Source organism: Mytilus edulis, chromosome 1 (assembly GCF_963676685.1).
Source record: "Mytilus edulis chromosome 1, xbMytEdul2.2, whole genome shotgun sequence".
Taxonomy (NCBI): Eukaryota; Metazoa; Mollusca; class Bivalvia; order Mytilida; family Mytilidae; genus Mytilus; species Mytilus edulis.
In genome coordinates, this window is record NC_092344.1 from 32,668,957 (window position 1) to 32,954,907 (window position 285,951).

Genomic DNA, 285,951 nt, shown 5'->3' on the forward strand with positions numbered 1-285,951 from the left:
TTTTGGTTAATATCTTGAATATTATTATAGATAGGGATAAACTGTAAACTGCAATACTATTCAGTAAAGTAAGATCTACAAATAAGTCAATATGACCAAAGTGGTCAGTTGACCCCTTAGGGAGTTATTGTCCTTTATAGTAATTTTTTACCAATTTTTCGTAAATTTTTGTAATCTTTTACAAAAATCTATTTCTCTGAAACTAAAGGGCCAAATTTAACCAAACTTGGCATCAATATTCAATAGAGTATCTTTTTTTAAAAATGTGTCGGGTGACCCAGCCAAACAACCAACATGGTCGCCATGGCTACAAATTGAACATAGGGGTAAAATGTAGATTTTAGCTTCTAACTCTGAAACCAAAGCATTTTGAGCAAATCTGACTGAGTTGAATTGTTCATCCAGTCAAGATCTATCTGTCCATAAATTTTCAGATGAATCAGACAACCGGTTGTTGGATTGCTGCCCCTTAATTGGTAATTTTTAAGGAAATTTTACCGTTTTTGGTTATTATCTTGAATATTTTTATGGCCCCGCAGCGAAGTTGTCGGGCCATATAGTTTTACCCTTGTCCGAAATTCCGAAATCCGTAATTCCGATATTCCGTAATTTCGTCATTCTGTAAGGAGTTATTGCCCTTTATAGTCATTTTTTACCAATTTTTCGTAAATTTTTGTAATCTTTTACAAAAATTTTCTCCTCTGAAAGTACTGGACCAAATTTAACCATACTTGGCCACAATCATCATTGAGGTATCTAGTTCAAAAAATGTGTGCGTTGACCCAGCAAACTAACTAAGATTGCCACCATGGCGAAAAGTAGAACATAGGGTTAAAATGAAGATTTTGGCTTATAACTCTGAAACCAAAGCATTTAGAGCAATCGGACATGGATTAAATTGTTAATCAAGTCAAGATCTATGATCTGAAATTTTAAGACGAATCGGACAACAGGTTGTTGGGTTGCTGCCCCTGAATTGGTAATGATTAAGGAAATTTTGCCGTTTTTGGTTATTATCTTGAATGTTGTTGTAGATAGAGATAACCTGTAAACAGTAATACTGTTCAGCAAAGTAAGATCTACTAATAAGTCAACATGACCAAAATGGTCAGTTGACCCTTAAGGAGTTGTTGACCTTTACAGTCATTTTTTAACAATTTTCGTAAATTTTGTAAATTTTTGTAAATTTTTAACAAAATATTTTCCTCTGTAACTAATGGGCCAAGTTCATTATAAATGAAGATAATTGTAAGTAGCAAGATTGTTCAGTAAAGTAAGATCTACAAACACATCACCATCACCAAAACACAATTTTGTCATTAATCCATCTGTGTCTTTTGTTAAATATGCACATAAACCAAGGTGAGCGACACAGGCTCTTAAGAGCCTCTAGTTTTGTTTGTTCCCAAAATTCCCATCCATAAATAAATATGTTAAGAGTATAAAGCCGAATGGTTGCTTATACTTTTTCGGTATGTTCTTTTAATCTGTTATTTTAGTAACAATCATATTGTTTGGATTTAGACTAATAAAATTCTTATTTTTATTCTTATTCTTTAATCCATTCAATACGTCCCCTGATTCAAGCAAAACGTTCTCCAAAACTGACACTGTCAAGATGCTTGAATTCTTGATTGTCATCATCTTTGTTTCGTATACGTTTTAAACTAATAACCTTGTTCTCATCTTCTTGACGGCTTGTTCATTTACTCATATATAGTAGACTTCTTTCCACAGCTTCTAAGGAGAATAAGAAAATGCTAGCATTATTCTTAGCTATTCCAAGTTATGTGAATGAATGACTATGTTGAACATCTATATATACCATCGAACTTGAAATAAAGGATACAACATATATAGTTAAGATCTTTACCTCGTATCTTGACATACATATAGAAATTGACTTATAAATGTCGGTTGAACCAACATTTGATACAAAAGAGATGATTTCAGCTTCCCAATTGTTTCTTCGACTTACGAGTTTGAATACTAGTAGTCCTTTGGTTTCTTCCGCATCTATTTAAGCGAATAACAAATCGGCTATAATGTTGACTATTTGGACATTTGCAAAAATGATAATAATATTGAATAAAAATATATGTTGCATATTTCAAATGCTAATGCCCATCAAAATACGTTAGCCTATAAAAGTACTGTAACCATTCCGCGTTTTGTCAAGTCAGGCAATTTGGAACAAGTGATGTTCGTTGTTGTTTGTCTTTGTACGTTTGCTTTTGTTGGTTTGTCTTCGTCTGTCGTTTGTCTTCGACTGTTGTTTGTTTTCGTCTGTTTTTTGTCTTTTTCTGTTGGTTTGTCTTTGTGGCTTGTCTTTGTTGGTTTGTCTTTGTGACTTGTCTATTGGTTTGTCTTTGTTGGTTTGTCTTTGTGGCTTGTCTTTATCTATCGTTTGTCTTTGTTGGTTTGTCTTTGTGACTTGTCTATTGGTTTGTCTTTGTTGGTTTGTCTTTGTGGCTTGTCTTTATCTATCGTTTGTCTTTGTGGCTTGTCTTTATCTATCGTTTGTCTTTGTGGCTTGTCTTTGTCTATTGGTTTGTCTTTGTTGGTTTGTCTTTGTGGCTTGTCTTTATTTATCGTTTGTCTTTGTGGCTTGTCTTTATCTATCGTTTGTCTTTGTGACTTGTCTATTGGTTTGTCTTTGTTGGTTTGACTTTGTGGCTTGTCTTTATCTATCGTTTGTCTTTGTGGCTTGTCTTTATCTATCGTTTGTCTTTGTGGCTTGTCTTTATCTATCGTTTGTCTTTGTGACTTGTCTATTGGTTTGTCTTTGTTGGTTTGTCTTTGTGGCTTGTCTTTATCTATCGTTTGTCTTTGTGGCTTGTCTTTATCTATCGTTTGTCTTTGTGGCTTGTCTTTATCTATCGTTTGTCTTTGTGGCTTGTCTTTGTCTATTGGTTTGTCTTTGTTGGTTTGTCTTTGTGGCTTGTCTTTATCTATCGTTTGTCTTTGTGGCTTGTCTTTGTCTATTGGTTTGTCTTTGTTGGTTTGTCTTTGTGGCTTGTCTTTATCTATCGTTTGTCTTTGTTGGTTTGTCTTTGTGACTTGTCTATTGGTTTGTCTTTGTTGGTTTGTCTTTGTGGCTTGTCTTTATCTATCGTTTGTCTTTGTGGCTTGTCTTTATCTATCGTTTGTCTTTGTGGCTTGTCTTTGTCTATTGGTTTGTCTTTGTTGGTTTGTCTTTGTGGCTTGTCTTTATCTATCGTTTGTCTTTGTTGGTTTGTCTTTGTGACTTGTCTATTGGTTTGTCTTTGTTGGTTTGTCTTTGTGGCTTGTCTTTATCTATCGTTTGTCTTTGTGGCTTGTCTTTATCTATCGTTTGTCTTTGTGGCTTGTCTTTGTCTATTGGTTTGTCTTTGTTGGTTTGTCTTTGTGGCTTGTCTTTATCTATCGTTTGTCTTTGTGGCTTGTCTTTATCTATCGTTTGTCTTTGTGGCTTGTCTTTGTCTATTGGTTTGTCTTTGTTGGTTTGTCTTTGTGGCTTGTCTTTATCTATCGTTTGTCTTTGTGGCTTGTCTTTGTCTATTGGTTTGTCTTTGTTGGTTTGTCTTTGTGGCTTGTCTTTATTTATCGTTTGTCTTTGTGGCTTGTCTTTATCTATCGTTTGTCTTTGTGACTTGTCTATTGGTTTGTCTTTGTTGGTTTGACTTTGTGGCTTGTCTTTATCTATCGTTTGTCTTTGTGGCTTGTCTTTATCTATCGTTTGTCTTTGTGGCTTGTCTTTATCTATCGTTTGTCTTTGTGACTTGTCTATTGGTTTGTCTTTGTTGGTTTGTCTTTGTGGCTTGTCTTTATCTATCGGTTGTCTTTGTGGCTTGTCTTTATCTATCGTTTGTCTTTGTGGCTTGTCTTTGTCTATTGGTTTGTCTTTGTTGGTTTGTCTTTGTGGCTTGTCTTTATCTATCGTTTGTCTTTGTGGCTTGTCTTTGTCTATTGGTTTGTCTTTGTTGGTTTGTCTTTGTGGCTTGTCTTTATCTATCGTTTGTCTTTGTGACTTGTCTATTGGTTTGTCTTTGTTGGCTTGTCTTTGTCTGTTTGTTTGTCTTTGTGGCTTGTCTTTGTTGATTTGTCTTTGTGGCCTGTTTTGTCTATCGTTTGTCTTTATGGCTTGTCTTTGTCTGTTTGTTTGTCCTTGTGGCTTGTCTTTGTCTGTTGGTTTGTCTTTGTGGCTTGTCTTTGTCTGTTGGTTTGTCTTTGTGGCTTGTCTTTGTCTATCGTTTATCATTGTGGCCTGTTTTGTCTATCGTTTGTCTTTATGGCTTATCTTTGTCTGTTTGTTTGTCTTTGTGGCTTGTCTTTGACTGTTGGTTTGTTTTTGTGGCTTGTCTTTGTTGGTTTGTCTTTGTGGCTTGTCCTTGTATATCGTTTGTCTTTGTGGCCTGTTTTGTCTATCGTTTGTCTTTGTGGCTTGTCTTTGTCTGTTTGTTTGTCTTTGTGGCTTGTCTTTGACTGTTGGTTTGTTTTTGTGGCTTGTCTTTGTTGGTTTGTCTTTGTGGCTTGTCCTTGTCTATCGTTTGTCTTTGTGGCCTGTTTTGTCTATCGTTTGTCTTTGTGGCCTGTCTTTGTCTGTTTGTTTGTCTTTGTGGCTTGTCTTTGTCTGTTGGTTTGTCTATGTGGCTTGTCTTTGTTGATTTGTCTTTGTGGTTTGTCTTTGTGGCTTGTCTTTGTCTGTTGGTTTGTCTTTGTCTATCGTTTGTCTTTATTGGTTTGTCTTCCTCTGTTGTTTGTCTTTTTCTGTCCTTTGCCGGTCTTTGTTGACTTGTCTTTGTCTGTTATTTGCCTTTCTCTGTAGTTCGAACGTCTATATATTTGGAGTAGTAGGGTGTTGGTGTTTGATTTTGTCTGTTGACTGACGTACTGCCCACAATATTTGGTTATTTTTATGCCCCACCTACGATAGTAGAGGGGCATTATGTTTTCTGGTCTGTGCGTCCGTTCGTCCGTTCGTTCGTTCGTCCGTCTGTTCGTTCGTTCGTCCGTCTGTCCCGCTTCAGGTTAAAGTTTTTGGTCAAGGTAGTTTTTGATGAAGTTGAAGTCCAATCAACTTCAAACTTAGTATACATGTTCCCTATGATATGATCTTTTAAATTTTAATGCCAAATTAGAGGGTTTACCCCAATTTCACGGTCCACTGAACATAGAAAATGATAGTGCGAGTGCGGCATTCGTGTACTGGGGACACATTCTTGTTATTGTCTTTTTTAAACAATTAGTTTTCAACCAAATAAAACGTCTAATTCCTTTGCCTTCCATGATTGATCTTCAAAGTAACTGATGTGTCATAAGGCAAGACATATAAAAAAAAAGAAGATGTGCATACATCTAGCATACATGCTCCATGGATTCTCCATGCGGTAAACGGGGAAAAGTCTGGTATACAGGTCACACTAATGACTATGATAATCATATTTCTATGACATAATTAAATTTATCAAACCTTTTAAATTTAAAACATTTGAATGAATCCTAAAGAAAATCTTTAAACAAACAAAAAGAAAGAAACAGTAAAAGTTAGCCATTGCTTCTATAATATCGTGATTTTGTTTCCCAGTTACTTTTTTTATGACATTCTTCCAATGATACATACCGCAATCATATATATCACTTATAATAACCAAAATGAAAGTGAAAGTGAAAGTGAAAGTTGTTCCATAAAAAGACCAGAAAATGCACATATATTTTTTATTTAATTCGATATGCTACCGCCAGGGATGTAAGAGTAATTGCAGAAGAACACTAGATGGACAAAGAAGACTGATCAAGAATATAGTTGTCATGAAGAGGAATAGCAAATTCCGACATGGCATTCTCAAACCATGTGAACGAAAAGTAAGTATTGAGGACTATGCTACATTCAACAATTAGCTAAATATTGTCCCCCTTTTTCTTTTCTTTTCTTCAGAGTTGAAGCTTTTCTTTAATATTTCATTCCAACATATTGCACATGTGTTAACTGTTGCTCTTTTTCCGAGGCTGTTAACATACTTGTAAATCTTCACAATAACTATAGTGCTAGTATTGGTAGCCTACCCATTTATCATGTTGATCGAATTTTATTTTTTAAAAATTGCTAGATTGGCTAGGACTATAGACATGATAGATGCAGCATAGGCGGATCCAGGGGGGACCCTAGGGCCTGGGCCCCCTTTTTGTGGGAAAATTTTTGTAGATTATATAGGGAATCACTGAAGCTTGACTGGAGCGCCCTTCCCCCCTTAGGTCAGTCAGCAGGCCCGCCCCTTATGAAAAGTTCTGGATCCGCCACTGTGCAGCAGTTACAAAACACATACAAAAACAGTAAAAATAATTAATAGAAAATGGATGTTCATGTCTATATACAAGATCATTTTAAAAGGAATTGATAAAGGCAAATAAAGCTTTTTATACGCCCGTCAAAATTTTAACGGGACGTATTATGGTATACAAATGTCTGGCGTAAACATGTCGCACTGTAACTTGAGAACGACTCATCCAAATTTCATGAAACTTAATACAGTTGTTCCTTATAATGGTCAAACAATCTGTATACTTTTTGGTGAAAATAAGATTAAAACTTTATGAGTTACGGGACTTTGTAAATAAAAAAAGGGTGTGTAATTTTTCACATGTTGCACTGTATCTCAAAAACAATTTATGATATTGCTTAAAACTTCACACACTTCTTAGTTATATTCATCTTAAGATCTGTATACTTTTTGGTGATGATTCAAAATTATATTTAAAAAATATTAAGTTTTTTGTTAAAAAAAGGTGGGTTTTCACATGTCACGCTGTATCTTTGAAACTATTTATGATTCTTGCACACAAGATGACGGGCGTATCATGGGCTCATGGTGCAGCTGTTTATTCTTTATGTTTGTTGTTTCAAGACATTCCAGTGCATGTAAAATATAAGTCAAAAGGAGAAACAATGAAGTGAATTAACTATATCATGCATATAAAACCTTGCTTAGAGGTACACTGTACTGTGGCTAGAACATTTTCTATCCTAGAAATTCTCACACTGCATGGAAAATGTAAGCTTACAAAGATCTACAAACATTCTTAAAAATAAAAAACAAAATTACTTTCTTAGCCAAAAAAACCCACATTGTAAGTGGTTCAACAAATACACATTTCTAGTACTGTGAAAGTACTTTTATTCGTGGGGTACCAATTTTCGTGGTTTTCGTGGATGACTTTATCCACGAATTTAAGTGTCCAACGAAATAAAATAACCATTGTCTAAATCAAGACCTGGAAAGATCCCAATCGGTAGGTTTGACTACTGATATGACATGTATGATCTAGTCTAAGAGAAGATATTGAATAGCACCAACTATGAGAATACTTTAATAGCAGGCACAGAACTACAACCGCATGCAGGATTATACCCATTTAATCTTTAATAACCTAAAATGTACAACTTTTGTTTTTGATCAATGAAAGTCAGATCTCCGGTATTGATATGCTAGTATGATAAAGTGTTCATTTTATATCCTCATAGTTCTCGTACATATAAGAAATAAAAAAATTATGCTGGTCTTTATTTTGATAAGAATTATTTGACAATTCATAGCATTTGTTTATGTTACTGTTTTCTTTAGGTGACATGTTAATGGCCTAATTAAACTTTTGATGGTCTTTAATCTGTTGATCACTTTATCATGGGTTAATTGGTGTTATCACTACAATTTACACGGGTCAATTTTTTTCTGTAGGTCAATTGCACTTTCCTTCAATCTAGACTATTTGTAACCCTCGTTTCTAAAGGCTTCAATTTTTCAATTTTATTTTTTTTAGGAAACTAAAATCCACGAATTAAAAAACCCACGAACATGTAAATATTGCTCAAACCACGAAAATTAATACCCACGAATTAAAGTACTTTCACAGTATACAGTTTTACTCTGTTTTCAGTCAATATTTAGAACTGTAAAAGATTTGATAACTCCAAAATGGTTATCCAGACTTTTCACCACTGAAGAACAGCATGAGCCTAAAGAACCACAGGAGGAAGACACAAGAACAAGGGTATTTATTAGTTATGTTAGACATTAAGAGATATGAAAGAGGTTGATTACAAAATTGATCTTTCAGCATTCTCAAATCGATAAAAACTTTTTTATAAATTATACATTACAAGTCAATGCTCGATCCATAGATGTATAAAGCTGTACACAGAAGGTTGATCTAAACAGATTCATTACAAAAGGTCTGTTTAGAAGGGATTGAAAGTTTTCTATCAATTTAGTTCAGTCAATCCAAAATTGTTCACACATTATGATCCTTTTAATAAAGAGATTTTCCAGTTTATAGTACAAATCAATTTTTAAGAATATTTATACATTTGTTATTTCCAAACTCTTTCTAATACTTGCATATCTGACTTTTCATTTTATTTCTTTTTTCAGTCCATATTTGGATCGTTGAAAGATTTGTTAACACCATCATGGTTGACCAGATACATCACTTTGAAACCAGGAAATATAAACACACAGGATTTTAGTAAAGACTGTAAGGTATAAAATACTAAAGCATCAAAATGTTCCACCTCTCAAAAATTAACACATTACATGGCCTTTTACTATGGTAGATGCTGAAGTTCCCCTTTGTATAATCATATATAAAATCTTTTCATATTCTTGTATATATAATGTTGTAACAACTATCCACAATAATCAATTATCTAATTGGGTCAATGAAGGAGGTTGTGGATTTGATCCCCTGTCAGATTTAACCAAAGACTTGAAAATCTACATTTGCCTTCTCTTTTAAGCAAACTTTAGCTTTTAGGAATGCAAACAAAGTAGATTTCTCAACTGAGTTTTGTTTACATGAAGTAGCAAACATCCAATAAGAAACAATAAACATTATACACAATCATTGCATAATGTTCTTCAGTGAACAGTTCTTCAAGTAAGCTAGTACACTAGGGCATTTTTGGGGCCTTTTATAACTTGCTGTTCGGTGTGAGCCAAGGCTCTGTATTGAGGACTGTACTTTGACCTGTAATGGTTTACTGTTACAAATTGTGACTTTGATGGAGAGTAGTCTCATTGGCACTCATATCGCATCTTCTTATATGTTTAATTATTCAAATGATTAGATATAAGAAGATGTGGTGTGAGTGCCAATGAGACAACTCTCCATCCAAATAACAATTTATAAAAGTAAACCATTAAAGGTCAATGTACGGCCTTCAACACGAAGCCTTGTCTCACACCGAACAACAAGCTATAAAGGGCCCCAAAATTACTAGTGTAAAACCATTCAAACGGGAAAACCAACAGTCTAATCATTATAAAAAACGAGAAACCAGAAACACGTATAAATTACATAAACAAAGGACAACTACTGTACATCAGAAGTCGATTTCACAAAAAAACTGATGACTAAGATTAATCGTAAGTATACTGTTTGGTTTATGACTTAAGACTAATCTTAGTCGTAAGTTTTTTTTGTGAAACCGACCCCAGATTCCTGACAGGTGCAAACATTTGCAGCGGAATTTAACATTTTAATGGTACCAAACCTTCTTTCTTTTTCTGAAACAATAGTATAACATCACAACATAGAAAAACACACGATAAAATCAATTACTTTTAAAATGTTTTACAAAGTTGCACTGATCAAATGGTTAAATTTTTAACTTATTGTTGGTGAAAGGTTGTTTGTATTGAGCAATAAATTGTGGCTCTGGGGCTGCTTATAATTTTATTATATTTACCATAACAAATATATAAGGGAGATAATCATAATGATAGACACAATTAATATTATCTCCCCTTATTATCATGTTTTAAATTTACTACAAAATTTTGTTTTTAAACTAATGAATTTCTGTTTTCCTTTATAGAACACATATTAATAGTTTTATAACAATTTAAACAATATTTATAACCAATTACTGTCATTAGGACAGAAGTTCTCATATTTTTTTTCATAGAATAATACCTCCAGTTATCTCCCTTACAGTAATTCTTAAGTTTCTCAGACGTAAACCAAAGATTTTCTCAAATTGGGAAGAGGGCTGTGAGGCTGATGAATGTTAATATTTATGAAAAAGGATTCAACCCCAAAATATCATTGGTCACTTCTATATTTTCACTTCCTTTCATCCATAACTATATTAATTTTCCCTCTTTTCCCCAATACAACTTGAAAAGTATCATCTTTTTACAGGTGTATCAAAATGACTATGGTCATAGGCATCCATATTACTCAATTCAAAATATTGCTTTTATATGTTCAATTGCTGAGGGATATTCAAGGAAAAAATTGAGGAGAAGGGTCAGTCTCAGACAACACCAATACTTCTTTTACAACCAACCAACCATATTTTTTTTTCTCATGTTAACAGAATTGTTTTTATACGACCGCAAAATTTGAAAAATTTTTCGTCGTATATTGCTATCACGTTGGCGTCGGCGTCGGCGTCGTCGTCGTCGTCGTCGTCGTCGTCGTCATCGTCGTCGTCCTGCGTCCGAATACTTTTAGTTTTCGCACTCTAACTTTAGTAAAAGTGAATGGAAATCTATGAAATTTTAACACAAGGTTTATGACCACAAAAGGAAGGTTGGTATTGATTTTGGGAGTTTTGGTCCCAACATTTTAGGAATTAGGGGCCAAAAAGGGCCCAAATAAGCATTTTCTTGGTTTTCGCACTATAACTTTAGTTTAAGTTAATAGAAATCTATGAAATTTTGACACAAGGTTTATGACCACAAAAGAACGGTTGGGATTGATTTTGGGAGTTTTGGTTTCAACAGTTTAGGAATTAGGGGCCAAAAAAGGGCCAAAATAAGCATTATTCTTGGTTTTCGCACAATAACTTTAGTTTAAGTAAATAGAAATCAATGAAATTTAAACACAATGTTAATGACTACAAAAGGAAGGTTGGTATTGATTTTGGGAGTTTAGGTCCCAACAGTTTAGGAATTAGGGGCCAAAAAAGGGCCCAAATAAGCATTATTCTTGGTTTTCGCACCATAACGTTAGTATAAGTAAATAGAAATCTATGAAATTTAAACACAAGGTTTATGACCATAAAAGGAAGGTTGGTATTGATTTTGGGAGTTTTGGTCCCAACAGAATAAGGGGCCCAAAGGGTCCAAAATTAAACTTTGTTTGATTTCATCAAAATTGAATAATTGGGGTTCTTTGATATGCCGAATCTAACTGTCATGACTGTGTATGTAGATTCTTAACCTTTGGTCCCGTTTTCAAATTGGTCTACATTAAGGTCCAAAGGGTCCAAAATTAAACTTAGTTTGATTTTGACAAAAAATGAATCAGTTAGGTTCTTTGATATGCTGAATCTAAAAATGTACTTAGATTCTTGATTATTGGCATAGTTTTCAAGTTGGTCCAAATCGAAGTCCAAAATTAAACTTTGTTTGATTTCATCAAAAATTGAATAAATGGGGTTCTTTGATATACCAAATCTAACTGTGTATGTAGATTCTTCATTTTTGGTCCTGTTTTCAAATTGGTCTACACTAAAGTCCAAAGGGTCCAAAATTCAACTTAGTCTGATTTTAACAAAAATTGAAATCTTGGGGTTCTTTGATATGCTGAATCCAAAAATGTACTTAGATTTTTTATTATGGGCCCAGTTTTCAAGTTGGTCCAAATCCGGATCCAAAATTATTATATTAAGTATTGTGCAATAGCAAGTCTTTTCAATTGCACAGTATTGCGCAATGGCAAGAAATATCTAATTGCACAATATTGTGAAATAGCAAATTTTTTTTTAATTAGAGTTATCTTTCTTTGTCCAGAATAGTAAGCAAGAAATATCTAATTGCAAAATATTGTGCAATAGCAAGATTTTTTTTAATTGGAGTTATCTTTCTTTGTCCAGAATCAACTTAAATCTTTGTTATATACAATATACAATGTATATTCACTTTTTACTACCAACTGATAAATTAAAATAATCTTTACCATTCAGTGATAACAAGCAGTTTTTTTACATCTTAATATTTTATGATGTATTTAAATGAGTAGTTATTGTTGCAAACTCCATTAGAAATTTTAATTCAGATTAGTTTTGAAATAAGGGAAAGGGGAATGTGATTAAAAAAATTGGGTTCAATTTTTCTCATTTGAAATTTCATAAATAAAAAAGAAAATTTCTTCAAACATTTTTTTGAGAGGATTAATATTCAACAGCATAGTGAATTGCTCTAAGAGAAAACAAAAATTTTAAGTTCATTAGAACACATTCATTCTGTGTCAGAAACCTATGCTGTGTCAACTATTTAATCACAATCCAAATTTAGAGCTGAATCCAGCTTGAATGTTGTGTCCATACTTGCCCCAACTGTTCAGGGTTCAACCTCTGCGGTCGTATAAAGCTACGCCCTGCGGAGCATCTGGTTATTGTTTTTGCTTTTGCCCTTATTACCTAGTAGTTTTCAGAGATAATAATTTTCAGTGAAATTAGACATGTAATAATTTTTTCTATACAACCATTTTACAATATATATATTTTGCCCTTATTTTATCCTCCAAAATTTGATGGAATAGACTTCTATAAATAATCAAAAGTATATAAACTCTATTGTGACAATAATGTTGTTTTTAATTTCATAGAAACAAACATTAAATAGAGACAAACAACATCAGAATGTTGAAAGATCACCAGTAAATACATGCAACCAGAAAAATAACTCCAGATGCAGTGATACCTGTTTTCCCCAGTCAACATCTATTCCTCACACAGGGCCGAGAGAAGATATTCATCATCATCAAGATCAAATTCCTGTTCAGAATACTGGTATATTCTCATCATCTCAGCTTCCATTACAAACAGTAAACATTGATGGCCATTACATAGATAATGGTAATAACATTATTATATTGGTTATGATGGATTGTGGATTAATGTCCAGTGGCAAATATTACAGGTGTATCAGGATGAGAAAATGTCAATGTAACATGATTATGCACCTTGCTTTGTTCTAGAATGACATAATATGTAGCCTTTTTTTTAATCTGATATCTCACAATAGTCCACAGGAAGGCATGTCACCATACTAGGACACATTATATTGACTCAGTCCTGCCATTACTTCTAAATGCTGGGTGCTGTCTTTGGCTTACTTCAGTGGGTATTTAATTTATAAGCTGATTTAAAAGCATAAAATCAAGGAACTATTAGTATTTGTGATATTCTTGTAACATTACTAGATTTAAAGTAGAAGGTCCCTACGTAATGAAAGGTATATTGAGATCACATTTCAAATATTTTATAAAAAAAATAAAGTAGACCAACATATATGATTAAACTTATAGTCAAGACTCTTTATAGGAAGAAATAGAGAAAAAAACCAGTTTCATAGTTAAAAATATGTCTGAAATCCTTAATGATCAAAAATTTTGCGTGATGTCGAAAAACATTAAATGTCATGATTATCTAAATGAAATTCTTTAGAACAGAAAATTTAACAGGTTTATAAAGGGAATCAATTGGTTTATATATAGAAGTACACCTGAACTTCAATTTTGTGATGTAGAAAAAGCTCATACAAGAAAGTTATTTGTATTGAAATTGACGACACCAGCCATTCTTTATCTTACATTGAGGTTTTCCCTTATTTGTTGTCAAATATGTATTGAAAACTATTATGTACGGCAAATGTCCATGCACATCAATCAAGTTGACTTTCAGTATCATATCTGTAGTAAATCTAAACCCTATCATTTTGTTTGATGATGAATATACACACAAAAATCTTACCTTAATTCAGTGGTTGTTGTTTGTTTTTGTGTTACATATTTGTTTTTCGTTAATTTTTTATACAAATAAGGCCGTTAGTTTTCTCGTTTGAAATGTTTTACATTATCATGTCGGGGCCTTTTATAGCTGACTATGCGGTATGGGCTTTGCTCATTGTTGAAGGCTGTACGGTGACCTATAGTTGTTAATGTCTGTGTCATTTTGGTCTCTTGTGGACAGTTGTCTCATTGGCAATCATACCACATCTTCTTTTTTATATTGTCAAATTTCTTACCTTTAATACTACTGAAAATTTAGAAATTTTTGCTATGTTTTTATTATTGTGAAAAATGTGGTAGTGTTATAATTGCACTAATTTAAACTTGCATCTTGAATTTTTTTAGATGTATTATACAGGATTTTTCGCAATATAGCAAAAATTAAAATTGCATTTTAGCATTTTAGCCTAAAATAACAAATTTGCAATAATAAATGCATGCAATAATTTTTGAATTTACAGTATATAAGACGATATAAAGAAAGCCCAGTCAGGCCTATTGCTTATGAGGATTTATTTTTATTTTAGATGACAACTTTTCTAACATTAGTGATTATTCTGGGTGTTCAAGTGGATATTCCTCAATGAAACCACATCAGCCAACCAGCATTGAAGAGAAAAAATTACTTACAGAACTGAATAACAATGGTTGGCATAACTCAGGTAGCAAAAATACTTCACAAATACTACCATGTACATGATATGCATGTGCTAATTTTATCTAATGATATTTTTTTAGAAAGTATATACCGGTACATGTTTATGGTCAGTGGTAGGGTGTGTTTATCAAATATGGACTGACCATTTTAAGTTTGTCCTTTGCTCTGGTTGCTTTAGATCAACTTCATTGCAGGATTAACTTCTTAGACCTTCCATAAAATTTGTGATTGCAGATCTAGTATGTGCACATTTAACAATTAATCTGGATGAGGTTGAGGCCTTTGTATAGTTGTTATGATATTCACATATACTATTGCCAATTTCTTAGTGACCAATATCTTCATTTCAGTTTTTTGTTTCAGAGCTATCTGACACATCATGAAAGATACTATATATCAAAACATGTATTTAAAACATATATTTTACTTTTAAATGTATCCATTTTTTGTTAGAGTAAAACTTTGTTTACTTCTAGATTCTCCAAAAATTATGAATTGGTCAGCACAGTACAATACTAAAATGCCAAAGAAGTCATCATTGACAGAAAAGTCCAGCTCAGGACTGAACTTATTTCCAAGTAGAGCAGATGTAAGTCCATTTTATTTTTGTTGAACCTGCAATATTTTGTTTAGGAAGTGATCATGGAGATTAATATGACATTTAGTTTCAGTATGTGGTTAAAGTTTTTTTTTAACATCAATAACTTATTTAAGTCATTATGGAATTTTATGAAACAGAAGCTTTTTATGATCAATAGAGAAAAATCCAGAGCGTAATTTAAGTTTTTTTCTTTATTCTTCCATATTTTTCTGATAAATGGACTTACAACTTTTTTGGCAGATAACATTTAAATACAGAATGAGATAAATTTTTATTAGACATAAATGAATATTTTGTATTCTATTATTTGAAGTAATGAGCATTATTTTCAGGAGAGTGCAACAATACTGTCTAATAGATTAATTGAAAGAAATTTTCATCCTGGTACAACATTTGGAAGAGGTTCACCACAGAAAAGAAAATGGAATGAAAATTGTAGTCCCAGTTCTCCACATAAGGTAGAGTAGATTTCTCTTGCTATTGTAGTTAGTTTTTGTTTTTAAGTAACAAAAAACTTGTAATTAAGAAAACGCTTTCGTGATTTATCATTCTCTATATTAAGCAACAAAAAAACGGCATTGATGTGCTAGCCAAATATATCATTATTAAAAATAGAAGGAAAAGTTATAGATAAACAAGAAATTAAAGTGAAATGTGGGTTTGCATCAATTACAATTAAAATATTTTCCATTCTTCATAGATTCCAACAAGACAGAAAATGCAAGCCAGACATGTAACCAGCTCAATAAACAGTAATTTACTCATTAGCTTGGGAGCCAAAAATATGGAGGGAACATTGGAAAAACTGAAAACAGAAATCGAAGTAAGTGTATTTTTGTTTAATTAATTCTATAGCAATTTAACCCTTTCTGAATCAAATGTATAAAAAAAATCATCAACGTGTTGTAGCCGATGATCTCTGAACATGATTGGATGAGTTTTCAGGTCATAACCGTTATAAGCTCACTGAATAAATCAAAATGATCAATTAGATGTTAATGAAATTGACAACCTTGTGGAATGTGGAAGGCACTCAATGGGATATTTGTTTATTTATTCATTAGAGAAACAGATTCTTACATAGTTACTAGTGGATTATTAGATTTATCCAATCTCAATAATTTTATCAATTTTATTAAATTTCTCCCAAGACTGGGAATTTTTCGATAATTTAACTATTTTGATTGGATAAATCTTATAATCCACTGGTACCAATGTAAGAAAGTTTCAGAATCTATATTTACATTGTACCATACATTATTTCAAAGAGCCTTCAATGAAATAAATGTAACAGGATGAAAATTCATTTAAAAAGGACAAAACAAAACCCCAGTTTAGTATATAATTGAAAGATGATTTGGTGTACATCACAATTAGACAGCAACCCATGAATACAAAAAGAACAACAAACATTTATTCCTGACTTATAAAATCATTTATTTTACTTTTAAGGAGTTCCACCTAACATCTACAGACAATGATATATCATTATATGATATGTCTAAAAAAGATAAATGTCACAGTGTAGGGAAAGAGAGTCATTACAGTAATATTGACAAGTTATCATTTGTGTCATCAAGTACTGATAAAGAATTAGAAGAACAAGGTAACTAATATATTCATTATGATTAAAAATAAAAGGAGATTATTATACTTTAGTAAATACATGTACTACTGTTAAGTCTTATGAATTATAAACTATAAGCAATTCAAACTAGATACTGTGGATTCATTTATATTTGTTGGAAACCAATTTTCATGGGTACAGGGGAACCACAAATTTAAATGTTCATGGAATTACAAATTTTCCAATGGAATGTATGCAGACTTTGCCAAAACTATGAAATTAAATATCCACAAACATGCAAATTTTCCTCACATTATGAAAATAAATGAATCCACGGTAGATTTAAAATATTGTAGCTTGACAACATTACCAATTGCTACTGTTTCTTCTCCACCATGCTAAAACTTTAAGATCCGCCTTTTAGATCACATGACCCTAAAAGTATGTTTTTAGTTATTACAGTTAATATTTTATCATATGCATGACCTCAAAGACTAATTTTGACAATTTTTTGTGTTTTGCAAAAACTATAAATATAGATAGAGATAAATTGTAAACAGCATTATTTCTCTCAAAATAATATCTAATTTTAACTTAACTAAAATTGTCAATTGCCTTTGAAAGATGTGTTTCTCTCAATTTTGTCCAGAAAGATAATTTTTCTTTTGTGCAGTCTTTCACAAACTAAAATAGATGATTACCAGATAAAAACCCAAAAGATCGCAGTGAGCTTTTCTCTTTACTCATCGTCTTGTCAGCAGCAATCACAGGTGAGAGACAGGGTTCCATGGATATTTTAACTTTTGCATTAAGTCCTGACATGTTATGTTTTATTCTGTTTGTTATATTTTGTTATGTTTTGGTTGGGTTTTTTTAATGTTTTTTTTTTGTGTTTTGTTACGTATTGTAATACATCAATGATATGTCATTATTCTTCTGCTTTATTTCTAGATGATTGCCAGATAGGATCGGCTGGTTTAAGTTCTAAATCTGATATGACATCACATCTAAATGGTTATTCAAAATCAAGCAGTGAATTCTATTTGACAGGCAATAGCAATAGTTCAGCCAAGTTTGGAGGAAAGTCAGTCTTATACAATAATGGATTTATAGTGAAAAAAAGATTAACAGAACTATCTGAAAGAATAGATCAACCCCAGTCTTGTAAATATACTTATAGCAAAGATTTGCCAAAACAAAATGGTTCATCATTTAGCAAATACTATGAATTGCAACCTTTAGAGACAGAAATAACATCTGAAATCAATGAAAGTACAATTTCCAAGGAATATGTTGTCAAGGACAAATCAGAAGTCATGGTCAAAAGTTCAGACAACAAATCTAGGGAAAGCTCATCTGGAGATACCATAACATGTGATACACTTAGTTCTTCTTCAAGATTGTCAAGGACACCATTATTGGGAACATCCGAGACAGCAGCACTTGCATCTCAAATATCAGAAACATCAACACAAAACAGGTTAATATCTCCAATGGCAGCAGCAATACCTAGAACATCAACACCTTCATTAAGCACATCTTGGATATCAACATCTGCATCTCAGACCATATTTGGCAAATCACTTGCTTCAACATCTTTCTGTACAAAATCAGAGACATCAGAAGTTTTAATTGGAAATTCGAATAAATCAACACCATCAGTTGGACTTCCTCAGTCAACATTGCCAATAAATTCCACATCTTGGGTTTCAACACCAACATTTAGAGCTCCTCAACCACCAATACCAACATTAGGAACACCTCTGACATCAGCATCAACAGTTGCCACATCTCTGGTATCAAAAGTTACATTTGGAAATCCTCAGACATCAACATTTGCCAATTCAATGGTATCAAAACCAGCAATTAAAACAGATAAGACCTCAGCAACACCAACTAGCATATCAATGCTTTCTATACCAGCATTTGGAACACATCTGACATCAGCACAAAGAAGTAGCACATCACTGATATCACCACCAGTATTTGGACCATATCCAATATCAGCACCAACAACTAGCACATCACTGCTATCAACACCAGCATTTGGAACACATCTGACATCAGCACAAAGAAGTATCACATCACTGCCATCAACACCAGCATTTGGAACACAGGTGACATCAGCACCAACTACTAGCACATCACTGCTATCAACTACAGCATTTGGAACACATCGAATGTCAGCAACAAAAACAAGCACTTCTGTGGCTTTAACATTTGGAACAATAGAAGCGTCAGGATCAATTGGGACATCATCCAACACTCATGGAACACATCAGACATCAGAGACAGACAGAATGACATTAGGAAATGTTCAGACATCATCATCAGTAATATGTAAAACATCTTCAACACCCATACAAACATTTGGAACATTCCAAAAATCATTAGCTCCATTTAGGCAGCCTCAGGTTACAACAATGAAGCCTGAAATGTCTAATGCACCACCAATGTTTACAATGATGCAAAAACAAACATCAAACGTTGGGGCCTCCAATAATGGTGATATAGCAACTGCTGAAATCTCAAAACTAAGAACAACTGAGGCAATTAATTTGAATTCTAGGGAATGTCCTATAACCTCTTCAGCTTTTGGAATATCTCACTCATCTCCGATAATGCCACCAGAGAAAGAAAGATCATTACAAGCTATCGACACTTGTACAGCACAGAAATCAAGGTCAAAATCTGGAACATCAGAGGCTTCAATAAAAGCATATGCTACATCTCAGTCATCACCATATGAAACAATGCACAACTCAGTTTCAGCATCTGGAACACCTTTGATACCAACCACAGTATTTGAAAGATCTTGGGAATCATCATCATTTGAATCTTCTTCAAAATCAGAACCAACAGAAACATCCAAGTCATCAGCAAAGTTACAAACTATTAAATCATTACCAACAACATTTGACATTTCCCAGACACCAAGATCAAAAATCCAAAAATCAACACAGAAACTAGGAAAACCTGAAAGACGTTTATCACATGTCTTGGGTATGTACTTCTGATACATTTTTATTCATAAGTTACAATTTTTTGTGGACTTCGTTGGTTTAGACGAAGTAGAAATTTAAATTTAAATTTTTATGAAAGAAAAGACATTTTTTTTTCAACTCAACATTATACATATTATGTTATTTTTATATAGAAAATAAGCATTATGTTTGCTTCTGAAATATTAGTGCATAGGAACAAAAAATAAGATATTATACAGAGAGATCCTTAAGAGAAATTGTTAAAAAAAACCATTTAATTAACCTTCTTTGTTTTTTGTTTTTTGTTTTTTGTTCTTTGTTAGTCTGTTTCTTAATTTTTTCATTTCGATTGTTTCACATTATGTCATGCTAGGGACATTTACAGCGTACTCCATAGTACGGGATTTGCTCATTGTTAAAAACTATATGTGACCAATATTTGTTCATATCCTTGTCCTATGGTTTTTAATTTATGGCATACATTACACAACTTTTATATTCACTTGAATGTGTATTTAAGCCTCAAATGTTTATTTCATGAAGATGTCTATATACCTTTTTTACATTTTTTTTCCCACTGATTTAATTTTATTTTATAAAAAAAAGCTTTTATAAAAGATTGAAATTAAAATTCTATAATACTGCTTGATTTTATAGAACAGTGTCTTTAATAAAGTCTTCCAAACAATCTGCTCTTTGGTCGGGTTGTTGTTTCTTTGACATAATCCCCATTTCCATTCTCTTTAAAGTTTGGAGACTTTCATGGTTATCCTAAGGGCTTACCTATCTATTTTGAAATGAAAATATCGATTTAGTATTCCAAAAAGCTAGAACACATTGTTGCATGTGTTATTGTTATGGGTATACATGTACTATAATTATAGATTATAGTTGATCGTCTCAACAAGATTGATTTTCTCGCTTGAGCCGGGACGGTGAACGTGAGAAAGGCAATCGAGTTGAGATGACCAATGATAATCTGTTTATCGCTATTTTACCTATGGCCACCTTGTTAATTTCATGTCAATTTCGCTAGCAACGCCACGTGCCTGCTTAGTTTCTAGCGATAATTTTCCATCTCAAGTGAGTAGCATATGAAAAATTATCACAAAAAAAAGATCTAAGGAAAAATGCACAAAATAGCAATAATTTATAAATATTTTTAATTTGATTTTCAGGAGATGACAATTGTGATGCTGGTATTAAAAGAGAAGGTTCATATCATGTGCCTTCTACCATAAACGTTGAGACTTTTATTCCTGAATATAGAAAATCACTTGTTTCTAGACCAATAGATTTGAATGCTGATGACTGTAATGTTTCTGTAGTAACATTTGATTTAGAAACTACAGGTTTTGGTAAGCTTAATTAATCATAGGTGGACCCAGCAGTGCCCCTCCCCCTTTTGTGGAAAAAAAATCGGATGATTATTTCAGGATTATCTAAAGCATGACTACTGGAGCCCCAACCCCCCCTTTATGAAAAGTTCTGTATCCACCAATGGTAATTATTAGATTCTGCAGACTTTTTGGTCATTGATGGACTAGGAAGGTGATCTACATTTACCTGAGAGGATATCAATTAATATTTATTTACAGCAGAGTGTTAAATTAGTATCAGGGAACAACCATTTGATGTTATAGTGGGTGCAAGAGGATTTTTCATGGATAGAATGCTCATTTCCATTTCATTTTGGTTTTATATGCAATTATTTCCTGCATTTTTTTCAGGCCAGAATATGTATTTCAAAAAACCCTTCTGCACACCCTCTCAGTCAATAGGTTGTCCCCAAAAACAGATCTACATTAGATGTTACAGATGGTATAGATAAATTTAAACTTAAAGACCATCAAAATTCCACCAACACCTTGATAGTTGTCATGGTGATTTATTTTGCTAAAATACCACCAAACTCTAATATACATGTATAGTGGATGTGATTTACTTCACCAAAATACCACCAACACTTTGATATATAGTGGATGTGATTTACTTCGCCATTATACCACCAACACTTTGATATTATAGTGGATGTGATTTACTTTGCCAAAAAATACAATGTTTATAATATGTGTTCATTCTTTTTGTGAAGAATAATGAACTTACCAGTACATATAAATTGATAAGTTAGCTACGGTACTAAAAATGGTGTTTATCTCTTCATTAATATTTTGATAGGATGCAACAAACACAACCTGTATCAAAAAAAAATAATATGGAAGGGTTTGAAAGTTATATTTTAGTTAATTTGATTGGTTACAATGGATTAAACATTTTTATTAAAAGATATGTCATTTCTTTATAAAATTTAGCTATCTTTGAAATATTTCTTTTTTTAGGTAATAATGCAGATATTGTTCAAATATGTGCTGAAGTTGTTGAGATAACATCACAAATTGTAGACAAGGAGTTCCAAATATTCAAGGAATATATATTACCAACCAAACCAATGGATCCAAAAGCTTCTGAAGTTACAGGCTTATATAGTGATGGCCGCTTTCTATATTATAAAGGACAGAAACTTAACACTTTGTCAAAATTTGTGGGTCTAGAAAAATTCATAAAATGGCTTCCACATAAAGCAGTCCTAGTTGCTCATAACTGTAAAATTTTTGACTCTAAAATTATTGTTGCACAACTGAGCTCAGTGAATCTCGTGAATGAATTTCATCGCAAAGTTTCTGGTTTTTCAGATTCACTTCACATATTTAAACAAAAATATCCTGGTAGGAAGTCTTATAAACAAGAAAATCTTGTAAAAGATATTTTAAAAAGAAGTTATAATGCTCACAATGCAGTGGATGATGTACAACTCTTGAACATATTGATGAAAAACTCGCAAGTCAGTCTTCAAGATATCATAAATCACAGTTTTACTGTAGAGTATGTTCAGAGTTATCTTACAGAATTTAGATGTAAAGAAACACGACTTAAAACATTCAAACCTGTTTATATGTCTGATGAACCAGTAATGTCAAAGTCTTTATGCGAGAGAGCAGCAAAGAGTGGACTGAAATTAAGACACTTGCATTTAGCTATATCTCGTGATGATTTTGATGGTCTTCGTAAACTTTTTAGTGAAATAGATGATGATGGGAATGTGAGAGTAACTAAAATGAATAGAATCATCAAAAATGTGTACAATTTTTTAACTGAAATGAAATAAATAGATATATTTATATCGTTAGCTTCACTTTTCAATGGAAAAGAGACATGGTGTGTAAATTCATGACAAAAACAACTACACACACACACACTTTACAAAACAAACGAAAAGAAAACAGTGTTTTTTTTGCTGTTCTTCATCTCGAGATCACAGAGAGGCCTTCTTCATACAACAAACCATCATCCTCATTGAAATTGAAAACTGATCCAAGCACTAGTTGGAAGAAATTTCTTTGCCAGATGTAGATTGCACTAGTTTGTGTGCATTGATCTCATTTTGCTTTTTCTTTGTCCATAATCATAAAACATCGAGTTACATAAATCCTTACATTTGTCTGAACTGTAAACACCTTTAACCTATCAAGTCAAGTGTGGTAAAATTGGTTGAGTGGTTACAGATAGATAGTTTTGTCCCCCACGTAATGAGTTGCATGGGACATAAAAATACCAGGCATTCCAGTCTTGTATTATTTTTTTAAGTTAACGGCAATAAAGATGAACACCATGTGAAGGCAATAGCCCACATGGCCTATAGAAATATGTAAACTGACAATCTTACAAAATCCTTCATCAAACCATCTGAATTCTTTTATGGGTTATAACCCCAGAACTGTAAATTGATTTGATACCACTGGAAATTTAACTTGACCTGCATTTTATGGCTGATTGCAATGCTACAATGTAGAATATTCTAGCTCTTAGCAAACGTATGTAATACTGAAACAATTCTACCATTTTGAGATAAACAGTGCATGCAAACCTCTAGAATGGTAAATTGTTTCAATAGTGAAGATCAAATTTCTCCTGCATTCCATAAAAAATATGTATTGGAGGGTATTGTACGATTTTAATTAAAAATAAACTTTCAAATAATTGTCAGACAACAATTTAAAATCAGATGAAAACAGCCAAAGTGGCAATCTATAATTCCCTAGACATTGCTCTCAATCCTTGTACTGAATTCCACTGAAATTTTGCTCACCTTCATATTCTTATCGTCAGACTATACGGACAGTATACCAAAATGCAATTGTTTACCAAGTCATTAAGTGTGTTATACGAACATGGACACAGATGCTACTAGTACTATAACAGTGGTCTTCACAATTAACTTATTTGTTAGGTCTGGTGATCTCTGGTCATAAATAAAACATATATTTTACAGTATTTTATTGTTTTCCCACAGATAAAATGTGAACAATGGAATTAAAAACACTATAGAATAACATCCAACATCACATTTTTATAAACAATGAAAATGTTTAATACATTTGTGTGAAGCACTGAGCAATACTAGTCTTGTTAGTAGCATATACTTACAGATTAACTACTTTTAACCTGAAAGTAAATTTCATGACTTAAATATGCAGGTACACTACAAATTCTGCAACTAAATAAAAACTAAGGTTAACAAAAATTTTGTTTAACTACATAGCTAACTAATTGTGCAATTCTCAAGAATCTCTACTGGTTGCTGAAAAAATATGAATGGAGAACATATATTTTGAGGCATATCTGGCCTTGCCAATCAACAAAAATTCTGTGCTGGGTTATTTACTTTGATGCCATTTGTCTGATTTTTACCACAAATAGGAAGATTTTAGGAACATAGGTGCAGATATGTGTTACCGTAAATATTTTATCAAATATACACAAATTAAAATTAACTTTTGTCAATGAAATTTTCAACTACGGTAAATGTTCTTTAAACTTTTTAGAAAATTTAATCTCAAAACGTTATTTCTTCTCATTACATGTTTTTACACAACACATAGAGCTTTATCTTCGACATATGTATATGTTCAATATAAACAGAAATAAAATTTAAATGGACCTAAAAATACATCATAAAGTTGTGTTAAATTAGTTGAATTCAACTTGATACTGGTAACAAAAATCTAGAAAAATTTCCTGTATGTATTTCGAATAAGTTATACACATGTATTCATCAAACAGAAAGTAACATATCATTAATACACTTGTATTTCATCAAACAGAAGGTTATACATAAATAATACAATTTTATTCATCAAAGCAAAGGTTACATATAAATAATACACTTAAATTCATTAAACAGAAAGTAACATATAAATAATGCACTTGTATACATCAAACAGAAAGTTAAACATAAATATTAAACACTTGTTTCCATTAAACACATGGCTACACATCAATAATCTCATGCCATATTTCACACATTCCAAATTTATGATAACACACTTGACCTTGGATAAGTTGAATACTTTTAACAGGTCACTTTCACTTTGACATATATGTTTTGAATGTATATACTACACTTGTATTCATCAAACAGAAGGTAACATATGAATAACACATTTGTATTAAAAAAACAATGTTTAACAGACTCAGATATTGAGTACCTGGTAAACTGCAAGTAGGATATAAACAAGTCCTTATTTGTAGTTCCCAAAAATACAACAGAAAAGAGTTCTGTAGTTAAAACATGATCACATCAATCAGATTTCTTTCCTTGGAATGTCTAGAGTAAGACACTATTACATATACATACAGAAGTTACTTTCTTTCATGCAGAAATTCTATGGATTTCTTACGATCAATTCTAAGTGGTTTATACCTATGGCATATAAAGCTGTAAGTACAGTCACATGATTATTTGTTGATCATTTTACATTACCCCCTAAACAAAGATATACATAAGATAAATTAAGTTATCCATTATTTGATGAAGATCGTTTTACTGGTGGTGCACTTTTTGCATTTGGGGTGCTTATACTACTCTTTTGAGGAGTAGTTATTTTTTTCAGTGCTTCTTTTCCATTGCCAGCATCTTTTAAATTATTTCCATCATTTTTCTTCTTTTCTTGTACATTTTGTGGCTCTTTAGTTGTAGGAAAATTAATTTCCTTTATAAGTTGTTTCAGTGGTAAAGGTGTTGGGTGGATCTTGAGATTTAGTGGTGTTGTTGTATTAGTTCCTAATTCTCCATTGTTTGACTGAGGAATGTGGAAAAAGTACAACTGAAATAAATATTTAAATATACATGTAATTAAATTCTTTACATAGCAATATAACAAATACTGCAAATTGATAAATTTTCTCAAGAATTTATTTACAACTTTAACAAATAACACAAACTTATATTGCCATCATTATTTCAAACTTGGATCTTCTCTTATAATGGTATATTACCAAAAGTTATATATCATTTAAATAAATCACCTGAAATCTGCAAGAAAATGCTAAATATGACAGAAGATATTTATTCCAAAGATAATGTCAGTGGAAATGTGTATACTGTAAATTCAGAAATTATTGCAATGTTTTTATTATTGCAAAAAATGAGATTGGGTTATAATCACAATAATCAAAACTAAAAAAAAATATTTTTCTATATGTATTAAACAGGATTTTTCTCAATTTCACAAAATTAAATTCGCATTTTAGTCTAAAATGACAAATTTTAAATACTTATTTTATTCGTAATAATAAATGCACACAATAATTTCTGAATTTACAGTATATGGCGACTGCTAAAACACTATAAAGTGCATTCATCAGTTATCAGGTAAAGCAAAATGTAATCATTTTTTTATGTCAAGAGTGCTCTCATGAAGTTTATAATGTAAGTTTGTTGGAGTTTGTACAAAAAAACGTCTTCATTAATTTCGTTTAACATAATAAAGAAAATAAGGGAGGGTACGTTTCTCTGAGTTGATTATGCAGAAGAATCTACAAAAGTTAATTTAAATTCCAAAAAAGAATAATGAAGCTTTAAAAATTTAGCCCTGTCTGTAAGTTAAAGTGTAACTGTAAAATAAAAGTCAATCAATCTATCTCACTGCAGGTAAATTATCATGTGATTGGTTTAACGCTGTCACATGGTGACCCCTATTAACCTGTAGGGGATTAGTAAATTTCATATATTTGATGTTTACTTTTAATGGTAACCTCATCTAGTAATGTTCATAAGTTTCATTGTTTATTTTTCCTAAAAAAATCACTTATGCAATAGGGGGTCAGTAGCGAACAATATAACTTATATTATCGCACTGTGGGTAAATAATAAAAGTTGTAATTTGTTTAACACCGTCACTTCGAGACCCCCTATGGATCCGTAGAAGGTTAGTAAATTTCATATGGGGCCATTTGCGAACCATATAACTTATAATATACTGTATCATATTACAAGTAATAAGTTTACCTTAAATCCTACTGCTAATGAAGCATGAAGTAAAAATATGATCACAATCAAAGCCCAGGTATACTTCTTTGTAGATTCTCTTACAGCAGGTAAAAATATAAATACTAATACTCCTCCTGATAAAACAGTCCCTAGTATAACTAACAACCATTGGAACCAGTTAAACTGTACCACCCATAATATCTACAAAATAAAACAGTAGACTGTAATAACAATAAAATCTACAATAGAATCTAATTAATATATACCACCCATGATATCTACAAGAATATACTCATTAAACTGAAGTTCCCATGACATCAACAAAATGAATAGATATAATATTTCACATTGTAGGAAATTATAAAATTAAGGAAGAAAAGTGACATGCATGAAGTTTGAGGTTGCAGTTTAGTTTATATCTGTTTTATTGTTGTTGTTTTTTCGTAAATTGTTTTATCTTAAATTAGGCCCAATCACTAAATGTTTCGTATGTCCTTATTCAGTCAAGTGTACGTCAATCTGAAGGAAAAGTAATCTTGATTCATTACAAAAATGTACTACCTTTAGATATGGCATACATAAAAAATTGAATTTTTATAAAGGGTCTCCTTATGATCATTCATATCAAGTTTGAAAAGACTGGTGATGTATGGTAGTTCAGGAAAAATATTATAACTGACAAAATATGATATACTATAACACAATGATTTGAAAGTACATTCCATACATTATTCCTACTTAATTTGTTAAAGGAGTAGGTAAGGACCGATTTTGGCCTCAAATTTCAGGATCATCTGACGAAAAATTTTGACCTCTTTTTTAACACTTAAGTATCTATTTCATTTGATTAAATTAGATTATGTGAACAATTTTAACTAATTTAGTCATTAAAAATGATCCGATTCAAGCTCAAATATGAAAAATCTACCAAATATGCCATAAAATGTCACTTTTCAGATGGTTTTTGTCAAAAATGAAAGTGGCCGCAACCGTGTTCATCCTCAACCTTTATATATATTATGTAATATCATAAAATACAAAGTACATTTCAATATTAAGGATGAACACGAATGCGGCCACTTTCGTTTTACACGGAAACCGTCTAAAATTTAACTAAAATGCTAGAATTGTGAAGATTTCAGTAATTTAGCATGACTTAATGGTGCTAGTACCCGATATATGTGCATTCCATTGTCAAAAACAGCCCATTTTTGTGTAGCAGAAGCATTTTACTATCCAATAAATAATAAAATTTTTACATTTTAACAATTTTGTAAAACTGCTATATTTTTGGGCCAAAAAGGGGTCTTACTGGACCTACTCCTTTGTGGAGATGATAAAATCTTTGAAGTCAACAGATAATTGGATGAAAGACACATAGTATTGGCAATCACTCATTGAGACAAATGAACTAAAATACTCAATTTCATGGCATTAAAAAAACTGTGATGATTTGATGAAGGACAAAAAATGAACAGCTACAAGTTCATTAATTTTCAAGAAGTCATATTTCTGTTTCATCTAAATATATGTCACAAAAAATGATGGGTTTGTGTTTTAACGTCAAGTGGCAATTATAATATGTATATCAGAGAACAAGAAAATGTTGACTTACTGATATAGGAATAAAAATAGCAAGTGAGTAACCATAAACACATAAGATTTCTAGGAATGTATATCCAATCTGATTCCCTGACCACCAAAGAAATCCAAAAATAACTCCAGGGAGAATCCACCAATAGCTAAATATAGCTGTAGCAGCAAATGATACTGAAAAAATAAAATAATTCTGTAAACAACTAATTTTAGTAGATCCTTTTTGCATTTAGTTCTAGCTGACTAAGCAGAGATTTATTTTAAGGATTTACCCACTTCCTAGACAAATATATAAATACAAGTGAAGATCGATTTAAAAATAATAAAATTTCTAGTTTCTTGATTTTATATAGATTAGACTATTGGTTTTCCTGTTTGAATTGTTTACACTAGTCATTTTGGGGCCCTATATAGCTTGCTGTTGAGTGTGAGCTAAGGCTCTATGTTGAAGGCTGTACTTTGACCTATAATAATAATGGTTTTCTTTTTACATATATATATTGTGACTCAGATGGATATAGTTGTCTCATTGCCACTCCTATGACATCTTTTTATCTACATTGTTACGATTATATATTAACTACTTTTTCCTACTACATATAGACAAAACGAACATGTTAAAAGTTCAGAGTAAATGTCATGTACATTAAACAAAATGAAAAATACAACCAGAAAACTGATTCAACATTGATTTTTCCAATGTCAGTTTGAAAGAGACAAAATGCTATGCAAAAAAAAGAAATAATCAGTATACATAACAATACAACTCTGATGTTTACCTTTGTGAAAATCATATTTCCAGTTATAATCTGCAGAACTACCCATAGATAGATAATTGGCTAGGTTGCCAGCTATAGCTGTGGTAAACACTAATGTTGTACAGATCCAGAATGGTCCTAAAATGAAAATATCAGGTTGATTTTATGTTTATTCAGTGCAAAATTTCAGAGGTAACAATATTGGTATTTCTAATTTCCTTTTATTAATTCCATTTACTTACAAATTCTTAAAGCTATGAAATCTCAAGTTTCTAACAAAAGTAATGTTTTCTCATGAAAAAAAATTCTTTTACTGTCATTTTTGTTTTCATCCCTTTCCAAATTTAAAGTTGTCTGCCTAGATTTACCACATATTGATTGTACTTTAAAGCAGGATCTGAAATATGCTGGATATCGGGTCAGAGTAGCTCATAAAACCCAGTGTGGAGGCACTAGTTAAAAATTTGAAGGTTACAAGTTTTCATATTGTGTAAATTAGTCTAAAGGTTAAACTTAAACAAACAAAAATTGGCAGAAATTTTCAAAAGATATAAAAGCACCAATATGAAGATGTTGATTTCAAAGTAGAAACTTCTATTTTACCATATAAATCAGGATTTGGTCTGATTTTTGTTTTCAGATAATTCCTGTTTGGATGTGGAAACATAGATCCTAATACTCTCTGTAGCACATCTTTACTTTCTACATCAAAAAATTGTTGATAATACTCAAATGTCCAGAATGACACTTTTGATTCTGTTTTTTCTTCTTTGAGAAGCTGAAGATGAAAGAAGAGTTACTAAGTTCTTATAAAAACTTAAGCTGCACAGCTTTTAGTAAGTCACATAATCTTGGGTCACATAATAATTTAATTATATATATATGGAACTAATCAACAGAATTATCTTTTCTTATAACATCTTATATGAGTTCAAATTTTCAAACTGATAATTTACTTGAAAAGTCCTCACTCTGAACACATTTGCAATTTTTGTTTTTTAATGTAATTTCAACAATAATTCTAAACAACATGATCAACTTCACACCTTATTGCTTTGAAAAGTATACTTTGTTCCAAATTTTGTTGTTCTTTCATAAAAAAAATTTTTGTTGCAAAATACTGGTTCTTTCTTTGCTGAAATATTCTATTATTTTTACCATTTACCATTTAGAGTTGAGTAAAATAAAAGTTCAAATGCTTCTGTTTTGTCTTTTTAAATCAGATTTATAGAATACATGTTTTTATTTGCTACATGTATCTTCTTAGAAATGTAGAAGATTTTTCTATGTTGAACGGTATCTAGTGGAGAGTACCGGTAATCTCAATAACATGCTTAGCAAGCAACAATCAATCAATCATGACAATTTCAATTTTGAAATCAGACTGACATTCTTCGTGTACCTCAGATTTATCATACATAGTAATTAGTTCCAATAAGAATTTAGACTGATATTGATCACGAATTCAGACTGACATTGGTCACTAATTCAGACTGACATTTATCACTAATTCAGACATGTATTGACCACTTATTCAGACTGACATTTGTCACTAATTCAGACATGTATTGACCACTAATTCAGACTGACATTTGTCACTAATTCAGACATGTATTGATCACGAATTCAGACTGACATTTGTCACTAATTCAGACATGTATTGACCACTAATTCAGACTGACATTAGTCACTAATTCAGACATGTATTGATCACGAATTCAGACTGACATTTGTCACTAATTAAGACATGTATTGACCACTAATTCAGACTAACATTGGTCACTAATTCAGACATGTATTGATCACAAATTCAGACTGACATTTGTCACTAATTAAGACATGTATTGACCACTAATTCAGACTAACATTGGTCACTAATTCAGACATGTATTGATCACAAATTCAGACTGACATTTGTCACAAATTCAGACATGTATTGACCACTAATTCAGACTGACATTTGTCACTTATTCAAACATGTATTGACCACTAATTCAGACTGACATTGGTCACTAATTCAGACATGTATTGGTCACTAATTCAGACTGATATTGGTCACTAATTCAGGCATGTATTGACCACTTATTCAGACTAACATTTATCACTAATTCAGACATGTATTGACCACTAATTCAGACTAACATTGGTCACTAATTCAGACATGTATTGACCACTTAGTCAGACTGACATTGGTCACTAATTCAGACATGTATTGACCACCAATTCAGACTGACATTGGTCACTAATTCAGACGTGTATTGACCACTAATTCAGACTGACATTGGTCACTAATTCAGACATGTTTTGACCACTTATTCAGACATGTATTGACATCTAATTCAGACTGACATTGGTCACTAATTCAGACATGTATTGACCACAACTTCAGACTGACATTTGTCACTAATTCAGACATGTATTGACCACTTATTCAGACTAACATTTATCACTAATTCAGACATGTATTGACCACTAATTCAGACTAACATTGGTCACTAATTCAGACATGTATTGACCACTAATTCAGACTGACATTTGTCACTAATTCAGACATGTATTGACCACTAATTCAGACTAACATTGGTCACTAATTCAAACATGTATTTACCACTAATTCAGACTGACATTTGTCACTAATTCAGACATGTATTGACCACTAATTCAGACTAACATTGGTCACTTAATCAGACTAACATGTACCTCTGATTTATCATACACATCATCCTCATCAGATTCTGCTGTGTGAGGAAAGTCTGTAAATGTATGAGTCTGTACTTTTCCTTTATCTTGAGGAAAATCTAAAATAAATAGCCAGAAAATTATATAAACTTGATATGGGATTATAAGAGGATATACTATTTATAAGTATTATGAAATAAACTGGATTCGTTGGTCAACAATCAGATTGAGAGTGGAATCGCCTAAACTTAGGTTATATGTGACATGTATGTTAAAACTATCAGTCTCTGCTGTTGTCTGAAAATATAAATTTCCACTTATATAATTGATAATAATGATCATGATACAAAATTTAAGATTTTATCTAGTCCAGTCTGAAAATAAGCAATTGTAACAAGTCATTTGAATAAAATGATTTGATACTTTGGCCTATATTATACACAATCATTTAACATTTTTTTCTTTAAGTTTACATGTACAGCTGTTATACTTATTTATATCTTAAAATCTGAAATTTTAGTATACATTTATCTTTGCTATTGATAACAATGTATAAAAATGTTAAACTAATTAAAGCAATTTCAAACATTGATGCTTACAATTATGCTATCAGCAAGTTTTACATTTTTGCAAAACCTATCCCAATGCAATTTTCACTTTAATAAGCACATTGCATAAATTTCTGTCATTATTTTATTTACATTTACATTTTATGTCACGTTTGTCTTTGGGTAACAATATGATTTTTAAAAATCCTAAACTGTATGTACTTAACAGTTAGACCATTGTATGAATTTGGAATCATTTCATAGTGTCTGTCCATTTTCTTTGATTGGTGAACTTTGAGAATAACATACATTTCTGTTTATTCCGGTTATTCATAAATATTATTGGTTATTTTTTACATTGATAATAAAATTGAGAATGGAAATGGGGAATGTGTCAAAGAGACAACAACCCGACCAAAATAAAAAAACACAACAGCAGAAGGTCACCAACAGGTCTTCAATGTAGCGAGAAATTCCCGCACCCGGAGGCGTCCTTCAGCTGGCCCCTAAACAAATATATACTAGTTCAGTGATAATGAACGCCATACTAATTTCCAAATTGTACACAAGAAACTAAAATTTAAATAATACAAGACTAACAAAGGCCAGAGGCTCCTGACTTGGGACAGGCGCAAAAAATGCGGCGGGGTTAAACATGTTTGTGAGATCTCAACCCTCCCCCTATACCTCTAACCAGTGTAGAAAAGTAAAAGCATAACAATACGCACATTAAAATTCAGTTCAAGAGAAGTCCGAGTCTGATGTCAGAAGATGTAACCAAAGAAAATAAACAAAATGACAATAATACATAAATAACAACAGACTACTAGCAGTTAACTGACATGCCAGCTCCAGACTTCAATTAAACTGACTGAAAGATTATGATTTCATCATATGAACATCAGGCACAATCCTTCCCGTAAGGGGTTAAGTATCATACCATCATAACATATATGAGAAGAACATAACCCGTGTCATGCCAACAACTGTTTTTAGAATAAATGTGTTTAGTTCCGACGCAAAGACCTTATCAGTGACTCAATATTAACGCCAAAATATGCAATCTTTAATGACTTGACAACAGTATCGTAATTATATCCCTTCTTAATAAGTCTATTCAAAGGTTTTGTAAGTTTATGAGGTGAATACTGACACCTTTGTGCTTTATAAAGAATATTTCCATAAAAAATTGGATGTGAAATACCTGAACGTATAAAAAGTCTGCATGTTGAGCTATATTTACGAATGATGTCTTTATACCGATGATAAAATTTAGTAAATGTTTTGACTAGTTTGTGATATCGAAAACCCTGGTGTAATAATTTTTCAGTAATACATAAATTTCTCTCGTTAAAATCTAAAACATTGTTACATACACGCAGTGATATTGTTTGCCTCAAATAACAGCCGAAATTCGGCCTTTTCCCCTAGAGAAAATTCCCAATTACTAAAAAAAATGGCTTAAAATTCCTCCCAAAAAGGTCTACATTTTCCCCAAACAGTGATGGCATTGGTAGTAATGTTTGTAAATATCGTATTCATGTTATTATTTTGATATTATAAAGCACTTTTGAGATCCAGTTTTCTGATCAGAATCATCATGGTGTTTGTAACACATGTGGTTTTCAATGCATTAAGTACCATCATTGCTTCAGTTTCTTTCCCCTCTCCGAAAAGTACCTTCCAGGTTGAAAATGTCTGACAACCAAAATATACATGAAAAAACAGTGCAAAAAAGACAGCAAAGGTCAGCAAAAAATCGGAGATGTGTTTAGAATAATATTTCCCAATTTCAATAAAAAATATGCATTTTTCCCAATAAAAAACGGTAGAGGTAGTTTTGAAAAAAGACAACAATATCACTGACACGAGCGAATCGTACAAGTTGAGATATATAAACACCGTAAGATGGTGACAATGGAACGTCACCATCTAAAAACGGATAATTAACGATAGGAAATGTAAAATCATCCCTTTTATCATAAATTTTAGTATTCAGCTTTCCGTTAGTGATATAGATATCAAGATCGAGGAAAGGGCAGTGGTCATTGTTAGTATTAGCTTTATTTAAAGTAAGTTCACCAGGATAAATTTCATTAATATACATACTGAAGTCGTCATTATTGAGAGCCAAAATATCATCCAATAAGAATGGAATAGAAACTTCTTTATTCATGTATGATGATACTAATAATTATAACAGGTAGTATTTTAAAAAAAATACATAAATTAGATCAATTAAAGAATAATTTGGTGATATTTGCAGAATATTTAAGTTCTTCTTTGTTTTCATTTTAAATTCAAAATTTTGGAATGAGACATTGGAAACTTCTAGATGCCAAAATATGTGTCTGTCAAATCTTTAGACCAACAAACAGAACATATTATATCTTGCTTTTTGTCTTAAACTTTTGTGTTTACCTTGAAACTCTAATTTACTTGTATCCTGAAACAGAAAAAAAATCAAATTTGGTACATGCATCAACATAATCCTGTCAAACGCCACAATTCATTTTAACCAGAAGTCAAAATTACCATAACCTGTGGGCATTATATAAAATTAACAAATGCATGTATATAATATGCCAATCAATATGTTGCTTTTAATCCTATCTTAATTGCAATGTTTTGTACTTGTTTTTAATAAAAGTTTATTATAACTACAATGTATATTAGGAAATGTTGCTGTGCATTGTTGTTAGGATCATTTTAATGTGTTCTAGTATAATGTATTGGTTGCACATGCACAAAAGAGTAACACTTGGGCAAGTACAGCTTAATCTGGCTGTATAAGGGCTATCAGGATATAAAAAATATCTTCCTAGACTACTTTTGAATCTTTTTTTTATTATTTTGAAGTATAATCTAAAAACTTTTCAGGTACATGTATTATAAAGAAACATACATCGTATATTTGTAGCTTGCTGTTTGTTGTGAGCCAAGGCAACATGTTGAACCCGATTTTTGACCTACTAATGGTTTACTTTCCTAATTGTGACTAGGAGGAGAGTCGTCACATTGGCACTCATACCACATCTTTTTATATCTATTATTGACTTTGTAGTTGATTTATTTCTGTGTAAAAAAAAATAAAATGAAATGATTTAACATTGGTTTTTGGCAACTAAATCAGTAAATATGGCTACTACATTTTTACTAAAGAAAGCTCCATTAGGAGCTAATGTGTTAAGAGACCTCTTATGTCAATACACCATTACCTATATCAGTAAATGTCCTACTTATAATTTTCTCTGTGTACCAAGACAGAATGCCATGCACTCTGAATGTTCAGAAACATTGTAACAACTCTGTGGAATGTTGTAAGGCTAAATTTCTGTACCCATATAATATACCCTAATGTTCCTGTGGCAGTCTTAATTTCAAACACCTCATCTAGGTCAATCCTTGTTCAAAGAAACTCTTGTATTTATTGTTAATTTATTCATTATAGTCCTGAGCATACATTTGTACATGCATGTAAATATACATGTATATATGCCACTGGACATTTATAATCAATAAATCTTCATATATATATACACCTGAAAGAAGCCTAACATTTGAGACAACAATGAAAAAATCACATATGGTCAGATCATATGTTTTCGTACGTCATATGTTTTCATACTATGCACGCTTTATCAATGGAAATTGTGACGTCAGAATGCATTTTCAATTAAACGAAAACCCATGAGACAATGATATCTGTAGCCTCAGCTATAAAATTAATAGGCCCTGACAAGTCAAAATTCTCAATGTTAAACAATTTGAACGATTAGTTGATCAAAAGGTTTTTTAAAATAGACTTTCAAGACGTCATAAGTAGTACTTACTACTCAGGTGAAACTAGAAACAGTATATCTAATAAATAATTGACATATATCATCGTCTCATTGGTTTTCGTTTTATTACTAATGCATTATGACGTCACGATTTCCGTTGAAAAAGCATGCATAGTACCAAAACATATGACGTACGAAAACATACATGTATGATCTGACCATATATCTATGTTCCTGGTAGTCCAAATAATTATGCCGTTTTACTACGGCTTTTGGTAAAAAAAATTGAACGACTACCTTCAAGTCGTAAGCGTAACAGCAAAATCAATAATAGCCTTTCTAGATGGCATAATTATTTGGACTATGTTCCTGAATCCTGGATGAAAGAACATGTAGGAGCAGATCAATGATTTGGTAAAATTCTTGGATTTCTTCAAAATAGATGTATTTAAAACTTTTTGGACAGATGGATTACTGCATAACTAATTTCTCAAGCAATACCAAAACATTATCTTAACAATATATAAAACTTTGTTTACAATTTCGTCTTCCACGTCAACTTTCGTGTCCATTTTTCAAAGATCACTCTAGAGAAACCCGAAAATGAATTAGAGAAATGTATAAAATAATTATAGCCCCTCCTGTTCTGTATTGGTCATCCATAACTTACAGTTTTATGTATATTTCTAAATGGTCATGTAAAAACATATGCAATTATTCTATAAAAGGGTATAAACGATTCGACAACAGAATTTAAAATACATTACATATATTATAATTCCTGATTTTAAATATAATTTCCGGATGGGGTCGGGGTGCGACAACTTTTATGTGTTATCCTTGTTTGGAACATTTTTGACTTTATCTATCTCTTTGAAGGACAAAGATGACTTCAGTTTCAAGACTCAAATCATCATCCAGGCTTATTGGAAAAATTAAACCAACTGTCCCAACAAAACTTAAAGGAGGAAAGCTAGAAAGAATAGGTACATTACAGCAAAAGCATCCGAAGCTGTTTTTACATGGGTACAAGTCAAATCGGCACCCATAGAAAAAGTCAAATCGGCACCTGGTTAAATCGGCATCTATAAAATCGGCACGAATGTAGGACAGAAAGTCACAGGACAAAAAGTCACAGACAAAAAGTCACGGACAAAAAGTCACAGGACAAAAAGTCACAATTCATTTTTTCTGATTATTTTCTTTGAATAAAAAACGCTTATTTCTACACAAATATTTTTGTATTTTTCTTAAACTATTGTATATAAACCAACTTTTTAAACAAAATAAATCAAAAAAATATCAAAGATTATTACATTGGTTGCAATGAATTACATTGATTTCCCAGTTAGATAAAAACTGATAATTTCACATGTGAAATAACCGTGGTTATTTCACTCTCTGACGTCATACAACAATAGGCGTTGTCAAGACGTCGATAACGTCGGATCAAAACAAATTGTCAATGCGTAGGAAAAAGATATAGTTCCTTACATTTTCTACATGAATTTCATAAAAAAAAAGCCATTTGCCAATGTAATAAAAAGAATAACTAATCGCCGTATTTGAATATCAAAAATAAGACAACTTGTGACCGAACGCCGCTATGGATTAAACTCGTGCTGCGCACTCGTTTAATCCATGCGTCGTTCGGTCACGCGTTGTCTTATTTTTGATATTCAAATACGGCGATTAGTTATACTATAATTATCAAATAATTGTTAAAAAAACAAAATGTCAAAGTGACTTGGCACTTAAATGGCTTCATGGTGCCAAGAAAAACATCTTTTGCATGATTAAAATTAAATAAATCTTCATTTTTCAAGTATAATGACACATTTCCTAAACTTCAATATGAATATATGTATTTAAAAGTAAATAATTCAAGATATATTCTTATATATTAAAACAATTGTCAATAAATTATTTGTGACTTTTTGTCCTGTGACTTTTTGTCCTACCAAATTTGTGACTTTATGTCCTGTGACTTTTTGTCCTGTGACTTTCTGTCCGTTTACCATCGGCACCTATTTAAAGTCAATTCGGCATCCAATAATATTTGATATAATATATGGGACTGGGACTATTATGCTAAGTTAGTAATTTAAGTATACTAGCATAATAGTCCCAAATATATATAGATATTTCTAAAAATGTATAAATTCGATCATGATTTATTTTATAATATGTAGAGACAATTATTTCCATGAGGTTTTAAGACAACCGCAGCATACTTCGGTATCCATCTTGGTTACTCTACCAGCTTTTCCGTTAGAAGGTGTTGGTTCACTGGTCACAAATGATTTATTTTGTTAAAAAGCATCAAGCTGTAAAAATACAAAAGTTGATCATTTAAAGTTTTCTCAACATTATGTGACTGATGTTTTCATGGTTTTGATAAATTTTCTTTTCAATTAATAAATAACTTTAATCAAGTACATAGTGAAAACACAATGTAACACCAGCTTTTGTTTCGCATATTTCTGTCATATTTTCACAACTATATGATATAATCTAATAGGGAGAATTAATACACAAACATGATTAGACCACAAAAAGACTTTTTATGGATATATGTGGTATCAGGAGAAATTAAAATTCGAATGTAAACTATTCAGGTATCCTCATTTCCATTGTGAGGACAAGGATAATAGCACGAAATGTTAGGTTAAAGTACATTAATTTGAATTTAAAGATTGAACTAGAACATTTTTAAAGATAAACTTGTATCACCTGGTGTAAGAAAATGTGTGTCAAAAAACTTATAACTTGTACAAAAACCCTGTACAAATTATAAATTGTACTAAGTTATATTTTGTACACATCATATATTAATAAACAAATTTAACATGGGTGCCAAATTGACTACATCAAGTGCCGATTTAACCAGGTGCCAATTTGACTAGGTGCCGATTTGACTATACTGGGTGCCGATTAGACCAAGTGCCGATTTGACTAGAATTCCTATTTTGCCCCTCCCCCTTTTCTTGAGGCACATGCATTACATGTATTGTTTACAGACCCTTAGGCCTTACCAATGGCCAGGATGTATCTGATGGGGTTGATTGGGATCATGACACTCAGACTTTAACACATTATCATGAGTATGATGTGTCAAATACCACAGCATTTATTTTACCCTAATAGTGGGTCTCATTGGGGTCTAAGCGTGACGCGGGATTGCCGATTTTTTGTAAGCGGGACACATGAAAGTCAAATTATTTAGTCGTGAAAACGGGAAATGCGGTCTAGCAGGACCCGGGAAATGACAAAAAAATGAGAATTGCTTACGTACATAGTGTAAGCGGGATACGGGAATCTGACAAAACAGTAAGCGGGATCCGGGATCGGAACCCCCCCAATGAGACCCCCCTAATACACTTACTATCACCACAGTCGCTTGAATTTTAGAGATATACATTGTATGTATGAAAAAAAAAATTAAAATTAAGTCGTAATAATTATGATGTCTTGAAATGCTATTTCAGAGGGAGATAGGACCCTTATCCGGACTCTGGGATCCTGAGTTTTTGAGCTGAGGATTTCGGGATTGACCCTTTCGTGATCCAGGAATTCTTTTTACAAATTTCGGGATATCAGGTTGGGACCTCTGGATTTCATGTTTTTAAGCCCAGGATTTTGGGATCATGACCCCTCATTACAAATACATATTTTTCAGCTTTGACACCTTACGCTTCTTGATAATTTTTGTCTGTAATAAGTGAGACCCTCCAATATACATGTACCTCTAAAAGCAGTTTCAACATAATTTGGTTGAATAACAATACACCTTATCACTATTTGTCTGCCATTACTGGATATCACACAGGTTCCCGTAAAATTTTGACGTCATAAAACAAAATATCTTACGCCACAATGGAGGAAAAGTGATTGTTGTATGTTGTCAAAAGTTCAAGCGGCCAGTCAGCCGGGAATACACTGAATAGCGATAAACGGTATCATGACAATGTTAAAATAGGAATTAAATTTTTTTTAACAACAATAATAATTTATTTTGAAATACAAAAATCATTTGGATAAAAAAGTTTTGTCAATATGAACATGATGAATATAAAAATTTAGACTCAAGATAAAAGTTAAAAGTACCAACTTTCATTGGAAAATCCTTAGATATGAGAAAAAGGTCTTGCAGTGACAAACAGAAATAACATATAGTATGACAGGGGACATTATTATCAAGGATAAAGGTCAAGGTATACATGACACAGTGGCCTTATTTCCAACATCAAAATTTCAAGTTATCATAAGCCTATGTCATATGAGAAAAAAAATGTTTCTGGACTCATAAATGTAATTACCAGAACAAACCAAGCATTTTTACTGAAGTCAATGGTCATTGTCACATAAAGGTCATGATGATATGCCACATACCATCTTAAGGTTGGCACTTATACAAATTCTTGTCAAATATCATAAGCCAGTGTCAAAACATAAAAAGTAATTGCCAACACAGAATTTTAGGAGAAGCAAAACCTGAAGAAGAAAAACTACTGATCATGATATCATTCATCATAATGTTTGTGATAAGATTATTGTTGAAGCTCCTTTATTTCAAATAAAGGCTTGGCAAACATACCATAAAAATCCAATTAAAATGATATGCATGTACTTAACCATATCCATACAATAAAATGCTGACTTATGTCCAACTTTATTTTTTGTTAAGATTGAAAAATTATATTTGAACATTGTATCAATTCTTTACTTATTTATTTACAGGAAATTATTTGTTCAACATATTCAAAGACTACAGAGCAGTATTTGATGAGACAATACAAGATATAAAAAATCGTCCAGTGAAGGCTTCATTTTATGGATCTTTGTTAGCTACAAGCATTGTCATGCTGAAAACTAATCCGTCAGAACAAAATTTTCAATCAGAAATTTTAGAGTGTTCAAATTCCTTATCCACTGTTGGTGAGTTAATACGTAACCCACAATCAGACAATCATGTGACCACATTGATGACTGCTATGAAAGATAATACGATGAAAGTTCGAAATTTGAAATTTTTTACTGTAGTATCCATGAGAGAATATCCAATTCATTCTGGTTTGTTTGAAGCCAATTGTACCTATGCCAAACCACACTGGACAGAATGGCACAAGTCAATAGTTGATATTGGTATATTTGGTAGATGGGTATATCTGAATAAAGCTATGAAAGACTATGATGTAAACCCAGACGAATGGCTACCTGATGGACAACCCAAAATTAAAACTAAGATGCTTCCTTATGATTGATTTTAATAAAAAAAAAAAAAAAAAAAAAAAAAAATTCATATATTGTTTTAATATGAATTAACATGTAAACACTCATACTTATATATTGATGTGATTGTCAGAGACACAAGTAGAAAACTTCATTATGCAGTTAAGGTTTTAGGTTTAAGTTTATTCCTTAAAAAAAACCTTGATCACACATCAAGTACATGAAATTTTAGTTTGTTGAAAATATGTTCATCTGATTGACAAATTTTCTCTTAAAGTTTAAAGTTTTATTGCATCAAAATAGTGGCTACACTCTCATTTTGTATTGAAGTGAAATAAAAATATATTTTGGTATTACATGTATTGGCAATGAAACTACTTTCAACGTACTTTACCTTTGTATGTCTGTAGGTCGGAACATCTTAATGTTGGTTTCCATTCTCTAACTTTAGTTTGCATTAACCAAGTGTTATGAAACTTATACAAAATTGCTTACAACCCCATAAACAGATTAGGTTTGATAAACGGTTGCATTTCTTCAACCGTTCTAGAGTTATGCCCCTTTACAATAGAAAAATTGCTGATTTTTTTGTTTCCGTTCTATAAATTTAGTTAACCTATTACCACAAAAAAACAGATCAAGTTAAAATTTTGGAGTTGTCACTGTAACTGTTGTAGAGTTATGTTCCTTCACAAATGGAAAAATTGCTGAATTTTTCGTTTCCGTCCTCTAACTTAAGTTTAAACATGTACCTACCTTGTGTTACAACAAAACTCTGCTCAAGTACAAATTTAGGTAGCACCACTTTTACTGTTTTTCAGTTATGTACCCTCAAAACTTAATTTGATATGCAAATGGGGGCATCATCCCCATTTATTTTCAAATTGATATTTGTTGCCTTAGTTTTGAAAGGACTTTAAAGTTTGATTACATATTATAAGAATATTGGCTTATTATTTATACACATACAATTCTTTTATATTAAATTCACACATTGAAACAAAATGAATAGCATGATTAGAGTGAGACGATAAATGGAAAACAGATGGTTTTAAAATGATGTACACAAACATGATAAAACATAAGTGGCAGAAGATACTTAGTGGACATTCAAAACTTATATGTTGAAAGGAAACTGACTCATGATGCAATGGCAAAAAAACAACAAAAGATTTCAAAAAGACCAACATACACACAAACACACTAGAAAACTTAAGAGTTTTGAGCAGCATTAAACTGGGGGAGATCTCATGTGCAGCGGAATGGTAAGGTGATGCTGATCCTATAATGGATAATTTCTTGGTGCTCATTGTAAGTACAAATTTGGTGGTTGGTCTCATTTAGTGATGTCACAATTGAGGATAATCATCACAAAAGGTTTAATGTCTAATTACATTGTTTTTTTCCAGAAATCCTATATGTCTGAATTAGTCTGTTCAATCTAACAAAGGTTTGATGATAGTCTTTCGTGAATGCAAGGGAATGTTGCTATGAAGCATTCTAGCATTGAACCGTAGAACCCCATAATAGTTATGTGCATTATTCCTCAAAGAAAATGTGCGGTGTGGTCTACAGAATAGAGAATAATGGACAAAAGTAGATAATAATGTGGTGCTTAAATATAAAGAATAACTGCAAAAAGTAAACAACTGGGTAAAAATATACTGATTAGAGAGAAGAAAAATGTTCAGAATACAATTTTCAAGTAATTAAATAAGAGCCTTTATTTTAAAGATAAAAAATAATGATCGAAAAAGTTAAAAGACTACAGAATTGAGGTACCCCATCCATATACCCTCATAGCAAAGGGTTGATCTGTTGAGATTAATCAATAGAGAATATTGGACGAAAAAGGGAATGTATTAGTCTTGTATTATTTTTAGTTTTAGTTTCTTTTGTACAATTTGGAGTTAAGTATGGCGTTCACTATCACTTAAGTATTTATATATATATTTGTTTAGGGGCCAGCTGAAGGACAACTCTGGGTGCAGGAGTTTCTCGCTGCTTTTATTAAGACCTGTTTGTGACCTTCTGCTGTTGTCTGTTCTGTGGTCGGGTTGTTGTCTTTTTGACACATTCCCAATTTCCATTCTCAATTTTAATGGATAAAAATAGGATGTTAATACATGATGAATCAAAAATAATTGGTTTTTAAGATAAAGAAAATACTTTAACCTATAATGATTTACTTTTTACACATTATGACTTTGATGCAGCCAAGGATTTGTATAGTAAGGATACTATACAAATCCTTGATTCAGCGTTGTTCCGTTGTCACTCGTTCCACATCTTATTTCTGTATAAAAATAAAGAATATAGAAACTAAGGCACGTCCTCCAAGCCCTCGTAGAAACCCAGACCCTCATAGAAACAGGGAATTACAATGACGGAGATCAATGAATAATGTATCTATCTTAGAAATGTGGTAATAAAGGTTATTTTAAAGAAGTTTATTGGTGTGTATTCTCAACTGACTTACTAACAAACTTTAGTGTAAACTAAATGAACTACATTTGTACATCGTCCTAAACATGCATGAAATATTTGCCACTGCCGGGATGTTTAAACAACCAAAAATCAATCTATTGTAAACTCCGAAGGACGCTTTGTTAATTAGTGATTTAAAGACCAAATTTACTAATTAATGTAAACTCTATAAGTTGACTTTTCTAAGTTCAATAAAATGCTTCAAAAATTATTTACAGATAAAGATCAATCAGCATCACTTAATTATAATTAACATCATTTGAATATCACACCAATAATCTCTAATTATCTGTTCCTTGTCTCCATTTGTATCCATCTACAACAAATAAACATTTTAAAAATCCTGTATGTTAAACAACATGTACTGGCTTACAATCGTCTTGAATTTGACATGCATGAACTATTTGTCACTGTACGTAAAGCAAAGACTACCCAATCAATCTTTGTAATATATTATACAAAAGGTTGAGTTTGCTGAACATTACTATTCTTTAGATTAAGAAAAGTAAAAATAATACTCAGTGTTTAACTAAAAATAACGTCCAAGTTGAATGCTGAATAAGTTAATTTCAGATAAAGTTTACATACTTTATGTATGTTGAAATTATATTCGGATAATAAAAGAAAATCTAGTTTTGTAGAAAAAGTGAAAGAAATATCTTTCCCTTTGATGCAATAAATGTTTCCCTTCTTTTCCCAATCTATTCTTGTCTTCGTCTAATATTTAAAACGGATCCTTTACTTTGTTCGATTTCAGTGGCAATTTCAGTTTTTATTGCAGGTATATATTTTTATATATTGAGATGTTCCTGAGACTACTATAACAGTTATAGTAGTCTCGGGATGTTCCAATCATAATTTGAAACCTATCATTTTAAAGGAAATCTCGGAATTGGTCAAGATCATGAGTTGTCGCATAGTTAAAAATATTTCTTATCATATGTATGTCTTTTTATTTATTAGCACAGCGGTACAGCTGTCCAAGTTCAACCAGCTATACCCGAGTTACTAATTAAACCAAAAGTTTTGTAACCCATGGTTATTAAACATATTTTTAAACGACATTCTTTTTTATTAGATACAGCTCATGGATGATGCACTCTATAAATATGCGGATGATAGAAAAGTAAGGACTTGCAATGGTGGAAATGATATTTCAATATATAATTCGGCAATGTTAGAAAATGACAGTTTAAATTCATTAATTAACCCGGCAACCACTGGGTCGATGCCACTGCTGGTGGAGATTTATTTCCCCGAGTGTATCACTAGCCCAGTAGTCAGCACTTTTTGTGCTGACATGAATTGTCATTGATATGGTTATATTTATAAATTTACTGTTTACAAAATATTGAATTTTTTGAAAAACTAAGGCTTTTCTACCTCAGGCATAGATTACCTTAGCTGTATTTGGCAAAACTTTTAGGAATTTTGGTCCTCAATGCTCTTCAACTTCGTACTTTATTTGGCCTTTTTAACTTTTTTGGATTCGAGCATCACTGATGAGTCTTTTGTAAACGAAACGAGCGTCTGGCGTATATTAAATTTAGTCCTGGTATCTATGATGAGTTTACTTATATCAAATGAAAGCAAATCCCGACATCTTTCAGACAATTGCAATGAAAGTAAAACTGGGGCAAAAACGAAATCTTTCAATTTAATAGAAATTTCAAAATATTATTCAATATAATGAGCGAATATAAATATCTGAGTATAAACGGTAAGATAACGGCCGGAGTTAAAACTAATAAACATATCGCTATTAATTGCACAAAAAGATTCCAGACAATTTTTGATAAAAAAAAAAAAAAACTTATGAAGATGTGCGTTTATGTTTGCCAACGAGACAACTCTCCACAAGAGATCAATTGGTATAGAAGTTAACGACTATATACTGATCACCGTACGCTTGCCTTTAACAATGAGAAAAAAACATGTCGCATAGTCAGCGAGCATGAAAGGTTCCTAAATAACTTATGTAAAATAATAAAAAGAGAAATCACTAGCTTGTTTTGTTTTTACAAAACAATGAACAAAAACAAATACGATGCATAATACAGCAACACAGCAACAAATTACCACAGAATTACAGGCTCTTAGAATGTTCCTTTAGATATCAATATTGGAGCACAACTTCCAGATTCAATAGTTTATTAAAGTCTCACCACATACATACAAGTATAAACACAATATAATATCAAGTACACAATAAAAAAAAATTAGAATGCATGTGCCATTCTTAAAAGAACTATAAGAGACTGTTATTTACAATTACAAAACAACAGAATTAAAACATAGTTTTGTTCCATAGGTAAGGCGGATGCAATAGTCATTTTGCATTCTTTTGAATACTATGCAGATATATATGGTATTATTTACCTCACCATATGATAATCAAAAATCTTATATATAAACTCGCGGAACGACAAAATGTTTCACTGCAATGATATGCAATGGATGAACATAACAGCTATACTACTCAATTTTTATTTGTATGTGTGGCTTTGTTAGAAATTATGCTCAGCTGCAACTGAGTGACTATATATGTATACTTATTTAACATATGTAGGCTTGCGTCGTTTTATATATATATATATATATATGTTGAATATCAATCCTTTAGCTCGCTGTTTGTGCTCTATACATGTATATTCAATGTCTCATTATATATGTCTTCTAGTATTCAAAATTACAAAAAGAAGATGTGGTATGATTGGTAACGAGACGAATCTCAACAAGAGACCAAATGACACAGACATAAAAACTATAGACCACTGTACGGCCCTCAACAGTGAGCAAACGGCCCATATCGCATAGTCAGCTATAAGTCAGGTTGTCTCAGTGTCTTATGTATTATGTGTGTCAATGTCGGTTAAACATTAATTTTTTTTAAATTGAAGATGGAAACGATCAATGCGCAGAAACAGATCAAGGCCACCAATTGGTCTTCACTGACACAGCAAGAAAATATGGCATCCAGAGACGGGCTTCAGCTGAACCCTTAACAAAAATGTATAATTGTTCAGAGTAAATGGACGCCACACTAAAAACCGAAACACATAAATGAACCAAAATTTAAAAAAAATATTTAAGAAAAGCAAAGGCCAGAAGTTTCTGATTGGGATAGGCTCAAAAATGCGGCGGAGTCATATATGTTTATTCGAGGTAAAAGACATGAATTTGATGGACACATTGAATAAAATGGCATACAAGGCACTAGACATGAATAGCTTTAGACAACGTAAAAAGTTATTTCAACTTATTTCCAGTGAGGTCCTTTGAAACTTATTTCCACTAGGGTTAAAAATGTTCAAGTTGTGAGATCTCAATCCTCCCCTCTATACTTTAACCAATGTAAAATAAACAAACACACTGCGGCACATTTTCTTAGTACTTAAGATCAGCAAAATAACAAATTCCCTATATTTCCGGCACCAGGGAAATTTCCATTGCTTTAGAAATAAGCTATTATTGCCTGCTTTAACTAAGATATTTTTTATCAGAGCCGGCAAAATATAGCATATTTTCTATACTGCCTTTTTGTATTCTTTTTTATATTTTTTTTTCAAGGCCATGTGTATAATAATAAGTCTCTCTAGTAATGGAGCTCTGATATAATACATTATAATCATTGGACCTTTCAGTTTAATTTCAAACAAAATCTTCAAAAAAGCTGGGAACAGTATATATGTATTATTTGAAGTCCACGACTACTGGGACTATTATACTAGTACATGTATAATAGTCCCAGATTACTAAACGTCTAGTAATGGACTTCTGGTATTAGAATTAGATTTTCTAGCAATGTGCACTCTACTATCCATATCCGTATACTGAAAAAAAACCTAGTGCACATTGCTAGAAAACAAAGAAATATCGATGGCATCGTCAAATACGTTAATATAGTAATACAAATAGACAGGAAATACTTAAAATATAAAATAAACATTGATTAACAAAATTTTAATCTGCTAACCGAGTCCCTGTGAATAGTTCCAGCCTTTGATCACAATTTAATTTTTGACGCGAACGTCTACGAGAGCACCCCACCAACTACGGCGCTCTTCGATAGTTTTGCGAATCGTTGACTGTAGATTACTGAGGGAGCAGTACTTTTATTTATATCACTAAGATGTATTTAAGGGACATACGATAATTAAATACGAGTTTGAAAACAAAATTAAGTGATTGATTTATAATAATTGCCTGATCTAATAAAAGGACGAGTCTTTTATAAAGTTGTGATAAATACAAAAAGGGAAGTAAACGAATTCTCCCTTCAAAATGGCTGCTAAAGGAAAACAAGAAAACGTGGGGAGCGATGAAGAAGAAGAAACTGTCCAAACTATTCCCCAACGAAATATATCAGGCATTAGAAACAAAATACTCAGAAATGAAGCATATAAAAAACTCAAAAAAGAAAAAGCAAAGGTACGAAACAGGATAACACGGGTCAAAACAGTTTTCTATACTGACATACTGATTACTGTTGGAAATTTATTATATAGGTGGATTTAGGTAGTGTCCTGGACCCCCATTTTATGGGGAAAAATTGTTGACTATAGAGAATCACTGAGACATGACTGGAGCAGGCCCTCTTAAGCAGTCTGTGGGCCCCCTTATGAAAATTTGCTCAGTATTTGCATGTGTCTCCGCACCATAAGAAGATACAATGTATTCTCAAATTTAAATCTGTCCAAAGCAGTGCTACCTACATTTTTTGTACATTGTACATGTAACTTGTAAAGGATATGAATCATGTAAGCTATTAGGATAGATTACTTACATTTTACGACACATATACTTCATATATTTTTAATTAGAGTAGTGGATCACTATTAACTTTTCAGACTTAACATGGTAAGGAGTGTAATTAGATATAAAGGTGTTAAATGATGAAAATTGAAACCTGCACAAAATTTATAAGTTCTTGTTAATTGTTAAGCTGCACACCTATATCAGTTAAGCAAGTATAATATGTAAATATTATCATGCGATGAGAAATTTCATTAGGACATTCCAAGATGAGGGGTCAGTAGAAGCCATGGCTTATGAAAGGACCCCCAGATAAAGCCATGGCTTATGTAAGAACCCCCAGATAAAGTTTTAAAGTAGACACAATTGGTAGATTTGGTAATTTATGACATTTCTGTATATCTTCATATCTTCAAAGCTTAAGATTCTTTGAATTACTTTTGGTTTCAAAGGCTTGAAATAAACAGACAATACCATGGCTAAAAGAGAAAAAAGGCAAACAGAAAAACAATAGTTCACAAGACACAACAAAGAAAACTAAAGACTAAGCAACACCAACCCCCCCTCCCCCCCAAAAAAAACAACTGGTTAGATCTCAGGTGTTCCTGAGGGATAAGCAGATCCTGCTCCACATGTGGAACCTGTTGTGTTGCTCATGTTATTATAAACCTGATAAATAGTCTAATTTTGTAGGTCATATTTGTGAAAAGGGAACGTGATTGTAGTTACGACATTAGGAACATATCTGATATCATCTGTGAAACAGATATTCCATAATGGTCAAATCAAGACAAAAGCCCCATTTCAAAACTGATTGTTTATTGTTGTAGTCTAAATCAGGCCTTTTGTTTCTCTTTTAATTGATTCACAATTTTTCATCCTTTTAATTTTATAGCTTACAATACAGTGTAAATTGTTCATTGTTGAAGGCCATTAAGTTACCTGTCAGTCTTCAAATTTGTTCATTTGTCTTTGATGTATAGTTGTCTCATTTTGGCATTGCAAAATGCTACATCACAGTTTTATAATACTTATATGTTATATCAAGTTTTCTTGTTAGCCATGTTAGCTGCCAACTGTGAAATTTCCAAAGTTTACTTTTTCCTCTCACTGGTTATAGAAAAAGGCTGTAAAACACAACATTTTACCTTGTAAATATTTATATTTTAGACGAAAATAGAAGAAAAGAAGAAAAGAAAAAGAGAAGAAGAAGCTTCGGGTGAAAAGGTATGTAAATGTGAAACAGAATGGAAATTGAAACTTTACATGTATTAGTTGTTTTTGGGAAATTTTTCCTTTGTATAATTGTCTTATACATGTAGGGTTTTTGGTAGCTTCCAACTGTTTCTGTTCAACAACCTATTACCCATTCAATCTATTACATACATGTATGTATTATGAAATTCTATTATGATGCTACTGATGACAAAATGGAGGTGCAGTTCCATATTTTTCACTTTACCTGTCAGGAGTTAAAGTCCTTGATATTGTAAAACAGCACTTAATGCCCTTTTCTTGCAATATCATTTGATTTGTATTATATTTATGACAAAATGGAGGTCATGTGAGATATTGACGAATTCCACTTATAACTTTCAGGAGTTGTAAAATGTATGTCAGGTTTATATATTTACAAATTTTCTTGAAATAAATGAAATTTTTCATAAGGTGATAAAAATGTTTTAAGGGTTTGTGTATACAATGTACAAATAGCTTTTCAATGCTGTTAACCAATAGATTCAGTTAGATTTTGTTTTGTAGGAGCCAAAGAAAGTCCCCAAAACCATAGAAAGTATGAGGGTGTATGATGAGACCATGGTTAATCCAGACGACGAAGAGGTAAGTATCTAAATAAAAAAAATAGTGTATTTCTGGCTTGAACACTTATTTGAGTAAAGTATAATATTTATTGAAAATATTTCAGGATTAATGGTAAGGTCTTCATGACCAGTCTGTGAAACATTATATCATGAATCAATTAAAACAAGAGGAATGAAAATAATTTCTGTTTTTGCATATTTTTCATTTTCTGTACAGTTATGTGCCCTAATAATTTAAAAATTTAAACTTTCTGTCTGTATTTATTGTTTAATATCAAAATAGGGATTAATTTTATTGTTTTGAATCTGATTCAGGCAAATCAGTCTATTAACGGTTGCACTCTTGAACTAAACTATTGATATGTATATAGTCATAGATATTTCTAGGGTTCAAATTTATATTGATTTGTAGCTGACTAAAAATGTTATTGATGAGAAACAGAGTTTCTGGGTTAATTTGATTATTTTATCCGTAAGGTGGTACCAAACACTTCAGGGAGATAACTGTAAAATCAGCTAAACGTTTTAATCATGTTCTATTGTTTATGAAATAGTAAGCTTCTCGATGATCAAAATAAGTGTTTATTTAACTGAAATACATCCAATGAAATTTTTCCGTGAAAGTGATTAGTTCAAGGTTTTTTTGAAATTTTTATATTTTTTTGATGGGTCAGATTAGATATTCTGTCCAATTTTATGAAAATTAATTTGAGTCAAAGTGTTGGGTACCACCTTAATTGCTGTAACTTTTATTTTGATGAGTTAACTGTAATATAATTTTAGCAGAAACAATGTGAACAAATGTCAGACGGAAAAAATAACCAAAACTGTTTGAGTGGGTTCATAGTTCAATCCATATTACATGTATTATGATTGAACTTGTTCTACTTTAAAATTGAATAAAGCTTCTTTACTGAGTCCATAGATATGATGATACAGATTGGTAAATGTGTGAGTTTTTTTTTTATTACAGGTTATGTTAGATGAGGCTACAGATGAATTAGCTTCATATTTTAACAGAGAAACTCTACCTAAACTTCTTATTACTACCTGTGATAGACCTGGTGCGGTAAGTTACACAGAAATTTGTTATAGGATGTTTTTTTTTCACCAGAATTGAATTATTTATTCAGTATTTAATTAAACAAATAAGAGTTCATTAGCAAGATTTTTTTTAATTTCTGGAGTAATATTCTTTGAACAAAATACTGATTGTTTGCATTGGATTTTTTTTATTTCTTGAGTGAAGAGCCTTGAACAAAATACTGATTGTTTTGATTTTTTTTTAAAAACAAGAATTTTGTACCACAGTAATATAATTAAGGGACTATGATTTAGATTCTGTGTGTAATTATTTGCACTATGACTTCTTTCTAGTTTTCAGAAATTTTAGCAAAATGTTCATTAACTGTAATTGCTTTGAAGGATTATCAACAAGCTCTTTAAGAAAAAAACTAAAAATGTTTGGATGAAGCATTTATTAATTTATAAAAATGCACCTGTTAATAAATTTGATATGATATTTTTTTCAGAGAACAAATAAATTTTGTAAAGAGTTGAAGAAAATGTTGCCTAATGCAGAAATAAAATACAGAAGAGGTTTGGATTTAAAGAAAATTATACCACAGGCTATGGAAAGAGATTTTACAGATATTTTAGTGATAAATGAGGACAGAAAAGAGCCTAGTATCCTTTTTTATGCTTTTTGTACAATTTCAACATTGCTTTCTATCCATTCATACAATAATAATAATAATAATAATAATAATAATAATTCTTTATTTAAAGAGGGTTACACAGTTAGCTATAAAGCTAATCTTCCCTGAGGCCCCCATGAAATACAATGAAATATAACAAACAATTACAAAATATCAAACAGACACACATACATGAATAATGAAATAAAAAATTGTTATGAAATATACAATTTTCAAAACAGGTAAAAGTTACAAATTCATATATGACATGTATAGTATTGGCATCAACAATATCATAAGTTTGAGTAAGTGTGTGAAAATTATTATGCAAATAAAAAACGCACAGCTTCTTAATGTTCCATCAAGTAATTTTTTAAATCTTTTTTGAATGAGCTTGTACTTGAGGTTGATTTTTTCAGGGATATTGGTAAGTTATTGAACAGATATATCATGTTAAGGAGGGGTATTTGCGAAAAATACCAGTCGAGAGAATGTTAAATTTCACGAGCCGTAAGGCGAGGGAAATTCATTCTCAAGACTGGTATTTTCGCAAATACCCCTCAATAACATGATATATCTGTTTAATTACACCGATTATTAATGTACTAAAACGCATTGATGATCATGACGTTTCAAGCGTCCAGTTGGATAGAGTATTTTTTGACAAATACCGCGGCAGAGAGGGTAAAAAAAGGCATATCCTTTTAGCAAATACCCCGGCGGCGTTAAAAATGAACGATATTCATTTGATAATAGTAAATTGGTGAAAAATACACTGGCTATTAACCAATCAAAACCCCGGATTCTTATATATTAAAGGTGTAATTATCCATAAAAAAGATCCTGAATATATAAAAGATTTCTTATAAAGCTCTGTTTTGGCTTTTGGAACTTGTAAATTTTTGCAAGAGGCATTTCTCAAACGGTTTGGTTTATTTCTGGCATTTCTTTAAATTTTTCAGTGAGATATACAGGGGCTTCATTCTTAAGGCATTTATGCATCAAAACTGATTTGTGGTATGAGATTCTGTTCTCTACTGTCATCCATCCAAGCTGTTAAAACAGTGGAGCTGATGATGAAAGTGGATCAGCATCTAAAATAAGTCTTGCAGCCCTTTTCTGCAATTTTATTATTCTAACTAGCTCATTTTTAGCACAACCACTCCAAATAATACAACAATAATCTATCAGTGGGAGAATATAACCATTATAAAATAATTTTCTTAGATCAACAGTTAGAAATTTCTTGATTTTAGAGAGTAAAAAAAGTCTAGATGAAATTGATGAACATAAGTAATTAATATGGCCTGTCCAGGACAGATTAGAGTCAATTCTAACACCTAAAAGTTTTTCAACTGATGATTTTTGAAGAATATTATTCTCTATAGTTAGAACTGGTTCTGCTTGATTTAAACACAGCCTTTGTCTTGTACCTATAACCATACATTTTGTCTTATTCGAATTTATGAACTTGCTATTGTCATGACACCATTTTTCGACACATTGGAGATCATCTTGTACTTTTAATTGCATATCACAAATAGTCTTTCATGATGTACCGTATGCATAGTTTTGTCATCAGCATACAAGTCTGTATGGCAGTTTTTGATGTGTAATGGAAGGTCATTTATGAACAAAACAAACAAAATGGGACCAAGTATTGAGCCCTGTGGAACACCAAAATTTATAAATTTGTTATCAGAAAACTGATTATTTATATGGACTTGCTGTGTTCTTTCACTCAAAGATGATTTTAAAAAATCAACAGTATCTTCATGGAAGCCATAAATTAGAAGTTTTTTACATAGAATTTCATGATCAACAACATCGAAAGCTTTCTTAAAATCCAAGAGGACGGCCAAATTGATATTTCCATTATTCATTTCATGTAGCCATTTATCAATAATATTAATGAGGGCAGTTTGACATGAATGGTTGGGTCTAAAACCAAACTGGGAAAGGTGTAAAATATCAAACTTTGTCAAATATTTATACAGATGTTTAGATACATGTCTCTCAATTAATTTTTATACAATTAATTGTGATACAGTGTCACAGCATCCGATGCCTCGTGTAAGGAGAGTGCCACGTTCTTTGCACCTTAAGAACCCTTGCAACAACTCTTTGAGGGGTCCGTGGGTGGCCTGTTGCAAGGCAAAATTTCTGTCCCTATCCAATATACCCTCATTTTCCAGTGGCAGTCCAAATTTCCCCGACCTTCATCCCAGATGGCCTCTATTGTATCAACCTACCTATTGTATTTATTGTGAACTTGTTCTCGTCCTGAATATGCATGAAATATTTGCCACTGGACGTTAAGCAACCAACAATCAATCAACCAAGCAGTGTCACAGCGATGGGTTAAGAATTTAAAAAGAAACAACAGATATTAGTTAAGTTACCGACATTTCTCTATTTGTATAAATAACCATTTTACAATTTTTACAACAGAAGCACCTCTCAAAAAAAATGTGTGTAAAGTCGATACTTTAACAACCATATAACTACAAACAGAAGCATTCAATCTTATAATCACAAATTGATGATTAAACCCAGAAATTAAAAGTTGAATAAATCATTTCCTTGGCTAGGATTTTTCAAAAAATTGTTCCTAACTAAAAAGTTACAAAATGTGTAAATTTTTTGTTGAGAGCAAGAACAGTCATTATACGCTCCACCTTTAAGTCCTTGTTTGTCCAACAAATATTTCATCATACTTTTCTCCGAAAATTCTGAGCAGAATAAGCGCATTTCATATCTGTCATATTCCTTCTTTCTGTTTTCCAATACATTGAATTTTTCAATTTGTTGAATGAACATTTTCCTCGCCCATTTCTCCTATACTGTACTACTAAAAAGTATAACTCCATTTTTCATCAGCAGCTTAAAGGGAAAATTCGCGATTTTTTACTTATGGTTTAAATATGTTCATTATGACAAAATATATATATTCACAAAGTTTTATCGCTATATGTCCAGTAATAAAGGAGAAATTCAACAATTAATGAAATTTTTTTAACTACTTCCTGTAGGTCGTGACGTTTTCTCCTGGTTTTTGCATGCCGGGATTTAAAATACAATCAGTAAAAGTCTTGGTTTTTAATGATATTTAAACGTAATCGTAAGCGCGCCGATGACTTATGGTTTATCTAATAAACATCCGATAATAAGAAGATAAGACGCACAGACGTGCAATTGTACACATTCATGAGATAAATTTTCTATGTTAAACGTATATATTCGAATTATTTTAGTAGACAACCAAAAAAGTTATAAATTTATTAATTAATGCATTTTCGGACTGATATATGAGGTGAACAAATTAAAGTACAATAATCTGTAAAGACAATATGTTGGTGTACTCTTATTGACCTTTTACTATCTCTGCTTTGACTAGATTTATACGATGTGTGTATTCACGGTTCTGTGGCAAATTGAATACTCTTAGATGGCTTGTTGAAAGGTAAATTGTTATTTGCACTTCGGTATTTAACCACGCCTCTAGGGCACACCTTGCCAGGTGTGACTATCTATTCGGATCAGTGGATTATAAAACAAGGGAGCATTCAATATACACATCTATAATACTAATTCAAGTTTCAAGTTTGTTACAAATAAAAATAGATCGCCGTGGAATTATTTAATTATATTTGTTGTATCATTTATTTCAATTCAAATAAATTAATTTACTAAGTAATAAAATTTAAACAATTTTCGGTTAAGACGGGAAACTTAATTCATGTGTCAGAATGAAATGATATACACCTCTTGTCCTTGATGTATGTCTCATTAAAAAGGGGGAATTAGAAATAGCTTTACCAAAGCATTTTGATTTTCTTTATTAGGCAAAAAATGTACGAGAACACTTACATTTAGACTTTTGAAAGCCATGTATTAATATATATCTGAAACTATCTGAAGATAAGTAGATAAATCTACCGAAGCGGAGTATAATATGTACGAACAAAGAAAAATACTTTTGTTTTTAAATCTTTGCACATTCATGATTAATTATTGTTATCTATTACTCATTCAATTACTTAATTGGTACCTAAAATATGTCTACCGCTTGGCATTAAAACTCGGTGTAGTAGGAAGGGTTTTATTACATATACTAGATTATATTATTTGGATGAGGATTTGAGCTATCCTATAAAACACTTTTATTAGTTAACTACATTCGAGCCCAAAGGATATTAACTTAAATGATTCAATTAACTTTACTCACATATTACTTATATTTCTATCTTATGATTTTTGCGTGCTTGTTTTTATAGAACAGTTTATATATGGTCCAAAAATTTATCATAAAATCATAAATAAAAATATCTTGTTCGGAGAATGATAGTACTATAACAGTGGTTCCAGTCAGTCAAAAGAGTCAGATTTTGACGAGTATGGTCATATTGGGTACGCACTAGAGCCAGGGTATACCGAAGAAGAGCTCCATAAAATGGAAGCTGCAGAAAGTTCCCGAAATCAAGATATCCTTAGCAACCATCGCTAGTTTTTAAAACACAGATTGGTGTTCGTGTACTAACTGCATACTTATGCCGTTATTAACGGAATGTCTATGTTGCCACTAATTTACTCTCTTTGATCGTAATATTGAATTGGGTGAATGCATAAGTAACAGCATCGATTTCATAACAGTTTGTCTGAACCCGGTTGTTCTTGAAACTAACTATATAAGTTTTTTTTAAGTACAATCGTATTCATATTATACATGTTAAATGAATGAACAAATATTAAACCTATCTGTTTATTGTTTTCCGTCCATGTCTGCTCATCGCCAGAAATAAAGTTTGTCGCACGAAAAAATGGTGTTAATTCCAGAGTCAAAATTTAAAGAGCTTATTTTCCAGGTTTTCTGGTATTGTTCGAAAGAGAATTGACCTAACAGAAGAATTACTATCTTAGGCTGTCAGTAACACATGTAGAGTAGTGGGTCGTTGTTGGACATGCAAATCTTATAAAGTGTATCATCTGTTAAATTTGCAGGTCACTGAAAGGGGAAGTTCCATACGGAAGTAGGTTTTGAGATTGATTTTTTTTTTATATCCAGTGACACATTTTACATGCGTATTCTTGAACGTTTGATACATCATTTACTCTCAAATTGCAAAACGAAAACTTCCACTTGTATTTATAGTATTTGTTGAAATAGTCCTCGTCTCACAACGTATAATACTCTATCTATTTGACCAACGATGTTCAAAAACAAAAGACAGCGAATTTTATGTCATCTTTCCCTATTTTTGAATGTAACTTATAAGGCTGTTCAACTGGCAAGAATACCGCCAGAGACATATATACATGTCTCTGATACCGCTAAAGCGAACAAGCAGTTTATTCTTTAAATTGCTATCATATCACGGCAAGAAAGAAAATAAATCCCGAAATTGATTTGAAACTTTAATACTCAATAGTTTTCCTAGAAAATACTCACACCCCTTTGGGATTATTAGTGTACGTCCAGTTGCATATATTTTACATGAATGTCGGAACAATTGTGATGATGACGAATTTCTTCCTTTATTCGAGAACAATCTAATGATACATAAAACTGGGATTTTACTATGTTCATAACTTCGATGAACCAAAGCAAGATATACATCGACCTGTATTTAAATCAAACTGGTTCTCTTCTTCTTCTTCTTCTTCTTTTGGTATACAATATAGTCTGATACATGTATATATTTTAAATTGCACTATAGTTCCGTAACTTTCTATCCAGGCGTATACGCCAACATCGACAAGTGCGTACATTTTTTAAATCAATATTTTTGGTATGTACCAGTCTGTCCTTTACTATAATTGACAAATTACATTTTCCCAAATTAACCCTCGGAAAAAATATGTATATAGATTTTTATTTCTTCAAATCTTTTTTTTTTTTGTGGTATTTTTTATATTTTCATAAATAATATTCTTTACACCAGAAATGTTATTTATAAACAAGCGTACGAGTTAAATTATTGGCATCATATCACTTTCGGACACACAAGACAGAGATGTGTATTATACACCTGATAGTTCAAAATGGAAAGTTATAAGTCTGCCGTGTACACTGATCAATACCTACAGAAGTGAAACGATGCATGAACTTGCAAGCCCGGCAGGAAATCGCTTGAATACCCGGACGTGTCACCTGAGTCCTCACACCCCTCACAATACCTTTGGGAGTTATACCTTTAGCCATGCTGGTGATCAGATGAGGAAAGATCCGAATTTATTTGAATAAAGTTTATTACTTTAAAGAATTATGAACGAATTAGATTTTTGAAAACAATTTTCACGGAACACTTATTTATTATTTGAACTGTGACTCTTTAACTAATTCCAATATTAACAGTTTAAAAATAACAGATATATAATAATGGTCATTTAAAAAAAAATAAGAACATTTTCCGTATCAAGTTTATAGTTAGTCAGATAAAACAATCGTACGATTGACAAGATATCGACACGCAATTACGACTACATCGGTTACTGTAGTTTTGGTCCTTTGTGTTTTATAGACATATCGTGATTATAATCGTAGAAGATGACAAGATGGCGGAGCGTAGAAAATTGATACTCAAATTTTAAAATCGATGTTGATCTCTTATCTAGCGGAATAAAACTTTAATATCTATAAATTTGAGCCTTTTTATACAGAATGGACATAATATCAATTTTTGATTTTTTTGCGAAGTTTCCCTTTAAAAGTCATGAGTATTAACTCTAATGTGCTTTTGCATATCTGACAGACATCTAATTCTTGTTTTCAAATACTTTTGATTATGAGCAAGGGTATGCTATATAAATGCATGACAGACACTGTGGGTGTTCTAACTGAACTGGTTTTGTACTAGGACATCAACCATCTTTTTAAAAATCTTAAAACACCATATGATTGATGTTGCTCAGTCAAAATGATGAAATCCTCATGAAGCATCTATGTACTGTAATAATTTTTTTGGAATGATGAAATGGATTCCTTAATGATAATAAGATGGTCTAGTCATAACACATTTACCAGAGGGACCAACAGCTCACTTTAAACTTAGTAATCTCAGATTGTCAACAGAATTAAAGGTTAGTATCAAGCAATGAAATTATTGTTGTTCTATAAAAGTATGGTAGAAAAAAGATACTCTTACAGATACATTTGTGTTAAAATTGAAAGAATGGAGGTAAACAAATTATATAGCAGCTTTAAGTGACTTATATGATGAATTTTTATAAACTAAAGTATATGTTTGTGAAATAAAAGAATATTTTGTTACCAATATCAAACCTTTCTTTCTTTGCAGAGGCCTGGAGGAATGAGTGCACACAGACCAGAAGTGATATTAAACAATTTTAACACAAGATTGGGACACAGTGTTGGACGATTATTAGCTTCATTGTTCCCCCATGATCCACAGTTTGATGGGAGAAGAGTTGTTACATTTCATAATCAAAGAGATTTTGTATTTGTACGGCATCATAGGTAAACATGATTTGATGTATATATTTCAGTATATAAATTTTCAATGATGATACTCACTCATGGTAAAATTGTTTCAGAAGATGTACATGTCTGGTAGATAGGAGTCACATAACTTTGACCTTGATATATGGACCAGTGATCAGGTTGTCATCTCAGATTCTATGTACAATAGATCAACTGTATTTGTTGTATGGAATGTTTGTAAGGTGCACATATCCATCTAGCTGGTTTCTGCTCTATGGTCGGGTTGTTATCTCTTTGACACATTCCCCATTTTCATTCTCAATTTTATTCATCTAATCTTGTCCTCATAGTTAATTTGTCAAGTCTCTTACTTTCATACTACTGTGGATTCATTTATTTTCGTCGGTACCAATTTTCTTGAATTAAGAAAACTTACATGTTGGTGGATATATAATTTCGTGGTTTTGCTGAGATCTACATACAAACCTATAGAAAATTTATTATCATTTGAACAAATAATTTCGTTGTAACCAATACTCCAAGAAATCCATGAAAATTGGTATCCAACAAATAATAATAAATCCACAGTATAAGCATATTCTATATCGTAAGCCTCAGGCATTTCTCAGGTTAAGTATGAATATTTCTTTCGTTAGGCTGTATATGACCTTTTTTACAGTTGAGTGATTTTATCACATAGGAAAAATCAGTCACCTGTGTACTATAAATACCAGTGTAACCTTCTTCGGAGCCTCGTTTTAAAGCAACAAGGCAAACCCATGGTAAAATCAAAAGTTCAGAAACTCAATTTATTGGTCCAATTACGGGAGGGTTATCCAAAACTCAATATCAAACTTCTACCAAGTTAAATATATATATACTAAAATAGTCATCTGCACAACATATCTTGGGAGGGAATTTAACCCTCGAAGCCTCCTGGCTTCCTCATAGAATGCCCCTCATCCTTCACATACATGCTTGGATGATGGGCTATTATAAATTATATTTAGTTTGGAATGATTGTAAGATGTACAAGTCTGGAAGGCAGGGTTCATCTTACATTGGCCTCATTTACATAGATATTCATCGATAATTTAAGTTTAAGTTAAACCTTTACCTTAATCACTTTCAACATAAATTCATTCATGGTCTGCTCTCTGGCTCTCAAGTGAGAAAAAAAATGAAATAGGTATCAAATAAAATTCAGACATCTGATAATATTTTCTGCAGGCAGATATAACCTTTTGCATAGGCATTCCATTAAATATTTGGGAAAAGAATAAATAACTTCTAACTTCTAGAGATCTTTCTCTTTCAGAATTGTATGGCACCTATATGATTGTTACTGTAAAATATATTGAAAGATTTTTCGCTATGATCATTTAATATGTTGTTGTCATTATTCTTTTTGCTAATCAGATATGCTAATTTGCACTGGAAATTTTGGCCTGACAACATAGCAGCATCCACCATGAGGAACAGGATAATGCACACACACAACTGTTAGAAAATAAAGTTAACAATTTTGTGTTCATTAGTTTAATATTTTTTATAATTTTTAATTTTCTTGATGTTATCCAGGACTTTGTCCTCATATCATATGATGTGGAATAAATTGCATACTGTTGTGATTCTTTTTACAGGTATGTGTTTAGAAATAACAAAAAAGTGGGTTTACAGCAGTTAGGACCAAAATTTACATTGAAGCTGAGATCTTTACAGAAAGGAACATTTGATTCAAAATATGGAGAATATGAGTGGATACACAAGGTAATCTTTTACACTCCATGTTTATATTGATACACAAGGTAATCTTTTACACTCCATGTTTATATTGATACACAAGGTAATCTTTTACACTCCATGTTTATATTGATACACAAGGTAATCTTTTACACTCCATGTGATACACAAGGTAATCTTTTACACTCCATGTTTATATTGCTTATTGAATGCTTAAAACCATTCATTTCAAGATATGTAAGTAGTAAGAACTAATGTGTTTTGATGTTTTTCACTTAAAATATAATAAAACCGAGGTATAAAGTGATCCTGGTGTTGTTCCTCCATCTATTTGTCTGTACAGACCAACTTTTTAAACTAAATATGACTTTCAACAAAACTAGCACATACTCATTGTTGATTTATGTTTTTGTGCATCAACAATTGTATTTTTTTATCAGAACAGTTTATGTTGTTTCATGCAAAAACATGTACTCTTCAATATTATATTTTAGGGGTGTACATTTAGATTGCTTTATTTACATGCAGTAAAATTTAATTGCATAAAAAACACCATTACTCAATATTTGCCTTTCATAATTTGAACCAAAAAAAATTTAAGATTTTTTATTGTTTAGTTTTATAAATTATATTATACATTTTAAAACAAGTTCTTATGAATACATTTTCTTTTTACAGCGCCATGAGATGGATTCAAGCAGAAGGAAATTTCATTTGTAACAAACTATCATACTTAATCATCATTAGGCTTTGAAGGAAATGAAAAGGAAATTAGTCTTGGAGATATTGATAATAAGTGAAGATCCAAGTTTATATGAATGGTTTTTGTCAGTATTACCTAGCTGATGAATTTGCAAGGAAAAAATTATTTCACATTGAGAAAAGGAAAGGACCAGAAAGAATGGAAAATGGATATTGTTAATGTTTGTAAATTAAATAAATTATGTAAAGTTGTTTTAGAATTGATTTTATGTTACAAAGATTACAGTCAATTTTAATTTTGAAAATAACTGTCATTACGAAATATACAATACTGTACATGTTACATTTTAAGGACAATTTACATTTGTATTGTCACATTTTGGACACATACAAATCCATATGTTTAGGAAAGGAAAGAAAGTGTGGAACCTTTGTCAATTGTATCTTGTTAATATTCATTCTAGGTGTCTATATTTCATTCACGGCATCTCTTCATTCATTGAAAAAAAAAATCCTTTACAGTTCTTCTTTTAAAGCATGCAAAACAAACAATTGATTAACTTGCTTGCTATATTTGTTTGGATGTTTGTAAACAACAGGTAGGTAGTCTATTTCAGTGTGTTTACTATTTACTGATTTCAGAAAAATCAGACAACCACATTTAGAGTTTTTTCCCTTGAAATCTTAATTTTTAGTAAACAAAAGTAAATCTGAAAAGTTAAAGCAGGTCAATGTCTCTCCTAATTAATTTCCAGAAAAATCAAGACGACCCATTTGGAGTTATTGCCCCATAAATACAAATTTCTCCTGGCCGAGAGGGATAAGTGAGCTTTTCTCATCACTTGGTGTTGTCTTTTGTCATTGTCAAGTGTGATATTGAGGATTTTCACTTTACCAATCAGGAGTTATGGTCCTTGTAAGATTGGGAAAAGGCACTTTCTGTGGTTTCCATGCAATAATTCATTACCTGTGAACTAAAACTTCAGATTTTTAAATATTTTGTCTACTTATAAAACATTTGAGGTCAACTTTAATATGTATGATTTGCTCATTTGCTGTTCAGGAGTACTGGTTATCTAGAAATTGGAAAATAGCATGTTGTAGCATGTTTATCTATTGTAAGAAAAATTCATAATATCTAATAAAATTTGTAGATTTACCTAACAAAGTCCTTATATTTGTATAAAGTAACATCCATTTATAGTGGAAAATTGTTTTAAATAAACTACAATTAAAATTGCTTGCTAGTCCCTCTCTGTGATTAATAATAGATTACTCTGGTTAATTTCCCTATCAATCTACCATGAAGGGGAGATAAATAATTTGTCTTTCATTTATAGTCTTTTTCAAAAATGATGAACGGTTCTTTATATTGGTATGTAATTATTTTGAACGTTTCAAATTTATGAAATTATATTCGTACATCAATGTCTTTGTCTTCGAATCGGCACATAATACAAAGGAATGTCACTCTTGCATACAAATGGCTCATCAATATAATTAATTAACTGTGCATTCGTGCTCCACCTTCAATGAAGATTCTAAATTATAAATATAACCAAAAGTTGTTAATCTATAGGACAGTGAAGACTACTGAAAGCTAAACCACTGTAAAAAATATTTCTTTGAAATTTTTTAAAAATTACTCAGAAAAATACTTGAGCCACTTAACTTTCATACCTCATAATTAACGTTTTTACACAATATTTTAATAAAGTAGTTAAAGATTATTTGCTTCTAAAAGTGTAAGACGCAATACAAATCGTATGCTTGCATCAACTTACCCAAATACAGTTTTGATAAGGTCCTGAAAATTTCGACATTGTTTTGTTTATTTTTATCAATACCGGTTTGAAACAAATCACAAGTAAATGTTTAGATCCGACTAAATACCTATATCCCGATATCGTCAGGTAAATATGCTACATGTTGTGTCATATTTGATCATGACTAATAAACTGATCAGCCAATGCTTTTTAAATTTTGATATATTAATATTCGTAATGATGACAAAATGGAGGTTAAGTCTGGTATTGACAATTTTCTCTCTTATCGTTCAAGACTAAGAGTCCTTGATAGATTGCAAAAGAGGAACAGAAAATAGCAGGTCAACAATCAAGAAAATACCATACAATAAGAATATATCAATTTTATTTGTACTACCTCTTAAGTTTAACATTAGTCATTTTAGTTTAACATTGGTCCATTTCAAAATATACAGAAAATCTGCTATGCTGTCAATTTGATGGATTATTTCTTGTTCTGTAAAAGTGATTTTTTTTTCAAACCAGACTAGAAAATATTTGTTAGGATTTTGTAATTATTTATTAAACAATTCAATGCTTTGGGGCATTCTGATTGAAAATATTTCTTGTTGGCGTTTGTTTTTGTACCTGTCTAGTGTTTTGTTGTTCCGTCCCTTTTCTCTCATAGTTGATGTTATATTTGAAAAAAACATGGAAAAACTTCATTTTGGCAAAGTATAAACAAATTTTATCCGAAGAAATATTTACAGATTTTTTAATTTCAAAGGTAAAGGGCATTCTTATGGACAGTATTTTATGTGAGTATTTGTTTTCGTAGAGGTTCAGTTTTTCTGTTGTTCTGTTTTGCCCTCATAGTCCTCATAGTTGGTGTGGTCATTTTTGTCTCGCTTGATGGAGTTAAAAAGCGAGACATAAGTATGGTGTTTTTGGCGACGGTGGCAAAATCAACAATGTATTACTTTGTGATTAGGTCTAGATTATGGTGAACTATTAAAGATATTTAATAAGCAGTTGTATAAGTTTTGGCACATCTCATTACTATGAAGATTATTTGGAACCGCCCCCTCAGTCATGGTGCATTGACTGAAACTTTTGCTTAGTTTTCATGTATTAGTTTGTGGTTAAGTCAGTTTATGGGAAACCTGTAGTGGTATGTTAATGATAATTGATATGCAGTTGTATAAGCTTTTGCAAAGCTCATTTCCATAGAGATTATTTGGCCCAACCCACCAGTCATGGTCTTCAGTTAGGGTTTATTGACTTTGAATATTTGCAAAACTTACATGTCAAAGTGTTGATTTTTTAATTTAAATATTTGCATTAACGAAATTACAAAAAAGCATGACATATCTCTGTGATAACAGTTTATTATAAATTTACTGTTGCAAAAGTATAAATTATTCGAAAAACTAAGGATTTTCTTATCCCAGGCATAGATTACATAAGCAGTATTTGGGACAACTTTTGGAATTGATGCTATTCAACTTTGTACTTGTTTGGCTTTCTAAGACAACTTTTGGAATTGATGCTATTCAAATTTGTACTCGTTTGGCTTTCTAACTATTTTTATCTGAGCTTCACTGATGAGTTATGTAGACGAAATGCGCGTCTGGCGTATTCAATTACAAGCCTAGCACCTTTGATCACTATTTACACCACTGGGTCGATGCCACTGCTGGTGGACGTTTATTCCCGAGAGTATGACGAGCAAAGTAGTCAGCACTTCGGTGTTGAGATAAATATCAAGTATATGGTAATTTTTTTGGAAAGATTTGAACTTGTTCTAAATCTCTCCATAGGCACTGGCCTCAAATATAGTTCCCTATAGTTTTCATATATGTGCACATAATATACATATAAACTGTAAAAAAAAATGGGTATTTATTTTTGGGACAGTTCATTCAAGAATGTATGTTGATGAAAAGGCTTGTTTAAAAACATTTTGAACAGGTAATTGAGTATTGATACATTACTAGATGATTGACAACTGTCATTATCATCAACCATTCAGGAACAATTACAATGCCCCACCTCCTAAACTGTCAATCAAATTGACCACATTACTTATCAACATCAGTCTTACATAATTATACAGACCAGAGTTTCAATATACATCCCAATATACAAATATCAATGAGTATTTGACCCCATTAGAGAAATACACAAATGCATGAAATGTATATACATGTTTGATATATAAAATGATAGATTTATTGCTTTTGATCTAAATTACATGAAGTGATCCTGTATATTATATCTGAAAGATTAACGATTCATTAAGGATTAACAAGATATTTACAAAAATGAAATATAAATATGAATATATAAAAGGTATTCAAGTAAGGTCTCTAATTTACTTGATAAATTTCCAATCATCATCTGCAATTAATCAACAATTAAGGTCAGTTCACTTTTTTTTTAATCAGTAATTGGCTTGAAACAGTTTTAAAATTATAAAACTTTCAATTGATTATAAACCATTTTTTATTAGTTTATTCCCCATCAATCATTATGTCTATTTTAGTCATTTGAATTTTTATAAGAAGTAAATATATATTTTTGCAATCAAGAAAAAATCCACATTTCAATAAAATAAGTTTTTTTAATTTGTTTACATTGAAAAAGCACATTTTCAATGCCCTTTGCTGAAAAAATACTTTTTAAATTGATCAAAAGGCACTCTACAACTTTTAATTTTCAATGTCATATAACCTATGTTTTAAACTATACAATGCCCCAAAACAACATTTTAGATTATTTTTATATATAGCTGTTGGTCTAGATCTTATGTCTTACAAGGGTAGTTGGTAACATTTAGTAGAAGAAATTTCAGCAATAGTGCTTAATACCATACCTTAATATGAAATTATTCAAACTACCCTTCCAATTTCCATGAGTGATTTCCATCACTTTGATTAAATTTACTGTTGTAAAGTATAAATTATTCGAAAAACTAAGGATTTTCTTATCCCAGAAATAGATTACCTTAGCAGTATTTGGCTCAACTTTTTGGAATTTTGGGTCCTCAATGCTCTTCAACTTTGTAATGTTTTGGTTCTTACTATTTTAATCTGAACGTCACCGATGAGTCTTATGTAGACGTAACGCGCGTCTGGCGTATTAGATTATAATCCTGGTACCTTTGATGACTATTTTCCTTGGTTTTTGTTTCTGAACCAGATTTGTCCTCGCTTTATCGGTTTATGACTATTGAACAGGATATACTATTGATGCATTTATTAAACACGAGAAAATTCTTACCTTTCAAGTAGCCCTTGTTAGTAAACATTCCAACTGTGCCAAGAACTTTCTCTCTTTTTGGAAATTCAATTAATCTAGACATTTGTTTAGCCATAGAGTAAAATAATTATATAATCTCAAACATTATAAGTAAATAATGCATTTCAAGAACTTATATTTTTTTTTACACAGAATCGCATTAAATCAAAGTTTCGATACAATTTTCTAGGAATCGACAATTACATCTTTTCGAGAAAAGCGTTATGATAAACTGTTTGATGAATATTGATCTTCATTGTTATTCTAAATCATGTTTACCAAATTCATATTTTTGGGTGAATGAGTTAATTGAGCAAATAGCTCACATATCTGCTTATTTTGCTTTGCATTGCAGCACACATATATAACAAGTAATAATGTATATATATTTCAATACAATAATTTAGATTAAAATAGAATAAAAACATGTACATTAACATAGATAACAGTTTTCAAAAATGAATCTTGTATTCAATTTATGAGAAACGAGACAAATTTTGATAAAAGGAAACAACACTCCTAATTCAGAGAAAAATTATATATACTTTGGCAAAATTAATAATCTCTAGCCTATAGACGCAACTGAAAGGGACCTTAATAGAATAGGCAAAACCATCGTAGGTTTACTTTGACTTAGTTGTTTGGAACTTCAGCTCGTTATCATTTCAAAATGAATCGACGGAAATTTTAATATATATTTGTTAAAAAAATCTAGCCCGAAGCGAATCTGATGATACCTCGTGAGTTTCAGTTCACCAGTAATGTTATCTTCCAAAGGTTAGGAAAGAAAAAATAACACCTCATGAAATTGTGATTATCCAAATGCTTTTCTTGATTTACGTTCACTATGAAAGTTAAAACGAAAAATGTATATATGAACACTTGAGCTTAATGAACACTTAAATAGCTTTATGAACAGAGGGATTTAAAATAGTTGAGTAAGATAGAAGAGCCGTATAATAGATGGTGTTTTGAATTACAAACTTCTTTGACAAAGGAATAATCAGAGAACATAAGAAACGTATTTGGCAAATGGATTTCTCTGAGGGCTCTTTCTTGTTCCAAAATCTGGTCGTCTATGAAGCGACGATTTTATTAGTTTTTCCTCTATTGGTCGGATTGTTCAGTAAAGGAACTACTAGTGAATTGAATCATTCATCATGAGGAAGTGATCTTTATTTAGCAATACCTGATAGCAGTTTGTACTGGGTAATGCACTGACAACATTTATTTACATTTATATGTTTACACTTGTTATCATAGATTTGATATTGATATATAACAACATTACATTTAACATATAACATATTATGTCAAAGTTCAGATTGTTTGTATGATGGCTATGAAGCAGAATGTCCAAATACAGAAAGGTATTTAAATAATATATAGTTTATTTGGTTGAAATTTACAAGTACATGTATGAAGTTATTTACTTATGTATATCAGTTAATTGAAATTTACAACATGACATTTAAGAAAATATATACTGAACGAATACACGTTTATACTCCTCACTATGATTCAGATTTTCCTTGTCCTGTTTTGTTGAATATTTAGTCGTTTCGTCTTTAAACTTGCAGACATGGTTTGGTCTTTACTTCTTTGAGTTATGATTGCCCATTTCATTTCTTGTATTTTTAATCGAGATTACATAATCATTATTTTGTTGTTACTTAATTTATTAAAGAAACCGATGAGTTAGTCCAATTTTTTATGTAAGTTTTGTCATTTTCTCATTCTTCAACATTTTTCGATTATAATTGTTTTTCTTTCTGAACTTGATTTCGACCCTCTTTTCTAAGTGACATTGCATTATCCTGTTTCTTGACGTTGTGCATATCAAACATTTGTTATCGTTCACGAGTAACACTATCATCAATAGTCTCATGATTTCAAGTCGTGAAATGACAAGTTCCAACAAAATATTTGAGAAACAGTATTTCGTGTTGTGATTTTTTTTCATTTCGCGATTCAAGTACTGATTATATGACTTAATATATTTTTTTAACGAAAAGGAATGCATTAAACTTATTTTTGAGATATTTCTGGGTGTAATTACATAATGGTTACTGAGAAACAGATCTAAGATTAGAACTAACGGCATGATTAATAAGACTTTAAAAAAAATCAAAATTACAATGGCAAAAGAAATCATATCAAAACGTTTGTGATATGAGTATTTGAAACTTTTTACCACATTTTTTAAAACTGCAATTGGCATTAATTACAATTTTACACAAAATATCAAAACAGATTATATTTCGATGATATTCTTTTTTCTTTCCAAAATTATCAATATTCACAAAATGAATCATCTAAACTTGAAAATAGATATATAAAAAAAAAACAGTACCAGACAATTGTATATTTACATGCAGAGCAAAGATGGGGACGATGGATTGGTTGTCCTGATACAAGATGACAATGTTATTGAATACCAACTTCCTGTGTGGAGGAAAATATGCTTCGCCATAGGCGGAGTACCATACCAAATGACTAACGCTGTTGTCAGCTTCTTTTTCAGTATATTTCTCCTGGAGGTAGCAGAGGTATGTCGTGTAGTGATATTCATTAAGACACACCCTTCTATCACTATGGAAGATTAAAAAAGATCTGTGCTTTCAATTGCCAAAAAAAAAACCACCATTTTTTGTCTTCTGGATTGATTGCAAGTACAACACAATTGAATTTGAAATCATGTACAGCAGATTTTAATCTGCGTTTCCTTTGTGGAAAGGTTTGATTGAAAACATGAAGTAAAATAGTGCACTAACTATACATTAAACAATCAGATGTCTGTTCTGTTAAGTTAAAGCAGTACTTGAATATCAATTTCCATCACATAACTCATACAATAGACTTATTGAATTACGTTTATTGGAAGTGGTTCTACGCAATAAAACATAAACAATTTCCAAAAAATGCGAACAAAATTTCATCAATTAGTCAATTTACAATAAAATGACAGCACTTATTGACAAAATTATTAAACTAATAGGCATAGCAAATTCACAGATATATATTTCAATTACTAGTATATTACAAATTGAACAGATTTTCCAAACCTTTTTAAAAGGATTTAAAGTAACTAATATAAAATTATAATTATATGTATGATACAAGATTCAAATGGATATACGTGTTATTTTTTTTGAAGATAAGGCCAACTTATGCTTCTATCATCGTCTTTGGAGGACGAGTCTGGGATGCTTTTACCGATCCAATGTGTGGCTTTCTTGTTAGCAGAACAAACACTCGCTTTGGAAAATTTAGACCTTGGTGAGTTTGAAGTGACTTTTTTAAATTCTAGTAGTTCAATATTTTTATTCAAATTTTAATGGAGCCCCCCCCCCCCCCCCCTAAAAAATAAAAATCGGAACAAAAAAAAAGAGTTTTCTTAGATGCTGTTTGACAAATATGAATGAAAGAATTATTATCCAGTTTGAAAAAAAAGACATGTCACTGCAACCTAGAAGAAAGGGAAACTTTTCCATAAAATAAAAGTTTTTTTTTCTCAATCGATTTATGAATTTCAAACAGCGGTATACTACTGCTGCCTTTATTTGAACAAATTGCTGTGGAATTGAAGATTTCAATTACGTAGATTTTCATTTAAAACTTATTATGTAAAACGCGATATATGCAGTTTTCATTCATTTTGGTCTAAAACGATACAACGACTGTAAAACCAGTAAAAAAGAGAATGCGAAATAGTACAGCTCTAAGAATAGAGAAAGTTTAAAGATATGAACACGGTCTAAGGACTAGAATAAAGATTTAGGTGTACACAAAAGAGTGGCGCAAGTTACTCCAAAGGACAATCAAATTCATAAGTCGAAAACGAACTGACAGTGCCATGGCTGAAATTCTAAGAACGACCAAAAACAACATTGAACAATATAGACTAAGCAACGCAAACCCCAGCAAAACAGAGTGTTATACAATGGTGATGTACAAGTTTAATACTTGACAAATATTACAATGATAGATAAAATGATTAATATTTACCAGATAAGAAAATGTTCAAATAAAGACAACAGTAGTATACCGCTGTTTGAAATTTATAAATCGATTGAGAAAAAAACAAATGCGGGTTACAAACTAAAACTAAGGGAAATACAACAAATTCAAGAGGAGAAATACGACACAACAGAAACACAACACTAAAATGTAACACGCACAGAAACGAACAATAATATAACAATGGCCATTTTCCGGACGTGGTACAGGACATTTTAACAGAAAAAAATGGTGGGTTGAACCTGGTTAAGTGGCTAAATTATTAATTTGACCACTGTTGTGAAAAGGATGAAAATACCAATCAAAAATCATCCATCCAAAACCTCAAAAAAATTCTCAATCCAAGTATGGTTATGGACTTCAAACCAGGAATAGTCTGACATAACTTGTATTTTAACTCTACTATATTCTTCATTGTTTACAGGATATTGTTTTCTGCACCATTTGCTTGCATAACATACTTCTTACTGTGGTACGTACCAGACTTTTCAGAGGAGGGCAAACTTGGATGGTACTTTGTTTTCTATTGTTTATTCCAGTGTTTAATGTCCGTAAGTACTTTTACCTTCCCTTTCATGAATGTGACCTACCGAATTAGACTATTTACCGGATTTGTTATAACATGAGCAACACGACGGGTGCCACATGTGGAACAGGATCTGCTTACCCTTCAGGAGAACCTGAGATCACCCCTAGGTTTTGGTGGGGTTCGGGTTGCTTATTCCTTAGTTTTTTATGCTGTGTTATGTGTACTATTGTTTGTCTGTTTGTCGTTTTCATTTTTAGCCATGGCGTTGTCAGTTTATTTTCGATTTATAAGTTTGACTGTCCCTCTGGTATCTTTCGTCCCTCTTTTACCACGATTGAACATTGATTCTTTTGTGTTGATGTAAAATATATCTATGATAATAAGATTTTATCAAGTATATGTAAATAACTATTAGCCATACTAGTATTGTAATAGTGAAATTTAGTCTCTGATGATCAAAATTATTCTGGTGTAGCAGGTTTGCCATTTTTATCATTCTTTATTCTAGGACTCATACATTTTACAATTGGTCGACTGTTTAACCGTTTGCTAATGCACAGAAAACAAGAATGTAATTACAAATGAAATATATCATATGATCTTATGTTACCCATATATACTGATATCAGCTACTAGTAATAATTGTCTGTTTGCAGGGTCTTCATGTACCATACACATCACTTACCATGGTGATTAGTAATAATCAAAAGGACAGAGACTCTGCTACAGCTTACAGCAAGTACATTTCATTTGTAGCTTAAACGTACTATTTTCTTTTGTCAATGCATTAGAAACGGAGAAACATTACTGCACTTGCACAGTTGCCTACCGTAAAACTGTACTTGTGACCCACAAATCGCAACTTCACGGCCAGAACTCTTCAACTACAGTACTGTTATTCATTCCTTTATCGCGTTTATTCTTAAAACGTCGCGGTCAACTAGTTTATGTATAAGAACTAAAAATTTGATTGTGACACCGGTGGTAAAAATCCTCTGGTATTATTTTGGACATTCGATCGTAAAGCCGGGATACTGTTAGTTGTTATCCCCCATGTTATAAATTATTCCACTGGATACGTTGCAAACGTATATATTACATGAACCAGAGAAAACAAAAAGAAATTCAATCGATATAGTAAAAAAAATGCACAATTTTAAAAGGGTCAAATAACTACATTTGAGTTAAAATTCGCTGAGTTCTTCGTAACGGAATTACATGAAAAAAAGTCCAGGTATTGCTCATGATCTAGTAAACATTTCTTAAATCAAATTAAATGTGTCATGTTGAGAGAATTGATTACATAAAAACAAAATTCTTCCTCAAATCGAGACACTCGATGATACATTTTCCCTTCAGTAATTTTGAGGTAGAAATTATCTTTCATACATTTTACGCTGTTAGAACTATTTTCAGTTTCTTTCATGTGCAAAAAGAATGTTTTGTTCATAATGAAATTTTATTAAGAAAAAGAAATAGCGTAAAAAAATCTACGTCGATTTTAATCATTTTTCTTCTGTCCATTTAGAGGTATAGATAACCTCTCGCACTTGCTTTGTGGGAGCGTTCATTTTTTCATAATTATATAATGCATATTTTTACACAAATATTTTAAATTTTGAAGGAATGGGAGCTGAAGCCATAGGTGTATTGGCTGCCTCTGTCATACAAGGTACATTTGTGAACAAGTATCGCATAGCTGGTGAATGTGATGAGGACAGCAAAATAACTGCCGAAGAACTTAAAAATCAAGTAAGACATAAATACATCAGCTGATTTTGTATCATTTCACAACTTATATAATAACACACTAGTAGCAATGTATTGCAGAGTTATACCTTATCATTACAAATAATATTAATGAAAAAAGTTCAGCTTCGCTGATTATATCGACTAGGTCGTTCAGTTTTAAATTGTTAAACGTACCCATTATTGCCCAGAGTACAACTATGATTATGGCATTCTTGTATATCATAACTAATCAATCATATTGTAGAAATGCTCTTACAACATTGGCGCAGTACTTATAATAACTAATCAGGACTTACACTACTCGCGCAGTGTATCGTATAATTAATCATCACTTTTGGTCGTCCAACAAGGCACTGTGTATAGAATAATTTATAAATTCTATTGTACATGTAGAAATGATCTTGCACTATTGGCTCAGTGTATATAATACCTAATCAGGTTTTACCTTATTGGCTCATTAAATAAAGTAATTCATCAGGCCTTGAACTATTGGCGCATTGATAGAACAACTTGCCAATCTTATTGCAGAAATAGTCTGACCACATTGACCCAGTGTATAACTAACCAATCCTAATTTAGAAATGGTCTGATAACAATGTCGCAGTGTAATTATATCAAATCAATCCGTTTTTAGAAATTGTCTCACAACATTGCAGTGTATATTATAACAATCATATTTAAAAAAAAAATGGGTTTACATCCCTAGTGCAGTGTATTGTATAACTAATCAATCATATTGTAGAAATGTTCTTACAACATGGGTGCAGATGTTATGTCATAATGATTAGTGTGTATATAATTAGTCCATTCTATTATAGAAATGGTCTTACAACATGGGTGCAGATGTTATGTCATAATGATTAGTGTTTATATAATTAGTCCATTCTATTATAGAAATGGTCTTACAACATGGGTGCAGATGTTATGTCATAATGATTAGTGTGTATATAATTAGTCCATTCTATTATAGAAATGGTCTTACAACATGGGTGCAGATGTTATGTCATAATGATTAGTGTTTATATAATTAGTCCATTCTATTATAGAAATGGTCTTACAACATGGGTGCAGATGTTATGTCATAATGATTAGTGTGTATATAATTAGTCCATTCTATTATAGAAATGGTCTTACAACATGGGTGCAGATGTTATGTCATAATGATTAGTGTGTATATAATTAGTCCATTCTATTATAGAAATGGTCTTACAACATGGGTGCAGATGTTATGTCATAATGATTAGTGTTTATATAATTAGTCCATTCTATTATAGAAATGGTCTTACAACATGTGTGCAGTTGTTATTATTAGTGTTTATATAATTAGTCCATTCTATTGTAGAAATGGTCTTACAACATGGGTGCAGTTGTGATGATTAGTGTTTATATGTTATCATCTATCATAGTGTTCTTTGGTACCAAGGAGAGAATAGGTAAACATTAAAATATTTTGACAAATAATCAGTATGCAATAATACTATATTCAATAAAAGGCATCCAGTACTTTGTGGAGGTCAGTTTTTAGTTTAAACTATTGCTTAAGTAACACGGATTTGAACGTTGGATGCAAGCTAAATTTGGAAAATCTTTATCGAATCCAACAGGGATGTATACATTTACTTGCTTCTCCCCTTGATTAACCAGTTCAGTAGAATTTTGGTTATAGTTGATATTTGGTTTTGTTTTCAGGTGTAATTAGTGAAGGCCATGGAGGATTTTGGAAAGGTTTAAAACTGACACTTTCTTTTAGACCATATAAACTTTTATCGTTTTCTTTCTTGTTCTTATCATTAGGAATATCAGTAAGTTGAATACAATAAGTAAAACACTGATACTAGTACATAGATGAATAAAAGGTAACATAGGTTAAAGACCAATGATACAGCAAAAAAGAACACAAAAAATAAAAATATGTATATATAATCTGAAGTAGCAGCGTCAACAATACACAAGTGGTTTACCATCTGCCAGAGTGAAATAGTCTAGAATATTAAAAAACAGCACACTTCAAAGTCGGCTTTTCACACCCAATTCACTAAAATACTAAAAACTGATTGAAATTCTTTCTTGAAATGTCATTTCAATATACATTTTTTCACTATGTAATCTTTTGAAAAGATTTTGAATATATATACATATATATATATATATATTTAATAAGTATAGCAAGCAAAGAAGTATTGTTTCAATGTTATTCAATAGTGCTGTTGTTGTGGTTCATCCTGAGAAACGGTTTGAGCACAGTACACTGGTATTTGATATAGTGTCCTTCAAATATGGTTAATTTTAGTTTCTTGTGTATAATTCGGAGTTTAGTATGACGTCTATTATCACTGAACTAGTATACATATTTTTAAGGGGCCAGCTGAAGGACGCCTCCGGGTGCGGGAGTTTCTCGCTACATTGAAGACCCATTGGTGACCTTAGGCTGTTGTCTGCTCTATGGTCGGATTGTTGTCACTTTGACTTATACCCCATTTCCTTTCTCAATTTTGTTCCATTCACTATTTTTACAGATAGTGCAAGGTAATCTCGCTCTGTTCTGCACACATAGTTTAGATTTAGGAGAACACTTCTCAACATTCATCACCATATTGTTGGTAAGTAAAATTCTTTATCATGATACTCATAAGATTTCTTTGTATGAATGTTTCCACGAAAAGAGTCTTAACCATCTCGTACCAGATTCGCTATCAACCCGTATATTAAACTGTCAGTATTTAGTGCGATTTCTACTGAGCATTTGATTGTCAATGCTATGTTAAATAAAAGTACTCAAAAGTACTAGCGGTATAATTTCATACGTCCGGCACGCGTTTCGTCTACATTAGACTAAAAATAGTAATAAATCAGTGGTCCTATTTGTTACTACTAATCAGTTAAAAAAAGTTCTTAGTAGAGATATTTCTCATTGTTGAAAAAAGTCAATTGTTCGGTTTGTAACTGGTCAATTAAACAAATCAATTATACGATGTGTCATTGGTCAAACTAACAAGTCAGAAGTACTGTTTGTAACTGATCGGTTCAACAACTCTATAGTACAGTTGGCTACTGATCAGTTAAACAAGTAAAGAGTACAGGTTGTTACTTTTCTGTTAAATATGACTCAATCGTTCATATTTTTTTTTTTACTGAAGCCTACTTACGATTTGTCACTAATAGGCCCAACAAGTCAATGCATCCTCAATATATGAATTTTTAAGAAAAATATATGCATAAGTAATTGGAGACGGTTCTTTTTAGAAAAAATCAGAATATTTTTACCGATTTAATGTGCTTAGCATCCATTTTGAAAGATTTGATTCAGCTAAACTTAACAATAAAACAGATAAATTCATTATGTTTTCGATTTTCAGATTTTGGGTTGTTGAATTATACTTCAACAAGCCAACATTGATGCGCCTGTGACATAATTCATTTACTTTATCTTTATCTAAAAGACTGAAATGTATATTTTTAATGCAAAATTCTATGAGTTGTAATTTGTACATTTCAGGTATCTGCAATATTATTCATTCCCATTTGGCAAGTTGCATTAGTGAGAATTGGCAAAAAGAGATCGTTTGCAATAGGAATGGTTGTAAGTGTATTTCAATTTAATTATAATAAAATGCACTTCCGCTCAAACCGGTGCAAGTCGCCTTCTTATAATTGCAGTAAGGTGGCAGTTTTCTCCCTTCGATTTGAAGGTCACCCTTTGACTTTGAGATTTAAAAAAAAAAAACAGCAATAAAAGTGCTGGTTTTTATTTGCTCGTGTTGTTTGCTATTTATTTACTAATTTTGTGTATTAGGTGGATACCACATATCCCTTCTTTTCTATTGTTATAAACTCCATGTATTCTTAATGGTTCTTTTTATTCACCTTCATCAGGAACGCTAATAAAGCCGAATATTTGAAGGCAAAGGATGTATACAAACCGAAACTGTTGCAGATCTATATAATCAAATATGACCCAAAACAAAGGCCAAATCCGTCTTAAGGAAACTTTGCATGGAGAGTTGAAACCTAAGTTCCTTAATAATTGCCAAATTGATACACGGACAATGTTAGAAAAAAGTAAAATCACAAAAATACTGAACTTAGAGGAAAATCTAATCGGAAAGTCCATAGTCACATGGCAAAATCAAATAACAAAACACATAAAAAAAACCGAATGGACAAGAACTCTCATAATCCTGACTTGGTAAAGGCATTTTCAAATGAAGAAAATGGTGAATTAAACCTGGTTTTATAGCGCTAACCCTCTCACTTTGATGACAGTCTCATCAAATTCCGTTATATTTACAATGATGTGTGAACTAAACAGACATAATAAATAAAATAGTCAAAATATGGGTACAGAAGTCATCATCGTGTAACAATTTTAAAAGGAACAATTTGACAGAACACAAAAACATCTACCTACAAACGCATTCATTGATTCGCTTGTCTGAAGTCAGAAAATTTTAAACGTCACACATATTTGTCGTTCATTGTATATACAAACAATTTAAAAAAATTCACATAGGCAATGTTAGCATACAGGGTTAGAAAATCAAAAGTATGTAAGAATTTATTTCAGATATAGACCGAGATTTAAAATAGTCCAAAAGTTATATAGAATTTATAAGAATTCACAAATTGTTCATTCCACTACGCGATTGAATAATTTTGACGTTTGTGGTTCAACGTATTTCGTAATTCATAATAGAAATATATAATGACATGAAATAGAACAATATCATACTGACGGGATCTTTTAAAGTACAGAGTCACGTTATAAGAACCAAAGACATACAAAAAGTCGCATATACAAAACACACCAGCAAAAAATGAAAGACAATACAAACACATTGACGGGATGTTTTAGTACCGAGCCACGTTAAATGGATATCACATAAAACAATCCAACAGTAAAAGTAATATTAATAATATAACAACGACAAATCAAAGAACAATAAAACACGTTGTTAAGATGATAAACAACATCAGTACGCAGAATCTATACATCAAAACCACCATGTATTATTTGTGAAGTTAATGCGGAATATTTATCAACAAGGTCTTGGTACCTTCCGATGAACTTTTTTTTTAGAAAAAGGACGAGATGTTTTTTGGCATACCCCTGGTTCATCAACTTTCTACTCAGACACTGATGACGTTTTACAAAGTCTGAGTAGGATCTGCAAGCTCTTGAATATCGAATAAGTTGGGAAATATATGTAGGACTCTAAAGTGCGATAGTACTCTAAAGTGCGATGGTCACGCTAAAGTGTGATGGTCTACGCTAAAGTACGATGGTTTCTCACGCTAAAGTGCGATGGTTGTTTGTTCGCTAAAGTACGATGGTATATCACGCTAAAGTGCGATGGACAAATAGGGCTATTAGGGTAAGGTTCGGGGGCTTTTAAAAACGTTTAAGAACATTCAATGTAAAAATAGTCCTTTTGCAAAATCTAGTATTTTAAGGTATACCATATATGATAGTCATTATAATTTAACTGACTCTGTAGTCTTAAGTGATTCTAAAAGACCGACCACGTAATAATTGATAAAAAGGTAATTTAGGTGTCGCAAAATACTATATATTTTTGTAAATAAACTATTAACAATTCGGGCGTATAAAATATTGTGATAATAGGTGTAGCTTGCCGTTCACACGTTGGTAGTCTATAACTTTTGGGACCCCTCCCCCCTTTTTTTACAATCGTCCTTGTAAATTACAAATACAAAATTCGATTGTTGTCGGAATATATAGCATTTATTTGTTTACGCTTTCAATTAAATGATAGAGAAAGGCGACATTCTCCGGGCTTAGTTTTCTCCATTTTTGTAGTGACTACACATCCATGTTATATTTTCCTGCAATGTACAAAGTGATGTTTAGCCGACAATTTATAATTTACGCATGAAAAAAATGTACCTTTACTTTGCCGACTTTACTTTTCAATTAAAGCGACAACATTTTAACGGGGACCGCAAAATAAACTGCAACATAAACAATGATTTAAATTTATCCGTTCGCTTCCAATAAAAGCAGGTGCGAATACTACTTGTTTCTAATGGGCCTATAGTAAAACGGTCGACTGCAGCAGGATACAATTTCTTCCTCCAGCTACCGAAATAAAACACATTTTCTCTAGCCGACAAAACACGGTTAGATTTAAATTAATTCAGTTATTCACATTTGGTTGAAAAATTCTTAATCAGATATTTGTAATTTGTCTTCCGGCGTGTTCATTTTTGGTTTGTATATAAACGACTGTTAACGTCATAATCCAATTACATTTCTCACGTCTATACTTTCGCGGACCATCGCACTTTAGCGTATGGAAGCATCGCACTTTAGCGTATACCATCGCACTTTAGCGTATACCATCGCACTTTAGCGTGACCATCGCACTTTAGCGTCCCCATCGCACTTTAGAGTCCTACATGTATATCCCATATGCAGGCGAAGTTGGTATATTGCTACTAAGGTGGGGTAAATTTATAATTTCAAAATTGAAATCGTCTCGTTTGTCATAGATTCTGGTACTGAGATGACTGTGTAAGTCAAATTCGAGATACAAGTCTAGAAATGAGGCGGAGGAAGCCGTTTCTGTTGTTTCTTTAATTTCTAGTTCTGGTAGATATATGAATGGAACCCAATCAGAAAAGTTCGGATTGTTAATGGAAAGAAAATCATCAATATATCTGAAAGTGAAATTTAATAATCTGGCTTCTTTGATACTCTTGTTTTTGACAAGTGTCTGAAGGAACTCCGATTCATATGAAAATAAGAAGAGGTCGGCAAGAAGAGGCGTGTGTTCCCATAGGAATGCCGACAATTTGTTGGAAAAGTCTACCTCCAAACTCAACAAATATGATGTCGATAAGAAACTCCAGTATACTGACCACTTGTTCTTCTGTGTAGCATGTTTTACTTTTTTTTTGTCACTATTGACGAAATATGCCTTATGAAATCCCAAAGTAATAAATTTATAGCGTATGCTACCATTTTTATGTTGAAAGGCATTGTGGATTATTTCTTTTAGGCGATTTTTCAATTTCATATGGGGAATGGTGGCATACAGGGTTGAAAAATCAAAAGTTTTGATAGAACTAATTTCTGAAAAAAGTAAAATCACAAAAATACTGAACTTAGAGGAAGATCAATTGGGAAAGTCCATAATCACATGGCAAAATCAAATAAAAAAACGAATCAAAAACGAATGGACAAGAACTGTCATATTCCTGACTTGGTACAGGCATTTTCAAATGTAGAAAATGGTGGATTAAACCTGGTTCTATAGCGCTAACCCTCTCACTTTAATGACAGTCTCATCAATTTCCGATATTTTTACATTGATGCGTTAAATAAACAGACACAATAAATAAAATAGTCAAAATATGGGTACATCAGTCATCATCGTTTAACAATTTTAAAAGGAACAATTTAACAGAACACAAAAACATCTACTATCTACGAACACATTTATTGATTTGAGTGTCTGACGTCAGAAAATTTTATACGTCACATAAATTTGTCGTTCAATGTGCGTACAAACAATTTTAAAATTTTCATGGGAATGTTAGCATACAGAGTTAAAAAATCAAAAGTATGTAAGAATAAATTTAAGAAATAGACCGAGATTTAAACTAGTCCAAAAGTTATATATAGAATTTATAAGAATCCGAAAATAATTCCACTACGCGATTGAATGATTTTGACGTTTGTGGTTCAACGTATATTGTAATTCATAATAGAAATATATCATAATGACATATAATAGAACAATATCATATTGACGGGATCTTTTAAAGTACAGAGTCACGTTATAAGAACAAAAGAAATACAAAAAGTCGCAAATACAAAACAAACCACAAAAAAATGAAAGTCAATACAGACACATTGACGAGATGTATAAGTACCGAGCCACGTGAAACGGATATCACATGAAACCATTCAACAGTAAAAGTAATAATAATAATAGAACAAAGACAAATGAAAGAACTATAAAACACGTTGTTAAGATGATAAACAATATCAGTACGCAGAATCTATACATCAAGACCATCGTGTATTATTTGAGAAGTTGATACGGAATATTTATCAACAAGGTCTTGGTACCTTCCGATGAACTTTTTTTTTTAGAAAAAGAACGAGACGTTCTTTGACATACCCCTGTTTCATCAACTTTCTACTCAGACACTGATGACGTTTTACAAAGTCTGAGTAGGAGCTGCAAGCTCTTGAATATCGGAAAAGACCGAAATTTAAAATTGGCTAGAAGTTCTTTAGAATTTTTAAGAATCCACATATGGTTAATACCACTACGCGAGTAAACAGTTTCACAGTTTTTCTGAAGACCCTCTTTCACTGCGAACATAATTTTTGTCAATCTAATGGACAATAAGAAAAGTTTTTAATAAATCATATAAGTTCATTGAGCTAATAATACCCTTGGAGAGGGATATCCATCAACAGAAGAATCGACCCAGTACAGTAAAAAAATGAAAACAATGTATTATAAATTCCATGAGTCCTAATTAAGCGTTTTTCTGGACTTACATTCAATAATGCTCAGACAAGTATCAGTAACGTTCAAAGACAAGGATACATAGGAAACGAAGCAGTTGAACGTTTATTCAGACATACCACTGTCGTGATATGTCTGTTAGATGCGTTATAATTTACGTAGTTGTGATAACATATGCGATTTCATTTCATTCATTTTATTGTCTTCAAATGATTATAGGAGTTCTATGTACAATTTTTTTTTAAATTTCTATGCATAATTTACAGAAACACACGTTGTGCGCAACACATTCAATATTGTGATGTGTTTATATATAATTCTGTACAGTACTATGTTTTCATTTACACAAGAACTTAAATGTTGCTAAATGAAAAAATGTTACTAGCTTATATAACAAGTCAGTATTGCATTTACAAATGATGCGTCCAAACAAAAATTCTTACTGTGAATAATTCTCAAAATTCTCAATCTTTTGATATAAATAAACTCTTCAAAGATACCAGGATTGAAAGTTTGTATATACGCCAGACGCGCTTTTCGTCTGTTAAAGACTCATCACTGACGCTCGAATAACAAAAAAGTTAAAAAGACCAAATAAATTACGTTTTGCCAAATACAGCAAAGGTAATCTTTATATATAAAAGTTCATAAAGTTTCCAAATCTAACATACATTATTGTGTTTCAATATTTGCTACTCTGGTTTGTAGAACTTTTTTTCTCTTACTAGTTAAATGTATATAAGGTTTGAAAATGTAAGTCATTTGTCACTTTTAGCTGTGATTTATTTTGACAGATATTCATTCCAGTTCTGATATCACAACTGTATATACCAGGGAATGTTTATGCGTACTATCCTGTACTAGTATTGGCTGGGATAAGTGTTGCTGTTGCTTTATTACTTCCATGGTAAGATTGGTTGTGTTTCACTGATATCAAAAAGTAAAATCACTAAACTACTGAACTCCGAGGAAATTTAATAACGGAAAGACCCTAATCAAATGGAAAAATCTAAAGCTCAAACGCATCAAACGAATGGATAATAACTGTCATATTCCTGACTTGTTGAACTGTGCAATATATAGATAATCTGTAGAAGGTTGTTCGAAATTTAATTTTTAAGTCCTGTTACAATAATTAAGGAATAGAGAACGACGTGATATAGGGTTTGATTTATACGAAACAACAATCTCAAGAAATACTAAATTAGAAGTATATATCGGAGTTTCAGCAGTATCTGCAGTTCTCTATTTGTTCTTCTTTAACTTGCCAGTTGTTTGAAAATCTTTTATTACGAACACACACAAAACACACACATTATCACTAACATGAAAATTAAGACGGACTTCTCCGTATAAGGAAAAACGGACTTTCAGGATAAACGTCAATATACACTTACCAAATGATATAAAAGCCGGAAGACATCTTTTCAATATGTTTATTACTGTTTGGTATTCATCGATAACAGCTATTTTGCCTTAGACGTTTAAATAGGCTGCATGCTAACAGATTAAAACATCCAAATAGATAAATTGAAAAAGTTTATTTTCGAATTATGCAATTAAGGTTGATCAGTTATTTCATCTTTCCTAGGTCTATGCTGCCAGACGTATTGGATGAATTCATGCTTCAGACAGGAACAAGGCAGGACGCCATATTTTATTCTTTTTATGTATTCTTTAGTAAATTAGCCGTAGGTGTAGGACTCGGATTATCTCAGCTTGCATTAGGGTTAGTAAAATATAACATTATATTGTGTGTTTGTGATTCGTTAAAAACCTCCTTTCATAAATTTCTTAAAATACTTTACGATTTACAACTTTGAAATAAGTCTAAATTAGTGACAAGCATTACACACAGCAATGTTTATTTTTAATGAAAACTTTTCTATTTAAAAAAAAACCTCAATGATTGTATTCGCTCCTGAACAGAGAACATTGTTATCAGTCAATAATATCGTATTCTGATTCTTCAATATTTGCATTTTGAAATAATGTAGTACGACCTTGTTCTTCTTTAGTGTTGGTGGCTATAAAACAGGGGAGTGTGATCAACCAGCATCGGTAGGACTAGCTTTACGTTACTTGGTAGTACCAGGTCCTGTTGTATTCACGCTTATAGCTCTGCTGATTTTATGGCGATATCCTATCGATGAAAACAGAAGAAAACAAATTAAAAAAGAGCTTGAACAATTAAAGTAAGAGAGAGAAACACTTTTTGTTTTATTTTCTCGCACTCATAATTATCATCATTTACTTATTGCATTCGTTTGTACATACATACAGACTAAATATGATAATGTCAGAACTGCAATTTAATAAATTTTTTTATAAATTCAGAAAAAGTAAAATCACAAAAAATACTTAACTCCGAGGAAAATTCAATCGGAAAGTCTCTTATCAAATGGCAAAATCAAATGATAAAACACATCAAACGAATGGACAACAAGTGTCATATCCTGACTTTGTACATGCATTTTCAAATGTAGAAAATGGTGGATTGAACCTGGTTTTATAGCGCTGAACCTCTCACTCCTATAACAGTCGCATCAAATTCCTTTATATTTACAATGATCTGTGAACAAAACAGACATAATAAATAAAATAGTCAAAATATGGGTACAGCAGTCATCGCCGTGTTACAATATCTACAAACAAACAATCAATTACAAAAAAACACAAAAGCATCTATCAAATTAAAAAAAAAACATTCATTACTTCGCGTGTCTGACGTCAGAAAATGAAAACCTCACATAAAAAGAAATTTTGTCGTTCTATGTTTATTCAAAACAATTATAATTTCACATGGGGAAATGTGATGTACAAGGTTTAAAAAAAAGTTATGTTAGAATTAGAAATAGACCGAGATTTTAAAGTGTCCAAAAGTTCTTTAGAATTTTGAAGAACTCTCATATGGTTAATACCACTACACGAGTAAAATAGTTTTGTCGTTTGTTGTTTAGAGTATTTTCAAATGTATTATAGAACAATGACATAAGGACGGGATATTTTAAAGGACAGAGTCACGTTATATTATTATAGAAATTATTGCTATGTTTTTATTATTGCGACGGGATAAGTTTCGCAAAAATAAAAACTCGCAATTTAGTTTTAGAAGCGTTATTTTTATGCATTATTTCATGAAATCACAATAGTTAGTCTCGCATGTTTTTCAACCGTTTAGTTTAGTTTAGTTATAAAAAAAAAGAACACTAATTTATCGATGCCACTGCTGGTGGAGTTTTAATTCCCCGAGTTATCACCAGCCCAGTAGTCAGCACTTCTGTGTTGACGTGAGTTATCTTTGATAATTATGTTCATCATTATACTGTTTACAAAACTTTGATTTTTTGAAATACTATGGCTTGTCTACCTCAGGAATAGATTACCTTAGCTTTATTTGGCAAAACTTTTAATAATTTTTGGTCCTCAATGCTCTTCAACTTCGTATTTTATTTGGCCTTTTTAACATTTTTGATTCGAGCGTCACTGATGAGTCTTTTTTGACGAAACGCGCGTCTGGCGCAAATATAAAATTTCAATCCTGGTATCTATGATGAGTTTATTTATATCTGAATTTACATTAATTCGCCGAGAAAGAGGGATAGTATTGCAAAAGAACAATGTGCAATAACATGGTACTTTATGTAATATTTCAAGTCTGCAAATCAGGAATATGACAGTTGTTATCCATTTGTTTGATGTGTTTTAACTTTTGATAGAGCCATCTGAGATCACCTGATTAAGGACTATCCTTTTTAAGTTTTCCTCGGAGTTCAGTATTTTGTGATTTTACATTTGAATCTTAAACTTCAATAGTAGTTTATCGTAAATTATTTCGTGGAAAATAATTTTTCTGATTTCAGCATATAAATTCAGAACCAGAAAGGGAAAACGCATTATGTCAATACTCTTGCATATAAACAAGATTTTTTACATGACTTCATAAACCATAGCGTTAATATAAATTATCAACTCCACAATTGCATGAAACAATTAAATGACATTTAGATGTACTACATAATTTTATTGAACATTTCCATCCTATTAAATGCATTTAATTGTAAGAAAAATCCTTATGACGCTATTATCGTACATCGTTATGTTTAACTTATAGTTTATATTGCTGCCATCTTATTTTCTAAATCGAAGTCAACATTGTTAAATGATAAAACCTACTTGTAAGAGACCATACTGGTTTGTCTTGATTGATTCATATATTCTTTTTTCCAGAACAGATCGAAAACCTAAGGAAGTGGATCAAGTAGAAGATCACCCCCCTCCAGATGAGATGTACCAATCATCGCGTAGTTATCACACTATTGGAGAAAATCTCACCACTGATAGTTGATCTTCATAACATTAGCATCTAGAACTTATTACTTGAAGACCTAAGACTTTTAACATGAAGGTGTACTCTGAAAACAAATTGTTTAAAATTCTTGTGTCTGTTTGTTTTGTTCACACATCGTTGTCAATATAATAGAATTTTATGTGACTGTCATACTAGTGAGTGGTTTAGCTAGCAATAACACAAAGTTTAATCCAATATTTTTTACATAAGAAAATGCCTGAACACAGTCAGTTACTCTTTTGATGTGTTTAAGCTTTTGATTTTGTGATTTGATTACGGACTTTCTGTTTAAAATTTTCCTCGGAGTTCGATATCATTGTTAATTTACATTTTGCTAACTTTTTATTGTCAAAATAGTTTTCCTTCATGAATTATAGTGAAGCAAAGTGAACCTTATATTAACATTGCATGATTAGATTTATTTTTATTATTTCAAAATGAAAAAAACTTCAACGTTTTTGATAAAACAAAGGCTATATTGTTTAAACAGAGGCATACACCAGTCAAGTTTTAAAACTTATGACATGCTAACCTCAAACATATATAAATATATATTTTGTAAGACTAAATCACATATATCATAAATTCATTGTTTGCTTTTGTTTTATGTTTATACACACACATTGTATAATAATTATATACACTTATGTTTGTGTTATTTATGGTATTCTTCAGATTAACTTTATATGAACCTTCTTTTAAGAAAGAAAAAAACTTACGGGTTTGATGTGTTACAAAAGTTTCATTAATATTTACATTTATTGTAAATGATTAAATGTAATAAATTACATAAATGAAGTACTATACCAAAATTGTTGAGTCATTTTATTTCATTTTTTGAGACGTTACAAAAATGAGATATAGTCTTATTGTTTATTTAATTTCAGATGATCAAAGGCACGAATATTTCTATAAATCTTATATACCAATGTTGCTTTGAAGAATGATATAACTCGATACAAAACACTTTGTCTGAGTGATTCTGTTATGTACTAAAATAATCAGCAAACAATCTGAATTCATATTTGTGCATCGACAACTGCTTATAATTACAAATCGTTGTACCTGCTGAAATATCGTAAAGACACTCATCCCTAGTCACTAACATAAAACATATGAGAAATGTTTGTGATCTAAATACTCAAAATGTTTAAAAGTATCAAATCAAAAGGACATGTGTTACTATTAGTTTAATCTTCTAATAATTACAATATAAGGTTTTACAATTATCATACAGAATTAAAATCGTGTCAGTATTGGAGAACTGTCTCAACAAAACAGGTTGTACTCTTGGCGGATGACAAAAGAGTAAAGTAACAAAAATACCAAATAGTTATCAAAGGTACAAGGCGTATAAACTTGTGCACCAAATGCGTGTTTCGTCTACATAAGACTCATCAGAGACGCTGAAATCAAAAAAATTATAACACCAAACAAGTACTACAAGGTTGAGGAGCATTGAGGACCCAAAAATTCCAAAACGTTGTGCCAAATACAGATAAGGTAATCAATGCCCAGGGGTTAAGAAAATCCTTAGTATTTTGAAAAATATATACTTTTATAAACTTTAAATTTATATAAATGACCAAATCATTTATACCATGGAAGTAATATTGAAAGGAATATTATCGTCGTCACTTCAAAGGTTTTATCTGCGTTACCGCCCATCTTTCGATGACTCGTTAATTGGATCAATATGTGGCATGGAAGTTGATTCTCCGCATGTGATCGATCAAATCACTGACTTTTATCGGTCATTTTCGTGTTCACGGAGAATTACGAACAGAAAAGTTTTTGTCGTATATACGTGCGAAGTAACCCGAATAGTCCATTCGTTACATTCCGTTGATGTACGCTGCCGAATAGAATCATTCGTTCAATTTTTATTTTAGTCCAATTTTTTCCTATTTTTGGTTAGTTTGATCTTAATAGTTTAAACCGACAGCTATCACATACGAAATTGGAGAACAAGGCTGGGTCATTTTCAATTTTAATATTTACAGACAGCTAAAAAACCATTTACGTAAGTTAACAAGATGATTGTACAAAAAATACGTTTGTACCCCCTTTATTAAATACGAGAAAAATAAGTCTTTCGTGTATAAGTCAATTAAAATATTCAGAATTCTAAACGGTTCTATCCTTCAATTTAATTTGTTATTAAGTTCTTGATACATAAACTAATTTGTGTAAAAATGAATTTGCCATAAGACAGATAGATTCAAGCCCATTTTGCGGTTTGTAATAATTTTTGCTGTAGCTTGTTATATTTAATACAAGCATTCCAAAATAAACACTTCTTAAAAAATATATATATTTACGAAAATATTATCCCCATTTTAGTTGTCCAGTTTCAATAATGTAATCAATGACATTTATGACATATACGGCATAAATTTAGAATACTTGAAAGTAAATATCCTTTTTTTCAATCTCGATAAACTTTGCACATTTCAACAGTAAAAAAATCTAGGTCTAGACTTGCCTACATTATTTCGTTAAACATCATGTGAAACCTAATCGATTCATCAGTATTTAACTGTTTAACTCGGGATCCGCTTTTAACCGGAAAACACTTTTAGAACAGTTTAAAACAAACGGTAAAAAGGAAAAATATGCTAAATTAAATACAATTTTCCATGCTAAACTGCGGTAGTTTGGACAATTCTCGTCCGTTTTTTAAGTTTTTTTTTACATCATACGACTTCATCTGAAGGTAGAGGTTTTATATGATACCGAGCGCCACCTTCTTATTAATAAACCTCGGATTTCACACAGGTACTTTATAATTACCGGACTCGATAAAATCACGTGACTGATAAGAAATTCCAGATGCCATTTTACAACCGCGGTATCACAGATAGTAACCAAAGGGGTCTTACCGCTGAGACTATAATTGGATAAAATCATATGACTTTAGAACAGAGCTATGCAGGCCGTTAATACATGCTAATTAGTCGATGTTATTCCTTTTAAATATTACTTCCATGATGATACCATCGGGGACGACACGTTCACAATCATTGGCATCGAGTGGTGTAAATAGTTATCAATGGTACCAGGCGTATCATTTAATACGCCAGACGCGCGTTTCGTCTTAATAAGATACACCAGTAACCCTCAGATCAAAATATTTATATAAGCCAAACAAGTACAAAGTTGAAGAGCATTGAGGACTTAAAAAAGCTAGCAACAAATGATAAAAAAATATCGGGTAAACTGTATTAGTTATTTTGGTACATGCATGAGCATGAAGGTTATAATTTCAAGTGATTTAACTAGGTAAAATCTGTGTTTAATGACTGTGGCTTTTGGGAACTATTTAATATTCCGGAGCAAGTCGATTTTTATTATATTTAAATTTATGTAACATGTGTAAGGCAGCGTATCCAGGACCAGTTTATTAAAAATTGGTTCTCTGATATGAACTACTCTTCAAGGGGGCATTTTATTTACACTTTAAAGAAGAGTTTTGCTTAGAACCATATCTGTTAAAAATAAGGCGGGGTCATAGAGTATATATATGTAAATTACTGGTATATAACACAAAGTTTCCCATCGCAACAGGAAGATGGAGAAATGTACCACGAAAGGAGAGAATTTGTCCTCTTTGTAAAGCTGGTCTTGGGGATGTATACCACTATATATGTAATTGTACCAATTGTGAAGTAAAGGATTTAAGTGGGAAGTTCATACCTCCATATTATTTAAAATATCCAAATGAAAAAAATGTACTTGGCATGCTTGAATATTGTTATAGTAATGTGCTGTCTTAGCTGTCAATTCTTATACTAAAGGTAGAAAAGATGATTGTGTAATTTAAAACTGTAATAATCACAGACTTATTTCTGAAGATGTATAATTTAAAAATGTATACTGTTTGTATTATGAACTATGTTGTAATTAATATTGTGTATTATATGCTCCTGTTACGCAGTCTTCTGCGGCTGAGTTTTTTTTTAATTTACTATGAAACTATGAAATTTTCAAAAAGTTGTGCGAAATCCGAGGAATCTTCTGAACGAAAAGTCCGTAATCAAAAGGCAAAATAAACAGATCAAACACATCAAATGGATAACAACTGTTATTCCTGACATTTTCTTGTGCAATCCACCTGTAGCAACATCAAGGATTGACTGGGATTTGAACCGATAAAAGGAAAAAAAATTGAGGATGTAAATGGGGAATATGTCATAAAGACAACAACCCGACTAAAGAGCAGATAACAGCCGATGGCCACCAATGGTTACATTTAAGTTTTGTGTTTCTGTTGTGTCGTAGTTATCCTCTTATATTTGATGTGTTTCCCTCAGTTTTAGTTTGTAACCCTGATTTTTTTATTTTTTTTCTTAATCGATTTATAAATTTCGAACAGCGGTATACTACTGTTGCCTTTAGTATTCTTCAACGCAGGGAGAATATCCTCAATATGTATTTCTTGAACTAAAATAATTAACATGGATATTTTATATATTTATTTCTATTGAAAAATGAACACCATTTACAATTATACAACATGGACAATACACTCTTAAACTAATATCTACGCCTAGTTCTACACTATCGAGTTATACAACTACTACTAGTATGCAAAATTGAATACATGAAATTACTATGTACTTAACTTGTTCGCTCTCATATGGTCATATCTTCACAAGTGCCCTAGTCAGTTCAGGAAATGAACAACAAGTAGCTCTTCGTTTAAAAAATATTTTAAAATGTTAACCTCTGAGGATCCAAATTTTTTAGAATCAAACTTTTTTCTTAACCCGATTTTGGGGTTTTTATGACTGTTAAAAAATAATTGGTGAAGAAAAAATCATATGTTGGTGCACTTTTTTTTTGCTACGGCCTTTTGAAAATATCAAATTTTGATGATTTTTCCATTATTCATCAATTTTTACCTATTTTTGGGCTATTAATTTGTCGTGAAAAGAATCAAAGTTCCACATTTAACTTTTTCCATACTTTCAATAAAGATGAAGTGGAACAATCTGAATAAATTGAACTTTAAAATAAGATAGGAAGGTGTTAATATGAGAAAGTTTTATCATATTTTGATGCTTTTTGGGGTCAAATACCATGCCGTCAATTTTGTAAATTTGTGATTTTTCTCCAATTTAAGAACAAAATCCATATTATTTCATTTTTTTTTGGTTATAAATGATTGAAAAAATACATATCTAAGACATTTGAAAAGACAAAAAATATATGGGATGTACATGATTCTTGTAAAACCTTTTTTTGTACCTCTCACCCATTTTCTCAAAATTTTGGCTAAAAAGACTGACTTGATTGGTCGTAAAATTTGAAAACTGGATTACTCAAAAACTATTCATTGTAAATATACAATTTTTCCACAGAGTTATGTTTAATTATAATGTTTTTTAAATTCATTGATATTTTCTACTTGTTTCACATATTTTGGGATTAATTCCAGAACGAGATTTCAACGAGACTGAAACGTCAGAAGAATACATCCTTACAGGGTAATTTAAAATTACGAGAACGAAGAAAGATATTATGGCAAATAACTAGACGAAGGTTCAATATAGTATCCCAAAACTTAGCAGGTATAGTAGTTTATCAATGGACAAAGGTGTGAACAACTACCAATCAATATACGCATTCAACAATCAGATGCACTCATTCCGTTGAGTAAGCAATAAAATGGACCGATATGATCAAATGCAGAACCATTCAGAAGTTAAAACTAAACGGCCTGCTTTAAACTCAACAAGAAAAATGGCAGATAACAATAAACTGCAACTGCTATATTTTGGCCACGAGCATCACTGACGAGACATGTATTGTCGAAATGCGCATCTGGTGCAGGAAAATTGTTACCGTTAACTTTATTACAGGTTCCTGGTTAGTACAGGCACAAAAAGAATATGGAACAGTTAAACATGTTTGTTAGCGCTCAACCCTCTCCTTAACCTGCGACAATAGTGTAATAACACTTCATTGGAACAAAATGTAATACTCAGTTGTAAAAATGTTGTCTTGTGTACTATTGTTTGCATGTCTCTTTTTTACATATTACTGTAAGATGTGTAAGCTAGTTCAAAGCACTATCATGTGCAATTCCCAAAAAAGTAATGACTGCATGTAAGATCAACTGTTGAAAACTAGATTACAATACATGTGTTAGTCGTTTTCAGTTATTAAAAACAAGTCTTTATGAGAATCAATATAGACAATTTTTAAAAATCATATTATAGAAATTCAATAATGCAAAACTTATTGCATGTAAGATTGATTTAACTCAAATGAACAATAAGTATGACAGGGTTCATACTCTATGAAAATCAAAAATTAAGCACATTGAAATTGTACTTTTGCCAAATACCTTTTCATATGCGTATTAATGAATACGCTATGTCTTCTCTGTGAATCTTTATATTAGAGTCTATTATTCTTACCTTTATTTTTTTTTAACATCACTATGAATCCCTTATATATACCTGCATGTTTGTTAAAGCAAAATACTCACAAAATCTTCGAGTAGTCCATGCCTATTAACTTTAAATCAAATTCCACTGCCACATCCCCCTTTTCGAACAATAAAAAAAAATATACAGGGATGATAAAATATTCAAGTAGGTTAAATTTCAGTTATGGATAATTTGATAGTTGTTTCATTCACAATCACATCTCTATACCTATATATGCAAGCAAAGCAAACATTTTAAATAACTGTACTAAATTTAGGACAAATATTAAAGTTTAAGTTTTAGGACGACACATTTTTTTTATTTTCAATGTTTACAACATTCGATGATCGTCATTGGATATAACACTCCTACGGTTTATATACGTAATCATGGGGAAAACTTATCACCTACAAGTACAACTTCCAAATTTTTTAGAGGCGATTCAGTGTCTTCAGTACATACTGAAAATGTAAGTTAACATAGACTATTCTTAAATCCAATATGACTTCACACACAAATAATCATACAGCTATATATGTATTCATTTGTTAAATGAAGTCAGTCGATTGTTTTTATTCCTTTAGATCGGATACCGTGTTGACGTCATTATCTAGATGACATGTTATAGTTCTAATATATATAACGAGATATATAATAGACACTTTTTTGAACGAATACATTAAGACAATACTGTGATAACATTGAAATATACAACTGAGGATGATTCAAGGGGTACTACCCACTTTGACTGAGAAATATATATTATTAAAAATCGTGAAAACAAAATTTCGCATCATTACACTCAATAGTTATTCTTCGTTTTAAGGAATTTTGCCTGTTTACAAAATAAACTATATGTTACTACTAAGCATTTTTTGTTATCAAAACAAAGTGATATCAAATACAAATATACTAGTAGAACAATAAATTTTGAGACTGTCATCAAAGTGAGAGGGTTAGCGCTATAAAACCAGGTTTAATCCACCATTTTCTACATTTGAAAATGCCTGTACCAAGTCAGGAATATGACAGTTCTTGTCCATTCGTTTTTGATGCGTTTTGTTATTTGATTTTGCCATGTGATTATGGATTTTCCGAATTGATTTTCCTCTAAGTTCAGTATTTTTGTGATTTTACTTTTTATATTAAGGAACACTATTTTGTATCTAAACTAAAGGATGTAGTATCTTATTATTTCAGAAATTATCAGTGAATATGGCAAACAGACAAAAGTTTCAAGATGGAGCAATTGTTATGACATCTTTAGAGCTGGATGGGTTTCTTTTGTTTATTTCAAGGCTCACTACAAATAATGATCTAATGAAGTTTTCAGAAGCTTTATCTTCTGATCCTTTACATCTTGATGTAATATTACCAAAGATAAAAAATGCAATGGATGCTGAAACAATGCTTGTTGATACTATTTTGTCTAAACTAACCCTTTCGGAGATTGTTGCTACACTGTACAATAGCAAATATAGCTATTTGGCAGAAATATTGTTCTGTTGTTATCAACAATGTCAGCAGAAAGCATCTATAATCCGTATGAACAAGACACAAACAGAAAACCGAAGAAAAATAAGTTTATATTTCAGAGATATCAAGAAACTTGTACATGATATAGCATTTAAAAATCCACATGCAGATGTTAACAGACTCAGTAATATAATGAAACTAAATATTGAAAGAGAAACAAATCCTGTTCGAAAGATGTATCTCTGTGACAAATATACTGCTCTAAAAGCAGCTGAAATGGACGCTTTAATCAATATCACTGGACGTGTATCCCCTGATCATGAAGGCTATGTTGAAATGGAATCTTTTATAAATAGAACATCTGCTCCATCTATTTCCCAAGTTATACTTTATGGTCGTAAAGGAGACGTTCTCTCAACAGATGGTCGTTTTAAAGAAGGCGAGGATTTACTAAGAGCCGCTTACGTGGCAGCCGATAACAGTCTTCCGTGTGTCGAAATAACAGACATGATATACAAAAATGTTGTTTTTAAGTTGTCTCAATTTGAACAATCTCCAACTGAAGAACTGCAAAAATCTTTATTTCTGGAAGCCAGTCGGGGAATTTGGTCTTTAAATGATGAATCAGAAGACATGAGAATATTTTGGAAACGTTTGTTTATTCTGAGAATGTCATTTTGTTTGTTAGGGATAGGCAAACTTTGTGATATGATTGATAGCTATGTGCCATCTACAAAATCCATTGCAGAGGCAGAACGACTTTTAGAATGTGACGATTTAAAAGATATGGAGCATAGACGAATGATGTTTTATCATATTGCCAAATCTCGACTTCATCAATGGAAAAGCAATGTAAATGAGTCTAAAACATGTCTCCAAATGGCACGAATACTTGCAAAAGAAGGAAATTACGCCGAAGACAAAGCTCTAGAAAAATATCAAGAGACAATAGGATCTTTACAAGAAAGATCGTATACACCTGAATGCAGTTCTTTTGATTCTGTTACTGAGACATCACAAATTGTTGATGATGTGCCATCAGTAACAATAAGCTTTAATTCTTTAGAATTTATTAGTGATTAACGGAACTGGAACATGATTATACTAGTATTCTATGAGTTTTGTAAATTTTTAAGAGTTTTAAATTGTTGACATTTTATAGAGTAAGTATTTAAATCATGACATAAAACATGCGACTGCATACATGTTTAAGGAATGTGATACGGACATGATCTAAAAATATCGAATGATACTCATTCTTTAAGCGTAAAAAAATACAGCCGGTAAATACGGATTAACAAAAAATAAAGTCACAGAAATTCGGAACTTCGAGGAAAATTCAAAACGGACAGTCCCTAATCAAATGGCAAAATCAAAAGTTCCAATTCATCAAACAAATGGAAAACAACTGTCATATTCTGGCTTTTTACAGGCATTTCCTTATGTAAAAAATGATGAATTAAATCTGGTTTAATAGCTAGCTAAACCTCTCACTTGTATGACAGTCGCATCAAATTCCTTTACATTGACAACGATGTGTGAACAAAAAAAACAGACGTAATATATAAAAATGTCAAAAATAGGGCTACAGCAGTCGACATTGTGTTATAATCCTAATCATTATAAGAACAAACAAATATGTAACGAAGAAGCACAAAAAGGCACATAGACAATACACAATTGTTGAAACAGTTAGATACGCTACGTTAATAAAAAAAAAAAACAAAAAAAAACCCAGAATTTAAAAACCTTTACAAAATGGCAAAATCAAAAGCCCAAACACATCAAATGAATAGAAAACAACTGCCATATTTCCGACTTGATACAGGCATTTCCATAGGAAGAAAATGGTGGATTACACCTACTGTTGTAGCTAGCTAAATAAAGGCAACAGTAGTATACCGCTATTCAACAGTGATAAATCAATTAAGAGAGAAAAATCCGGGTTACAAACTAAAACAGAGGGAAAACAAAGGAAGAACTGGAAAACTGATGTGCAACAAAAAGAAACGCCGACATATATAGAAACGAACTTTTTGACGACTAATATCCAAACAGTACATTCTCAAAGCCAAAAAGTAGTAGAATATTTTAATATTCATTAATTTCACTTTAAAAAAAAATGATGATTATTATATCGGTCACCATTTTGAATGGGTTGACAGATACGATGTTCTGGTGTCTCAACTCACAAGCAACTTTTTTTCGAAGTCATAAATATTTAGATAAACTCTTGACGGATACAAAAATTTAAGTTGTGCGGTTTTTGTCTACAAAAGACTCACCATTGAAGTTCAAAATAAAGAAGCTGAACAGTCGTCTGATCTTTAAATTAACTAATTATATCATATTTCCGATTGTGCCCTTTTTTTTTTACTGAATTAGGATTTGTAAATGCAGTATATAGTTCTCTACACTGTTTGAAAAGACTTTGACATATATAAATTTATTATAGTGTGGACTAATGATAATTTGATATCGGTAAACTATTGATACGTTTACGCATATAGTTTATAATTTTTATATATCGGCCGTTAATATGCGTTCTGCAGTTCATTAATATTCTAATTTCAAAAACAAATTATCAATCTTAAAAGCAAACTATGATGAAAAAATATGAATGTGTTATTGTTACATGTGATTATTCATCATTGTGTTTTCAAAGTTTCCAATTTTGAAATTATTCGAGCAATCTTTCAGATGATGAAAAGTGCAAATGTTCCAACGAAGAATCATCGTGAGATTCTGGGGATGCTTCGGTTTGGCTGGATACCACATTTGAAGATTGAACAGAAATATCAAATATAGCATGTCGAGCATCCGTATTACCCAATCCCGGTTCAGTTGCATTTTCTTGTAAAGAGAGTAGATTTAGATGTTCCATGCTGTCGCTTGTAGATGTTTCCGGGGAAAGTGAGCTAAGGTCACTACCTAAAGGAGACTGTGGATCGAGATGCTCTAAGCTTATGTTTGATTGGGTATCACTTACCGTCCTTAATATTTCAAAATGCACACTTCTGCTTGATTGACATTTGCTGTCGTTGTTTGATGAAAAACACGTTTTTTGATCTGTTGAATCCTCTAGTGACGAGGGCAAAATTGAAGACCTTAAACTCAAAACAAGACTATTTTGTTCTTCTGTTCTATGTACGTGTCGGTGACGCTCATAAATATGTGTTTTCCATGGATTCTTTTTAAGGAGAATTTCATAATCTGCAAGTGCTCTGTCCTCTGCATACTTTCCCTCTTTTGCTAGTTCCCTGGCTATTTGTAAATATTTCATTGCAGCTTCCATGTTACCTTTCCATTCTTCAAGTCTAGCTTTTGCAACTGCAATAAACATTTGTCTCCGATGTTCTAGATCTTTCAGGGGATCGAGTTTTAGTAAACGTTCAGCTTCTACAATAGATTGCATGCTTGGTACATAATTCTGTATAATATCACAAAACTTTCCGATACCAAGATGAGCAAATGCCATTCGTAAAAGAAAAAGTTTCGTCCAAAATAATCGCAAGTCTTCTGATTGGTCTCGTAGTGTCCAAAGTCCTTGATCGGCTTCAAACAAAATTGATTTTCGTAGTTTTTCGTCATGGGGATTTTTCTCAAATTTCGATAGCTTTACAACCACATTTTTATATAACATATCTGTCACTTCTACACATGAACAACTGGTGTACGCACTTACTAATGCTTGTCGCATAAAATCTTCCGCTTCTTCAAAGTCGCCGATTGTCGAAAGAACATCTGATTGTCTTCCATACAGAATTACTTCTGAAAGTGCGGGGTTTGATGTACTTGAAACATATCGTTTCATTTCCAAATACCCTGGATGATCTTTGCTGACTATTCCTGCAATGTTTGTGAGTGAGTCCATTTCTGCAGCTTTCAATGCAACATACTTATCACATGCATACATCTTTTGCACGGGATCGTTGATATCAAGAATTAATTTCTTAATTTTCTCTCCTAAATTATGAACAGTAGAAAGCGAGTTTTTAAATACCATTGCATGAACTTGTTGTTTGATATTCTTAAAGTATTCTCCAATCTTACGTCTATTACTAGTGTCTGCTCGATTTGTTTCGACTTTCTTCGTGACAAAGGAATAATTCTTTGGCAAGATTCCTTAAACCATTATCATATAACACTTGTATAAGATGTTTAAGGTTGCAGTTCTTTGTTGTCTCGTTAACTAGCGCTTCGCACATAAATCTACGGGGAGAATGATTTCTTTGCATCAGAAGAATTTCTTGGTAAAAGGGTTCGTCTATTATGCAGTTTTTTCTAAGAACCTCTGCCATTGGGATAGGATAAATGTCGTCTACAAACTTCGCACCAAATTTCTTTACAGCATTTATTTCTAGCATATCCATCTCTATGCGCCCTACACCAATGCGTCGTTGAGACTGCATGGCGGTTGTCTGAAATAAACAGATAATGAAACTCTTCGTTATATTTTTTCAATTTACTACCAATTACAAGCATTTTTTGTTGACTTCTTTGTTTACCCAATTTAGTCCATATAAAGAAATTATATATATATATATCTATGTTTCAGGTATTAGGTTCAGCAAGCTTGTTTCATAACCAGGTTAAGCCGACCATTTTCTTCAGAAATGCTTGTGACAATTCAAGTATATGACAGTATTTTTCGCTTCGTTTGGTGATACAGACTAATTTTATACTGTTGTCTTAAAATGATTTTCAACAACAGACATTCTCATTATATGTATTATAAACACAAACAAATACTATGAAGATTGCAATCTAATTTTGAAAAAAAATCAGGCAAGTTGACTTCAATTGAATGCATGTTCTATCTGCCTAAGTGTTTGGCGGAGTTCTTCATAGCTAAGTCTTTAGTTTTCTACATAGGATTGTATGAACTTATTATCCTATGAAAAGATTTTGTACAAATACACCGATTTGTTCTCATATGAAGCAGAATTCATACAAAATCTTTTCAAAGACACAAACAAAGAAAAAAGACGGTAATTTTTTTTTAATCATGCCTTTCATTTATACACCCCGTTATTGTTTTATTGTCCTTTAATCATTTTTTTGTATTCTTGTCTTTCATTTTTGCTAATATGCTATATCTATATGCCTTTTTGTGTTTCATTGTTACAGATGCCGTGGCTCGGTACTGTTACATCCCGTCATTGTGTGTTGGTAAATTTTTGTAATCTGTCTTTCATTTTTGCTAAGTGCTTTATCTATATGCCTTTTTAGTGTTTCTTGTTTTAATAGTAATTAAGATTATAACACAATGTTGACTGCTGTACCCCAATTTTTGACATTTTTACCTATTGTGTCTATTTGTTTTGTTCACACATCGTTGTCAATGCAATAAAATTTTATGCAACTGTCATACAAGTGAGTGGTTAAGCTAGCTGTAAAACCAGGTTAAGTCCACCTTTTTGTAGATAAGAAAATAAAATTGAGAATGGAAATTGGGAATGTGTCAAAGAGACAACAACCCGACCATGGAACAGACAACAGTAGGAGGTAACCAAAAGGTCTTCAATGCAGCGAGAAACTCGAGCACCCGGAGGCGTCATCTAGCTGGCCCCTAAACAAATATATATACTAGTTCAGTGATAATGGACGTCATACTGAACTCCAAATAATACACAAGAAACAAACATTAAAAATCATAAAAGACTAACAAAGGCCAAGGGCTCCTGACTTGTTACAGGCCTCAATTAAACTATGTCTATTAATATCAGGCACAATCCCTCCCGTTAGAGGTTTAGTATTATACCATCATTAAATATAATAGAAGAACATAACCCGTGTCATGCCAACTCAAAATGCCTTTACCAAGTCAGCAATATGACAGTTGTTATCAATTCGTTTGATGTGTTTGTGCTTTTGATTTTTCCATTTGATTAGAGACTTTCGGTTTTGAATTTTCCTCGGAGTTCGGGTTTTTTTTTTATCTTACTTTTTAAGGAGTTTCAAAAATAATTCCACTAGATCACAAAGAAGAAAAAAGGCAAAAATCAAAAATAGGAAAGGGCCGACATATAAGATTATTGGATCTCTTTCAAATCAAAAGTGAACAAATTATGGTCAATAATCCTGTTTGTCTCACACAGATGGGTGCAGGGTAGACATATCTCCCGATTGACATATAGTAAGGTATCACTTAGAGAGTGATTTATAGAAATATATGAAAGTAAAAAATGCGTAGTATATGTCGATGAAAACTCATCGGATAACAGGCTGTTATTTGGTACGCCGCCAAGCACTTGTCGCCCCTTGAGTGGAAAATTTATAACGCGCATTTAATAGAGACTTTAACAGACCGGTCACCCAAACCAAATTCCCTAAATAAAAAATACACTGTAACTAAATTTAGACAACCATTTTACAAAGCAATCTTTACTTTTATATTATTTTTGTGCAGGATACTGTGGGTGCATATTATCATGATACTTACCAAGTCGTTTTTTTATACTTCTATATATTTGTCAATATGTGATTTATACATCCTTGTGTAATATATGTTCCAGTCAATCCATTCAGTCACAATGAAGAATATTGAACTGTACATGGTATGTTAAAGGAAGTATATTATACTTCCAATCGATTTATTTTTGTTTTTGCTTAAATGGCCTTGATTTGACCTGATTATATTTTAAAATAAAACCAGCGCACTCGGTCAAAACATTCACATGTAATAGATTGAAGTAGCATGCATATGCGTTAACATGCATTTCCTTTACCAGGAAAAATAAACAGAGTTGAAAAACGACAAACACAAAAACATTATCTCCATATATGGAAATACTCTTTAAATCAAAGACAATAAAATTATCTCTGAACAATTGTATACGTTAATATCACTATCAAAAGCAAAAACAATATAATGTAATAATTTTCTATACACTTAAATTTAATTTTTTAAATGATAAAATATGTATGTTGCTTGTTATTATTGAGTTCGGAAACAATATTAATGTCTAGATACGTTTTTGAAGTTTATACAGATGGACAATTCAAAACAAAGACCTATGACAAGCTCATATATTTCTATATTTGTCTTCGTGTTATAAGGTAGTTAAATACTGTCTTTTTCCATAATTAGAAAAATCATATAACAATTCAAATCAGTTCATTAGATTAAGTTAAAAAAAAAGAAAACAACACGTTATATAGATTGCATGCGTCCGAGGCGCATTTCTAGATTTCTCTGCATCAGGAACGCACAAAGCCAAATATGTGAAAGGTGTGAGCCAAAGATACATAAGAACCGAAACAATAGATGAGCTTGATGACCAAAAATAATCTACACCCTTCCAAAAATATCAAATTAAGGCCGAGAAGATCAATCTAACAAATATATAAACACATTAGTAGTCGTCATTTTCAATTAACAAACGTTTGTAGATTATTTATTAAGATACGAAGACAAAATAGAATTTACGAGTCTACTCAACCAATACTGAGTAGCAGAAAATCAATTTTACTCATGAAAAGTATTTACTTAATAGATGTTATTTTTTCTGAGCAAACGTATATATATAATATATATATAAGTACGTCTGAGCCAGTGACAACTCTACAACAGATTTATCCATCGGATCACCAACAGTGATGGTGATACATGGCTGTGTACATTATGTATATACAACTCGTCTAAACATCAACCCAACAATATTAGATCTGTAAATTTGCTTTCGCAAATTTTTTGTTCTTCCCTCGCCGGGATTCGAACCCATACTACTGAGATATCGTAACACCAAATCGCCTGCACTGTAGCCGTCACGCTAGACCACACGACCACCTGGGCTTCATAAAAATGAAGCTTTCGGTGGCCGGGTGTTACCTTTCCACGTCAGTTTTAATCTAGCGTCGTACTACAGTACATGATATGTAAGGCATGGAGATGTACTATATGCGCCCATTTACCTTGTATGCTATCGTAAAGAAGCTGTATCAACTTGTATGTTCAAAATAAGACCGTAGATGTAAATCAAAACTAATAGGTTGAAGAGAACTTGACGACGCTATGGAAAAGATAAGAAACAAATTCGCAAAACTCTAAATAAAAAACCCAGGCTTATCCCCACTGACCCAGCCCAATTTAGGGAGAGGTCCAATGTCACCCGGCAAGGTAAAATGATCCAGCTCCGCATACAACCCAACTCTCTCACACAGTTCAATCAGTCCACAAAATACGATGTAGAAGACTAATGACTGCTAAAAAAAATAAAACACAAATTGGGGATGATCTCCAAAATTGTTAAGACATTTCATGGTCATGGTCTGTTACACAGTGGATGCTCTGCATTTTTTACTTCCTAGATATTATGAGCATTTTACACTTGTTTCTGTTTTTTTATACATCGATACAACGGATTTTAAATTTCGAGAATTATTTTATTCCTTCAGGAAAACTGAAACCACTAAAGGTATATTAAAGCTCTGAGCATGTCTCCAAATCATTCAAGTTTTAGATTGATTTTTTTTTTAATTATCTTTATTCAACTATTCAACATTTATATACAATAGATATAATACATATATCACACCAAAATATCACAAGATAATGTGTTAGAGTATAATGCCATATATCATCAAAACAATAATAAAAAGTTAAATGCTATTCATTCTCTTGCACCAGAATATTGTTCTTTAAAAAGTGTTTCTCAAAAACATTTCTCATATATCTTGCAGGTATGTTATATAATGTTTTATAGTGAATTCTAAATAAGATCAACATTACTGTTTAAATTTTAAAGTAAATTCCTATACAATGTCTCGTTTGAGATAACATGAAATTGACAAAACTTACATTTACGCCTTCGAAAGATCCAATAACACCAAACATAAATACCTCTTCATACACTAAACGATTGATCGTCATGTTGTTTCCGCAGAAATTAGCATCGTCTAAGTTCAAGAGCTTGTGATATTTTTCAAAGGAACAGAAATAAAGTCAGTATTTTAAAATCTGTTGAAAAGAATGTTGTAAAGTCCTAATTTGCAACTGAAATTCCTTTTTTCTTACCTCAAACTTTGATGCAGAGGAGTAAAAAAACCTGTAATTGCATCCTGTATGTACTCTTCTGGTTAATATTAATATTAAGGGTATTCGATAAAAATACAGGGGATGTTATAACGTTGTTAACGTTATACTTTTGGCGACTTAAAATATGACATATTCGGAATAGATGTATGTTCCCACTGATTTAAATCATCATTTTGAAAACGTATATTGATACATGAACGAACCCCTACTATTTTAAAATTGCATTTGACTGAATTATGTAAGATTATTTGTACTCAATTTCACGAGAGAGAAAATCTGATGAATATTTTTTTTTAAATTAGATATTTATTTGCAGCAAAAATCGTTTTTACCCCTTAAATCATAAAAACTAGATAGATATGAAACACACAAATTCAGAGTATACAAATGTATACAAAATATTCCATATAATTTTCTTTTTATTTTTTTTTATATATGATTACACGTTCATATCTATTTCAATGATGTTCTGTTACTCAATTAACCACATGCCAACGAACATTTGCACTTCATATATCCCGATGAACTTAGAACTCGAATACAACGAAAGTAAAATTTTGCTCTGAATTATGATCTTTTCTTGAAATTGAAACAGAGGCGCAATTTTAAACTAAGACAAATGACAAACGAAGCGATTTACAATTACCCATTTTCAACTAAGAATAACTCACAAGTATCATACTCTCTTTCCCCTCGTGTGTTGTTGAATTCTCAAGTGATACGTTGGGTGCGTGAATTTTCACATTATGCAGTCTCCGTTTCAACCAAACAATAAAATTCAAAACAAAAGGTATAAAAACGTATACGGGAAATCGCCACTTTACAATGTTTACAGGTTGAACTTTATAAACACAGCTGTTTCTCAAACCACGCCTCTTTTGGGGAGATTTAGAATATTCATAGAAAATTAATTTTGTTTACATACTGGTTCCCAGTTATGCTCTCTGTGTTCCATCTCATAGAGACATAACTTGGGAAAGTTACTAGTAAATATACATGTGCATATTGTTTACATTGAAATCTGTGGTAACCCTTCATTCGAGGTAGGGGTAGTTAAGAAAATTAGTGTTAGTTTAAACTCTGAAAAGTTCAGGGCATATAAACGTTGAAAATATGCCACACAGCCCTATATTTGACCTTTGAAAAAAATTGTAGTGCATATGAACTTTCAATTCTAGGATTAGATTTTTTTCAAAACTTCATAGTAAAAGTGGTACAGTCTTAGCCGTAAAAGGAGTTCCTATGGGACATTGCATTGTCAATATTTACAGAAAGGCAACCTACAGTCATCACACGAATTAGTCTACCGTTACTAAGTGTTTGTAAGAATTCGCGAACGGTACGTATCTTTTTATTGGTGTCAAATTTTAACAAACCAGAAAAGTGTTTCTGTTTGAGTATAGATTCGCATTGCGGTTGGTACATGCTTAGCAGAATGTTCTTATCTCGTCGAAACATCTGGTTTCGTTTGGAATATATGTGAATCTTCCATCATTTTTCTCTTAGCTTGTTCATTCAAAATGGGGTTACGGGTGTTTAACATCGACAAACCGCTGGTGTCTCCTAAAAACCAGTATGCTTCAATCTTCTCTTTTCACCTTGATTTATCTTCGTAATAGATGATAGATATGATCATCGTTAAACTACTGTTGCTTTAATTTACATAAGCCACACTACTTGAAAAACCAAGTACAAGACATGTTGCAAGATGACTTCTTAAAGAGAGGAGAAAGATACCAACGGGAAATTCCAATCATTTCCAAGTCAAAAACAAGCACACCACATAAAACGAAAATCGACGAAAAGAAAAACAACAATTCACAAAACACAATACAGACAAAATAAAGACTGAACAAAACGAACCCCACCAAAAACTAAGGGTGTTCTCATGTGCTCTGTAGGGTAAGCATATCCTGCTCCACATGAGCACCCGTTGTGAATTTAATCAATTTCAAGCTGATTTTCACAATTTATTCTAACTTACGTTTTGCTATTACATCACTGTCACAGGTTAGATTTCAGCACTCAAAAACATGTTGACCTCAGATGTTCATCAAGTCGAATTTTATCACAGTATTTGAATATTTAAATGTTTGATATTGAATAAGGTAAATAAAGGAGGAAGTTTATCACATTCTCAGCGCACAAGTATTTTGATTGTGCTGTCTTTAGAGGGCGATAGTTTGTCATTGGATAATTATTTTTTTTTTTTTATTAAATGTTGATTTAAAATTATGCGTGTTGTACGTGTACAACGCTTTAAAAACAAACTATGAAACATCATTATAAATGAAGATCAACATGTGCATATTTGAATCTATTCATTGGCTTTATTTTTGGGACATATTCAAGGCAGTATTGCTATTTGCTTATGTAAAACACAAATGAGATTGAAGGGACAATAGTGTTTGTTAAGTTGACGAAAGCTTTTGATTCATGTTAATCATTTTGGATTAAACGAGTCGTTTATAAACTCGGTAAAACTGATACGTTTAGTTTCAAGCTTGTGTTAAATATTAGATGGATTAAAGAATTTTTGCCAGAACCGCAGACAAATACGTCAAGAATCTCACGCCTCCCTTTGTCTTATTGTTTTGTCTTTGGATGTAAGACTATGAAACTACAGATATATTAAGGATTGATAGTTTAACTAGATTGAAAACATTAAATTCTATCAATAAACTGACAAGGCAGCATTTTAAAGAAATAAAGAAAAGCATCTATGAAAGAAGTTTCATTCATTTGTAACATCTACTGACTCTGTAGACTTAAAAAAAAACCTAAATATAACAGACGGTACATGGAAAAGCAAACTGAAAAATAGTGATAATGAAACAGTCAAACGCATTAGGGATATTATAATTTGGTCATAAATTAAGGCGGTAGTAGTTTATCGATGATGATTCAGAGAATAACCATTTAACGTCAAGGGGGTTTAAAAAATATATTCTGAACCAAAAATTGATGTGAAAAAACTATTGGGGTCATCCCGATTTTCCCTTCACCTTACATTGTAAAAACAAAGAAAAAAAACAATTTGATTGATAGCGTCGAAAACTAAAAAAAAATGTTCTGACTCAGACGAAAACAATACCACCCACCCAAACCACCTTGCATTTAAAAGGTTGTTCCCTTAGGGCAAGACAAATAAAGGGAATTTCATGATCTCCAAAAAGAATCGAGAGCGGCGCGTCAACAGGATTAGTACCGAGCCACACCAAAAAGGATATTACCAAATATTTTACAATACAGTAAAGGTTAATAATATACAAGAGAACACTATTTAACACGTAATTGAGATGATAGATAACGCCAGTACCTAGAATCGACACGTCAAGACCATCTTGTATTATTTGTAGGTTGATACGGAAAATTTATCAACAAGGTCTTGGTATCTTCCGCTGAACTTTTTTTTAAAGAGCGAGAAGTTTGTTTACATAACCCTGGTTCTTCAACTTTCTATTGGTGACGTATTGTAAAGTCTTAGTAGCAGCTCAAAGCTCTTGAATACCGAATGAGTTGGGAAATGTTTATCCCGTATGCAGATGAAGTTCGTATATTGCTTCTTCGCTGGAGAAATTGATAATTTCAACATTAAGATTGTCTCGATTATCATTGATTCTGGTACTGAGATGACCGGTAATGTCAAATTAGAGGTAAAAGTCTAAAAATGAGTTGGAGGAAGCCGTGTCTGTTGTTTCTTTAATTTCTGAATGTGTAAGCGTAATTTTTTATTTTCTTACACAATAATTTAGCTTGCATATGACTTCAGTGATCAGATTTTTTTAGAAGAAGGAAACTGTATCCTGTAATGCAATTGGTTGTCATTTTATCAGATGTTATACATGACCAGAAAAAATAGAAGGATAGTACATGTACAATTCGAGATATACCCGGTTTTCATGAAGTTACTCATAAGGTAAAATATCAAGTAAGCTGTGAAAATTGCAAATTTTGCTTGAATAGATAGGGAATTTGAATTGACGGTCAGACTCCATATAACTCACAGAACAATGATATACAATGGCAGTAGTATACAGCTGTTCAATACATATACAACAAAATATATATACTGGTCAAATCTTGATCCGCGTAGGCTTCTCACATTGACAGAGGTCCCATTTAAACACAGTATATTCACCACTAGAATGCATATAACTTGTAATGCACCAATATGCAGCCAGTCCTAAAGTAAACACATAAATCTAAAGCTATTATCGGCAATCATGGTTCGGCACCTTCCTTAATGACAACTATAGATAATGATGACCAACAGAACCAGATTAAACTGAATATGTTTTGGTACCAATCACTAAGCAATTATCAGCTATGGTATGGTTCAGGACCAACTGGACACCGTGTCCACTACGAACACATGCCTTTTTTGTCACTTTTCTCCATTCATATTTTATCTGCATCAAAACATTGTACGTTAGATATAAAGTAATTCCCATAATAACCTCCTGTAAAAAATGACAAACAAAAAGGCATATAGACAAAGCACATTGGAAAAAAGCGAAAGACAAGAGTACAAATGGCAATAGTACAATAACATAATGTCTGAATGTACAAGTACCGAGTCACGTCAAATGGATACTGTAAAAACCATTAATATAGACTAAGGTATAGGTTTAAAAGTCATTTGTAAAATTATGTGCCGAATTGTGCAGTAAATCCTAATTAGTTATCAAAGGAACCAGGATTTTAAATTAATACATCAGACGCGCGTTTCGTCTACATAAGACTCATCAGTGACGCACAGATCAAAAAAGTTATAAAGCCAAACAAGTACAAAGTTGAAGAGCATTGAGGACCCAAAATTCCAAAAAGTTGTGCCAAAAACGGCTAAGGTAATCTACTCCGGGGATAAAAAAAGTCCTTAGTTTTTCGAAAAATTCAAAGTTTTGTAACAGGAAATTTATGAAAATGACCATGTAATTGATATTCATGTCAACACCGAAGTGCTGACTACTGGGCTGGTGATACCCTCGGGGACGAAACGTCCACCAGCAGTGTCATCGACATAGTGGTGTAAATAATGGTCTAAAAGTGTTTCAACGTTTATATATATTCATTACCAAATTTGATTTTATAAGCAGTTGTTATTGTTTCTGTTGATAATTTATCGCATTTTTTTTTTATCAAGTACTGAGTTCTATAAGATTTAATTGGTTTCTAGCATTTTTTTCCTTTTTACATTCTATAACAGAATAATTCCTGCAAGTCATCCGATGACATTTACTGGAGATGATAAAAAAAAAGAACTTAGCAAGGATTGTTATCACATTGACGTCAATTGGAATCATTTAAAAAGTACAGTAAAATGCTATATCGATTACGGCTTTAGCCAGGCTTCGAGTTATCCTGAAACTACCTACTCTAGAGGCGGAGTTATATGGATCCGACAAAATTAGAAAAAATGATGAGAGTACATACAATATGGGTCTCTTTTCTCTTGCAATAGTATAAAAACGTTTGGATTTTTTTTTTATCTTTACACAAGCATTCCTGGTTCCAATCTAAGGACAAATTGATACAGTTTTATTTAATAAAAGTGGCCAATATCTTCTTGAAGGGAGAGATAAACTGTGCTTTGTAAAACAAAAAGAAAAAGAAAAAATGCAAACTCTGATCGGAACTACAAATTGTCCGAAACTGACAATATGAAGATGTTTAATTTCTTGACTGAAAACATAATTATGTGTTACCTTTTGCATTTCCTATTAATGATTTTCTTGATAAAGGATTACTGCTTACAAAACAAAAATCATCATAGATACCAGGATAAATTTTGTATCTTCGCCAGACGCGCGCCTCGTCCACAAAAGACTCATCAGTGACGCTCGAATCTAAAAAAGTAATCTATTAAACCAAAAGTTCCTAGTGGTAAAGTTGAAGTCATCCCGTTATATTCTGAGCAACAAGCATGTCCTCTATTCGTTGAAAGTGACATACAGAATAAAAAAATATTCCTCGGCTTAGTACTAACATTAGCAATACGAAAGGTGTCACATTTAGAGCATGCTCATTGTTTAGTTTTCAATGTTGTAATTGTAGACTGTTGTTTTTCTTTTTTGAGTATTCCGTTTGGTATATTTCGCCCTTTTTCAAAAATATGGCCGTTGTTATCAAATAGTCTGTTTCTATGTATGTTGGCGTTTGTTGTTTTGTTGTAGTTCATTGTTTCTTCTGTTCCGTTATTTTTCACTTATACTGGGCGGTAGTTGATGTGTTTCCCTCTGTTTAAGTTTGCAACCCGGATTTGTTATCACTTAATAGATTTTAGACTATTGTGCAGCGGTATACTACTGTTGTCTTTATTTAAAATCAATAAATAAATCAAAATTTACAGGCGAAAATGAATGGTCAATATCCGTCATATTAAGGTTAGGATATGTATGCAGTTACCTTTGGCACATATTGTTAATGTGTACCTTAAAATTAGACTTGGTGTGAGGTTTGTTTGAACAAAGAAAGATTTTAGCACAGGTTATGTCCTGTAAAATTGTTTCTCTTCATATGGGATATAATGTTACATGCATGCTTACAATTTTCTTTCATAAAATCATATCGAAGTCTGAATTATTGTGTCCTCATCTTATGAAAGAGGTTAAAACACCGATTACAATTATTCCCCCATGTCTGTTTCGGTTCCTTCTGTGTATTTATGAAGAGTGAACTCAAATTGCTTTTCTTTGTCGTGTATCGAATACTAGCTATATTCCAATTTAAACAAAATTAGATGAACTTCTATTAGTTTAATGGAATTATAATTGTGTGTTTGAAATGTCATATGAGTTAACCATATAATTTTAATCAAGCAATTCTTATGTAAAAATAAATGCCACTAATGTAATTACTAGTAGATGCTGGTACGTATAGGATATTTTCTTGATTTCTTCTATATACATAGATATTTAGAGTATTTCTTCTATTAGTGTTTTGAAATGATTCCTGTCAAATAGCAGCAACAAATTTAAGCCAAATATTTAGTGTATACTTTCTATTTATACGGTGTTTGTTTTCTGTACCACTATACTGTGTTATAAACTTTTAAAACCATCTTTGAATTGCCATGTCTAATACGGACGAAGGATTGAATCAGCACTTCATCATATCTACCATGTTCACTGCCAGTTTATTACCCTTCTTAAAACTCTTCCAATGGATCTGTATGTGGACAATTAATAAGTAAAATAACGAGAACTCCAAGGGACATTCAAGACGGAATGCTCTTTATAAAATGACAAAAGCAAACGCTCAAACACATCTAAAGAAGGGAGTACAACTGTCAAATTCCTGACTTGGTACAGGCATTTCCTTATTTGAAAAATGGGAATGATTGAACCTGGTTTTATAGATGACTAAACCTCTCATCTGTATGACAGTCGAAAAGAATTCCATTATATTGACACCAAGAAATAACCCACAATGTTTTTCAATACAAATGGCAGCATACGTTATAAACATATTGCTCTGGGATACTATACGGCGGAGGGGCATTAAGATTTTGTCCATCTGTACGTCTCAAAGGTTTCCGTTCTCTAACTTTAGTTTGCGTCAACCAAATCTTATGAAACGTATACACACAGCTTATTACCACAACATACAGATAAAGATTGAATTTTAGTGGTGTCACTTTTACTGGTCTAGAGTTATGCCTCTTTACGAATGGAGAAATTGCTGAATATTTCAGTGTTACCTATAACTTAAGTTTTGTTTATACACAATACTAATAACCACATTACTCAGATCAAGTAAAATTTTCGGTAGCATCACTTGTGATGTCCCTTTATAACTTTAAATGATATGCAAGCAGGGGGCTGTATCAGTGTCCCATGGACACAGTTCGCCGTTTATTTTCATAGTGAACAAAAGGAAATCATGCTACACAGAAGAACAAGTGATATATATGCTGGAGTTTCTCAATGACCATTTATTTGTTGATTTTTATTATCCAATCTTTTCGGACTGGGTTCCATTAATATATCCTCCAAAACTAGAATTTAGAGAAACAACAGAAATGACTTCATCAGCCTTATTTGAAGAATTTTACCTCGAATTTGATATAAGTGGTCATTTCAATACTAGAATATATGACAAGCACGACGATTTTTATATTAAAATTATCAATTTTCCCCATATAACAACTTCACCTGCATATGGGATATATATATCCTAGCTCATTCGATATTCGAGAGCTGCTACTCAGGAATTATAAAACGTCACCATTGTCCGAGCAGACAGTTGACGAGCCTAAGTTATGTCAAAGAACGTCTCGTTCTGTTTCTCAAAAAGTTCATTGGAAGATACCAAGACCTTGTTGATAAATATTCCATATCAACTTCACGAATAATACATGATGGTATTGAAGTAGAAATGCTAGGTACTTGCGTTGCTTATGATCCTAATTACCTGTCAAAGTTCCTCTTTTTTATTCTCATATAATTTTGACCGTTATTGTTTATTAATTTTTGTTATATAATTATGACGTGGATCATAACATATTCATCCTGGCATTGTGCCATGGTCAATTTTGAGTTCTTGTCGTTCAGTTTTGCTTATGTACTTTGTCTGCATATCATTTGTGTTTCTTTTATATACAGGTATTTGTTTATATAGTGATTAATATTATATTAGAATGTTGACTGCTTTACCCCAGTTTTGACGTTTTCACCTATTATTTCTGTTTTGCTCACACATTGAATCAGACGATTTTTTAATTACATATGAGGAATGGTGGTATACAGGATTGAAAATCAAAAGTTTTGATAGAATAAATTTCACAGACAGAAAGACCGAGATATAAAATTATCAAGAAGTTCTTTAGAGTCAATCTAATAAACAATTCCTTTCTGAAAATGCAGATAAGCAGGCAATGTACTGTTGTTTGTAAGGAATTTGGTGAGGCTAAGGTATCCAATGAATTTCTGCCATTATCCCGAACACCTGTTCTCACCGGCAATAAAAAGTTTCCAATCAATGGTTGGAACCAATTGATCTGTTATTGTAAGATGCCTAAATTGTGACTGACTATTACTTGTCAGTGTATTTTAACAGGAGTAACACAGCAGATGTAGCAAGTTCATCCTGGTTTTCGTTGGGTGTTTGTTCATCCATTTTTTTATTTTCTATGTAGTATTTTGTGGACTGTTGTAGATCTGTTTGTCCCTTTTTCTTGGTGTCATTCTTTTGTCTGTTTTGCCTTTAAATTGTCGTTATTTATTACCACTTTGTATCCTCTACCCTGTACGTTGTTGAAAACCATAATGACTATTATAGTCCTGATTAGATATTTTAACTTTCTACTGAAAGAAGTATATTTTTCTTTTGTTATATATTAGAGAGATATTTTTCTGAATTCAGTTGTTTCATATTTTTCAAGTCAGGGCATATATATAGTGGACTATAAGGTATTGTTTTATTTCTCTTTTTCCCTATGGGTGCCTAAATTTGCTTACATACACATCATTTTGATAGCTGTCTCATTGGCAATCATACCACATTACCTTGTTTTTATATGTACTAAAAACATGATTTTAAAGTGCAAAGAATCCATAGAGAGCTATGATATAACAGAAACAAATATAAAGATTCAACAATACTTTATTTTTTATGAATTAAATGAACACTTGACTTTTCTTTGATGAAGAGTGCAAGTGTCTTTCATGTCATGAATTGCAAATTTCTTAATTTGGCAAAACAAAAAATAACAGCATTAAATGCTAAAATACTGATACAGAGGTTAAATAACAATTATTTGAGTTGTTCTAACCATAACTTAGAGACACAAAATTTATATTCTCTTAACGCTGAATATATTTCAATGAATTTTAAGTAAAGTCTCAACCAAAAAGATATTTGTAATGGTTTTAATAGGAGTTTTGGAGTAAACACTATATTGTGTTATTACATGTAAGTGCTTAAACTTAAAAAAAAATGGGATAAAGAAAGGGAATAAATTGAGGGAATTCCATCTGATATAGATCTATTTTTAGATAAAAAGTCTGACATTTCTCAATTTACAAATATTTCTCTTTTTCAAGAATTGAAGTAATTGTTTTTTTAACATCAAATTTTTAATTAATAATCAACACTGAATGTCACTTATCATTTAGAGATCACATTGAAATTTGAAAACTTCTGAAATAAAATATGTGTTCTTACTTGAATCAAGATATACAAAAAGAGAAATTATACAATGCTTATAAAGTTTGAAACAAGTCTGAGACTCGTGACTAAAAATTAAAATGTCCACATAGTATTTGTTTTTTGGACAGGATCTTTAAAAAACAGCTTGTTATTGAAGTATACTGCAAATCATTATGGGAGTAACAAAACAAAGTATAAAAATAAGAAAGAATAATAAATAAACAGAAACATAACACAAATTACTGTAACTATAGCACCTTTGGTTAGGAGAAAACTTTTAGTTTTCCCTTTGATTATAGTCTTTTACAACAATATAACAAAACATTTACACATCCATGATTGTAACGACACATATATGATTTGATTATTTACAATATTTTGAAAGCCCTTTTCAATCATTTTATCTATGGTTCACAACATCACTAAACAAATGCAAAATTAAGCTACAATGAGCACATATATCAGTTTCAGAAATAGTCTTACTTTCCAAAAAACAGTTACTTCCCTTTCTATAAGAGAAATCTTGAAATTTATAAAATTTATAGAAACAGATAAAGCTCTTCGGTTTAACATCTTTGGCTTACAACAAACTAAAAAAACGAAAATTGCAAAAGATGTAAAATAAAGCTACCTGATGTTTGGCAAATAAACAAAAATACATAATACTACTGTGTTTGTCTCACTTTTGTCAGAAAAGTATTTTTGTTTTTATCAAACTATGTTTACCTGTATATAATTTAGTTTTTTATGAAAATTACTCTTTTCGTAATTTTCTTCATTCAAGTTGGAATAATTCAGAAAGGATTAAAATAAAATAAGATGATACAATTGGTAACCACTATTGTTGGTACTGGAATTCTAATCAAAACAATTTCTAGTGAGACAAACAGTAGTAAAAGAAAATAATTTGGGATTCAAATAGGTGAAAGAAAAAGAAAAAGAAATCAGGTCATTCAAAATATATGTTCTGTTTTCCAGCCATTCTTCTTAAAAAATTAAAATCTTATCTTATTTATCTGTTACTTCCATTTTGAAGTATCAAAATCTAAAACAGATAACAATTTTCTCTTTCTTACTGTTATTTTGTCTCTAATGCATCAAATCTATAATCCAAATAAAACAAGTTATAAAAGACAGAAAGGTGTCTTTTTTGTTAATTCTTTTTTTAAATTAAATTCTTAAATTGAAAGTGGCACACAGAAAATTAATGAAGCAGGTTCTGTAAAATTAGCTTCTTAAATTTTGACAGCCACTTGAAATGGCATGTTGCAAATGGTCTGACAGAAATTTTGTCTACTACAGACCCTAGAAGTAATAGCAAGGGTAATCTTTACATACAGGGAGTTACGAACTCCCACAGATAAGAAATTGAAAACAGTACATTTATTTGAATGATCTTCAGTGCTATTGGAATAAAACTTTCACAACAACCAAGGAAATTTTCTTTTTTAAATTCAACACTTGTCAACTAATTTTTTACAAAAAAAAAGAAATGTGAAAACCACTGTTTCTAAAAAGCTTCAAAGGAATGCAAGTCCGGAATTTATAAAAAGTTAATAATTGGATAATGGTATGTACTACACATTTGTATGCATTGTTCTTAGTTAACTTCTGAAAAATGCATATGCGTACCTTGGTTGTAATTGTTGTTCACAATAATACAGCTTACATATGACTTAAGTGATCAGATTTTTTAGAAGATGAAAACTGAATCCCATAATCATGATAATGCAATTGGTTGTCATTTCATCACATGTTATGCATGAAAAGAAAGATACTATTTGTTTTAAAGTCTCACACTTTCTGTATTAATCAATGGTATTTTCTACAGATCTCCTGACAGTAATAACACATGGAACAATGATATACAACAAAATCTATATACTGGTCAAATCTTGAGCTTCATAGGCTTATCACAGATAGACAGAGGTCAAATGTCACATGGTAAATCCACCTCTGGAATACACATAATTTAATATGCACCAATTTTCAGTCAGTCCACAAGTATACACATAAATCTAAAGCTATGCTCGGTAATTATGGTTACGGCACCTTGCTTAATGGCAACTATAAATAATGTTGACAAATAGAACGGGATTATTATGACTGGTTTTGGTACCAACCATTTAGCCATTATCAGCTACGGTATGGTTCAGCACCAACTGTTACACCGTGTCCACTACGACCACATGTCATATTGGTCACTTCTGTCCATTCATTTTTATCGGGATCAAAACATTCTACGGTAGATAAAAAGTCATTACCATCATAACCTCCTGCAAAAAAAATAATGAGACACATTAAAAATTGATGAAAAATCTACATATGGTTAATATGGATTTAAGAATATACTTCACAGTTTATCATTTTATTTGTATAATTTTGTGTGTAAGTGTGTGGTATATTTTCCAAGAGTTGCAATGTCTATATAAATACAAAACACTTATAAAAAGTTGTATAATTTTTTGTTTACATTTTTTTTCAATTCTAATAATAGATATTTAATAATATCGACTCATTCTGTAAATTCTTTTGGTTGAGACTTTATCTTTTTTTTTTAAGATGCTTCATCATTTTCAAATTAGTTTCTAGCCATTTTTATCTATTTACACTCTATTACAGAATAATTCCTGCAAGTCATCCGATGACATTTATCGAGGAATAGATAATTAGAACTTAGCCAGGATTATTATCACATTGACGTCAATTGGAATTTATTAATTAGTGGTTAGTGAAAAATAGCAAAAAACACTTAACAAAAAAAAAAACCTTTGCCTTGCAGCTATTTTTTCTCTTAGTTTTTTTTCTTCAATTTTTTTGGTTTATAAATTAAACTGGGTTAACTTAGAAGTTTTAATTTGTACTTGTACTGCAAAATTGTAGAAAATAAATCCTGTGTATTTCTTTTCAATTTTTGTACTGACAGAAAAATATAAAATATAGACTGAAAGCATTAATCAAATATGTTGTTCTGATTGAAGAGTAAAACATCAAAATAAATATCTCCTTTTCATTTATATATAATTATTTCTTAACCCAGACAAGTACTTTAATCTCAGCACAAAGGCCTATTTTATCATTAGCTTATGTGTTTCACAAACTATTTTGTATTGAACCTGAAGAAAATTTAACTAATGTTTCCACATTTTTCTTGTTAATTCCATTGCCTTTCAGTTATAGTGTTAATATATTGATACGAAAGAAAAAATGTGAAAGCATAGATATCTGGTCCCTCATTTATAAATTTTATATATTTTTCTGACCAACTTTTTGTTAGACAAAATTTTTAGAGCTTTATACGTTGTTTGTCAGTATATAAAGAAACTGATATAATAAACAGGTACATGCCAGGGTTGTATATTATGCAATGAAAACAAACAAGATAAAAACCATATCTTACCTAAAACATAAAGCTTCCCACTTAATACACATACACTTAAAGCACTTCTGGGGCTCCTCATAGGGGCTACAAATTCCCAAGTTTTTGTACAAGTATTATATCGTTCTACTGATTTTAGTTGACAGCTACTGTCATAACCACCAACGGCATAAATATAATTGTCCATACCAACAACACCTGAAAAATAATATATATAATTGATATCATTTTCTATCCATAATCATATTTCTTTGCATCAAATACATGTATTTTCTCTCATAAATGTTTTATTATCAATTCTGCGTTTTTTTAAAAACATGCAACTTTACCGTTGTTTACATGATTGAAATTTTTTTATTTTTTTTGCATCAGTGAAATAACAATTCAATTAACTGTACACATCTGATATGTAAATGTATTTTGATCACAAACACATACTGGTACATGTATGTAGATAATGTTATCTAAGCATGCTAAGAAAGCACATCGTTGTCAACTTTAGTCAAGCTTACATCCACTTTTTGAACTTCATTTAAACTTTGGTTGATAGTTGTCTAATTGGCAATCATACCACATCAAAAATTAAGCAGTGTCAAAATCGTAAATGAATTTTGTAATTGAATGTAACATGTTGCCACTATATATAGTTTATCAAAAGATCTAATGAATATATCAAGAGCAGCAAAAAAAAATGGACAGTTCCAAATCTAAATAACAAGATATAATGTAATGCATAGTGTCCACTGTTGTAGTTTTTTTTTTGTTTTTATGTAAATTACCTGCTCCACTTCTTGTTGTATTCATAGGAGGTATAGGAGACCATTCGTTAACTTCAGGATCGTAACATTCAGCACTCCGTAATCTATTTGAACCATCATAACCACCAACAGCATATAATAAACGGTTTAAAGATGCAACACCAACACCAATTCTTTTAGTTTTCATAGGATCAACATTAGTCCAAATATCACAGTCAGGGTCATACCTGAAAATAAATTAAAAAATTATACAAACTTGCAAAATGTATGAAGTTTTAAAATAAACTAAAATATTTGTAGGACATATCTTTTTTCTTATTCTTAGTTTGAAGACTTTTTTTCTGGTATGTTTTCAGATAAATTGGGAAACTGTTCTTTTTAAGGCTTTTCCTGGCATGATTTAAACTGTTCTTTTTTAAGGTTTTTCCTGGCATGATTTAAACTGTTCTTTTTAAAGGTTTTTCCTGGCATGAATTAAACTGTTCTTTTTAAAAGTTTTTCCTGGCATGATTTAAACTGTTCTTTTTAAAGGTTTTTCCTGGCATGATTTAAACTGTTCTTTTTAAAGGTTTTTCCTGGCATGATTTAAACTGTTCTTTTTTAAGGCTTTTCCTGGCATGATTTAAACTGTTCTTTTTTAAAGGTTTTTCCTGGTATAATGTTGGAAAAATTGGATAAGTGTTCTTTTTTATGTTTTTTTTCTGGTATGATTTGAATAAAGTTTTTTTAAAGGTTTTAAAAAAAAAAATTCATGCAAAAAATGCCTTGACCAACTCATTTTTTAAAACATACTAAAATATCAAACAAATATGAAAAAAAACTTTCATTCATCATTTTCACATTGGTTTCTTTTTAAACATTTATTAATATTATATAAATATTTGATTTTCTTACAATCCTATATGAAGTACTAGGTACTACTATGTGGAAGTGGTTACTTTACTGATTAGTATCTAAAAGTGACCTTTAAAATGACCACCTTTATTGTCAACAAAAGATTACCACAAACAATGACATGCTTAAATATTTGTGACAATTTTCCAGTACCAAAAAACCAAAAGAATACTCAGTTAATGAATTATTTATTTATTGAACTTATTAAATCATCACGATCAAAGATAAATCTGTCAAGTTTACACAAGAAACTGTTGATAGACTAATTTTAACCCAGATCCCCTGGTGGGGGAAGAGACAATATCTAGATCTACAAATGTATACATTGCATTTAATAAGATCATGGTGACCATGATAATGCTCTTTTTGTAATGCAAAAAGTGGGCTATGATTTGTCCTATTTTTAGATGAAGTTTTATTGTTAATTTAATTTACCAACCATTTTAGCATTGTTCCGATATTATCATTGAACAATTTAATTAATCTCAAATTAAACTGTCAAGACACTGAAACTACATTGTATTAATTATGTAGAAAATATCTCTTTGTACAGAATTTAAAAATACTTCAAATCAGAGAGGAAAAAAATGATAGCTCTAGGTAAAGTTAAAGGTCAGGCAGAACAAACGTAATTTTGTACATTAAATATTCATGTAAAGTTTCACCTAGATGATGATGTTGCAAAATACCCACAATTAAAATCCACCCAGGATTTCATTGAAATGGATAGACCCGTATATTTCTGAGTCATTTAGACTAAATGTCAAATGTATTCGTTTTCAAAAGCCATTGTGATATGTAATATACTTCTGGCTTGCCTATATACACTGCAATACATAATACAACAGAAAAGAACCAAACAGTATTAATTCCATATCACGGCAAGGTCTTAATATGTATTGTTGATGAATTCAAAATTGGTACTTGTTTACATGACCTACATGTATTGTACATATAATTTATTCAAATGAATTTCCTTCCTGAATTACTGGTAAAATCCCAACCACAAATTTTGAATTCTTACTACACGTATAAAGTGCCTCATTATTTAAAGTACCAAAAATGTATATGAAAGGCAAAACACCTTTACAATGAAATAAAATCATGCCAATAAGATAAATGTTTTATAAGTAACATCCTTTCGAAGCGAAAGATTTGAAGGCCAAACATTTATCAGGAACTATGAAATGACTATAACAAAGCTCACCAGTGACAGTTGAATATATTTCCTATGCAAAATTGCCCATTCACAAACAAGATTCCATATGAATGGAATGCTGCACTCCCAATAAAATGGTAACAAATGTAGCATAAAAACAAAATAGGAACTTAAGAAACAGCTTAAACTGCACTGGCCATGTTTACATAAGTACTAGAAAGAGTGCATATGTGATTTGAATATTGTTAGTGATCTTACCGTTATTTTAATTCATTATAAACTGATCAAAATATTTTTGATAGAATTCTGAACCTCAGAGATAAGCATGCATTACAAAAAGTTTGATAGTGAGAAAATTAACAATCATGACAACTTGTTGTTCTGAATGTAAAGCAATAAAAAATAATGAAAAAACTGACCAAGAAAGGTCTTATTTACAAGATAAATCGATGTTAATAATGTTACTATACCGAATTATGTACAACCAGTAACTTATAGCTTTTGATTGGTTACAATTAAACCAATTATGTAAACAATACAATAAATATGCTCTAATTCCCACAACTTACTAACAACACAACACACAGCTATAAAACACTTCACGAATCAATCACAAACAATATGTTGCCAATATATTCTAGGTATTATAACTTGTGTCGAAGTAACCTTTAGGATATTGAAGCTGTGCATTGCACCAGCTTTTGTACTTTTATTAATCTTCATAACTTGTGCAAGAGAGATTTTCAAAACCAACTCACCTTTCTACAGTACAATGATGTTGCTGGCCTTGTGAGCCACCAACAGCATAAATCATATTGTCTATAACTCCTACTCCAACTCGATTCCTGGGCACAGACATAGGACACTTTGTCACCCATTGTTTCCTTAAAGTATCATACATTTCTAAAGAATTACAATCCATATTGCCATCTGGAGAATTGTTTCTACCTCCAACCACATAAAAAGCACCTTTTACAATACATGCACTTAATCCACTTCTGGGTTTCGGTAAATCTGGCAAGCGATTCCATTGTTTTGTACATGTGTTATAATATTCAAAATTACTAAGGGACTGTCTTAGATAACCACCAGCAGTGTATATAACTAGAGGTGAACACGGTTTTCTTGGTTTTTCGGGTATTGACTGATGTAATTTTAGTCCTTGAAAAATTTTAGTCAAGTATTCCTGACATTGAGGCATTTTCTTTAAAACTTTACAATTGTTTAATTGTTTTTCTAAGAAATGAGGGGCTAAGAAATGACAACGAACAGCATAAAGTAATCCCTCTAATTTACATGCACGCTTCTCTAAGTCATGTTGCACCCATCGTATCACAGCATCAAAAACTTCAGATTCACACCGAATATTTAATTCATCATGTTTTATGAAACTTATTAATTGGCAAGGATTTAACGTCAAGAATTCATCACAACGTACAACTTCTGAGAAATTTTTGAAAATAAATTCCCGAGCTTTTGTTTCTAGTTCATGGCACCCATGTTCACTAGCAAAATCTGCTATTCCAATACAGTTACTAGGATCTAACTGATGTTCTAAAAAAACACTACATGCTTCCACAACATGGTTCATTTGAAACATTGTAGCAGCCGGTAATAAGTAGCACACATTCCTTTCATTTACACGAACTTCAGCAGTGTATGCAAACTCTATTAACACTGCAAGTGTACATGCTGTTATTCCATGAAGAGGAATCGTGGTCATGCCTTCCTCCTTCATACCACCGGTAAACATTGCACGGAAATAGGGACTAGCTGCAGCCAACACAATTTTATGAGCTAAATATTTGTCTTCACCGACAACTAAGGTCACATCACATAATTTAGTTAAAAGTCTTAAAGTACTCATAACATCCAATGCTTCTTTTGGATGTTTCATTATGGTAAAGTTCATGCTACCATCAGCAGGTTTTTCTGTTGTCAATGGTTGTATCCTATAACAGGAAGAACTGTCTGTTTTCATCTTCGACTCATAAACTTCCTCGGCAGACATTTTGGATGATTTTGTTATCGTCAATTCTAAACTGGATCCAACATACTAATATCAGAATATTTATACTTAGAAAATGTCTTGTATTGGAAATGGCAGAACCTGAAAATAGACAAAATAAGTATTAGTTTAATTTTCTACATTTAAATGTCTTTCAGCTACATCCTGATCACTTGAAAAGAATTCTCTTACCATGATAGCTATTTAATGTCCAGTGGCAAATATTACATATATATATCAAGCTGAAAACACAGCATTGTGATATGAACATAAACCCTTCTTAGTACAAGACTGACATGCTGAGCGTCATTGCATGCTTGCCAATAGCATTATTAATTTTTTAGAGGCTGTTATGGAAATAAAAATACAACTGACCAGCTGCAAGAAAATATGAATGAGGTTGGGAGTGTTTCATCTCAAAAAATAATTCAACATAACAAATCGTAATTCATCAAAAAACCCTGTAATAAATCATCATATGTTATACATTTTATATCAAGAGACAATATGACTTTGACGTTTTAGAAATGAATGAAAAGTACACTAACAAGATCAACCCAAAAAGGGATTATTATAAGTGTGCTTAAAATACTTATTTACCTCATTGAATAGAAAATAATTTTCTATTAGGACTGATTGAAAGGCATGAAAACAATTTCACCTTCTGACTTCACAATGACAATGCAGAAAAATATAATCCATTTTATTTATAATAAATTCCTTAAATAAAACATGAAAATTCAGTGTAGTTAACATGTTTCAGCTGAGATATCAACAACACTCCTACATATATCTATCTTCCGTAATTTAAAAACTCATCTTAAAAATTTCATACATATCAATCCGTATGATATCATTTCAAGAAGGTTTCCTGACAATGATCCTAATTGACAACGTTTACAAAGAATATTCCACCTACATTATACCATAAAAAACCTAATGCTGATGATGCTGTCGATCTGTACTCTTACTGAAATCCTTAGTCATTCTAATTATTATCATTATTGATTCCTTCATGTATGTATCTGTTATGTAAATATTTATCTATATCATTATGCTTTCCCATATATTCACCTGTTATGATTGCTTCATGACGTTAATCATTATCAGCAGTTCTTATAACTGCAAGTCATCAGCAACATACGTAATTATGGACACATGCCAATAATGCTTTCAACTTCAATCAATCAATTGCATAAACAAAATCAAAGCTGATGCACATGTATACATAGAAATATTGAAGTATTAAAAAAAGCAAAGGAACCTGATGTGTATTCTTAGCTATGAAATGATAGTAAAGGTGGTGCTTTTTAAAGTTAAGATGACTGAAAGTTGAAACAGCAATTCTATAACAAAAGCTCCCAAAAAAAATCCAACGCTACAAAACAGAAGGGTAAACTCAAAATGGTTTACCAACATCATTTCGTCTAATGAGTCAGTGAAAGTTCTTTCAACAGGGACTAGCTATAAGCCTTTTAAAATCTCACAAAATATTGTTATTCTAACATACATTTTTGATCTACATGTATTTAAAGCTGAACTGTTATGAGCCTTTTAAAATCACATACAAACTATTATTATTCTATGATATATTTTTGATCTACATGTATTTAAAATTTGAATGTATGGTAAACAACATTCCAGCACTGACCAAATTCACATTGTTTTACAAGAACTATTATTTAATAGTAACTTGAAGTCTCATGAACTTTTTGGCCTATCATGTGCCATATAACTTATTAGATATACTATCATTGGGTAGCTGTCTCGTTGACATATACCCTACCTCGTCTATTCCTTATAAATTTCATTAGGAGTATCCTATCACATTTAAATCTATAGACAAATACAAACTTATATTACCCTGTAGAAATTCTCATACTGACAACATCTAAGACCTTTAATTGGCATTGTCTTTTGTCCAAATTATTACAATTGTATATCATGTGGTTATTTTTATCTCTTAAACTATTTGAATATTAAAGTTTATATTAAGTTGGAAATGAAATAATGTAAGCTTTGAAAAAATAGCTGAATCACAGTGCAATGTTTTAATGTGATCACCAAATTCAAATGTCACTATGCAATGTATCATATTTAACATTCAAACAATTTTCGGTATTTTTAATGAGGACAAAAATTTATGCAAGAAGTCTTTATAATTAAATGGCAAATTTACAGTAAATGGCAGAGATATTAAACTCTATGTAAAACATATTTTATCAGTATCACAATAATTAAGTTAAAACTAATAGCATAATTAAACACCAATCAATCAATCAATCAATCGTTAAAACTAATAACCTAGAACTCAGCTACAAACAAAGTTTAACCTTATAGTTATTCGTAGCAAGAATACCAAACTTTTCAAAGGTATATTCTCCAGATGGTTTTTATTTAAACATTGCATCAAATTAATTTTTAACCGGAACACATTTTTAGAGACAATCAATAAATATAGATAAAAACTTCGTCAAGAGTAAGTAAGTTATGCATGTATACATTATAACAGATAAAACACTGTTGATTCAGAGTACTTTGGTGCAAAAACAATTTGCAGAAATATAATATATGATAATTCAAATTATTACTTTTTTTCCTCAAAAGAGGTTGCACAAAGTTTTTAAAGCTGCAATGGATAAATTAAACTGATTCTGAATTCTTTACCTCTTGAAATGAATGCAGTAGTTCCCATATCCCAGGGCCACTTTTACTTAGTAACTAGAAATTGCTTAAGTCATTTTATCTAGTAGCGACAAAAACACAGCCCAAGATAAACTTTATTTTTTAAAAATTTCACTGTTCTTTAGTAAAAATAAAGTCTTCTTTTTACAGTGATTATAATTTTAAAGGAGTGGAGGTTTCTCTAACATCACACTTACATTCATTATTATCTAATGTACATGGAAATACATACCGGTATAATTCAATAAAAATGTAAAATTTAAAAAAAACTTTAATAAAAATCTTATTCAAATGTTATATAACCGATAAAACATCCTGAAAGTATAAATTAAGAAAAAATTAATAACTGAAATAGTTCAGCTCATATCGAGTCATAATAAAAATAATTCCCTTAAGCTTCCAATTCAGTAAATGTGTCATAACAAAATTAGTTTTATACTTAATTACCTTTTAAGTGAATAAAATCCATTTCTGTTTTCCAGAGAAATATAAAATTTCTCTTTGCACCTGAATATCCATGTTATCACAAATATAACAACTATTATTATAGATTAAAACCATTTTTAGTTAATTCGGAAAAAGTCTTGACACTCACTAGTAGTATAATCTTGCTTGAAATCGCTACCCGTAAAGTTGATATCACATGATCATTTAAATGTCCTACGTATTGTATTGAATGAAATAGCGTTTTTTTTTCCAAGAGTGGTAATTGTAACAGGTAGTGCTTGGTAGAGTTGCAAGAGATTCAGACTGCCTTGTTTTATTATGGGGGATTATCTCGGAAAACCTCATTAAAATTAAGCTTATTGGATTAGTAACACTGCTGAGTTTTTACTGATGGCCTTTTATGAATATCCTTACTGTTCATATTTTTGCTACCTGGTCAGTATATGACCTCCAATATAATTCGGTCAAACCTGGCTAAAGGACAATTGACCAAAAACAAAATAGGAAGAGAGACTGAAAGAGGACAATAATGGGTCAAAGTATGAGATAAACTAATCCTGGGTACTTTCAAAACATTAAACACACTATACATGATACTGAAAGAAGTATAAGATCCTTACAGAATATATCCAACTTTCAAAGTATACACACAGGTCCAGTTCTACAATTCTTAAAAGCAAAAATTCTCTTTTGCAAAAAATATTTTATCAAATAATTTAGGTTGATATGAGAATACTATACTACAACTGTACAGTAGTCTCAGGGTTGAATTAAACATTTCATCTATTGGTCATTTATATATAATCAATGTTTAAAAATAAAATTAAACACCAAATTTAAAAAATTAAATTGATCTTACTGTATGTATTCTGCATGATGGCATTAGATGTCACTTAATAGCATGCTCACATCCAAAATAAAACAAAACATGCTAAATGTGTCCTCCTACTAAAAAGTGCATGTCATTTTCTATGCATGATTGAACAGTTCAATATAAATGGTCAAATTTTAAATGGTTTTGCTGAGTCACAAAGGTAAACTGGACAGAGGTGATACAATAGTATATAATCTCTAGTCAACATTATAAAGCAATTTTACCTGGGAAAATTACAAATGTTAATCAGGTAATCAAACAGATGGTCTATCCAAAGTCAAACAATGACTCAGCAAAAAATCGTAACTGTCCACTAATGTTTTATTCATATTATTCTTCAAATTAAAATGTTCATTAAAATTCATGTTCATATCTCTATATATTAAATGTATTATAACATTCAACTGAAAATCAGGAGTAACTATTTGTCAGCATTACATTTGTTTCTTTTCTGGAGTTGAGGTACAAAGAAATTAGCATATAATTGAATTTGTATATCAACTTAATTTACTAGTCTTTACATGCCTTGTCATCTTACGTTAGAATTTGGTAGGAAATTGGACAAACAGAGAATGCTTGTGTAGAATCTTTCAATCAAAGGAAAGGGTGCACCAGTTATAAATCTACAGATAAGGACTACAAAAGTAACTTTTTGCATTTATTCACTTGTTCAAATTTTATTCATGAACATATTAACTGTAAAATAAACAAGAATGTGTCCCCAGTACACGAATACCCCACTCGCACTATCATTTTCAATGTTCAGTGGACCGTGAAATTGGGGTAAACCCTCTAATTTGGCATTAAAATTAAAAAGATCATATCATAGGGAACATGTATACTAAGTTTGATGTCGATTGGACTTCAACTTCATCAAAAACTACCTTGACCAAAAACTTTAACCTGAAGCGGGACAGACGGACGAACCAACGAACGAACGAACGGACGAACGGACGCACAGACCAGAAAACATAATGCCCCTCTACTATCGTAGGTGGGGCATAAAAATAACGCTTTCTAAATTTGGTCTGAAGCACTTTATCTAGATGGACCATCACAGGAACTCTCAAACCAATAAATTTTGAACCCAAGGATGTATAAGTGCTTGCATATGTGAAAATCTTAAACATGACCAGTAAAAGAATAGCCAAATCATCGAAGATCAACTTAGTTTGAAGGAGTTATATGTGAAAAATATGCAAGAATGAAACCTCTCCTCTGACAATAAAATACTATAGTATGAAAATTGAACAGGACATTGAACGTAAGACGAACAAACAAGGAACAAACTATTTAGTGAGATTTGCACACTGATGATGGATGACGAGGCAATAAAAACATTGCCTGACATCAATATTAAACAAATGGTATCGATTTAATCAAATTTGCATCATCATCAAACACATTTACCTGTTCACAGGTATATAGCAAATCGTAAGAAATCATCAAGCTAAAATCCATTAAAACTCCTGTCATTTTGTTTTTAAAAAGATCAATTTCATAAACAATAAAGAAATGACAAGATTAAGTCTATAGAAAATTGTGATGATCTCTTTAAGATAGTAATCAAAGAACAATGGTAGTAGATTAGATTTCCAGAGAAAATGGCAGATAATGACTCAGCCGTTCTTTACTGTAGCATTTCTTCCTTCTATGGTGTTTTTTTTCACATGGCTATCTTAACTGTGTATTCTTTACGTTAGATTTATGACAAAAATTTGATACAAATCTTAGTGATGGTTCACACTGATAGATAGTATTATATCAAATGTTAAATAGCCATATATAATTAATTGTTCTACCTCCAATCTTGATTTAAAAATGTACATCCAGACATATTACAACGAGACCTTCAGGGCAAAGTATTATTTTTCAAAAACAACTTGTAAATAAACTGTTAAAACACAGATTTGTACCAGATATCTTTGTCATTGGTAGCGGATGTGATATGTTTTTTAGTATTACATAGCCGATGTAAAGCACATTAATCTTATAAGTCAACTTTTAAAAGTTTACCGTCTATAGCAATAATAAATAGAGACATGGGATACATATCTTTAATATCCAATATAATAATAATGTTTGTAGTTATAAAAAAAAATTACTTTGGGGATAAAATTTCTATTTTTGTGTAATTTCATTTTTCTATATAAAATGCAACAACTGCTAAAACCAAAACATACTATAATCTAAATAAAGGATGCAAATTAAATCCTTTTTTTAATCTATTAAAACTTTCAAAATCAATTTTAAAAGATTTTTTTAATCTGTATGTAATGCAACTATCGATCTTTTTCGGTAAAAGTTTGTTTATTTGACTTCCTATTGACGATTACCTATGTGAACGTGACTACAGAAGTTTAAAGAATGTTGTACAATTACAGGTATGAGGTCAGCAAACCACAAAAATAAAAGTATTATAAGTGGGTCATAATAGATATACATTTTCATTTTGCTGAGTAACACGCATGCCCAGTTGAAGGTAAACGTGAGAGAGAATTTCTACCTGAGTAACCACCATTCACTACAATCCAGACTTTTATAGTATATCATAGGTGAAATTAATCAATGAAATGTACTACAATTAAAGTGAACTCAATGACAATTTCTCTACATAAATATAACAATAATCAATCCTAGTTCTTTTCGTTAAAACTTTTAATATTAAAGGTTATCTTACAAATAATCACAATATCAGCATTATATTAAATAACAGCTGACAAATATCGGAAAAAATCATATTTGTTTTCAATCAGCTTTGTAAATTATTAAGAGTTCATATCTTTTCAAAGTCAAATGAATTTTTGTTGAAATAAACAAATAAAAATGCTGGACTAAATGTTTACAAGAATAAAAAGACCTTTTATAGGACATGTATGAAGATAAAGCCCTGAGACATAAAACAACCAAATAAAATTTATATTCTAAAATTATACTTTTTTCAGGTAAAAGGACACATTTTTATCTCTGTGTCCTTGACAGGTACAAACTTATAAAACTGCAACATAATCCTTATTATTTATTAGGACTGTCATAACCACACTACTATGACATAGCTTAATATATTTTAACTGCGCACTGCACTGCATAATAATATTGAAGTGCACTTTCAAATATTATAGATATAAAAAAATTGAGAATGGAAATGGGGAATGTGTCAAAAGATATCAAACAGACCAAAGAATAGAAACAGCTGAAGGCCACCAATGGATCTTCAATACAGCGAGAAAACCCCCGCATCCAGAGGCGTTCTTCTGCTGGCCCCTGTACTAGTTAAGTACTAAACTCCAAAATATATAAAAGAAACTAAAATTAAAAATCATACAAGACTAACAAATTCCAGAGGCTCTTGACTTGGGACAGGCGCAAAAATGCAGCAGGGTTAAACATGTTTTTTGAGATCTCAACCCTCCCCCTTTACCTCTAGCCAATTAATTATTATTTCTTAGTACCTGACATAACCACAATGCCATAACATAGCTTAATATATTTCATCTGCGCACTGCAATGCATTATTTCATAACTTGATATTGTTTCATTCAAATTTACAACTGAACTTTCTGTACTTTCAAAGATTATAGATACAATGTATATTTTCAAGCTTATTTATATGAGTCATGATCACTTGTCTTATTATTATTTGTGAAGAAAAAACTTTTTGAAAATGTACAATGTAATACATGTATATGTAACTCAAATGGTCATTAGTGACGTAATTTCTATTAAATGCACTTAAAATGGCAAAAAAATTGATATGAGGACCAAAGTTCATGCAAATGTTAGAATATAATGTATGACTGCTATTTTTGATTGATGAAAAATACAAATGTTTTGCTTTCATATATATACAAAGTAAAAATTCTAGAGTAAATATGCTTTTCACAAAAATACTACCATGGTAGGTGGTATGTCTGCTACTTCATTTACAGTAATGGAAGTAAACAACTGAATTTCCTTTAAAACCAGCCTTTAAGACTCCGTGGACGTGGAATAACTTAATACTTAAGCACAATTTACATTTATAAATTTCAATTGTATTAATCCTATGGAGAACCATGCATGTTGAAAAAATACATACCAATGTCAATTGAAGTTGAAAAATAATTTCGGCTAAGGAAAATTCATATAATCTTTCTTATATTGGCAGAGGGCCTAAGAATTTAACCTGACAATCTCATCAATAAAAAACTTAACCAGAGCAGCACATTACTACCATTAAATCAAATCATAAAAAAAAGTTTGATCAAATGTTATGAAAACATACTTGTGATGCAAAAAAGGGCATAAAACACCTTTACATAATTACTAATTAATATATATCCCTATTAAAGTCATTGAAGAGTAACTTGTTGTGGTTGACTTGAATATTTAAATGTAAGTCTTACATTCCAAAGACTCTGTCACTCACGTTCACCTTTTCATGACTCGACATTTCATCGTCTTTCTGCGTTTTTATGTATATCATAAGGTGTTCTCATTGATGATATTACATTTCTTACTTCCTTTAAAGAAATCATAATAATCAAGTCATATATCTTATTAATATCTAGTTAGGTTTTTTATGTTTATGGGCATTAACGTTTTACAAATCTATAAATAAATTCAATGCTTAACTTGATAAAGATAAGTTTTCTTATATATATAAGGGGAGATTTAGGGTGTTATTATTATTATTATGTTTATATTCAAAGAAGACAGCATCCTAACACAAATTACCATATGATATCTTCTGTTTATATGAATCAAAATCTTAAAAATCCTCACTTCGATATTTTTGAATAAAAAAAAAAAGATAAATTAGATTTCATTCCATTGCCTTTGGGAAGTTCCCTTTTGTGTTTAGATAAATCACAAAGCAGTATCACCATCAATGTACATCATAAAAGGATTCTACATTTCAAAGTTTCCCTCCTTTTGTTGAAGCCATCTGCATGATACCTGATAGCCTTTATTTCAAAACAGAAACACAGGTTTTAATGTAGCCTATAGCTGCATGTATAATATCATACAACACCTGATGTCTGCACATGAACTACATTTAAAATATAAAGCTGTTTCAAAAATAATTTACACATATACAGTATTTTCAAACTAAACAAAGGTAACAACAATTGCAGCTGATACAAAACAACCAAGCAAAAGCTTCTTGGGGGTTCATTTTTTTACAAGCTATTAATAGAAAATCTATTTTTAACATGATTTTTTTACAGAGCTTGCAAAGTATCTATTCAAATTGGATAAAAAATACAAGTGATATGTTTTACTGTCTTTTATGCAATATTTATGTTGTCCTTTAAATGACTTTACCCAAGTATTTACATACTTGTGTTGTTGGGTTGTCGTAGTGCAATATGCTGATCAATTGTTTAGTATGCAACATGCTCTCAGCCTACTACATGCAAAATAGAAGTTAAAATGGTGAAAAAATTGTAACGGGTATAAACAGACAAATAAACATGTGTATGTTACTAGCCAAATTTAGCTGAACATGATGACATTTAAAAGCATATACTTAGATAAATGAAGCATAATTAGTATACATTTGTACATACATTGTAGTTCAAGGTCAACTAAATAAACTTTTAAGATTGCAAAATGCAAGCCTTGCAAGTATAAAATTAAGTTCCCTACCTCTCATTCTTATTGAAGACAATTATCTGCATGCAAGTCACTCAAAAAACTGCATATAAAGCGATGATCAAACATCAAATGATTAAATCGTCTTGTTAACGTTAGACTTCCAAACAGTTTATATTTATTCAACATTTTACGATTACGATTAGCAATGACTTATATTTGTGAACGTGATAGAGAAAATAAGAGTGCTACATCATTTAGTGTTAGAGATTTTTACACAGAACTGCAAACATGACAAATACAAATTCAATGCTTCATCATATTTAAATTTCACTGTGATTAAATCAATCAGCTGTGAATATGATGAGCATTATAAAAATGGTTTATAATTAGTTTGTTTTGTTACAATGAGGCTTATCTTATGTGAACGTGATCAGGGTTTTCTGAGTGCTTAATCATTGTTTCCCTAAGCATATATATTTGTGGACGTGACCCAATGATTTCTCCTGCTTTATCATTCTGTTTTTAAAGGTTTTTCTGTAGTACCATAGAGAGAGAGGAACTCGCTAATCATTAAACATTCTTTAACGTTTGTCGCTCACGTTCACACCGATGATGGGACAATTTTATCGGAGCTACTCAACGCAATATTATAATCTTTATACCTTTATATCCTTATTGATTATTTTCTACAAGATTTACCTATAAAATACAGGTAACAAAAAATAAAACAGAATTTGGAATTATTTAAAGAACACTTCATTTTTATAAAATTAGCCGAGTCATGTATCTGTTTGTTTACAATAGTTTAGAATGAATTATAACTATGAATTTATTATATGCATAAATCATACTCCTTATTTTCCATAATAATGTTTATGTTAATGGGTATTTTACAGTGGTCATAATAAAATAATTATTTTTTTAAAGTCTGATAACTTAGTGATAAATGAATATCTTTAATATAATAGTAATTTCTAAACATCTCTGGCTGATGAAGTGACTGTCACTTGATTTTAAATTCTTCAGGAAGCTTAATCGTTTATTTAAACTAAAAAAAAATCATGAATAACAATGTAAATTTAAAAAGATGAAATTTAACAAAGAAACTAAAAAAAAATAAGTTGCTGGTTTCGAAGATATACCAAAAAAAGTCAGGAACCTGTAAATCAGTGGTTGTTGTTTGTTGATGTATGACATAAATAAATTAGGCCATAGTTTTCTAGTTTGAATTGTTTTACATTATGTCATGTTCGAGGCTTTTTATAGCTTGCTATGCAGTATGGGTTTTGCTTGTTGTTGAAGGTTTTACAGTTACCAAAAGTTATTAACTATTGTCATTTGGTCTCTTGTGTAAAGTTGTCTTTTGTTTCTTCCAAAGATGTTATACATAAAAATAAATGGGAAATGTGTTCATGGGACACAGATGATGCTCCCCCTGGCATATAACATTATAAAGGGAAATAACTCAAGGACAGTAAAAGTGACACTACCCAAATTCGTATTTGATCTGCCTTTTGTGGTAATTAGCATAGTATATCAGATTCATAACATATGGTTGAGGCAAACTTAAGTTAGATAATTTAAATAATACTTTTAACTGCAGATGCCATACCATTGAGGGTGAAAATCAGATTAAATATGACACAAAATATACCATGAAGAGACAACATAACACAAAACAGACTCTTATATCATTCACTAGCCTACAAATGGATTTAGTAAAACAAAGAACGTGGATTTTAATAAACCACAGATTTTTCTGTTACATTTGAGTTAACCTATGGACACTATGGCTTTTTTTTGAGACATTTGTGTTCATTTGATGGTTAAACTTTGACAGTCTACTTATGCAAAACTTTATACTGTAATACATTTATCTCAATATTAATGTGATACTCACATACAAAAAATAGCATATGACCTTGATGGTGTCTAAAATCAAATAAGTTGAAATTCCAAAAAAAGTTTTGACTAGCTACTTTGCCACAATAACATGACATCATATCAACACATCTCAATAGACTAAAGCTTTGGCTTTGGATAAAATCTTCGCCTATTACGTAGGCGTCTTATCTGTTTTTATGTACTTTTTAATACTTATCATGTATTTGAGTTCATAAATGCAATTTTTCTTTAAAGAAGATCCTTAGTTTTGATAAATTGATTTAGAATTTACACTGAATGTCAACCAATCAAATCCAGCTATTTGGCAGAAAAGCTTAAAAATATTTGGATTTACCTATAATTGTTCTTTCTTTTAAAGCTTTATTTTTATAATGATAGATCAAAACAAAAATGCAGATTTACAGCACATTTCAGTTATTCTGTTGTTTTTTTTGTTGTTCACATGTCAGGGAGAAAGTAGGACCTCCAATTCAAACAAGTGATTTTTTTGCTAAAATATTCATGCAATTATATTAAAACAATTTAAAAGAGGAACATCTTATTTACCTTAAATAAATATGTGATCAGATGATTCCACTTAATATCAACAACAGTACATGTACAATGTATGTCTTCATTTCTGGCAAGTTTGCCAAAAACATACATGTGCACTTTTAAGAAACTAAGAATAGCATTGCATAACACAGTTACATTTTCAGTTCATATATTTATTTGTTGTGTCAAAACACTTATCACTATTTATTCATCTCATCTTCCTTTATAATTTGTAAACATATGTCATGATATGAGCAAGCTCATGTTTTGCGGAAGGAACGCAGTTCTCACAAAATAGTAGAATTTATGAGAGGTACATATTACCATTAGTTCTGAAGGTTTAATAAAAGTTTTATTGATACCTATTCAGGGGCAGATCCACCAATTTTTAAAAGGGAGGGAGGGTTCCCAATCCAGAATAAACTATATGTCCTAATTTATATGCATTGATTGTTAAAAAAAACTGGGTTTCAACCCTTGGAAATCTCCTGGATCCGCCACTGCTATTCTCTGTTTAAAATAATCACTCTAAACCTCAGCTTTGCAACTAAGGGAGTATTATTATGACTTACATTCAAAACTATTGAAAAACTTTCCATGCCACTAATAAATTTGGGAAAAACATAAATACTACAAATTCAATCATGTCTTGAAATATTACACTGGTTCTAGCTTGGTTTTTTTTATAATCTATTGTTTCAGAGGAAAAGATCTTCAGTTAAAATAATGTTAGACGTGATGAGCAAGCTTAAATGTAAGTTTTGGGACTGAGTTTTGTGATAGCTAAAAATTTAAATCAAAAGCAGCCATTATGATGCACTACTCCAAGTCTACCTTTTTTACATATATTTTAATAAATTCTTAATAGATTATACGATATTGGTTGTAGTCAAGATAGCTTAGAACATAATTCTTATAAAGCTTAAAAGAAACTGTCACAAACAGGATGTGTTAAGTCATCATGAATTCCTAACATTAAACACGAGCTAAGTAAGTCTGGGTATTTTTTCAAATAAAAAAGGCCAACAGAACTTTTTTATTAGATTGTCATCTACCTCATGAGTCAGTATAAATCTGGTAAACTAAAGAATTATTCTTTAGTCGTAATTCTTATTGTAATTTATTTTGACCAATACACATTGACTATCAGCCATACATAGAATAAGGAAGATGTGGTATGAGTGCCAATGAGACAACTCTCCATCAAAATAACTATTTATAAAAGTAAACCATTAAAGGTCAAGGTATGGCCTTCAACACGGAGCCTTGGCTTACATGTCTACTCTTTTCATCAGTTACATTATGAAAGGTCTTACATATTGACTGCACAAAATTTGGGCTTCTTTTGAACCAATTGCCAATTTATTGGAATTCCTTTGATTTTTTTTTATTGGAATTGACTAAAATAAAGGTTACTTTTGTAAAGGGCATCTTCAATTCAGTTCAAATTTGGTAGATTCGTTGAAATCAAAAAGGTAGTAAATTTTTAGACAGGGAATTATTTTTGCTATTTTGTCGATTTGTCATTTCCTGTCATTAAATGACCTAAAAAAGTTGCAAATCATTGACATAAAAAATTCATGATAAAACTATGTCCACAAAATATGTTAAAAATATGGTAGACCTGCATATCGTAAATACTACAATAACTACATGTATATATGACATGTTAATTTTCAGACCAAAAGAAATGAGAACATGCATGCATGTTTCTTTTTCAAGTTTCTATTAGTAATACATTTAAAACCCAGTAAAAACCAAAATATACAATATAAAGTTTAATAATGTCTATATACATGCACTTTTACATGTACTTTTAAATATTTAATGACAAAAGCTAGCACTCAAAACTGAGTTAACCAATATAAATCAATATAAAGCATACCATAGTCATTTTTAATTTTCTTACTCAAGTTTTGCAATTTAGAGGAAGGAATGAATTCATTTTTGAATAAATATAAAAATGTATTAAAGTGCACAAAAATATTTTGTCAGAGCATAAATTTCATATACTAGCTGATTTAATATTTTTTTATTTTTAGAAAACATTAAAAGTCTGTAAATTATAAATAAACTTACTATTGCGTTATCAAATCTCATACAAAAAAAAAGTGAAAAAAATTAAAGATTTAAAAATCTAACGTAAAAAAAAAGTTACCTGTACAATCCATTAAAGATCAATTACCAGCTAAAATGTTGTTCGAACATCAATTAGATCTGTTGAAAATAATCAGGTAATTGACGTCGTTAATAATTCCAGGTGAGCGGTCTCTTACGTTCAAACAGATGTAAACATAGGTAAAAACTTGCATACCACACCTTACTGGCAAAAATACATGTGTAGATAAATGACAATGACTTTGCAAAAATATGTATGGCATTGTTTCAAAACTCAAGAGTCTAATTTGTAAGGACCATTAATATTCTTTATCAAATGTTCATTTAAATATATATCTCGTAACATAATTACAATACAAATATCATGCTAGATTTACAAACATATCATTAACAATGTCTATAATCCTACCTAAACACTTTATTTGATTATCATTTCATATAAAAAAATTAAACACAATAAAATACTAAGTCATACCTCAGAATTCATTACTGAAAACAATACATTCCGTAATCATGATAATGTGATACATTTGTTAATTGAAAAGATTTGTGTCTTGAGAGGACAATACTTCCAAAGGATTGCCCAATATCATCACAATGAAATATACAATGTATATATATTTTAACACCAACAAACATGTAGTAGCTGAAAATACTGAAATATTTCAGCCTTAAGGTAGTCTTTCCAAACAAACATATAATCTTTCTAAAAGAACCAATTAAATTAAAAACATTATTAAGAATGTTTGCTATCTTACAATATACTTCTGTGTAAACTGTGACAAAAAATGCAATAAACTTAAATGTATCTAAAGGTGTAAAAATTCTAAAATGTAATATATATGTGCAAAGACAATCCTGAAAACATGTACAGATTCAGATGAAATTTGGTACAAAATGAACATATTCTTCTGCTGAGATATTCATGTATTGTGACGGTACATATACAATGTATGTTCTTGTATAAAAATGTTTAACTACTTGTGCCATAAAAATGACAGTGTGTTTAAATATTAATTAATTAATTTTGTAAAAAGAAAGAAAAAAACCCATTATAAAACAATTCCTGTATGTTGTCCTTCAAAAGAATTTTCAAAACTTTTTTTGGTCTAAATCCCAAACCTCAAATCTTCTGTGACTTCATGATGAATGGAGAATACAGTTAATTTACTATGTTTTATCCAGTATGTTGAAAATAAATAATTAAGCAAAACAGAAAAGCAACTTACAGTTTGGATAATAATTTTCCAAGACGGGTTTAATTCAATGCTTGATATATTTGATACCGGATGTATCAAAATGATAAGAAAATTCAATACTGTTATATTAGACACATAATAGGAAGATATATATAAAGTTTCTACACTTTGATAAAGGATGTAACTTACATCATGTAAGTATCAGATAGTAACATACTTTGCAAAAATATTCAAATAGTAAGATGATACATGTAGGTTTTATTGTACAGAATGAGCAGAGCCAGGAAAATATGTCATAAGTATAGTCATGATAGTGGGGACAGCTGGTGGTTGAAACAAATTAAACAGAGGTTTGACACAAAAATGTATAAAACCACAGCTTCCTCCTAACCCAATTACAAAAGAACAGGAATAAAAAGTATATGTCAAATTTAAACAAGCACTTTGAGTATATTTCCTAATGCTTGTAAAGTAAAACTTTGTATATTTGAATTTAATTGGATGTTATCCTAATTATTATGGTACAAAATATAATGCAAGAAAGCTAACCAAAGTCTTGCTCTACATGTATCAATAGGAAATTAGCTCTAATACATGAAACTGATTAAGCAGATATCGATCTGTAAAGTTTCCATACATTTCAAACAACTAGCTATAGGTAAATTTAAAACATTATCAGACTTCACCTTATATGGAAAACTTGTATATATTTCTTGCTTTGGGAAAAAAATAATCTAATTCAGAATTAAACAGGATATGCACTACAACATGTATTAGCATGTCAAAGTGAAGTAATTCTATTAAGCTAGAGGCTGTCATGGCAAAGCTAAGAGTGCAGAAAGATGTGTAAAATACCCAGAAACATTAAATCTATGAAATATGGTTCCAAATTGAAGAATTTGTGTTGAAGTTGAACAACACAGAAATGGCCATGTTTTACTATGGGATATGCTGATAACAAAATGCTCACCCTATCAAACTGAGGTGCAAAACTATACATGATCATGATGATATTATAAAGAAATTGGGTTCAGTTTCATCCCAAATATTTTTTTCTGTTTTTCTTATCAATATATAACGTTTGATAAAAGGAACAAATCAAAAACATTTAGAATGAAATTCAAAACAGTGTGGCTGTGGCCATTGATTGACACATTAAATTCATCCATTGACTGGGACAATTTACGTGAACGTTTGTCTGTAACGACCACTGTTCACGACGTACCTACGATAGACATTTAAACTGTGGGGTCACCAAAGGTTTCTTAACGCCTTTAATTATAAAATAATTTGAAAAATCAATCAGGAATAACCTTTATGTTTTGATTTATATAATTGATATAAATCAAAACATCGTGTTATTTCTGATTAATTTTTCGAATTACTTTATTAAGGTGTTGAGAACCTTTGGTGACCCCATAGTTTAAGTGTCTTTAAAAAGTACATAGTGAGCAGTGGTCTTTATACATACAAACGTTTACCTAAATTGTCCCAGTCAATGAATAAATTTAATGTGTCAATCAATGGCCACAGCTACACTGTTTTGAATTTCATTCTAATTGTTGACTAATGTACTTAATATCAAATTATATTTTCAAGAGGATTGACCTGAAGAGACACACTTTCCAATGCTTCCAAACATTGGTTGCAGGAAAGAAAGAAAAATAAATTGAGAATGTTTCCATTGGACACAGATGATGCTCCAACTGCATATCACGTTATAAAGGGACATAAATGCAGAACAAGAAAAGAGATCCAACCCAAATTTGAACTTGATCTGTGTTTTATGTTAATAAGCTAAGCATTGTGAAAAAGTTTATTAAATAATATTTGGTTGATAACCAACTAAATTTTGATATTTTTGGGACGTACATATGGACAGAAAAGGGTATCACTTAATGCCCCTCTGCTGCAGTGGGGGCATAAAAACACAAATAGTTTGTACCAACCTCATACAATTGTTTAAAAAAATAAATAAAAATTTTACAAAATACCTCAAAGCAAAAAATATAAAACAAAGTGGTGAATCAGGGCCTTATTCTAAGAAGGTAAAAGTGATAAAGAATTCTATGTTTTCATATCCACATACATTTTGACATATGTATCATAATCATCATTATCATGCATGAAACTTATTCCTGAAATATCCTTGTATCTTCTTGCATTTTTTCTTGACAAATGCAAAGGAATATAATTGTTGCTTACACATCTTTGATTCAAACCATTTTAAATGTACAGTGTAGTACAAAATGTATATAAAAGTTTCAAATTTTTCACTTTTTCTTTGTAATTTTTATCAAAATTCTAAAGAAACAGAAATTGCTTGGTTCTATATATATAATACATGATAATTAATATAAAAAAAAAAAGATGTGGTATGATTGCCAAGGAGAAAAATCTCCACAAGAGACCAAAATGACGAAGAAATGATTAACTATAGGTCACTGTACGGCCTTCAACAATGAGCAAAGCCCATACTGCATACTGCATAGTTAGCTATAAAAGGCCCCGAAATGACAATGTAAAACAATTCAAACGAGAAAACTAACGTCCTTATTTATATAAGAGGCAAGCAAGTCTTTGCTATCTCAATTACTAATATACAAGGTACATACATGTACATGATATATGACATTATAAATATTTAAGTTTCAAAAATAAACTGATAATTCAGTGATATGTTTTGCCTGCCAGAAAGATAATTCTTATTTAGAAAAAGAATGATGGACCTCAACATTGCAAATTAATTGGACCATGACACAGAGGGCAAAACTTAAAAATAAACATTAAACTGAGATGTACTGATCCTCGGAATCAAAGTTATCCTTTAGGATTTTTTTATAACGCTGTGCCCTGTTTTCTCTATTGCTGACATCAGATGACACTAAAATAGTTTTTGACATTCTTCAAGTCACATTACTTTAGTGCAATAAGCAACAAATGGTATAAACTATTTATTGTTAATGTTATTTTATTAAAGCACAATTTAAATGATATGGGGTATTTAGCATCACGAAGCAAATATCTCCACATCACAATTTCCCATATTTCCACAAATGACCTTGGGTACAAGGCTTTCCAGATGTGACTGCCATACTTCCATATCATCCATAAGATGTGCCACATATTCCATAAGAGTTGGGACATATTGTTCATACATTACAAGTAAGGTTGTTTCGTTCATACTTTAAGACCCGTTGGTAGCCTTCGGCTGTTATATTCTCTTTGGTCGGGTTATTGTCTCTTTGACATATTTCCCATTTCCATTCTCAATTTTATCAAAGAATTTATTCCATTGTGGGGATAACTTAAAATATAACAAAGCAACAGGTATTAAAAATGTATTTCATTGTTACATCTTTTCAAGGTATGGCCCATACAATGTACATTTGTACATTCTTTGGACGTAGTGGCAGTATGAATGTTGCATCCAGCATTTTGTTCAACGGGGGAGTTCATTCATAATAATGAAATTGGAATCTCCTGTATCTCAAGATATCAATAAAAAGTTGGTGTTTCTTTATAAAAATAATTCTGTGTGCAGTGTAAATGACGTCATTGTACTGAAAAATGCACAATTTCAAAAGTTATCTGTAAATTGCATTTGTGTATAAAAAATTCTAAATTGCACAATATATCCATCCCTAAATAAAGCACACTGACCTTGTACATGTTGTTATAAGCTGAAGGAAACTGGGATCCAGTAATGCAAATTTGATCAAAACTTGAGAAATGATGTGAAAAATAAGTCTACAAATGTATGGTCATGAAAGAAAATATTTTGCCCTGTTTAAGGTAAAGTTCTAAAGTTAGAACAAGACAAATGTTTAAAAAACATGAAAAAGCATGTCCTAGAAACACTGCCAAGAAATTTTGACAATTATCAGACAACAAATATTATGGAAAACAATTAAAAACAATGTGTTGAAATACCAACATGTAAAACACAACAATGTTAAAAAAGTGATCTAGTGGAACCAGCTTGAAGCACAGGTGCTTGGTACCAAGGTGCTTGTTTTAAAATAGTGGGTCAGACCAGGTTTTACTGTCAACTGCACACTTTTTACTGTCAACTGCATTCGTTATCTTTAAAATATAAATTGTTTTAAGTAAGATAGCAACAGCCATTGACAGTAAACTTGCCAGAATATTCATCACTTTGAATGTGGGCAGTATTTGGAAGAAGAAGAAGAAGAAGAAACCTTGTCTACCCCACTAAACAAGCCCCTGTATTTGAAAACACTGTAGTGCCCGCATCAAACCTTGAGAGCTTCAAACTGACCTCACGCGCCATCAATAAATCGACTTCGCTCTCTCTAACTTAGTTTTAAAGACAGTATTGGTATCAACAACCTACTCGTACAGATGCAGATATGAATCAAGCGTTTAGTCTTTAGACTTTTTAATTGCATGAAAATTCTACAGAAATTTATAGTGAGGTTTACCAGTTTACCATCCCTTTTACTGTTTTAGTTTTACTGAATGAGTTTTAGTGGTTAGGTCTAAGGATGCAGAACAAAATTTACAAGGATGAATATGAGATTCAATATCTTACCACATATTTATCTTAATTGTCAGTCCATTTTCTCTCTAACTGTTGTCTAGATTAGTATAATCAAGAATCTTCGATATGTTGCTGATCTAAAATTCCTAACCGGAAGTCGATTACTGTGTCAACATTCTAGGTCCCAAGTACGCTTCTAATAACGTGTTTACTAATAAAGCGCCTTTGTGACTGTTTTAAGTTTAAAATAATCAGAAAAAGTGAAAATGTTTACAAAAACTGTCAAATGATTCACCCTAACAGCTGCTGTGCCTTAAAAATGGAATCTGTTGATATTTATGGTATTGCTTTTGATTTCAAATTTGAAGTTGACAACACTAAACTGCAAAAACAAGCAGATGGATGTTCTCAAACTTGTAGTTTGTTATGTATCACTGTGTTTGTGTTTCAGTATGATAATCATTGTCAAATTAATTTTAAGTGTATGCCCCTTGTCCTTGAGGGTCCATGATTGAATACCAGTCTCCACTCTCAAATACAGACCTAGCACCCTAAGGCTTGTAAATTTCCTTTTGCCCAGTCTGCATGGTAAGCCACTAGTAAAATTTTATTCAGACTAGTGAGTTTTTGTAAAACTTTGTTTGGACAAATAAGAAAAATGTCAGAATATTGGTCTTCGGACTAGTAGCTGAAAAAGTTTTTGGTGCAGACTGTTTGCCATACCCCCACACTCTACAGGCCAACATAAATTTGTGATCTAACTAAATTACAGTGGAGAACAAGGTGTCTGAGCAGCTGGTGATATCGCACATTAGCTGACTTCGTCATATAGGGAATGTAAAACAAATATTTTGTAATTGCCAGATCTATGGAGTCCATACAAAAATCACATTTCCTTTGTTGTGACAAACATTTTTTTATTGTTCCATCAAATTTTTACAGGATCCTGTGATATGTCCAGTTATGGCAAACAAATAACAATAAGGTGTAAAGAAACCATTAACTTGATTTTTGGAAGATTATTTCCTTATTTTAATTTTTTTATTACTAGAAAAAAATTGTGGAACTTAGGTGGCCGAGTGGTTTGAGCAATCGTACTTCTGTTCAACATAACTACTTTACCCTCTTGCTGCCAGTTGTTTATCAAGGTTGCATTTTGTGTGTTAGATAAAAGAATGTACAGCAGCTCAATGTTTATGACATTAGATGTACAACAATCATGACAATGACATAATTTGATACATGACCGTTACATTTAGTACACATTGATTAAAAATATAACATGGTTTAATCTTTGGTCTTTGAAAAAGATACAGCTATGAGGAGAAGTTTGTGAAAATTAAAACAAGGACATATGTGTCCCTCCGGCACAGTCTGTGTGTACACATGTGTCCTTCTGGCAGCAAGAGGGTTGAACTAGCCTGAGAGGTGGTGAGGTTCATGTAGAATCCTGCACATAGCAGGTGCATGCACTTTACTCCTCTCTTCATTAACAAGAATTGTGAGTTTTCCTTTCAAAGGGTAAATGTTTTCTCAAGTACTCTGGCTTCCTCAACTATCAAAAACTAACCTTCACGAAAATGTAAAATAGTGCTGAAGACTAGTACATTAAACAGCAATCAATCAATCTAACTTGGAAGTGTCAAATCTTAGCAACAAAGGCTTACTCTTAATAGAAGTGAATACAACATTATGTCAAATATAAAAAAGAAGATGTGGTATGATTGCCAATGAGACAACTACCCACAAAAGACCAAAATGACACAGACATTAACAACTATAGGTCACTGTACGGCCTTCAACAATGAGCAAAGTCCATACCGCATAGTCAGCTATAAAAGGCCCTGATAAGACAATGTAAAACAATTCAAAAGAGAAAACTAACAAAGTTCATAATAAGAATTTGAAAAGACAAAAACACATCTGGTGATGCATGTACCTGATGAGCTCCCAGAGGTTGTTTTGTTTGTTTTACTTATTATACCTAAAAGTAATCAGATATATACAAATTTTTTTTAACAAGTTATGACTGTTGATTAGCTCACGGTAGTAAAGTTTTAATAAGCATGTATGTAGCTTTTTCAATTTTCAAAAAATATCCTTGATTATTCATGAGGATTTTGCATGGCTGTCTACCAAATTAAATATATCTTATCTTTTTTATTAATGATATTTAAAAAAAAAAAACATCAAATTTATCTACATTTTCTTTAATCATCATGCATTTGTACTTATTTTAAAAAAAAAAATGGCAGTATATTTCCAGCATGTTCAGTTTATTTTGTTTTTTGTTTACAGAAAGAATTGTGGATGGTTGGGAGAGAACAGAGACAAAAACCGGTGTTCCATACTATATCTGGTAATATGATAGACTTGTTATTTAAGCTCCGAAAGTATCATCAAATAATTTTAGCATGCCAATGATAGTCGGTCAAGTATTCATTTTTCACATGTTAACTTTTGTATAAAGTTACAGGTCAGAAAATAATAATCTATTGTAAGGTACAAATCTAATCTGAGAGCAATGTTACATGCATGTGTTTGCATAAAATATTGTCACAATCTTTTTTCTTCAGAATTGCATAGTAAACAGTCTTCATATATGAATCATAAATATGATGAGTGCATTTCTATTCAAGGGAACTGCAAAAACTTCAATCTTCAAAGAGTTTGTATTTGACATTTATTCATTGCCTTTCAACTTAAGTTTCAAGTTTAATTTATAGTTATTATATGGGATGGTACTAACTTCTGTTTTACCACAATAACCAGATTTTTTATTACCAATTATAAATTAATTCTCTAGTGATTTATACTATGAAGGAGATGACAGGATTTTGAAATGAGGGTAAAAAAGTGGAGATATAAGTTAAAGGTGGTAGAAAAGTGGGATCTGGGATGAGAAAGGTTTAACTAAAAAGTGGGAAGTAGCCAATGGTGCCCCCTTGTCAAACCCCCTAAACTTTGTTTTAGCATATATTTTAGTGTCTAAGCATGTGATGTAGATATATAACTGTTTTAAAACTATAAATCATTTATTTACAGTCACAAATTACAAAGAACAACATGGGACCATCCATACTTGTTGAAGACAATGGAAGAATTGGGTAAAATTTTATAGATAGAACATATAATGATCAATGAACTAACACCATTTTTTCTGCACATTGCATAACAGAATCAATACACAGCGATGTGGTTATCATTATACTTTTATTAAACTGCAAACATCTTTCTTTACCACTTTATTCAATCTGACGATGTAACATGATAATTGTTAGTAAAAGTTTAATGAAGCTTGAAGAGAAGCTTTATCATATTTATTATAACCAAATGACAGAATTCACAGCAAAGTTTTGAAATTACATTTTGCATCTGTAAATTCAGAAATTAATGCATGCATTTATTATTGCTTTTTTTTACTTTTTTCAATTTTTAGAAAAATCTAGTTTAATTCATATCAAATATTTCAAAATGCATGTTTAAATAATTGCGTTTACAACTCTGTTGCATTTTCCCAATAATAAAAACTTTTCTGAGTTTACAGTATTCAATATTACAAACATTCACATGTATATACATTCTTTGATAATAGTTCTTCTTGGAAAGTTTTAAATCTTAGAAATAATCTTCAAGATCAAGTAGTAGCACCTACAGAACAAATATCAAACTTAAAAAAAATGTTCCTTTATTTTACTGATGAGTAAAGTTGGATTTTGATAAACAACTTTACAATTTTACACTGACAGTACGTAGTAATTGCAGACATAACATATTAGTTTTAAAAATTAGATTTATTGATGGAAATTTGATATGTTTATTAAGAGCATACCCAAATGTTTTACAGGAGATTACAGTCGTATAAAGTATGCTGCTTACAGAACAGCTTTCAAAATCAGACATCTACAAAAAAAATTCAAACGTAAGTATGAAATATTATTATAAACACAGGCCATAATCATGCTGGGGAAATGATGATTTAAGTCGCTTAAGAAGTCTTAACAACTGACTTACTTCATAGCGAAGTCAAATTGCTATCAATCTTCATAAGGGAGACAACTTGTAATGTACAAGTCGCACAGTCAAACAAATATGGTGACTAACAACACATGACTTAAACTGTCGACATCTAATGTAATAAATATAACAGTCACTATGAACATCTTCTTATTTAACAACTTTGCAAAGTTGATTAAAAATTGTGGTCTTAAAAGTCTTCCTCATAGAAAAAAGTAAAAATTCTGTGAACAAGGAACAAATTCTCTGTTTTATTCTGAGATTGTTTTCCAATTATAGGTTTGTATAATTTAAAACTAGAACTTTCCTTTATTTTCAATATACACACGGATTTGTCTTGAAAGTGATATAGTTTAAATTTTAATCTGTAGATATCTTTATCTTTTTAGAGATAATGATTTAATGATAGATGACTTGCTGTTTATATCCTATTACAGGTTTATATAATTACTTTATGGGTGAACAGTCAAGTTTTATAATTGAGAAGTCAGATGAATCATAACTATATGTCTGCTGTCTTAAAATAGAAATGAAAACTTTTTCACCTGAATTATATTCGGTAGATATGTCTTTCCATGCTTTGTGTGGCCTTTAAAGTCTGTCAACTGTTTTATTCCAAATTTAGATAGCATTGTTTTATGTGTTGAAATCATTTAGAAAACTGTATTAAAAAAGAAAGTCAAAAGCCAGTAGTCAGTTGGACTTTTACTTAAAAATAAAAGTTATGTTTGACTCTGAACCTGATGATGTGTGCAAGATTAAACTCTAAACCATGTAAGAAAATTTGGCCCCTTTTTAATGGGACATTTTGAAATACAATTTTTGATTTTTGGACCTATTAGGATGAATTGCAATGAGATGATTAATGCTAGTTCTTAATCTTTATAGATTTGCTAACTGTCAAACACAGTATGACTGTTATATAAACAATGTCTGTTAAAATGATACATTGATTTTATCATTGACCTTGTTGACTTGCCCTTAAAGTGCTTTGAACTACATTTGGACAAGTTTATTTCTCATGTATTGCATTGACCTTGTTTAGTGTCTTAACAGTTTATATTAATATGAATCAATAAAGTTGAGTTTAAGGTATATATTTATATAAAAATAATAACGGATATTGGAGTTTACATAAGAAGCCTAATTTTGGAATTGCTTCATTTTAATTTTAAATCTCTTTTCATCATTTTAAGTTGTAATACCTTGTTGCACATCAACAGATAACCTAAAATAAAGGATGAAGAATTGCATGTACAAGCTTAACAGGGGGTCATCATTTATCACGAAAAATTAACAAGTTTTTGGAAATCAAGGGCTGTAACTCTTCAAAACTAACAAGGATGTTGACCGAAATTAAATTTAAATAGAATATCAGTGTTTATGACATGTATAATATTCCATGAAAATGTTTAGTCAGTCTTGCTGATGATTTTGTATTTATCCCCAAGTCTTACGGATTAAATGGACATGCACTTTAAAGCCTTGACTTTATCTGAAATTAAAATTAAATCAATACGCACCTTCAGATTGTAAGCATGATTTCTTTCAAATGATGAAATATAAAAGAGCTTGTGTAACAAGAAAGTGCATTTGATAGATTAAGTACATTTGTTTTAAGTACAGAGTTGATATCATAATGGTATAAAAGATGCAATTTAATTCTTTTTTCATATGATATGTGTAGATGAAAATAGGCTACGGCATGAAATGGTAACCTAAAACCCCTTGTCATATTAGCCTAAAAAAAAGTTGTGTAATAACAAAAACTCTATTACCTAGTTCCAAGGTTAAAAAAACAAGTGAAACTGCGAGCTACTGCTCACTGATGATACCCCCGCCGCAAGTGGATAATATTAATAGTGTAAAAATATGCAAGTGTTCGGAAAACAGGAAGTTGTCAAGTGATGAATCTGAAAACGCATCACACGGTATAGCTGACTTATATAAATCCTGAAACCAAATTTCAGAAATCCTTGTATTGTAGTTCCTGAGAAAAATGTGACGAAAATTTTCAACTTGGCTATCATGTGTAAAATCATACAAGTGTTCGGTAAACAGGAAGTTGTCGAGTGATGAATCTGAAAACGCATCACACGGTATAGCTGACTTATATAAATCCTGAAACCAAATTTCAGAAATCCTTGTATTGTAGTTGCTGAGAAAAATGTGACGAAAATTTTCAACTTGGCTATCATGTGTAAAATCATACAAGTGTTCGGTAAACAGGAAGTTGTCAAGTGATGAATCTGAAAACGCATCACACGGTATGGCTAACATATATAAATGTTGATACCAAATTACAGAAAGGGTGGATGTGTAGTTCCTGAGAAAAATGTGACGAAAATTTTCAACTTGGCTATTATGTGTAAAATCATACAAGTGTTCGGTAAACAGGAAGTTGTCAAGTGATGAATCTGAAAACGCATCACACGGTATGGCTAACATATATAAATGTTGATACCAAATTACAGAAAGGGTGGATGTGTAGTTCCTGAGAAAAATGTGACGAAAGTTTCATGGGACGGACTGACTGACGGACGGACTGACGGACTGACGGACGGACTGACGGACGGACTGACGGACAGACAGAGGTAAAACAGTATACCCCCCCTTTTTTAAAGCGGGGGTATAAAACAGTATACCCCCCCTTTTTTAAAGCGGGGGTATAATAAATGTATAAAATTACAAATTTCTCTTTGTGATTTTTCAGTGGACCAGATATGTATAGCAACAGTAAAGGATACATTTGATCGTCATGGTTATCCAGATGGATATGATGAAATGATCACTTGCACAGAACTGTATGCAGTGTTGAATTACCTTTACCTTCATTTAGATAAGGGTATTTCCCTTACAAGAGAAGAAGCAGAAATACTTGGAGAATTGTTACAGAACTTTATGATGAACCTGTTTGATGTGTAATGTATTATTTTCAAGTAGAAATCTTCAAAAATAAAACTTCCCACTCTTAAGTTTTCACCAATTTTAACATTCACGCCAGGTTCCTGACTGATGCACTTGTTAGTGTCTTTTTCTTAAAATGGTCATGCCTAACAATTGGAGTTAAACACATGTGGATAACAATACATCTGGATAACATCCACTTGAAAAGAGACATTTTTTTTATATACCATATTGAAACAGTGAGGAAAAATGTAATGTTCATCTTTATATACATGTATCACAACAGAGTGAACATTTCATTATATTGATACAAGAAAATGTCTTTTTTATGTAGATCACTCTGCAGTTACAGAGGATTAGATGGATGCATGGCAAATTAGACAAACACCGACTACACCCCTCCCCAACAGATGCATAAAATCATAGTATTAATTAAACTACTTCATATAGAATGCATTTCTATATTTACTTACAGGACAAATATTTTGTGTAAAATAACTTATAATAATCTGTTTATATTTATTTTACTTGTGCAGAAACAGAACAGGTTGTATAAAGGTCATGTCTGTCAAGGTCATGTTGATAACTATGTGTGCTGCCAGACTGGCAGAGAAATACAAAGGTTTGTCTAATGTAATATTTATGTGAAATGAAAAAAACTGCATGGCAAAAACAAATGTTTAATGTTGTCAATTCTTTATGTTTGCATGATTTATTGTTTCACTTGGGTTAAAAGATCTGAAGGCAAGATAAAGATATCTTCTCTGTACTGTAACAAGTTCACATTGATGCAGTGGTAGAATTTATATTTATATTAGTGATTTTTTAAAACACATGCATTCAGTAAATAGAAATTCATACAAATAAGTTATTTTGCAATATTAATTTTCATGTTAAGTATAGCATTTAGATATAGAGTAAAGTAAATTTATGATTTTTTCAGGTTGACCAGTGATTGTTAGGTACTGATTATTATAAATATATCCTTGTATTCTCCTGTTACTAAATCACATCATTATTTCACTTACATACAGTACATTATGCATCCCATATGATGGTATGTAGTATGTATTTAGTATATGTATTTACAGAAAGCAAAGAACTTACGAAACATTTGAAAAAACCTTTTACAGAAGATGATAAAAACTTTTCTTCACATGCTTTGAACATAAAGATGTCTTATTCTTCAGCACTATATAATTAGATTTACTATATTTTTCAGCCTCTATTTCTATATGCTGTATTTATTCACTGATCTGCCAGTGTGCTGTTCACTTTATTTACTATCGTCTTTGTCAATTGAAATTTCTTCTTCATAACATATTTTAAACAATTTTCCATTGCAAGTTGTAAGCTTTAGAACTTTTTATGCAAAATCATCTATAACTTGATGTTTGACAATCTATACTCAATAACCAGTTTAGTAATCATTTGGATAGAGTGGAAATATTTATATATTCAGATTTATATAGCTAAAATAAAATATGTTTGGTTCTGGTTGCCTGACTGATATTATTTTTTCATCTACCATACAGCTTAAATTGAATTTTCTATATTTTCTAGCAAGAAAAAAGTAGTTTTAGTGTCTAAGTAAAATAGAATATTTTACTTGTTCTCCTACCTACCTGCCCTTTTTTTTGTACAGCCTGTGACTCTAATCGCAAAAAGTGAGACATAGTGATGCCTACATTCCCGCTGCGATATTCCACAAATATTCACTTTGTGGTTAAAGTTTTGAAATTAAAGTCGAAGAGTACTTTAGGTTTGCACTCCGCCCATTCGTCTGTCTGTCCAGCAAATCAGTTTTCCACACATTTTTCTTCATGCATGAAGATATTGGTTTGATATTTGGTGTACCGGTGTATTGTTTTATCATGACAAGTTACAGATCAGGCTCAAATTTTGTTCATATCTAATGATTTTGTGCAGAGATAATTATGGTCCTTTGACTTGGAAAATTCATTCAAATAATCAGTTTTCCGGAGTTTTTTTACCCGTCATACTTGAATATGTTGATTTGAAAGGTTTGAATTTTGCTCTGGTTTGATGATTTGGTGCAGAGTAATGGTCCTTGGACTAAAAAACTCACTTTAATAATCAGTTTTCAACTTTTTTTGTTCGTCATGCTTCAAGATATTGACTTGATATTTGTTATATAGTTTACACCATGATTAGTTATAGATTAAGTTAGAATTTTGTTCTAATACAATGAATTTTAAACTAGTAGGGGACAACCACAGTCTGTAAAACAAAACATAAAAATCTTAGGAATGAGCATTACAAACCTTTCCAAAAACCAGGGGGTTATCTCAGGTGCTTCTGACCAATAAGCAAATCCTGCCCATGAGAAACAGTCACTGTTTTGATGGTGTATAATTTTGTGATTTCATCATAGTTCTTGTGAAAATATTTTTTTTTATGACTTCATAACTTGACAACATAAATGACTATGACACCCCAATTGGTCAATATAATGAATTATATATGTGAAATATTTGCAAAAGTAATGATCATACATGTAGTTCAAACCCATGGCTTCAAATTGGTTATAGGATGACAAGTGCTAGGTTTAATGATTTTTGAAGCATTTTAGACTGGCAATGTTTCAAGAAACAAATTAATTGCATTTGTTCTAATCATTTAATTTGCCTTATTAACTTTGTGTTTAAATGACAAAGACATACTACATTTTACTGTAGATATCTGTTATAAGATTATAAGCTTTGTTTCTTAATTTATTTTCAGCCTACTACAATGAAATCCATGATCCTAGTACATTTATTAGCAGTACCAACTTTGCCTTGTTCTTAGAAGACTTAATACAGGTATGACTAAACTAAGAACTGCAAGTTAAAAATAAAAGATGGAACATATTTATAAATATACTGCTGTGGTCTTGGTCATGTATCCCAAATTATGTAAAATGATATACATATCACAACTCTACAAGAAATTGCACCAATTTTGTGTTTACAGTTTCAATCAGTTATATATTTTTTTGTTTCAGTTACCAGATGTTTTACATGAATCTGGAGCTTTTGGAAAAGATGTATCTCCTGCAGTAACCAACTGTATACAGATGGTAGGTTTTATAGGTTACACTTTGATTAGCAAACCATGCCTCTTTTGTGGAGGTACTGAATATTCATTGATATTTAATTTTTTGCCTACTGGATCGCAAATATGAGCTTTTTGTTATAGAAATAAGGACATGTCGTATGATTGCCGTTGGGAAACTATTAACCAAAGTTCAAATGAAGTGGACTTAACTTAAATTTAAAGAAATAGAATAAATGTAATACTGTGTATTCATTATTTTTCCTCCGATACCAGTTTTCTAGGATTTCATTGGTTCAGGTGACCCACAAATTTAAAGGTTCAATTAATTGCAATTGTTCCATACACTTGTATGTTAACTTTGGCAAAACCACAAAATTGAACATCCATGGAGTTGTAAGTTTTCCTCAATCCACAGACATTGGTACTTACCCAAGTCAATGAATCCACTGTTATAAAACGGAAGACAGCTCTCTTACAAGCAAAAACATATAACTGTAAAGTATAAGGGCATACACTACAAGCACAGGGTCTCATTGTACAGCATCCCCGCAGCACGAAACCCAGCAATCAATATGAAAATAAGGAGATGTAGTATGATACCAATGAGATAACTATCGTTCATAGTTCATTGTCTAGTTTACCTCAAGTGCAACCTATAATGCTACTTGCATGCCAACAGTGATGTTATTGCTGTTGTTTCTTTACGGCCACAAATTTTTTTTTTGGATTGTATAATGGTATGATGTTGTCATCATCCAGAGACACATTTGGTGAATGGATCTCTTTGAAATTTAGTAAGTAGGTTCAATACCACAAAAGGATGATGGTCCCATCTGTAAGTGTATGGATCTCTCTGACATTGTACCACAAAGTTCCATATCACAAAAGGAAGGCTGGGATTGAGTATGGGGGTTATTGGCAAAATATTGCCCTATTCATGCTGGAATTAGGGGCCAAAAAAGGGCCAAAAATAAGCATTTTTCTAGTTTGTGTTTAAGTGTATGGATTTCTTTGAAATTTTACTACAAGGTTCCATACTACAAAGGAAAGGCTGGGATCAAGTGGGGGGGGGGGGGGGGGGGGGGGTCCAATTTTTCAAATTTCAAATTTTTCAAAAGTTTCAAGAAGAAATCTTTTAATTGCACAGTATTGCACAATACATTTGTAAGATTTTGACAATTGTTTTGTGTCAGAAACCCATATTTTGTCAAAAATTAAATCACAATTCAAATTTAAACAGTATCAAGCTTGAATATTGTGTCCAAATTTGCCCAAACTGTTCAACCTCTGTGGTCGTATCAGGCTACCATCAGCGAAGCATTTTATTACACATTTGCTTGATTTCTTTTCATTTATTGACCAAGCACTTTGGTGCCAATACAAAAGTAACACATAAAATGTCTTCTCTTTAGTCAAAGGCCATCTTTTGTAACTTCAGAATTTTATGATAAGCATATTGCTAAATCTTTAGAATGCCAAAATTGTCACTGCACATATGTTTATTTTTTTCTTAAACGAATTGAGTGAATTTTAAAAGGACACTGTTTAAGACAGTTTTACTGTCTAACCTATGCTTTTTGAATTTTGAAAGGATAATAAATTTTCCCCAAAAAAGTCCTAAAAATATGTAAAAACATTTTAATTTCAATATTTTTAAAGGATGATGCTGATATTTTTAGGAAGTTTGAACATTATAATTTAACTTAAGTTTCTAAAAGGGTACAAAAGCCAGCTTTACAATGAATCCTGTTTTATTTTAGAACAGCAGTGGTGTGGGAATATCAGAAGATGTTTTCTTTCAATGGCTGTTAAAGGAACCCCAAACACTTGTATGGCTACCAACATTTCATAGAGTAGCTGCTTCAGAATCAAGTATGTACAATACATACCATAAAAAATGAAAGGTTTTACAAATGCTTCTTCAAAATATAACATGTTGCTACTGAAGTTTGATATAGATACTTTTCACTTTTGCTGTGTAAGAGTTATGAGTTCTTTTAAAAAAGGTTAAAAAAAGTACTTCATGCATGTCATTTCATGTCATTTAAATGCAATAAAATATGATCCTTGTTAGAGGGAAATTAGGTACAGAAGGTCAAACAAGCCTGATAGTGCCATAAATTATAGTATAATCAATTTTAAATTGTACTATCTTACTTGTTAAAAATTACACTAGATGCATATCGTATTATAAGCTGTACAAATGTACTACCAAAAATTATGATTAACAATGGGAGATAACTCATTTCAAAATATTGCCTATACAATTATGTGTCTTTAGATAATACAATGCAATGTCTTGTTTTAAGTTCACAATGCAATAAAATTTACAGAACAAAGTTATGGTTTACACACATGTTGGGTTCTTATAAACATACTATATATTTAAATTGAAGCATATTGTTTGAAGTTGAGTTTCTAAGATCACTGAAGAAAAAGTGGGTCAGTCTCTTTTTAATTCACATATGTTTTTCAAACTGTCCCATCATCAAACTTTTTATAGACAATTTAATGTATTTTATAACACAATTTCTGGTGAATCATTACATTCATCACATTCTTTTCTTTTGTAGCTTTTTTGTGCTAATTATTAATGTACTTTTAAAATTGAAATTGTCTTAAAGCATGCTTCAAGGTTATACCTTTTAAAGTTCACTGTTACATGAGCAGATTATGTTTCCAGTTACAAAAAAAAAATGTAACGTATACCATATATTTTTCATTGCAGTTAAACATGAGGCCAAATGTAACATTTGTAAAAGTTGTCCTATTGTTGGATTCAGGTGAGATCAGTGCTATTATTACAAGTTTATGTTCAAAATTTTTATTTAAAGTGCATAAAGTTAGACAGAAGAACCATGTGACTTGAATTTGAAGAGAGAACTTGAGTCATTTTAAAATTTATTTGCCTGTATTGAGGAAATGTTTTCTAAGAAATTAATTTTATATTGTTACAAAAATCAAGAGTTTCAATATGAAAAAGTCAACAATACAAAATTTTAATAAAGCAATTTGATGAACTGGTGTTGATTTGATTACTTTAAAACTGCTTTACCCAAAAAAGATATTTACTCAACTTCTGTATATAAAAAATCATCTTGTAACAGGACATTTTTAAGGGGAAAGCTGTTGCGAATATATATTGAATTGACAGAATTCTTATTTTTTAATGAAAGCAGTTTGAAGGTCTAAAGCAAGTATTAAAACCTTCAAAATATTGATATTTGTCAGACTAATATCTTTTGAACCTTCACATAATATTTGTTTTATAGATATAGGAAGATGTGGTGTGAGTGCCAATGAGACAACTCTCCATCCAAATAACAATTTAAAAAAAGTAAACCATTATAGGTCAATGTTATAGTTATATTCAAAATTAAATGGACAAAAAATTGGCAAAAGTATATCTTCTCCTTTACTTACTATTAATAATCAAATAATAAGTACATGTATATCTCTCAGCTTTACTTACTATTAATAATCAAATAATAAGTACATTTATATCTCTCAGTTTTACTTACTATTAATAATTAAATAATAAGTACATGTATATCTCTCAGCTTTACTTACTATTAATAATCAAATAATAAGTACATTTATATCTCTCAGTTTTACTTACTATTAATAATCAAATAATAAGTACATGTATATCTCTCAGCTTTACTTACTATTAATAATCAAATAATAAGTACATTTATATCTCTCAGCTTTACTTGCTATTAATAATCAAATAATAAGTACATTTATATCTCTCAGCTTTACTTACTATTAATAATCAAATAATAAGTACATTTATATCTCTCAGCTTTACTTACTATTAATAATTAAATAATAAGTACATGTATATCTCTCAGTTTTAAATTTCCCTTTACTTACTATTAGTAATCAAATAATAAGTACATTTATATCTCTCAGCTTTACTTACTATTAATAATTAAATAATAAGCACATTTATATCTCTCAGCTTTACTTACTATTAATAATTAAATAATAAGTACAGTTATATCTCTCAGCTTTACTTACTATTAATAATTAAATAATAAGCACATTTATATCTCTCAGTTTTAAATTTCCCTTTACTTACTATTAATAATCAAATAATAAGTACATTTATATCTCTCAGCTTTACTTACTATTAATAATCAAATAATAAGTACATTTATATCTCTCAGTTTTAAATTTCCCTTTACTTACTATTAATAATCAAATAATAAGTACATTTATATCTCTCAGCTTTACTTACTATTAATAATCAAATAATAAGTACATTTATATCTCTCAGCTTTACTTACTATCAATAATCAAATAATAAGTACATTTATATCTCTCAGCTTTACTTACTATTAATAATCAAATAATAAGTACATGTATATCTCTCAGCTTTACTTACTATTAATAATCAAATAATAAGTACATTTATATCTCTCAGCTTTACTTACTATTAATAATCAAATAATAAGTACATTTATATCTCTCAGCTTTACTTACTATTAATAATCAAATAATAAGTACATGTATATCTCTCAGCTTTACTTACTATTAATAATCAAATAATAAGTACATGTATATCACTCAGCTTTACTTACTATTAATAATCAAATAATAAGTACATGTATATCACTCAGCTTTACTTACTATTAATTATCAAATAATAAGTACATTTACATCTCTCAGCTTTACTTACTATTAATAATCAAATAATAAGTACATGTATATCTCTCAGCTTTACTTACTATTAATAATCAAATAGTAAGTACATTTATATCACTCAGCTTTACTTACTATTAATAATCAAATAGTAAGTACATTTATATCACTCAGCTTTACTTACTATTAATAATCAAATAATAAGTACATGTATATCTCTCAGCTTTACTTACTATTAATAATCAAATAGTAAGTACATTTATATCTCTCAGCTTTACTCACTATTAATAATCAAATGATAAGTACATTTATATCTCTCAGCTTTACTTTCTATTAATAATCAAATAATAAGTACATTTAATAATCAAATAATAAGTACATGTATATCTCTCAGCTTAACTTACTATTAATAATCAAATAATAAGTACATTTATATCTCTCAGCTTTACTTACTATTAATAATCAAATAATAAGTACATTTATATCTCTCAGCTTTACTTACTATTAATAATCAAATAATAAGTACATTTATATCTCTCAGCTTTACTTACTATTAATAATCAAATAATAAGTACATGTATATCTCTCAGCTTTACTTACTATTAATAATCAAATTATAAGTACATGTATATCTCTCAGCTTTACTTACTATTAAGGTAGATAGGGTGTCTTCCTCCATTTTGGATTTTGAAATACCAGAAAACAAGGTCTAGATTTTAGATAAAATGTGCAAATTTTGAGATAAGTAGATAATTCATGTGTAAGATTTTTATACGGCCGCAAAATTTGAAAAATTTTTCGTCGTATATTGCTATCACGTTGGCGGCGGCGGCGGAGTCGGCGTCGTCGTCGTCGGCGTCGTCCGAATACTTTTAGTTTTCGCACTCTAACTTTAGTAAAAGTGAATAGAAATCTATGAAATTTTAACACAAGGTTTATGACCACAAAAGGAAGGTTGGGATTGATTTTGGGAGTTTTAGTCCCAACATTTTAGGAATTAGGGGCCAAAAAGGGCCCAAATAAGCATTTTCTTGGTTTTCGCACTATAACTTTAGTTTAAGTAAATAGAAATCTATGAAATTTTGACATAAGGTTTATGACCACAAAAGAAAGGTTGGGATTGATTTTGGGAGTTTTGGTTCCAACAGTTTAGGAATTAGGGGCCAAAAAAGGGCCCAAATAAGCATTATTCTTGGTTTTCCCACAATAACTTTAGTTTAAGTAAATAGAAATCAATGAAATTTTAACACAAGGTTTATGACCACAAAAGGAAGGTTGGGATTGATTTTTGGAGTTGAGGTCACAACAGTTTTTGAACTTGGGGCCAAAAAGGGCCCAAATAAGCATTATTTTTGGTTTTTGCACCATAACTTTAGTATAAGTAAATAGAAATCTATGAAATTTAAATACAAGGTTTATGACCATAAAAGGAAGGTTGGGTTTGATTTTGGGAGTTTTGGTCCTTACAGTTTAGGAATAAGGGGCCCAAAGGGTCCAAAATTGAACTTTGTGTGATTTCATCAAAAAATGAATAATTGGGGTTCTTTGATATGCCGAATCTAACTATGTATGTAGATTCTTAAATTTTGGTCCCGTTTTCAAATTGGTCTACATTAAGATCCAAAGGGTCCAAAATTAAACTTAGTTTGATTTTAACAAAAATTGAATCCTTGGGGTTCTTTGATATGCTGAATTTAAAAATGTACTTAGATTTTTAATTATTGGCCTAGTTTTCAAGTTGGTCCAAATGGGGGTCCAAAATTAAACTTTGTTTGATTTCATCAAAAATTGAATAAATGGGTTCTTTGATATGCCAAATCTAACTGTGTATGTAGATTCTTAATTTTTGGTCCAGTTTTCAAATTGGTCTACATTAAGGTCCAAAGGGTCCAAAATTAAACTAAGTTTGATTTTAACAAAAATTAAATTCTTGGGCTTATTTGATATGCTTTATCTAAATATGTACTTTGATTTTTGATTATGGGCCCAGTTTTCAAGTTGGTCCAAATCAGGATTCCATATCAAGTATTGTGCAATAGCAAGAAATTTTCAATTGCACAGTATTGCACAATAGCAAGAAATATCTAATTGCACAATATTGTGCAATAGCAATTAATTTTCAATTGGAGTTATCTTTCTTTGTATAGAATAGTAGTTGATAATATATGTTGGAAATTTGCCAGACATGACTATGATGTCATTTTCTATTTTTATTTGCCAATAACTTTATGTAAATAACTTCATTGGAAATTTGCCAATATAAAATGTTGCTGATGAAGCTGTTTTTCCTTATCTTATCTAAAATGTTTTTAGATAATGTATGTTGGACATTTGCCAGACATGACTATGATGTCATTTTCTATTTTTATTTGCCAATAACTTTATGTAAATAACTTCATTGGAAATTTGCCAATATAAAAATTTTTCTCATTTCAGATTTCATAAATAAAAAGAAAATTTCTTCAAACATTTTTTTGAGAGGATTAATATTCAACAGCATAGTGAATTGCTAAAAGGCAAAAACAAACTTTTAAGTTCATTAGACCACATTCATTCTGTGTCAGAAACCTATGCTGTGTCAACTATTTAATTTTAGATTTAAAAAGTTTGAAGAAGAAATCTTTAATTGTAAAATTTGTAAAATCTTGACATTTGTTTTGTGTAAAAAAAAACACCATGTAATGTCAAAAATTTGATCACAATCCAAATTCAGAGCTGTATCACGCTTGAATGTTTTGTCCATACTTGCCCCAACTGTTCAGGGTTCGACCTCTGCGGTCTTATAAAGCTGCGCCCTGCGGAGCACCTGGTTCATTATAATATAGAAAATGCCATGTTTTATCATATTTAGGGTTGTATTTTACCAAAAAACAAATACTTTTGTTTGATTCATTTTTTTCCAACTTTGCCAAATAAGGGGAGACAACTCAAATGCAAGGGCAGATAATTCAAATAGTGTTACTTTTACAATAGAATATGTTAGGAATTTACCAATTTTATTATGTAGCAAGAAAACGAGTCCGGTGACCCCATTTTTTATTCTTCTTATCTGAAAAAATATTATTGGAGCTATCTTCTCATATTTTATCTCAAAATTCTATTGTGTAGTTTTCGTTTATGACTGAAAATTGGGTTTTCCATGCATAATCTATACAAAATCTGACAATTTTGCACAATCTGTAGTGTGAAAATAAGTCCGGTGACCCATTCTTTTTATTAATGTTCTTAAACAAGCAGGATATAAACTACATTTTGGCAAATTATTAAGAAATTCTATGGATTATAATTTAGACACCCCATCTACCTTAATAATCAAATAATAAGTACATTTATATCTCTCAGCTTTACTTACTATTAATAATCAAATAATAAGTACATTTATATCTCTCAGCTTTACTTACTATTAATAATCAAATAATAAGTACATGTATATCTCTCAGCTTTACTTACTATTAATAATAAAATAATAAGTACATTTATATCTCTCAGCTTAACTTACTATTAATAATCAAATGATAAGTACATTTATATCTCTCAGCTTTACTTACTATTAATAATCAAATAATAAGTACATGTATATCTCTCAGCTTTACTTACTATTAATAATCAAATAATAAGTACATTTATATCTCTCAGCTTTACTTACTATTAATAATCAAATAATAAGTACATTTATATCTCTCAGCTTTACTTACTATTAATAATCAAATAATAAGTACATTTAATAATCAAATAATAAGTACATTTAATAATCAAATAATAAGTACATTTAATAATCAAATAATAAGTACATTTAATAATCAAATAATAAGTACATTTATATCTCTCAGCTTTACTTACTATTAATAATCAAATAATAAGTACATTTATATCTCTCAGCTTTACTTACTATTAATAATCAAATAATAAGTACATTTAATAATCAAATAATAAGTACATTTAATAATCAAATAATAAGTACATTTAATAATCAAATAATAAGTACATTTATATCTCTCAGCTTTACTTACTATTAATAATCAAATAATAAGTACATTTATATCTCTCAGCTTTACTTACTATTAATAATCAAATAATAAGTACATGTATATCTCTCAGCTTTACTTACTATTAATAATCAAATAATAAGTACATTTATATCTCTCAGCTTTACTTACTATTAATAATCAAATAATAAGTACATTTATATCTCTCAGCTTTACTTACTATTAATAATCAAATAATAAGTACATTTAATAATCAAATAATAAGTACATTTAATAATCAAATAATAAGTACATTTATATCTCTCAGCTTTACTTACTATTAATAATCAAATAATAAGTACATTTATATATCTCAGCTTTACTTACTATTAATAATCAAATAATAAGTACATGTATATCTCTCAGCTTTACTTACTATTAATAATAAAATAATAAGTACATTTATATCTCTCAGCTTTACTTACTATTAATAATCAAATAATAAGTACATTTATATCTCTCAGCTTTACTTACTATTAATAATCAAATAATAAGTACATTTAATAATCAAATAATAAGTACATTTAATAATCAAATAATAAGTACATTTAATAATCAAATAATAAGTACATTTATATCTCTCAGCTTTACTTACTATTAATAATCAAATAATAAGTACATTTATATCTCTCAGCTTTACTTACTATTAACAATCCAATAATAAGTACATGTATATCTCTCAGCTTTACTTACTATTAATAATCAAATAATAAGTACATTTATATCTCTCAGCTTTACTCACTATTAATAATCAAATAATAAGTACATGTATATCTCTCAGTTTTACTTACTATTAATAATCAAATAATAAGTACATGTATATCTCTCAGCTTTACTTACTATTAATAATCAAATAATAAGTACATTTATATCTCTCAGCTTTACTTACTATTAATAATCAAATAATAAGTACATTTATATCTCTCAGCTTTACTTACTATTAATAATCAAATAATAAGTACATTTATATCTCTCAGCTTTACTTACTATTAATAATCAAATAATAAGTACATTTAATAATCAAATAATAAGTACATTTATATCTCTCAGCTTTACTTACTATTAATAATCAAATAATAAGTACATGTATATCTCTCAGCTTTACTTACTATTAATAATCAAATAATAAGTACATTTAATAATCAAATAATAAGTACATTTATATCTCTCAGCTTTAGTTTAAACATATTCATTTATAGTGGATTGGGAAACAAGCTTTGCAACTTATATTAATCCCTTTCCACTTTGCGGGTGCGAGTGCTGCCTTGTAGCGGCATTAGCCTACTCTTTTTCGAAATCTACAAGGTTGTCTTTAACGTGCAAGAGATATGGCTCTCTCTTAACACGGGTCAGCCATTTATCGTCCCCTTCCGACGGACTATCATCGTTTCCTTAAGACCATACTCGCAAATGGTGTCAAGGGAGAGCCGAAAATTGAGTTCCTGAAATTTTCATCCCAAACGGGCATCGAACCAGGAACCTTTGTGTTAGTAGTCCGATGCTCTAACCACTACACCACGGCTCTCATCAGCTCTCAGCTTTACTTACTATTAATAATCAAATAATAAGTACATGTATATCTCTCAGCTTTACTTGCTATTTTAAATAATCAAATAATAAGTACATGTATATCTCTCACCTTTACTTACTATTAATAATCAAATAATAAGTACATTTATATCTCTCAGCTTTACTTACTATTAATAATTAAATAATAAGTACATGTATATCTCTCAGCTTTAAATTTCAAGGAAGGCTGGTATACACATATATTATAATAAAATGTCTTTTGTGAAAAGGATATTGAAATCCAACTGAAAACTATTCTTACAATGTAAAATAATACATTATACCAAGGGGTGATAAAAACCATAGGTATAAGAAAAAGATAGATGGACAACACCATATTCTGAAAAATAAAGACCCCCCTCTCAAAAAAACCCCGAACACATAAAACAGCTCATTCATTACTTAAAATCTACATTAACTAAAAAGCATGATAAATAAGTAAGAGTATCATTTCTAGATTCGATACATGAATGTCATGAGTAATAATAAAAAAATTACCTCTCCTACCTCATTATTTACTGTATAATTCAATACCATATTTTTTAGGGAGCATCAAAGTAGAAGAATATTTGTTTAAGCTATGTTTCTTCTTTTGTAGATATAAATGTCTGAAGTGTTTCAACTTTGACATGTGTCAGAATTGTTTCTACACTGGAAGGACAAAGAAAACCCATAAATTAAAACATCCAATCCAAGAGTACTGTATGGCTGTAAGTATTTTTGTTAGTTCAGATGCTTCATTTTCTATAATTATGATCATTAACAAACCTTACATAAAACAACTTCTTGAAATTATTTCAGTAAAACTTATAAGTTTACTGACACAAATGTGGAATACATTTCTGCACTTGTAAGTGGACAATTACTAAATTGAGATATACAAATACCCAAAGTTAATGTAAATTGTATTAAGTAAAATAAACCACTTCTTTTTCATTTTAGTTCCAAAAAAAACTTTGGGCAGGTTATAATTGCCAACAGTTGTTAATTAACTTTACAAATAATAGAACAAAAAACATACAGGGCTCTTTCTTTTAGAGTTTGGGTTGTTTCCAAATAAATGTTTCTTTCAATATAGTTTTGCCTGATTTTTTATCAAAATCAACTGTTACAATAAGTTTACTTCATATAATTTATTTGTATTTTAAGGTCAAGATTTTTTTTTTCGTGTATTAATTACATTTATATACTGTAGACAACCACAAAAGAGGACACAAAAGCATTTTTGACAACAGTACGTAACAATTTGAGCAAGAAATACAGACAGAAGTCTAAACTAAAGTATTTGCCTATCATGTCAGAAAACCAGTACCACCCTCATACATGGTAAGTTCTTTATATTTGTATACATTCCATGCTTTTGTGATTTCTTGTACTGTGAATATTTGTTAAATGTATATATTCCATGAGTTGTATTGCTTACTAAACAAAAGTAATAATTACTTACATACAAGGTATATAAGGCAGTTTTATGATGTAGTAAAATCATCATTTATAACTTCAAATAATTTTACTTTGAATTTGAAAAAAAATTTATACATTTTTCAATCCACGAAAAATTGAGACCCACAAAAATAAGTTATATCCAATGTAATCTCAAAATCAATATTATTGAGAAAAAAATTCAGTTCATTTTTTCTACTATTAGTTTTCATGTTACTTTGGGGATATTTTTTAAAAAGTGATTATGGATTTCTGAAGCTTAGTTCTGACATCTTTTAGTCTTCATCCTAATTTTAAACTATTCTTTAGTCATATTGCAACACATTCAGAAAAAAAAATGATAATTCAAACATTTCTGTCACAAGAATATAATAGAACATATTTTGTAACTCTTTTAAATAGAAGACTGAAAATTTATGTTTCTTATGTTTTTTAAAGGAACAATAGAATTGAACCTCCTGTGCCTAATATTCACTCAGCCATGACGGACAATGCTCACAAACTCACTCAAGCAGAAAAACATCCAAGTACATATGACTTGACAGAAGAAGTTGTTACACCAAATGATGAGAACAAGGTAAATGTTTGACAAAGATTTTTCTTAAAACTTAGACTTCTGGGTCAACGAAATTTCCAAAAAACTGGGGTCCATGGGCCATTTTTTTTCCAATCTCTGCATATAAAAACTATAAGAGATTTATAATTCGTTGAACATTTGAATTTGTGGTTTACCTGTTCTCACCAAACCCACGAAAATTGGTACCCAACGAATAATAATGAATCCACAGTATGCTAGAACTCACAAGGAAGTCATATGTATCCTGCAGAAAAGATACTTTAATGGTTATAACATACAGTTAAGCCATCCACTTCCTATGCACTAGTTGTATTCAAAGTCATACTTCAGTTTAGTGTATTTGATTTATAGTTAAAGAAGTATTTATTTCTTGGTAAATTTGAGAGATCTCTTGTTCAGATAAAGGGTAATTAATAATTCTATGACATGTTTATATTTCTAGGAAAACATGACTTTTACTGTGCTAGTTCATGCAGAAGATAAAAAGAGAAGAATCTCTGATACAAAAACAGAAGATTCAGATTCATTGATACAACAACGAAAGGAATTGGAAAAATTTATCAAACAGCTAGAGGATGAAAACAGGTATTGTATAAAAAGAAAATCACTTGGTTTGGTTTGATTACGAGAAATATCTCTTTATGCAGAAAATAGACAGCAGTCCATAACCATAAGAGAATGTTTGCATTCTTTCACTTGTAACTTGATTTGCACCTTAGAATTATGGAATTACCATGAACCCGAGAATGTAATCCTTAAAAAAAAAGTCTTCAGTTATAAGTAAGTAAGTAAATTTTATTTAGAGTCGGCATATATATACATAATAACAGAGAAAACATGAGCTCTGGTGAGCTCTTTAACCGACTATCACTTAAAAAATCATGCAGCATCATGCAAATACTACCAAATAAAACTGAAAAAACATGCAATATAATGAAAGCAAATCTATTTGATTTGTGAGCCTCCAGAGTCAAAGTTCATGTGGCAAGCGCCTCTATATGCATTGAAATGGGGGAATCAGCAAATCACTTGAAGATCATAAACTATAACAGACTAAAAGCATAAAAACAATAAATAAATAAATATAAGCACTAGCATTTAATGGCAGATATATTAAAAAAAAATGCATCAAAACCAGAGCAAAAGGCCATTATAAAAAGAAAGAAAGAAATTTCAGCTTTGAGACAGCACTGGGTGGAAACGACATGAACTGCAGTAGCATTTTTGACCCCCACACCAGGAATTTATATAATTCCTAAACTGGTCAAAAGATTCAGATTTATTACTATTGTTTATTTATAATCCCTGATTATTTAATGTTTTCTTCATAATGTATACTACTGACAAAATATCAATGTTTTTTATGCCCCACCTACGATAGAAGAGGGGCATTATGTTTTCTGGTCCATTCGTCTGTGCTTCCGTTCGTCTGTTCGTCCGTTCATCCCGCTTCAGGTTAAAGTTTTTGGTTAAGGTAGTTTTTGATGAAGTTGAAGTCCAATCAACTGGAAACTTAGTATACATGTTCCCTATGATATTATCTTTTTAATTTAAATGCCAAATTAGAGTTTTTACACCAATTTCATGGTCCACTAAACATAGAAATTGAAAGTGCGAGTGGAGCATCCGTGTACTATGGACATATTCTTGTTTTTCTTAAAATAAACAGAGAAATTTTTATTTTCAGACAGTTGCATCAACAGTTGTCAGAATTTCGAGAATCTTCTGATACAGAGAGTAACTTGTCAGGTGGTGAACCAAGAAAAAAGGTATGTAAGGATAACTTTGAAATATATATTGTAAATTATAGTTTTTATGCACTATCTAAAGGCATTATGTTTTTAGGTCTGTGCATCATTCTGTTTGTCCTTTCTTCTGTCTGTCCCGCTATGGGTTAAAGCTTTTGGTCAAGATAGTGTTTGATAAGTTGGAGTCCAATCAACTTGAAACTTAGTACTCATGTTCCCTATGATATAATCTTTCTAATTTTCATGCCAAATTAGAGTTTTGACCCAAATTTTAAGGTCCTGTGAATATAGAAATTGATAGTGTGAGTGGGGCATGGTACTATTGACACATTCTTGTTTCACAAAAACATAGTAAAGATTTTTGAAAGGTAAATAATCATGTTTTATTATTTCAGAGTCTTCCATTGACACCATTAGAGAATACTTATTCTGTTGGTTTAAAATGTCATGAGCGTGCTAAACCAAGTCCAATTAAGCCTGAAATCTCTCATGTTTATCTTCGACATCGCAGCCATACGCCACAGTAAGTTGATTAAGTTTTCCTTCATTTCCTGTCATTCCTTAAAACAAACTATTTTTATACCATTACATAATGAGAGTAAAGAAGGTTATATATAATATTGGGTGCTTCAAAAAGTTAATGGAATAATTAACTGAACTATTTCAGAATCTTCAGGGTAATGTGTCGTTTCGGTCTACTGCCTTAGGTTGGAAGTTATCTCAAGCACCCGAGTTTCATCCACCAATACACCTTATTGCTATTTGGAAATCTGTGCCGGTTGAAGCTTTGACGTACAACAATCACTTTTCCATTGGGTTGTCAGATATTTTGTATTATCATGTCAAAATTTGACAGGATCCTTTGTTATGTCCTATAATGGCTGACAAATGGTGATAAGGTGTATTTATATTGGCCATCACAAAATATAAAATTAAGATAAAAGTGGATTTAACACCATAATCAATCAATTAACATTCAATTATTCCTACACCAAAATGAAAAAAAACAGAACAGCATTTGGAATGTGTTTCCCAGGTAAAAACCAGTAAAAAGCACTAAGCTGTATTAAATGATAATTTTAGATGACATTTTTAGCTCACATGGCCCGAAGGGCCAAGTGAGCTTATGCCTTCACTTGGCGTCCGTCGTCGTCTGTCGTCGTAAACTATTTCAAGAATCTTCTCCTCTGAAACTACTCGGCCAAATACTTCCAAACTTTAACTGTATGTTCCTTAGGGTATCTAGTTTATAAATTGTATCCGAAGTTTTGATCTATCAACAAACATGGTCGCCATTGCTAAAAATAGAACATAGGGGTCAAATGCAGTTTTTGGCTTTTAACTCAAAAATCGAAGTATTTAGAGCAAATCTGACAGGCGTAAAATTGATTATCAGGTCAAGATCTATCTGCCCTGAAATTTTCAGATGAATCGGACAAACGTTGTTGGGTTGCTGCCCCTGTATTGGAAATTTTAAGGAAATTTTGCTGTTTTTGGTTATTATCATGAATATTATTATAGGTAGAGATGAACTGTAAACAGCAAAAATGTTCAGCAAAGTAAGACCTAAAAATAAGTCAACATGACTGAAATGGTCAGTTGACCCCTTTAGGAGTTATTGCCCTTTATAGTCAAATTTTAACCATTTTTCATAAATCTTAGTTATCTTTTACAAAAATTTTCTCCTCTGAAACTACTGGGCCAAATTGAACTAAACTTGGCCACAACCATCATTGGGGTATCTAGTTTGAAAATTGTGTCCGGTGACCTGGCCAACCAACCAAAATGGCTGCTGTTACTTAAAATAGAACATAGGGGTCAAATGCAGTTTTTGGCTTATATCTCAAAAACTAAAGCATTTAAAGCAAATCTGACAGTGATAAAAATGTTCATTAGGTCAAGATCTATCAGCCCTGAAATTTTCAGATGAATCAAACAACCCATTATTGGGTTGCTGCCACTTAATTGGTAATTTTAAGGAAATTTTGCAGTTTTTGGTCATTATCTTGAATATTATTATAGATAAAGATAAACTGTAAACAGCAAAAATGATCAGCAAAGTAAGATCTACAAATAAGTTAATATGACCAAAATTGTCAATTGACCCCTTAAGGGGTTATTGTCCTTTAATGACAATTTTTCACAATTTGTTCATCATATTTGCTAACTTTAAAAAATCTTCTCCTCTAAAACTACTCAACCAAATTCAACCAAACTTCATTTGAATGATCAGTAGGGTGTATAAAATAAAGTTTGTGTTTTATTTTCTATTTCGTCAAAAAACATGGCCGAAGGCATTGTTTACCAGTTGAGCAATTCCGGCTCTTGAGAGCCTCTTGTTTATTTTTCCCAAATTTTACAGATATAGTCCACTTTCGTCTCCTGATGATCCAGAGAAATTATCTAGATCAAAGATATCTGCAATACATCGATACTCAGACAGTTTCGTGACAGAACCATGTAGTGACAGCAGAAATAGAATGTCTTACGATAGTTTAGATTACATAGATGTTAGTCCGTCACATTTCACATTACCAAGCTATGCACACAGTAGAGCTTACATTGATGAGGAAGCAGAGATGGATAACCTTGTTCACAAAATGGAGCAGGTTTTCCCAAGCAACCTTTCTTACTCAGGTATTGTTCATTTAGAAAATGAAACACGTATTTTGTATTGTTCTTACAGAAAATGGGGTAGGTTTTACAAAGCAACCCATCTTAGGTATTGTTGGTATAGAAAAACGGACATGTTTCCCAAAGAAACATCTCTTAGTGGAGTATTGCTTAAACATAAAATGATACCTGTTTCCCAAACTAACCTATTTTACATATTTATAATTTATACAGAAAATGGAAAACAGGTTTCTCAGACCAATATAAAATGATACCTGTTTCCCAAACTAACCTATTTTACATATGTATAATTTTTTCAGGAAATGAAACAGGTTTCTTAGATATTGTTTTACTCAAAACAATCTGTAAAACAATCTGTTTTATTCTGATACAAATGTATTTTAAATTTGAGATTTAAGCATTGGTTGAATATTATGACAAAGATTAATTCTTAACACAGTAAGACAATATCAAATTTGCCATTAGGTTTGGTAGTTATGATTACAAATTAATGATCAAACCAAAAATAATATCAAACTAGATTTTTCACATTCATAATTTCATATTTGACAATATCAAAAGTTTGCTCAGCCCTTATATTCAAGCATTAATTTATAATTTCAGCTTATTCTACAACAGCCAATGATGAAATGTTGCAAGCAGCATCTACCATAGGAGCTGCCATGTCTGACTATGTCAGTGAAGCTATCCATACTTACTACTAACTACTAGCAGAGTCTCTAATGGATGAGTTTGTCCTATCTGTTGATTTTTATGATCAAAGGATATCCAAATTATGAAGAAATGTCAGATTTTGTCAATGAAGCTATTCATAGTTGATAATACATGTACAAGTTATTTTTTTAAGAACATTTTTTCCAAATAGAGTTTTTATCTTGTATTTTGGTATATAAAGGAATACATTATAATCCTATAATCATAACTAATTTCAGAAATTTTCCCCGAGTTTTTTTTTTATTGTGAAAATTGTGGCTATAAGTGTCTCAAAAATAAAAACTTGCATGTTTTAAAATTTTGAAAGTATTTTTTGAAATTGCTATTTTAAAAACTTTCATTTGCATCAATTGTTTGATAATAACAATATTTTCTAAATTTACAGTATCTTTTATACTTTCTGTTGCGAGTTGATATAAAACAATTGTAGCAATCAGTGTTGTGACAGTATTTTACATTTTGTGCAATATTTTTTGTATTTGTGGTGTTGATTTGTACAGTTTTTATAGGGCATCAATTTATACGCAATAATGTCTTGATAGATTTATCCTTATATTTAAAAGATCCATAGAAAAACCTAACAAGGCAACATTAATTATTTTTACAATATATCTTGCAGGCCAAAAAAAAATTTGGGGCTAAAATTGCAAATTGGCCCTAAATTCAAATATATTTTAAACTGTCTCAGATTTAGTGAATTAAATGCAGAATGTACATATTTTAATAATATATTTTTATGTTGTTTTCACAAGTTTTACAGCCATGCAATTACAGGAACATGTTAAAAGTTACTGTAAATGACTTAAAATATGCAAAATCTTAGTCTAAATAATAAACAGTTGCTAAAATATAATATAGAGCATAGCATTTGCACAAAATGATATTTAAGTAAAGGCATTTTGTGTTAATTTATTCATTTACCATAATTACTTTGGATAACATTTGTACTTTTTTATAAATCATAATAACCGAAATGTTCTTTCTGCGAGCCATTTGGATTTAAATGTCCGACAATTCTTTCTCATTACATCAGAAGTAAATGCTTGGCTAAGCTTCACATTTTCTGAAAAGCCTTTCTTTTGGTGCTAACAAAAATGTGGTTAGGAATGACATTAGTAACGTTTGTATTTTGATGAAATTAAAGGGCCAAATTGTTCTTTGATGTAAAATTTCTTTATATTCTCATGTACATTTTTGATTATGGATGTGAATGGAAAAATTAGTCTGCTCTTTACTGTCTTAAGGATCGTATATGCTGTGCTTGTGATGTTATGACAGTTTAATCAGCAGTAGTTTATCAGTAGAGTATGAATAAGTTTCAGAAGTCAAATTCATAAGATGTGAATGAAATTTCGATTCTGCATCTTTGTATTTTTAATAACAATGAGCTGCGTCTGATAGAAATGCCTTATGCAAATGAATAACTGCCATTATCAATACATCTATTTATTTGTTTTGGGTTGAAAAAATCTTAATGCAAAGTCTTCAACTTTTGGGAAATTGAGATTATATAAAAATAAAATTGAGAATGGAAATGGGGAATGTGTCAAAGAGACAACAACCTGACCATAGAGAAGACAATAGCCGAAGACCACCAATGGGTCTTCAATGCAGCAAGAACTCCTACAAAACGGATCAAATTCATCTGTTTATCCTATTTAGTCGGTCCATAACCAATCAAAGTCTTAAACATGTACATGTGTATACTTCAACTTGAATAAGGACGATTTCTATCTGGCACAGCTCAGACTCTTAGGGTAAATTTGGCTTATATTTTTATATCTTGATGTTTTGAATGTAAGTCTTGCCAGTTTTATATAGATGTCTAGTTTTGTTTTGAATGTTGTAAAACTGATATCTATGCAAAGATCTTCTATTGCTACCTCACAAATTTCAAATACTGTTCTAGTCCCTACTTGGAACATACTTTATATTTGCTAGTGTATTTCAGAATAATTTTTGATTTGCAATACACAATGTAATATTTGTAGTTGGTCTGTTTATATACATGTATTTTAATAAATGCATGCCAAATTCCTACATACTTTTTCATATTGTACTTGCATGATAGTCTGTGTAGTTTTTACGATTTTTCTAAAATGTTTTATTATATGGTACGTAAAGAAATTTTCTAAAGTAACAAGAATGATTCGACAGAAATTTCTTATTCGATGGAAATCCATTCAAGTTTTACAGTCCTCAGTCATACAATTTTAAGTCTAGCTAGTAATATTCCTAGGATTCATATATACTTTGTACAACTGCATAAATCATAGTTTTATAAATCTCAGACTAAATAACATGATACTAGTAGACACTTATTTGTTTTATATATAATAAAAAAGAACATATATTCTTTTAATGAGCTATAGCTAATTATGTAAAACATGTAGTATCAATGCTTTAAGTTAGATGGCCTCATTCGTATTGTATCATTTGATCAGATGTCTGATTAATACTCAACTATGCAGGATATAGTTTACAAAATCCTGAACAAATTTCGAAATTAGGGAAAAATGAATAGGTTCGAATTTTAAACTGTGTTCTATAAATCATTTGAAAACATGTCTGCTTTAAATCTAATAATTTTCAAATTAAATTATTTGTTTATCAAATAAATATAGTAATACTGTATTGAAATCCTACAATTGCTAAAATTTTTTTTTTTTTTACAAGATGTTTAGTCAGAATGTGGTGTATTAATTTTAAATACATGTATTTTATATTTAAATGTATTGTACGATTTTGATAACTACAGCATATGTTTTGTATTTGATTAAAGTGCCATAAAAATTTACAATGTATTTGACATAATTGTAATGATGCTTTAACTGATTTTGTACAATAAACTGTACACCTTAGAGTTTTCCATTTTTTTCTTTAATTTTCTTTTAAGAGAATTTGTCTTCTTTTTTTATTCATATTACCGGTAACTTGAAAACAGAAATTTCATATCATTTATGAAATCTCTCATAAATGATATACCTTCAAAAGTAACTAGAACTTTCTGTTGAGCTGGTATAATATTTCCTGTCTCCTGGATTGAGGCTATTATGCTAGTAACTGGAAAACAGGGAATCACAGAAGTTCATAATATTAATTTGATGATTGGAATTTTTACCACCCTAAATGGCTATACAACCCCTTGCATGGTCGGTCATATAAATTTGAACTTTTTTTCTGGTGTTATATTTGATGTTTGTACACTCTATACATTAATAATATTTGCATATGAAGATCCAACAAGATACCAACTTCCATGTTAATATGATAAAGTTTGTTTGGATATTTATTCAGTAACCTATAATTTAGTGGTACAAAATGTATTGTTAGTTGCAATCTTCCATTATTGTGAAAATCAGAAAATTACCTTTTCTTGAATTGTTTCACATTTTGTTATTTAATAGCTTTATTTCTGGAATGAGTTTTGCTCATTGTTGAAGGATGTAAGTTTTCATGTAGTTTGTTAAATCCTCATTCGTTGGTTTCTTGTCAAAAATGGTTGAATTATCAATCATACAAAGTCTCTTTATTTTTATTCTCACCCTGACTTTTGAGTGTGATGATATCAGGTTCAGGTGAAAATTACCAGTTAAAAAGGTGAATAACCTTCATACAAACATTTTAGTTAAGGTGGTACCTAACACTACAGGGAGATAAAATCAGCTAAACGTTTAAATTACGTTGTGTTGTAAAGGGAATATTAAGCATCCCAATGATCAAAATTAGTGTTTGTCAAACTGCTATGTAACCAGTGTAATTTTTCAGATAAATTGGTTGGTTCAAATGTTTCAAAATTTTTATATTTTGGTCGAAAAGTCATAGTAAATACTTTGTCAAAATTGTATGAAATTTAAACGAGCCAAATTAATTTTAGTTAAGGTGTTGGGTACCAATTTATACAGGGAAAAGATATATAAGTATTTGGTTTGTTTATAAGGCCAAGGGAAAAATATAATCAAGGCTTGACTAGATGACAAAAAAGTATACGATTATTCATTTATTTGGACTGTAAAATCAAAAGAAATTCTGACATACAGTTATCTAAACATTGTTATAGTTGTAAATTGTTTTGAGTATATAAAACTACATATATTATGACATTCTGAGAAATAACATACACATCACATTAAACATAGAAGGGATACAATGCGTCAACCTACTAGTTTTCTGATTTACAACCTATTAATTCCCAGACAACCTTTAAAGCAAAGCAGTAATACAACCTGGGAAACTATGTTTCAGCGATAAAATATTTTAGGATTTTCTACTTAAACCCAGTAATTTATGACTAATACTGTGGATTCATTTTAATATTTTCGTAAGTACCAATTTCCCTGGATTAAGGACAACTTACATGCTCGTGGATATTTAATTTTCAGGTTTGCCAAAATCTGCATACGAGCGTATATGAAACTTGTCTTTATTTAAGATTTAATTTCATGCTTCTTATATACCCACAAAATCCACTTAAATTGGTATCTAATGAATTATAATGAATCGAAAGTATTGTATTTAATAAGTTTTACCAAATATCAATATATAATTGTTTTAAATCTATCATCCATTACAAAATCAAATAAATAATATGGCCATTAAGTAATTCTATAAATATTCTATGATATAATTTATGGCACATTATCTAATACTACTTTATGACAAAAGAAATCTTTAATTTAGTCATTACACAGTTTAGAAGATGATTGTCTTTTAGTGAAATCAAAATTTTGTACTATTAATTTATATTAGCAAAATAGAAACCATTATATGTGCAATTTATTTTATAAAAAAAGTAATTATGAACATACTAATTGATGTTTGAATGACTGATTCATATAAGAAGATATTATTGACAGAGTTCTAAAATTACAAAACCCCATGGCACTTGTTATTCAATGTTTTATCTCACTGAAAAATATTTTGAAATATGATGCAAGCAAAGCAATCAAAATAGCTTTTTTGGGAAAAGAATTCTTAACTTTTAATAGCATATACATGTAATTAATTAGTTCTATAAATTTTATACTACTAGAGGATATTTACAACCCTTTCTGAAACCAGAAACACATTAAGTTGAAGTATGAAAAAATCATTGTTACATGTAATGATAATCACAAATTTTCTGAAAACTGATAAACTGATCATTATCTGTGTAATTTGAACAAATATATCAACACTTGACAAATTTTAAGAACAAAACAAAGTTACAAAACATGACAAGAATGAGTAAATACGTCATTAGAAACTGAGGAATTCTTTAAATGTATCAGATCTTATAACAAAACAAAGTCACTGTAAATAGACAACAGATCTACAAGAACAGAGAAATACATATAACCTGAGAAAGAGTGACTAGATATATCAATAAAATCTACGTTATGTCACTTAAAGCTATCACAATCATATATTATACAGAATTCTAGTCATAAATCTTGTACAGTATATTCATTAATTGCATATTAGGGATCAGAACTTAAACAAAGGACAGTTATATTATTATGATTAGATTTATTACTTAACGCAAGTTTACCAATGTAATTCAGGTATTTACCTGCTTACCCCCTGACCTGCATACCAAAAAAATCATCATCATCATAGATCATATTTAAACAAAAAGAGAAAGTACAATTTGGGGCCAGAACCGCCAGATTATATAAAATTTTAAAACATTACCTCTAAAAACCTAAATGTATGAAATCATGTGCAATATCACAATATCATAAAATAAAGATAAACATACTTATCGCTATTTTGTGCATTTTTCCTTTGATCTTTTTTTGTGATATTTTTCATATCATGCTACTCGCTTGAGATGGAAAATTATCACTAGAAACTAAGGAGGCATGTGGCGTTGCTAACGAAATTGACATGAAATGAACAACGTCCTCATAGGAAAAATAGCGATAACAGATTATCATTGGTCATCTCAACTCCATCAATCATTGAGATGATCAACGATAATCTATAAACATCATGTGGCAGATCTCTACAGAAAAATATTTCAATAAAAAATGGAAAAACAAAACCTTAATAAATCCAGTGTTCTCCCCAGAAATTTTGGATAGCATCACATTTGGCTTTAAAAAACGAACTATTTTTTCATCGTCCTTTGTTGCGTCGCAGCAATGCTATATTTCCTTTATGTTATATATGTTTATACTGTTCAATTCATAACTGAGAAAACAATAAAACTATAACCATGAAAACAGTTGTTTGATTTATGTTTTCTTTATTCTGAATAATTCATAATAATTTAATTTTGGATGTAATATGTCTTCTGATTGGCTGACATCATTTTGTTTATCAGCCCATAGACATAATTTTGTCATGTGACCGTAACGTTTTTTCATGATTTACTCCGGTTTAAAATGGTATTTAGAATTAAATTATAAGAAATAACTGTAATATTTTGTCAGTCTATTCGAAATAACATAAAAAATGTGGTGCACACTGTCAATAACCCGCTACACGCGTTATTCAGTGTGCACCACATTTTTTATGTTATTTCTTCATAGACAGAAAAAATATTACAGTCATTCCTCAAACATTTTTTTTCCCTCTTGGGCCAAATAAAAGTATATGTGTGGTTCCAGTTACCCTACCCACCCAACTAAATGAATGGTTTATTATAATGCAACCTGTATATATAAAATACTAAATACATGTATCTAGAAAAAAAATGATTCCTCATCTGTTACTGCATAAGTCTTTAATGCTGAAGAATATGTGTTTAAAAAAAATGCAAACATGAGTTTGTAACATTTATGAAATATTTCAAAAGCTTTTCATGCTTTTTTCAAGTAGTATTGGAATTCTTTAAAAGCAAAAGCTCTGAGTACACTTCTAGAATTTTGTAATTAGATATATGTTCCTTAAAATGCCTTTATTTATGTGATTTAACATAAGGAGACAGAGAGAACTTGACGTGTGATTTTGAATTTTACCGTCAAAATGAAATCTTCTTGCACTCATAAAAAAAAGTTCAATTAAAATTCAATACATTGTCGAATGAAATTAAAAAGACACTCCCTCATACTGCAAAATTATGATCGATTTGAGGCTAAATATATAAATACTGATTTTTGTTTCATTATTATAATACATATCAAACCTTTTAATTTGATCTGATCTACTAATTTACTAAAACCTACTATATACAATTATGATACATCCTTATAATAAATATTTTATAATAACTATGTACACTTTCTGTATAAATGTACACTTTCTGTATATAACAACAATGATATTATTGCTGGAAATTAACATATATATTGCACAAATGTCAAGGGCAGGGAAAAACAAACAAACATAAATACGCACCAACAAGTTTTTCTTAAATGCATAATATGACCAAAACACTTTTGTGTCAAATCATGTAACTTTTGTTAAAATAAAATGGACTTGTCAAATGGTTTTATCATATGGTTTGTTCAAAAGAAACCAAAACATTCATTGTCTTCACAACACATTAAATGAAAATTGCCACATAATTTGGTCCTTTAAATCATAATAAACTAACTAAAACAAAATCCATAGGAAAAAAAAAGATTATTGCATTTTTTAAATAAGTATTACCGGTAAGCAACCAACCTTACAGCTAAGGTTTACAAGGTCATTTATATGAAAAGAAAGTAAAGAATTGCCTTACAAACAAAACAAAATAAAAATCCTTAAACAAAGAAAGGTCTTCTTTCTGTCTTAGACTTCTTACTTGTCTTCTGTCCACTTTTATCAGATGACTCACGCGTACTAGCAGATTTAGATAAAGTAGTTGTATCTGTAGTTTTACGTGGATACGATTCTGTCGATATTTTCCTAACAGGTGCTTGTTTTCCTTTAGCCTGTTGTTTAGTTGGTGGTTCTGAAGCTACATTACTTTGTGAAGCAGCTCTCCGCCTTCCACATGTTGCACAAGAAATATGCCCGGTCCTATTGCTATGTGCTGCACTTGTCCCCATCACACACTGACTATGAGAATGTTTACGCTCAGGTTTTGGATCAGATTTAGTAGATGTAACAGGCTGTTTGGGACTAGACGAGACGGAGGGAGAGCTTAATGATCGATGAGCACCACTACTAACTGCCCTCGCAGCTATTGCAGCTTTGCCCATCACTATACCTAATGGGCCTTTCTTTTTACGTTCTTTCACTACAGGCTTTGATTGCTCTGCTTTGTTTTGAGCAGATTTAGTCCTGACAGTAGGTACAGCAGACTGTATGGACATATCAATATGAATGTCATCATCATCTTTACTTGAAATATCAGATGATAATGACTGTGTATCTAAATCTAAAGAAAAGGTCACATTTTTTTTCATTTCTGTTTTTTTCACATTCATGGTATCAAACATACCTGATCTTACTGTCATATCCAAATCTAATGTATTCTTTTCGTCTATTTCCATATCGGCACTTGCAGTTTCCTCAGTTTTATCTGATGTATTCGTATGAACAGAGAGAAGAGGAGAAATACTCCCTTCTTTACTATCTAGTGAGGAAGAAGATCTTGTCCATAAACCAGACAAAGAACCTCCCTGTCCTGAGAATCTTCGTGACATCTTAGGAGATAAACTACCCATATGGCCGTCTGCATCTCTTGACTTATTCCCAATGTCAGTCAGGGAAGTTCTAAATAAAGGTGGTGATCGTTTAGTGGATGTATTTCTACGAAGGATGGGAGGTGATATATTCCCAGCCTCTTTCTGAGCTTGCATTAAAGCATGTCGTTGAAGTAGTGGTGATGAAGGACAAGTGATTGTCAATGTGTTTAAGGGAGGTAAGTCTGAAGGTTTTGGCTTTGTGGGAGCATTATTATTTGAGTCTTCATCATCAGGTTTTTCAACATCAAGCTGTGGTAAAATAATCGGCTTTTCCACGGTCAATGCATCTGTATCTGTTTGCGCAGAGAGTGAGGGCTGAGATTTGAACTGTTCAACGGAGAATGTAGCTTTAGTTGCTTTTATCAATGCCTGGATAGTCGGGGTTTCAGTATTAGATATTATTGGTGAATCATGAGAAGCCATTGGCAATGGATGGCTTTCTGACAAGGCATGAGTAGGATTGGATTGCGTTGTTGTTTGGGCAAGTGTGGCTGCAAAGTTATGTTGTGGCGGGTACTCTCTGATAGGACTACTTTCTATAACAGTAATTGTTGGAAGATTTATTTTCTTCTTTTCCAGTGTTAAAGGTTGTATGGTGGCAGGCTGTATCTTGAGTTGTTGAGGTGGGGAACGTTTAACAAGTTCAGGCGGTCTAACAAAATGATGTCCATGATTGCTGTTCAATACCATACTACTTTCTCCTGAAAATATGCAAAAAAAAAATATATTTAATTTTTTTATAACCATCTCTTTTTAATAAAAATGTCTCCAATTGTTTTTAATTGTTATGCATTAAAGAGGAAAGGAAGTACAATAAAAAAAGTTAAATGCAAAACAAGAACAAATGAAAAATGCAAGTAATGAAGTTTTTCTTATATTGTAAGATTAACCCGCTAAAGATGCTTGTTATATAAGCAAGTGACGACACATATAACATTCTAATTTATTAGGACCAAAAGCTCAGTACACAACAAAATTAACAGGTTAAATTGGAGAGTGTATATATCACACAGTTAAGAAAATAAGTTAGGGTGAAAATTGTTTGGTTTGAAGAAATAAATAAAGAATAAGATCAAATCATGCAAGACAACCATAGTTACAACATTAAGAAAACCTGTAAATGTACAAGCTTTGAGTAATGTTATAAATTAAATTGATAGTTTAAAATATAAAACAACAACGTCTGTTAATATATATTTCTATGATTTTTTGTATTAAACTTGTTTCAATGTCAAATGTCAGCTTTAAAACTATCAACTTTGAGCAATCAATTTTTCTAGAAAATAATGCTTAAATTATGATTGACAATCTAGTACATGTATAGAATATAAAAATTTCCTTTGGTATTTTGTTTACTTGTTTGTGTAATTGAGTAGACACATCACCCTAACAAAGTGACAGTCAAAATTACAATAAATAAAATACTATAATTGCATGATAAACAAAATTTAATTGCATGTGTAGGTTTATATATATACAACAGTTATCTGAAATAGTATTAAAACAGATGTTGGAAACATTCACTATACAAAATATCATTATATTATTAGACATCATCTCCCTTACCAGCCAGGTGACACAAATATAAGTGTTTTTACAATAAATATTAAAAGCGTAAAGAGCTCAAAATAATTTTTTTTTTATTAAGGATAATGAAAGACTTCATCTAATTTGTAAAATAAGTAGTAATTCTAGCATCGGGGTGCATGATTTTCTCTCTGTGTTGAAATCTTATGAAAACTCTTTGGTGGTCTTCAGCTGTTTTCTGCTTTTTGGTCAGGTTGCTGTCTCTTTGACAAATTCCCCATTTTCATTGTTGAAATTTTTTTTGGAGATATGTATGAAAACAACAATTTTCTTCTTTGAGAGACTTAAGTTTGATGCATACTGTCACTCTTAATTCTAAATTAGCAAATCAAAATTAATGACTCATTTACATTTCTGTATATTTTCTCAAATTAAAACATGTGTTTTGTATTGTTTAATTCATTTATGTGTTATTTCTTTATAATTAGATCGACCACTTCATAGATTATTCCAATATTGAATGTTTTATGAATGTTTGACCAACAACTGACCAGATAACAACAATAAACACACCATGCATTAGTTTACCTGTCCCATCACCTGGGCAGCTTACCTGTAATTATAACTTACTGTCAGTTATATAACCAGAATTTGGCAGTCACTCAATCTTTAACAATACTACAGGTATTTGGGAAAAGTTATGTGCATATGAGTCAGAAAAGTGCAGTCAAACTATATCTATTGTCATAAATGTGGATTCAAAAGAGTATAACAGATCTAGACTTTGTTAATTACTGTGCCTAAGACATGAAACTTAACTATATCAGTGTTATTTCCTTCAAACACTGACTTTTGTGTAATATAAATACCTGGTTGTATGTTAAAGATTCAGTGACTGCATTTAAAATAAATGTCCATATTTGTATACCCAACCCGAACAATATAACCATTAGAAATACAAATCAGATGATATCTAAAACCCCAAAAAACTGGATTGTCTATGATAGATGGCATTTACTAAACTGTGCTTATATTTATGAATTCAGACTTAGAATAATGGTATAAAATTATTCGTACTTCAATTTTAGTGATCCATGACATAAAACAAACTGGTACCCAACCCATTTTTTATAAGCAAAATAAAGTATTTTGAATGTAAATATTTGTTCAATAACTCTTTTGTTTTTGCATTCCCTCTCCAAATAATTCCAAACAAACAAGTATATTAGGGTTACAAATATCATCAGCTTTTGTTTACTTCACTGTACTCCAATACAAAAGCTGTGCTACAAACAAATAGTTCCTTTTCAGGCTAGATTTGAAATCACCCTCCCAAATCATGTAGGCCAAAATAATATTGTGCAGTTGATTACAGCTCTTCTATAAAAGCATGAAACACAAAACTTTGCTTGCTATGTTTGCTTAGATGTTTGCAAACAATAGGTAGGCGAAGTTTCAGTCTGTTTTGTATATACTGGGTTTTGATTGGATAATAGAAATTGACATGAAATGAAGTTAATGTATATTGTCCAATAAAATTCCAGTATATAGTAAACAGACTAAAACAGACTATCTACCTGTTGTTTACAAAAATCCAAACAAAATTAGCAAGAAAGTTGATCATGCTTTTATAGAAGAGCTGTAAAAAAAAAAAAATTTAAGTTTTGAACTTGTTTACTTTGCAAATATACATAAAATATAAAATTTGATAAAGTTAGTAAAATATAAGGAACTGGGCTTACATGAAAAGGAACTATAGTGAGGGTGTTTATAGAGGAGGGTAGGTTGAACTTACACTATAAGTACCCATAATACTCTAGTTGAACTGTAAAGAAGACAAGATGCCATATCAGTACTATAATGCTAAGACTATTAAAGAGCAAAATCAATATTCAACTAAATGTAATATGCTAAAATCAGTTCAAAGAAACAAGTTACGACAAAATCACAATTGTTAGTAACCTAGAATACATTTAAACACAATTATGGTTATTAATTAATTCAATACCAAAAATGTCTATTTTCATTTTGCAAACTTAACATTAAGAAAAAAAAACATACAATGCACAAATAAATATAACTGCAACCAGTACATGCTACATACAAAAACAAGTTTCAATTATAAAGTTGGGTTGAAATTTTTCTATACATGATATTAAAGCTTGATGTACATATTCTTAACACATTAATTACACAGTTCATAATGTCTACGTGAAAACTGTCTCAACATACCTCAACATACACATACATGCAATTCTATGAAAAATTATTCACAAGAATGTTTCTTGGCCATAAAACTTTTTTCCTCTATTAATTTTATATTACAAAATGAGATAACAACTGCATTGAATTCAAATATATTCTGTTTGTGGCTTCCATCAAATCTAAGGAAAAGGAAATTTTTCACAATTTAATATAAAAAGTTGTAAAATACAGTCATGCATACTGTGAATATAGTGACAGAAGAAAGAGAATTTTATTTTCTGGTAAATACTGACCATAAGGTTAAAATAAAGGTTTACCCAAAGGTTTACATTATATAGGGGTTTATCCAGTTAATATATAGGTTACCCACAGTTTATATAAAGGTTTACTGAAAGTTAATATATTAAGGCTAACCAAAAGTTCAATATACATGTATAGGTTTACCCAAAGTTAAGGTTTACTCAAAGCTAATATCTAGGTTTACCCAAAGTTAAATATATAAGTTTACCCAAAGTTATTATATAAGTTTAACCAAAGTTAAATATATAAGTTTACCCAAAGTTAATATCTAGGTTTACCCAAAGTCTAATATACAAGTTAACCCAAAGTCAATATACAAGTTTATCGGGATTTATATTTAGTACAAATGTATAATAATCTGCCATCTCCAACAGAAAGGAAATTGAATGTTAGACATTTAGGGTTTGGAAACAGTCAACATTTTGTTTCTGGCCTATAACTGATATGTTTTCTCTTTATTTCATATCTTATTTCGGATTCTAAATGTAGCCTACTTTGTAGCCTATGCAATTCAACTTAAAATAGTCATTCCCTTTGGGAGATTAAAAGTATGAAACTTCAAAAGACATTTAAATTGACCATCTAAACAAATACTATTGGAAGATAGCAGATTTATACAATTATGTAGTGAATACATTTGAGTGGCCATAGAAAAATGCAGAATAAGTGCAGTGACCAAGTGGCTTCTTTATCACGATGTTATACTCAATGATTTTGGTAGTTCAACTGATTTTGTTCTCTACTGAAACTGAATATGCAAAGCGTTGATTGAGAAACTGAACATTAATGATAAAGAAGCCACTATAATTAGTTGTGCTTATATCTCTACCTGTTAATCACACGTCAGCCATAACGGTGTATATAATATCTGGATCTGATCCTGTCGAAAGTTAGTCATAATTAATTCATTTGCTGTCTGATTTTTATTCATACAATGTAATTTTCTATTTTTAAAGAAATCAGATGTTCAACAAAGTGTATTTTTTGTTCAAATAAAAGAAATGACCTAATTTTAAACAGTCATTTATCATGTTAATATGATTGAAATAAGAAGCAAATGAAAAAATATCAAACTGATAAATTATCTTAAAACAATAGCAGCCATTGTCACACAAGTGCATTACATCTAAATCTGATTAACATACAATAACAAAACTACATCGTACTTATAACACAATATTTGTACAAAAGTCATAACATATCACATTAATATTTGAAGAGACTGTGCCATTATATGAGCCTCATTATATTCAAAACTAACAAAATGTTATCTTTTTTTTTCATTGCATGACAATTATGGATAAAGTAGACACTTTATGCTGTTTATGAAAACCTCTCATATGAACCTGTGGGATTTCAAAACGTTTTGTGGCCAAGTAAACATATCTTTAATAATTTCTATTCACTGTTTAGTATAGAAGTATCAAAAGCAGGTCTTGCTATGATATCCAAGGATAAGTGACTTTTGGGGACATAATAGATTAATTGGTACTGTTTTATTCTGTCAAAGGACAGGTTTATAAATGAGATTTAACCAATAGGAAACAATGTTGCAAAATAGTCCAGGCCAGTAACCCCCCACCTCCAGCCTTTTTATAACAACAAATACAAATGCAAAGGCAGAAAATATATTTTCAGAATAAACTTATTAAAAAATTATAAATCTATTTTTAGTAACTAAAATCTTTTTTTTTTTAAGGATAAAGAAAATGAACTCCATGCTACATGTAACAGTTCTTGTTTATACCCAGTTAAAAGTTTTATCAAATACATAAAACAGAGTAAAATGGATTAAGTCATTTTCATAGGTACCAAATTTCCTGGTCAGAGGAGCTATTGTATATTCGTTGAGACTTGATTAATGAATTGGAGTGCTGCTTGTAGCATAAAGCTTTTAGCAAATTTGTACGTCTGTAACATTTATTAAATTTTCAGTTAACCAACACTCCAAAAAAATTGATACTCTACAAATATTAATGAATCCACAGTATGCAACAAAAAAAGAAGTGTTGAAATATTTAAATACTCATGCATAAAAGTATCTATTACTTTAAGAAATTGTTAAACATATTATAATTAAGTTTATCATAACACACAAGATGGCTGCATACCTTTAAAGGCATTGGAATGTAAGGCATGCTGTGAGTCATCAGGTAACATTGTATCAGGCAGTTCCCCATCAGAATCTATATCTCCATTTTCTTCCCCTGTGTCAGTAGTAAAATGCATTCATAACTATATAGCATGACCAGATTTTAGAAATTTACATTATGAATATTCATAAATCCTGCATATGCAGTTTTAAAAATTTACATTATGAATATTTATAAAAAAAAAACCATGTAAATTATTTGCAAATGGTCTCATGACAAAAAGAGTAAAATTGATTATGAATGTTATTTGAAAAATCTGATCATACAAAGAAAGTTTAGACAAGTATTATAAAATACTCATGCAAAAAAGAATCTATTACTTTAAGAAGTTATTAAAACAGTTTTCAATATTATTTCATTCAAGATGAAAGTAACTGTTACATTGGTATATTGAAATTGAAATGTTGTATACATTATGTTGAAATACCACATACAAAGAGAATCAAGGTGACAGAAAAAGTTTATATATTCTGTATAAATAATATCTAAGGCACACACATTTACAAACAAAAAAGATGAAAAATGCTACACACAGAATGAAAAGTACTGTTTATTAAACTTGGTTGATGAAAGCAGTGAACTTAAAATATCTGGCGTAATTGTGTACTTTATTTTTTGTTTGTTTTCATTACACTTATAATCAGATGGATACTCTTTCAGAAAAAAAATCAACTTTTGTCAAACTTAAAAACATCCAATGTGTAGCACTTTCTTTTTAACAGTAACATGCAAATCCAGGAAACTACATATGTGAATATTAATTAGGAGTCCAAACACCATAAATAATTATTTATGCATCAAAAACACTCAGATACAATGTGCACAGTAAACAATATAAACAATTACACACAACGAATATTTAGATCATGCATGCATATGTAGGTGCTCTTATAAAGGATTTCTCAAATAAAACCTGATAAGTGTTATGTTTAGGTGATATGTTTAGATAAGTCAATATAAGGGGATTGCTTATTACAATTTTATGCAAAGCCAGATAGTATTCTCCGACTTTCATCTGCTAAGACCATAAAGCTATGTCTTGAGCAGTACTTAGGTTAAACCACTTTTCATTAGTCCCCCCTTAAATATTCATTGTTTTCAATGAATGGATTTTTGGGACAATAAACCATATACTCGATAATGTAAGTGGAACATGTCTAGATACCCTTGTTTTATCCATATCAAATTTTCAAACTTAGATGTTATCAGAATTTTATAAATTGTAATATTATATTATGATTATTTACATATTTTAAAACATATTTTACTTTATACGGTAAACGATTGTTTATAAACACATCCTATATTCTTGTCTTCCTATACAAATCTCTTACTTGCGTGTATGTACAGTGGATTCACTTTTATTCATTAGATATTATTTATTGTTGATTCTTTGCGAACAGGGGAGCCGTGAATTCAAATCTTCCATTAACTACAAATTTTCTATAAGTATGTATGTATAATTGAAAAAACACATAACCAAATATCCATAAAAATGCAAGTTTTCCTCAATATACAAAACATTGGTGGTACCCATAAAAATAACTGAATCCACAGTATTACAGAATAACAGAATTTGAAAACAAAATCTTCTGTTATACTTTGGGACCAAAATATAGTATTAGTCCAAGTTTGTACAGAAGGCTTTTAAAATGTTCAGTTTTAAAGGAAACAGTCTTTTCATTATGTAGATTTATTAAAAGTTAATGTTATTGCCAGTCTGGAATGCACTATTTTAAAATCATCTGGTACCCTATTTCTACTCAAATGCCTAACTACTCAATTATTAAAAATGCGCAAATTAAAAGTGCATTAAATCTCTTATAAAATACCTTCTATATAAAAAGTCAAAAGTGTCACTTGTGCTACAAGACTGTTAGTTGTGGCAGAGAAAAAGGCTAGCCTATTACAAGACAAGATTTATTACACAACACATGATATTACCATCTGATAAAGGCACAATTTCTTTTTTATTACAATGAGCGCTCCCTGGTAATACAAAATCTGCGTCGGATGTCTGAAATCATATATACTTATCGGTAAAAGACTTCATTTCATACAACTCTAGTTTGCTATTACCAACTACTAAAATAAAATTAAGCACATATTAGTACTTATTAGTACAAACAGGTATGGTAAAAACTTTCAGAAATATGTATTAGTAATTCACATAGATCAACCAGTAGGTTAAAAGTTTCGTCTTTAAGGTTATAAACTGTATTTTTTCATAATTCCAAATAATAAAATAAAATGTATAAAACATGTTATTTTAGTTTACATTATAAAAGTAAAATAAAATACAAATCTTAATTGAATACAACTCTTATTAGTCAAAATACAACGTTATAAACAAAATTTACAGATTTCACTAACATTCATTTTGTTAAACAAAATTATGGTCAATTTAAGATATTTTTGTAAAATGCATGCTCAAATATAAATAAAATATCTTGTAAATGAAAAGGATGACGATTTTAGTTAATAATAACAACAAAACTCATTCAATAAGCTTGAACCAAAAACTTGCAAACAGTAAATACAACATAATTTTTTTTATTGATTCGGAGACAATACCATTACCAATACATGGATATATCACATTTAATGTGATATCTCGATTTTCAGAAACACCCAGTGTCAGTTGCTTTTTTTAATTTTTTTGTATAGGTTATGAACACATTTATATTGTAGAAAAGAAACAAGATAGTAAACAAATGATAGTTATAAGCAAGGAAATTACTTAAAAAATCCAGAGTGAAAAAATGTCAGGAATAACAGAATGATGAAAATCAACAAAAGCAGTATATTTTGTTATTCCCTTTCATTGTAAATATCAGAAGCAATGATCATGATAACTTCCTCCAAACATCTGGAACATTTTGATCGTAATGTATTCAATGATTGATTTAAATATAGATCAACTGTATCAAGAAGAAACGAAATGCCATCTTTACTAGCTATTAGTGATTGATTGTTGCTTGTTTAATGTCATAATCATATGTGTGTGCATCATCATAATAGAGACTTTAGCATTGGTAGCCCTTAAAAATGCTTCCCAAAATCATATTCCTTACAATAACATGTCCAACATGAACACTTTGCTTAAGATTTTTAAATTGATTCATTTTAAAATTTGGCATTCTTTCTTGAATCGAAATTTGCTTAAAAATTAAAGTAATAAAAGCTTTCAAAATAAAAAATAAAACAGAATAAGGCAAGTTTAAACTTATTTCAGGAATATAAAAGCAAATCTTTCCATTTTGAAAATTATAAATCTTGGACTACATTTGATTTTGTTAGATTTATCCCAATATCTTACAGCTTTTAAAAGATAAAAGCAAAATAAAGTTTTCTTATACAATCAAATTTGAAGTCCTTAACTTCTTGTGTGTCTCTATGATCCAAACAATGATTTAGTAAAGATAGCATTTGGTTTCATCTTCATTTGACCTTGAACTAAATACTGACCTTCGATTGCACAGAATTATCATTGTCTCCCTGCACTAACTGATCTACTGTTTTCTCTGCAGATAAGCTGAAAGAAAATAGTAATTTTAAAAGAAAACTCTAAATAGCAATCATAAATATATTGTTTTTCAAAAATATGTAACAAGGGGTGAATGACAATTTTAAAGTTCTCCGAACTTCAATTCAAATATTTTTTCAGATATTTGGTTATAACAAATATAGTCTTTTATTGATAGATTGATTGGTGTTTAATGCCACTTAAAACTACTGTGCTATTTTGTGGCCGTCATTTTTTATTGTTGGAAGAAGCTGGAGTGCCATAGTGAACCATAGACCTTCGATAGGAAAATTGAAAATTCCTAATCAAATAACTTTTAAACACCCCTTTTTGGCTATTTTGTGACGACAGGTTTTATTGGTGGAGGAAGCCTGGCCCCAGAACACAGTTATTTCATAGTGCTTTTCTTTTAGACAATAAATTCAAATTAAAAAAATTGCACCTACTCTTTCTCAAAATGATTTTACAGTGAAGTGTATTACTAGTGGGACAAATAATATCAAAATTATAGAAACTTCTACCAGCTCTAACTCAAAATATTGACAATTCTGTGTTAAGGGGGTGTACAAATCAGTTTGACAGATTCAGACGTAATAAAATTTAACCTTTTTTAACTGGACCAAATCACTACTTAACAAAGATTCAGCACCCAAATTTTTTTAACATGTAATTTCATCCCCCTACTTAATATTTCATGCATTAAATATCAAGAAATAAATTGGGAAAGAGTATCAAATAAACAAGAGTGCACACACTGAAATGTCTGGCCTTCTTTACTAATCATTGATATTATGTTGATAGTCCTAAGTATAAAGCTTTATTACAACTGTCACTTAAACGTTACATTAACCAAGATAACTAAACAAAGACCAATGAGCCATGAAAATGAGGTCAAGGTCAGATGAACCATGCCAGGCTGACATGTACAGATAACAATGCTTCCATAAAACAAATATAGTTGACCTAATACTTATAGTTTAAGAAAAATAGACCAAAACACAAAAACTTAACACTGAGCAATGAACCGTGAAAATGAGGTCAAGGTCAAATAAAACCTGCACGACTAATATATAAATCATAAAATATTTCCATACACTAAATATAGTTGACCTATGGCGTATAGTATCAGATAAAAAAAACAAAACTGAAAAACTTAACTTTGACCACTGAACCATGAAAATGAGGCCAAGGTCAGATGACATCTGTCCGCTAGACATGTTCACCTTATAATCATTCCATACAACAAATATAGTAGACCTATTGCATAAAGTATGAGAAAAACAGACCAAAACACAAAAACTTAACTATAACCACTGAACCATGAAAATGAGGTCAAGGTCAGATGACACCTGCCAGTTGGACATGTACACCTTATAGTCCTTACATACCCCTAATATACTAGCCCTATTGCTTATAGTATCTGAGATATGGACTTGACCACCAAAACTTAACCTTGTTCACTGAGCCATGAAATGAGGTCGAGGTTAAGTGAAAACTGTCTGACGGGTATGAGGACCTTGCAAGGTACGCACATACCAAATATAGTTATCCTATTACTTATAATAAGAGAGAATTCAACATTACAAAAAATCTGAACTTTTTTTTCAAGTGGTCACTGAACCATGAAAATGAGGTCAAGGACATTGGACATGTGACTGACGGAAACTTCGTAACATGAGGCATCTATATACAAAGTATGAAGCATCCAGGTCTTCCACCTTCTAAAATAGAAAGCTTTAAAGAAGTGAGCTAACACCGCCGCCGCCGGATCACTATCCCTATGTCGATCTTTCTGCAACAAAAGTTGCAGGCTCGACAAAAATGAAAGTTAAACACTGTTCACACTAGGGACTATATTCGTAGACAACGAAAACCAAAGAACGATAACTGTGTCCTTGGAACAGAGTACCTGGAGAAAACCACAAACCTTCAATAGGAAAACTAACAATTCTATTAAATTAAGATTTGAGTAAAGTGAACCCACACAAGTGGGGTTAAAATCACAACATCACTATTGAATGGCTAGTGATTACAGAAGTAACTGTTTAGACCACTCGGCCACCAAGTCCCCTAATTTTGTTATGGAGTTCCTTCATATAAGGATCAATGTATGTACTTACATGTTAGGACTGGATGCTGCTTTGGATGATTTGGATGGTGCTTTTACATCATCTATATATACACAATATTCATTTTATTATTTTATTCATTTGAATGAAAAACTACAATGTGTTTTTATAGAAAGGTGATAGAAATTCACAAATCTTTACACTTTGCTAAAAAATTTGTTAAAATACTACTACATGTACCATTTAAAACTACTATTTCATCATACATGTATCACATACTTGTTAAATTAATGTTATACTTGGTTTAAAATAGTTGTAAGCTATTTATACTTCAAATATCAGACTAGCCCAACTTATGGCTTTTATTGTTTTCTGATAAATGTAAAATCGATAAAAGCATTCAACTACAGTATATATGAGTTTGAGTTTTTAATAATGTAGGGGGAAATGTTTGTATTGTTTAATCTCTTCGTTCACCTCTATTTCATGTCTAATTTAATTCCATTTCCATATTTTTGTAGTATGCAATTAACTACATAAAATATGTTTTCATCTTTCGCTTGTCTTCTTTTTCATTTAAACAATTGAGTTTGTACAGTTTGATTATTCCAATTTCAAAATATTTTTTTGTAATAACTTTGCTTCATGTACTTCATCATACAGAATGAATTCCAATCTACTTATCAAATCTACTCTACCTTTAGTAATGACTATTTTAGTGTCAGGTTTTGGTTTTGATTTTTCTGTAATTGGTTCTATTGGTGTTTCACCTGGTATCAACTCATACTCAGTTTCTGGTCCAAATATTAACTGTAACATAAGAGTTGTATCCTTTAAATTCCTCATGTCATTTATCTACTACTTATAATGAGCAATATCTATTGTTCCTTGAAATGCTGTTACTGTATCTTCTTTTACGTCATAATTTTTTCTCAAAAATAGATATTATATTTAAGTTAAATTCTAATTCTTGACTTAAAGACTCTTCTTAAACTTTCTAGATTTTAATCATAATTTACCAATGCTATAGTTCATTTGAATCACTGATCCCAGCAGCCTTGTGATATAAAGCAAGCATCTTTACTTTATCAAAGCAACATCTATTATTCATATTCTAAGTAAAAATTTAAGTAGCTTAATTTTCTAAGAAACCATCTTTCCTTTCAACCTTTAGCAAAAACAGGCAGTAACTTCTTTTTAAAAGCCAACATGACTATGTCCAGTAAACAAGCCCCTTAGAAATCTAACAGTTATGTAAAATAGCAGAGCTCTTTCTTAAATAACTATTTCTTTCTTACTTGTGCATTTGTTATAAGTAATTCTACAGTTCTGGTTTGATGTGGAGTATCTACCAAAGAGGCTAATGATGCTGTACCCTCCCTGAAATTAAAACAAAATACTTCTGTAAACACATGGTACTTGTTTGTTTCTATCTTTACATATGTGTGACTACAAAGGATGTAAAATATACAGCATGTTAATTACTACAATCAACAAGTTATACTGCACATTGGTTGTGATGATATAGGTTTAATGCAATATTTACACATTAGGAATACAACATGTATTTTGTTCTACTATAAACCTGTAAAATAAATGTTGTTTATATACAATTGAATGTAGTTATCAAAATAAATGATACAGCTTATCATCTCCTTTAAATTAATGGTATAAAAACATTGGATCATTTAAAAGTATAATAATTTTCCGTACATAAAATAAAAGATCAAACGTTAAATTCAAAACCTTTCGGGTGCACTTATTGTTGAGATGGTTGAATCATGGACAAAAACACAAGCTTTATCGTTGTCATTTTAGGAAAATTTAATGCTACATAAAATAAATGCTTTTTTTCTGTATTTACAGTATTATAGAGGTCTAAGAATTTCAAACAAAGTAATTCTATGAGCCCTTTCCATGTTAAAAGTGTGATAATGTCCTCTTTAATCAAAGCAGTATATACATGAAACTTGTTTGAATAAACATAAATGTGATACTGTTATATAAATAATAAAGGTCAATGGATGTTTCCCGTTTATATCCAAATGAAATGTTGCATAAATTTTCATTATCATTCTGATTTATCAAATAACTGAAACTTGTCAATAAAAGACAGGATGACTTTAAACTTTTGAATAAAGGTATAAAAAACAAGAATGTGTCCAAAGTACACGGATGCCCCTCTCGCACTATCCTTTTCCATGTTCCATGGACCGTGAAATTGGGTAATAATCTAATTTGGTATTAAAATTAGAAAGATTATACAATAGGGAACATATGTACTAAGTTTCAAGTTGAATGGACTTCAATTTTATCAAAAACTACCTTGACCAAAAACTTTAACCTGAAACTCCCACTTTCATTTTCTATGTTTAGTGGACCGTGAAATTGGGGTCAAAAGTCTAATTTGGCTTCAAAATTAAAAAGATTATATCATAAGCAACACGTTTACTAAGTTTCAAGTTGATTGGACTTCAGCTTCACCAAAAACTTTAACCTGAAACTCCCACTTTCATTTTCTATGTTCAGTGGACCGTGACTGACTATCGTAGGTGGGGCATAATAAAAAGCTCTGATCTTGTTAACTATTAAAATATGGCTACATTTGAAGTTTATTATTCACCTTAGTGTGCCCTAATAAAAAGTAATGTTTGAATAAAAACATCTACATACAAAATGGATACATTAATGTAGTGTACGACTATATTTTCAATAACCATTTATTAAAAACTCAAACTAGTATTCCAAACAATTAATCTTCCATACTGGATAAATAAATTCAATCTTATTTTTATCATAAACTTGCTATACTGCAAGACTATCGGTGTGCTAGTGCAGCTCATATTTTATGATTTTTTAAATTGCAGGACTATTTGGTAGGCAACTCATTTGAAATAACACCAAATTCCTATACAGTATTATAAATAAATGGACAATCAAGTGGTACAAAATGTGTATGAAACCACAAAATGTGTGTATATGTGTCAAATCACTCTCTACTTACACAAATAATAACCTGTTTGATAAATATATACATCTGAACTAAATTCCAAATCTTTCATTCTAAACATTCCTTAATTACTAAATTTTCTTTGGTATGAATTTTCATCATTCAAGAAAAACTAGCTTTTTCAACGATATTTCATAATTTCAGCATTTGCTTCTTTTAAAGTAGCTTAAATTTTCATTAAGGTCAATTATTTAAATTAGTAATTCCCCCTACTCTTAAAATCCCCAAAAAATTGTTATCCAAAGAATATTAAGAAATCCAAATTATACGTAAATACATGTACAATATCAATACAATGTTATGTCTGCGTAATCCCGCAACTACAAGTAATACTCTTTAATAACACATTACTCAAGTAAATGGGAAAGGGGGAAATTAGAACAGCATTACATAACATATAAGTTTTGTACATAAATGTCCAGCTAATATAGTTGTACTTGTGAATCATTGGTGTATGTATCTGATTTAATCATAAGACACAACAAGTAAACCTACCTTACACAAGTGTCAGCTTGTAAATGATATAATAATTATATACAGATATCTACAAGTACTTATTGTAAAAGTCAGGTGTAATAAAAACATTTGAAACTTTAATTACCGTACCCATTTGGAGGACTGAGAATGTTCTGTGTATTTCAATGTGCATTAAATTCTGTTAAAAATTCTCGAAAAATATTACACATTACAAAAAAATTATATATATAGAATTGAAAACAACGTCATACCAATATACGACCAAAAAATTATCAATTTTTGCGGTCGTATAAAAACTATGTTTCATATACTTCTGACAGTTAATACACCATGTGGTCCAACCATTTTTATAACATTTTTCATGTTTCAATTTATTATATCAATACACATGTAATTTGTTCTTCATGTGTTGTGTTACTAAAAAAATTCATGTTATTGATTCTATGTGTATGTGTATTTACTTCTTACATCATACTTACAATGGTCTGAGCAAGGTTGGTCCAAACACTATACCTAAGTTACTAGAAGTCATCTGGTTAACACTATTAAAAGAGGCAACTCTGAAAAATACATAGCGATAATATATCCTTTTTTCGCTGTGTCAGTATGGAAACACCAACAAAACTTTTAAAACCTGTCACATTATTTTATGTCTCTCCCAAGTCAGGAGCCTGTGGTTCAGTGGTTGTTTGTTTTTGTCTGTTATAATTAATTATTTCATAAATTATTTCCTCATAAATTAAGCTATTAGTTTCTTATTTGTGTTGTTTCAAATTGTTTATGTCAGGCCATTTTATAACCAACATAAAGTATGAGTTTTTCTCGTATGGCAATGCTGTATGCCTATGATGGCCCACTTAATTATATTCACTTCATTTGAACTCTTCTGAATAGTTGTCTCATTGGCAATTATACCATATCTCCTTATTTTTGTACAATTTTTATATAATTGTAAAATTGTATGAAATGCAGCAGGATTTTAAACATGTTTCTTCCATTTATAAAAGAAAAAATATTTCAAGATGTAGATTTAGAGTTTATATCGCTATTTTTTATTTTCTCAATATACCATATAGAGGGTTATTTTGGCTGGTGTAAAATTTCCAATTTTTACTGAATAAAGTGTACAAAATATTTTGGTGGTTATTACTTTGGCGGATTCAAAACTTTTATCAATACCTTTGCATGTACAATACTAATTTGGCGGAATTTATTTTGGCGATTTTGTTTTATCCGCGAAAATAACCCGCTATACCGTATAGCCTAACATTATAATTAACTATTACCTTTGTAAATGATACATAAGTACTCCACACGTTTTGAAATTGGAATAAGGAAGTTTTGATATCAAAACACCAAGTTTATCTATTGTTTCATCTAATGTAAATACACCTGTGCTACTTTCCTGAAATGAAATATTTGTTTTTAAATTTCATAAATATTGTTAAATTTAAATCAAATTTTATTAATAAAAAATAAACATTGTTAATTTATCATTTATTTAAAATGATAGATCTTTTATAGTTTGTGTTTAACTTATTCTCAACTTTTTTTTTTAGGACTGAACAAATTGTAATGACACATGACTATTAATTGTTGAAGACTGTGTTGCCCACTCAAAATTTTTGGTTATTTGTGTCATTAAGTATATCTCTGAATAGGGTTGTCTTATCATGCTTATTGATGTGTACCCATCTAATTTATTCATATTGGAAAAGAAAAACAGACTATACAAATGTGTCAAGTATGGAATGATATTTCTTTAAAAGAAACATTAATATAGAAAATCAAACTTTAAAAGATTAGGTTGCTGTTAATCTAAATATATGTTAAACATGTTAAAAGAGTATATAAAAGTTGAGAAGTAAAATAGTTTTTTAAAGAGATTCATACGATAAATGTCACTTACTTTTGCTAAATGGATAAATTCTGAATACATTTTAAATGTCAATAATGGTTCTGGAAGCTGAAATATAAAACATAACAATAATAGTTGAAACCTTTATCAACAATGAAAACTGTAACAAACTTCTATCAGGTTCATGTATATTCTTCAAACCTGAATTGGTTGATTAATTGTTCACTCATGTTCTGAAACATAAACACTTTAATCTTATTTTGTCCTGTTGCACAATTGTTTCAGGTTAGGGGAGGAATGATTGTTCACTCATGTTCTGAAGCATCAACACTTTAATCTTATTGTGTGCTGTTGCATCATTGTTTCAGGTTAGGGGAGGGTTGATTGTTCACAAATATGTCAAACCCAGCCAGTTTCAATATGTGCCTGTCCAAAGTTAGCTTGTAACCCCATGGTTGTCATTGGTAGCTTTCTGTGATATTTTTTAATTAATCTAGTCTTGTTTCATAAATCACAGCTGTTGGTTGTTTTTTTTTATAGATATTACACATTTTGTCATATCAGGGCCTTTTATAGCCAACTAAACAGTGCAAATTTTGCTCATTGTTGAAGACAGTACATTGACCTAAAATTGCTTAAATACACTTCATTTGCACTCTGTTGGTTAGTTATCTCATTGACATTCATACCCTTTTTTTATAAATATCAAGGATGAAAACATCTGAATAAGATATTACAAGAAATAGTATAATAATATAAAATTACTTACCTGCCTAAGATAAAGCTTTATTACATTAGATATAACATTAGGGTGTTCCTCCGATAATTCTATTGAGTCAGGATCCTTCTCAAATCTCTGACAAAGACCCTCTACTTTACTTTTCACACCTGACACTCTGTATATACCCTGAAAGTTAAAAAAATCTAGTCAGTATTTAAAGGAGGACAGATAAAAACATACTTCTACCATTGTCGAACTTGATTTGGATGCAACTGCAAGTTGAAATTTAATTATTGAAAGGTTTGCAAGTTTGCTAGTGACCACAAATATTCAATTCAGTCTACAATCTCACCAAATAGGAAAAAGTAAATGGGAGCAATATACATAATATGTAAATATCTCAGTGAAAAAAAGAAAAAGTAAAAGTTAGGGTATACAATGTACTAAAACATATGACTTTTTATATCACTGATTTAGCGTTTATAATTATTTCAACATACAATATCAACATTGAAATTAATCTTAAAACTGCTATGAATTTTCTATTAATGAAAGAAACCATAGGTTCATGATGATATCTTTAAAAATTCTATTTATTTAAAACTTATTCTGAATACCCTACAAGACTTTCATATTTACCCTCAGAGTAATTCCCCTTTGTTCTACTTCCTTTAAACATCTTTTAACAATAGGAGGAACAGCTGATTTCCATTGCTCCACCTGCTCTTGGAAGTCTACACCAAATGTTGTATTCCTTCGTTTACCACCTCCCTAAAACATTACAGTACAAATTTTATAGTGTAATCCACCTTTGAAATGATATACAGTAAGAATGTTAACAAGATATTGAGTCTAATATGAGGCAGGCATTACTTGTGAATGGGGACGAAGTCTGTATGATTTAAAAAAAAAAAAAAAAAAGCAACAAAAATAATTTTTGAACGATTTTGAATTATTAGTACAATGAAAAATTCGGGAAATTTTCCCGATTTTTTTTTTTTTTTTTTTTTTTATTGAATTTTCTCTTGTAATAGGGGACTTCGTCTGAATTCTTCTGTGAAATACAATGTCGCATTCACATTTACATTTTATATATATATAATAGTATAAATTTAACATTATCATGAATTAGCATAAATTTGAATTGTCTTGGGGTAATTGTAACTGTAATCATTAATCAGCTGTAATCAAGAACAATTTTTTCAAGTAATCAGCCAAAAATTGGAATAAATGTAATTTAATCTAATTAATTATTTTTTAGAATACTTCATAATCTTGATTACTTTTCAATTCAAATTCATAGATTTAACTGTACAAATTTTGAACTTTACGAGTGACTTGAAATTCTTTACCTTATTCGTACCCTGTATGGATACATCTACACCTTTCAGTATACATGGTGGTATCTGTAGGAAACCTGAATATGTAAAACAAGATTCAACCATTTTATACAAGATATCTTTTGAAAGCATTTAAATCATACCATAGACAATATAGAGAGAATACATTCATATGATAATGCTGGGGAAGCCTGGGTCAGATGTATTTCTATATAAATACAGAAACAACAAAGTACAACCGATTTTAATATACTGTGGATTCATTATAATTCGTTGGATACAATTTTCATGTATTTTGTGGGTACAAGTGAATCATGTTATTAATGTTCAATGACATTAAATACCCACGGACATGCAAGTTTTCATTAATCTACAAAAATTTGTACACAGAAAAATAAATGAATCAACAGTATTATATTGGTATTTAAGTTTGTTCTAAAATTTGTGTATTCACAATCAAAGTTGCAATATTTCAACAGGGCTATTCCAGAAAAAAATGTATGGGGGGGTTGGAAGGCAGTTTTTGTCAGCACCCGCCACCCAGACAATTGTAATTGAGAATTATAGTGCATTATAGCGTGAAAAGTTGCTCTGATACCCATCACCCATGTATTATTAATATAATGTGCCTTCCAACCCCCCATACATTTTTTTCTGGAATAGCCCACAACAAAAAACAAAAGAGCACATGAATTTGACAGACTAACCTCCTCCATGTTCTGCTTCAGTGAGTTCATCTAATGATTTAGCTGTTTTGAGTGTACGCCTGCCGGATTGGTGTGGACTATTACTTGGTGAGGATTTACTGCTACCACTATCTGTATCACTACCAACAGGCCACGCCTTCACCGCTACCCTGTATTTATCTACAAATAGTCAAAAAGTTGTATATTACAGCAAAAAACTCACATAATGTTCTAATAGGTTTTTAAATTGAAAAGACAGTGCTATAGGTTTTATGAAGTTTATTTCAGAAAAAAAAAAATTTTATGAGTTCAATAGAAAACAAGACTGTCATAATGACAGGAAATCAGGTTTTTAGATCATTCATGTAATTGATAAAGCAATGAACTCCAGAACTGAAAAAGTTAATTCATAATTTGCTTAATTTTGTCATCAGTAACATCATACAATTTGTCAAAGTCCATAACTTTCTGAGCAGTAAATTCAAAAGTGTCAATTAGAAATAACTGTATTGTATTTTAAGCTCAGACGGCATCAATTGGGGATTTGATGGTCGCAAATTAAGTTTACTGGCGACGCGTTAGCGGAGACAGTAAACGGGTATTTGCGACCATCAAATCCCCAATTGATGCAGTCGGAGCTTAAAATACAATATTGTTATCTCCATTCTAATGAAATTGAAAGAAAACCATGTTAAAACATGTAGTAAAAATCTGTCAAATGCTGTCTGCGCTTGCGCGTACGTCCCATAGCATCAATTGTCAATTGATGCCATGTAAAAAAGTAACGTTATCCAATCAAAATGAACATTACAAACGTTGTTGCATTAGAATCTCAAACTTGACCTCAATTTTGTCATTAGTAACAAATAATCAAAATAATAACTGATACAGTGGATTCATTATTCTTCGTTGGATGCCTATATTTGTGGATTTCATGGTTGCCTGGGAACAACGAATTTCAATAAGAATGAATATTGACAGAACCACGAAATCAAATATCCACGAAAATGCAAATTTGACCATTCCACAAAAATTGGTACCCATGAAAATAGATGATGTGTACTAAATGATTTATAAATACCTTTTCTGTCCACTGAAAATGAAGGGGATTCATCTTGTGAATGATGATCAGAAGATCCTGACCCTGTAGACTGAGTACTGGTTTTCCTCCCAGCATCTCTGGAAAGCATAGAAATACAAACACTTCATAATGTGAAATTTTTTATAACTTTTTGATAGCATGTTATGCTTTAGTTTTTATCATGCATGTGCAGTATCTAATTGTTTTGTTTGTGTGTTTTGTCCTTATGTTATACATGTGTATTGATTTGTCTTCTGAGCTTGTGTTATTTATAACTTATGCACAATAAAACCTTTGACTTTGAAAAAAATAAATAAAAACATATGAATTTAAAAGAACATGACAATATAATTAAACATGACTTCTCGTTAATATTAGTAGTAGAACTATAGATTCCTCCACTGCAACAAGTGTGTTATGATATTTCTCCACTCAAAACAGTTGAATTTTATTATTTAAAGCGTGAGGCTGCTGAGCTTTTAAAATAATTAAAATTTAATGTTGAGAGTGGAGAAATATCGTAATACACAAGTTATAGTGTCGGAATCTGTTTCTCTAATGTTTTTTTTCCTTCTTTTGCAAAGATTTTCAGAAAGTTGTTCTTTATATGCGACGTCATCATACATGGTCGCCTTTTTTTATGGAGTCACAATAGGAAAATTCAGAAGAAACCAAGAAATTTTGACGACATAATCAAATTTCTGACAAATCATTAGCAGAGAACAAATATTTCACTAGTGAGAAATATTTTTCTCACACCACTCAAAAAATGTGAAAATAGCACAAAAGTTAGAAAAGAGTACTTTAAATGCACCATAGCAATTTTTACTAGTTGTTCACTTTTTTACAATTTTAACAATGAATAAATGCAAAACGTGACATTTGTCAAGGCTTACCTAGCACCGTTGATATAAGGTTCAAATGCAAATGGTTCAGCTACCATACTATTTTTATCAGTTACAGGCAATCTTTTAACAAATTCTCCATATTGGAAGCCCACTTCATACTGTTTACTGGTCTCTGATATTGTGTGGTACTATAAATAAATACTATTTCTGTTAAGTGTCAATAAAATCAACAAATAACTTCGATATCACAATTTCTGTACTGAGGGCTATTCCAGTAAAATTTACCTAGGAGGGGCGGAACGCTGACGATATTTTTTTCCATAGGTGGGGGGTTATCAACATAATTATATTCTGGAGGGTGGTGGTCCCGATTTAAATTCATTTCTGTTGGTGGGGGGGGGGGGTCTGAATGATAGATTAAACATATTGTTCCCCCTGTTATGAAGGAAGATTCTCCCCAAAAGGTTGTCCGAATGCAAATAAAGTTGGCAGACCACTAAATTTAAGCGTCCGTTTGTGTTCTTGTGAAACGCGACGAGCCGGAAGCAGGGAAGAGTTATCTCTCGGAAGTCGGAGTTATCTCCCCGATTCGGTGCATGTGCTCGTCCATGAACTAAACAAAAAGATGGATAAAGTGGTGTTTTTTCTAAAGAAAAACTATTTGGAAGACCTGATAAATGCATTTAAAGGTAAAGTATTGACTTTATTAGAAAGCCAGTGTGATTTTGAAATAAATCATGAAAGTAATCAAGGAAATAAATGTTACATATGTCTGTAAACTAGCGGATGTCAAGATCACGAAATTATCTCTGTTTATATGGATGCAGACACAATTTGTGCATATACATGTAGCACACAATGTTCAGATATATAATATTAATCTTTACTGATGTTTGGCTATTTGTTTCTCTTTCCCTGCAAAGAATATGTCCTTTTAAGGAGGACTGGCCAATTCTTTGCAATTTTTGTCATGAATAATATTTTATTGCATACAATTTATAACTTATCTCTACCAAACACTTGAAACATGAAATGGTTGGTGCCAACCGGTTGCCCCACCTGAAGAATTTGCTGTACTTAAATCTATTTCCTTGCAAATAATATGTCCTTAATAAGGTGGACTGGCCAATTCTTTGCAATTTTTGTCCCAAATAATATTTTATTGCATACAGTTTATAACAACTTCAAGTACCCTCTCCCTTGTATACCGTCTCCCCACCAAAAAATATGTGTGGGTGACATCCAAACTATGCGGTCCATAAAAAATATTTATATTTGGCACAGACAATTAGATTTTTATTGTGCATGTTGCGTGTGTGGTATTGAAGGAAAAGAAATGGCCTAATTTTGCGGAAAAATATGGCCTTGTTACACAGGAGAGTATATCATCTTCCTCAACATTTGCCTATTGAAAAAAAAATGTACATAAGAAATACAAAAAAGAAAAAAAGAATTACATTCTGCCTACTAAAAATATTTTATGGCTCAAACTAAACTCCCAGGCCCATACAGGGGTGCAGGAATTCTTTAGTCCTACTAAACTATAATTCATGTACTGTTGCTTCAAAATGTCTTTTAATGCAATCTCAAATGAAAAGACTCCAATATTCTGCACTGAAATAGATAAACCAACAAATTTTACATTTATTTGACAGGATGCAACATTTTTGTATACTTTAAAAAACTAGCTAACTTTTATTTTTTTTCTCTAGGTAGGGGGTTTTGGAAGAAAATACATGTTCTAGGTGGAGGTGTAATTTTTTAATCTTTTCCATAGGGGGGGGGTCAAAATATAAGTGGCGTTTCACCCCCCCTGGATAATTTTTACTGGAATAGCCCTGAGATGTTAGGTACATTGTAAACATGCAATTGAAGTATATTTATGCTGTAATTTTTTATATTAAAATATATACCATTATGGATTTATTTATTTTCAGTGGTATAATATTCTGTGGTTGCTGAACAAAATATCATTTTGAAGTAACATTATAGCATGGTTTCAAAATTTGCTGCTATCATTACAGCTAACAACTCATATTTTGTCACGTATTCCTATTCATAGTTCACACCAACTCAAATCACCAAAATTGGTACCTTACAAATACAAAAGAATCATAAGTACAACAAAAAATTACCTGTACAGGTATAGGAGCAGTCACTGTTTGCAGTAAATGGAAGTATTCTATCGTAACCTAGAAAGAACAACTTATATTATATATAAAAGACATCAATATTTTTTCTAATTCTGTGAGCATCTAAACCGGTTTCTTAACTGTGATAAATTTTGATAAACCATGGTGATTAAATTTCTCTTGTTAAGTTAATATCTTGTACTATGATTATAGACATGAGCCTGTTGTTCAGTTGTTGTTTTTTATTGGTGTGGTTCATAGATGTTCCTTTTTTTTAATATAGATTAGACCACAAGTTTTCCTTTTTCAAATATTATAGCTTGCTGTTTTGTGCTAGCCAAAGCTCTGTGTTGAAGGCTGTACCTTGACCTATAATGGTTTACTTTTATAAATTGTGACTTAGATGGAGAGTTGTCTCATTGGCACTCATACCACATCGTCTTACTTATATTATGTAGTCATGTGACAACTGAATTACTGAGCAATGATGCAAAATACAAAATAGATGATTGTACTTACTGATTTTATGACTTGATCACACAGAAATATTTGCTCTCTTATTTTTGCTAACAGATCAGTCTGTAAAAGGAATGCAAGGCTGGTTAATTTTTCAAGAATACTTGATGAAATCAGCATATTTCAAACATCAAAAGTATAAAGTTAAGATGAAAAGGTATATGATAATAGTAAATATCTGGCCTCTTAGCCTTACTGTAAGTTCAGAAAATTGAAATTATTGCAAGGTTTTTATTAATGCAAATAATGTGACTGGGTGAGTTTTGCAATATTAAGAACTAGTCTTTTTACAACTGTGACCTAGATCTGCATGCAAATTTTTTTCAAAATCGCAATAATTAAACGTACATTTTGGCCATTCTTGAAAAATCGAAATAATAAATGCAAGCAATAGTTTCTGAATTTACAGTATCAAATTTCATTCAAACTGTGATGCATAGTACACTGTATAGTTTGATATTTTACAGTTAGCTCAATATATGTTATTTCTACGTTATTCACAGACAACTAAAGTTATGCGGTTTACCTTGGTATTCTCTAAATCTGTCTTTCTTGTGTTAGCCTCTACAACACATGCTTTATATGTCGTCTCTGCTTCTGCTGCCTAAAAATTATAAAAATATTTAAAAAATTTGAAGAAAATAATAAAGAAACAAATGACAAACATTTGTTGTTTGCTTGCTAATTCCTTACCAGTATAGTTAAGCTAGTCTGCCATGTTTATATAAATCAAACAGAAGAAATTGACAATTTGGCAAAAGATGGTGTCCACCTCAATGGAAACTTACATACCTTAATTTATTTGGTTCACAGTTTTTAATTTAGATTTTTTTTACCCAAAAAGGTATGGTTTAACAAAGAAGACAACCATCTGTAGAAATTAAGTAAACATGTAGTAAAACAATTACAAGGATATGGAACAAATCTTACTATAAGAACTGTATTCTTTACTAGGCAACTCACAGACAGCAATGAGAGTAACATGTTGAAACAGTTCCCTAAAACTGGTTTCAAAACAGATGATTCTTAATAAAATGAAAATGCAAGAAAAGGACAGTCTGATAATAAGTTGTAAAAATGTTAAAATAACTATGTACAGACTATTTAAACCTCCATCATAGAGAGTATTGATGAAATCTACCAACTCAGTCTAATTTCAGCATCTACTCCAAAGATTAATCTCAACCACCATTATGGCAATGTTAATTTCGTAATTTAGGTTAATAGTTTTATAAATTAATATATATATTAGCTTTAATAGTACACCCATATTAATTTGTTGTTAATAAGGAATGGAGCAAGAATATACCTTGTGAAATACTTTCTGAAAATAGCAAAGTTATTAAAGTTGACAAAGCATCAGGTATGATTTTGTCTTTACAGGTAACACAGTTATTTACAAATGTATGATATATTTACTTTTACGAAAAAACATGCTTGATATGCTACAAATGAAAATGTTACAACAATATATTTAACAAGAATGTGTCCCCAGTACACGGATGCCCCATCCGCACTATCATTTTCTATGTTCAGTGGACTGTGAAAATGGGGGAAAATCTCTAATTTGGCATTAAAATCAGACAGATCATATCATAGGGAACATGTGTACTAAGTTCAGGGGTCGAAATTAGCGCTAGTCTGGTAGTCCGGGACTAGTAAAATTTGCGTCAGACCAGTAGATTTTGTCAGCTGGTGGTCCGGCGGACCAGTAGAAATTTGTCGATAAAAATCACTGATTGCATCGCAATCTCCATTTCTTTACAAAACAATTTACCTGTGAAATCAATTACACGGTACTGGGGGTATTACAATTGATCAAGTTAATTTTAATATCTCGGGTGAGCGTCCTTCACAACAATACAAAATGCGGGAAATTCCTTTGTTACTGTCTAACTTATGTAAACGAAAGCATCAAAATAAAATTAAACATCTGTCAGTTATATTAGTGTTTGTCAAATTAATGTCATTTTTGCAGGACCAGTAGATTTGGAGCCGGACCAGTAGAGTTTTCAGTCCACTGGTCCGGCTGGCTAGTACACAAAAAAGCTTAAATTCGACCCCTGACTAAGTTTCAAGTTGATTGGACTTAAACTTCATCAAAAACTACCTCGACCAAAACTTTAACCAAATCTTTAACCAGAAGCAGGACGCACAGATGGACGGACAGACGGACGAACGAACAGATGGACGCACAGACCAGAAAACATAATGCCCATAAATGGGGCATAAAAAGTAATCTAAAAAATGTTGATGAGTAACAGTTTACAAAGAAATATACAGAAGCCAGGAATATGCATCATGCATTAAAAAGCTGTGTAAAAAACAATTACAATTTATCAAACAATAATACACATAATTCTTAAACTAATATCACTTAACAAATGATTGGGAACATGCTGTGGCACTAACAATTTCTATTTAAGCATTTAAGGCAGTTTAACATATGTACTAGAATTTTAATCATTTAATGATGAATCAAAATGAAAACCTATCAATTTTAGCATTTCTTGAACAGAACAAAATTTCACTATACAGCTGTGTCATCCCAGATGAAATTTGTTAAGAATTGAAATTTGGTAAAAATACTGAAATTCATTCAAGACATGGAAAAAAAAAATTACAAGTCAGTTTCTCAACCAATAAAATACATTGTGTACATATAAAGCAAACAATAAAATAGCCAAACATTTTAATGAATCATCAAGTTTTCCTTACTCTGTGCATGGCATCATCCTCTAACTTTCTGCGTTTGTCCATCTTGGTCAAAGCACTAGAGCTACTCTGACTCAACATATCACTCTCCAGCTTACTGGCTTGTTCCTTCGCCTTCTCATATTCTTGTTGTCGTTGGAAATACATGGCCTGTGCTTTTCTGAGACTTTGTACAGCTTCATGCTACAACACAGTTTGTAATTAATCTTTTTCTTAATCAGGATTCATTTTTCATTAGATACATTTTTTTATTTCATGGGTAAAGGTTTAAATGGTTAAACAAAGTTAAAATTTTACATTTTTTTATAAGCAAAAACACAAAATCAAATATTAACAAAAATGCAATTGTTCCTCAATCCAAGAAAATTGGTACCAATGAAAAAAAAACACCAAAGTAGTTCAATATATTTATATGTATTATGACTTACACAAAACATGGAAAGCAAAAACATTTCATATGCAAACTTCTTACTTAAGTTCATGGTGATTACTATTTTATCAGATACTTTCTCCAAATGAACTGATGCATTTTTCTTCTAATGAGAGTATATATTATGATGTTTTCAATCGAATTCTTTTGAAACATCATTCATTTGAAAAATAGCATAGCACAAATGTAATTTGAAATATAATGCAAATGACCATTTACTGCTATATAATGCAAATGACCATTTACTGCTATATAATGCAAATCAATAGAATAATGTTGCTGTAAAAAAAATTAATGAATCCATACCATTTTCTTCACTTCTTTCATCCAAGAATCTTTCACAGACTTTCTCATTTTGTCATGTTCCAACCTTCTGGCTGTCAATGGCTGTAATTACAAATATATCAATAATATTCTATCTGATTTTTACAGAGGACTGAGGCTCTTCTTGAGTTTCAATACATGTAATAGAAAGGTTATCAATCATTAACATTTAAAGTGACAACAACCTTTATTACTTTGTTGATTTAAGGGGACTGAGACTCTTCTTGAGTTTCAATAATAGAAAGGTTATTAATCATTAACATTTAAAGTGACAACAACCTTTATTACTTTGTTGATTCAAGGGGACTGAGGCTCTTCTTGAGTTTCAATAATAGAAAGGTTATCAATCATTAACATTTAAAGTGACAACAACCTTTATTACTTTGTTGATTCAAGGGGACTGAGGCTCTTCTTGAGTTTCAATAATAGAAAGGTTATCAATCATTAACATTTAAAGTGACAACAACCTTTATTACTTTGTTGATTCAAGGGGACTGAGGCTCTTCTTGAGTTTCAATAATAGAAAGGTTATCAATCATTAACATTTAAAGTGACAACAACCTTTATTACTTTGTTGATTCAAGGGGACTGAGGCTCTTCTTGAGTTTCAATAATAGAAAGTTTATCAATCATTAACATTTAAAGTGACAACAACCTTTATTACTTTGATGATTCAAGGGGACTGAGGCTTTCCTTGAGTGTTAATAATAGAAAGGTTATCAATCATTAACATTTAAAGTGACAACAACCTTTATTACTTTGTTGATTCAAGGGGACTGAGGCTCTTCTTGAGTTTCAATAATAGAAAGGTTATCAATCATTAACATTTAAAGTGACAACAACCTTTATTACTTTGTTGATTCAAGGGGACTGAGGCTCTTCTTGAGTTTCAATAATAGAAAGGTTATCAATCATTAACATTTAAAGTGACAACAACCTTTATTACTTTGTTGATTCAAGGGGACTGAGGCTCTTCTTGAGTTTCAATAATAGAAAGGTTATCAATCATTAACATTTAAAGTGACAACAACCTTTATTACTTTGTTGATTCAAGGGGACTGAGGCTCTTCTTGAGTTTCAATAATAGAAAGGTTATCATCATTAACATTTAAAGTGACAACAACCTTTATTACTTTGTTGATTCAAGGGGACTGAGGCTCTTCTTGAGTTTCAATAATAGAAAGGTTATCATCATTAACATTTAAAGTGACAACAACCTTTATTACTTTGTTGATTCAAGGGGACTGAGGCTCTTCTTGAGTTTCAATAATAGAAAGGTTATCAATCATTAACATTTAAAGTGACAACAACCTTTATTACTTTGTTGATTCAAGGGGACTGAGGCTCTTCTTGAGTTTCAATAATAGAAAGGTTATCAATCATTAACATTTAAAGTGACAACAACCTTTATTACTTTGTTGATTCAAGGGGACTGAGGCTCTTCTTGAGTTTCAATAATAGAAAGGTTATCAATCATTAACATTTAAAGTGACAACAACCTTTATTACTTTGTTGATTAAAGGGGACTGAGGCTCTTCTTGAGTTTCAATAATAGAAAGGTTATCAATCATTAACATTTATAAAGTGACGACAACCTTTATTACTTTGTTGATTTTTTTTCATGTTTTAATTTTGAGCAACTTACACATGAAAAGTGTTTTTTTTCTCAAAATTATCTCCCCCTTAAATTATATCTATACATGCACAAGATTGCAACAGAGTAATTAGACAATATCCCTGATTAAATTTTCCACATAATTTACAATGCCAAGGGTCTAAATAACTTAATCCTATAATAACTTTAAAGCTTCTATGCAATAGGAAATATACAGAAACATGCACCGAGTCAGCCTCTGTATGGAAGCTAAGAAAATAAAACAAATATATGTTCGCTATTTCATTTGCCCTTTTTTCTGTGTAAAGCACACAAGATGTTTCCAATAAAGATAAGCTTACCTCAACAAATTTTGAAGTCTGTAACAAAATCTGTGTTGCCTGGCATGTACTTGCATACTCTATGTCCTAAAAAATTGAAAACAGTATAAATTTTAGTAAACTATCTGAATGAATATGGCAATATTTGTTCAAAATGATATGTACAGCTGGGAATATTGGAAATTACTGGTACAGATTTCCTAATCATATAAAATGTGTTTGAGAAAGTATTTCTTTTCCATCTCTTGTTGGGTATTTAAATGGTACTGTGAAAGTACTTTTATTTGTGGAGTACCAATTTTCGTGGATGACTTCATTCACGAATTTAAGTGTGCAACATAATATAATAAGTGTTATCCAAATCAAGACATAGAAAGTTCCCAACGTAGGTTCGAATACAGATAATATCTAGAGAATACATTGAATATCAACAAATCTACCAAATCCACTATGAACTCCCAACTGCAATCAGGATTATACCCCTTTAATCTTTAAAATCCTAAATTGTACAACTGTTGACCTTTTAATGTTCATACAAAATATTGTTGATCCATGAAAGTCAGATTTACAGTGGTGTTTTGCTATGATAAAGTGTTCGATTTTATATTCTGATTATTCTCGTACAGAAAATAATAATTTCATGGTGGGCTTGCTCTTGATTAGAAAATAAAATTTAACAAGAGGCTGTCACAACGACAGCAAACCGGATTTATTAACATTTATTTGCGTCCTGGCAATATCACAAGAACCATTACTGATGAATGGTGAAAGTGAAAATCGTCAATATCAAATTTGACCTCCATTTTGTCATCAGTATCAACATATTAAAATTTGAAAAGCTTAGATTGAATGGTTCATGAGTAAATGCAACAACGTGAATGGAAACGCCATTTTACGATCTTTCAAGAACCATAACTCCTGAACGGTAAAAGTCAAAATCGTCATTATTAAACTTGACCTCTTTTTTGTCATCAGTAACAACATATTAAAATTTCAAAAGCTTTGGTTGAATGGTTCATGAGAAAATGCACGGACACGACGGGAAACACCATTTTTCAATCTTTCAAGAACCATAACTCCTGAACGGTAAAAGTCAAAATCGTCATTATTGAACTTGACCTCCATTTTGTCATCAGTAACAGCATATTAAAATTTCGGAAGCTTTGGTAGAATAGTTCATGCATAAGTGCACGGACACGACTGGAAACTCCATTTTTCAATCTTTCAAGAACCATAACTCCTGAACGGTAAAAGTCAAATTCGTCATTATTGAACTTGACCTCCATTCTGTCATTAGTAACAACATATTAAAATTTGGGAAGCTTTGGTAGAACAGTTCATGCGTAAATGCACGGACACGACTGGAAACTCCATTTTTTCAATCTTTCAAGAACCATAACTCCTGAACGGTAAAAGTCAAAATCGCCATTATTGAACTTGACCTTCGTATAGTTGTCAGTAATAACATATTAAAATTTTAAAAGCTTTTTAATGGCTTTAATTCTTCACTCTAATTTTTTTTTTAAAACTAAAATCCACGAATTTAAGAACCCACGAACATACAACTTTTGCTCAAACCACGAAAATTGATACCCACGAATTGAAGTACTTTCACAGTATATCAGAAATACATCATTGAAAGTTTTATGTAGAATGAAAATGTAGGACGAGCAGAAATAGACTTTTAAGAGGTTTATTGTACTAAACTTCAATAAATCAAAATTACCTGTGATAATATTGTACAATACACAGATTGTAAAGGTAAAAATCCCTAAAAAATAAAAAAAACATGTATAATGTTGCTTAAAAATGAATATTTTTTTCTGAAATTAAAACAGACATGTGAGAAGAAAGATTCAATCCTGTCACTGATTTATTATCAATACCTGAATAATATTAAACATCTCATATATCTGAAGTGCTGATTAAATGCATACCAACAAATCAAACAACTTAATACATGGCTTATGTCAGTTTTTTTTTTATATATATATATGTTTCAGGTGTATGAAATAAGAAAATAATTGTGTGAAAATTACTATTATAGTCTAAACAAGAGTATTGGAATCTTCTACTAGTAAGCTATTCTTCTTCTTTTGGCCTCATTATGCTGCATTCTACTTGACACTAGTCTTACTTTAACTATATATCATTCAATTTAAAAAAGAAAATCTTTATCAAGAAACTATTGGCCTTTAATATTATGTTGAATTTGTTCCAGGAGAAAGACCAACTTTTTTACATTTAATTATAAATACATAAATCATGCACTAAAATGTTTTAATACCTCTTCTGTTAAAACAGGTCGCATTGTCTGTGCCAGTCTTGCCAAGTTTTTAGAATACTCTGTTTCTGTAAAAGAAAAACACACAAATCAAATTAATAGCAAAACTATGAAAAATTGTTTTTTCTAGAGAAATACAGCCAATCAATCAGAAAGTAGAACAATATTAATATTTGCAAATGATTCTATTTTTTTACATAAAATTAAGAACTTTATTTGATGCCTAATATGAACATGTCATCAAAAGATATAATTAAATATTAATTTTATAAAATCAATTTTCATTGGTAAAAAAAACCAAGTGAATCAAATATTAGTTTGGCAGACACTAGCAGGTAATTTCCAAATTTTCAACGATTCCTCAAGTTGTCAAAACAAATCCTGAGAAAAAATGTTCAGAAAGGTTTCAGAAAAAAATGAGAAAAAAAAATCCAACTTTATAAACTTCCTATACAAAACAGAAAAGCAAAGTTATTTCTTTGAAGAGAAGATATAATTACTTCTGTGATAATGATATATTACCTAAATGGGCCTTGCGTTCAATATAGGAGGTAATATCTTTCATGTACTTTGACCAAGCCTTTGCCCTCTGTAATGCAACGTCTACTCCTGCTTCTAACTGAGACAATACTCTGTCAATTTCCTCTGTTGATAACTGTTTTACTGGAAACAAATATTAATCAACTTACATAATCATGCAATAAATATTTGTAATTAATATTAGACAACTTCAGGGAATTCATTACATATATTTCCTACAATGAGCAAAGACACAGCTTTTGTACAGAATCTTCCAATCTGACTTTGATTCCCTCAGTTTAGTTACATTTGCTTTCTAGTTTCAGAGAAGATTTTTAAAATATGGCCTATAGGAGTAAAAAGATGTTCCCTGAAAGTCATGCTTTTTAGTGAATCCAAAACAAATGAGATATTTTTTAAAAGATTTTTCATGTGGTATTCCTGCAAAGTCTGGTTGCAATTTGCTTAATGTTTCAAAGTAAAGACAACAAGAATGTGTCCCCAGTACACGGATGCTCCACTCGCACTATCATTTTCTATGTTCAGTGGACAGTGAAATTGGGGTAAAAACTCCAATTTGGCATTAAAATTAGAAAGTTCATTTCATAGGGAACATGTGTACTAAGTTTCAAGTAGATTGGATTTCAACTTCAACAAAGCTGGACGAATGGACAAACAGACGAACAAATGAATGAACGGGCAGACAGATGAACAGACGCACAGACGAGAAAACATAATGCCCCTCTACTATCGTAGGTGGGGCATAAAAAAAATTAAAAGTCTACAGACAACTGCAGTTAATGTGAAAGAAGAAGTGATTTAATTCGTCATTTGATTTTAAGATTTGATATTTCATAACTAAAACAATGACAACATCATTAAACAGTATTTTATAGATAAGAATGTTTTTTACCTTCATTTTGATAATCTGCTCCTTTTTCCTCATCTTTGGTAGAAAGTAAATCTTCACATGACTAGAAAAGTAAAGGCAACAAGATTTGACTAAAATCTGTCAACTATAGTAAAACATTGTTGACTCTAAAACAAGCTGAGTTTTCTGATGTTAGATCAAACTGACGGCAGGGAATGCAATATCTCATCAATCATGCCATACTTAAAATAAATCATTCTGCAGTATAGATCTCAAGAGTTAATGTGGTTTGTTTTTTTAAAATAATATTTAAAGGACTGTGAATAACAGTGTTTCTTCATTTAAAAGCATATTTTCACATTGGTCTTAACACTTAACAGAGGAATTAAAGATTGTCAATTCTCCCTAACTTATCTACCTAATATACATAATTTGTTTAATGTATTATGATGATAAAAGATTGTTAGCTGGTTATAGTTTATCCAATTCTTAATTCTTTAATACTTATTTCTTCAAGTAATTTTGATTTGTTGTCTTTAAAGTTGTATCTTTTTATATTCTACATAATAAATATTCGTAGAGACACAAGTCATTTTACCTTTGTGCCTTTAGTTTCTTTTTCCAAAAATGCACTTCCCATATCCCCCATGAGGTAGTCTGATACCCTGAAAAATAAAGTTAAGAAGTATGAATTTTAATCAAATTCCAATAAACAAACTAATATCTACCAACATTCAACTAAAATTTGTGTATTCTCCATTGAATATGACCCAAATACAAGTATGTCATTGGTAAATAAGACAAAATTTAATGATTATTATCTGTTTAATCCATATTTTGCAAAGAAATGTGCATTTCCTTATAAAACCACTGTTAAAAAAAATATTTTTCAGTGTATAAACCGCTATGGCATTTAAAAGTTAAACTGCAAATAATTGTATATGTATAATATTCCATTTAAAAGATTTCCCACAATGGCATAGCAAAGAGTTCAATCGTATTTTCATAAACAATACCATCCATGGAAATTTCTGTGGTGACTTAAACCTGCATCCAATAATCCATCCAAATGTAAACTGTTTTTTCCTTAATGCCAGTAACAACTTACGAAAGTGGTGACAAAATCAAAATTATTTTGGCCATAGAATGACAGACTGTCAAAGTTTACGGATGAGCATTAAAACCTACCCACTACTGAATGCCAGTGCTAGCTGATCAATAGCTTCAAACAAACTAGGATCTTTGACATCAGGATTAGAACTGCCTTGGTTATATGCTGAAAACAAAAAAATGTGTGGTTTATAAAGCATTTAAAAGTATAATACAATTGTGAGCAATCTGCAATTTCATACTACATTGTACATGTATCTCATGTTTAAAAAGATATGGTAAATTTAAGACCTCTTGTGAAATGCCAGATTCAGATATAATATTAAAATACATGTAGGACATACATGTTCCAATAGGGCTATGTAAGAAAGTTTCTTAATAATTTTCCAACACTGTAAATTTCTATTAACCCCTTCATGTATATGTCACCTAGATGTTTATTTTATTGTTACAAATTGTTTTCATGTTTACTGAATACTTTATATTTGCATGTGCCAACCCAAAATCTCTTTCCACTTAAAATTCATCATTCAGGTACCAGAAGTCAAGACTAATGATTGATAATTCTGAATAACAATGAAATATTTTCATGATGTTATTTTTTACAATACGTACATTTGACTTTGGTAATTAGACTTCCGGATGCTGCAAACAGTTCTGTAGATTGTAAAGCTGGATATCGATGTAGTAAATTCTTTAATATGGACAGAACTTCTCCAAGTCTCTCATGAATAGTTACTCTTACTTCTTCTGTAGAATCTGAATTGACAATTTTTCAAACTTTATACAATGTATACAATGCATGTCCATTTGACAAAAAATATATATATAACATCAGTTTCCTATTTTACTATATATATATGCACATAGTACGTGTATGTCAAAATAGCAGAAAATATCAATTACTTTTATTTCTATTTTAGGCCAGGATTTTTTAATTTGTTGGTTTACGGATCCGCTGTCCTGATTTTGCCGACTTGCAGAATAAAAATAAAATTGACTTTTCATGCTTTTTTATTCCCGATGACCCTAACAAAACCATTATCTCTGAAAAATCAATAATATATCCTTTTTTTATGAAATGAAATGCATTAAACCCTTACGGAATTGACAACACTTTCTGTTGTGAAAACTAAAACTTCCAATTTACATATCTAAAAATAGACAAATCAATCATAACTGACCTTGAAATGTCATTTGCGCAAATAATTTTGCGGAACGAAACCTGTGTTTAAAACCCGATACACATTAAGTTTGTTTCCCGTATTTGTCATCATTCCGTAAGATAGAAAAATGGAAAATTAACATGTCCAACCGTGGAAGAGGACAAGTTGAAGAACTTATTTAAAACAAATCCTTTGGAATTTTCTTCAGACTTATGTCATTGATAATAAAAAAAAATTGTCCATTTGGATATACAAAACGGGAATGCATGACAACTGATGAACCCGATATCCTCGGTTTTCCAGTGGACAAGTCTATTACGTTTTTGACATGTTTATTGAAACTTATTTTCGTACGATGTTTTTGCATTTTTTTCTCTATCAGTTTTTGTGTTTGAAGATCATTAACCACCAAGTTTCCTGAAATTTATTGTGGGCTATGTTTGTGAAATGACGATTTAATTTCATCTTTGTCCGTGGACACAAACCCCCTTTTTCACAGAAAATTATTAGACGATGTCATGCGATTTTTATGGCAGCTGAGCAATAATATTTCATCGAACTTATATATTTAAGAAATGATGATACAATAGCAAACCAAAAATATTGTTAGAAAGTCTGGAGAAATATTTGTTTTCTTTTTTTTCCCGAGGCGACCGACCTGACTTTTTCATGGGAAAAATCCGTAAACCAACAAATTAAAAAACCATGGCCTAACAGTGATGTCCATTGGTCAAAAACACATACACGTATATGTACATTTATTCTCCAACAAACTCAGTTAAAATTTCAATATGGAATAGTTATAATCAGATCAATCTTTGCTGATTCAGATTTTCATGTCTAATTTACATGTTTTAGTTGTAAAATGCATAAAGTATGATTGCTTATTTCTTTAAACCTTTCAAAATTATTTTTATTCTGCAGTATTCTAGATAAAATGTCACCTTAAACTAGTATACCACCTGCTAAAGTTAATTAAATTTCTCACATAAACAACCATTAATGGTCTTGTTTATTTCTGAATCAAGTAGAGAACTGGGTACGTTACATTCAAATTTACAACATAAATCACCCAAGCATGAAATTACCATTATCAAGACAATCAGTGTAAATAAGGATTTAATTTCAAGAAATGATGCATACTAAAGAGTTTAATTCATTTTTAATAAATAATTGATTTTAACACCAGCAAAGACAACAGATATTCAAGAAATAAGAAATTTGATTAAATTTTATAAATATTTTTTTTATATAATATTTATTTTGTAATACAAAAGACAACATAAAAGATGTTCCTTAATAAAGAAATTAGCATCAAGGTTTATCTACATGTAGGTTTTTTAAATAAGACTGTATTTAAAGTGTATTAATATGGTAAATATCTAAATTTATAATAAACAAATTAAATTTTAACTATCTGTAAAAGATTAAATTTTAACTATATGCAAAAGTTAAAACAAATACAAATGTAGGTATGTCTCAATTAGAATGTATGGTTTATCCATTTTTTTCATTTGATTCCATTTTAGGTCAAAGCAAATATTTTAAAGTTTAAAGTAACTGCTTCTCTCTAATACATGTAATATATGCATTTTTTATATGAGTAAGAGCAAAGTTAAATGGACAAGAAAAGATCTGTACTAACAATGAAGTTAAAAACACATGATACATGTACATTGTACTACCGGGAAATATTTCTATTGTTTAAATACCATGATCTTCAAATACAGTTTTAAGACGATTGAGTCCATCAGAGAAACATTTAACATCCTGTGTGAGTGTAATGATATCACTCTGATCAACAATGAGTTTTTCGGGTTCACTGGTAGGTATACTGGTTAATGAGGAACTTTTTGTCATTTTGTTTGTGGCGTCTACTTGATCACCCTCATCTGTAGAATTCTGAAATGTAATATGTATGTTAATATGCTGAAGGTCAATCTCACATTTTTTAGCATTTATTTAACATTCCTTGTATTATTAGTATGTAATCATGGTTTTATAAACATGATACAAAGGTTTATATGTTTTTAACTTTATGTTATATATTTTGCAGTAGTGTTCGTCTGAGACAGTATTTTTTGCTCTTTGCACATAAATTGTTTTTAATACTATACCATTCATTAGAAAACAAAATTTTGCTCTATCTCTCACTGACATGTACATCAACTGGAAGTTGCAGAAATTACCTTTAATTTCCAAGCCACATTCTCATTATCTTAGATATAGAATTTGTATTATAGTTAATTTAAATTAATACACCTAGTGATAACACTCTTACCCTTTCTTTTAATATAATGACAAATTCTCTGTGAGAAAATTAAATAGACATACATTTTGTACCTTATACCCATTAACATCAGAATGTTTCACTCCTTAAATGTTAATTTTTATTGCTATTCAAAATATTTAGGTTTGAAACCTTCAAAACCCTGATAATATATGTACAAAATTTAAAAATCTATAATATTTTGGCCTCAAATATGGTTTTTCCTCATGAGAGCAGAAAAGATGACATGTCAAAAGATCCTTAAGCAAATCATTCAAAACTTTACAATGCATAAGGTAGCGATAAACATGTTATATTAATTTTAGTTTCTTGTGTACAATTTGGAAATTAGTATGGCGTTCATTATCACTGAACTAGTATATATTTGTTAAGGGGCCAGCTGAAGAATGCCTCCGGGTGCGGGAATTTCTCGCTACATTGAAGACCTGTTGGTGACCTTCTGCTGTTGTGTTTTTTTTCTATGGTTGGGTTGTTGTCTCTTTGACACATTCCCCATTTCCATTCTCAATTTTACTGATACAATTATTTAGGTTTGCCGTTTAGGTTTGCACTTGGGCCCTATATGATCTTCCAAACATAAAAACAATAATTTCAATTTCATTTTTCTAACTACACAAATGTAGCTTTATAATAATATTGCCTAAAATTATCTGTCGGACAGTAAATATATATCATTTTCATATCCACACATACATATATGTATCATTCATCCTAAAACTAATAAAATGAAAATGTCAGACAGGACAGTTGGCTTGAATGTTTTTGTATGATTTGTTATATATTATAGCAGCAATTTCAAAGAGGTTGGATAACAGATCAAATTAAAAATAGGTGAGGAGGGTTATGGAAAAGGTAAAATAATGTCCCTTTTTTTGGCTACTTAAGGAGGTAGACCTAGGTTAAGGGAAATAACTCTTAAAATCATCAGTACGTTTGTGTCAACCATTTTCAAAAACATATTCTAAGCTTCTAGGTTACATAGATTATTTTTAATCTGTTTCAGGTAAATGCTTAAAAAACATTGATGAACTTGACTTTTACAAACGCTTAACTGATTTAAAGAGTTATCTCCCTGAACCAAGGTCTACCCCCTTAAGCTTCAATTAAAATTTGTTTTATAAAAAGTAATAAAAATGTTCCAAAAAACAACCTTCAGATTATCCTAACAAAAAGTAACATACATATTTGTATAGGTTCGTCCATCTGATATCAGTATATACATGTATATTTTTGAATTTCTGAAACCATAATTTATGTTTTGAATATATAAATGTATGCAATAGCCTTTAATTGTTTTAATGTGAATAGCCCATTTGCCAATTAACAATTTGATTCTGTTATTACACACTTTTTTAATTTGCAAAATTGGCTAATGCCAAAGCAAAGCATGATGAATTGAAAGTGATATATCATTGGTTTAACTATTTTTTCATTAAAATATTTTCTGATGTCAAAAGTATTAAGCTGAATAACAAATTAATGTAATTACAAGATTTAAAAACCTTTAAAATTACTCACAGGTAAATTTGATCTTTCTAAATAAAAATTAATGTCCCCCATAAGGCCCCATAAGGGAGACAACTAAAAAAAGGGTCTCTAATTTTACAAGGTCAATTACGGGAATTGGCAAATAGTCTATTGTAAAACAAATTTTGAAAATTATATCCCAATATCAGGACCAAACCAGCATTATGATCTTACAATGAGGCCATTGAACCGGTAAAAATTACTTGAAACTTTAATAATACATTAATGCAATCATGATAATTTTTTGGCTGCAGTCTTTTGCAAACAATTGCTATTTTACTACGGTAATTATTTGCCCTAACTTTTATTTTTCAAAGGTATCATCTGCATCTGAAAACAGAATTTCAATTGTGCCAAATTGCAGCTTTTAAACATCTATTTATCTAGTTGTATCTTTGATTATGACCTTTCATGCCTTTTATTAACAAATTGCTTAAGCTTTCATTAGTAAGTTATGGTACTAAGAATACAACAATTTGTAGACTTAACAGGATTGATGTTGCATAATGAAGATCAAATCAAGAGGAGGAAAGATGTGGTGTTATATACATTTGTGTACATGTACCACAAAAACATTAGACTTAGTGGCTTATAAAAACATTAAAAGTTATCATATGCTATTAAGTCTTATTTGTTATTAGTTGAAAATTGTCTAGAATAAGCAAAAGCATTATTGAAAATGTATGAAGGCATTTGATATGGTCATGCTTAATAGTATACTCTGTAGCCAAGTGTGAGGTCTGAAGGGTGCAGCCTGAAAAGCACTACTGAAAAGGGATGCAACCTCCATCAATTTTTGCCTAGGGAGCACAAATTGCAGTTTCTAGGTGCATAGACAAATTTATCAGAATATATGGTTGCTTCAGTATGAAGTTTACAACGATGCTGTAAAGGAAGAATTTAGTATTCACCTCATCTTCATGAAGTTTCTTCATTCATTCGTGTACTACACCAACATTGGAAATACAAAAAAATGTAACTACATGCATATGCCATACATACATTTGTAGATACGAATCCATGACAAATCACCCCACTGGCAAATCGCTCCACACCTAATCGCCCTACTTTTTCAAACTTTCCCCCCCCCCGACTCTTTTTTACCAACTCGCCCCACTTTCTAAAAAACCTCCCACTCTTGGTTATCAACTAGCCCCACTAATGAAAAAAGGTAAAATTCCACTAAAATAAGGTCTGCTGACTCGCCCCACTTTCAAATAGGTTAAATTGGATAACATGCCCCATTTATGAAATGGGTTAAAATCCCGCTGAAATAAGGACTGCCAACCTCGCCCAACTCATTATAGTGACAAAAAAAATAAACCATGATGAATTTATTAGTGCTAACTCGTCCCACTTATGAAAGGAGATGCAATCCTGTTGTATATCTCTGTACGTATGTGTGTAACATCGTGATTGATAATTTTATTTAATCATGTATTTAATTCAAATTCATGCATCATCAGCGAGTGATTTTTATTGTTGTCTTGCCTGGACAATGCTGGATGTCAGCCTCCCAAGATGTCATAATTCTTCAAATACCAATTAAGGGTTTTGCATAGTTTATCTTCTCGAAAGATGTTTATTGAAATTATTAACATGTTTAATGTTGTAGTACAGTGGAAGCTTTTTAGATTATGCATTTGAAAATAAAAGTAAAATCATTGATGTTTCGTCTTTACCTGATCTCGATTATCTGTATCATTTGACTTCTTCTTTGATTTTGATCCGATGTGTATTCCTAATATTCGTCCTTTTGTCGACATCACACGCCCCCTTTAAAAGTGCATAGTATGCATACGTGTGAAATGAGTTTAGTCCTTTTATTTATACCATGATTTGCATTAAAATGTGTATAATCAAACTATTAGAAACTTTTTGACATAATTTATGAAGTTTGCAAACTTTTCCAAAATGACAGACCGGATATTGACATTGTCACGTGACATTATGTACATTCTTTATAGTCTATTTCATTATCTGCCAATCACGCCCAGGTGTCTTCAACGACGTCCGATTTCAATATTTTTTTTTGATTATGTGGTTACTTGGCCGTTTTTTTAATGATTATTTGATTATTAAGCCAAATATTTCATGATTATTTGATTACCTAGGACTGTATTTTTAGTTTATGATTATTTGATTACTAAAGATAAGCAAATATTTAATGATTATGTGATTATATTGGCAAAAAAATGGTGATTATGTGATTACTAGGACCCCCCCCCCCCATGAGGGACCTCATTATTTAAAAAAATTTCAGAAGTCATCCATGTACTTGAAAAAAACACGATATTTTAGCATGATAAAAGTCATGATTGAACCCTTAGATTGATTTCAAGCTATTGTGACACTTTACCCTCTGTAGTTCATGTTCTTTCGATTTAATACAGTTTATTAAGACTACGATTTATTTGGGGTTTTTTTTCAATGGACAACGCTAGTAATTTATCTGAATGTTCGCTTGTATCCAAATAGAGAATGGAAACGGGATATCTGTCAAAGAAACAAAGACTCTACCAGAGAGCAGAAAACCGCACAAGGCCACCAAAGGATCTTCAACGCAGCATTATAATCCCGCACCGGGACGAGAGGCCGGGATTCAGTTGCAGTTCCAAAGGGGGGTGTTCGGGGTTGGAACCCCATTTCTTTACGATCAATGCCTTTGACTCATGGGGAAATATGTCATTGATTAGAACCCCTTTTTAAACATGATTGGATCCACCCCATGGGCTTCAGCTTGTCCCTAAACAATAATGTATACTAGTCAGTGAAATTGATGACACACCGACTTAAACAAATGAACACATAAAAAAACATCACGCTACTAGCAAATTAATCTATCATTTTTAACTTTCACTCTTCAAAGTTTTTCAGTCATAACTGGCATCAACAGAGTGTTATCCTCTGTATAATCGCAAACAACCAATTAAAGTTAATTAATCGACAATAATAAGTCAATTCTAAAATTCTGTGGTCTTGTGGCTAGTGTGTAATCGGAATTCAAAGTAACATTACTCTCCTCTGACTTGTGAGGAGTGTAAGAAGTCTGACATCATAGTTTGAATTAACATCAAATCTTTTTAGAAAATTGAAATACCAAAGAGGAGTCTGAACGTGCCGCATTAAGGTATTTTTTTAAAAGATAGCTCATATTGGAATGCACTAACTCTTTACGGGTTTTAAAAGCATGACTATTTTATCACTTATATAGATATTTGACTTAGTATACTAGTATATGAATAAAGTTTCGTACTTCATATTATGAAGGGAATATAACAAAACAGTCAAAAATTGTGCCGATACATGCATGATAAGTAGGTAACGGAGATTGGGAAATATCATCGGATAGTCAGGCATATAACAACAAAATATGTTTACAAATGATTTTTTTTTATCGTACGTGAATTCCGTCTGTATAATTACACAGACAAGTATGTGCATTCAAAGTCTGTCAAATGTCTAGCCTTACTGGCATCCTAGCCAAAATCCACCTAAGTCACAACATTGTTAGATTTGTTAGATAATAAATCAAAATCCTCTTAACCAACAGCTTAAAAAGCATTTTCTTAGATTAGGTTTGTCTTATCAATTTCTCTACTATCAGTGATGCCCAAAAAACTGAATAAAACATGAATGCAGCCAATCCAGGAAGATTTATGGTTATGATGGAGACTCTCTGAGGTCAGAAAAACATCTTTTAAGAGAATATCATTGATGTCATGTAATCTAACGTAGAATGAAATCATATATGAACAATTACTTCTAACATAAGAGGTAAGCGACGCAACTCTCCCATAACTCCTGCTGTGGTAGCTCTTTTATTTACCTCTAATAAATATTTGCACATTTTTCTATGAATGTTCTCTTGGGGGAGGCCATTACATAGTTTTGTAAAATAACAGAAGTCATTTGAGGCCTTTAACTTAAAATTATTAAAGAACCCCCAGATTTCACTAAACATTTCGAGATAAATATAATTTGGATCTACAATTCTCGTTTGATAGTCACAGATATAATTCATTGTAGTTTAAAACGTTTATCGCTCAAAGTAAAAATAAGACCTTGTATTTAGAAATACAAATAAAAATATTCGAGCATCCATTTGTACGGCAATTATATCATATTAAACCATCAGTGTAGTTCGTTTTAAATTACCTTCTAAAACCAGTCATAGTCAGCTTGGTCAGATGGTTCATGCATGTATAGGAAATCAAGTTAACTGTTAGATGCAGAAATGTAGTGCTACGATTCAACTTCAACTTTTATTCAGCAGCTAGTTAAGTGTATGTTGTAAAAACATTATAAAGTTTAAGATCTCATTACATATTGACTTGATAAAACATCATACAATCTAACAAAAACAATCACATAGCTTCAAAATAAAAATAAAATGTTTAAATTAGATTTCCTTTTGATATTACAATCGAATTCTTTGAATTTCATGTCAATAAACAAATTGTTTAAAATAAGATTGATTGTTATTTGCTTTACGCCGCATCAAGGATTTGTATAGTAATATACTACAGTCTATGCAAAAGTTCACGAGATTCCAATCCTTCTTACTATACAAATCCTTGGCCGCATATAAGCACAAAAAGGCTATATCGCGGCGAATTTAAAATAAGAATAAATATCGATATCGATAATAGGTTAATTAAAATGGAATCACTTTAGTCCTCATTAGTTTGTCGAATAAGTTGCTCTTTTAATTTTGTGACATTCGTTTATGTCGAAAACGGATTTTAAACGATATTTGCTAGATTACCTGTAGAAAATTTGCTATGGGGCGAAAACAAAACCCGTCCTCTAGGGCCGAGAGTGTACGTCTAAAGTTGGTTATCGCACTTGTAATTTGACTTCCGCTTAGAAACTATGTAAACTTTCACTTTGTTGAAAAGTTATATTATCTTAAAGCAGGAAGGAGTCCTGTCTGAATTAAACAGGTATTAGGTTTAATGTTCAAAAAACATAAAATCGTAACGCCTGTCATCCTGCGATTTTCATAAAAATCAAAATCCATGTAGCTTAGCAGTTAGGTTTTGGTCTCTTCTAAAGTTCTGTTTCTCACTGAATCTTAGCTGCTGAGACAAATTATTTCCAAGTATGAAGGCCTCACTCTATCATATAAACTGTTTTGTAGAAAATCTCTAATGTGTGAAGTTGTCTCCTTTCAAATGAACAAAATGAGAGTATTATTCCTGAATCCGGGTCCGTCCGCCCTGATTCTGGTTCGCCCTAGTTTCTGTTCGCCCTAATACCTGTTCGCCCGAGTCTGTTCGCCCTGATTTTATTTTTTAGTATAGTGTTTCGTTGTGTGTATATAATTGAATGTGTTGAAGTCAGTTTACAATTTGGCCGAATGTTAACGATGTATCATGTTGTTTATAGCTAGCTGCTACTAAGTTATAAGTTTCTGTACATTTCAGGACTACAAGATATTGTGACTTCAAGGTATTGGCAGTGGCAGATCCAGAACCTTTCATAAGGGGGGGGGGGGGGGGGCTGACTGACTGACTGACTGACCTAAGAGGGGACCCTCTCCAGTCATGCTTCAGTGATTCACTATATAATCAACCAAATTTTTCCCAGGTCCCCCCCTGGATCCGCCTATGATTGAGGACTAAGTTTGTATCTGTATATTATTACATTACTAGGAAATTTAAGTAATTATAAAATAAAGTGTATTATAAACAATGCAGCCAAGAATTTTATTTAATTAATATAAATTTGGCAAATATTCTGTATTTAACTTTTAACAGATTTACATAAATTTCAATATATATATTTATATATCGTTCATTAATGTAACATATACATAGCATAAATGAATATAGGGCGAAAGAACCTAGGGTGAACATGTAATCAGGGCGAACAATCCCGATACCATTATTCCTCCCAAGGATTTGTATAGTAAGAACAAATTTATTTTATAATTTACTATACAAATCCTTGTTCCTCCTTACAGTTTCCTTGAGAAATTTTGATATTCAAGCATCCAACTTGTTACAGCAATTTTACAATTAAAGTAACATAGTTTAGGAATTGTTCTTCAAATATTTCTTTTTGCCTTGTTGATAAATGTCTCTGGTTTTGGAAGGGTTGATTGCCTGCAAACATGTTTATTAACAAAGGTACATTTAAGCAGATGGTTGGGTGTTTGCAAACATGTTCTGTATGTGCTTGTACCAGGTCTGTGGTTTCTTTGGTTACAGTCTATCATATTGGTTTTTCATTTTGTTTTTAAATAAGGCTGAAGGTTTTTCAATTGAATTTTTATACGGCTGTCAAAATTTTGTCTGTCCGGCGTAAACATGTCGTACCATAACTTGAAAAAGACTTATCCAAATTTCATGAAACTTGTTATAGTTGTTTGTTATGTTAGTCAAATGATCTGTATGCTTTTTGGTGAAAATAAGATTAAAACTTTTTGAGTTGCAGCACTTTGTAACTAAAACATGGGGGTGTTTTTTTCACATGTCGCACCGTATATCAAAAACGATTTTTGATTATTGCTTAAAACTTTACAGAATTCTTAGTTATATTAATGTTAAGATCTGTATACTTTTTGGTGATGATTCAAAATTTCATTTTTGAGTTTTTGAGTATTTTGTAAAAAAGGGGGAGGTTTTTTTTACATGTCGCACCGTATCTCAAAAACGATTTATGATTATTGCTTAAAACTTTATACACTTCTTTGTTATATTAATCTAAACATCTGTATACATTTTGGTGATGATTCAAAATTTTATTTTTCAGTTATTTAGTATTTTGTAAAATTGGGGGAGGTTTTTTTTACATGTCGCGCCGTATCTAAAAAACAATTTATGATTATTGCTTAAAACTTTACACACTTTTTTGTTATATTAATCTAACGATCTTTATACTTTTTGGTTTTGATTCAAAATTTTATTTTAGTGATATTTAGTTTTTTTGAAGAAAAAAAAGAGGGGGGGGTTTCATATGTCCCTCTGTATCTCAAAAACAATATATGGTTATTGCTTAAAACTTTCTCAGAAACTATTTATGATTATTGCATAAAACTTTCACACAAGACGACGGGCATATCATGCGCTCATGGCGCAGCTGTTTATTACATTTTGTCATGCATTCATGTCAGGGCTAAAAAAAAGCTGATTCTACGGTATGCCTGGGTTTTGCTCTATATTGAAGGCTGTATATATTCCATAGTCAATAATAGATATGTCAGATCTCTAACTGCTAGCCAACCATTGGTATTTTCATACATGTAAAAAAAAACATATACTTAAAATTTCTTGCTTGCTTATTTTGTTTCTTTTAAAAAAAAGTCTAACATCAAAATGGGAAGCTTAAACATGTTAAAGTAAAATCTATGTGTATTTCTTTTCTCTTTTCTAGAATTAGGTAATATGACATAGCCAAAAAATGGCAAGAGGATTAAGCCCAGAATTTGTAGAGAATAGAATCCACACATTAACTCATGTTCCAGTGGAATGGAGTGTGGACTTACGAGATAAGTACTATGAACTGGACTTGAAGATGAGTCAGATGAAAATGCTAGTCTTTAATTTCAAATGGGGAGATGAAAGGTAATGAGAAGATTTTATTGCTATATTCATTGTTGATTGATTTCTTAAGTTCAGTATGGTAAATGACAGTCAGGAATTTTAAAATGTATTGGATTTTTATACGACCGCAAAATATGAAAAATTTTTCGTCGTATATTGCTATCACGTTGGCGTCGGCGTCGGCGTCGTCGTCCGGCGTCCGAATACTTTTAGTTTTCGCACTCTAACTTTAGTAAAAGTGAATGGAAATCTATGAAATTTTAACACAAGGTTTATGACCACAAAAGGAAGGTTGGTATTGATTTTGGGAGTTTTGGTCCCAACATTTTAGGAATTAGGGGCCAAAAAGGGCCCAAATAAGCATTTTCTTGGTTTTCGCACTATAACTTTAGTTTAAGTTAATAGAAATCTATGAAATTTTGACACAAGGTTTATGACCACAAAAGAACGGTTGGGATTGATTTTGGGAGTTTAGGTTTCAACAGTTTAGGAATTAGGGGCCAAAAAAGGGCCCAAATAAGCATTATTCTTGGTTTTCGCACAATAACTTTAGTTTAAGTAAATAGAAATCAATGAAATTTAAACACAATGTTAATGACTACAAAAGGAAGGTTGGTATTGATTTTGGGAGTTTAGGTCCCAACAGTTTAGGAATTAGGGGCCAAAAAGGGACCCAAATAAGCATTTTTCTTGGTTTTTGCACCATAACGTTAGTATAAGTAAATAGAAATCTATGAAATTTAAACACAAGGTTTATGACCATAAAAGGAAGGTTGGTATTGATTTTGGGAGTTTTGGTCCCAACAGAATAAGGGGCCCAAAGGGTCCAAAATTAAACTTTGTTTGATTTCATCAAAATTGAATAATTGGGGTTCTTTGATATGCCGAATCTAACTGTCATGACTGTGTATGTAGATTCTTAACTTTTGGTCCCGTTTTCAAATTGGTCTACATTAAGGTCCAAAGGGTCCAAAATTAAACTTAGTTTGATTTTGACAAAAAATGAATCAGTTAGGTTCTTTGATATGCTGAATCTAAAAATGTACTTAGATTCTTGATTATTGGCCCAGTTTTCAAGTTGGTCCAAATCGGGGTCCAAAATTAAACTTTGTTTGATTTCATCAAAAATTGAATAAATGGGGTTCTTTGATATACCAAATCTAACTGTGTATGTAGATTCTTCATTTTTGGTCCTGTTTTCAAATTGGTCTACACTAAAGTCCAAAGGGTCCAAAATTAAACTTAGTCTGATTTCAACAAAAATTGAAATCTTGGGGTTCTTTGATATGCTGAATCCAAAAATGTACTAAGATTTTTTATTATGGTCCCAGTTTTCAAGTTGGTCCAAATCAGGATCTAAAATTATTATATTAAGTATTGTGCAATAGCAAGTCTTTTCAATTGCACAGTATTGCGCAATGGCAAGAAATATCTAATTGCACAATATTGTGAAATAGCAAATTTTTTTTTAATTAGAGTTATCTTTCTTTGTCCAGAATAGTAAGCAAGAAATATCTAATTGCAAAATATTGTGCAATAGCAAGATTTTTTTTTAAATGGAGTTATCTTTCTTTGTCCAGAATCAACTTAAATCTTTGTTATATACAATATACAATGTATATTCACTTTTTACTACCAACTGATAAATTATAATAAATAACATTCAGTGATAACAAGCAGTTTTTTTTACATCTTAATATTTTATGATGTATTTAAATGAGTAGTTATTGTTGCAAACTCCATTAGAAATTTTAATTGAGATTAGTTTTGGAATAAGGGAAAGGGGGATGTGATTAAAAAAATTGGGTTCAATTTTTCTCATTTGAAATTTCATAAATAAAAAAGAAAATTTCTTCAAACATTTTTATGCCCCACCTACGATAGTAGAGGGGCATTATGTTTTCTGGTCTGTGCATCCGTCCGTCTGTCCGTTCGTTCGTCCGTCCGTTCGTCCGTCCGTCTGTCCCGCTTCAGGTCAAAGTTTTTGGTCAAGGTAGTTTTTGATGAAGTTTAAGTCCAATCGACTTCAAACTTAGTACACATGTCCCCTATGATATGATCTTTCTAATTTTAATGCCAAATTAGAGTTTTTACCCCAATTTCACGGTCCACTGAACATGGAAAATGATAGTGTGAGTGGGGCATTCGTGTACTGAGGACACATTCTTGTTTTGAGAGGATTAATATTCAACAGCATAGTGAATTGCTCTAAGAGAAAACAAAAATTTTAAGTTCATTAGAACACATTCATTCTGTGTCAGAAACCTATGCTGTGTCAACTATTTAATCACAATCCAAATTTAGAGCTGAATCCAGCTTGAATGTTGTGTCCATACTTGCCCCAACCGTTCAGGGTTCAACCTCTGCGGTCGTATAAAGCTACGCCCTGCGGAGCATCTGGTTTATGATTAATTGGATGGTTGCTAAATGTCCAGTGGCAAATATTTCAGGCATACTCAGAATAAGAGATATGTATGTCATTCCAGTGTTTTTAATAATTTTGTATAATAACTTTTGATTTGAATGATAACCCCATTGTCATTGACATCCCGTTTCAATAAGATATTCATAGATTGTTTAACCAAAACAACATAAAATTTCAGCAGCATCATTTAATGAACCCCACACTAAACAACAGGGATTATTTGAAATTGCCCTCATATACAAATGATGTACAGGTATTATTTTTGTTTTTAATGATTATCAAAATAGGTTTAATTTTTAAAAGAATATGCTCTAATAATTAATTAAGTGGTTTTATCAGCCAAGTGTATAATGACAAAGTAATATGCTGGTTTATAATATACAATGTAAATCTCCATGCAGTGGACCATTGCCAAGACTAGCAAACATCACAGATACACCATCAAGAATTCTCAAGTTGGATCTGTCTTTAAATGAACTTATTGCTCTAGAGCATGAAGGATTGTTGCCGTTTAAACAAGTTAGAGAATTGAATGCATCCCTCAACAGAATTAACAAGTAAGTTCGATGTACTTTCTTTCATGTTGTCTATTTGTTTGTCTTGTAAAAACGGAATAAAAAATACTCTTATGATGAGCATGATTCTTAAGAAAAACTTTTTGTTAATTTGGTTGAAAAATAAATAAATTTCTAATTGCTTCATGGTATGAGTTATAGGGAAACCAAAAATGGTAGATGATTGAAATTCATATTTATTATTTAGAAATAATGAAGTAGTATTACCAGGTATCTTTATATGAAAACAGAAAACCACTTAGAGAATTTTGAGTTTTAAATTCATGGTTAGATTTATATTTAAGATTAAATGTTGACCTTGAGATGTCTTTTGAGTTTTGATGTAGTATATAAATGGGCTGCTAATTCATTTACTTGGCTACACAGCATCACAATAATTCAAGCAATACAATTATCTCCCTTTTCTGTGTATAAAATGTGCTATGTATTTATTTTCAGATTTATTGGCATAGAAGTGCTTAAGAATTTACATTCCTTGGATTTATCTCATAACTCAATAAACAAGATAGAGAATTTAGTTGGACTTTCCTCATTAGTTATTTTGAATTTGAGTATGAATGAATTGGAAGATATTTCATATATGCCAAGCATGGTCAGTCTGAAAGTACTGAATCTCAATAATAACCATGTAAGTTTCACACTTCTTTATTCATACACTCAAGTTATATAATAAATTCTATAGAAGTTACTGCTTTTGTTGCATAAGGATAAGTAAACTATTGATGGTAAATATAAGATTAATCATCGAAAGTACAAAAAGACCCAGAGAGATAGTTTCAAATTCTTTTTCATCATTTCATTTCTGAATTTTATTTTTTTAAATTGCATCTTTATATCAACATAATAACATTCAATGGTATAAATATTACTCCACCAGATGTACATTTTGACAATTATTGTCTCTTTAGTGATGATAGAGGCCAATTATTTTTAAAACCTAAAACCAAATGCAAATGTTGAAGATATGATAAAACCAAATTGTTTTCCAATAGATAAAATTAAAGTTTATGAATTTAAATGACATACTTTCTTACATTTCAGTTGAAATCCTTAGATGGTGTCCAGGCATTACCTAAACTAACAGAATTATCTGTACAGAGAAATAATATCGTAAGTGTTATAAACTGTCATTGAATCAAATATTCATGTGTGAGGTATTTTGTGGTATGTTTTGATCTAATTAACCAAGGTCAATAATGCTTTTGACCTATCCTACATCAGTTCGTCATGGTGATTAGTGAGTCACATGCCAAATAAGAAGAAGCTCTTGATGCTTCTTTGGTTTATTTGTCAGTGTATAATAATATAGATAAACAAATTCAAAAGCTGAAAATAAGTCTTTTATACAGTCATTTGTATCTCTGAATCTTTTTCAAAGCTCAACAAAACAGAATGATTATACTATCGAGAAAACTTAGAATAAAACAATTGATATGTAACTTTTTTTTTATATGATTGAATAATTTGCTTTATTACATAATTTAATTGAAGATATTTATATTTTTCAGACAAATATACTTCCTTTAACCAGTTGTTTTCACTTACAAATACTAAATGCAGCATCAAACAAAGTGAACTCGCTCCATACAACAGTTGGTGTGCTGACAGAACTGAAAAGATTAGAGGTCATAGCTTTTCATGTAGGTATATGTCTGTTTTGGTCGTCTGACCGACCTGTCATCCATCTATATATGTTGTGATTAACTTTGAAAAAAAACTGCCAATGTTTTAAACTTCTGGGCCTAACGGTACCAAAATTTTAGTTGAATCTGCCTTAGGGAATTTAGTTAAGAAACTGTATCCAGGGATTTAATTATTCATCATTTATGGCTACTATTGCTAGAATAAAACATTAGGGCAATTGCATGATGGGCTGATAGTTAAGAATGTCACTTAAAAAGAGTATGCAATACTATAGGAGTACAGAGATTTAGGTTTGTAATAGGCCACCTACAGAACCCTCAGTTTTTTCCAGCATACATGAAATTGTTTCTAAAGTACATACATATCCTTTCTTTTCCAATCATCAAAATCAATCAGTGTTGTTTATATTATTCAACGAACTTTATTTTCTGTTTTAAACAGGGAAATCCAATTGAAAGAGAGAAAAACTACCAAACAGATATTTTACGCAGTTCTAATGTAATGACATTAGATAATATATCAGTCAGACCTTTACCTAAAGAAAATTTACCAAGTGTATGTATAATATAAAGATATGTTTCAAACATTTGTGTTTCAATATTGAGGGAAAATATTGTAAATGCTGCATATGGTAGGCATAACTAATTCATATAATTTTTATTGTTACATTGACCTGACCTATACATAATTACAGGAAATTTATACATTGATATATTACTGTAATATTGCAGTACATGTAATATTCAAATTTCTATTTTCCTTTGAAAAATTGGATGTTCCATCTTGAATTTCCTGGTACAATATTATCTTGAATAAGAATTTTAATGTGAAGGTAACATATACATGTGTATCATAACTAATATGCTATACTGTAAACCAACTTATTTTACAAAACCTTTTTTTTTGCCTTAAGCTTTTCATGCTGCCTCTGTGGCCATTTATTTTTTAGTACTTTTTACCTTTCTTGATAGACTTACATTAGGGAAGATTAAAGTTTTACAAATTTGTGTTGATTTAGAGTGCATTATTTTACATTTCCCAAAAATAAGTTGGTTAACATGAATTGTGACTGTTGTTTACAGTATGATGCTGGTAGTGGCAGACATGTACAGAACATAGAAACATTAAAAGATGCTGCAAAACAGGCTTTCCAAGAAAGAATGAAAGAATCAAAAGGGAGGATGGAAGAAAATGTTAATTTTCTACAGAGACGAATAATGTAGGTTACAGATCTCTAAGATGCATTATGGGTAGTTTTAAGATATAAATACAACTATTAGAAATGTTATTCTCTTTGTATGACTGTGGAATTTTGTTTTAAGCAGTTTAGAATTAGAAATTATTGTAATTTCGGTTTGAGATTAGATTTTATGGTGTAAATGTTTTAAACACTTAAAAAGAAAATTATTAAAATTATAGGTTTCATTAGGATATCAAGCGATATCTAATTCTCACAAGTTGTTAAATCTACTTGGTTTATGGTGAACACTCTTTTTGTGTTAATTTGATTTTCTGTGAATAGTTGATCTAGTCTTTTGCAAATACCATGAGTGACGTCATATGTCCTTTTTCCGTTGTCAAACTTAAACATCAGACACTTTAGAAAATTTTGTAGTGTGTCACACTTCAGAATGAAATAGCATTTGAAAAAAAGAAAATTTCCAGGAGAAAATTGTTAATGTTTTTTATATTATGGAAGACATATTGATGCTGGATAAGCCAATCAAATCAGTTTTTACATCACATTCCATGCAGTGTGATATGAAATATATATGCAAGACATAGATAACAGGCCACAACCTTAAGAGAATCAGAGCTCCAGATAAGCTGCGTATTTGCGTGATCACGCAATAAAAATAATAAAAAACCCAATGCAATTGCCCATTGCAGGGTTCAATAACCCAATTATTTTAAAGGAAAACCCAATTATATGCCCAAACCATGAGTTTTCAACCCTTTAATTGGCTACTGTTTGCGTTATTTACCCTTATCTGTTTACAGTCGTCGCGTAAATCTATGTTTATAATATTTATAATTGGAAATTTCCTTTCGTTCTAAAAATAGATCCCTGCATCAAGTAGCTAAAATGGGTCCCTGTTGGAGTGTTCAGTTGCTCAATAGGTACACATGTTTTTGAAAACATTTAGGTCTTCTCTGCGTTTATCCAATTAGCGTGTGTCATTTAGTCATATTTTTTTTGCATTGCTCGAGATTTATCATAACATACATTGAATTAAACCGAAAGTGAATGTCTGGTAAAAATATTAAACAGAAGCATGTTTTCTGCTTCTTTTGAAAAGCTGAGGCTCAGCCAGTGTTTTAGGAAGCGTCCATCGTAAGCACGGGCGTGTGTGCGTACCTTCTAACGAGAACATTGCTAATAAACACTGGGTTTCGTCAAAAACGAAATCAGTTGGAAAAAGTGAAAGGCCAAATCAATTATGACAGGATAAAGCATGAGAAACCAAAAGTTCTGATAAAAGACAACTAAACCCAGATTTATATAAATTGAATAAACCAAAATCATTCAAGTATAATTAGAGTTTATGTAGTATTTCTTTTTCTTCATTTTACGGTTAATTAATGAATACACACACAGGCACTGGTCTCAGAATTTATTATATAAAGGTGTAAGACGAGTGCCTGTGAATATACATATCCGTTTTTGTGAGAAAATACAAAACTGGCAGAAGGTTTGGAACGGGACACAAATTAAACCTACAATTGCTCCTCAGTGAATAAACCAAATAAAACAGCTAGCAAATAACCCTAACCCTAACCCTAAACCAAATAAAACAGCTAAACAAAGAAAGAAACATATTTAAGATGGAAAAAAATCTGGGGTTGATTTTGCCTAAATATTCAATATTGTGTTGATGAAAAAACCCAATACATTCAGGAGCTTGGTGGTGAAAAACCCAATTTGATATTAACATGAGGGGTGAATTGGATTTGATAATGCAATTAAAAAACTTTATCACCCAATTATATAAGAAAATGTTGGGTAAAAAACCCAATTTGTGAATTCTTATCTGGAGCTCTGGAGAATCAACATTATTTTGAAAAGAGTGATGATATTTAGTTTGAATGATTATAATTTCATTTGTACTTTGTACTCCAGGGCAGTATGGCTATCATTGGAGTCTGTTTGTTGCTGGTTTATTGTCTCCTAGAAAAATACCCAACAAATCTTTTTTTATATTTTTGTCTAATTCAGCACTACCCCAAAGAAGTAAAATACCAGCTTAAGGTGGTACCCAACACCTTCACTAAAATTAATTTGGCTCGTTTAATTTTCATAAAATTTTGACAAAGTGTTTACTTTGACCCTTTGACAAAATTATAAAAATTTCAAAAAAATTTGAACCAACCATTTTATCAGAAAAATTACACTGGTTATATAGCAGTTTGACAAACACTAATTTTGATCATTGAGAAGCATAATATTCCCTTAACAACACAGCGTAATTAAAACGTTTCGCTGATTTTACAGAGCTATCTCCCTGTAGTGTTAGGTACCACCTTCAAAAGAAGTTCAAACATTTCTTTTATTGACTGTAGTCCTTTCAAGATTTGAAACCATTAAAAAAGAACATTTTCTATTTCAGAGATTTACAGAATGAGTATGTTGATTATGAAAATAAACTGAAAACAGATTTAGATGCATGTGTAAGGTAAGATGACAATTATTTTGTAATAGGCTCTGATATAGAAATAGATTCAGCTTCAAATTCTTTATTAAGATAACTACTAGCACACGAGTGTTCTTCATTACAAATAAAATGATAATACAAAACAACACTGTTTTACATGAGGTATAATGCTATTTTAAGAATTGTTTCTTATTTCTTATGCATCTACGATTTTGTATTATGAATAAATAAATTCAATAATATTTTGTGGATTTAAAATTTTGGAAACTGAAAAATAATTGTGATGTGAATCTTTCAAATCTAAACAATAAAATTGGGGCAAAAATGTTCCTTATATCTTTATACTTATGGTCCGAGAACACAATTAATTCGTAGTGCATTTCTTTTAGAACATAAATGAAAATAAAAAAAATCCCACCTGCGCTTTCCCAATGAAACTTTTACAGTGTGTTGTACTACTTTTGGGACAAATTATATCAAAATTATAGAAAACTTCATCGCCTCTAACTCAAAATATGGACAATTTTGTGTTTAGGGTGTCTTGAAATCTTTTGACAGCTTCCGAAGTGCTAATTTTTAACCTTTTTCAGCTGGACCAAATCACTACTTTCCTGTAAAATTCTGGACCCAAATTTTTTTACAGTGTAATTTCACCCCCCTACTTACAATTTGAGGCATTAAACTCGGAGAAATAAATTTGGAAGGGGTATAAAAATTATTGGCAAGTAACCCACTGTTAACACTAGGGACTATATTCGTGAACAACGAAAATCAAGGGACGACAATTGTGGTCTCGGACCTAATAGGATAGAAAGAGTTGACAAATCTTAAAAAAACTTGGTATGACCAAAGCTTAATAAATTATAACACTGCTTGCAAAGTTTCATAACAATAGGATATATATTATAGACACTATGTTAAATTCTATACTCATCTTTGCGTGTTAAATTTTGACGTTAAAATTGAAAAATTTCAACTATCAACATTTTGGGCTTTGAAAATTAAAATGTTGCAAAAAAATACTGTTCAAATGCCCTAATATATCATTTATTATGTACTAAAAGCAATAGAGTACTCATTTGATTTATCAGACTTAGCATAATTATTCAAAAGTCAAATTTATATCAGCCTGGGCCTAAAAATTGAGGTTTTTCAATGAAAGGGGGCCTTACATGAAGATGTAATATATTCCAGCAATTTTAAATTTGTGAAGCTTTTTGGTTATAAATAATCCTTACATATGTATTGAATGTACTTTAAATAGAAAGAAAAGTTACAAATAGCATATCATATTACTTTAAAAGGGTCTTAAGCCAAGCAAGACTGGAAAAAAATAAGGGTCAATTTAAGCCGTGCCACATATTTACATTAAAAAATGCATATTGAGGCTATAAGAAATAAAAAATTGTGTCCTTTTTATCATTTCTATACTCATGTGACATGATACAACAAATCTGAGCACAAAAAGGCTCTTGCAATTAACTTTTCTTACAGACAGTATGGTCTGATACAAAGATTTTTGCCTTTTTAATAAAAACTTGAATGCAATTTTAGTCTCAACAGGCTTATATTTAAACCACTTGCTATCCTACAGAAGAAAAGAAAGATATTATGTGAAATGGAACAGGTACATTAGACATTGTAAAGTGCTTTTGATACAAATTTAGTGAGGTCTTTATTGTAGACTTCAAATTTTATATACCAAGAACCCCACTTTTGACTTCATCCAAACAGGGCGTTAGACAAGGGTCATTTATACAACACATTTTGTACATATTATCTGAAATAACCTTCTTTTCTGTAGATTCTGAGTTCATAAACAAGTAAAAGTACTAGATGAAGGCACATAAACACAAGTATTCACACATGAAAACCTGTCAGATAGAAAGTCAGGATGCCATGAATGCATCAATATTGAAAAAGCCTTGAAATGCCTATTTTGACCATAAAATGCCAAAATTGGTCATTTTTGCAGAAATTCTATAAAATAAAAGTTTAAATCCTTTAGTTTCATGCTATTTGACAAAGTGACACCACCAAATCATTTAGGGAAGTTGCCAAAGTTCAGATTCTATATTTACAGACTTCACCTCTTAGGTCCGAGAACACAATTAATTCGTAGTGCATTTCTTTTAGAACATAAATGAAAATAAAAAAAATCCCACCTGCGCTTTCCCAATGAAACTTTTACAGTGTGTTGTACTACTTTTGGGACAAATTATATCAAAATTATAGAAAACTTCATCGCCTCTAACTCAAAATATGGACAATTTTGTGTTTAGGGTGTCTTGAAATCTTTTGACAGCTTCCGAAGTGCTAATTTTTAACCTTTTTCAGCTGGACCAAATCACTACTTTCCTGTAAAATTCTGGACCCAAATTTTTTTACAGTGTAATTTCACCCCCCTACTTACAATTTGAGGCATTAAACTCGGAGAAATAAATTTGGAAGGGGTATAAAAATTATTGGCAAGTAACCCACTGTTAACACTAGGGACTATATTCGTGAACAACGAAAATCAAGGGACGACAATTGTGGTCTCGGACCTTATGACAAACAAGATATCAAAATAAAAAAAATGTTTTTCTGTTTCTTCTTCAGTAAATTGACTTAAGTGTAGGAAAAGTTAATAAGTTATTTTGTCCTGATCTGTTAAAAAAAACAAGATTATATTTATTGTCATACTAGATTTAGTTGAGCCATTTGTTAACTTAGTTATTTACCTTTTAAAAATTTTGATTAATTGAATTTCAGATATTTGGATTCTCTGACAGCATCAGAAGTAGGTGGAGTGGACCATGATCAACTAAGGGGAGCAATAGGAACACCTAATTCTAAACCTTGGCATGTTAGTATATTTTTTAGTTCATCTGGACCAAAGGTGTATTTTGTATTGCCATCACTTGGGGTCTGTCATTGGCGTCAATATCATAAAAAAAAACTGTTCCCTCTGAACACATCTGGCCAATCTAAATCAAACTTGACCACAATCATTCTTACTTTTAAAACAAGTTAAAAGAATATATGGGTAAAATGCAAGAATTCAGCTTTTATCTTAAACACCTGTTGAAGATAGAAAATTGTGACAGGTCAAAATTGCTTAAAAGATATGCATACCATTTGATATTTAAAATTAGAATTTCATACGCACATTTTGTAATAAAGGAATTATTACCCTCTGCTAAGAAAACATATGATAAATGATCAGTAAAAAATAACAAAACTTAAAATCTATTCAACATATTCATAAACATTATTCTTCCTATTTCAGAGGAGAAAGGAAGGAAAGCCAGATTATGGAGGAATCAAAGACACAGATGAGGTAATAAAGTCTAAATATTTCAGATTTCAGTTGTCTATAGCAGATTGAATATGGTGATAGCAGGAAGTAAAAATAATTCAGCTTATCCTTCAGTATTAATTGGTCATTCATTCTAGTCATCTTTTTGATAGCATGAATTCCAATCTACTCATAAACTACTTAAAACGATTTCAAGGGGACAAAATAGGCAGGTTCTTCTTGAAAATAAGGAAAACTTTACCTCTGAACTAAGTAAATTGATCCAAGTGAAACTTACGTCTTTTCTCTGCAATCAAATTTAGTGCATCTTATACTTGATGTCTGTTTTTCAGGTGTAAAGTTTTATTTTAACTAGGAGTAAGCATTAAATCCTATCTCCTTTCAAACTACTGAAAAAATATTGAACAAAGCTAATATAAATTCTCACAGTTTATTATGTTGTTAAAAACCATATGTTTTGTTTCTGAATTCATGATTTGTGATATGATATTATTATTTATGTGCATTTAGGGTTCACAATAGGAGTGAGATTACAGTTGAAACATATGCATTTTTAAATACAGAGCCACATGAACCTATCGCTTATTATGCAAATGGCACTCACTATTTCTGACACAGACTTTTATTTCTTTGCGCATTGAAACTACACTTACAAATTACTACAGAAAGAAATTAAAATAGGCATACAATTGTTATCTTTTTTATCTTTATTATTTTAGTTACTTAAAGCTACACAGAAGGAACTGTTAAGACAGACTCCTGGCGTGTAAAGACTTGTATGCTGCATGTATAGACTGTGATACATTCCTGTTATACCTATTTGCTGCATGTATAGACTGATAAATTTCTGCAATACTTGTTTGCTATATCCATTGAACTGTGTTCATTGTATTTTTCTAAAGGAGATTTATGTTGTTCAGAGTTCAGATTATATTTGCATGAATGTTTTAAAGACATGAGAAAAACTTATATTTCATCAGCTTATACTTGTCATAAGCTTTTACTATGCATTATACAGTTTCCAATAAGACATGTGTAACACTTACAGTCAAGTCACAGTAATTAATGAAATTATTTATGTTGTGTAAATTTCACAATTCATTCTAAAACACAAATAGAAATGTTATCATTTCCTTCAAAAATCTCAAAAGTTGTACTGATTTACATTTGTCAGTCCTTCTTTCTGCTCTCCAGTCTGTCCAATGACCATTTTGTTGCATTTTCTCAGGATCTGCAAATCTAAGCTTCCTGAAATTTAGAAGCAAGCTTTATGCTGTGCTATGAATTGATTTGTATTTTCAAACTGATCTCTTGTCAACTTCCTGTTAAGCACTCTCTCACCTGTACATATTTTTACACAAACATGCAGGCCAAGTATCAGATGTTCGTCATATTTTTCGCAAAGAACTACAGGACTTTCTGAAATTTGGACTCAAGCTTCATGTGAACATTCTGTACTATGTGATGCTTTTCCATATCAAACTCATGATACTGAACACGTGTATCAGGGGTATCGTTAGTGTCTTAATATAATGATAAATAATACACAGTTCGACTATATATTTTTTGAGAATCAACACAGCACAAAGGGGAAGAATGCTTATATCACCATTTGAATGTAATGGTTCATTTAAACTTGTGAAATTACAAAAAAAAAATGGAAAGTATTCATGAAATCTATGTAACAAATGCACTTTGAACAAATAATTTGGAAGGATGAGGATCTCTGTTTTACCATACATTCCAATATTTTATTAGATTTTTTTATAGTTTTTATTATAATGTTGTTATAAACATATACCTTGATATATTTTTGTGTTTTTCTAGTTGTTTAAAAAAAGTCTTCCATTGATTGTTCATATCAATAGGTGTAATGTTAAATAGTAGATGACTTTGTCTTATAAGGGTCCCAATTTTAATTGAGTCAAATTTGCATAAAAACTGTTATATTATTAGTTGTAAGTTTTTTTTCTTAATTATTCATATACTACCATCATATACTTTGGCAAAGCTTTGTTTTATATTTAAGACGAAGGAAAGATCTGTGTAAGTGATGATTTGTATTTGTTGAATTATGATTTTTTAATTATTATAATTTATTTTTTATTGAACAGTCAGATATCCTTTCTGTGTTCTTGCTTTGTATTCTTAGGTAGATTATTATTATAGATATTTTGAAATTCAATATTTTGAAACAATCGAATAGGAAGAAGAAATCTGTTGAAAACAATGTTTAGTTGTAACACCTAATATGATTATAAATGTAATATTGAAACCATATCACTAATAATTAAAATTTACCTCATCTTTTATTAAGCTTCAGTTTGATATATATTTTTTCTTGCTGTGTTGAAGACACATTGGTGGTCCTTAGCTATATTCTGCTCTTTGACAGGCTGTTGTTTCTTTGATACATTCCCTATTCCCATTCTCAATTTAACAGTACGATCTTTTGATTTTTTTCTGACAAATTCTATATAAAAGTTAATATATTACCTGACCTAGGACTAGTATGAGTCATGACACTTAAGTGCAGTGTCTGGTTTTAAAAAAAGAATGACACTTTATAGAATTTGTGCTTTTCTGAATTTACCTTCATCAGAAATGCTCAAACCCCAAAATAATTTTAAAAAATGAGGTTCCTTTTTTCGGACATAAAACATCAAAAGAAAAGCCAAATTCGTCATGTCACAAAATCTGATTTAAGTTAAGGGATGGTTGCACCAAAGTTTAACAATTATTTGTACGATTGATTGTCTTGTTTCAACACTATTCTTTAAGCCTCCAAAATATCAAGCTAGTGAGACTCACACTAGTCATTAGCTGTTCAAAGTATGACAAAGGAACGTTTTAGTTGTTAATTCCATGTTCATCATGGTTTGGCTACCCACAAAACCAGGTCCAACCCACAATTCTTTCTTAAAATGTCCTGTACCAATTCAGGAACATGGCAGTTGTTAACTTATAGTTCGTTTCTGTGTATGTTGCAGTGTCGTTTGTTTTTTGTTGTTCTTCAGTGTTTCAGTTGATTTGTTGTTTTCCTCTTATAATTGATGTGTTTCCCTCGGTTTTAGTTTGTAACCCCGATTTCTTTTCTCTCAATCGATTTATGATTTTCGAACAGCAGCATACTACTCCTGCCTCTATGGAGCTCACTTGAAAAATACGACTTATTCTCACCAACACGGTTTACTAGTATTTACTCCAAAAAATTTCCGAGCAAAAATGCAACAAACTATTCTGTTACCAACGAAAATTGACCTAAAATTTGAAACTGAAGTAGTATGTTCAGGTTGATAATCTAACTCAGTTGAATTTGTTTTCATATTTTTCAAGAACCCTTAAATAGATATTTATAATTTTCACATAGAGATTGGCAGGATGGTGAAACAAAAAAAAATGAAGTGGTATTAACCTGCTTCAATTCTAGTATTATTTAATTGATTAAATGTTTAAAAGAGAGACGAAAGATACCAGAGGGACAGCCAAACTCATAAATCGAAAATAAACTGACAACGCCATGGCTTCGATTTTGATGAGGGATTTAGGTAGGGTAAGTAAAATTTAAATCCCATCTGTACACCCACATCAAAATAGAGATGTTAGAAAATAACAATTTTTTTCCTCTCCCCTTTGATATTTACTTAAAGAGAGAATGATAAAAATATTCCTTCTGGATACCGGATACACAAAACCCCTCACAAAGGAACAATTTAGTTGTTAATTCCACTTTCAGACATATCTATGAAATTCTGTTAATCAAAACCCTTATTCGGTGAGTGCTCGCAGTTAACTTGACATTTATAATTTTGAAACTAGGAGGTCTGTGTTTTTTTTCTTGGTATTGACATAATTTGATGGACTTCAAGCTAGGAGCCCATAATAAATGTGATATATTTTGCTATCCAATTGTCAACTTTCATTTCCACAGCTCAATCGATAAGTTACGAATCCATGTACGCATTAAATACTTTATTAACAGCTAGGGGTGAGATATTTTTATCGCAATAAATTTAAAAACACACAGCTCCAGCATAATTACTATGATATCGACTGAAATGGACAATGCAATAGTTAAAAGGTAAAATCACAAAAATACTGAACTCCGAGGAAAATTTAAAACGGAAAGTCCCAAATCAAAATCAACAGCTCAAACACATCAAACGAATGGATAACAACTGTCATATTCCTGACTTGATACAGGCATTTTCTTGTGTATAAAATGGTAGATTAAAAACTGGTTTTATAGCGCTAAACCTTTCACTTGTACGGACTGTTACAATCACGAAAAAGTTGACTGATAATTTGTTCTTGAGCTACACCATAATTTCAATCAATGTAAGTCTATGATCACCTGTCGAAGTGGTAACGAATGTATTTGTGTTGGCTGCAGATAATGAGCATACTTTCATTTTCAATGTGTACTACAGCAGAACATCTTTAAATATTTCGTTTGCTCGTTTTTTATTGTTTAAGTTAATTTTACTAATTTTAAATTGAGTTTGGTTTATTTTAAGTGCTTATAGTTTTAGTTGCTTCTATGTGCTTTCTTTACTTAATGAGATTCTATAGGCATTAATGATTGACTACTTTTTATGGGATAACTGTAAGTGTAAATTGTCGTACGTCTTGTGCCGTTCTATTGTGTCTGTACGCACTGCATATATTATGCAAGTCTTAAATTAATTATTTGTGTATATTATATAACTCACTGTACATCCTATTACTTATTTTGACATTTTGTCTGAATTGGAATTCGCATGGCAAGTGATGTTTGGGCTCGATGTACCCTGTGCATGTTGATCCTTTTTTAGTTCATGCGAACCTAGTGTTTTATTTAATCTTGATTTATGATTGAATATTTTAAAGCAAACACATTTTACCTCCCGATTCATTCAAAAAATTATCTTTTGTTCAAAGACAACCATTTTGTGTACTAACATTGAGTAGTTCACAATACATGTTATTCTATAAAAAAGGGACGAAAGATACCAAAAGGGTCAGTCAAACTCATAAATCTAAAACAAACTGACAACGCCATGGCTAAAAATGAAAAAGACAAACAGAAAAACAATAGTACACATGACACAACATAGAAAACTAAAGAATAAACAACACGAACCCCACCAAAAACTAGGGGTGATCTCAGGTGCTCCGGAAGGGTAAGCAGATCCTGCTCCACATGTGGCACCCGTCGTGTTGCTTATGTGATTACAAATCCGGTAAATAGTATAATTCGGTAGGTCACATTGATGAAAGGGAAAGGGATTGTAGTTACGACGTAAGGAACATATTCGATATCATTTGTGAAACGGTTATTCCATAACGGTCAACCAACTCGTGATGGCGTCCGTAAAATTTACGAAGGGATGATTTCAACTTCACCATTTGGAACTCTTGGTTTAATAGCTTCCTTGTGAGCAGTAACCCTCTATCAAGAAAATCATGATAGGAAATGCAAGCACGGGAATATCGTACCAATTGGGAGATATATACCCCGTATGCAGGTGCTGCTGGAATGTTGCTACTTAGAAATGGAAAGTTCACAATTGGAAAGCTGAAATCATCTCTTTTATAACAATAGATATATATAATTAGAGAGAGAAATAGTTAAAACAATTGTTTGCACAAATTCTTGTAAAGATTGAATTAATGGGTTTGCCAAAAAGATGAAAACAACACGTTATAAATTTAATGCGTTTGAAATGTTTTTCCAGGATTGACCTTCATCAGGAACACCAAAAGCCTCATATTTAAAAACGCTGACGAGCAATAAACCAAAAAGGATCTTGAAAAATATCCAAAATTCATCTAATGCCAACATACATTAGACAGAAAAATGCCTCTCTTTTTTTTATCATCATACACTACCTTAAAATATGATTTGAAACAATCATGGTAATTTTCTGATCACTGAGTGTGGTTTTTTAACAAACTAGTTCTTGAATTCATCTGATACAGTAAACGGAACAAATATGTAATGTCAATTATTTCTGAACATGCACAGACATAGAATAAACCTTAGTTGTTTTGCTTTACACATTTTCACAAAATTAAAAGAAAAACGGGAAGTCTATCTTATTTTGATATGAGCGTCACCGATGAGTCTTATGTAGACGAAACGCGCGTCTGGCGTACTTTATTATTATCCCTGTACCTTTGATAACTATTTACCTTTTGTACATTTCACGTTCCATAATAATGATGTTCCATTGACCTTTCTATTGAACATGTTGAATGTTTATTATTCTATGTACTACATAAACACATCTACAATTGTTGTAACTACAATCCCATCCTCCTTTCCTTGAAATTGACCTACAGTAGAAGACTCACGACCTGGTTTGTCGAGAAGCTCGTACAACGGATGCCACATGTGGAGCTGAATATGCTTACCTTTCTCGTATTTTGGTGGGTTGTGTTTGATATACCAAGGTTTTTCTTAATCAGAAATAGATTACCTAAGATGTATATGGCAAAACTATTAGGAATTTTCGGTCCCCAAAGCTCTTCAACTGGCTTTTTCAACATTTTTTATTCGAGCGTCACTGATGAATCTTTTGTAGACGAAACGCGCCTCTGGCGTAAATATAAAATTCAATTCGGTATCCATGATGAGTTTGCTTGCTCAGTCCTTAGTTTTCAATGTTGTGGGGTTTTTTTGTTAGCCTGAGAGGTTATAACCAGCCCAGTAGCTCACTTATTTGCTACTGGCATGAAAATATGGTTATGGTTTTTCTTATGTTGGTTGTTTACACATCTAAATTAAAATTGAAATTAAGGAATTTTTCTCACATTCGGTCGGGTTTGGTGGTAAATTAAGTTTCTCAAAAAGTTAACCCGAGCATAACTGCATGAAGAAACATTAATTCTCTACTTGCGCATTTGAAGCAGTAGAATATGTGCATGCACAGGGCTGTGCTCCATACACAAAAACTGCTCCATTAGAGTTATGAAGAGGAAAGATTAGAAATGATACTCCGAAAATTGTATGGGCACCATCACGAATTTGTTGATTAATACGATGCAGCTGTGTCTAAGCTAACTAATTTCAATTTGCTACGCCGTAGATTGTGGTTTAACATCTATGTCGTCTGCCTGCTAAGTCCCGAATATGACTGTTCTATTGCGTGTTAATTTGCATTGCTATACGACGTGTATATGTATTTTATATATCAAACATTCAAGACTTTGATTAGGTCTTTCCACTTTACCTTGGAAAGACCTATTGGTTTTCTTCTGATTATTATTAGGTCTTTCCACTTTTACTTTTTCGTGGAAGGCCCATTGGTTTTCTTCTGATTATTAGGTCTTTCCACTTTTCCGTTGAAAGACCCATTTGGTTTCTTCTGATATTTTTTTTTTCTACCGCCTAACTTTTTTCCTTCGCTGTATTGATGTTCCGCAAGATGTCGCTTAGATATTTGGAATCTGATATCGTACAGTTTGTACGCTTTTGTATCTACGTCTGCGAAGCCGAATACTTTTCTATGTAAGAGTTATCTCCCCGAACACTGTTTTTCTTGTTATTTCTACAACTTCGCAACATTATAAGAAACCGACAAATCTGTTTTTCAAATTTGCTCGTTATATCCTCATGATGTTTAGTTTAATTTTGACCAAAGCCGTATAAAGATTCCGTATGAGAGTTATTTCCCCTTTTGTATTTGATATAAGTGAAATGTATTTGTAACTGGAAACCATAAGTGATAATGGCATAATAAAATTGAGAATGGAAATGGGGAATGTGTCAAAGAGACAACAACCCGACCAAATAAAAAACAACAGCAGAGGGTCACCAACAGGTCTTCAATGTAGCGATAAATTCCCGCACCCGGAGGCGTCCTTCAGCTGGCCCCTAAACAAATATATACTAGTCCAGTGATAATGAACGCCATACTAATTTCCAAATTGTACACAAGAAACTAAAATTAAAATAATACAAGACTAACAAAGGCCAGAGGCTCCTGACTTAGGACAGGCGCAAAAATGCGGCGGGGTTAAACATGATTGTGAGATCTCAACCCTCCCCCTATACCTCTAACCAATGTAGTAAAGTAAACGCATAACAATACGCACATTAAAATTACGTTCAAGAGAAATCCGAGTCTGATGTCAGAAGATGTAACCAAAGAAAATAAACAAAATGACAATAATACATAAATAACAACAGACTACTAGCAGTTAACTGACATGCCAGCTCTAGACTTCAATTAAACTGACTGAAAGATTATGATTTCATCATATGAACATCAGGCACAATCCTTCCCGTTAGGGGTTTAGTATCATACCATCATAACATATATGAGAAGAACATAACCCGTGTCATGCCAGCAACTGTTTTTAGAATAAATGTGTTTAGTTCCGATGCAAAGACCTTATCAGTGACTCAATATTAACGCCAAAATATGCAATCTTTAATGACTTGACAACAGTATCGTAATTATATCCCTTCTTAATAAGTCTATTCAAAGGTTTTGTAAGTTTTTGAGGTGAATACTGACACCTTTGTGCTTTATAAAGAATATTACCATACAAAATTGGATGTGAAATACCTGAACGTATTAGAAGTCTGCATGTTGAGCTATATTTACGAATGATGTCTTTATACCGATGATAAAATTTAGTAAATGTTTTGACTAGTTTGTGATATCGAAAACCCTGGTGTAATAATTTTTCAGTAATACATAAATTTCTCTCATTAAAATCTAAAACATTGTTACATACACGAGCGAATCGTACAAGTTGAGATATATAAACACCGTAAGATGGTGACAAGGGAACGTCACCATCTAAAAACGGATAATTAACGATAGGAAATGAAAAATCATCCCTTTTATCATAAATTTTAGTATTCAGCTTTCCATTAGTGATATAGATATCAAGATCGAGAAAAGGGCAGTGGTCATTCTTAGTATTAGCTTTATTTAAAGTAAGTTCAACAGGATGAATTTCATTAATATACATACTGAAGTCGTCATTATTGAGAGCCAAAATATCATCCAAATATCTAAAAGTATTATTAAATTTGTTTATCAGATGTTGTTTCGATGGGTCTTTGCTTATTTTTGTCATAAATTTTAACTCATAACAATACAAAAAAAAAAAAGAAAAAAAAAAAAAAGTTCATTTGATTTGCAATCCTTGGTCCCCAAAAATGAAAATAAGGTCAAGGTCAAAGGTCAAGGTCATGTTCAAAATTTTGAATTTGGCTTGTTTTCACTTATTTTCAGAAATCTTATAAGATATCAACAAAAAATTTACACACAATTGTTAGTTGCGACATGTCATAACACGTAAGTTTTAGTTGAAAATGTACGTAGACATTTGATGGAAGTTTTCCCCCTTTTATATCTAATATTAGTCATATGGTAATATAACTCATTAACAATATAAAGTAGTGGCATAGAGTCTTTTGATTTGAAGTCCTTGGTTTATAACCTTGAAATTGAGCTCAAGGTCATAGGTAAATTTAACGTTATAGATTTTGACCTTTGCTTTTATCTCATATGTATTCATGATAAAGACATGGGACATTTTGCATTATGCTGCAAGTCATGTGACTTTGAAAAACCAAAACGGAAGTGATCTATTGTAAACCGGAAGTAGCTATGTACTAAATCAATGTAAAAGTCTATTTGGAATCAGTGTCAAGTTAACTATCAAACATTACCAAAAGTAACATCTTTTGACCCGGAAGTACACCATTTTCTCCCTTATTTATATCTGTTTATATAGAAACCATATATTTTTTGGAATCAGAGTACAATAAGCTGTCATTTGAAAATGACATTTAAAACCAAATTTTTATATTTTCATATAAAAATACATCCTTACTGGTGGAGAGACCTTCAATTGTTCTCTGAACAATTGGTTTTTAATCTTTTTTATGTATCTGTTGTGATTTTTGGTGGATAATGTGTTATGTCTTATCGTTTGTAGTTCAAATAATTATAAAATAGTCTTTTAATACCGTCAGTGTTATGATAATTGCTTGTTTTTTGTGAAAATTATTGTATACAGTTCAAGATTACGTATTTGTTACACAAGTGTGTCACTGTTTGTGATATCATGTGCTGTCTGTCGAGTAAGGAAGCGGTTCTTTGTTGTGCGGTTTGCATGTTGTGTGGAGTACTACATGTATATTATTTGTTTGTGCGTTTCTCCGTGATGAGTGTTTGGGTGTGTTTGTGCTGTATTTCTGTCGCGTAGTTTTGTCATTTTAGCGATATTTTTTAACATTGACATATAAGCGGGGAGTTTTACTATCTGCAACACCAGGTTCAACCCACCATTGGTTTCTAAAAATGTCATGTACCAAATCAAGAATATGGTAGTTGTTTAGTTCGTTTCGAACCAGGTTTAATCCACCATTTTCTACATTTGAAAATGCCTGTACCAAGTCAGGAATATGACAGTTTTTGTCCATTCGTTTTTGATGCGTTTTGTTATTTGATTTTGCCATGTGATTATGGACTTTCCCAATTGATCTTCCTCTAAGTTCAGTATTTTTGTGATTTTACTTTTTTCTATGTATATTGGCATTTGTTATTGTTGCACTGCAGTGTTCCTTTTGTTCCTTTGTGATCCTCTTACAGTTGATGTGTTTTCGTTTGTAATCCGAATTAGTCAGATATTGTGTCTTTGTGAAAAGTTCACATTTCTACAAAACATTCTTCTTTGAGACTAGAAAATAAATACAAATAGAGATGAATATGTGCTTTAATGTACAATTAACAAGCTCCCTCTGAAAAGGTGTTTTACGCAAATGAAAAGACAAAACGTAATGAAAAACATATAAGCTTCTTTCAAAATAAATGTACAGTGAATTAAAAAACGTCGGCGTAACAAAAAATTATAGCACTTTTTGAAAGAGTGCAATTCTCAGCCTGTCCCATCCACTGCTATCGTCATTGTCCCACCATTCTATAAATACAACATCATCCCATATTTGTCGAAGTTCTGAAGGAAAGTCTTGCACTGTAATATTGTGCTTTTTTATTATAATGATGTGCTGCAGATTCCCGGCATATTTTTCATATTTTGCTCTTTGTATTTCAAACTTCCCCCATATACGGTCTTGAAATGAATGATCTATAACAAAAATCACATTCCTGCTATTACTTATGGATTCTGCAATTGCATCAGAACATATGTCTCCACCAAGAATGTCCCGGTCATCTAAGCATGTGATCATCTTCCACGAATTTTCAAGTTTATGTATTAAAGTATTTATTGTCCAGTGTAAGCTTCGATCACCATATGATATGTATATGTCATACTTAGTTTTTAATTTCATTCTCTCCTCGATAACTAATCTAAATCGTCTATAAATCCAATAAGCCAGTTGCCATCTGAAATTAACCACAAGGGCGACTGGTATGGTTAATACAACAAACGACACAAGTAGAGCGATTCCTATTCGAAGCCAGTGCCCACTGTTGCAGTCTATAAAGAGTTCATGATATTTCTGCATCACTTCTGAAATAGTTATAACTGTACCATCTTTTAACGTGCACAGGTAATCTCCTTTTGGTTCATCAAAACTTATATTTGTTTTAGTGATCCATTTGACAAACTCAAGAGTATCACACATGCATCTTAAACGGTTTCCTTTTAGAAATAGTTTAAATGTATTCCCATACTTTAAGTTTTGTTGTTCAAGCCATTTGCGTACTGTTTCATTAATGGATTGAATGAAATTGTGACTAATATCAAGCAACTGTAAATTCGGTAGAGATAAAACTGCCTTTGGTATGTCATAAAGCAAATTATATGATATGCTGAGGTTTTGTATTTCACTGTTGTTCACAAAGACATTTTCCGGTAGAAACCAAATATTATTATTTGAAATGTCCAATACCTCAACTGATGGGATAAATTCTAAGGCGGTTGGACATCTTTGAAACGTGTGACCTAGTCGAGTATATTTCATTTGAACATTTGTAGTATTTACTAGTTCAGGCATCGATGATAAAAAGTATGTTGACAATGTTGTTCCAGAAAAATTGATAAACCGCAGATTATTTGACCCATTAAATTGTATTATCGGAAACCAATTAGCATTAAAGTAGCTAATATCAAGATACTGTAAATTTGGGGCCGTCAGAATTAAAACATTTCCTAGTAATTCTAGTTTTCTAAGAAAATGTGATAATCTTAATGTATGCAAGTTTTCTGGTAGTTTTAAACGCAATTGCACAATCTCCTTTTTTTCCTCATATTCTTGAGTTGCGGAATAACACTTTCGTTCAATATATTTCGTAAATGCATATGGACTTTTTTCCAATTCGTTTCTTTCTTCATCATACACAGAATATTGGTCAGAGAACATTCCAGTTTTAATATCTGTAACATCTTTTTCATAATGTAAATACTCTATTTCATCAGAAAAAGACAAAGGATTGTACGAATAATCAAATAAAGTCAAATTTACCGATTTATGAGCGAGTGGCAATAACTCCATGAATTTATTCATCATCGGAAATCGGTTTCCAGAAAAAACTATTTTTTTGAAACATTCTGGCCTTTCATAGTATAGTAAAGTTTTAGGTTTAAAGTCTACAATTCCACACTCAGATAATATAAGATTGGACACGCATATCTTTTGTAAGTATCTCATCATTTCTGAAGTTATTATAACAGCGTCTGGAGCTGCCACTTCTGTTGGCCCACGATAACCAGAATTCACCTGTATGAACTCAATCGTTTCCATTGTCTTATTTTCATAGGGATTAAGTATACTGAGGGCATCTAGAAGCGACATCGTAGATTTGTGAATACTTAATGTCCTAAGGTTTTTAAATGGCATTAAAACTCCTGTCTGTACATTTTTAATATGGTTACAGTTCCTTAAATGTAATTCTTTGATATTTGAGGGTAAATGTGTAAATGTTAGATTATTTAGAACATTTACATTGCATTGGTCGAATACCAGTTTTTGTAGATTGATCAGATTTGGCAAACCTAATTTATAAAAATCAGAATTATGAATAAGATCCATAGCAAGAAATTTCAAATAAACGAGTTTACCTAAGAACGGATAATGCTCATCAAAACTGTCGAAATTTCTTCTAATGTCAAGGTTATGTAATGATTTCAAATAATTAAATACGTCACCGGTATGTTCTGCAGGAATATTTAATTGGTTGTTGCTTAAATCGAGTGTAGTAAGTCTTGTTAATCCTTTAAATGAACTGCACTGTATCGTTGTAAGCTTGTTTCCATGTAAACTTATATACTGAAGTAATTGATAACGTGCGAAAGCATTAGCTTCTATTTCGATAATGTAGTTTTTGTTCAAGTCCAGTTTTTCAATTGTTCGCGGTAATCCTTTCGGAACATGTGTTAAATTCCTCCGTTCACAGTTTGCAGAACATTTCTTAATTTCGCACGTTGATTTACATATAATATTCTCCCAAAGCAATGACAGGTAAAACAAAAGTAAAACAAACATGGACATGATTTAAATATTATGTATGTTTAGATGCAACTTGATGTGATATTAAAATTCATCCTTCACTGGAATTTCCATCTAAAGTTTTTGTGTGAATAAATTATTAATTGCGATGTTTACATGAATATGACCTTGATTTGTGTATTGAAAAGTATCTATTTCCTCTTCACGCACTGAGAAACTAGAAAACAAAAAAATACCCTATTTAAAAAACTATAAAAAAAAACCAAGGAAATAATTATATTTGATGTGAATACATTACGTTTACCTTGGAATCACTACACACGTCGCTTAGACATTTTATTCTAATGCTTTATCAAAGTATTGCAGGTTTTCCTATTGAACTTTCTGTTGGAAAAACTTTTTCATATTGTTATACGTTCTACTTCTTTATAATTCGTAACTCATTTGTTTTTTACAGTAGTAGTCCTATTGATTGATTTCATTTAAAAGTACATCGTCTTACTACCTGTTCATGTAAATATAAATAAAAATATAGCAAAAAATACCGAAATTCAAAAGAAATTCAAAAAGGGGGAGTACATAACATTGACAACAGCAAATGTTATTAACCAACAATACGATGGGAAAAACATCTGACATGTTCCTGTAAACAGAGTACTAATGACAGTCCATTTGTTGGCGACAGTTCTCAACCTTTAATAGTTCATGCGGAGATTCATTAATAGGGATTCACATTATAATGTTATACTATTTAAACGTCGAGGTTTCAAAAGAACACTTTAGTTTCTTTTATACTCACAGGCCAGGGAGAGAACTAAATATTTTCTGCGTTTTTACAGAAATACATATTTTGAATAATTTCTATTTCCCTTTTTAACTGTTTTGAACTGCATAAAAGCATACGCGTTTAGAAAAGAAAGAAACAAAGAAGGGTATATAAAGTAACACAAATATGGATTACTGTAAACTTGTACTCAATTTTGTTATGGAACGGAAGCTGTATTTTAAATTTTATTCTATATAACCTCTGCTTTCTGGGGAAAGAAATAACTTTTGTAACACCAGATAATTGTTATTTTCTGTCAATTGTTTCTTATTCCAGGCATTGATTACCTTAGCCGTATTTGGCACAACTTTTTGGAATTTTGGATCCCCAATGCTCTTCAACTTTGCACTTGTTTGGCTTTATAAATAGTTTGATATGGGCGTCACTGATGAGTCTTATGTAGACGAAACGCGCGTCTGGCGTACTAAATTATAATCCTGGTACCTTTAATAATTATTTACACCATTGGGTCGATGCTTCTGCTGGTGGACGTTTCGTCCCCGAGGGTGTCACCAGCCCAGTAGTCAACACTCCGGTGTTGACATGAATATCAATATTGTGGTTATTTTTATAAATTTCCTGTTTACAAAACTTTGAATTTTTCGAAAAACTAAAGATTTTCTTATCCCAGACATAGATTACCTTAGCCGTATTTGGCACAACTTTTTGGAATTTTGGATCCTCAATGCTCTTCAACTATGCACTTGTTTGGCTTTATACACATTTTGATATGAGCGTCACTGATGAGTCTTATGTAGACGAAACTCGCGTCTGGCGTACTAAATTATAATCCTGGTACCTTTGATAGCTATTCGAGCAATGACATTTTGATAAAGGTTTAATCTCCCTTGGTATTCAATATATCAATACCAATACACAAAAAAGACCAGAGATAAACAATAGTACATAAGACACAACTTAGAAAGCTAAAGACTGAGCAACACGTTCCCACCAAAACATGAGGCGATTTCCGTGCTCCGCTTGGGTACACCGATACTGATTCACATGTGGCACCCAACAGTTGTTATGTTGCGTAGAAATTTTTCGGAATCAAAACACAAGAAAACAATGCAGCAAAAAGTGTTACAACAATTTAATCAGGCAAACATTACGTTCCCACTCTTTTTCCTAAAATGTCCTGTACTACGTCAGGAATTTGGCAGTTGCTTTCAAATAGTCCGTTTCTTTGTATGTTGGCGTTGTTTTTGTAGTAGTTCAGTGTTATTCCAATGTTTTCCTCTAGTAGTTGATGTGCTTCCCTCGATATTGGTTTGTTTTCGCTCACTAAGTAATCGATTTACATGTATGACTATTGAACAGCGCGGTAGGCTACTTTTGAATTTATTTGTAATACCACCAAATCATAGTACGTCACATCCGATTCCATACAAAAGGTATCGAAAAATATTCACTTGAATATGACAGTTGTAGGAAAATAATCCTACATTTAATTGCAGTCTGCGTCTGTTTCCGTCTGTCACATGTCCATATTTCTTGACCTCATTTTCATGGTTCAGCGACTACTTAAAAAAACGTTAAGAATTTTTTAAATGTTAACTTTTCTCTTACTATGAGTAATAGGATAACTATATTTGGTATGTGCGTACCTTGCAAGGTCCTCATGCCAGTCAGGCAGTTTTCATTCGACTTCGACCTCAATTGATGGATAAGTGAACAAGGTTAAGTTTTGGTGGTTAAGTCCATATCTCAGATACTTAAATCAATAAGTCTAGTATATTTGGTGTATGGAAGGACTGTAAGGTGTACATGTCCAACTATCAGGTGTCATCTGACCTTGGTCTCATATTCATGGTTCAGTGATTATAGTTTAGTTTTTGTGTGTTTGTCTGTTTATCTTATACTGTATGCAATAGGTCTACTATATTTGGTGTCTGGAATGATTGTAAAGTGTACATGTCTAACTGGCAGGTGTCTTCTGACCTTGATCTCATTTTCATGGTTCAGCGGTAAAAGTTCAGTTTTTGAGTGAATGGAAATATTTTATGATGTACATGTCAGTCTCCTAGGTTATATTTGACCTCGACCTCATTTTCAAGTGTTAATTTTTTTGTGTCTGTTTTTTAATACTATAAGCAATTGGTCTAGTATATTTCTGGTATTGATTGATTGCAAGCTGTACATGTCTGCCTTGCAGGGTTCATCTCACCTTGACCTCATTTTTATGGTTAATTGGTCAATGATTAGTTTTCATGGTTAGATCTGTTTCTTAGAAACTATAAGCAATAAGTCAACTATATTAAGTGTATTGAATGATTACAAGATGTATTTCTTGTTTGGTTTATCTGACCTTGACTTAATTTTCCTGGATCATGTTAAGTTTATGTCATAGTTGTAATAAAGCTTTATATTTAGGACTATCAACATAATATCAATGATTATTAAAGAAGGTGAGAAATTACGGCGTATGCACTCATGTTTTCTTATACACAAAGAAATGTAATATAAAATTTTGTCTCTAAGACTGGACAGGATAACACTTTAGTCATGCCAAGTATTTCTTTATTTGAAACAAAGATAAATCCTACACAATGTTTTCAAACGTACAAATTAAACAAAAACTAATAGTGGAACATCAACTGAGGTATTACATATAGATAAATGATGCAGAATTATAGTGTGTAGTTGGTGTATTCAATATTTGTTTACCACGTTAAATTATATTATAACATTTTAGTGACCTAAATCTTATAAAAACAAAAATAACTCTTTGAAAGCACTTTATTAAGGTAGCACAATACAAAGATTTTTTCACTCCCAATCAGACAACTTTAAACTGATGTAATTCAATTCATCCTTCTTTATATTTTATAAATAAGGTACCAAAAGAAAGAAGAAAGATTAATCTTTCAAATTGTGATAATTTCATTATGACATAATTATTACATAATCAATCGTTATATAATTAGTTGCTATATTGTGATGTCCACACTTAAATGAATTTAGCGTCTTTGTTCTTCATAGCATCCCAAAATATTTTATAGATTCTTGAACAACACAGCTTGAACTCCAAAACAGTGTCTCAGATTTCCAAAAACATCAATAGAAATATTTTTATACCCAATTGAATTTAGTGATCTCTTATGAATTGATGTTGCAAACTTCATTGAAGATTTATGAGAGAATGAAATACAATAGGAAAAATCTGAGAAACAGTTTTGGAGGGCAAGAATCTATAAAATATTTTGGGATGCTATGAATAACAAAGAAGCTAAATTCATTCAAGTATGGACATCACAATATAGCAACTAATTACATAACAATTAATTATGTAATAATTATGTCATAATGAAATTATCACAAATTGAAAGATTAATCATTCTTCTTTCTTGTGGTACCTCATTTATAAAATTTAAAGAAGGATGAGTGGAATGACATCAGTTTTAAGATGTCTGATTGGGGATGAAAAATCTGTGTATTGTGCTACCTTAAATGAAAATATATAATCATTTTTCTTTTCAAAAATTTATCATCAAACATAATAATAAACAGATTTAAAACTCCGAACTTTCTCACAAAAACAACATCCAAATGTATTTATCGTACTAAAATCAGAACCTAAACCAATCCCAGAAATCATCATCACCCATGAACTTTCTTTTCTGTTTGAGGATTACTTCGTCTAACACGTGTATGACGCCATTGGTTGAGCTCTTGTCACATTCAGTAATTTGTGATCCTCCGATTTCAGTTTTGCTACCCATTTCATCAACTGTAAATCGTTCTTCAGACATTGATTTTAGTTGCCTCGCTCCATATCCAACGTTTGCAGCAACTATGCTTAAACCAGAGCAACAAATCTGATCTGTAATTAAACAATGATCTATTATCTACATGTTCCTCCTTAATTTGTCTCGTAAAGTACACTTGCTATGGCCATTTTGATTTCGACAAAATATTGTTTTGTTATGTTAATAAAAGTTTTAAAATACTTTTAGATACAGAAAAACAGGAACTACCAAACAATATTGGACACTGAGAACATCAGATCACATACACACAATTACAAATACAAACTTAATCCCCCGGACATAACAAAGCATACAAATAAAAGATACTTAACGTTCTCAAAAATGTAGCTCAAAAAGAGTCTAAATTAATTCCATTTAAATAAAATCAACTATTATCCCTAGCTGTAAGACCAGATATGGTTGAGTTACTGCAAAAGACTCAAAATGAACATTAAGTTTGCAAAACAGCAATACAAGCATTGATTATAAAATTATGTTTGCTGAGTTTCCCCTTTTAAAAAAAACCTGAATACAACAAGTTTATTGTCTTTTCAGATCATTTTTTTCAAATATTCATTTGCAGATAAAAAAAAAACATCATGCATTCTCAACAATTCAAAAGTAAACTACTGTACCTTTAAATATGTGATTAAATAGTACATGTTTTAACTTCCCTTTGTCGTTTACAATGTTCTGTAATTCTGCATCATCAATGCGTTTGAAAGCCTGAAAAAATATTTCTTGATACTTTAAAAACAGTAATAATCTTTCATTCCTTACCTTAAACACATTCCAATGTCCGGTTTATGCAGACAATTAATTTGAAACAACCACCACGAGCTGGTTAATCTTTATGTGACGAGATAGTACCTCAAATTTTTTACAGTGATTTACAATGGCATTAGTTATGCATTTAAAGTCGAGTATTTGTATATCAAATATTAGATTTGCTGTTAATTTTCTTATGAAATGTTATCCAATTTACATTGAACTCCTTTTTTTAAATCAACAGCATTTTTGAAATTGTTATTTATTACTAGAAACGATAGAACTTATACTTACATCGTCTGTAGGTGCAAATAAAGTGAATGGACCATCTCCCTCTAACATATCACCAATTTCTGCTATTTTGATCAGTTGTACCAATTCAGTAAACCGGTTGTCCAGAGCAAGAACATCTAAAAGTGTTCCAGCTGGAGGCTGCAGAACCTATTTTTTAAAATGATGACCATTAGACATAATAAAAAAAAACATGTGCGAAATAGAAAAGTCGCAATTTAAAATATGTTTGTTTCATATGACCCCTAGAAAAAGATTGCTTCAGGCGAATTTGTCGCAACCTTTTGGAGGTTTGGTTTTCAAAGCTCGTCAACTTCGTATTTGTTTTTGCCTATAGTAAATATTTATTCGATCACAACTGACGAGTGTTGTTAAAATGAAACTTTGACGTATTCAAGTAAAAGTTTTGTATCTTTGATAGCTTCGTCTATATGCCTTTTGTGCTTCTTTGTTATATATTTGTTTATTTTTATAGTGCATAAGATTATAACACAATGTTGACTGGTGTACCCCTATTAAAAAAAATAATTCTATTATGTCTGTATTGTTCACACATCGCATTCAGTATAATAGAATTGTATGCGAATGTCATACAAGAGAGATGTAAAGCTAACTATCGCTTTAGGTAATACAAAAACAAATATTTCTGTCGAATATAAAAAAGAAGATATGGTATGATTGCCAATGTACATAATGCTTTACAAGTCACCAAACTTTCGCCTTAGGTTTGTCTAAATTTGTCCAGGAACATCCCATAAAATGTAACCATACCTTGTCAACAATATGAATTATTCCATTACATGCTCTGATGTTCGATTTCTCAATGGTAGCACACTGTGCAGTCTGAACCCATTTCCAATCGAATCTCGCAAAAGGGAATGGCTGAAAATGTAAATACTTTTAAGTCATACCGAATTTAAAGTTCACTGGTAGATTGGAAAGATAAAAGCATAAAAACAAAATTGATAATACAACATTAGCAGTTCCCTCAATGGGAGCTTTCGGCAAACATACTTATAACATTTGTGTGTGAAAAAATAGCAATTAAAATCGTCGATGTTTATATCTTTTAATTTGAGTGCTCGTTTTGTTCTCAATCATTAGAATTTCGAAAAGACATATATCAACAGCGACGAAATACCAACTTTGTTTTGTTTATCTATACTAACCGTTGTATATTCGTTGAATCTGATTTGCTTTCCATTGTTAAGTGTATCTAGTTGTTGGTCATTATACAATCTGCAAGTATGTTCTTCTGATGGAACCACGTGGTATGATAGTAATTTCATTAGTTCTGTGGGATCTGTTGGAATCTTCTCTAAATTCTATAGACATAAGAAAACATTTATTTTGTTTTTGGATGAATTGTTATTGGTAACCAAAGATTCAACGGTTAATATTCAATTCAATCCATAATTATGATATGTCAAATGTTAAAAATACTTTATGTTTTTGAATGTTACATTCTGACTTACAATATCCTAGCTTTCAACCAAAATGCTTTTCATGTATTAAATTTCGGAGATCTGAACTCGGATCTCACATCAAGTCACATGATTAAAGTTACGTTGCATCTAAAACATACGTTTTGACGTCGACCTTAATAGAAGTCAATGTAGAATACAAAATATGTCAGAGGGATTCTCATTTATTGGAGGTTGCTGAACTCTCCAAAATGCATCATTGTTCACTGCAAAATGTTTAGAACTCACTACATATCGGAGATCTTAAATATGTAAATGAAATGAACACACTTCATAATCCTTCACAATACAAGGAACAAATGTAGCATGGTCGTCTTTTAAAGATGCATCTATATGCCGAATCTTTTAGCTGAATTTATTAGTTTATGCAAACGTGGGTGCATGTTGCACTTTTTGTGGCCGTTGTCAACTACGTTTAGGGAAACTAAAGATTTTTTTTAAAACTCTATCATATCTTACCCCACAATATATGTTTGACAATACTTACACCAATAGCTGCATCGCTTGGAGCAAACAGTGTTAGATTTTGTGTCGTCTGTAAAGTTTTGGCCAATCCTGTGTCCTCAATCAACTTTACAATAGCTGATGCCCCGGATCTTCGTGCAATTTCCAACACATCCAATGCTGAATAAAAGTACGAATCATGGTTTTATAAGAACTCTTCAAATTATAGTTGTTGTCCATTCATTTGATGTGTTTTATCTTTTGATTTTGCCATTTGATTAGGGACTTCCCGTTTTGAATTTTCCTCGTTGTACAGTATTTTTATGATTTTACTTATTCGTGATTAATTAAACAATTATTGCAAATTTAGATTGTTGAGTTACTCTTGAAGAGGGAGTCTGTGAATACACGCACGCCCCTTTATTTCGACTAAATAGCCTTTATGTATATATCGTGATTAATAAATCGAAAGTAAGAGGTGCTTGTTATTTCTATCTTTTTTAAACAGGTTGACAATTTATTTTCAGGGTATTTCTAAATTGTAAATTTATCAAATATTCATTACAGATGGATATCTTATCAAAGATGAGGCGACATTCGTTTACCAATGTTTAAATCCCGCGATTCAATAGAGTAGAAACATCAATGAAGGAATTAATGAAAAATAATATATACCGGCGAAGCTTGATACGATCGAACCATGAACAGTTGTGGGAAGTATGGACAAAGAAAACAAATACTTTTCTGACACAGAATGTATGTGGTCTAAGAACTTATAAGATTCAAATTGGACATTTTGCTTTATTGACCTATCTTCTAAACATAACCCCAAAAATTATTCCAACCTTCCTTTAGAGGTATGGAACTGTTGATACAATTTCATATAGATCCATACACTTAAACATAAGGTATTGTCCAGAAACAAGAAACATGTCAAGAAAATTCAAGTTTAACAGAATAAATGGTACTTCGGCATAAATTAAGAGACATTCTGGTTACCTTCATCAGGGACCAAAATATCATCTATCACATATAATACTCCATTTATAGCCATGACATCAATGTCAACAGATTGCGCGCCATTGACAAATAGTTTGTCGTCTGCAGCTCTTGTCAGATTAAGCATGTGGCCTAACAAGTTCCTAGACTTTGATCTGCCTTGTATGGCTTGAGAACATATCACATTAGGAAGAACGTGATTTTTTAACAACTCTGAAAAGAAAGAAAAAACGTTTTTGGTGGTCAAATACTATCACACAAGGAAGGACATTATCATAAATGTTATTATAAATCTTTCCAATGCCATTTATCTTCCTACACACACTTCATTTTTAAAAGCAGCATATAAAAAAGCCCCATTGTAGGAAAGAAAAGTTACCTATTACACAAATAGTAATGCTTCAATGGTAATTCTTTTTACCTTTTTAAAAAGACATTTCTTTTCTAATTAGAGAAATTCCATTTTGTATTTTCCTCGGAGTTCAGTATTTTGTGATTTTGATTTTTTCGTTCAAAGTAACTAATTTTAAAACTGAGGATGACACTTACTGGTGAATGAAAACAATACTTACTTATCAGACACTCAGTATCACCGTCCAAAATTCTTGAAAGAAGGATCGGATCCAATTTCCTAAATGCACTATCGCTGGGTGCAAACAACGTTAACTGGCCTTCATCGCGGAACATCTTTCCTAGACCACTCCTGCCAATTGCTGTATTCAAAAGTTTAAAATATTTTGCTTATTTAAAATTTCATTTTTTTTCACTTGAAATTGAAATATATTATGCAAATTTACTTAATTAATAAAGAATCATAGAGAAACAGAGACATACCATAAGTTTATCTTCTACTGACTTAGTTTAAAGTTCATGCGATTCCATATTTATCGGATTAAACATGAACTTGATTCGGAATTCACCTTCAAATAAACACACATACCACGACTATATTAACCGCAGCCGAAAGGTTTACTCATACCACGACTATATTAACCGCAGCCGAAAGGTTTACTTTAGTTGAAGTTTTAAAGGACGCATTCAACCAAAAGTTATACTGAGCGATTTGCCTTCTTCTGTGTAACTTGTAAACGCTATACTTCTAACTATAGGATGAGTTCATGATAAATCCTCATAAAAAATACAAGACTTTGGATTGCCCGATTCGTGTTTCTTCTACATGAGACTCATCAGTGGAGCTTGGTAGAAAGCAGTTGGAAGGAGGCTCAAAGCAATTAAGAAGTTAAAGAAAGAAAGTAATTCATCGATATCATTCAATGTTAAATTGACTAATTTCTTCTTGTATCATGTTAAATGTATGTTTTGCAAGCAGTAAGGACAATTTTCCCTGAATTTGCGTCACACCAGGGCCATTTTCTAAGGATCTTAAACTTTATTTTCAAATCACACAATTCAGTTCTAGTAATTGTAGCGACGTCCTTCGATGCAAAGTACTAGACTGTTTTCAGCAGGAAATAACATTTTGATTTTATAATAAACATGTATGCAAAAATGTTGCTAAATATTGATACCATAGGATAAATTACTCTTTAATATTCAATATCCAGTATAATTTTAATACCTTTAGGCTTTGACCATGTCAGTAAAAGTAATTCAGAGTAAATGTGTTTTTACCCTTTCAAAATATACGAATTTTTTTTCTATGTTTATTTCAATCCATACTCAGTTTAATATGATATTAGCATACCAGTTTTCATGTAGCTCATTTCAGGATCAGACGAAATTATTTCCATCAACGTCTCAGAAACAGGCTCTAGGACCTCTTCAACAACGTTTATTACTCCGTTTGTGGCTACTGCATCCCTAGATTTGACTTTTATGCAGTTGGCAGTCATAAGCTTAAAAAAAATATCAATAGAAATATAAAGAAACAAAATAGAAAAACAGTTTTGAAAGTTCTAAATAAACTAGAATGAGGAAAGTAAACATATGCAATATGCCAATTAAATTTCTACAAAATATGGTTTCAGGGTATTTCGCAACTTCAATGACTATTACAAACACATTTTTGAAATGTTATAAGTAAACTTTTTTCTATCAACAAAGAACACAATGAACTTGCAAGAACGATGTGGTAGATTAGTTCTGGCTATTAATGTTAACCTCTTAAATAAGAATTATTTGCTTATTAGTAAAACCCACCATTTGAGCACTGGCACACCTGAAATGTATACGTCTAGACAGTAGTTTACCACTGCTCAATATGTTCTAAATGCATGATAGACATTCTTTTGGTTAAAGACTAACCAGCTTACATATACGTCATCTGAAATTTATCCCAACAATGTTATCCAATGTTCTTCACTCGTTTGGATTCGAACCCCTGCTTCTTTGACATCGTGGCATAGAACGAAAATTGCTAACGCAAACGTTTGCCTTAATTTGACACGAGTTATAAATACGCATTATAATAAATCAAAAGAAAATTGAATTAAGTTTAGCTAGTTTTCTACAGAAAAAAACCCATAAACTTACTTCATTGTCATAGAAATTAATTCTGATTTTGTTTTTGTATGGACTTGCTGTATCAATAAGCTGTTCATCGTTTAGTCTGCTGCTGGTATAGACCTCTGGTGATAAATGACCAAGTAACATGGCCTTTAAATCGGAGATCATTGTATCAATCAGTGGCTGCGATACCATCAAAACACCAGTATCCTGCAAAAAGTAGACAAAAATAAAACATTTAAAACAGAGATCATTGCATCAATCATTCAGCGGATGAGACAACATCAAAACGCCAGTATCCTGTAGGTAAAAGACAAAAACAGAAAATTTTATTCAGGTATCTTAGTCAGTGGCTGAGACACCTCCAAACGCCATTATCCTGTAGAAAATAGACCAAAACAAAAACATTTAAAACAGAATTCAGTGTATCTATCAATGACTGAAACACCATCAAAACGCTAGTAAATAGACCAAAACAAAACATTTGCAAAACGAAACATTTACATAAATAAGGCCTTTAGTTTTCTCGTTTGAATTGTTTTACATTGTCTTATCGGGGCCTATTATAGCTGACTATGCGGTATGGGCTTTGCTCATTGTTGAAGGCCGTACAGTGACCTATAGTTGTTAATGTCTGTGTCATTTTGGTCTTTTGTGGATAGTTGTCTCATTGGCAATCATACCACATCTTCTTTTTTATATTTGAATTAGATATCATTGTATCAATCAATGGTAGAGAAACCATTAAAACACCAGTAACCTACAGGTAATAAACTAATACCACATTTAAATCGGGAATCATTGCATCAATCACTGAGCGGCTGAGAAGGTAAGAGAACAAAGCAAAACTATTAAACTCAGATAACATTGTATCTATATGAGGTTGAGAAACCATCAAAACGCCAGTATCTGCAGAAAAAAGACAAAAAAAATATTAAATTATCGATCATTGTTTCAATTATTTGCTGAGACACCATCAAAACGCCAGTTTTTGCAGATAAGAGACTACTAGTAAAACAAAATAAATAAACTAGACATCATTGTATCTATAAATGGTGCAACTGGTACAACATCAAAACGCTTGTATCTTACAGATAATAGACCCAACAAAATATTAAATAGACATCATTGTATCAGCCAGATTTTCTTTGAGAACAGTTGAAGGGTGAAATCAATTGACAGACAATAGAGGGCAAAGTAATCAAACAAATAACTTCATCTATGATTTGTCAACGATCCCATGTTTTGAAATACGACCCCCATGTACGAACGCGAGAGACAACATAAAGGATTTTTTTTTTAATTAGATAGAACATAATCTGCTGGTATGCTAAAGTTTTGAAACCTTATTCAGTAGCGTTAAATCTATACTTGCAGACAACATAAAACCATATTTACCTGTAGTGTAATCTGTGATTTAGGTGCCAAGAGATCAGACATCTGATCAAAGGACTTGTCAACAGGTGCAAATAGTGTGATATTCCCATTCTTTAAATCTTGTTCTAATCCAGCTATTTTAATGGCTTCTATAAACTTGGTGAGATCCAAGTCTTTTGCTTTTTCCAGCAGATTCTTTGTTTCTACAGCTATTTATAAATGAAAAGGTGAAGAAAACTCAAATAAGCAATTACTATGTACACCGTTTTATTTCTTTTGAAAAAAAAATTTGTAAAGGAAGAACACATACGGGCGAAGTACAGGACACGATTGTATGCATATTCAGGAATTGACATCTATTCATTTCAACCAATAATAAATCATATTACCACATGCATTGTATCTGTCTTTATTTTGCAAGATAACAGTCGAAAAATACAAACATTTGTTAAATTGTATTCAACATCAAATACCGTACGCCAAAGATGACAGGTTAGAATGAATCTAGAATTGGCATTTCGTTTTTCTATATTTCAAACTTTTGTGACTGCTTCTTTATATACTTGCTTCGAATCTATTTACAGAACAAATATATTAATGGAAATTTCATTTTATTCTACTTTACATACCAGTGGGGCAACCTATTTGATTTGTCTTCCTTGTAAATCCAGGACAACATTCCTTTACCTCGACAATCGTTTCCTCTTTTCCACCCACCACCATGCTGAAACGTCAAATTTAAAGTATAAGTTGATCAACAATGTATTAATAAAGGCACCAGTAGTATACAGCTGATCTAAAGTCAGAGAAAACAAATCCAGGTTACAAACTGAATCTGCTTAAAATGAAAACAACAAAAACACTGAAGTGCAACAAAAACAAACGCCAATGCAATATACATAGAAACAAACTATCATAGAAACGAATTATTTTTACAACAACTGTAAAAATGCATACATATTTTGCCATCTATCTAAATAGTGAAGAATCCACACCTTAAAGAAAACCTGTCAGCACCAAATTCGATATAGAGTTTAGGTCATATAAAATAGAAAATGATATAAATCCTAATTATAAAATAATTACAAAGCAGTGTTATGGAATATTTGATAGTGGATACAATATCCTTTGTTTAAAGTTTAAATAATCTTACTTTTTTACATTGATAGAAAACCGATTGCTTCATTTGTACCATAGTTTGAATTCAAGGAAAACTACGTAAAAATAAGAAGAGGTGGTATGAGTGCCAATGAGACAACTCTCCATCCAAGTAACGATCTATAAATGTAAATCATTATAGGTAAAAGTACGACCTTCAATACGGAGCCTTGGCTCTAAATGAACAGCAAGCAATAAAGGGCCCCAAAATGACTGGTGTAAAACCATTGAAACAGGAAAACCAACGTTCTAATCTACATAAAAACAAGAAACGAGAAACACTTATGAAGCACATCAACAAACGACAACCACTGAACATCAGGTTCCTGACATACATAACTTGCCTTCTATCTATATGAAGAATCCTTACATTACAGAAAACTAGTCAGCACCAAGTCGATATAGAGGTATGGTCATAAAAAAACAGAAAATGTTCAAGATATATATCGTTCTTATAAACTAATTACAAAGCAGTCAGCATCAACTCGATATAGAGGTTTGGCCAAATAGAACAGAAAATGTTCCAGATATTTATCCTTATTATAAACTAAATTATATTACAAAGCAGTGTTATGGATTATTTGATACTGGAAAAAATATCCTGAAATAAGTTTAAATTATTTTGCTTTTTTACATTCATAAAAGAACGTTTGTATGATTTGTTCCAATGTTTAAATTGAAGGAAATCTACACTATACTTTCCTCTCTGTGAAAACCTCGAAACATAAAAAAAAAAGACTGACACAAAAGAAAACCACTGAATGTTGATATGCCATCGTTCTACTATCGGTCACTGTACTTTTATCAATTTAAACATATTTCAATGTTTATAAAACCTTAAAAACCTTTTAGGAATGCTGCAAAACAAAAACAAACCAAACGAATTATAATATAAAAAAAAAACGCAATGCTGGGGGGCGGGTGAAATAGTTGCATATTTGTTGAACTACACTTTATACAATCTCCATGAGAACATTTGTAATTTCTAGTGTATCAAAGTATATGTAAGTGAATTGTAACTCCTTTGTTTACAATTGAGTCATTTTTGCAATTTCACAAGGGACTTTCCGTTTTAGATTTTCATTGGAGTTCGGTTTTTTTTGGTTGCTATTCTCCTTTTTAGCACGATCATTACCTATTCGTACACTTGTAGGAAGATCCTTTGTCATCACAGACTTGAGATCTAATCACGTGATGACTGGTAATCTCAGTTTCGTCAGAGCTGGATTCATTCTTGATAACATCTTTGTAAGTACAAATATTTGGCCTAAAAAGACAAATATACCAACAGCAAAAAAATAAAAATGGCAATATCAAAACACAAAACTTGCAGAACATTCTTGTATTTAAAAGGGTAATATAAAGTGTGCTAAAAAATGTCATTGCGAAATCTCTTTAAAATGTACTATCATTATAGAAAGCGTTTGCAACTATATTTTTGTTTGATTTTCTGTTGCTGCCATGAATACTTATGTCTGGTGTGTTTAATTAATGCAGAAATCCTCTCATTACCAACAGGAAACAAGTATATCTTTTAACTTGACCGTCTGTGACATTTTGAAACCAAACATAAAAACGCTATTGATGTAAGATGCGATGTAGTTAAATATACTTAATGTATTTATAATGCAATAATCATGATGTGATATAAAACAGGCACGTGACATAAATTATACTTACCCTTCATACCATGGTTTTCTTTGGTCAAAATTGAAGTCAAAATCAAAATCAAAGTCAAAATCAAAACTATAACCTCTCCTTCTGTTGTTGAAACCCAGTTGGAACCTTCTGTTCCCTGGCCTAAAATAAAATACAGATATTCATTTAATTGACTAAAGTCATAGTTGTTTCGGCTGCTGCCGCTGCCGCTGATGTTGATGATGGTTATCCCATTTAGTTGAGTCAAATATGTTGGTTACAAAATTTATGTTGTTGTTTCAGTTCTGTTAAATGTAATTTTCGTTTACTGGCACTGGGCGGATACCACTGGTGTTGAAATGTTATCGTCGGTGCTTTGGTACTGACATAATTTATTACATACCTTTTTGAGTTCCCCTTTGAAACTTAACAAAAAGATGACAAAAGTCCAGCTCTCTCAGACAAAGTTATCATTATATATGATTTTGATGTTCATTTTATGTCCCTTTTTTGTCTTACTGCTCTTCTAGTATTCATACATTCTTGACTGTCATATTTTTCAGTTTGAGTGTTCCTTAGATTTATCAATCCAAAAAGGGGCTGCAGACGCAAGATATTTCTATAAAGGTTTTGTTTTCTATGGTAGCCTGATTCGGCCATTTCGCGTTTCGCGTTTTTGCGTTTTCTTCTTTCACTTTCATGCGAAATCGAGAAATCATTATCCGTTTTCGCGTTTTTGCTTTCTTGCTTTCTCGATTTCGCGTTTTGGCTTTCCCGATCTCTCTATTTCTCAATATATCGATTTCGCTTTCTCGAACTTTCGATTTCTCGATTTCGAGTTTACAAACTGAAAGGAGAAAACGCGAGATGGCCGTATCCGGCAACCATAGTTTTCCATTTTGAGTCGAGGTCTTTAAACTGATTTTTATAATTTGGTTTGATGTTGTGTTGTTCCACAATTTACCAAGGTGCTGGAGGGTTGAGTGCTCACAAACATTAATTAACCCTGTCATTTTCATAAACGATGACCTATAATTGTTTCAATCGCAATCATACCACACTTCTTTTTCACTTACTTTGTTAAGTGGTTGGTTGGGATGTACCAATATCATAATGAATATCAGTTAATTGATAATGTATAATTTGATATGAAACAGTAGGTGAACTGTTTTCGTCCAGAAGATGGCTATATGCCACTGACTTGTGTAGACTCAAATTTTTTACAGAAATTCATTTTCGTTTAAAAATTGTCATATTATTTCCTAAATAAGAAATGAAAAGTGAGGTTTTGAAAACTTGCATCAGGACACAGTATATTCCGATTAATTTAATCTAGTAGTATATTTTCAGGCAACCGTTCAATCATGTCGCGCTGAGGGGTCGATCCTTCATGCAGAATATCTTGACTGTAAATCTTTCAAACTTGTATATTAAATCACTATGTAGAAGAGAGGTTTGAAGCTTTATGAATGCTACAGAAAAGAAAGCATGCCAGTTTAATGTCAAGAACATTCTATTACACTGACGATACTATTACATTTGTTTTGTTTGGCGCTATACATAGTGCATAATCAAATAATCGTGTAACCTCACTCAAATTTGTTTTTGTATTAATTTTTTTATAGATTACTTTATTAACTTATCTTTTCACTTTCATATAACTTTATGATATTATGAGTCAACTACTTGTTGTTTTAAGTGTTCTTCGTATTATTCAAGTGTTTACACTAGCAGGTTTACTTGTTTATTACAACTGAGTATTACAACAACATACAGAGTATACATATAGAGTGATTTTATGGTTATTTATGATAAATAATGCAATTTTTCCTTCTTGCTTTGAAAGTTTCGTCGTCAACATAATAACTGTTTTGTTTTGCCGTTGCAATTTAGATACATAAAAAGAAAGCGATTATTTTCAAAATTATAATAGTAATCGCTTTCTTTTTATATATTATACTAGATTTATAATATATAAGAAGAAAAAAAGGAAAATAATCCGGAGTAAATATAAAAAAAAAGATCTAAAAAAAATATGAAAATAAAAAATAAAGAAAAGTCCTTGGTCTTCTTACCTGCGACGTGACCACCTATATGAGGGTCTAAAAGGTCTGTCGTCGTCGTCACTGTCGGCTTCCCAATCGTCGTCATTTATGACATGTCGTCTAAATCCAGGAGCATGTTTGTTTTTCCTGTACCGTCTCCGAGAACCAGATTCTATTGCTATCACCAAAAATACGGCTAAAATCAAAACAACTATCGCAATCTTACTCATGTTGCTGATGATGAGGGTGTTATGTCAGTACAGTTTATTTATGTGAAGGTGAATGTGGGTTATTCGATTTCGTTGTAGGGGAGTTAAGCATATGCATGACAAACAAAGAAAGACATTAAGACAGTAAGTATAGTTTGTTTATATTGTATGAGTAAAGATATATGATTACTTAATTATTAAAAGATAAGAGAACGCCTTGTTTACATTGTTAGAAACTTAAAAATATTTTAATATTTTGAACTTTCCCTGTTGGAAAGATCCAAAACCAAAATATGAATCATTATTGCTTATGTAACTGGAAATTTGCATATATCTGTAAATAAAATCTCTTTCCGATAAATGTTAACCGCTTTGCTCTATTTCAATCAAAATCATCATTTGCGTCAAGAGAAGAAATCAGAGAAGGAAATTTGTAAAGGGTCATAGAAAAATATTTATATTCATTTCTTTTCTTTTTTATTTAGTTTTGTTCGATCTAGTATATATATGTAAACTAATTCTGAAAAATTATTAATATTATGTGACCTTCATTCAGTGAACGTTTGCATTTCGTTTATGCTGCGTATCAATTTACAGTTACATAAGAAACTATATAGTAATTCTACTGTATATTTCTGTGCGAGATATCGGAAACGAACATTTTTTTTTGCAATTAACCACAATTTTGCTATGGGTCGATATTTTGGTATTGTTTGAACATGTAAACTTACGATATTCAAGATCGTACTTTGTAACCTGTTGACCAGTGTTATGATGTGTTTGTTTACCCAGCGCTTGGAGACTTCTCAGAAAGATATTCTGATCCAGGATGTTGTTTTTACTTAGAACCACGGTTTTCATCATGTTGATTCGTCAATCATTTAGCCTTACAGTAAACTATAGTTTACTATAATAGATCTACGATAAGGGTTATGCACACTGTTGAATGCTGTACAGTGCACAAACTTTAGTTAATTACATTTACATAATTCTGGTCTAATGTTGTATTGTTGTCTCCTTTTCAATCCTCAGTTTCAATCATACATCTTCGGTACTTACTATAGATTTATACCGTGCTGTTATTAATTTTCCGTTGATAAATTTAGAAATAGTTTAGAAAAAAAGGTCCGACTCCTTCAGGCAAAGTAAACAGTATCTACTTTTTGATTATATTATCTTGCATAGCCCCTGACGTGTTGGAGTATCTATAATATCTGATTTCAAATGTTTTGGGTTTGCGCGTCCCTAATAGTGCTAAAACTTCAAATGTTTGGGTTTGCGCGTCCCTAATGGTGTTAAAACTTGACAGAATCACGATTATTTTTTATTGTTATCCATTTGTTTTTTTAATTTTATTTAATCATTTTATTCGTATAACAACGGTTTGCACTATTCAAACAAAACTTCAGAAAAAAATAAAACTACACCTGAGGAAAAGTTTAGAGTAAACCCAAGGAAAAAAGTAAAACCGTTTTTTTTGGAAAAAATGCAATACTTCATTCTAGGAAATAAAATGAAATAGTCAAGGACATTTAGAAGTAGTTCTGCATTCCTAAGAGTAGTTGTTTACAAACAAATAAATGATCGTAGTCAGGCATAAACATCCGGAGGAGCCAGGAATGGTAATTCAAGTTAAAGCAACTAAATCGAGGCACCATTCCTCTTGAGTTTAATGCACACGAATAAAAAGTATGCAATATTAACCTGTAAGAGCAATTGATGATGAATGGATTTTCAGACTTCTTGGTTGTTACCTTTTTTTTAATTTTTTATTTTTTGCTTGTTACAGGTTTTGGACTTGTTATGGTTTTTGAACTTAGTATCAGTGACAAAATATGCAGGATGTTAAGGAAATGTGATAATATATATTTAGATATATTTAACTTTCTGTTGAAACAATACTATTAACAATAAAAAAAAAATTGTATTTGAGAGAAGCCAACATTGACAGATAAAGTTGATCTATTGAATCCCCTATCTCGTCCTGGTGGCTCTGGAAAAAATATTGACAACCATCGACAAAAAATCTTTACTACAAATTAATTAAAACTTTGAACACTTTTTGCATCGATGAAAAATTTGGTTTATAAGTACTAGTTTGGTTGTCCCTGGATATACCTAAATGCAAACGGTATCTCTCAATTTATCTTAATTTTTGCGGCGATGTTGTTTATCAAACCCGTAAACTTAGATACGATCCATGTAAATTCATGTAACATGGATCCCATGAAAACTTATTGATGGATCCCATGAAATAACTCATTCTCAATGGGTATCTTTTAACAATGTAGTAAGATCTTTCAATATTGTCTCAATCGGTATACTAACATTGATTTTGTTTCATAAATACACAGTTATGAACGGTTATTCAACAGCCTGTCGATACTTATATTTTGGCATTGCACAAGGTCATGTTTTTCTTATACTGTACATGGCATCTTTTAACTAAATCCGGTTGATTTGTACTGATTGATATTTTAGTATTGCAAAGGACATGAATAGTTTGCCTGTTACTCAACTGTTTTGTGATATTGCGAGGTAAGTGTTACCGGATACTTAGAGTTTTGAGATAAGACAATCCTGTAAAGTCTTAAAAACTGCAGTAGGCGTCAAAATATATTTATTGCGAAGTTAGTTTTTTTTTTTTTATTTCTATAAAGTGGCTGTCCATTTTGTTTACAAACTTAATACAAGTACATGCAATTCTAATTGCCTGAATCTACTATCACCACACGAATAGGGAAGTACATATATTTTAAGTGGTTCATACTTGAGTTGGAGTTGCTTATGAACACACTTGCACTCAAGTGTCTGTCTTTGATTCTACTGAAAGGATGTTTTTTGCGTCTGCAGCTGAAAAAAACGTTAGATATTGAATCTGTAGTCCAACCGTTGGCTTCTGGAATGCGGTTCCTTCTTTAGAAGAATTTATGGAATTCCATTTAAAACAATAAAATGATAAAAAGAAAAGAATATCGTCTTGTCTCAAGGAGTAGAAGAAATTTAACACCCAAGATTGATTATCGTGGGGCATTTGTTATTGATCAAAATTCTGAATTTCTTCCAATAACAATAGTCATATAAGAAGAAGTGTTTTCATATATTAATTCCGATAAAGGAAAATTCCAAAGTTAAGATTCTTATGGAAAATCCAAAAAACTTTAGATATCAACGAATAGAATACTTGACATATCTAACCAGGAAACAAACACATATAACTCACTGTATCACAAACAGGAGTGAAAAGAGACAGATAGAAATTTAAGACTTGTACTGTAAATCATTTATCTGACCATTAAGCTTCAACAACATCTTACTAAGACTGTGCTTGAACCTCTATTAGGTTAAAGACCGATTGTATTTTAACACTTTAATGGGACCTTCAGGGGTTTTCGTAGTAACCACAACAGAAAAGAGGACAATTTGTTTAGTTTGAACAAACACCTCAATTCTCACAATCAAGCATAGCATCACAAATAGTAATGATTACCATCCATATGTTGCTCTGATTCTTGTTTCCTGATAAAAAAAAACCACACAAATAAAAATATTTTCGATTTTGAGGGAAACTTAATTAATCTGATTTTGACCTTTCCTCTTATTATCGAAGCTGCTTACATTAAGTTGAAACACGATTTTACAATCAAGAAACATAAACGTCATACTTATACAAGGCTACTTTATAGGTTCACTCAGTTCATGAAAATTTCCTAATCGGATGTTCATTCACTTGTGTTTATTTGTAACATTATTATGTCATTTTTAAGAGATCATATGCAATTTACTCATAATCACAAATTAGTTTATCATAATTTTAAGAGTTCCTGAACTTACTACATCAGTTCAAAGTGTCTTTCCGCCTTTGCGTTACGGATTAAAGTAAATTTAACTTTGAGTAGATTTGAATTTTATTCTTTTCTTATGAGAATATGGCTCCTCCCGAATCAATAAGAGGGATAAAAGATACCAGACAGACAATCAAACTCATAGATCGAAAATAAACTGACAAAGTGAGGGCTAAAAAACGAAGACAATTATAATAGTGTACAAGACACAACATAGAAAAATAAAGACTTTAGAAACACGAACTCTCATGTGCTCCGGAAGGGTAAGCAGATCCTGCTCGACATGTGGCACCCGTCGTGTTGATCGTGTAATTACAAACCCGGTAAAGAGTAAGTTATAATACATCAAACGAGGCCACACGACACTTTATCAAAATTGTTTGGGATAGTGTTTGCTACTGTATACAAAATTAATGGATACAATTCATCAATAGGTAGCAATTTCGGATGATAACCGAGGACTTCAGTGATTTCCTTGATAGTGTGATGTTGCTTATAAGCAAACTAATGAACCAAGGGTACCAAAAGGGAAAATAGAAGATATCACTGTAAAAGATTTTCTTACACTATCATAACATGGTTGTTGAATGCGTTTGTTAAGTTGTAGCCACAACACCACCCTCTTTTCCTCGATTGTGACATCACCGGATGCATATGGTCAGCAGTTTGAACTTGCATCGAGTTACACGAAATGTGACATCAGAGGAGCAAAAACTTAGTTAGTTGTATTGCTTTAAAATTAGCTTTAATGTTGTCTTTTGTGCGGATTTTTTTCCAATGTCTATGTCGTCTTTAGTTGCAATAGTATTGCTAATTGGTTTTTAATTGAAAATCCTGCTTTCACATTTATAATTAAAGGGATTAAAGAATTAACATGTACAGATAGTTTTAAAATTTAGTCAAGTCTTTTATGGTTAAACAATATGTACAATTATCAATAAGCTATTGCAAGTCGTCTCAACTCTGGATATGGTTCATTCATAAATATTTTAACAACTACAGTGCGGTATTTACAATTGGATCAGGAACGACAACCCTTCTTGGGGACCTTAGTTCATCCAAAGTTATGAGGGGTTTGTGTAGATCAATTTGATCTTCGGGTGTTTGTGTAGATCAATTTGTTGTTACTGTGAACTTGTGTCTTTCGTAGTTTTTTTTTGTTTTTGGTGATGGTGTGGTCTGTTTTTATCGGTGGTGGTTTTTACTCGTTGCCTCTTTGTTTCTTCTCCCTTTTTCGTTTTGACTGTTGATTATTACACGAAATTCATCTCCAAAATAACGCCACCTATTGATTTTTCCTCTACATTGAATTTACTTTTCTCTGACCCGACATGAGAAAAACGTAGAGAAGTGTTCATGTAAAGGCATCACCATTTCTCTTCATGTTTTCATTGGGTTTCTGTTTAATCATTTTGGCATTTAGTTTAATGTGTTTTTGTCAGTGTCAAAGTAGCGGCACCTCATAGTCCAGGTATGATCTTACCAGATACAAAAAGGTTCAGGAGTGGAAATCGAATTATTATAGGAATGAATGAATTAAGCGTGCTTAAGCCGATAAATAAGGTTCATCGAGCTGCTTACTTAACCTTTATAAAAAAAAAAGCAAACTGGCACATGCTATGATTTTAGCTATACAATACTTTGGTGAAATAGTTGAGAAGTAGACTATACCTTATCCAAGATACTCGGAAATACCGAGGTTGATGATTTGCATACTTGTCAGCAACTCACAACAATTTTTTACGCAAATCTTTGACGAATATATGTGAAAACGAATCCAGTATCAGGTTGAACAAACAAGAATTATAGTGAAGAAAAGACCTCATGAATATAGAATTCCTTCTTTCAAAACATGTTATTTCAATCAAACCTGCCAGTTAAAGTATATCCAAGGGTTTTAATTAAAACAGGTTGTATGTGCCGAAAGCAATTAACATTTACAGTTTGAACAGACGATATAAAGAAAGACTTAACTTTTTGTTTCGTAAAATAAATGAAGACCTTTATAGTGGAAGAGAAAGTCGACTTAATCTATTACAAAAATTCTTTCTTTGCAATAAAAGCGACTCTTCTCAGTTCAGCAACTCGCTTGTCGTGCCGATTGTGGTGCTAATATTCCATTTTTCTATACAGGATATAGATGAAAATCTAGCTTTGTAATTTTCTATAAACTGTGAGACTAAATATTGCTCGATTTTTGTCTTTTCTGTTCACCTGGTATCAGCGCAAAAAATACATAATAAGTATTGAAATGGCAGCTGATGAAATGACTGTATGGCACTATACGATATTATTTTCAAGTATTCTCCCGTAGATATTTGGATGATCAATCAGCCTGTGAATTAAGAGACGAACAACTCTTTAAGCTTTGGACAACATGTATGTTATTTCTGGCGAACGGACAGTCACTGACCAGGAGATCATTAAATTGAAAATAATTAAAATCTCATGTTAACACTACATTTCACTTTTTTATTTCACAACAAAGGTATGTACACGAAAATATGTAGAAGCATATGATACGTTAAACCAAACTTTTTTTGTAAATCTAAAAAATAAAATAAATAATTAAATAAAAATTAAACATTACAGGTTTACATTTTGGCAAATTTTACCTGTTTATCTGTTTAAAAATATGCTTTCCACGAATTATTAAAAAAAGTGTGTAGTTTTTGGATATTAAAAAAATCTTCAACAGATATTTTCTCATAATTTTTTTCTTGTAAAATATATTGCCTTAATTTTAATTTCAAGAAATGAATACTATCTAGAGTTAATAAAGTTCTTTTTTTTCCTAATTTACAAGATCTAATAAAAAATCTACTAACACTAAATACGGTAACCAAGGATTTCCTGGGTTGCATTTAATCTGACTTGATATTTTTTAATATTAACGCCTTTAAAAATCATTTTCGACCTAGTATGAGTATTGAAAACTCCAAAACACTGCAAAATATAACAAATGATAAAAATAAACTTATAACAAAACTGGAAAAACAACCTGTTACAACACAACAGTAAGACTATATTTGTGAAGGCAAATGACTGTAATTTCAGACATGTATACATCTTTCAAATTACACTTACAAACAAAAAGTATATATTGATACTGGTATTTGTGTACTAATTTCCTCAAAAATCAGAAATCGGATGACCGACTCTTTTTTTTACGTTCCAAAATATGATGTTACCACTGGGGTATACATCGATAAATAAAAATTTTAAAAAAATTGAATGTCCAAAAATTAAACTCTTGTATAACTATTCATATATACGGATGTAACTCGAATAGGGAATACAAAGTATGTTTTCATTATTGCCAAAAATGTCCAAAAATGTTTGGGATACAGTGGCGGATCCAGAAATTTTCATAAGTGGGGGCCCACTGACTGACCTGAGAGGGGGCCCGCTCCAGTAACGCTTTAGTGATTCCCTATATAAGCAACCAATTTTTTTCCGAAAAAGGGGGGACCCTGGCTCCCTGCCCCCCCCCCCCCCCCCCTAAATCCGCCTTTTGGATATATGTTTCAAAAATCAGAGTTCCTTAATTTACATTGAATTGTTTAAACTATCAGCATTTAATGATAAACAGATATTGATATATATGTATGTCATATTAAACAAAAATAAGAAACTAAAAATACACTATAAAAGTTTCTGTCTTTAGAAGTCAATAATTGAGAGTATAAAAAATCAATTAAGCCACAACCATGATAATGCCTTTTCACTAACAAGAAATGTACACAGGCCATAGCCCTTTATATACCCCTGTATTGGCGAGTGATCCGGGGAAAGCCCCAGATTATCATCAATTCCATAAAAAATTATCTGAGATATAGTTTACATCATACCAAATCACAACAAAATATGAAAACGCGCGCTGTTCTTTTCAAGTGCACCCATTCAGGCCATGACGAGAACAAAATTTGACAAAGTGCCAAGATTTACATATAAATGATTACATTTGAAATGACATGAATTTAACGATTTCAAAGAACAATGTGTTCATAAGCCACTATAATATCGAACAGTTTCCCTTTTCCTTGAAGGGATTATCTCCGGGCCTAGGAAATCCTTTAATTAGAACGTCTGTTTCTGAGTGCTGTTCACAGTATTTCATAATTTCTTCAATACATTCGGATACTCGTACCCTCTGAATGGCTGCTTCTTGCCTCAACTGTTCTACTAACTTCCGTTGTTGTTGGAGACCTTCTTGAAACTTGTTCATTTTGGTTGTCCTAAAACGATAAATTGAACGTTTATTTTCGGTGACCTTATATAAAAAAAACATTAAAAATTGGATACATCATACATGCATGCATGCAAAGCAACATAAACTATCATGCGTGGAATAAAACCCATGAAAACATACTCGTAAAGATCACAATCTCTACTTAATAAAGCTGTAATCGTACACCGACTCAGCTTCTTTAAAACATAATCAACATTTGAGAATGAAGTTTGTGCTGAATCAAACAAATGCATGCCCTACCTTACCTGATGAATTTATTCAGAGTGGACCGGTTTCCGTGTGTAGTTATGACATATAATACTTTAGTTTGTTTCATAGTAAGTTGAACCATGGTTCGGTTTCTACTGTTCTATTTATTCTAGATTTATTTGCAGTAGAACAGGGGTGAAATATACCAAAGGTACATTCGACAAACTCATACATGTAAGCCGAAAACTAACTGAACGACATTGCCGAAAAAGAAAAAGAACAAAAGAAGAACAGTATACAAAACACAGCATAGAAAACAAAATACTGAACAACACAAACCACACAAAACAAAACCGGGGTATATGATGTGATTATCTTTTATTAATCAAAGACGAATTTGATCCCGTCATATCATTCAATATATGAAAACAATTCATGCCGTATGAATGCAACCCATTACTTCGCGCCTTCATCTTCAATATATGCAAGTTTCATTCTAATCAATAAAAAAAATGTCGGACACACAGAGTATTGTCCTTCGGTGCATCAAAAAGGAAATAAGGGCAATTCGCATTAGGCACATTGGTAACCACAATGATTAAAGTAATTTCGATACTACAAATGATATATTTCATACTATGATGCTTGGAATTCGATGCACGGGTTGGACTAAGAAAACTACATTCAAAATTGATACATATAGATTATGGCAAAGCGTATCCGCGCTAACAAGTTTCTATCAAAAGCATTTGTGTTAACGTTTCCGTGGTGTCTTTTCTTGAAGTGAATGTGAATAAATAATTTGCCAAGGGAACTATTTCTTGATTTAGGGTACTCCCTATAGGGTAGAAAATTCATATTGATTGATATGATCAGAAACCCAGAGAAGCAGAGAATGTGTCCTTTTTTTATATTGATATATATGTATACTTATATAGAACTTTTTAAGATATTCAAAGCCCATAAGACATGCATGGTAAGTTCAAAGAAATCAATTTGCTGTTTCCAATTTTACGCCAATTTTTTATTTTTTTTATTTAAATAATATTGAATAAATGATTACTTCGACTTACCTCTATATAAACTCAGGAGAAATGTTTGAAGAAAGTAGAAGTTTGGTGTGGAAATATATTACTTTTTATCCATACTTATTAATCCATTATTGGACGGACATAGTGGTTACTATATATATGACCCCGCTATTGCTGACGGTGCATAAAATGAACAAGCAATTATCAATTGAAGTCAGACAACATATATCCCACAGTGCAATATATCAAATCTCCGAACTTTCTCTAGAAACCTTATATATAGAGAGAGAATAATAAGCAAACATGAACCTCAATTAAACTATAGATATAATTAGGTTATCCAGAAGGATAGCGATTTCTGCTCCTCTGACACTCGTCGTCCAGTGTCTCACGGTAAAAGTCCGATAGTAAGGAAACAGACAAGGACTCAGATAAAAACTTAATGCTGGCAGAGAAAACTGTCCATCTTATTCACTGCGTGACTTCATTAGCATTAGATGACAACACCAGTTCTAAATTCCCGGCTTAAATAGACGTAATATCAATTCAGTCACGGAATCCTGGAATCGACTACTGGTCATGAAACAAGCGTACCCACATAATATTTTAATGCGCTCAAAATGGCCAGAAGGTGCAGCCTTCTATATAGAAAGTAAACAAATACAAACATACAGAATTGGAAGCTATATTCAAAATGCCAATTTTTAAAGGATTCCAAGTATCTATATGTTTACTTATTTATTGTTACAGTTGGCACCTTCCATATTATTCTCGAAAAGATAGTAAAACAAGAATGTGTCCATAGTACACGGATGCCCCACTCGCAATATCATTTTCCATGTTCAGTGGACCGTGAAATTGGATTCAAAACTTTAATTTGGAATTAAATTTAGAAAGATCATATCATGGGGAACATGTGTACTAAGTTTCAAGTTGATTGGACTTCAACTTCATCAAAAACTACCTTGACCAAAAACGTTAACCTTGAAGCGGGACGAACGAACGGACGAACGGATGAACGAACGAACGGACGAACGAACAAACGGACCCACAGACCAGAAAACATAATGCCCCTCTTCTATTGTAGGTGGGGCATAAAAACGCAATATAAGTGAAAATTGTCATAACATAAAAATGGCAAAATGAATCGATGATTTTTATTAATTCTTGGCAGGTTCTCTTTTCTTTATCTACTCTAAAAAAAAGACGCTCTTCTCTTAAAAATTCAAATAATAGACAAATCTTCAGTTAGCAAAAACTTAAATATGTAATGGGTCAGCCAATGGTTTCTGTCATAACGACATTTTTATAGAGACTGTATCCTGATCGTTTATGCTGTAAACAGTTCTTCATATCTTTTACATTTTCCAGGATGAGAGACAATTTCTCGAAATTAGTTACAAATGTAGTATTTTAAGGGCAATGATTCCGAAAAGGAGTCATCTGATAGAAATAGTGATGTTGGCATTTTGTAGATCTTGTATAGCTGGTCATCTTTGATGCGCAGATTATATTTGTCAAGTAAAGATAATATGCAAAAAAAATGTAAATAAGCTAAAATTCATCATTTAAAAGCGATCACTCAATGAATTCACAATGTCAATGTTTTCGGACATAGGACATTAACTGTGCTATATTTTTTTCTGCCTATCTAATATGATGTTTAAGGTACCGGTAATGGGCAAAAACTTGAAAATTAGTAGAAAGTAAATGTGTCCATAGGACACAAATGATGCCCCGCTTGTATATGGACTGTTATCAAGGGACATGACTCAAGAACTGTAAAGGTGACGCTATTCAAATTTGTACTTGATCGGCGTTTTATGTTTTAAAATAAGCATTATGTATACGTTTCATAACATTTAGCTGAGGTAATCTAAAGATAGAGAATGGAAACGAAAAATCCAGTATTTTTTTCAATTTTTAAAAGGGGCATCACTATAGAACGGTAAAAGTGACGCCACCAAAATTCAAATTTGATCTGTGTTTTGTACGTGTTAATAAGTATTGTGTATAAGCTTCATAACATCCATTTGGTTGAGTCAAACTAAAGTTAGAGAACATTAACAAGATATTCAGAATTTTTTCCATTTGTAAAGGGGCATAACTGTAGAACAATAAAAGTGGCACCACCACAATTCAAACTTCATTTGTGGTTTGTGGTAATTAGCATTGTGAATAAGTTTTATAATAGTATGTTGAGGTAAACTAAAGTTAGAGAACAGAAACAAAAATTTAGCTGCTTTTCCATTTGTAAAGGGACATAAATCTAGAACGTTTAAAGTGGCACCACCACAATTCAAACTTGATTTGTGGTTTGTGGTAATAAGCATTGTGAATAAGTTTCATAACATATTGGTCGAGGCAAACTAAACGAAACCAATTTTGGGACTTGCGTCCGGACGTACAGGGGTAAGACTTCGTGTCCCTCCGCCACGGCGGGGGCATGAAAACACAATTTAAGTGAAATAACTCGTGTAATGAATCATCTATAAACAAGTTTGATGTAGAGAAGAAATAAGGAGATATTAATATTTGAGCATTTATTGCATCAAATGTGATCAATCTTCTATTTTTTGAAGTAGGACAATACATTCATTTTACTCGTAGGTCCAATTTCCAGCCATGACCATGTTTGTTGACTGACTAGAGAAACCTTCAGTTTATACAAAGTTGTAGTTACGAACTAACATAAGAACCATTCATCCATAGTATGGTTTTAAATTTGATAAATAGTTTCAAAGGAGATCTTTGAAATAAATGTCCCGATGGTCGCAGAATTCATAACACATCTTCTAATTTCTATATTGAGACTTACTTACGATCCTATACATGCTGTCGATACTTATAGTTTGTCATTCCACAATGCCTGTTATTTTCATACTGTTTTTGGCTAAACTCAGTGGACATGTGTACTGAATGATATTTTATTCTGAGAAACAATAATTTATTAGTTTGTAATTGACTTTGAACTTCCTTTAAGTAATTGCAAATATGTCTTTGGTAACTGCGAGTACTTTTAGATCTATATGTCGTGTCTTCAGTTAATTCGTTAGATGTTTTGTGTCGATCAGATGAGTCAATCTTTTTTTTAAATTAGTTTTCAAATTTTATTCTTATGTTGTTTTGTTGTTACGCCACTGTTCCAACGGTAAGGACAGGGATGAGCGCTCGCAAACATTTTAACCGTGTCACATTCTGTTAGTGTCTGATCCTAGTAAAGAACCATCTTCGCTAGCCAAGGGTTACGATCCACTCCCGTTACCCTTGGCTAGCGAAGGTGGTAAAGAACATGAAATTCAGTGGTTGTTGTTGGTTGAAGTTCCTCTAATTTCTCTTCGTTTATAGTTTTGTAAAAAAATCATTGGTTTTCTCATTTGTACATAAGCCTTAGACTTCTCGTTTTTCTTGTTTAAAACTTTGTCATGTCGGGCGTCTTTTTTTATATTCTAGGTTCTATTAAACGATGAGCTGTAGTTGTACACTGGAATGAGTAGTCATTTTTATACTAATCCATCAAGGGTGAAAATTTGTTTTATTGAAACATCCCTCACACCAAGTACCATAGACCTACCCTGAATAGTTTCTGAGACGACAATAATGGTGTTCGGTGTCTATAGGCAAATGCAACATACATAAGAACAGCTAGAAAGCGTTAGCTTTTTTTCTGCGCAAGCACCGATTGTGCGTCATGGATGGACACCCTTAGTATATTTTATCTTTTATATTGTTGCCGAGAACATGTCATAGCACTTAAAATTATCTAATATACGAATGAAAATTGACCAATTATGCAATTAAGATTATATACAACAAATACGTTATAAATATATTTTATTATTTGATATCTAGATTCAGATACTTAAGTCTTATGTACAAAGGGAATTAACTGTTATTGGTCTAATATTACTATCCAGCATTTATATCCTTTCCTGTATCAACGTTCGATAATCTCGTTAAAAAGCTTCATATTTGAGTAACAGATAATTTGCACATATTATTTTATTCTTTTAAGTTGTATATTGTCCAAATTATTGTTTATTTCCCACTTTTGATGACTTTACATGAAGACCACCTTTGAGCAAAATACGCAAAGTCTTCTTTTTTCGAACAAAATCCTATTGATTATCAGTTAAGAGTTCGTAAAGTTTAAGGCTGTGTTCAACAGAATTTGGGAAATATAATTTGCACATAAAACCTGCTTAAACGACGGTTCGTTAATGACCTTTTACTTGGGCAAATGCACCTTATATTACAAACAGGCATCTGATCAGGCGTATTATCTATCAGTTTCCCCTAGCGGTAGGTGATGGCTCTACATGTGTGTTAAATATAAAGGAAAACCGTGCTTTGTACATTTTTTTTACTAAGACCATTTTTTGACGGGCTAGTTCCAAGGTTCTGCAGGAAGACATGTTAATTTAGTCTCAGCAAACATAAGTCTTTGTTTGCTCTGTATCTAAAATCAAAAGCACGTACTTGTAACTCCGGAAAAGTTTGTAACTTATGAACCCGGCATTACTAAGGCAGCAACCATTTGATTTTCGGGGGGGGGGGGGGGGGGGGGGGGGCTATCTTTTTTTTTGGAAAAAAAAGTTTGTTTCCAGTTTTTGGAGAAAAAAAAAGAATAAAATTGAAAGAAAAAAATTGTTTTCGACTTGTCGCGAAAAAAATAGATTCGGCGAAAAAAAAAATTTGTCCAGAAAAAAAAACCATAGCCCCCCCCCAGAAAATCAAATGGTTGCTGCCTAATTGTCGGACCAATGGGTTGTCGGACTAATGGGCTGTCGGAATTATGGCATGTAACAACTGAATACAAGGTACGAAATGAACCTAGTTCGCGAATTTCGTTACGTTTCTATTCCCCGGTCATCTATGAGTATCCAAATAGAGAACAGACATCAGTCAGTAAAAAATACTGTATAGTCGCTTGCCTATTGTTTAAGATCGTATATGTTAAATTCCTGATGATGAAACGTGGAAGGTAAGATGGCAACCAATATGTCAGATAGATATATATAACATAACCAATCTCATTTATACAAAATGCAATACTGGTTTACTGGCGATCTGCAATATCTCGTATATATATTTTCAACTATAGTATATCAGAAACTTCACAGAGTCCTAAACCATGTAAACATATGATGCCATAGGGGAAACAACACCAATATTTTATTTAAGACTGAGTAGAAAGACATTAATAATATAGTGTCACTAGTATACAAGTGACAATCTAATTTTTAATCAGCAATAAACTTGTAATTGCATGCTTTCATATATCCTATGGCCCATTTCAATTAAATAAACAAATCTTGATGACTTTTACATATTCAGAGGTGGTTCTTTAAACAATTACTCTCAGCAATCATTTAAATTAACTTTGAAAGACACAAATTTCATCTTCACGCATTTCCTTATTTTAAACTCTTATATTTTCCCTTTTTAATTTTATCAATTCTTTATATCAGTTATGTGTTACAGTGCTTATTCAGTAACCTTTGTGGTATCACAATAGCAATGGCTAAAACACTTTTACCAAATTGCAGTTAGATTTCTTCTCAGCCTAACTGATCAACTGGTAAAATGTTTTAGCAGATTGCTTAAGAGTCAAGTGAAAGTTGTTAGTATGAAGTGAGTGCTGTGAAATAACTAGAGGCTCTAAAGAGCCTGTGTCGCTCACCTTGGTCTATGTGCATATTGAACAAAGGACACAAATGGATTCATGACAAAATTGTATTTTGGTGATGGTGATGTGTTTGAAGTTCTTACTTTACTGAACATTCTTGCTTCTTACAATTATATCTATAATGAACTTTGCCCATTAGTAACAGAGAAAAAAAAATTGACTATAAAAGGCAATAACTCCTAAAGGGGTCAATTGACCATTTAGGTCATGTGGACTTATTTGTAGATCTTACTTTGATGAACATTATCGCTGTTTACAGTTTATCGCTATCTATAATAGTATTCAAGATAATAACCAAAAACAGCAAAATTTCTTTAAAAATTACCAATTGGAGGGTAGCAACCCAACAACCGGTTGTCCAATTCATTTGAATATTTCAGGGCAGATATATATTGACTTGATTAACAATTTAACTCCTTGTCAGATTTCCTCTAAATGATTTGGTTTCAGAGTTATAAGCAAAAAACTACATTTTACCCCTGTTCTATTTTTAGCCATGGTGGCCATCTTGGTTGGATGGCCAGGTCATCGGACACATTTTTCAAACAAGGTACCTCAAAGATGATTGTGCTTAAGTTTGAATTAATTTGGCCCCGTAGTTTCAGAGGAGAAGATTTTTGTAAAAGATAACTAAGATTTACGAAAAATGGTTAAAAATTGACTATAAAGGGCAATAACTCCTAAATGGGTCAACTGACCATTTCGGTCATGTAGACTTATTTGTAAATCTTACTTTGATGAACATTATTGCTGTTTACAGTTTATCTCTATCTATAATAATATTCACGATAATAACCAACCAGATGCTCCGCAGGGCGTAGCTTTATACGACCGCAGAGGTTGAACCCTGAACGGTTAGGGCAAGTATGGACACAACATTCAAGCTGGATTCAGCTCTAAATTTGGATTGTGATTAAATAGTTGACACAGCATAGGTTTCTGACACAGAATGAATGTGTTCTAATGAACTTAAAATTTTTGTTTCTCTTAGAGCAATTCACTATGCTGTTGAATATTAATCCTCTCAAAAAAATGTTTGAAGAAATTTTCTTTTTTATTTATGAAATTTCAAATGAGAAAAATTGAACCCAATTTTTTTAATCACATCCCCCTTTCCCTTATTCCAAAACTAATCTCAATTAAAATTTCTAATGGAGTTTGCAACAATAACTACTCATTTAAATACATCATAAAATATTAAGATGTAAAAAAACTGCTTGTTATCACTGAATGGTAAAGATTATTTTAATTTATCAGTTGGTAGTAAAAAGTGAATATACATTGTATATTGTATATAACAAAGATTTAAGTTGATTCTGGACAAAGAAAGATAACTCCAATTAAAAAAAAATCTTGCTATTGCACAATATTTTGCAATTAGATATTTCTTGCTTACTATTCTGGACAAAGAAAGATAACTCTAATTAAAAAAAAATTTGCTATTTCACAATATTGTGCAATTAGATATTTCTTGCCATTGCTCAATACTGTGCAATTGAAAAGACTTGCTATTGCACAATACTTAATATAATAATTTTAGATCCTGATTTGGACCAACTTGAAAACTGGGCCCATAATAAAAAATCTAAGTACATTTTTGGATTCAGCATATCAAAGAACTTCAAGATTTCAATTTTTGTTAAAATCAGACTAAGTTTAATTTTGGACCCTTTGGACTTTAGTGTAGACCAATTTGAAAACAGGACCAAAAATGAAGAATCTACATACACAGTTAGATTTGGTATATCAAAGAACCCCATTTATTCAATTTTTGATGAAATCAAACAAAGTTTAATTTTGGACCCCGATTTGGACCAACTTGAAAACTGGGCCGATAATCAAGAATCTAAGTACAATTTTAGATTCAGCATATCAAAGAACCTAACTGATTCATTTTTTGTCAAAATCAAACTAAGTTTAATTTTGGACCCTTTGGACCTTAATGTAGACCAATTTGAAAACGGGACCAAAAGTTAAGAATCTACATACACAGTCATGACAGTTAGATTCAGCATATCAAAGAACCCCAATTATTCAATTTTGATGAAATCAAACAAAAGTTTAATTTTGGACCCTTTGGGCCCCTTATTATGTTGGGACCAAAACTCCCAAAATCAAACCCAACCTTTCTTTTATGGTCATAAACCTTGTGTTTAAATTTCATAGATTTCTATTTACTTATACTAACGTTATGGTGCGAAAACCAAGAAAAATGCTTATTTGGGTCCCTTTTTGGCCCCTAATTCCTAAACTGTTGGGACCTAAACTCCCAAAATCAATACCAACCTTCCTTTTGTAGTCATTAACATTGTGTTTAAATTTCATTGATTTCTATTTACTTAAACTAATGTTATTGTGCGAAAACCAAGAATAATGCTTATTTGGGCCCTTTTTTGGCCCCTAATTCCTAAACTGTTGAGACCAAAACTCCCAAAATCAATCCCAACCGTTCTTTTGTGGTCATAAACCTTGTGTCAAAATTTCATAGATTTCTATTAACTTAAACTAAAGTTATAGTGCGAAAACCAAGAAAATGCTTATTTGGGCCCTTTTTGGCCCCTAATTCCTAAAATGTTGGGACCAAAACTCCCAAAATCAATACCAACCTTCCTTTTGTGGTCATAAACCTTGTGTTAAAATTTCATAGATTTCCATTCACTTTTACTAAAGTTAGAGTGCGAAAACTAAAAGTATTCGGACGCCGGACGACGACGACGACGACGACGACGCAGACGCCAACGTGATAGCAATATACGACGAAAATTTTTTCAAAATTTGCGGTCGTATAAAAACTGCTTGTTATCACTGAATGGTAAAGATTATTTAAATTTATCAGTTGGTAGTAAAAAGTGTATATACATTGTATATAACAAAGATTTAAGTTGATTCTGGACAAAGAAAGATAACTCCAATTAAAAAAAATTCTTGCTATTGCACAATATTTTGCAATTAGATATTTCTTGCTTACTATTCTGGACAAAGAAAGATAACTCTAATTAAAAAAAAATTTGCTATTTCACAATATTGTGCAATTAGATATTTCTTGCCATTGCACAATACTGTGCAATTGAAAAGACTTGCTATTGCACAATACTTAATATAATAATTTTAGATCCTGATTTGGACCAACTTGAAAACTGGGCCCATAATCAAAAATCTAAGTACATGTTTAGATTCAGCATATCAAAGAGGCCCAAGAATTCAATTTTTGTTAAAATCAAACTTAGTTTAATTTTGGACCCTTTGGACTTTAATGTAGAATTTGAAATTTGAAAACAGGACCAAAAATGAAGAATCTACATACACAGTTAGATTTGGCATATCAAAGAACCCCAAGGATTCAATTTTTGATGAAATCAAACAAAGTTTAATTTTGGACCCTTTGGACCTTAATGTAGACCAATTTGAAAACTGGACCAAAAAAACTTCAATAATCAAGAATCTAAGTACATTTTTAGATTCAACATATCAAAGAACCCAACCGATTCATTTTTTGTCAAAATCAAACTAAGTTTAATTTTGGACCCTTTGGACCTTAATGTAGACCAATTTGAAAACGGGACCAAAAGTTGAGAATCTACATATACAGTTAGATTCGGCATATCAAAGAACCCCAATTATTCAATTTTGATGAAATCAAACAAAGTTTAATTTTGGACCCTTTGGGCCCCTTTTTCCTAAACTGTTGGGACCAAAACTCCCAAAATCAATACCAACCTTCCTTTTATGGTCATAAGCCTTGTGTTTAAATTTCATAGATTTGTATTTACTTATACTAACATTATAGTGCGAAAACCAAGAAAAATGCTTATTTGGGTCCCTTTTTGGCCCCTAATTCCTAATCTGTTGG

At 31.2% G+C, this 285,951-nt stretch overlaps 15 protein-coding genes across 36 annotated transcripts; 8 read left to right on the plus strand and 7 right to left on the minus strand.

Moving 5' to 3' along the window:
• Positions 1–4,403: 4,403 nt before the first annotated feature.
• On the minus strand, positions 4,404–5,422 carry LOC139511652 (uncharacterized). The gene is made up of 2 exons (XM_071298659.1): positions 5,336–5,422; positions 4,404–4,784 (listed from the first exon to the last, which is right to left on the minus strand). The coding sequence occupies exons 1-2, from the start codon at positions 5,420–5,422 to the stop codon at positions 4,404–4,406; spliced, it is 468 nt and encodes a 155-aa protein (XP_071154760.1).
• A 277-nt stretch (positions 5,423–5,699) lies between these two features.
• Positions 5,700–16,667, plus strand: LOC139530014 (uncharacterized). The gene is made up of 9 exons (XM_071326041.1): positions 5,700–5,844; positions 7,915–8,028; positions 8,409–8,516; positions 12,595–12,844; positions 14,307–14,441; positions 14,914–15,026; positions 15,371–15,496; positions 15,739–15,861; positions 16,491–16,667. Exons 1-9 carry the CDS (start codon positions 5,791–5,793, stop codon positions 16,650–16,652), a joined length of 1,185 nt encoding a protein of 394 aa, XP_071182142.1. The 5' UTR covers positions 5,700–5,790; the 3' UTR covers positions 16,653–16,667.
• Positions 16,668–17,556: 889 nt separating this feature from the next.
• On the plus strand, positions 17,557–22,770 carry LOC139530023 (uncharacterized). The gene is made up of 3 exons (XM_071326053.1): positions 17,557–19,608; positions 20,768–20,947; positions 21,929–22,770. The coding sequence occupies exons 1-3, from the start codon at positions 17,601–17,603 to the stop codon at positions 22,753–22,755; spliced, it is 3,015 nt and encodes a 1,004-aa protein (XP_071182154.1). The 5' UTR covers positions 17,557–17,600; the 3' UTR covers positions 22,756–22,770.
• Positions 22,771–23,909: 1,139 nt separating this feature from the next.
• Positions 23,910–36,970, minus strand: LOC139481105 (protein YIPF1-like). Its single transcript, XM_071264209.1, has 8 exons — positions 36,822–36,970; positions 34,922–34,946; positions 31,974–32,071; positions 29,877–30,051; positions 29,295–29,411; positions 28,535–28,689; positions 26,938–27,120; positions 23,910–25,753 (listed from the first exon to the last, which is right to left on the minus strand). Exons 1-8 carry the CDS (start codon positions 36,852–36,854, stop codon positions 25,445–25,447), a joined length of 1,095 nt encoding a protein of 364 aa, XP_071120310.1. The 5' UTR covers positions 36,855–36,970; the 3' UTR covers positions 23,910–25,444.
• Positions 36,971–37,094: 124 nt separating this feature from the next.
• Positions 37,095–41,580, plus strand: LOC139481110 (mitochondrial import inner membrane translocase subunit Tim29-like). 2 transcript variants are annotated; one of them, XM_071264222.1, is made up of 2 exons: positions 37,095–37,268; positions 41,023–41,580. In XM_071264222.1, the coding sequence occupies exons 1-2, from the start codon at positions 37,169–37,171 to the stop codon at positions 41,544–41,546; spliced, it is 624 nt and encodes a 207-aa protein (XP_071120323.1). In that variant the 5' UTR covers positions 37,095–37,168; the 3' UTR covers positions 41,547–41,580. The 2 variants fall into 2 exon arrangements, with proteins under 2 accessions (XP_071120323.1, XP_071120330.1); XM_071264229.1 differs by lacking the exon at positions 37,095–37,268 and adding an exon at positions 39,283–39,386.
• A 6,679-nt stretch (positions 41,581–48,259) lies between these two features.
• LOC139481127 (ribosome production factor 1-like) lies at positions 48,260–62,411 on the plus strand. The gene is made up of 9 exons (XM_071264240.1): positions 48,260–48,432; positions 49,927–49,983; positions 50,518–50,595; positions 51,550–51,645; positions 52,109–52,262; positions 59,271–59,353; positions 59,572–59,750; positions 61,358–61,484; positions 62,136–62,411. The coding sequence occupies exons 1-9, from the start codon at positions 48,286–48,288 to the stop codon at positions 62,175–62,177; spliced, it is 963 nt and encodes a 320-aa protein (XP_071120341.1). The 5' UTR covers positions 48,260–48,285; the 3' UTR covers positions 62,178–62,411.
• Positions 62,412–68,420: 6,009 nt separating this feature from the next.
• LOC139530027 (sodium-dependent lysophosphatidylcholine symporter 1-like) lies at positions 68,421–86,851 on the plus strand. 2 transcript variants are annotated; one of them, XM_071326074.1, is made up of 14 exons: positions 68,421–68,574; positions 69,583–69,753; positions 70,362–70,483; positions 71,649–71,775; positions 72,410–72,488; positions 73,378–73,505; positions 74,848–74,938; positions 75,195–75,307; positions 76,022–76,105; positions 77,002–77,085; positions 82,804–82,916; positions 83,601–83,738; positions 84,028–84,204; positions 86,245–86,840. In XM_071326074.1, the coding sequence occupies exons 1-14, from the start codon at positions 68,557–68,559 to the stop codon at positions 86,255–86,257; spliced, it is 1,458 nt and encodes a 485-aa protein (XP_071182175.1). In that variant the 5' UTR covers positions 68,421–68,556; the 3' UTR covers positions 86,258–86,840. The 2 variants fall into 2 exon arrangements, with proteins under 2 accessions (XP_071182175.1, XP_071182167.1); XM_071326066.1 differs by having other exon boundaries at positions 68,461–68,574; positions 86,240–86,851.
• Positions 86,852–93,124: 6,273 nt separating this feature from the next.
• Positions 93,125–95,524, plus strand: LOC139480836 (uncharacterized). Its single transcript, XM_071263739.1, has 2 exons — positions 93,125–93,266; positions 93,998–95,524. The coding sequence occupies exons 1-2, from the start codon at positions 93,141–93,143 to the stop codon at positions 95,354–95,356; spliced, it is 1,485 nt and encodes a 494-aa protein (XP_071119840.1). The 5' UTR covers positions 93,125–93,140; the 3' UTR covers positions 95,357–95,524.
• A 1,282-nt stretch (positions 95,525–96,806) lies between these two features.
• LOC139480847 (uncharacterized) lies at positions 96,807–101,135 on the minus strand. The gene is made up of 2 exons (XM_071263751.1): positions 100,719–101,135; positions 96,807–98,694 (listed from the first exon to the last, which is right to left on the minus strand). Exon 2 carries the CDS (start codon positions 98,277–98,279, stop codon positions 96,954–96,956), a length of 1,326 nt encoding a protein of 441 aa, XP_071119852.1. The 5' UTR covers positions 98,280–98,694; positions 100,719–101,135; the 3' UTR covers positions 96,807–96,953.
• An 11,768-nt stretch (positions 101,136–112,903) lies between these two features.
• On the minus strand, positions 112,904–141,710 carry LOC139481136 (kelch-like ECH-associated protein 1). 7 transcript variants are annotated; one of them, XM_071264258.1, is made up of 5 exons: positions 141,561–141,710; positions 120,414–121,765; positions 117,624–117,829; positions 116,866–117,042; positions 112,904–115,741 (listed from the first exon to the last, which is right to left on the minus strand). In XM_071264258.1, the coding sequence occupies exons 2-5, from the start codon at positions 121,664–121,666 to the stop codon at positions 115,602–115,604; spliced, it is 1,776 nt and encodes a 591-aa protein (XP_071120359.1). In that variant the 5' UTR covers positions 121,667–121,765; positions 141,561–141,710; the 3' UTR covers positions 112,904–115,601. The 7 variants fall into 7 exon arrangements, with proteins under 7 accessions (XP_071120359.1, XP_071120389.1, XP_071120369.1 ...); XM_071264288.1 differs by lacking the exon at positions 141,561–141,710 and adding an exon at positions 137,036–137,124; XM_071264268.1 differs by lacking the exon at positions 141,561–141,710 and adding an exon at positions 135,847–136,028.
• A 9-nt stretch (positions 141,711–141,719) lies between these two features.
• LOC139481163 (dystrophin-like) lies at positions 141,720–171,711 on the plus strand. Its single transcript, XM_071264318.1, has 18 exons — positions 141,720–141,850; positions 143,808–143,868; positions 144,555–144,616; positions 145,357–145,431; positions 148,240–148,447; positions 148,970–149,055; positions 151,179–151,258; positions 151,441–151,515; positions 153,254–153,365; positions 154,222–154,276; positions 162,333–162,444; positions 162,930–163,060; positions 163,616–163,754; positions 164,197–164,339; positions 165,442–165,523; positions 165,898–166,025; positions 167,865–168,139; positions 168,740–171,711. The coding sequence occupies exons 1-18, from the start codon at positions 141,796–141,798 to the stop codon at positions 168,838–168,840; spliced, it is 1,980 nt and encodes a 659-aa protein (XP_071120419.1). The 5' UTR covers positions 141,720–141,795; the 3' UTR covers positions 168,841–171,711.
• A 3,921-nt stretch (positions 171,712–175,632) lies between these two features.
• Positions 175,633–219,017, minus strand: LOC139481171 (rho GTPase-activating protein 45-like). 14 transcript variants are annotated; one of them, XM_071264344.1, is made up of 34 exons: positions 218,756–219,017; positions 214,969–215,158; positions 212,706–212,849; positions 212,169–212,256; positions 211,579–211,645; positions 211,023–211,083; positions 210,113–210,253; positions 209,594–209,658; positions 209,033–209,077; positions 207,328–207,393; positions 205,354–205,434; positions 204,621–204,800; positions 203,212–203,226; positions 202,429–202,506; positions 201,906–201,965; positions 201,390–201,446; positions 199,303–199,442; positions 198,407–198,504; positions 197,347–197,505; positions 196,652–196,716; positions 195,939–196,070; positions 195,348–195,485; positions 194,630–194,686; positions 194,007–194,125; positions 193,200–193,280; positions 190,532–190,613; positions 189,932–190,043; positions 189,285–189,336; positions 187,107–187,173; positions 185,583–185,655; positions 183,597–183,692; positions 182,315–182,365; positions 180,776–180,805; positions 178,124–178,154 (listed from the first exon to the last, which is right to left on the minus strand). In XM_071264344.1, exons 1-32 carry the CDS (start codon positions 218,837–218,839, stop codon positions 182,322–182,324), a joined length of 2,937 nt encoding a protein of 978 aa, XP_071120445.1. In that variant the 5' UTR covers positions 218,840–219,017; the 3' UTR covers positions 178,124–178,154; positions 180,776–180,805; positions 182,315–182,321. The 14 variants fall into 14 exon arrangements, with proteins under 14 accessions (XP_071120490.1, XP_071120497.1, XP_071120430.1 ...); XM_071264357.1 differs by lacking the exon at positions 203,212–203,226; XM_071264381.1 differs by lacking the exon at positions 183,597–183,692.
• A 2,887-nt stretch (positions 219,018–221,904) lies between these two features.
• Positions 221,905–237,493, plus strand: LOC139481256 (uncharacterized). Its single transcript, XM_071264439.1, has 12 exons — positions 221,905–222,019; positions 224,454–224,644; positions 227,450–227,605; positions 228,062–228,251; positions 228,665–228,733; positions 229,132–229,263; positions 229,709–229,822; positions 230,350–230,486; positions 232,876–232,941; positions 235,675–235,768; positions 236,192–236,242; positions 236,941–237,493. The coding sequence occupies exons 2-12, from the start codon at positions 224,481–224,483 to the stop codon at positions 236,989–236,991; spliced, it is 1,224 nt and encodes a 407-aa protein (XP_071120540.1). The 5' UTR covers positions 221,905–222,019; positions 224,454–224,480; the 3' UTR covers positions 236,992–237,493.
• A 9,434-nt stretch (positions 237,494–246,927) lies between these two features.
• On the minus strand, positions 246,928–249,827 carry LOC139480853 (toll-like receptor 4). The gene has a single exon (XM_071263765.1). It carries the CDS (start codon positions 249,681–249,683, stop codon positions 247,077–247,079), a length of 2,607 nt encoding a protein of 868 aa, XP_071119866.1. The 5' UTR covers positions 249,684–249,827; the 3' UTR covers positions 246,928–247,076.
• A 3,143-nt stretch (positions 249,828–252,970) lies between these two features.
• Positions 252,971–267,187, minus strand: LOC139480856 (transforming growth factor-beta-induced protein ig-h3-like). The gene is made up of 15 exons (XM_071263780.1): positions 266,917–267,187; positions 264,884–265,003; positions 264,339–264,470; positions 262,675–262,769; positions 262,067–262,254; positions 260,696–260,878; positions 259,908–260,058; positions 258,775–258,915; positions 258,203–258,415; positions 257,247–257,383; positions 256,445–256,600; positions 256,047–256,157; positions 255,279–255,425; positions 254,852–254,942; positions 252,971–254,290 (listed from the first exon to the last, which is right to left on the minus strand). Exons 1-15 carry the CDS (start codon positions 267,114–267,116, stop codon positions 254,037–254,039), a joined length of 2,319 nt encoding a protein of 772 aa, XP_071119881.1. The 5' UTR covers positions 267,117–267,187; the 3' UTR covers positions 252,971–254,036.
• Positions 267,188–285,951: the final 18,764 nt, after the last annotated feature.

What these genes read in the sequence shown, in the direction of transcription:
- LOC139511652 (XM_071298659.1), bottom strand. Translation starts at nt 5,422, where the DNA reads ATGATTATCATAGTCATTAGTGTGACCTGTATACCAGACTTTTCCCCG. An exon ending in ATGGAGCATGTATGCTAGAT is followed by an intron (nt 4,785 to 5,335) that starts GTATGCACATCT and finishes GGCAAATAACAG; the next exon opens with ACAAAGACAAGTCAACAAAG.
- LOC139530014 (XM_071326041.1), top strand. Translation starts at nt 5,791, where the DNA reads ATGAAGAGGAATAGCAAATTCCGACATGGCATTCTCAAACCATGTGAA. An exon ending in CAATGGTTGGCATAACTCAG is followed by an intron (nt 14,442 to 14,913) that starts GTAGCAAAAATA and finishes GTTTACTTCTAG; the next exon opens with ATTCTCCAAAAATTATGAAT. An exon ending in TATTTCCAAGTAGAGCAGAT is followed by an intron (nt 15,027 to 15,370) that starts GTAAGTCCATTT and finishes CATTATTTTCAG; the next exon opens with GAGAGTGCAACAATACTGTC.
- LOC139530023 (XM_071326053.1), top strand. Translation starts at nt 17,601, where the DNA reads ATGACATCACATCTAAATGGTTATTCAAAATCAAGCAGTGAATTCTAT. An exon ending in ACGTTTATCACATGTCTTGG is followed by an intron (nt 19,609 to 20,767) that starts GTATGTACTTCT and finishes TTTGATTTTCAG; the next exon opens with GAGATGACAATTGTGATGCT. An exon ending in TTTAGAAACTACAGGTTTTG is followed by an intron (nt 20,948 to 21,928) that starts GTAAGCTTAATT and finishes TTCTTTTTTTAG; the next exon opens with GTAATAATGCAGATATTGTT.
- LOC139481105 (XM_071264209.1), bottom strand. Translation starts at nt 36,854, where the DNA reads ATGGACACGAAAGTTGACGTGGAAGACGAAATT. An exon ending in ACCAAATCCTGATTTATATG is followed by an intron (nt 29,412 to 29,876) that starts GTAAAATAGAAG and finishes TTTTCATTTTAG; the next exon opens with GACCATTCTGGATCTGTACA. An exon ending in GAAATATGATTTTCACAAAG is followed by an intron (nt 28,690 to 29,294) that starts GTAAACATCAGA and finishes TTATTTTTTCAG; the next exon opens with TATCATTTGCTGCTACAGCT.
- LOC139481110 (XM_071264222.1), top strand. Translation starts at nt 37,169, where the DNA reads ATGACTTCAGTTTCAAGACTCAAATCATCATCCAGGCTTATTGGAAAA. An exon ending in AGGAAAGCTAGAAAGAATAG is followed by an intron (nt 37,269 to 41,022) that starts GTACATTACAGC and finishes ATTTATTTACAG; the next exon opens with GAAATTATTTGTTCAACATA.
- LOC139481127 (XM_071264240.1), top strand. Translation starts at nt 48,286, where the DNA reads ATGGCTGCTAAAGGAAAACAAGAAAACGTGGGGAGCGATGAAGAAGAA. An exon ending in TCAAAAAAGAAAAAGCAAAG is followed by an intron (nt 48,433 to 49,926) that starts GTACGAAACAGG and finishes TTTATATTTTAG; the next exon opens with ACGAAAATAGAAGAAAAGAA. An exon ending in AATATGAGTGGATACACAAG is followed by an intron (nt 61,485 to 62,135) that starts GTAATCTTTTAC and finishes TTCTTTTTACAG; the next exon opens with CGCCATGAGATGGATTCAAG.
- LOC139530027 (XM_071326066.1), top strand. An exon ending in TTCTCCTGGAGGTAGCAGAG is followed by an intron (nt 69,754 to 70,361) that starts GTATGTCGTGTA and finishes TTTTTTTTGAAG; the next exon opens with ATAAGGCCAACTTATGCTTC. An exon ending in TATTCCAGTGTTTAATGTCC is followed by an intron (nt 71,776 to 72,409) that starts GTAAGTACTTTT and finishes GTCTGTTTGCAG; the next exon opens with GGTCTTCATGTACCATACAC.
- LOC139480836 (XM_071263739.1), top strand. Translation starts at nt 93,141, where the DNA reads ATGATCGTCATTGGATATAACACTCCTACGGTTTATATACGTAATCAT. An exon ending in CTTCAGTACATACTGAAAAT is followed by an intron (nt 93,267 to 93,997) that starts GTAAGTTAACAT and finishes TTATTATTTCAG; the next exon opens with AAATTATCAGTGAATATGGC.
- LOC139480847 (XM_071263751.1), bottom strand. Translation starts at nt 98,279, where the DNA reads ATGGTATTTAAAAACTCGCTTTCTACTGTTCATAATTTAGGAGAGAAA.
- LOC139481136 (XM_071264258.1), bottom strand. Translation starts at nt 121,666, where the DNA reads ATGTCTGCCGAGGAAGTTTATGAGTCGAAGATGAAAACAGACAGTTCT. An exon ending in CATCATTGTACTGTAGAAAG is followed by an intron (nt 117,830 to 120,413) that starts GTGAGTTGGTTT and finishes ATTTATTTTCAG; the next exon opens with GTATGACCCTGACTGTGATA. An exon ending in TGGGAAGCTTTATGTTTTAG is followed by an intron (nt 115,742 to 116,865) that starts GTAAGATATGGT and finishes TTTTTTTTGCAG; the next exon opens with GAGGTTATGATGGTAATGAC.
- LOC139481163 (XM_071264318.1), top strand. Translation starts at nt 141,796, where the DNA reads ATGATTCACCCTAACAGCTGCTGTGCCTTAAAAATGGAATCTGTTGAT. An exon ending in GGAATCTGTTGATATTTATG is followed by an intron (nt 141,851 to 143,807) that starts GTATTGCTTTTG and finishes TTTTGTTTACAG; the next exon opens with AAAGAATTGTGGATGGTTGG. An exon ending in TCCAAGAGTACTGTATGGCT is followed by an intron (nt 162,445 to 162,929) that starts GTAAGTATTTTT and finishes TATATACTGTAG; the next exon opens with ACAACCACAAAAGAGGACAC.
- LOC139481171 (XM_071264329.1), bottom strand. Translation starts at nt 218,839, where the DNA reads ATGTCGACAAAAGGACGAATATTAGGAATACACATCGGATCAAAATCA. An exon ending in TGAAGCAGAACATGGAGGAG is followed by an intron (nt 196,717 to 197,346) that starts GTTAGTCTGTCA and finishes TTACATATTCAG; the next exon opens with GTTTCCTACAGATACCACCA. An exon ending in CCAACCTTGCTCAGACCATT is followed by an intron (nt 190,614 to 193,199) that starts GTAAGTATGATG and finishes TTTTAATTTCAG; the next exon opens with GGAGGGTACAGCATCATTAG.
- LOC139481256 (XM_071264439.1), top strand. Translation starts at nt 224,481, where the DNA reads ATGGCAAGAGGATTAAGCCCAGAATTTGTAGAGAATAGAATCCACACA. An exon ending in TTCAAATGGGGAGATGAAAG is followed by an intron (nt 224,645 to 227,449) that starts GTAATGAGAAGA and finishes ATCTCCATGCAG; the next exon opens with TGGACCATTGCCAAGACTAG. An exon ending in TAGAGGTCATAGCTTTTCAT is followed by an intron (nt 229,264 to 229,708) that starts GTAGGTATATGT and finishes TGTTTTAAACAG; the next exon opens with GGAAATCCAATTGAAAGAGA.
- LOC139480853 (XM_071263765.1), bottom strand. Translation starts at nt 249,683, where the DNA reads ATGTCCATGTTTGTTTTACTTTTGTTTTACCTGTCATTGCTTTGGGAG.
- LOC139480856 (XM_071263780.1), bottom strand. Translation starts at nt 267,116, where the DNA reads ATGAGTAAGATTGCGATAGTTGTTTTGATTTTAGCCGTATTTTTGGTG. An exon ending in TATTTTGGTCCCTGATGAAG is followed by an intron (nt 257,384 to 258,202) that starts GTAACCAGAATG and finishes ACTTTTATTCAG; the next exon opens with CATTGGATGTGTTGGAAATT. An exon ending in CAAGCGATGCAGCTATTGGT is followed by an intron (nt 256,601 to 257,246) that starts GTAAGTATTGTC and finishes TTATGTCTATAG; the next exon opens with AATTTAGAGAAGATTCCAAC.